This window comes from Gadus macrocephalus, chromosome 4 (genome assembly GCF_031168955.1).
Source record: "Gadus macrocephalus chromosome 4, ASM3116895v1".
Taxonomy (NCBI): domain Eukaryota; kingdom Metazoa; phylum Chordata; class Actinopteri; order Gadiformes; family Gadidae; genus Gadus; species Gadus macrocephalus.
Window position 1 is genome coordinate 32,865,264 of NC_082385.1, and position 251,874 is coordinate 33,117,137.

Genomic DNA, 251,874 nt, shown 5'->3' on the forward strand with positions numbered 1-251,874 from the left:
TTGACCCTAAAGGTCAATTCCCTCCTCCTCCTCTCCCCCATCTCCTCCTCCTCCTTCTCCTTCTCTTCTACGCCTCTCCTCCTCCTCCTCTATACCTCCCCCCCCTCTCCTCCTCCTCCTTCTCCTCCTCCTCTATACCTCTCCTCCTCCTCCTCCTCCTCTATACCTCCCCCCCTCTCCTCCACCGTTCTCCCTCCACCTGCTTTTCACCCTCCTCCTCTCCTCCTCTTCTTCATTGTCCCCTTTTCCTCCTCTCATCTTCCTCCTCTCCTTTTACCTCATCCCCTCCTCCTTCTCCACCTCTCTCCCTCCTCTTCCTCCTCCTCACCTCTTCCTCCTCCTTCTCCTCCTCTCCTCCTCCCTTCCTTACACTCAAACTCCTCTCCTCTCCTCCGCCTCCCCTTCCTTCCCCTCCCATCCTCCTCCTCCTCTTCCTCCTCTCCTCCTCTCATCCCCTCATCCCCTCCGTTACGCTCCGCTAGATGGTGACCTTTGACCTTTTCGTGTACAGCGATGGCGTCCAAGGTGTGTACGGACGAGGGCCAGTGGGGGCGCCACCCCGAGAGCAGCCGGACCTGGACCAACTACACCACCTGCAAGACCCACACGGTGCAGGGTCACAAGGTAAGCCCCCCCAAGCCCCTCCCCCAGCTGCCCCCCCAAGCCCCTCCCCCAGCTGCCCCCCCAAGCCCCTGGCCAACCTGCCCCCCACAAAGCCCCTACCCCACCCGGCCACCTAACTCATCTAGCCCCCCAAAACGTTTTATACACACAATACCATCAGTAGATCACCCGTCGACGCCATTTTGTTTTTACGACTCGATAAGTAGATTGCCGAACACAGAGCTTGCGTGTTGCTGACGGATGTCACAAGCTCTGTGTTCGTCAATCTACTTATTGAGTCTCAAAAACAAAATGGCGTCGACGGGTGATCTACTGTTGGTATTTTGTGTATAAAATGTCCTTTTTAATAGACAATCTGTACACTTACAAAGTTCTCAATGCCTCGTTTTATATTTTAAGACCCATATTATACTATCAAAGAAGTGTCGGGCTACTTCTAGCCTTTTAAGTGGTTGAAAATAGCGATTTAGTTTTTACCATAACCAGTGCCCCCATCGTTCCAAGTTTTTAGCGTTTAAATAGAATCGGCTAAAAACAGCCAACTGAAGAAAGCGCCTATGTGCGGTTTTTGTTCTCCAAAACGAACGTTTCAACTCGTTATCATACAAAACATATCCCAAATCCATTTTGCACCGGAATTACCCTTTAAATGAACTAAAAAAATCATGGACAAAATGGACGTCTTCTAATTTTCCCGCCTTTTCCTTCTCCCCTTGTCCTCCAGACTGCGGTGAACCTCTTCTACCTGGCTCTGCTTGGTCACGGCCTGTCTCTGACCTCACTCCTCATCTCCTTGGCGATATTCTTCCACTTCAAGTAAGTGCCAGCAACGACGTCTGAGGCCTTCCAGCACGCGCTAATAAATATTACACATATCGATAATTGCCATAAAAAGTCATATTTTAAAGTTGATCTTAAAAAAAATACAAAAGTCTAATAGATGACTTAAGCAGATAGTGGTTATGGAATGTGAGAAGCACTCTGATTGGCTTAGGATATAGTCAATGTGGCACAGTGAAGGAGAGTAGACTTTGGAGTTAGGAGAGAAGAGATAGGTTAGATATCACAATTTGGAGAAAAAAATTGACTTTTCTCAGGCAATTATGCGATGAGGCAATTATGCGAACGATCTTGAATTATGCACGTATTGCAAAACATGGAATTACGGCCGCAGAGGTCGTGTTCTGGAGGTCAGGATGTCAGGAGGTCAGCTCTGGGCTGAGCTGTGGAAGAGTTTTGAAGGAATGTTTATGTCTGTCTCCCGGTGAGCGATAGCGGTCAGGGAAAGTGTGCGGCGGCCAAACTAAACAGTTTCAACATGCTAATGGCTCGGCTGGCAATTGTTCCCAACAATGGACAATGCCGGGACGAGGAAGAGCCAGGAACACACGCGCGGTCATAAGAAAGAGTCCCAGAGATACTTCCTCGCTTGTTTTAAACACTCACACACTTGGAGCGTGTTGAGTCAACGCCCGGTCGGGGAGAACACAGAATACGCCTGCCCTCGGAAACGCCAGTTTATTTGTACAGCACGTGTGTAGTGAAGCGCGGGTTTATCGCTGCTCCACGTGAAAGGATGAAGTGAAGTAAAGTATAGATGGAAACGTATAGGGACAAAACAGTAAAACAATCATTTTTATGATGCCCACTAAAAATAACGATACTGGAGTATTAAGACATTCCCCGGTGAGTATAGTATTTATCGTTTACATCCCAGTCAGTCAGTCAGTCTCTCTCTCTTCCTCTCTTCCTCCCTCTCCCTCCCTCCCTCCCTCCCTCCCCCTCTCCTTATCTCCCACACTAACAGTGTCTCTCTCTCGCCCCTTCTCTCTCTGCAGAACTTTAAGCTGCCAGAGGATCACACTCCACAAGAACCTGTTCTTCTCCTTCGTGCTGAACTCGGGCATCACCATCATCTGGTATACCACGGTGAACAACCACAACGACCCCATGCAGAGTAACACCGTGGGTACCCGAGCACCACCATGCATGTTCTGACACTACGTTACGTTAGACGGCTGCTTGGTTCACTTCTGGAAGGAGACAACGGCAGCACACATCAGTAAAAAAAAAGAAGGGAAAATAGAAACATACATGAATGGACTGCAGACAATGAAATATAGATCTGTAACATCTTCATCTAAAAATGTATATACTGTTAGCCTCATAGCATCATTTGTTTCGTCCTATTTTAAGGTTTTCTGGCACATTTTTTGCCAAACACATCTCACCAACAGCGTCTCACTACCAGCGTTGGTGAGACGGGAAGTTGAAGTATATACACATATCCCCTGTTATGATTGGTTATGTCCTGTGCCCAGGCGAGTTAAAGGGGTTGTAACTGGTTTTAACTGTGCCGAGGAGAGCTATAAGGCCTAAAAAAAAAAAAAGTTTGGTTCCTGTTGGTTGTCAGTTGAGGTCATGGGTAGGTAGGGAATTTATTTTATTTTTTTATTTTATTTTTTCCAGCGGCAGCGAATGATAGGTAGGTTGTTTTCATTTAAAAACGAGAAAATTCGCTCATCCTTGTACAGAATGAAGAGGTGCTGTACCAAAACGTGATTATAGTTTGCATAAAAAAAATAAAAAAATTTTTTTTTAAAGCTCATAAAATAATTTGAACCAAACACATTTTTTTTTTAGGCCTAAGGGTTGTGATTGGTTGTGTCCTGTGCCCAGGTGAGCTATAATGGTTCTGATTGGTTGTGTCCTTTCCCCAGGTGAGCTGCAAGGTGATCATGTTCATCCACCTCTACCTGATGACGTGTAACTACTTCTGGATGCTGTGTGAGGGCATCTACCTGCACACGCTCATCGTGGTGGCCGTGTTCGCAGAGAAACAGCATCTGTTGTGGTACTACCTGCTGGGATGGGGTAAGGACCTGCGACCATACTGGGTAACGACCTTCTGGGACGGGGTGACAACCTGTGAACTCAGCTGGCCCTACCTGCTGGGATAGGGTTAGAACCCAAAACCTCATGTGATAATAACTACTGGGATGGGGTACGAACCCATGACCTCATGAGGCACTTCCTGCTTGGATGGGGTGATAACCCTTTTTTTTTTTACACTGTATGGTAAGAAGAAACCCATGACTTGATGTGGGATTATCTACTGTAATGGGTCAGGAACCTATCATTTCACATGATACCTCTGCTGCAATGGGATTAGAATATACAACGTGGGACTCACTACTGGAAACGGGGTTTATGGGCAAGATAGGATTAAAGGTTGTGTATTCAAGTCCCCAATGTCCACAGTCTATTCTAGGCATACAGCTCCTTCTCATGAATTACGTTTCTATTCAAAAACAATGCATAGAGAAAGCAGGTAAATAGTCAAACCCGATGTGTGCAACTATACTTGTATAGTTGCACACATCCAATTTCAATGTGAAAGCAGCAAGGTCATTTTAAAGTGTCGCTCTATTGTAACGCCACTCGTTGGAACTTGCAGGTTTCCCGTTGGTTCCAGCCCTGATTCACGCGGTGGCCCGGTACTGCTATTACAACGACACGTAAGCCTCTGGGCCCAGTGCTCTTCCCCTATCGATCACTGGTAGAACACAACGGTAGCTAATGCTCCATGTCCGGCCCAAACATGTCTGCATGTACTGTAAGGAAAGTTTTAAAGTGGGAAGCTTGAACACAGACAGACAGACAGACAGACTGACTGACTGACTGACTGACTGACTGACTGACTGACTGACTGACTATTTCACTTCCTGTTCAATAACAAAATGCCTGTAGAACAGATTCTGGCTCTGAATCTAGTCGTTCTGACCGGACTGGTTACATTCGGCCCCGTTCCATTTGTTCAAATTCGAGTGTTCTTTGTGTTCTGATTCGATGTTTTCTGCACCTGCCGTCTCAGCTGTTGGATCCGATCGGACACGTCACTGCTCTACATCATCCACAGTCCCATCTGTGCTGCATTACTGGTAAGGCGCAGCAACTGGGAGCCCAGTTTGGCCCCAAGCAGCACAGAGTTCATATACATTTGAGTTTCACACTGACCTTTCAGCGATGCTAGTCGCTAACCAATCACGTTCAAATATGTTGTCGTGTCCTCGAACATATGACGAATACACTGTTTTATTGATTACTAATTAATAAATACCCCACTATAGTGCCGTACAGCTACAAGAAAACAAGGAAGGAAAACAAATAGTTTGCATTTCGGAAAATCTGTCCTAATTTGAGATTCCGCAACGCCTAGCCTAGCGCCTACACAGACTGACTCAAACCCCCGACCGAATGCCTACCCAGGCTGACTCAAACGCCCAACCTAACCCAGCCTACACACACAGTCTCCCATGCCCAGCCTAGCCTAGCGCCTTCATAGTCTGTATCCAAAGCTAGCCTAGCACCTACACAGGATGTATTCAATGCTAGCCTAGCGCTGGAGCTGCCCACACTTGGTCCCGCTAGTTCTTCCTACATAATGTGCAAGCGGGCAAACTTCCCATCGATAGACATAAAGGCACCCATGGTCCCATTTACGAGCAAACGTTGACATGACCGGACTTGAACTCTCATTCCAGGTAAACTTATTCTTCCTGCTCAACATCGTGCGCGTGCTCATCACCAAGCTGAAGGTGACCCACAAGGCGGAGTTCAGCCTCTACATGAAGGCCGTGAGGGCCACCCTGATCCTCATCCCCCTCCTGGGCATCCATTTTGTCCTGTTGCCCTACAAGGGCCCCTCTGAGGTGTACCAGTACGTCATGAACATCTTCATTCACACCCAGGTGAGGACACATTACGCTAAACAGATAAAGAGAAAATAATAAAGTTATGCTAAGTCAAAGAGCCAAAGTTAATTTAATAAGCTAAGCTACTACAAGATGAGCTAATATAAGGATATATTTGCATAGGATAAACTTGTATAAGATAGTACAAGTTAAACTTCATAGATGGGAAAATAATAGTTTAGCCAACTCAAAGAGCCAACGTTTATTTCAACAAGACTACCCAGTACTGTCGATTTGGTCTTATGCTCTTATGAACAATGGCCGATCAGTTAAAGAGATATAATGATCTTCATCCTGTTTTCGTCCTGCAGGGTCTTCTAGTGGCCACCATATTTTGCTTCTTCAACGGAGAGGTAGGTGGTTCTGTTTGGTTTAGTAGTTGAATTCACTCTGCTCGAAGTTACATGAAACATTAAGGTTGTGTTCGATTGTTTGTGGTGTTGTTGTGTGCTTCCGTTGCACTCTCCAACGTCCAGAGGATTACACAAAGAGCCTCGGAGGGACAGCCCGGGGGATAAATCAAACAAACGCTAATTCCCTGATCCCCGTCCAGCTCTTTAAGGAGAGTGTGCCTTTCCTGGCATCAGTTGGGAAACACAGTGGAGTCAACCAGTAGCGCCATGCCAACAGGGTTCAAAACATGCTCCAAAAAACAATATTTCTAATAGGAAAAGGTAATTGTTTTGCAGTTAAGTGGCAACTGCGACTGCGACTGCGAATAGAGAGCCAAGATAACCCCTCACTCATAACACGGTGAAAACACACAGCAGTGCAGCATTTCCACTCGCATTGAGGGCATTAAGCAGACGGTTTTATCCAAAGCAACTTACAATACTTTCATTTGTCAGAAGAAAGAGAAACAACAACATATCACTGTCGGTACAGACGTATCTTTATTTGAATTAGAATTAGAATATCTTTATTGTCATTGTAACAAGTACAACGGAATTAAGTGCAGTCCTTGTTCAGTGCAGAAACATCACATTGAGGTCGTACGTAGTACGTACGTATGCATAAATTAATTAATTAAAACTATAAAAATAGTCAACTATAGTCAACTTAAGTGCACTAAAAAACACATAAGAAATTAGTGAGGTTATGGCTGTTTGGTAAAAACTGTTTTGTAGTCTGTTTGTTCTTGTTTTGGTGGACCTGTATCTCCTGCCTGATGGCAGTAGTTCAAACAGTTTGTGACCGGGGTGTGATGAGTCCTGCAGGATGGATTTGGCCTTTTTTTTTTTAGCTAGGATGTTCATCGAATCAAGTGCCAAGCAATAACAATCGCTAGGTTAACTCATTCTCCCTGCACAACAAAAGCTACACATGAATCCGTGCGCACGTTTGAAGAGATACGTTGTGTGTTGGATCTGCCTTTCACCTGGCCCCTTCTGCCTCCTCCTGGTCCCCAGGTCCAGACGGTCCTACGGAGACACTGGAACCAGCAGCGCATGCAGTTCGGCGGCACCTTCGCCAACGCCGACGTCTTCCGCTCCGCCTCCTACGTGGCCTCGTCCCTGACGGAGGTGCACCGCTGCTACAGCATCGAGAGCCACACCGAGTACCTGAACGGGAAGAACTACCAGGACATCCAGACGCCCGTGCACACCATCCACAGATCGGACATGCCCTTCGCCTGAGCCACCGGCCACCGCAGCCCCGACGACCACCCTCCCAAAAAAAAAACGTCCAATCAGAGACTCAGACTCCATGTTTAGATATCTAAACCAATCAATCACAGGGTGGAGTTACCGTTCCTGTGAAGATTGGTGCGTCAAGAGTCATGGCGGCCAGCTCCCACCTGTGTACTTGAAGACGCGTGGGAAATTTGTGTCTCGAAACAACGTCACACTTGGGTCAGAATCGACATCAGCGGGAGACATTGCGTGAATTATTTGACATATTCCTTTATATTTTCCATCCCGACGCTTCACCTAAGGCCTGCCTCAATGATCACAGAGCCTGGGAGGGTTTCTGAGGGAGATATTCAAGATAATTTGAGTCCAATGTCTCGGTTCCTATAGTCAGAATAAAAGTTTGTAAATATTCACATGCTCTAGAACAGACACACTGAAGTGAGAAGCCGCAAATCAGCTCATCGAATGGAGCTAGCCTGCTTCCCGTATTGGGGATCGAAAGCATCTACTGTAAACCCAACACTGGATTTTAACTGGACAGATGTCTACCCTTGGATTCTTGGATTATTGGGGGTTACGCAGGGCGGAACCTTCAAACAGTGCACAGAAAAGAAAAAATAATGTCTCAATAACTACTTATATTGGATTATTTGAAAGGTCACATGGGTAACAAATTCAGGCAGGTCCCTGATCGGTATGCAGATAGATAAATACATTTAGGAAGTAAATATGAAACATGAAAATACAGAACATTTATTTTCGTTTTTTTTTATTGACTTTCCCTTTATTTATTTCTATGTGACTTTACAAATGCTCTAATAATATCAGACACTCGTGATAACTATTTATGCGTTTGTTTAATGACTAATTTGTTTTTTGGACGTGGTCAGCCCTACATAGTCTAACACTGACCCCCGTCGTACAGGAAGAGAAATTAAACCATTTATGTTCCTATATATCCTTCCAGGAACACTTAGCAGGGCGTGGGTAGTTTTCAACATATCATTGTCCATATCTGCCCGTTTTACTTCTGAGAACAATAATCATGGAATACTAAGTCAACTGGGACGGCTAACGGCCAGCTAAAAGATATTATTTTGTATTTGAAATATGCATATGTTTTATGTTAGTGAAAGCAATGAATACAATCATTACTGTATTAAAATCACTGAAATAATATAAAAGCATCAAATTTGTGAGAACTTTATATGTCAAATGACAATCCAATTCCCAACTGATTCCATATTAGTTTGAGTTATTCCAAGATGTATCCTTATACTTATAGCAGTTATACACAATGGGACAAGTGGACAATATAGTGAATATGGAAATAGAAAAGAGACATGCACAGATGCCCAATATTTATTATTTTTTTCCAAAATTCCAAAATTCTGGAACAGTGCCAGTGAAAACAACAGGAGGTAATGGAGAGTGGGACTTTGTGTCTAATGCAATTCCTTAGGGATAGCCGTACTGGGAGCTAACAAAATAAAAGTCCTCATGTAGCGATAGCATATTCTGGGAGCTAACAAAATAAAAGTCCTCATGCAGCGATAGCACATTCTGGGAACTAACAAAATAAAAGTCTTAATGTAGAGATAGCACATTCTAGGAACAGAATGAACAGTGGCCGGCTAATCTTTCAAATATCTTTTAAATTCCTCTTATTGTTATAATCACAGCAAAATAGAAACTACGAACACGGATTGAATAAGTGCAGATCAAATCATGTGTCGATGCGTCAACAAACACTTTTACAATAACTAAATTCCCATTAACGAAGTCCATGTTGGATGTTGTTACTGACGTCAAGTCGGACAAAAACCAGAGCACTGAAATGATACCAAATTTCCGACCTATATTTTAAGTTGGGCAGCCATTCAATTACTTTTTAACAAGTCGGAACTCGAGTTGTCTTGAACGCAGCATTAACCCCCTCAGCGAGAGCCATCTGGTCAATCAGATGCCCCCAGCCTTGTCCTCGACCTCCCACCACAGCGGTGGCGGCCATTTTGTGAGTTCCACTCGCCTGTGGTCCCAGCTGGGGACGCAGACTCCGCAAACACTCTTCCTGTTTCTAAGAATACATTGCCATTGACCTGAATGTGTCCCCCCCCCCCCCAGTGTACATGGATAAACCGGCGTACTCTCACTGTATGCCTCCTGTCCAACTTTTGTGGACTGAGATATTATACTGTGGTGTCTTTACATATTCCAGAGTATTGCAGCTAGTCGCATCATAGGACATGTTGTGAATAGAAGAGTGTGAAAACAAAAAAACTGTAGCAAATACCCAGTATACACGTATATTATGGCAAACACCAGTAACAAGCTCACTAGGGGATTCTCTTGGCTCTATTTATCTTGTAGTTCTAGTGACGTTTAATTACAGTCAACATTTGGGAGATGGTTAAAACACTTATAGCTGAGGGACTGAGGGAACATAGTCAGCTTAACTGTAAGGTTTTGAATAAAGACATTGAAGGCTAGTCCCAGTAAACCAAAGCACAGAGAGATTGTATCACTTATGCCGCTTTTCCACCGCACATGTAGCTCGACTCGACACGACACGACTCGACACGACTCGACACGGTAGCAGCACGGGTGCTTTTCCACCGCAAATAGTACCTCCTGGACGTGGGCGGGGTCGGCTGCGCGAAAGGGCCGTGACGTATTTTTGTACGCGACGCAAACGAGACCTACGCAACCCACACATGGACAGAACCAACATAACAACAATGGAGGACATCGATGCGATGGTATTCGTGTTCGTATTATTAGCTGGCATGTTGAAGAAGTTGAAGAAGTGGAATATGTTGGCTGCGGCGCTGCTATGGCTTTTACCAGCATGGTTGCCATGTCGCTCTCGTGACTACGTCACACTCTCTGGCCAATCAGTGGCCGGCCGTCTGCCGACGTCACCTTTTAGCATCGGCTCAGCCGCTTGGAACCTAGAGCGAGGCGGTACTAGAAAAAGCAGCCACTTCAGGTACCAGATCGCGGTGGAAACGCAAAAAATGCGAGCTGAGTCGAGTCGAGTCGAGTCGTGTCGAGCTGGTACCATGCAGTGGAAAAGCGGCAATAGACACCAACCAAAAACACTTTATTCACGCACACGCACGCACGCACGCACGCACGCACGCACGGCACACACGCACGGCACACACGCACGCCACACACGCACGCACGCACGCACGCACGCACGCACGCACGCACGCACGCACGCACGCACGCACGCACGCACGCACGCACGCACGCACGCACGGACAAGTCAAGCAGGGCTGGTTTAGTGATGATGCCTCAAGGATGGGAGGGCTCCGCCTCCAGGGACCGATGAGATAAAGGAAAACGTGTTGGGTGGAGGAGGAGGTGGAGAGGGAGGTGGTGGTGGTGGTGGTGTTGGTGAAGGATGAGGAGGAGGAGGAGGTGGAGAAGGGGGTGGTAGTGTTGGTGAAGGAGGTGGAGGAGGTGGTAGTGTTGGTGTAGGAGGTGGAGGAGGTGGTAGTGTTGGTGGAGGAGGTGGAGAAGGGGGTGGTAGTGTTGGTGTAGGAGGTGGAGGAGGAGGTAGTGTTGGTGTAGGAGGTGGTAGTGTTGGTGGAGGAGGTGGAGGAGGTGGTAGTGTTGGTGTAGGAGGTGGTAGTGTTGGTGAAGGATGAGGAGGAGGTGGTAGTGTTGGTGTAGGAGGTGGAGGAGGTGGTAGTGTTGGTGTAGGAGGTGGAGGAGGTGGTAGTGTTGGTGTAGGAGGTGGAGGAGGTGGTAGTGTTGGTGTAGGAGGTGGAGGAGGTGGTAGTGTTGGTGGAGGAGGTGGTAGTGTTGGTGGAGGAGGTGGAGGAGGTGGTAGTGTTGGTGTAGGAGGTGGAGGAGGTGGTAGTGTTGGTGTAGGAGGTGGAGGAGGTGGTAGTGTTGGTGAAGGAGGTGGAGGAGGTGGTAGTGTTGGTGGAGGAGGTGGTAGTGTTGGTGTAGGAGGTGGAGGAGGTGGTAGTGTTGGTGGAGGAGGTGGAGGAGGTGGAGGAGGTGGAGGAGGTGGAGGAGGTGGTAGTGTTGGTGTAGGAGGTGGAGGAGGTGGTAGTGTTGGTGGAGGAGGTGGTAGTGTTGGTGGAGGAGGTGGAGGAGGTGGTGGAAGAGGAGGAGGAGGAGGTGGTGACGGAGGAGGAGGAGGTGGTGGAAGAAGAGGAGGAGGAGGAGGAGGTGGTGGAGGAGGAGGAGGTGGAGGTATTGGTGGTGAAGATGGTGGAGGTCTTGGTGGTGATGGAGGAGGAGGAGCAGGTACTAGTTCTGAAGGAGGAGGTGGTGGAGGCGGAGGTGGAGGTAGTGGTGGTGAAGGGGAGGTGAAGGAGGAGGAGTAGTAGGAAGTGATGGTGATGGTGGAGGTTGAGGGTGTGGCGTTCTAAGCCACGTGACCTCTGACCTGATTACGCCACTAGGAAGCCTGGAGGGGGCCGGGCCGAAGCAGGGTCACGGAATCGCCGAGGAAACAGTCGCGAGGTGAAGTCATCCGTCGTCTCCACGGCAACGTGTCTTCCCGGACTAGCCCTCGTTGCATTAGAGGTCTACGTGCGAGCGAACACACAGATGCACACGGGTGTGTGTTGATTAGTGTACCCTTATTGTTACGTTTTTTAATTAACTAATAGACAAGCAATCTTTTACTAATACTGTTGATGTTTACTAGGCTCATTTTGTTAACTGAACTAAAGGTAACTAAGGAATACTGTAAGTTTATACAATACTCAATAGGACAAGGGTTAACCCTAACCCTAATCCTAACCAGCTAACCCCTAACCGTAACCCTAAACTCCTATGCTCATGCATAGGAGTTTAGAATACATTTAGATGCATTTAGAATAATGATTATTCCTGCATTAACTAATGTTAATTAATGCTTCTTGATTAATGGTTATTTATTTGACCCAATTTCCCTTTGTATATATCATTTCACACCAGCTATTTCCGATCTTATTGATCGGCAACAATCAGCATATATTAGATATGTAATGAATATGTAAGTAATGAATGTCTTTTTTGCTAAAAATCTATCTCTAGATTTATGTACGTTATTCCTGGGGAGCGTGCCGGGCCCATCCCCCCGTTGGGAATCCCTGGAGGGTTTGATTCATACCTGATGGTGGCGGTCTGGGCGACCGTTTGAACCCAGCGCATCTGAAACAATGAGCCCGTTAGTGGAGGTTCCTCTTCTCAGAGGCGGGCCCTTCCTGCACTCTGACCACGCCCACAGGAAGTCCCTCGCTCCTCTCCCCATTTCCTGCCATTGTTCCTCTTCCCCGCGGCCCCAGCGCTGGCTAGCTAGCCGTGCCAGCTCTGGCTAGCTCCCACTCCGCCGGCGATGGCTAGCTTGGCTCCCCCCCCAGTCCTCACCACCACCAGAGCTAGCTCTTCCAGCGCTCGCTAGCTCCCCCCCGGCGCTGCGACGAGAGCTAGCTCCCCCCAGTGCCGGCGCTAGCTATCAGGGGAGCTGGAGGTGGGGTTGGAGGTGCAGGAGTTTGGGTGGTGGAGCAGAGGGGGGAGGACGAGGAGGAGGAGGAGGAGGAGGGGGGAGGAGGTTGGAGCAGCAGGAGGTGGGTGTGGTGGGAGAAGGAGGTGGGTGTTAAACAACCCACTTCCTCTCCTCTCACTTTGGGATGACCGGGGATGACCTCCGGCAAAGGGCGGGACGGACACCGTGTGTGTGTGTGTGTGTGTGTGTGTGTGTGTGTGTGTGTGTGTTAACTTAAGGCCCTCACACACTAAACGGACATCAAAGAAGCGGCCGCGCCACAGGGGTCGCCTTGGGCCGCCTGTGTCTCCGCAAAACAGTGGTGCTTGAACACACCGCACATACTTTCTGCCGCTGCATTATAGGAAATACCTCTCCCTACCACCTGGTGGCGCTGGTCTATATTTGTCTTTCATAAAGGGACACCGTGGACCCATGGATTGTCAATGTATCCCGGGCCCACACATTCTATGTTCCCATGTTATACTGCGTTGCTGTGGCCGTGTCTGTACGCAGCAAGAGCACGCTGGTACCCTACTGAACACGATTACAATATAATACTAGTACTACATACTATAGTAGCAGTACATACTGCAGTACTACGTAGAAGTGTTGTCGGAGGGGTCGTCGATGGGTCTTGGTCTCGAGACCGGTTTTGAGTCCACATTTTGAAGGTCTCCGAAGTTGGAATCAACTGCGTGTTTTTAATCAGATGATGAGCAAAGGTTTTTTGATTTTGACAACAGAGGAGCACTCTCTGTACTCCTCCGTTGGGGTACCAAGACGTCTGAAGGGGTGCCAACAAGTTCGAGCTATACACGTTCGGTCATTGGTCGACAGAATTGTCACTTCCGTGCAAAAGGGGGATAATAACAAACAAACACAGTACCCGCAAAGTATGTCTGGACAACGGCGAAGGCTTAGTTTATTGAAGATAATGCAGCACAAAAGTTTGCCGGACGTCCATTGTTGCTCTTAGTTTATTGTGTCGCGTTCTTCTTTCTCCTTGGATTTCTTAGCAGGCTACACTGTGTCAGGCTGCTATGAGGTCACGATGTTTCAGTAGCTGCCGTGGCTATCGCCATCCGGCTCAAATACCCACCTACCATAAGGTTACCGTCGGCTGCGGATACGCAAGCCATGAATGAGCTGGGCCAAACCGCACCTTCACTACTGGCCTAAGCGCAACCGCCGGAGGAAACGTGCCATTAGAGACCACGAGTGCTCTTACTTCATTACCTGCCTGTGTATTTTCTGGTTAAATTAGCTAACGAGGGAGAGAGCGCAAGTAGACGAGGGAGCGAGCGAGAACAAGGAGATAATGTAGAGAACATGATTTACTTCTACCAAAAGAAGTGGTGAGAAAAACCCCTCGGCAGAGTTTAAGATCTGTAAAAGAACCTTTACATGGACGGCTTGGACCACGTCAAAATTCTATCATCCACTTGAACGTGCTGGGGAAACAGGCTACAAAGTAACGTGTTCAGAATGCTCAAATAACGTGTGGTGTAAAGTGCAACATAGAACGTGAGTATTGCAATTCAAGTCAGTTAGTTAGTTTGGTCCGCATGTACGAGTGACCATTAAAGTCGCACCCTTTTTTTCTCCCCACCTCCGCTGTGGACAACCCCAAAAACTTGCGGAAAATTGAATTGTATCGTCATATCCGAAATCGTACGCAAGGAACATTTTCAGCTGACGATTCAGTGAGTATAAAGACTGCAACTTCAATTTTATTGTTCATATTTCTGAACAATACTTGGAAACATGTCCACATCTGAATCATTGTCTGTGATTAATTTCTTTGTTAAGCGGACAGTACTTGAGCCGCCGATTCGACTCTCCGTCCAGACAGCAAGGGCGTGCAACATTCACCACAGGTGAGAGAGAGAGAGAGAGAGAGAGAGAGAGAGAGAGAGAGAGAGAGAGAGAGAGAGAGAGAGAGAGAGAGAGGATCTCAGCTTGGAGGTCGACCCAGAAACATGTGCTGTGTGAACTCCTGCTCTCCGCTTCCTGATAGGATGCCCTGCCCCCCGCCCCCCTCTCCTTCCACCCCCCACCACCGCTCTCTCTCCATCTCCCTCCCTCTTTCAGCCTCCATATCTCCCCTTCCCAGCCTCCCTTTTCACCTCTCTCCCTCCCTCCCCATCTCAACCCTTCCATCTCTCCCCCTTCCTCCCTCTTCACCTCTCCCTCCCTCCCCCCCCATATTTTTCCACTCCATCACTCCCCCTCCCTCCCTCTCTCTCTCTCTCTCTCTCTCTCTCTCTCTCTCTCTCTCTCTCTCTCTCTCCCTCCACACCTCTTTCCCCCCTCTATCTCCCCATCTCTCCTAGCCTGGCTCCGCCCGCCTAATTACTTCCGCTCAATTTGACTTTCCCTTCAGTACTTCGTCGGGGTCCAGCGGTATGTCAGTGGGGTTTTTCTCCATCCAAATTCTGTGCGTCAAATCGGCGAAAGGAGGGAGGCCCTCCCGGACCGCCGGGTGACGTGGTCGGGGGCACCCGAGGGAGCCTTCGGTGACCTCAGACGAGCCCTCTGCTCGGAGCCCCGTCCTGATAACCCCCTGACCTCACTCTACCCCTGATAGTCCACACCGACGCGTCTGAAGTGGGGCAGGGAGCGGTACTCTCCCAGGTCCGGGTGGGAGAGGAACACCCGTGCGACCTACATCAGCAGAAAGCTCCTCCCCAACGAGAAGAGCTATTCCACTGTGGAGAAGGAGGCCCCTGGCCATCAAGTGGCCCCTGGCCATCAAGTGGGCCCTGGCCATCAAGTGGGCCCTGGCCATCAAGTGGGCCCTGGCCATCAAGTGGCCCCTGGCCATCAAGTGGGCCCTGGCCATCAAGTGGGCCCTGGCCATCAAGTGGGCCCTGGCCATCAAGTGGGCCCTGGACAAGCTGAGGTACTATCTCCTGGGCCGGTGGGGGGTTCACGCTCGTCACCGACCACGCGCCGCTCAAGCGGACGGCCCGGCGCGAGGGACTCAAACGCACGGGTGACGAGGTGGGTCCTGGGCCCTCCAGGGTTTCAGGTTCCAGGTGGACCACAACCCTCGGGCCAGGCTGCCCCCGAGGGAGAGGTGGTGGATATCGGCGTATACCGCCGATATCCACCAGTCGGCGGCGCCAGAGAGAGTCCATTACGTCGGCGCAACGGAGAACACCTGCGGCGGAGGACGAGGAAGAGCCGGTACCCTTTAAAAGGCTTTCAGGCTGTTTGATGTTCTCGTAGGGAGAGAACCGGGAGCCCGAGCGGAGCAGGGAAGCTCACGCCTCGTGCCCGGGCTCCGGACGATGCAGTGGGGGCGCGAGGCGCGAGGCGTGACGCCTCGCGCCTCGCGCCCCCACTGCCTCCGTCCGTTGACTGATCCCCATTGACTTTGAATGGGGACGGACGCGCAATGCATTGTGGGTCCGTTTGCTCCGTAGGAGCCTTCGGCTCCGTCAAAAAGTTGAAAAATGCCAAGCCTTCCGACGTCCTTTGACTGACGGTGCAGTGGGCATGACGCCTCGTGCCCACTGCACCGTCAGTCAAAGGACGTCGGAAGGCTTGGCTGACGGATGGGGGAGCTTTCCGGGGTCGTCAGCGATACGCGATCTGATTGGATGACGGATCCGTCGCTGCCGAAAAAGTTTCAACACTTTTTGACTTTTTGACGGAGCGAACTGACCCACAATGCATTGCGCGTCCATCCCCGTTCAAAGTCAATGGGGATCAGTCAACGGACGGAGGTAGTGGGCACGAGGCATCGTGCCCACTGCATCGTCAGTCAAAGGACTCAGAAGGCGTGGCTGACGGAGGAAGGCGGTTTCCAGGGTCGTCAGAGCCCGAGTAGTGTCACAGTGCTTAAATTTGCATGCGGGATCTGATTGGATGACGGATCCGTTGCTGCCGAAAAAGTAGACAATTTTTTTACTTTTTGACGGAACGGAGCGCACGGATCCACCATGCATTATGCGTCCGTCCCCATTCAAAGTCAACCGGGATCAGTCAATGGACGGAGGCAGTGGGCACGAGGCGTCAGGGCTTGTTCACACTACCTGCGTCTGTCGGCGGATCTCATTGACTTTGCACGGGGCGCTCGCGAAATGCATTGTGGGTCCGTCCGTCCATTCGGCGCCGTGGGCTGCGTCAAAAAGTGGAGAAATGTTAAACTTTTCAGGGCAGCTCCGGATCCGTCGGCCAATCAGATCGCGTTTATGCAAGGTGGCGGGCCCGATACGGACGGGAAGACACGACGATCTAACGGGCCGTCCCCCAGCGGTCCCGAGGGAACCCGCACGCCCGGACGACGTGCGCCGACACCGAACGCACCGCTGGAACAGCGCTATCGACGGGAGCGACCTCCCTCTCCCGGGACGAGACAGGCCCGGCCGGAGAGACACCAGGACCTGGACCCCACCGTGGCTCACGGAGTCATCAGTGTGATTTTTGTTTTTTTCCCCCATTGGGAACAGACCCCACGCGGTTTCCGTTTGGCTAAGAAATGTGTGTGTGTGTGTGTGTGTGTGTGTGTGTGTGTGTGTGTGTGTGTGTGTGTGTGTGTGTGTGTGTGTGTGTGTGTGTGTGTGTGTGTGTGTGTGTGTGTGTGTGTGTGTGTGTGTGTGTGTGTGTGTGTGTGTGTGTGTGTGTGTGTGTGTGTGTGGTTTTGTGTGCGCGTCGGTGCAGTTCAGAAGGTGAGATATACCAATGCATCGCCCCCTAGTGGTTCCAGATGCAATAGCAGGGTAATAAAACATGGCTTTGATAAACGGTCTCAGGTATTTATTTTTGTCATTCATCAGACCCGCTCACCCAAATGCTACTTACAGTTTTACATAAATTTGATTCAAGAAGCAGGTAGGGGTTAAACTGTGAACAGATACATGTGATTTAAAGAGCAGTTGGGGGTAAAACTGTCACGCCGGGTCCTGCTACGCGGTCCACTACTTCCATCTAGTGGCCACTTGACGCCAGTGGTCCTTAACAAAAACAGTGAATACAGATGTTATTCAAGGAGGAGGTCGGGTTAGACAGAGTAAATAGATGCATACGGATACATATGATAAGGGTCAGGTAGGGGTAAGGGGGCATCTTGCTCTTTAGGATTCTACTTATAGGCTGTAGACATTGGGAATCAAACCCAGTACCTTTCAGCTGAACTCTCCACACACGCACAAACACAGGCCCACACACATACCTAGCCAAAGTTTAACTCCAACTTACTTAATTGTGTTGAAACACTAGACAGAGAGAGTGTCTCTAACAAGTGTTTCTTCAATACTCTGAGTAATTCAGTCACTGTGGGGAAAAGGAAAACAAGCCTACCTTGATGAATCCATTATGTTGTGTGTTCATTAACAAGGGTTGGGTTCGTGTTGGGTCTTCCTTCTACTTTCTTATTTTCTTCTGTTTACTTGCTAATTGTGGTGTGTGTGTGTGTGTGTGTGTGTGTGTGTGTGTGTGTGTGTGTGTGTGTGTGTGTGTGTGTGTGTGTGTGTGTGTGTGTGTGTGTGTGTGTGTGTGTGTGTGTGTGTGTGTGTGTGTGTGCGCGCGCGCGCATGCTCGCGCGTCGGTGCAGCTCGGAAGGTGAACTGCACCGAGGTGGATCAACACCCCCTAGTGGTTCACATGCAATAACAGAGAACAAAAACACGCGACATCAAAACTGGTTATTATTTTGTCCAAAAGATTGATTTGTTTTAACCTACGAGCTGAACATCATGATCATAAATAGGACCGGAAAAGTTTTCAACATCTTCCTATCCCTTTTGACATGGACTGTTTTATTTCAGCTGTATTATCTAACCCTGTTTTTGTTGCTTAGTGTCCGGAGGAAACCAATTGTTTGTTTCTATTTTATTTCTTGCATTTTATTGCTCATTCTTTTTTTTGTATTATTTTTTAATCATGTCATTTATAAAAAATAATTACGGGGAAAGATTTCCTCCCCTTTTTCTGCTTGCCCCGCCCAGGGAATATGGCCTGGTCGGCAACCGCACATGAGAAAATGAGCTGATGGTGTGTTCCGGATGCATCGGACACCATCCGTCATTTCCTGTCTTGCATTCAAAACGGTCGGAGTTCCCGGGAGGTTCGGACATTAAGCTCGAAGGAAAGTGCTTTGAACACTCTTCCGAACCTCTGAGCTGTTTTGAATGCGGCAATGCTTTAACAAAAGAAGCACCACGGAATATTGGTATCCGAGGCGTTTTGAACACACCAAAAGTTATTTCCTGGAGAGCACTCATCATGGCTCGCAAACGAGCGAAGGAGGGCAGTTGCTCAGTGTTTGGATGTACGAATGAGCACAAAAGTATATTTTTAGTTCCTTCATCCGAGCCTCTAAAGAACCAGTGGGTTGATTTTATTTTCTCTGGAAATGCTGCGCGAGTCTGCGCCAAACATTTCACCGAAGACTGCTTCCTCAACTTGGGCCAATACAGAGCTGGACTTGCTCAACGTCTGAGAATTGATTCTAGATCAGTACCAACTCTCCTCGGCTCAGCTACAAACCGCAGACAAGTAAGTAAATTATTAAATTAATGCTATTTCATTGTGTTGCTTTACTGTATGGTTACCTTGTTATCCTTATAATGTTGCTGTAGCATTGGCTCTACAGCCAACAGCCAAGTTACTGTCGATAATGGGTCGGTTAGGTAGCATCAGGTATGTGTATGAACGCACACAATGTATCCCGAGTGTTGTCCACTTCTTTGTTATTTAGATCACCGTTCTGACTGAGCGTGCACCTCTGCAAACCAGGGGGATCACACGAGAATGGGCCCAATTCAACAAAGGGGGTACAGGCACTGATCTCTACTGCTTGTACACAGAGGGAATGCCCCTAATCTTTAAGAATGTCTTCTCACCCTACTACTACAAACAAATACAACAGTATTGTACAAAAGCGTCTGCTAAATGCCCTAAATGTAAATGTAAATGTTGTACCAGTTACGTGACCGCAGTAGTTCTAGCGTTTGACCGATGAAGAGATAATGATGGTTTGTTAACTCTTCCTAAATACATAGCCCCACTCATATTTCCCCCTCGCACTTGATTCAAATCAATGGGTTATTAGCAGATTTTTGCAGAGCTTGATGTAATTGTATAGAGATGAAATTAACTTTTAAGAAGAACTAAAAAATATGTAATCAATTAAATGATGTAATATAATTTGATCATTACATAGATCTAATTTAAGTATTAGGCTAATGTAATTCACTAAACATGCTTATCATATATCTTCTTACAAATTGTACCATATACAAGGTAATAAATTGAGTACTAATTTGACCTTGTCACTGCACAGGCCAGCTCATCAAGTGCTTCCATTCAGCAGCTTCTCTCGAGGGATGTTGCCTGCCAGACAGACCACCTGGAAACGCCTACTGTAGGCACACAGCTATCCTTAAAGACTTTGCAGTCCCACTTTAAAAGTGAAGGTATGTACTTTCAAACTTCAATACATTTACTTTTGATGTAGTAGATTCTAGGCAGCATAGATTCTAGGCTGATGCTAGATATTACCTGCGTCACAAAGCCTTGTCCTCTTTTGAAAAGAACCCACCCTTTTGAACCCAAGACCAGACCCAGACCGTGTAAAACACGAGTCAAACTTGGGAGTTGCATTTCAAAGATGGAATCAGTCAAGAGCCCAGAAGTGTTTCAAGACAGATGCCACATGAGCTGGTTTATCATTCTCAAACATCACTGAATTCAGAGTAATTGCGCTTGTCTCGCATGTGATGTTGTGCTCAGATCATTTTGCGCTGGTGTTCGTTGAGTTTCCTTCACCTGGTATGAGATAAATAAAGTTTCGGCCAAGTTCAAAACACATTTGCACATTGATCTGGTCTCAGCAGATGCTTTGACTCTGTTGTAGGGATGGGCACGAGTAGTAAATTCCGAACTCGAGTGATCGAAGGAATTCCTCGAGGATCAATCGAGTACTCGTTAAATCAAATCTATTTTTAGAATGCAACGCATCTGCAGCAGGAATAGGCCTGATGATGAACGGCAATATTACCAACCAAACATGTAATGCTTATTCTCCATCAAAACAGTCAGAGTTATCAGAGTATTCATTATTTATTTTTGCAAACATTCAAAACACATTTTCCTTACAAAAATAAATATGCGTCTCACAATTTAAATCACGTCGAACCAAGGCCTGTAACAGTTTAAAAAAAAACGAAACAAGTAGCCTAACCATTGCAAATGCTTAAAGCTGCAAATAAAACGGCAGCAAATGGACTATGGAAATACTCAGCGTTGTGATCTTCTCTACACGCCTGGGATTACAGCTGCGTCTTGCGGCGGTGAAAATAGCCGACACACTTTCACTTTCACCGTTGCTGCGGGTCTGCTTTCCCGAACTCACCGTTGTGTTTCAGGAGCATATGTTGCCGCATAGTACTTTCTGGTAGCTCGATTTCGCTTGGCATATTTTACATTTCACCTTATGATCTCCTATTTCTTTAAAGTATTTCAATTCTTCGCTGCGGTTTACTTTAACCGCCATCTCTTAACTTTTTTAATTCTGGCGTGCCATTTCCACGGCACGGAACGCGCCATGGAAATGGATGCATTTCATTTTCTTTGTGCCCACGTCATGCGTTAGTGGCGCCGACAGAAAATTGATACATTTGCTTCAGAAAACTTTGTTTGTGTGTGTATATGCAAACTCGAGTTTGCCTGTCCACCAAGTAACCGAGTTCATTTGTAACGAGGAGTACTCGAGTAATCGATTCCTCACGCCCATCCCTACTCTGTTGGTTTTAATGTCATATTTGGAAGCTCAATCTGTGCATTTTTTCCCCCAGAAATCTCATCAAAAGTAACCATTTAAAGGGTTATTCTTCATACATTTTTCCGGGGAGGGGGGGGGGCATGTCCGCGGACCCCCCTAGTGTTGCTAGGTTACCAACTCACAGCACCACTGCTACAAAGAAATCTAGGGGAAACAGTGCTTTCTGTCTTTTTTTTCCTCCCCCTGCAGAATACTGCGATGGAGACCGTAGCACGCAGCGCGGGGCCACCTCGGAGAGTCCGGGTGTGGACGCCCCCGGCTCCTCCCACCTGGCCAGTCACAGCGAGGAGCTGAAGATCGTGATCGTCCACGAAGTAGGGGAGGGCCCACTGGCGGGGGACGGCCATAACACCCTCTCCACCGCGTCAGAAGTGGAGGCCCTGAACTCGCTGTCTGCGGACCCCAGCGCGGCCAAGAGCCTGGAGCGCGGCGAGCGGCTGGTCTGCTGCGAGGCGCTGAGTGTGCAGGTTGGAAATCATCTTCTCATTCAGCATCCAAAAGAGAGGCTTCCTCTGTTACAACTCCAGCACACACCCCTAGAAAGCACACACCTTTATGATTCAATGCGTCGTTAGTGGGGATTAACAACTGTTCGGTGAAAATGAAAGAATATGTCTTGTGTGTGTTTCCTTCTTTATGTGGAAAGCAGCAGACCCCAGACACCATTTCAATCAAGGTTGAAGAGGATATTGGTGGAGGCATGCCCGCTGGAGGTTAGTAATCAGACCCTCCAGGATTTCGCAATGTTGTGATTTGGAACTTCAACGCAACATCAACCAATCTCCGCAAATTCAGGCCGGTGTCGTAATATTAACTAACCACCGCAACTTTCCCGCAAATCAATGGCGTCGTCTTGAACTGACTTCGACAAACTACCTTCCGCTTTACTTCCGTGTTTACTAAGTTCAAGGGATTCAAGCATTCATGCAGCATGTGCACGTCCAACGTTTCACACTCGCCGATGAAATAACTGCGGTAGATCGCGAAAAGCAGTATCCTGTTATTCTACACGAATAACGGGATATTTCTTGCACTGCATGCAACATTGTGGTGGAACATAAGCATAAATCTTCAATTGATAAGCATTTTGCCACCGCAAAAACATAACTACAGAACTGCAGAACTGCAGGCAGGCCGTCAGACGACGAGGCAGATCACTACGACACGGGCTGTTGCATCCTAGTCAACTGCCAGCACGGAAAGAATCAAGAATCAATCATTCATAAGAACATTTCTCAGTGTTTTTGTTCTTTTAATTTATGTTTTTTTCAGTAATAACTTAATATTTAACAAATTACTCTGGGGAAAATTGCAGTAATAACTTAATATTTAACAAATTACTCTGGGAAAATTGCAGTAATAACTTAATATTTAACATCAGGAAAATCGCATCTCTAATCGCAACTTTTGGGAAAAGCTCACGCAATATCAGCCATTTTAGGCCGCAACAATCTCAAAAAAGCCCCGTGAAATCATGGAGGCACTACATAACATATGTAACTATCTATGTTATGTATCATAACAATTACTTTCTGCATTCGTTTTCCGCTCTGAAGAAGACGCCCAAGACATTAGAGACTGCAGCACGCAGCGCGGCGCCACCTCGGAGAGTCTGCGTGTGGACGCCCCTGGCTCCTCCCACATGTCAAGTCACAGCGGGGAGCTGCGCATCCTGAGCGTCTACGGACAAGGTGACCACAGCGTGGCCAAGAGCCTGAACTGCAGCGTGAGGCTCGTCCGCCTTGAGGAGCTGACTGGGCATCAGGGCGGCTGCCAGGGCTGGCCCGGTGTCTTGGGTGGCAAGGTTATTCCCAACAATGCCAATATGATCGTCCAGATGAGGACCCACAACGACAAGAAGCCGTACAGGTGCGACCAATGCATGAAGCGCTTCAGTCTGAAAGGCAAACTGAAGCTCCACATGAGGACTCACACCGGCGAGAAGCCCTACAAGTGTGACCAATGCACAATGTGCTTCGCAGAGTGCTACAACCTGAAGACCCACATGAGGACTCACACCGGCGAGAAGCCGTACAGGTGCTACCAATGCATGAAGCGCTTCAGTCTGAAAGGCTGCCTGAACCGCCACATGATGACTCACGAAGGGGTGAAGCCCTACAAGTGTGACCAATGCACAATGTGCTTCGCAGAGTGCTACAAGCTGAAGACCCACATGAGGACTCACACCGGCGAGAAGCCCTACAGCTGTGACCAATGCACGATGCGCTTCGCAGAGAGCTACAACCTGAAGATCCACATTAGGACTCACACCGGCGAGAAGCCCTACAAGTGTGACCAATGCGTGAAGCGCTTCGCAGAGCGCTCCAGCTTGAATCTCCACATGAGGACTCACACCGGCGAGAAGCCCTACAGGTGTGACCAATGCAAGAAGAGCTTTGGACGGATAAGCTCCCTGAGGAATCACATCAAGGCTCACACCGGCGAGAAGCCCTACAAGTGTGAGCAATGCGTGAAGCGCTTCACAGAGCGCTCCGGCTTGAAGATCCACATGATGACTCACACCGGCGAGAAGCCCTACAAGTGTGACCAATGCGTGAAGCGCTTCACAGAGCGCTCCAACTTGAAGGACCACATGAGGACTCACACCGGGGAGAAGCCCTACAGGTGCGACCAATGCAAGAAGAGCTTTGGACGGAAAAGCACCCTGAGGAAGCACATCAAGACTCACACCGGCGAGAAGCCCTACAAGTGTGACCAATGCGTGAAGCGCTTCACAGAGCGCTCCAGCTTGAAGATCCACATAAGGACTCAACACCGGCGAGAGGCCCTACAGCTGTGACCAATGCACGATGCGCTTCGCAGGGAGCTCTGCCCTGAAGATCCACACGAGGACTCACCCCTGTTTATAAGCCCTGCGTGTCTGCAGTGCAACGCCAGCTGCAGCCAGGGCCGCCGGTTGCTATAAGCGAACTCGGAGATTGCCGAGGCGGGTGACAAATGTGTTGGGGGCGCCCTCTAGTGGCGCCCTTTATTCCCATTAATCATACAGGGTGTCCGCGCATCCTTAAAAAGTCTTAAGAAGTCTCAAATTCTTGTTTCTAAATTTAAGGCCTTAAAGTTTTAAACTCGGTACAAATGTCACATGCTAGTCTTAAATACTGTAACTCAAGGTCTTAAATTTGTCGGGGCAGGACTATTTATTTTTTTATTTTTCTCGGGGAGCTTTTCAGGAAGGACATGTAGAGAGGCTTCTTTCTTGATAGCTGCATATATAAACGATTATCTTTGTGCTTGCCGGCTAATCTGCGACAATGGGTAGGTGCAAATTCAAGGACAGTTTGCTGGAAGACGTCCGTTTCCGAAGTTGGCTTGCGTCTGTTGCCAACCACCACCATTGCGTGTTTTAGGTCTTAAAACATCATTCAAGGTGGTATTAAAAAGGTCTTAAAAAGTCTTGAATTTGACTTGCTGAAACTTGCAGATACAATACAGTCTGCCTGACAGAACAAATGTCACAAATACATAGGGGTATTCGGAACAATATCCCGAAAAGAGACACAATGTAAACTAGCATCCATTCTGGAGGTGGTTCGTGAAGCATCTAATCCAGTGGGAATTGCAGTTAATATTGTACGTGGGCGGAATGGTAAATATAGTTATTGTTGCATTATACATTAAGTACCGCTTGTTGCCACACGGGTGCAGTGTCTACCCATTAATGAGCGCTGTTCAGCGCAACTAACTTTGAAATAAATGAAGTAGTCTTCTGATTGTATGCTGCATGTCAGATTTACATGATGATTGAATATGATTGATATGTTATCAGTTTTATGTAACACGGTATATGATATGACCATGAAAAAATACATATGATTAGATTTTACTGACAATGAAAGTTATTGGCAAATGGGTATCACAATGAAAATACATTGAAGTTGCTTTCTAAGGGCTGGAATAGACTAACAACGCACCCCTAAAATTCAAATCACACCAAATTATTTGGGCATCATCAGGATAGGGTCATAAGACTATGAGCCAAGTTTGGTTTGGATGCATGAAGGCCTTGCAGAGATATTAGCTCACTTCCTGTTTGACGTTCCCCTGAGGTCAAAGGTCACCAAATAGTTTGGATGTCCCAAGTTTGGCTATGATATGTTAGATGTGCTGAGAACAGGCTTACTTCCTGTTGGGCTGCTTTGCCATCAAGTTTGATTGGCTGTCACGGCCAAACGGTTTTGAATTTGAGAAAGCTGTTTGTGACATTTGTTCAGCTTGGTCTGAAGATCATATATGCCAAGTTCCATGAAGATTGGACATCATTTGTGGCCTGTGGAAATGTACAACTGATTTGGCAACTTTCAACATGGCGGCCATGAGAACTAATTCATAAGCTATATGGGGAGGTCTGACAGTATCATCAGACATTGAAAATAAGTTTGAAAAATACTCATGGGAAGAGAGAGGAGTTAAAACACATCTACATTAATAACAGTCCCCCCTAGAGGTCAAAGGTCACCAGATTCATTGGGTGTCCCCATGATGATGTCATGGGTCTATGTACCAAGGTTGGTTATGATATGTCAAAAGGCTGCTGAGATATCGGCTTACTTCCTGTTTGGCGACTTGGCGGTCAAATTTGATTGGCTGTAGTGGGCAAACGGTTTTGAATTTGAAAAATCCATTCAATGTTTTTTATCAAGCATAGCCTGAAGATCATGTGTGCCAAGTTTCGAGATGATTGGAGAACATTTGTGATAGGAGATGCATTTTGAAGGTTTTTGACACTGAACTCGGCTTGGACCAAGGCTTCCAATGATTCCTTGTTTGTGAATATTGGACGAATGGGTCGAAAGTTATGAACATGAATGCATGTCTAACTTTGACCTGCTGGTGGCGCTAGAGCTGATGAGCTAGCGACCTCAAATTTGCTTCATGGGCTAATGGGACTGTCCTGAACCAGTGTGCCAAATTTAACAACTTTTCACCAAGGCATTCTATGTGCTGCCATAGACTCCCATGGCAGGAAAATAATAAGAAAACGTACGAAAACAATAGGTTGTCTCGCAGCTTCGCTGCTTGACCCCCAATAAAACAGGTTTATTAACCATGATCATCCCAGGTACTTTTGTATACAATTCATAAGATGATCCTTTCTGCTTATTTTTAGTGTCCTTATTTCCACAGTTAATATAGTTAATTTCATGTTCAACATTCTTGAGCATCATAATTTATGTATGGAGTATAGGATACTACAGGTTATAGGCTGCTGAAATTGGGAATCAAACCCAGTACCTTTCAGCTGAACCCTCCACACGCGCACACACACACACACACACACACACACACACACACACACACACACACACACACACACACACACACACACACACACACACACACACACACACACACACACACACACCCAGTGATTTGCATACCTTCTCGTGTTCGCCAGATATACTTTTTGTGAGCACCAAATACTTTCTCGTGCTCACGAGAAACGTTTATTTATTAATCTTAACCCCATGTCCCTTTATGGGTTCCGTACCTTTCTCGGCTTTGCCCGCCCAGAGAATATGTCCCGACCGCCCATGAGAAAATGAGCTACAACCGTGTGAGCATCCGCAAAGTTCTTTCCTGGAGAGACATCATGGCTTGCAAACGAGCGAAGCACGCCAGTTGCTCAGTGTTTGGATGTACAAATGAATACAAAAGTATGCTTTTTGTTCCTTCATCCGAGCCTCTGAAGAACCAGTGGGTTAATTTTATTTTCTCTGGAAACGATCCGCCAGTCTGCGCCAAACATTTCACCGACGACTGCTTCCTCAACTTGGGCCAATACAGATCTGGACTTGCTCAATGTCTTAACCTTAAGTCTGGATCAGTACCAACTCTCCGCGGCTCAGCTACAAACCTCGGAAAAGTTAGTCAACCAACTGTACAGTATATGTATTATCACTACATTGTTGTTGGTTTACTGTCTATGGCTTCCGTGTTACCATTATGATGTTGCTGTAGCATTAGCTCTACAGCTAACAACCCAGTTACTCTCGCTAATGCAAAGGTAGATGGCATCAGCTATGTGTGTGAACACACACACACACACACACACACACACACACACACACACACACACACACACACACACACACACACACCGCGAGTGTTGTACACTTCTTTGCTTTTGATTCAACGTTCTGACTGCGCGTGCACCTCTGCAAACCAGGGGGGTAACACGAGAAGGGGCACAATTCAACAAAGGAGGTACAGGTACTGATCTCCACTGCTTCGATACCAAGGGAATGTCCCGAATCTTTAAGACTGTCTGCTCACCCTACTACAAACGAATACAACTGTCTTTTACCAGCAGTAGTTCTTGCGTTTACTGATGAGGAGATAATGCTGCGTTCCTTTCCAGAGACACTTTTTAGCCCGTAAGTGACGAGCTGGAACTGGGAATACATCAATCTGGTACGAAATCACGGGTAGTGAATTGCTGGTTTGACTGATGTTCCAGGGCACTTTCACGGGTAGAAGGTAGTGAAAATACGGGTTGCCTGGAACGCACCAATACGCCCACTTATTACTATTTATTGACGTCTTATCACAGGTCTTCACCTAGCGCCACTTCACAGCCTGCTGCTGCTGCTGCAGCGGGCGGCATGTTCGACGCTTTGGACGTGTTGTTCCTGTCTGTATCCCCAACAGTAGCCGTAAAAGAGTGGTTCATCTTTGGCAGCCTTGCCAGATATTTAGCGGCGTCTTATTTCTTTTTCCTTTTTGTTTGAGCCGCTTGGGTCACTTTATTTCCTAGCCCTTTTCTTAACCCTTAATTTTATTTTCGCGTTTCGGATCGTCATGCTTCGTCTCTGTTTGTGTATTTCAAAAAAGAAAATATACATTATTATTATTATTTATTTTTTTTGGTTGGGGGGCCCCCCTACTATGGGGACCCCAAGCGGGCCGCGGCCTATGCCTCTATGTTAAGACCGCTACTGAGGCTCATGTCATTACCTAAACATGCTTATCTTATATCTTCTTACAACTTGCACCAGGATTATATACAAAGTAATAAATTGAGTACTTGTTGTCTCTACACAGGCCAGCTCATCAAGTGCTTCCATTCAGCAGCTTCTCTCAAGGGATGTTGCCTGCCAGACAGACCACCTGGAAACACACACTGTAGGCACACAGCTATCCTTAAAGACTTTGCAGTCCCCCTTTACAATTGAAGGTATGTACTTTCCAACTTGAGCTCATTTACTTTTGAGGAAGTAGATTCTAGGCATAATAGATTCTAGGCCGATGCCAGATTATACCTGCGCTAAAAGGCCTGGTCCTCTTTTGGAAAAGCATCATGACCAGCGGCTTGTTAAAACACGAGTCAATCTTGGGTGTTTCATTTCAAAGATGGAATCAGTCAAGGGCCCAGAAGGGTTTTCAAGACAGCTGCCACATGAGCTGGTTTAGGCCTAAAAAAAAATTTTGTTTGGTTCCGGTTTCCGACCGACTGTCAATTTATGTGCGACCCAAATTATTTTCTGAGCTTTTTTTTTTTTTTATGCAAACTATTATCACGTTTTGGTACAGCACCTCTTCATTCTGTACAAGGATGAGCGAATTTTCTCGTTTTTAAATGAAAACAACCTACCTATCATTCGCTGCCGCTGGAAAAAATAAAATAAAAAAATAAAATAAATTCCCTACCTACCCATGACCTCAACTGACAACCAACAGGAACCAAACTTTTATTTTTTTTAGGCCTTATGATTCTTGAACATCAATGAATTCAAAATGTATATATGTTAGCTGATCAGCTTACAAGGAAGGACACTTATGCCGCTTTTCCACTGCATGGTACCAGCGCGACACGACTCGACTCGACTCAGCTCGCCTTTTTTGCGTTTCCACCGCGAAAACATGGTATCTGGTACCTGAAGTGGCTGCTTTTTCTAGTACCGCCTCGCTCTAGGTTCCAAGCGGCTGAGCCGATGCTAAAAGGTGACGTCGGCAGACGGCCGGCCACTGATTGGCCAGAGAGTGTGACGAAGTCACGAGAGCGACATGGCAACCATGCTGGTAACAGCCATAGCAGCGCCGCAGCCAACATGTTCCACTTCTTCAACATGCCAGCTAATAATACGAACACGAATACCATCGCATCGATGTTCTCCATTGTTGTTATGTGGGTTCTGTCCATGTGTGGGTTACGTAGGTGTTGTTTGCGTCGCGTACAAAAATACGTCACGGCCCTTTCGCGCAGCCGACCCCGCCCACGTCCAGGAGGTACTATTTGCGGTGGAAAAGCACCCGTGCTGCTACCGTGTCGAGTCGTGTCGAGTCGAGCTACATGTGCGGTGGAAAAGCGGCATTAGTCGCTTGTTATTGTCAAAATATAATATTTGCGCTTGTCTCGCATGTCGTGCTCATATCGTATATACAGTATATCATGCATCATATATGTTGGGCTCAGATCATTTTGCGCTAGTGTTCGTTGAGTGTATAAATACATACTTGCCTCCTTTTATGCAAATAATGTATCAAAACAATTACTTTGTCATTTTTTACTCCCTCTGTAGAAGACTGCGATGCTTTTAGAGACCGTAGCACGCAGCGCGGCGCCACCTCAGAGAGTCTGGGTGTGGACGCCCCTGGCTCCTCCCACATGTCCAGTCACTGCAAGGAGCTGAAGTTCCTGAGCGTCCACGGAAAAGGGGAGGGCCCACTGGCGTTGGACGGCCATGACACCCTCTTCACCGCGTCGGAAGTGGAGGCCCTGAACTCGCTGTCTGCGGACCACAGTGCGGCCAAGAGCCTGGAGCGCGGCGAGTGGCTGGACTGCCGCAAGGAGCTGAGTGTGCAGGTTGGAAATCATCTTCTCATTCACCATCCAAAAGAGAGGCTTCCTCTGTTACAACTCTAAAACAGACCCATAGAAAGCATACACCTTTATGATTCAATGTGTCGTAAGTGGGGATTAACAACTATTCTGTGAAAATGAAAGAATGTCTTATGTGTGTTTCCTTCTTTATGTGGAAAGCAGCAGACCCCAGACACCAATTCAATCGAGGATGAAGAGGATATTGGTGGAAGCAGTCCTTCTGTAGGTCAGTAATACACATTGCATCTTTGCAAGCAAACGACCTGGATCAACTGTGAATGTACTCGATTCTACCTGCGCTAAAAAGCCTGGTCCTCTTTTGAAAAGCATAATGACCTGCGCCCTGCTAAAACATATGCATAGTAGATAGTCTATAGTAGAATGATTTACATCCTCTTCATGGCAGACGGGTGTCAGGAATGCTGAATCAGCTCTGACTCCCATTATAACTACAGTATTGGTATAACATGTGATGAGGCAACAACAGGTGACCTGGGTTGTGTCTTGATGACCTCCCCTCATCCTTAAACGGCGGAGACGTAGCGGTGCCTTCTGAGCTGGAGCCTTTGACCCTTGACCCCCCCAAAGGGGGACAAGGAAAATGCATAATCAACAAATAGAAGTTAGAAAGAAAGTGTCAAAATATAATTCTTCCAATACACACAAGTGTGTTCAAAGTACATACTGTATCCCATTGGGCAAATAATGAATTAAAACCTTTACTTTCTCCCCGTCTTTGTTTTCTTCACTGAAGAAGACGTCAATGACATCAGAGACTGCAGCACGCAGCGCGGCGCCACCTCGGAGAGTCTGCGTGTGGACACCCCTGGCTCCTCCCACATGTCAAGTCACAGCGGGGAGCTGCGCATCCTGAGCGTCTACGGACAAGGGGAGGGCCCTCTGGCGGTGGACGGCCATGACACCCTCTTTGCCGCGTCAGAACTGGAGGCCTTGAGCTCGCTGTCCGCTGACCACAGCGTGGCCAAGAGCCTGAACTGCAGCGTGAGGCTCGTCCGCCTTGAGGAGCTGACTGGGCATCAGGGCGGACGCAAGGGCCGGCCCGGTGTCTTGTGTGGCAAGGTTATTCCCAACAAGGCCAATCAGATCCGCGTCCGCATCCACGAGAAGCCGTACGGGTGCGACCAATGCATGAAGCGCTTCAGTCGGAAAGGCTACCTGAACCGCCACGTGATGACTCACTACAGGGAGAAGCCCTACATGTGTGACCAATGCGGTAAGCGCTGCCTATGGCAATGCGACCTGATCGTCCACATGAGGACTCACTCAGGCGAGAAACCCCACGAGTGTGACAAATGCATGAAGTGCTTCAGTCAGAAAGGCCAGCTGAATAGCCACATGAGGACTCACTCCGGGGAGAAGCCCTACAAGTGTGACCAATGCACGATGAGCTTCAGTCTGAATGGCACCCTGAAGACCCACATGACGATTCACTCCGGGGAGAAGCCCTACAAGTGCGTCCAATGCACGAAGAGCTTCAGTACGGGCCCCAAGCTGAAGATCCATATGAGGACTCACTCCAGGGAGAAGCCCTACAAGTGTGACCAATGCACAAAGCGCTTCAGTCAGAACTCCACCCTGAAGATCCACATGAGGACTCACACCGGCGAGAAGCCCTACAAGTGTGACCAATGCATGAAGAGCTTCAGAAACAGCAACAGGTGGAAGATCCACATGAGGACTCACACCGGCGAGAAGCCCTACAGTTGTGACCAATGCACGATGTGCTTCGTAGAGAGCTCCGGGCTGAAGATCCACATGAGGACTCACACCGGCGAGAAGCCCTACAAGTGTGACCAATGCATGAAGAGCTTCAGAAACAGCAACAGGTGGAAGATCCACATGAGGACTCACACCGGCGAGAAGCCCTACAGTTGCGACCAATGCACGATGTGCTTCGTAGAGAGCTCCGGGCTGAAGATCCACATGAGGACTCACACCGGCGAGAAGCCCTACAAGTGTGACCAATGCACGATGAGCTTCAGTCTGAATGGCACCCTGAAGACCCACATGACGATTCACTCCGGGGAGAAGCCCTACAAGTGCGTCCAATGCACGAAGAGCTTCAGTACGGGCCCCAAGCTGAAGATCCATATGAGGACTCACTCCAGGGAGAAGCCCTAAAAGTGCGACCAATGCACAAAGCGCTTCAGTCAGAACTCCACCCTGAAGATCCACATGAGGACTCACACCGGCGAGAAGCCCTACAAGTGTGACCAATGCATGAAGAGCTTCAGAAACAGCAACAGGTGGAAGATCCACATGAGGACTCACACCGGCGAGAAGCCCTACAGTTGCGACCAATGCACGATGTGCTTCGTAGAGAGCTCCGGGCTGAAGGTCCACATGAGGACTCACACCGGCGAGAAGCCCTACAAGTGTGACCAATGCATGAAGAGCTTCAGAAACAGCAACAGGTGGAAGATCCACATGAGGACTCACACCGGCGAGAAGCCCTACAGTTGTGACCAATGCACGATGTGCTTCGTAGAGAGCTCCGGGCTGAAGATCCACATGAGGACTCACACCGGCGAGAAGCCTTACAGGTGTGACCAATGCAAGATGCGCTTCAGTTACCGCACCTCCCTTAAGACCCACATGAGGACTCAAACCGGCGGAAAATAATAAGAATAACCTATTAATAATAATAAAAAAAACTGAAACATTTCTGTCGGTGTCCACGCATCACTCGTTGTTTTATTTGTAAGGTGGTATAGCAGAGCTATAAATGGGTGAAAAAACTGCCAAGCAAAGTAAAGGTATATTAGTTAATATGAGTCTTCAGTGATGTTTAGTATAGTAATGGCAATTAAAAGGTAACACTCGCTATGGGAACGGGGGGCACAAAACTGAATCTCGCCTAGGGCTACCAAAGGGCTAGAACCGGCCCTGGCTGCAGCGACCCAAGCTATTGGTGTGTGCACATGCTCAAGCACACAGGCAATGGGGTGCTTTGCCATGGGGTAACCGGACGCCTGGATTGACACCTCTAGCCTGCATTTGTTAAATATATATATATCACAATTAAACGCTTTCCAACTTTTGATTTGCTTTCCGTTTTTATTGTTATTAATTTATGCCTGTGTGATGAAGAATGACTTGTTTCTCTGACACTTCTGACAGCAAAATATTTGATTTAATTTTGGCGCTTGATCATGGGAAGATACAGGAAGCAAAGTTACCAAGCATACATTCAATGAGACGAGGGGTTTAGTTGATTCTTATAGGAAACGTTCAAATCGTGGGTTAATACAATGGTGAGGGGGACTGGCCATTTTGGAGTTTAGTTTTCGCCTGAGGAGAGACCAAGTTAAATTGCAATACACAATATGGGTGAAGTGGACATGGCTGCAAGACATTTAAAGGAATCTACACAACAAAGAAATCGGTCGATTGGCGTCAGTATCAGCCTCGGTGGCTACAGTTGCAATGCAAACGGGAATTATCACAACACTTTAAATTAGAGAGGACGGGAGGTATCTAGGTCCAATGAGAATGAATGAGAATAGAAATTCCTTTAAACTGACTCAAATTAGGAATTTGGTTGTTATTCTGATATTGAGGCAAATCGCTGAAAAAAAAAGACAAAAAATGAACTTGCTGCAAGTTTGTCATTTTTTCCAGTCTGCTGGCAAAGTGTCACACACAACGATGCCAGGCAGCGGGGTAAACTACTTGGTGGTGGAGAGATGTACACTGAAGATGTCAGAGGCCGTTCAGAACCGCCACCAGTATCACCCACTTTATAACACTTTCATGGATCAAGAGAAAAGTAGTGGTGGCAGTGGTGGACATCTCCCCTTGTTTCACTGCAGGATGTAAAGATAATTGTACTTTTTTTTTGCAGCGGAACGGCTTGGTCTGCATTACATAGTTTGATCAGAAGAGTGTTTATTGTTGCTGAATAATATAAACTTATTTTGGTAATGATTTTCATTATTCGCTATCATTGGCTTTATTCAATCATAATATTCCATGGAAGGGGTTGCATTTGTTTAGTACCACTGCCCTTGATTACCTGGACAAGTCCCAAAATACACTCCACACAAACAGGCACACACAGTACCAAAGGTTATGACACATCATCAATGCATACGACATGACGCAGTATGGGTGAGAAAATAGTTCAGGTATGATAATAAAAATAAGATAACAAAAGACGAAAGCACAAAAGGTGTACTGGATGCCCTCTATAGAAATGTAATATTTTAGACAGGGCTGATCAGATGGTAGGCCTAAAACTGTCTGGCATAGGTAAATATTTGAGCAAACAAAATAGTCGGTATGAATACAGAGGGGTAAAAAGATGGAGGTTGTCTAAAAAGTGGTTGAAGAAAAGTTTCTCAGTCTAAAACTTTCTTTGAGACTGACGTAGAGCTACATCATTGGAAAATAGGTAAATTGCATCATGCTTTCTTTGACTGATTGTTGTACAATCTGGTAATTGACGAAGCCTCACTTCTCCACTCCTTAACGTTGTATTGTTCTTCTAGTTAGTTTCTGTTAGTGACATAAACGATGACAAACCTATTTATTAATAGCAAAAACACAATATGTGTATGCGAAAGACAGTGCAAACACGGTTTTTATGTTTACTTGATTTTTATTAAAAATGTAAATCAATCAAAAATATAAATACAAATAAAAATTACAAATAGCAATCTTCATTCAAATAGTCATAGACAATAGGCTACATTGTTGCTATAGTGGAATAATGTGTCCTCACATCAATAATAATTTCAAATAATTCAATATTTCAATTTTTCTTGAAACGTTCGTTTAGTAAACGTTTATGTAGTAGCTACTACGGGAAAAACAACATGACATCCGACATCCAGGCAAATCCAGGCGCTGCTTTGACCGAGTATCCGAATTCCCGACTGTCCCTGAACTAACCACGATGACGTGCTGCACTGTAGGCAGGCCTTGGCGTGTGACGTGCATAACATGGGAGGGGCTTGACCTGCTGGAGCTCAAGCCCCGCCTTCCCGCAGGCCGCAGCCATTACCCACTCGCTTTGCCCACCCTGAGAATTTGGCCCGACCGCCCATGAGGAAATGAGCTACGACCGTTTGCGCGTACACAATGTTCTTTCCTGGAGAGACATCATGGGTTGGAAACGAGCGAAGCACAGTAGTTGCGCATTGTTTGGATGTACAAATGAACACAAAAGTATGTTTTTTGTTCTTTCATCCGAGCCTCTAAAGAACCAGTGGGTTAATTTTGATTTTCTCTGGAAATGATCCGCCAGTCTGCGCCAAACATTTCACCAACGACTGCTTCCTCAACTTGGGCCAATACAGAGCTGGACTTGCTCAACGTCTGAAAATCAAGTCTGGATCAGTACCAACTCTCCTCGGCTCAGCTACAAACCTCGGACAAGTAAGTCAACCAACACTATATCATGCTGTTGGCTTACTGTGTATGGTTACCTTGTTACGCTTATAATGTAGCTGTATCATTAGCTCTACAGCTAACAGCCCAGCTACTGTCGCTAATGCAAATGTAGAGATGGCATCAGGTGTGTGTGTGTGTGTGTGTGTGTGTGTGTGTGTGTGTGTGTGTGTGTGTGTGTGTGTGTGTGTGTGTGTGTGTGTGTGTGTGTGTGTGTGTGTGTGTGTGTGTGTGTGTGTGTGTGTGTGAACACACGCACACACGGACGCACACACGGACGCACACACCCACGCACTCTGTAACGCGAGTGTGTTTGTTATTTGGATCACCGTTCTGACTGAGCGTGCACCTCTGCAAACCAGGGGGAGTAGGGGCACAATTCAACAAAGGGGGTACAGGTACTGATCTCTACTGCTTGGATACCAAGGGAATGTCCCGAATCGTTAAGACTGTCTGCTCACCATTACTACAAACGATTACATCTGTCTTTTACCAGCTACGTGACCGCAGTAGTTCTAGCGTTTACTGATGAGGAGGTAATGCTGCGTTCCTTTCCAGGGCCACTTTTTAGCCCCAAAGTCACGAGCTAGAACTGGGAGTACATCGATCTGGTACGAGTTCCGGGTTTGACTGCCATTCCAGGGCTCTTTCACGGGTAGAAGGTTGTGTAAAACACGGGTTACGGGTTGCCTGGAACGCACTAATACGCCCACTTATGACTACTTATTGACGGGGGCCTGCCCGTAATTCCGACACCTCATTGTTCCGACGTCTCAATGGTCCGAAATATTTCTCATTAGATCGACATGGCACTGGGCCGACGGTTCAATTTTACGAAAACTGAACCCATTGTTCCGAAGGGCCGTTTGTCGAATAAGTCAAAAAGGAGGCGCATTAGGCCGACGGTTCAATATGCCGAATAGGCCTACATATAATTAAGCAATAGATCACGCCAGGCTGTGGTATGTGCTCATTATAACACTGTTAAGGGGCGTTGTCCGGCCCCGACGCGCAGCGGAGGGCCGGCGACCCCCTTCACAGTGGTAGTGATCTATTGCTTTTATACAACGGTTACTATTATGGCAAAACGGAAGTCATAGACACACTACATTTAAAAAGAAACCAAGAAAGACAAAGTAGCAGTTTTATTAAAGTTTAACTTTAATACAACTTTAATAACTTTCACAAAATGATTGGGCGTCATAGCAGTTATGTATACGCTCATTATACAACAGTAAGGAACCAATCAGATCGCTGGATTTAGGTCCCCCGTTGTATAATTAAGCAATAGATCACGCCAGGCTGTGGTATGTGCTCATTATACCACTGTTAAGGGGCGTTGTCCGGCCCCGACGCGCAGCGGAGGGCCGGCGACCCCCTTCACAGTGGTATAATGAGCACATGCCATTACTCCGAGAGAAGGCTCCGATAGAGCGGTTCGCCGGCAATTTATCCTATGGTGCAGTTCACTCGCCGTGTGCCTAAGCTTTCGTTAGTCTCTCCATCGCCTTGCTCACTCCCGGAGTATCAACATTTACACCCTCTCCATCATCCAACATATGTTTTACTTTGTAACTGTTTCTACTTCCAGGCGCGGAGTAATATGCAAACTTTCACAAAATGATCGGGCGTCATAGCAGTTATGTATACGCTCATTATACAACAGTAAGGAACCAATCAGATCGCTGGATTTTGGCCCCCCGTTGTATAAAACTCTTTATATGTAGGCCTATTCGGCATATTGAACCGTCGGCCTAATGCGCCTCTTGTTTGACTTATCGGACAAACGGCCCTTCGGAACAATGGGTTCCGTTTGCGTAACATTGAACCGTCGGCATAGTGGCATGTCGATCTAATGGGAAAAATTCGGACCATTGAGACGTCGGAACAATGAAGCGTCAGAATTACGGCATGGCACCTTATTGACGTCTTCTCACAGGTCTTCACCTAGCGCCACTTCACAGCTAGCTGCTGCTGCTGTAGCAGCATGTTCGACGCTTTGGACGTTGTTGTTCCTGTCTGCATCGCCAACAGTAGCCGTAAAAGAGTGGTTCATCTTTGGCAGCGTTGCCAAATACTTAACAGCGTCTTACAGCTTTTTTCTTTTATTTGAGCCGCTTATTTCCGAACCCTTAGTTTTGGTTGGTTGGGGGGCCCCCCCTATGGGGACCCCAAGCGGCCGCGGCCTATGCAACTATGTTACAAATACACACTGCCGCCTTTTATGCAAATAATGTATCAGAACAATGACTGTCTTTTTTTTCTCCCCCTGCAGAAGACTGCGATGCCTTTGGAGACCGTAGCACTCCAGAGTCTGGGTGTGGACGCCCCTGGCTCCTCCCACATGTCTAGTGGCAGCGAGGAAATGAAGATCCTGATCGTCCATGGAAAAGGGGAGGGACCACTGGCGGTGGACGACCATGACACCCGCTTGACCTCGTCAGAAGTGGAGGCCCTGAACTCGCTGTCTGCGGACCACAGCGCGGCCAAGAGCCTGGAGCGCGGCGAGCGGCTGGTCTGCCGCGAGGAGCTGAGTGTGCAGGTTGGAAATCATCTTCTCATTCACCATCCAAAAGAGAGGCTTCCTCTGTTACAACTCCAGCACACACCCATAGAAAGCCCACACCTTCATGATTCAATGTGTCGTAAGTGGGGATTAACAACTATTCTGTGAAAATGAAAGAATGTCTTGTGTGTGTTTCCTTCTTTATGTGGAAAGCAGCAGACCCCAGACACCAATTCAATCAAGCTTGAAGAGGATGTTGATGGAGGCTTGCCCGCTGGAGGTAAGTAATACACGTTGCATCTACGGAAGCAAACGACCTGGATCAACTGAGAATGTACTTGATTCTGCCTGCGCTAATAAGCCTGGTCCTCTTTGGAAAAGCATCATGACCAGCGCCCTGCTAAAACACGAGTCAAACTTGGGAGTTACATTTCAAAGATGGAATCAGTCAAGAGCCCAGAAGGGTTTCAAGACGGATGCCACATGAGCTGGTTTATCATTCTCAAACATCACTGAATTCATAATGTATAAATGTTAGCTGATCAGCTTACATGGAAGGACACGTTGTTGCTTGTTATTGTCAAAATAGTGTAATTGCGCTTGCCTCGCATGTCATGTTGTGCTCGGATCATTTTGCGTTGGTGTTTGTTGAGTTTCCTTCACCTGGTCACCCGCATGAGCTTTGAGTCTAGGGGGGAGGGTGCTGGAGGAGACGTCCCTCTCCAAAACTGTGAATCTGTGTCTGCAGGACACATTTTAAACCCTCTTTGTCAATGTTACATACACGTACATAAATGTACAGAGTTTCATTCACGTGTACAAATTCACACTGCCTCCTTTTACGGATTTAATGTATCAAAAAAATGGCGTTATCTTTTTTTCTCCCTCTGCAGAAGACTTCGATGCCTTTGGAGACCGTAGCACGCAGCGCGGCGCCACCTCGGAGAGTCTGGGTGTGGACGCTCCTGGCTCCTCCCACCTGGCCAGTCACAGGGAGGAACTGAAGATTGTGATTGTCCACGAAAAACTGGAGGGCCCTCTGGCGACGGACGGCCACGAGGAGCTGAGTGTGCAGGTTGGAAATCATTTTCTCATTCACCATCCAAAAGAGAGGCTTCCTCTGTTACAACTCCAGCACACACCCATAGCAAGCACACACCTTTGTGATGCAAATATTCTGTGAAAATGAAAGAATGTCTTTTCTGTGTTTCCTTTTATGTGGAAAGCAGCAGACCCCAGACACAATTTCAATCAAGGTTGAAGATGAGGTTGGTGGAGGCATGCCCGCCGTAGGTTAGTAATACACATTGCATCTACGGAAGCAAACGACCTGAATCAACTGAGAATGTACTTGAGTCTACCTGTGCTAAAAAGCCTGGTCCTCTTTTGAAAAGCATCATGACCAGCGCCCTGCTAAAACACGAGTCGAAAGGGTTTTAAGACAGATGTCACATGAGCTGGATTATCATTCCCAAACATCACTGAATTCAAAATGTATGTATTTTAGCTGATCATCTTATAAGGAAGGACACGTTGTCGCTTGTTATTGTCAAAATAGAATATTTACGCTTGTCTTGCATGTCATGTTGTGCTCAGATCACTTTGCGCTGGTGTTTGTTGAGTTTCCTCCAACTGGTCACCCACTTGAGCTTTGAGTCTAGGGAGGAGGGGGCTGGAGGAGACGTCCCTCTCCAAAACTGTGAATCTGTGTCGGCAGTACACATTTTAAACCCTCTGGGTCAATGTTACGTACACATATATTTAAAAAGTTTCTTTCACGTGTACAAATATACACTGCCTCCCGTCATGCAAATAATGTATCGAAACAATTACTTTCTCTTTATTTTTTTCTCCTTCTGCAGAATGCTGCGGCGCGTCCTCAGAAAGTCTGGGTGTGGACGCCCCTGGCTCCTCCCACATGGCCAGTCACACCATTTCAATCAAGGTTGAAGAGGATATCTGTGGAGACATGCCCCCTCTAGGTTAGTAACACACATTGCGTCTTTGCAAGCTAACGACCTGAATCAACTGAGAATGTACTCAAGTCCACCTGCGCTAAAAAGCCTGGTCCTCTTTTGAGAAGCATCATGACCAGAGCCCTGCTAAAACACGAAGACTATTTATATCAGGGGTGCCCAACCAGTCGATCGCGGTCTACCATTAGACCGCCGACAGATCCCAAGTCGACCGCGAAGGGCGAAGAAGAATTATTATTTTTTTTTTTTCTTTATTTTTTTTATAAAATTAAAAATATGCGCGCGGTAGCGCGTATATGTCAACAGCAGTTGAAAGCCGTCAACAGTAGTTACGCACTCCTAAACGTTGGCATGGCTGAGGGGAAACGAGCTAAGACCTACCATTTTCACCCTGAGTGGGAGGAAGATTATTGAATATTGTTGAGAAGGTGCCGTGCGCAGACGGAATGAAACCCCCACAGATGGAATGAACCCCCCCCCCGCTTGAAAGGTAGGTTTGCAATGTTGACACTAGGCTGGTAGATCTCGGGAGGTTGGCTACTTGAAAAGTAGATCTTGGGTCAAAAAAGGTTGGGCACCCCTGATTTATACAGTTCATAGTAGAATGATTTACATCTTCTTCATGGCAGATGTCAGGAATGATGAATCTGCTCTGACTCCCATTATAACTACAGTATTGGTAAAGCAGGTGATAGGAAACAACAGATGACCTGGGTTGTGTCTTTATGACCTCCCCACATCCTTAAAAGGCGGAGACGTAGTGGTGCCTTCTCAGCCGGAGCCTTTGACCCTTGACCCCCCCAAGGGGGACTAGGAAAATGCATAATCCACAAATAGAAGTCAGAAAGAATGTCAAAATATAATTCTTCCCAGAGACACAAGTGTGTACAAAGAATATACTGTATCCCCTTGTGCAAATAATGAATTAATACCACTACTTTCTCGCCGTCTTTGTTTTCCTCTCTGAAGAAGACGACAATGACATCAGAGACTGCAGCACGCAGCGCGGCGCCACCTCGGAGAGTCTGCGTGTGGATGCCCCTCACTCCTCCAACATGTCAAGTCACAACAGGGAGCTGAACCTGAGCGTCTACGGACAAGGGGAGGGCCCTCTGGCGGTGGACGGCCATGACACCCTCCACGCTGCGTCACAACTGGAGGCCTTGAGCTCGCTGTCCGCTGACCACAGCGTGGCCAAGAGCCTGAACTGCAGCGTGCAGCTCGTCCACCTTGAGGAGCTGACTGGGCATCGGGGCGGCCGCAAGGGCCGGCCCGGTGTCTTGGGTGGCAAGGTTATTCCCAACAAGGCCAATCAGATCCACACCGATGAGAAGCCGTACGGGTGCGACCAATGCATGAAGCGCTTCAGTCGGAAAGGCTACCTGAACCGCCACATGATGACTCACGAAGGGGTGAAGCCCTACAAGTGTGACCAATGCATGATGCGCTTCCAACGGCAATGCGACCTGAAGATCCACATGAGGACTCACTCTGGCGAGAAGCCCTACAAGTGTGACCAATGCACAAAGCGCTTCAGTCAGAAAGGCAGCCTGAAGCTCCACATGAGAACTCACTCCGGGGAGAAGCCCTACAGGTGTTACCAATGCACGATGAGTTTCAGTCTGAATGGCACCCTGAAGACCCACATGAGGACTCATTCCTTGGAGAAGCCCTACAGATGTGACCAATGCACGATGAGCTTCAGTCTGAAAGACACCCTGAAGATCCACATGAGGACTCACTCAAGGGAGAAGCCCTACAAGTGTGACCAATGCGTGAAGCGCTATATTCATATTTCCGCCCTGAATACCCACATGAGGACTCACACCGGGGAGAAGCCCTACAAGTGTGACCAATGCACAAAGCGCTTCGGTCTGAAAGGCAGCCTGAAGACCCACATGAGGACTCACTCCGGGGAGAAGCCCTACAAGTGTAAACGATGCAAGAAGCGCTTTGGAGAGAGCTCCAAGCTGAAGCTCCACATGAGGACTCTCTCCGGCGCGAAGCCCTACATGTGTGCCCAATGCACGGAGACCTTCCGTCCGAGCTCCAAACTCAAGATGCACATGAGGACTCACACCGGCGAGAAGGCGTACGGGTGCGACCAATACATGAAGAGCTCAGTGGCGGAGCAAGAACATTTTCAGTGGGATGGCCAGGGTGAGACCAGAGATTATTTTGGGGTGGCACATAAATCTTGACATGATATAAGACATCTTGAAACGGAGGGAATATTTCAGGCACGCTGTAACTCTACATCATAATTTTAATTCAGACAGCGGTGTAATTATCAAATACACTTTATCCATTTCTTGCAATTACTTATGAGTTCATTTTTATTACATCCATAAACATCATCAGAATCTCAGACAGTTTTGTATACATTTTTCATTTTTAAATAGATGATTTATTCAAGAAGAGTATAATTTTTTTTTTTTCCCAGAAATTAGATTCAGGGCTAATTAAAAAAGATCCGGGGCTTTAGCCCCGAATAAAACAGCCTAGCGACGCCACTGCAGGTTGGTCTCAGCTTTTCAGGTCTGTTTAAAAAAAAAAAACACCAAGTCGACCTTCTGATCGAACACTGTAAAAGTAAAAAGTCAAAATTCTGTGCATTTATCAGAAAATCAAGTACATAAAGGTCCCATGGCAAGAAAATTTCACTCTATGAAGTTTTCTAACATTAATACGAGTTCCCCTAGCCTGCCTATGATCCCCCAGTAGCTAGAAATGGCGTTTGGTGTAAAACAAGCACTAGGTATCCTGCTCCGCCTTTTGGCCCCATATGTCGTCGCAAGGAACCACCGCTGCCGCGAGGCACCACCGACCCGCGGCGGTGGGCAGCGGGGGTCCGGCTGGAGACAATGGCATGTCATGTTGTGCTCAGATCATTTTGCGCTGGTGTTTGTCGAGTTTCCTCCAACTGGTCACCCGCTTGAGCTTTGAGTCTAGGGGGGAGGGTGCTGGAGGAGACGTCCCTCTCCAAAACTGTGAATCTGTGTCTGCAGTACACATTTTAAACTCTCTGGGTCAATATTATATACACATGCATTTAAATAGTTCCTTTCACGTGTACAAATACACACCTCCTCTTTTTATACAAACAGTGTATCAAAATAATTACAATTACTTCAAAAATTCTCCCTCTGCAGAAGACTGCGATGCCTTTGGAGACCGCAGCACGCAGCGCGGCGCCACCTCGGAGAGTCTGGGTGTGGATGCCCCTGGCTCCTCCCACATGTCCAGTCACAGCGGGGAACTGAAGATCCTGAGCGTCCACGGAAAAGGGGAGGGCCCACTGGCGGGGTACGGCCATGACACCCTCTCCACCGCGTCCGAAGTGGAGGCCCTGAACTCGCTGTCTGCGGACCACAGCGCGGCCAAGAGCCTGGAGCGCGGCGAGCGGCTGGTCTGCCGCGAGGAGCTGAGTGTGCAGGTTGAAAATCATCTTCTTATTCACCATCCAAAAGAGAGGCTTCCTCTGTTAAACCTCCAGCCCAAAGCTTTAGAAAGTACACACCTTTATGATTAGGTAAATGTTTTTACACTGCCGAATATGCAGTGTCAAAAATATCCCCACCTTTTTCCCTGCATGGTCCGTGTGTTTACACTGACCGAGGTAATTTAGCGGCTTGATTTCGCACCCCAATTTACTCTCTCGGACCCTACACGTAGTGGCAGTTTCATTTTGATGGAAATGCCATTTGACAGCTTTGCGGTTCTCGGGGCGAGGCTTGGGTAGAGGTGTTGCTGCATTGTCTCTACAACAGAGACGATGCAGCGATATCAACATGAATAGTTGTAACTGGAGAGACTGTGAAATCCGTGAGCTGCTGACCATCATGGGAGAGAAGGTGATGCAGTCACATTTAACCAAGACGAAAGATGGTAGATCTAAGAGAAAGTACCTGGCAAACTTTCCTTACAATGCTTTGTCAGCAAAGTGGTTAGCAAAATAAAGAATATGCAATGAATATTCTGTGCAAATGAAAGAATGTGTCAATGTGTGTGTTTCCTTCTTTATGTGGAAAGCAGCAGACCCCAGACACCATTTCAATCAAGGTTGAAGAGGATATTGGTGGAGGCATGCCCGCTGTAGGTTAGTAACACACATTGCATCCATGCAAGCAAACGACCTGGATCAACTGAGAATGTACTCTATTCTACCTGTGCTATAAAGCCCGGGCCTCAGCCTGGAAAAGCATAATGACCAGAGCCCTGCTAAAACACGAGGGCTACTTATACAGTTCATAGTAGAATGATTTATATCTTCCTCATGGCAAACAGGTGTCAGGAATGCTGAATCAGCTCTGACTCCCATTATAACTTCAGTATTGGTATAACATGTGATGAGGCAACAACAGATGACTTGGGTTGTGTTTTTATGACATCCCCACATCCTTAAAAGGCGGAGACGTAGTGGTGCCTTCTCACCTGGAGCCTTTGACCCTTTACCAACCCAACGATGAAAATGCATAAGTCAACAAATAGAAGTTAGACAGAATAAATGTCAAAATAGAATTCTTCCAATACACAGTGTGTACATAGTACATACTGAATCCCTTTGCGCCAATAATGGATTCAAACCTTGACTTGCTCTCCGTCTTTGTTTTCCTCTCTGAAGAAGACGTCAATGACATTAGAGACTGCAGCACGCAGCGCGGCGCCACCTCGGAGAGTCTGCGTGTGGACGCCCCTGGCTCCTCCCACATGTCAAGTCACAGCGGGGAGCTGCGCATCCTGAGCGTCTACGGACAAGGGGAGGGCCCACTGGCGGTGGACGGCCATGACACCCTCTTTGCCGCGTCAGAACTGGAGGCCTTGAGCTCGCTGTCCGCTGACCACAGCGTGGCCAAGAGCCTGAACTGCAGCGTGAGGCTCGTCCGCCTTGAGGAGCTGACTGGGCATCAGGGCGGCCGCAAGGGCTGGCCCGGTGTCTTGGGTGGCAAGGTTATTCCCAACAATGCCAATATGATCGTCCACATGAGGACCCACAACGACGAGAAGCCGTACCGGTGCGACCAATGCATGAATCGCTTCCAATGGCAAAGCGACCTGAAGATCCACATGAGGACTCACTCCGGGGAGAAGCCCTACAAGTGCGACCAATGCACGAAGCGGTTCAGTCGGAAAAGCCACCTTAAGATCCACATGAGGACTCACACCGGCGAGAAGCCCTACAGGTGTGGCCAATGCATTAAGCGCTTCGGAGAGAGCTCCAAGCTGAAGCTCCACATGAGGACTCACTCTGGCGAGAAGCCCTACAGGTGTGCCCAATGCACGAAGCGCTTCAGTCAGAGCTCTGCGCTGAAGACCCACATGAGGACTCACACAAGCGAGAAGCCATACAGGTGTGACCAATGCACGATGCGCTTCAGTCGTGTCTCCACCCTGAAGATCCACATGAGGACTCACTCCGGCGAGAAGCCCTACAGGTGTGACCAATGCAGGATGCGCTTCAGTCGGAAAGGCTCTCTGATGATCCACATGAGGACTCACTCCGGGGAGAAGCCCTACAAGTGTGACCAATGCACGATGCGCTTCAGTCACGGCTCCGCCCTGAAGATTCACGTGAGGACTCACTCTGGTTAGAAGTCCACATGCTCATGGACAATGGGGTGCTTTAACATGGGGTACAAGATGCTTTGACACCTCTATCCTGTATTTGTTGAACATTTCTGACTAAACACTTTCCAACTTTTGATTCGCTTTCAGTTTTTATTGTTAATAATTTAAAGGCAATAAACATGTATTGCAGTGTTAAGGAATTCATGTTTTTTCATTCAGATATGTAAATCAACATGTATAAATTGCTGTCAGTCAATTAATGGGGAGAGAATCGAATTCGAATCGGACTGAAAAAATGAATTGTTAAATTAATCGATGCATCTAAAAAAATAATCGCTTGATTAATCGTTTAAAAAATAATTCTACCCCGATAGACCCAAAATTAACAAGCATGTTCGTTCTTTGCCGATGTTGCCCGATCATTGAGCATTTCTTCCCGTTTCTTCCCATTGTCTAACGATGTTCCCGGGAAGAGTAACAGTGTTTCCCGATGCAACCACGCTATTTGCCGATGTTATAACGATAGCTGCTGATTTAGCCATCGGGTAGGTGTAAACAGGGCATACGATTTTACCAAATAATGGTGTAAATGTTTAAATTTAACTTTAGTGATAGGACCAGTGCTGTCCTTTTCCCCTATATATTATGGTTCAGAAAGGAACCAGCACCTAGTTCACATTTTTTAAAAGGTGTCTAGTGTATTTTCCCGTCAAATGTTATACTAGATTTCTTAAATGTTTTAGCATTTAATGCCAGTAAATCTTGGTAACCTTTACAAATATGATAAAACAAAAGTGGAGACATGTATGAAAAGTACAAAAGTTTAATGTTCTCACAATAACATACAACATGTGAAGTGTATACCTGCATGGCAAATTCAAAATGTATTCTAACATGTTAATTATTCGCCAACAAGAACTGCATTAGACCCTCCCGTACATTGATGCCCTCTACATCCTGTGCCACTGCCACCCCAGGCTCTGCTGATTGTACATCCAACTCGGTCAACTCGGTCTCATAAGTCTCTCCATGATTTTCACAAAGGTTGTGCAGAGCACAGCAAGTCATAACCATAGACTTCACCAGTTGGAGATCAGAGTCATTCCTGACTCTGGAGGCACCGCCAGCTTCCTTTAAGCCGGCCAAAAGTGTTTTCAACAACCACCCTTACTCTACTGAATTTTCTGTTTAACATTTGCTGTTCTGCTGTAAGTCGTCCCGTGTCTTGGAAGGGTTTCAAGAGCCAGTTCTGCAAAGGATATGCTGAGTCTCCTAGGATGTAATAGCCAGCAGTCACCCCTCCAATGTTCCTGGTGCGAGCTGGGAAGTGGTTCCCTCGGCTGGCTAACTCCCACAGTTTGGACACTCTCAGAACCCTGGCATCATGCATGCTCCCTGCCAGTCCAGCAAACACGTTCCAAAACAGCCCCTTTCCATCGACAACACCTTGAAGGAGGATGGAGTGCCAGCCTTTACGGTTGAAGAAGTCATAGTGATAGTCCTGTGGTGCAAGGATTGGTATGTGGGATCCATCGATAGCACCAACACAGTGTGGGAGCCCCCACCTGTTCTCAATGTAGGTAGCCATTTCGCGGAACTTCACCTCGTCTGGAAAACGGATTTGTTCCGGCGACCAACAATGTCTCTGCTGCAGCACAAAAATCCTGCAAACACCGGTACACAGTTGTGATGCAGACTCCAAAAAGATGTCCGATACTCCTATACTCAGAGCCAGTAGCGAGCCTCCACAGTGCAATGGCCACTCTTCTTTAGGGGCGCACATCCGCGGAAATTGGTGTCTTGCCGCTCCAAAACTGGACGCAGTTTGTTGGACAAGAAGCCAAACGTTTCTTCAGACATCCTGAAGTTCTCCACCCACTGCTCGTTTGTGAAGCCGGGAACAATCACATCCCACCATTCCTAGGATCGGTTGTGCGCCCAGACCGACGGTTTGCGGCGGAGAGTAGCATCTGAAACACACACACACACACACACACACACACACTACATATTTAGTGTGTGTGTACTTATAGAAAATACATACTTATAGAAATGTCTTGCAATCATTAAACGTACACTGGACTTATTTTGTACGAGCTAGCTAGCATTAGCAACAGTTAGCTTACCTGGATGCGTCTTTTCTTGGAGGCTTGATTCCTCTCATCTTCGGCTTCACACTGTTGTATATACTCCAACACTCTCCGGGACTTTTCCAGTGTGTTTTGTCTCGCCGCGTGCAGCCTTCTCTGACTCTCTTCTCTTTTGTGTCTGACAGAAAGCACCAGACCGAGCAGCACGAATACCATCGCATCGATGTCCTCCATTGTTGTTATGTGGGTTCTGTCCCATGTGTGGTTTGTGTACGTGTTGTTTGCGTCGCGTACAAAAATACGTCACGGCCCTTTCGCGCAGACGACCCCGCCCACGTCCAGGAGGTACTATTTGCGGTGGAAAAGGACAAAAGGACCCCTGCTGCTACCGTGTCGAGTTGAGCTACATGTGCGGTGGGAAAGCGGCATAAGTAAGTACTGATAGTATGGATATTGGAACACGGCACTGGACTTGCTCAACGTCTGGTCCGTACAAACTCCTCGGCTCAGCTACCTACAAACCTCGGACAAGTAAGTCAACCAAGACTGTATCATGTTGTTGGTTTACTTTATATGGTTACCTTGTTACCCTTATAATGTTGCTGTAGCATTAGCTCTCCAGCTAATAGCCTACTGTCGCTAATGCAAATGTAGATGGCATCAGGAATGTGTGTGAACACACACAAACGCACTGTAACGCGAGGGTTGTCCACTTCTTTATTTGGATCGACGTTCTGACTGAGCGTGCACCTCTGCAAAGTTCAAACCAGGGGGATCACACGAGAAAGGGCACAATTCAACAAAGGGGGTACAGGCACTGATCTCTACTACTTGGATACCAAGGGAATGTTCCGATTCTTTAAGAATGTCTGCTCACCCCACTACAAACGAATACAACTGTCTTTTACCAGCTACGGGACTGCAGTAGTTATTGTGTTTTACTGATGAGCAGGGGCGTTTCTAGGTTTCTGAAACATCAGGGGCTTACCCTAGAGGGGAAATGATTATTTTTAATGCTTTAGCGTGCATGCACATTTTTTCCTAATGCTTTACATAAATGAACAAATTGCGCCGTTTTGTATAGCTTTAAATAGCTATGACTACTGTGCTGCTTATGTGGTACAAAATAACAGAATTCTATCACTTCAACTAACTAGGAGAGCATGAGGAATTTAGGAGTCCGGAGCAAGTATGACTTTATTGTTGAACAAGCAACAACATGGCCGGGTAGTTTGCCAAGCACTGCTGGATGGGGCTGGGCGATAACTCGATTACGATTATTAATCGCGATCAATCTCACATCGATGACGACGATAAGCATTAGACATAAATGCTCGATATGATGATTTTTTTTTATATTTTTTAATTTTTTTTTTTAATTAAAAAAATAAAATAAACATTTCTGATATGGATTTACCTGACAGCCAATGCGGCAGAAATAAACAAAATAGTCAGATCGCAGTTTTACGGTTAATGCCCAAGTACACGCCCATTCATTCACGTTCTTTTTGGAGCACAAAAAACGCATATAGACGCTTTCTTCAGTTGGCTGTTTTTAGCTGATTCTATCAAAACGCTATAATCTTGGAACGAAGGCGGTAGTGGTTATGGTAAAAACGAAATCGCTATTTTAAACCACTTAAAAGGCTAGAAGTAGCCTGACACTTATTTGGTAGTATAATAACCTTGGGTGTAGGTGACCTTGGGTGTCTTGAAAGGCGCCTCTAAATTAAATGTATTTTTATTATTATATAAAACGAGGCATTGAGAACTTTGTAAGTGTAGAGATTGTTTATTAAAAAGTAAATTTTTCTGTATGGTATTTTTCTCTGTATTCCCCGCCTTTTGGTTCGTAGCTACCACGTGAGTTAAAAGTGATCCGGATTGGACTACTTTCTTCAAAGAACGCAACACTGAGTACTAAATTCATTGAAATCAAGGCATTGCAATTTTTGCTAATCGCTATATGTGGGTCTTTCTCAGAAACATTGAAAAACGTTAACACCGCAGACATATATTGCTTATCCAGACAAGCGTGTGCTGGCCGCACTTTTTGTTTGCACCATCACAAATTTCTGTTTCGGCCATGTTGTTTCGGTGATAAAAGTATTTCGGCCGAAAACCGAAAATGAACACTAGAATCTTCTTACGATCTGGCCCATACATTGATTGATTTTATACTGTAGTAGTGTTAATTGAAGGACACCAGGTACCGGTTGCCCATAGCTGAAATTTTCATAAGGCGTGTGGTAGAAATTAATGATCATATTCTATGGGGGGAGGGTGCTGGAGGAGACATCCCTCTCCAAAACTCTGAATCTTTCTCCAAAACTTTGATTCTGTGCCTGCAATACACATTTTAAACCCTCTTTGTCAATGTTAGATCCACATACATTTAAATAGTTCCTTTCACGTGTATAAATACACATTTCCTCCTTTTATGCAAACAATGTACTAAAACATTTACTTTCTGTCTTTTTGTCCCTCTGCAGAAGACTGCGATGCCTTTGTATACCGCAGCACGCAGCGCGGCGCCACCTCGGAGAGTCTGGGTGTGGACGCCCCTGGCTCCTCCGACATGTCCAGTCACAGCGAGGAGCTGAAGATCCTGAGCGTCTACGGAAAAGGGGAGGGCCCACTGGCGGTGGACGGCCATGACAGCCTCTTCACCGCGTCAGAAGTGGAGGCCCTAAACTCGCTGTCTGCGGACCAAAGCGCGGCCAAGAGCCTGGAGCGCGGCGAGCGGCTGGTCTGCCGCGAGGAGCTGAGTGTGCAGGTTGGAAATCATCTTCTCATTCACCATCCAAAAGAGAGGCTTCCTCTGTTACAACTCCAGCACACACCCTTAGAAAGCCCACACCTTTATGATTCAATGTGTCAGTGTTAGTGGGGATTAACAACTATTCTGTGCAAATGAAAGAATTTGTTTTGTGTGTTTCCTTCTTTATGTGGACTACAGCAGACCCCAGACACCATTTCAATCAAGGTTGAAGAGGATATTTGTGGGGGCAGTCCTTCTGTTGGTAAGTAATACACATTGCTTCTATGCTATCAAACGACCTGGATCCACTGAGACCCTGTCCACACGTAAGCGTTTTTTTTCGGTGAAAACTCGTAGGGCTTGTGCGTTCCAGTGTGGATAAGATAAAAACAACCCTATGGTTTTTTTTTTGTGAATCTGTGTCTGCAGTACACATTTTAAACCCTCTGTGTCAATGTTTCATACACATATATATTTAAAGAGTTTCTTTCACGTGTACAAATACACACTGCCTCCTTTCATGGAGTTAATGTATCATAACAATGACGTCTTTCTTTCACCGTCGGCAGAAGTCTGCGATGCCTTTGGAGACCGTAGCACGCAGCGCGGCGCCACCTCGGAGAGTCTGGGTGTGGACGCCCCTGGCTCCTCCCACATGTCCAGTCGCAGCAAGGAGCTGAAGATTCTGAGCGTCTACGGTAAAGGGGAGGGCCCACTGGCGACGGACGGCCATGACACCCTCTTCACCGCGTCAGAGCTGGAGGCCCTGAACTCGCTGTCTGCGGACCACAGCGCGGCCAAGAGCCTGGAGCGCGGCGAGCGGCTGGTCTGCCACGAGGAGCTGAGTGTGCAGGTTGGAAATCATCTTCTTATTCACCATCCAAAAGAGAGGGCTGCCTCTGTTACAACTCCAGCATACACTCTTAGATATATAACACCTTTATGATTCTGTGTGTTTTAAGTGGGGATTAACAACTAATCTGTTCAATTGAAAGAATATGTCTTGTGTGTGTTTCCTTCTTTATTCGGAAAGCAGCAGACCTCAGACACCATTTCAATCAAGGTTGAAGAGGATATTGGTGGAGGCATGTCTGGAGGTTAGTAATACACATTGTATCTATGCAAGCAAACGACCTTGATAAACTGAGAAGGTACTCAATTCTACCTGCGCTAAAAAGCCTGGTAATTTTTGGAAAAACATCATGACCAGCGACGTGCTAAAACACAAGTCAAACTTCGGAGTTGCATTTCAAAAATGGAATCAGTCAAGAGCCCAGAAGGGTTTCAAGACAGATGCCACATGAGCTGGTTTATCATTCCCAAACATCAATATATTCAAAATGTATAAATGTTAGCTGATCTGCTTACAGGGAAGGACACGTTGTTGCTTTGTTATTGTCAAAATTGAATAATTGCGCTTGTCCCGCATGTGCTCAGATCATTTTGCGCTGGTGTTCGTTGAGTTTCCTTCAACTGGCCAACCACTTGAGCTTTATATATATATATATATATATATATATATATATATATATATATATATATTAGAGCTGTCAAGCGATTAAAATATTTAATCGCATTAATGTCATAGTTAACTCACGATTAATCGCAAATTCTTTTTCTATGCTAAATATCCCTTGATTTTTTTTGTCCCATAATTCTTCTCATTTTAATTCTCTTATCAACATGGTGAAGTGCATCGGCTTGCCTTGTGCAAATGATTTTTTATTGATAACAACATTGGCATATACTGATCAAAACAGGACGATACAAAAAAATAGCCTATCGTGCAATTAAACGACTGCTTTGAACAAATGTCATTTGAACATAGCAGTCAGGCTACTGCTTCTTTGTTTTGAGCCAAAAAAAAAAAAAAAAGTTTTTTTTGTTTAATAAAATAATTGCGTTCATTTTTTTTAACGCCGTTAAATTTGGTTTGCGTTAACGCCGTTAATAACGCGTTTAACTGACAGCTCTAATATATATATATATATATATATATATATATATACACACACTTACTTATACTGTTATTCAGGGCTAAAAAGTGCATTGACATTTTAAAATATAAGGCAACTCCTATTGGTAAGTGGAAAAATACGCGCATGCTTGCGTGTGTGTTCTTACCTGCGCCTGTGCCGATGGCATAGCCGTTAAACCTCTTACCTGTGTGTGTGTGTGTGTGTGTGCACTTCCGTGTACATGTCGCTGCCTTTGTGTTGCATTGTGTGTATGTCACAAGCCGACCGTGGCGGTTGTGGAAATGAGGGGAGACGCACACAATTGACTGAGTTTAACAAAGATGTATTATAATCAAGTGAACATAACATAACATAACATAAGGTATGGCGTGCGTATTCAATCTATATGTATGGGTGTAGTGTTGTCAGGTGTAAACATACCTAGGATACAACTAAACCAAACGACCAAAGGAACAAATAATAAGTGGCGGTGTCATGCCAAATTTGTACCGGCTGCCAAATTTCTACCGGGCGCGTCATCCATACGTAATCCATTCCAAACCTGCCTGGCAGCAGATGATCGCGTCGTCCGTTGCCGGGCAGGTTTCAAAAAACATTTGCGCTCATGTTGCCATGGACGAAATAACATAATACAGAAAACGGATCGCTAGATAACACTTGTTTTTACTTTATATTTGTATTGTATTTAATTGTTTAATCAAATTTAGCAAGTAAACTGAGTGTTTAAAACAGGTCAAGGACGAAATGGCACAATACAGATAACGGATCGCTAGATAGAAGGTTCGCGAATGTCCGTGAACCTTTCACGTCATTCGACGCGATCGTCCGTTGCCAGGCAACGGACGACGCGATCCTCTGTTGCCGGGCAGGTTTGGAATGGATTACGTATGGATGACGTGCCCGGTACAAATTTGGCAGCCGGTACAAATTTGGCATGACAGTGCCTCCCAAACGAGAACTGCACCGACACTGGGCTCACTGGTCTACTTAAATAAGACCAGCTCAGGTGTTGTCAATGAGCTCGTTAAGCTCCCCTCGTTAGGGTCGTGACAGCGCATGTTTGTGTGTTTCTGTGTATGTTTGTGTGCTTGCTTGCGGTGTATATATGCGTTCGCGCTTGGCACATGCGCACTTGAGTAACTGGTGCGACATGCCTGCTATTATAGTAGTTTAAGATTACTTTCTGTCTTTTTTTTCACCCTCTTCCGAAGTCTGCGATGCCTTCGGAGACCGTAGCACGCAGCGCGGCGCAACCTCAGAGTGTCTGGGTGTGGACGCCCCTGGCTCCTCCTACATGTCCAGCCACAGCGAGGAGCTGAAGTTCCTGAGCGTCTACGGTAAAGGGGAGGGCCCACTGGCGGTGGACGGCCATGACACCCTCTTCACCGCGTCAGAAGTGGAGGCCCTGAACTCGCTGTCTGTGGACCACAGCGCGGTCAAGAGCCTGGAGCGTGGCGAGCGGCTGGTCTGCCGCGAGGAGCTGAGTGTCCAGGTTGGAAATCATCTTCTCATTCACCATCCAAAAGAGAGGCTTCCTCTGTTACAACTCTGAAACAGACCCATTGAAAGCCCACACCTTTATGAATCAATGTGTCTCAAGTTGGGATTAACAACTATTCTGTGCAAATGAAAGAATATGTCTTGTGTGTGTTTCCTTCTTTATGTGGAAAGCAGCAGACCCCAGACACCATTTCAATCAAGGTTGAAGAGGATATTGGTGGAGGCATGCACGCTGGAGGTTAGTAAGACACATTGCATCAATGCAAGCAATCAACCTGGTTCAGCTGAGAATGTACTTGATTCTACCTGCGCTAAAAAGCCTGGTCCTCTTTTGAGAAGCATCATGACCAGAGTCCTGCTAAAACACGAATGCTACTTATACAGTTCCTAGTACAGGGATGGGCATCTTTCACATTTCCTCCTTTTATGCAAACAATGTACTAAAACATTTACTTTCTGTCTTTTTGTCCCTCTGCAGAAGACTGTGATGCCTTTGGAGACCGTAGCACGCAGCGCGGCGCCACCTCAGAGTGTCTGGGTGTGGTCGCCCCTGGCTCCTCCCACATGTCCAGTCACAGCGAGGAGCTGAAGTTCCTGAGCGTCGACATAAAAAGGGAGGGCCCTCTGGCGACGGACGGCCATGACACCCTCTTCACCGCGTCAGAAGTGGAGGCCCTGAACTCGCTGTCTGCGGACCACAGCGCGGCCAAGAGCCTGGAGCGCGGCGAGCGGCTGGTCTGCCTCGAGGAGCTGAGTGTGCAGGTTGGAAATCATCTTCTCATTCACCCTCCAAAAGAGAGGCTTCCTCTGTTACAACTCTAAAACAGACCCATTGAAAGCCCACACCTTTATGATTCAATGTGTCGTAAGTGGGGATTAATAACTATTCTGTGCAAATTAAAGAATATGTATTGTGTGTGTTTCCTTCTTTATGTGTAAAGCAGCAGACCCCAGACACCATTTCAATCAAGGTTGAAGAGGATATTGGTGGAGGCATGCCCGCCGTAGGTTAGTAATACACATTGCATCTATGCAAGAAAACAACCTGGATCAACTGAGAATGTACTCGATTCTACCTGCGCTAAAAAGCCTGGTCATCTTTTGAGAAGCATGACCAGAGCCCTGCTAAAACACGAATGCTACTTATACAGTTCATAGTACAGGGATGGGCATCTTTCATGATAAAGAGGGCCACAATTCTTCATCTTCACCATCAGAGGGCCATGTGACTGTGCACTTCAACCAGACGTAAACTGAGAGAAGCTGCACATTGAATTTGTTGGAAATGATTTCCTGTATTCTGGTGCATTTTGGGGATGGCCACTACCTACAAAATCTTCCAGATTCATAACCTATGTATGGTATGGTGATTGAACCAACATACATTCATTTCATGTATTCCATGCTCAACAGATTGGTTAGTAATTTGATCAGTACAAAGGGCTCACATACATCATCATTCAATGATGTCACAAAACTGAAAAACAGTGGCCCAACATTAAGCGCAACAACTCAATGAACTCAAACCCAACAAGCATGATATTCACTTCAGGGCAGTTTTAGTAGTTGTAGTGGCGACTTAAGTGGAAATCCTTCATGACTGATATCGCTTCTAAGCACACTAGACACATGGGTTTGCCTTTGAATTCTATGAACAGATACTCAGCTTTTCTTCTTTCTTAACCAAGTTTTCTGTAACTCGATTATTTTTTTTATAGAAATTATGTGCGTGCCCATCCCTGTCATAGTAGAATGATTTACATCTTCTTCATGGCAAACAGGTGTCACGAATGCTGAATCAGCTCCCAGTATAACTACAGTATTGGTAAAACGGGTGATAGGAAACAACAGATGACCTGGGTTGTGTCTTTATAACCTCCCCACATCCTTAAAAGGCGGAGACGTAGCGGTGCCTTCTCAGCTGGAGCCTTTGACCCTTGACCCCCCCAAGGGGGACTAGGAAAATGCATGAATCAACAAATAGAAGTTAGAAAGAAAGAATGTCAAAATATAATTCTTCCAATACACACACAAGTATGTACATATTACATACTGGATCCCTTTGTGCAAATAATGTATTAAAACCTTTACTTTCTCTGTCTTTGTTTTCTTCACTCAAGAAGACGGCAGTGACATTAGAGACCGCAGCACGCAGCGCGGCGCCACCTCGGAGAGTCTGCGTGTGGACGCCCCTGGCTCCTCCCACATGGCCAGTCACAGCGGGGAGCTGCGCATCCTGAACTGCAGCGTGAGGCTCGTCCGCCTTGAGGAGCTGACTGGGCATCAGGGCGGCCGCAAGGGCCGGCCCGGTGTCTTGTGTGGAAAGGTTGTTCCCAACGATGCCAATATGATCGTCCACATGAGGACCCACGCGGACGAGAAGCAGTACGGGTGCGACCAATGCATGAGGCGCTTCAAATGGCAATGCTCCCTGACGGTCCACATGAGGACTCACTCTGGGGAGAAGCCCCACAAGTGTGACCAATGCACGAAGCGCTTCAGTCTGAGAGGCCACCTGAACACCCACATGAGGACTCACTCCGGGGAGAAGCCCTACAAGTGTGACCGATGCACGAAGCGCTTCCGTAAGAACTGTCACCTGAAGCGCCACATGATGACTCACTCCGGGGAGAAGCCCTACAAGTGTGAACAATGCAAGAAGCGCTTCGGTCGGAAAGGCAACCTGAAGATCCACATGAGGATTCACTCTGGGGAGAAGCCCTACAGCTGTGACCAATGCACGGAGCGCTTCAGTCTGAAAGCCAACCTGAAGAACCACATGATAACTCATTCCGACGAGAAGCCCTACAAGTGTGACCAATGCACGAAGTGCTTCAGTGTGACAAGGGACCTGAAGCTCCACATGATGGCTCACACCGGGGAGGATCCCTACGAGTGTGACCAATGCAGGAAGCAATTCTTTTCGAAAAACCAACTGGAGATCCATATGAGGAGTCACTCCGACGAGAGGCCCTACATGTGTGACCAATGCACGACGCGCTTCAAAGATCGTTGCACCCTGAAGCGCCACATGATGACTCACTCCAGCGAGAAGCCCTACAAGTGTGACCAATGCACGAATCGCTTCGGTCGGACATCACAGCTGAAGAGCCACCTGAAGACTCACCGCAGGGAGAAGCCCTACAAGTGTGACCAATGCACGAAGCGCTTCAGTTTGGAAACCGACCTGAAGATCCACATGAGGACTCATTCTGGTGAGAAGCTCTACGGGTGTGACCAATGCACGAAGCGCTTCCAACATCAAGGCAGCCTGAAGGTCCACATTAGGACTCACTCCGGCGAGAAGCCCTAAAAGTGTGACCAATGCACCAAGCGCTAGTCATTGCTCTGCCCTGAAGACCCACATGAGGACTCACCCCCGTTAAGAAGCCTCTGCATGTGTGTGCAGAACAACGCCAGTTGCAGCCAGGGCTGGTGATTGCTATAAGCGAACGAGGAGATTGCCTAGAGCGACAAATGTGTTGGGGGTGCCCTCTAGTGGTGCCCTTAATTCCCACTAGTCATAGAATTAGACCAAGCTAAATAAAACATGTTTATTCACCATGTTTTTTGTAAATCATTTTCCAATGTGGGTGGGGTGGGGGGGGCAAGACATTATGTAACGTTGGTCAAGTGCTCAGCTGCTGCATTGATCAACCTCGGCGTACATTGATTCTCAAAATGAAGAGGTCTCAACTCTTATCTGTTAAATATTATTTTCTTTTTTTTATCAATTTTTTAATTAGATTGTAACATACAAAACATACAAAGAACGAAGAGATGAGACAGACCTACCCCCCTCCCACCCACAGGACTTGCAGACAATAATAGGCAAGGCAAGGCAACTTTATTTATATAGCACTTTTCATGCACAAGGCTGTTTCGTGTTTACTCTGTCTGGGGATAATTAACAGATTGGTCTCAGATGATCTTAAATATTATATCAGTTAAATATTTTGGGCCTAAACCAAGTAGGGATTCATAGGTTAGCAACATGATTTTAAAATCAATTCTCTGACATACAGGAAGCCAATGTAACGATTTCAGAATTGGTGTAATATGTTCACATTTCTTGGACTTTGTTAGAACTCTAGCAGCAGCATTCTGAACAAGATGAAGCTTCCTCAGAGTTTGTTTTGGGATACCTGTGAGGAGACCATTGCAGTAATCAAGCTTACTAGTGATAAAGGCATGTACAAGTTTTTGTAAGTCTTCGGTGGTCATGAGCCCTCTAAGTCTTGCTACATTTTTAAGGTGATAATATCGTTAAGGTTGAATCTATTATTATTATTATTATAATATGCAGATTTTGTAACTGATTTGATGCGACTGTCGAAATGTAATTCTGAATCCATGATAACCCCTAGATTTCTGGCTTTGAGGTTTTCAGGGACAGAGGGTGAAGGTGTTTGGTTACTTTAAGCCTTTCCGTTTTAGAACCAAATACAATATCTCTGTTTTGTCCTCATTTAGTTGAAGGAAATTTCGGCACATCCATTCTTTCACTTCCTCAATGCACTGGCACAGCAGATCTATGGGCCGATAGTCATTTGGTGATAGCGATACATAGATTTGCGTGTCATTAGCATAGCAATGATGGTCAATATTGCTATTTTGCATGATTTGCCCTAGTGGGAGCATGTAGATGTTGAATAAAGAGGGTCCTAAGATCGAACCTTGTGGGACTCCACATGTCACGTTGGTTGATTCTGATACAAAGTCGTCAATGGAAACAAAGTAGTTCCTATTTTGTAGGTAGGACCTGAACCAATTTACAACTGTGCCTGAAAGCCCCACCCAGTTTTCTAACCTGTCCAGAAGTAATGTATGGTCTACAGTGTTGAATGCAGCACTGAGGTCAAGTAGCATTAGTATTGAGGTTTTGCCAGAGTCTGTGTTAAGACGGATGACGTTTACAACTTTAATAAGGGCGGTCTCAGTGCTGTGCAGGGGTTGAATGGAATTGATTGGAAGGTGTCATAGCAACCTTGATTGATGCTAGGAAGTGATTAAGTTGCTGGAGGTCAACTTTCTCAATGATTTTACTTATGAAGGGTAGATTTGATATTGGTTTGAAAGGGGTTTAATAACTGCAGTTTTCAAAGCTTTTGGTAAATTGCCTGACTGGAGAAAGTCGTAAACTGTCTGCAATATATCTACTGCTAGGCATTCGAAAACATTCTTAAATAGGTTGGTAGGTAAAGTATCAAGGCAACAGGTGGATGGCTTTAGTTGTGTCACAATTTCCACAAGATTTTGAGCGTCTATAACATTAAAGCATGCCATCCTTGCCACGTTACTTTCGCCTGAACAGGGTGGTAGTCCAACATTTTTGTTTAGTGGAGATATTGATGGCGCGTCTGATGCCTTCAATTTTATCAGTATAAAAAGCTTTATTTATTTTTTCTGCGTGGAATGGAGATCAGGGGCCGTATTCACAAAGCATTTTATCTTACCGCTAGGAGGGCTCCTAACTCGCGCTAAAACATTTTACGTAGGAGTTTTTTCTTAAAAGTTATTCACAAAGCCGCTGAGACCTACTCTTACTAAGGATAAATCACAAAGAGTGAACTAAGAGTGACGTGCCGTTGCTATGGATTACGTCAATTCTCGTGCACGAGTTTAGAAGCAGTCAGTTCGGTGATTGGTTGTTCAGACGAGCCCACTGAATCACCGAAAAACAAGAAAATAGCCCAGGCTAGAAATGGATTCCTATTAAGTAGTTATAGTGCAGTTAGCAGAATACACGCATGATGACAATTTTGTGCAGACCACGATAATGACGTTGTAGCCTGCACGTTCAAGAGAGAGAGAAAGCAAACAATAAAAATACGTACAATTTAAAAGAAAATAAATGTTATGAACTACACAAGTGTTGACTGATTTGCGCCAAGGTGTTTACCTAAAATGTGTTTTCAAAGTGATCCCTAATTGCCGGTCCACTCGGTTCCACACGGCCAAATTCATTGTCATGTTGATCGCCATCATCATCATCATCATCATCATCGTCTGGCTGTGGACTGTTCCTCCGCTTGCAGAGGTTGTGTAGAATGGCACATACAGTAATGACTGTGCTTGCCCTCTCTGGGGTGAGGCGTATTTCGCCGTGGAGGACATGAACCGACGTTTCATCTGCCCAATTCCTCTGTCCACAACATTTCGTGTATGTTTGTGTGCTCTAGCATGTATGGAAGAAATCAGTAAACAATAATAAATATGGATTCAACAAATAAAAGGCGTCAAAGAGCCAATACGATGTGTTTTACACGTAGGACTAAGCGTAATATGCGTAATCACTTACATGTTATACTTTAACTGTGCTCCCGGTTGTGGATTGAGGTAGGGTGTCTAGAGCCACGTCTTGCATGGATAGTCACTGTCTCCCAGCAAGTGACACCCAACTGGTACATCTCAAAAAGCTGCCTCAGAACGCTCTCCATTAAAATGCGCGAATCATGGGTAGCTGAAGATCCAGGCCACTTTGCAACAACATCCAGTAGGCTATGTTAAAATTTGCATCAAAAACAACCTGCGTGTTGATGGAATGCACTTTCTTCCTATTGACGAACACGTCCTCGTCTTTTGATAGCGCAATTATTTTTATTGTGCGTCCCGTCAATAGCACCGACCACACGGGGCATACCTGCAATTGCCATGAAGTTGGCTTTGATCCTGTGTAATTGTTGAATGTCCAAAGGAAAGTTTATGGCACGGCTGACTGATGGTTGCGATATTTTTAAATCGTCGGCATTGCAAAGTTGCATTTCCCCTAATCCTAAATAACGTAGTGTGGCCAAACATTTTATTTCGGGACTAATCGGATTATTCCTGTTAGTCGGGGATGTTATTGCATTGCAATTAACTCCACAACAAGTTTAATACCCTAACATTTCGTCTCGCAGGCATTTACGATTCTTTGTGAATAGGTCTTACTGAGTTAGGAGTCTTCTTGAGGACTTTTAAGCTCTCCTAGACTTAGGTGCTACTTTTAGGCCTAAAATACTTTGTGAATTGCTCTTAGTGAAAAAAGTTAGGAGTCCTAAATTTAAGAGTGACACGCCCATTATTTTTAGGAGTTACTCCTAAATTCGCCAGTTAGGACCTACTTTTAGCCCTAAAATCCTTTCCAAATTAATTTAATTAATGGTCCCATGCCATGAAAATAACTAACATTAATATGAGTTCCCGTACATACTGTATCCCTTTATGCAAATAATGAATCAATACCATTACTTTCTCAGATTTTCTCTACATCTTTTTTTGCCTCAGAAGGCGGCAATGACATCAGAGGCCGATTCTCAATTTGCGTACTTGTGCCTGCTCGTGGACCCGTGAAACGTCATCAGTCGTTATTATATTATTATATTGTTTCACGAATATCGGTATTTATTATTTTTAACGTTTTTATTAGGCTATCATTGAATTCTCCAACCTGTCAAATCCTACTTGTTTTTCTTGGACGATTTCACTTTTTTGGAGCGGGACAGCTAGCCGTAACTCGACAGGACTTGATATGATGGCCTTTATTATGCATTCAATTAATATAGGCTAACACGTTCTATTTTATCAAGGGACAATTGAAGAAACAAGGGCCCTCATCGAGTGGCGGGCGGCAAATGAAGCTCGGTTCACTGGCCTCCGCAACTCCTCTTCTACGGGATGGGAGTGAGTATTGATTGATTTTGAGTGCTTTTATTTCTTGGGGACGGTTCAAGTCGGGTTTCAGTAGTCTTAATTTATTATGAATAATATGTTACATGTTATTAAAGTGGCAGTGTGAATGTGCTTTAGGGACTTCATTTCCACTTCTGGCCTGGATATTTCCACCAAACAGGCCATGAAGAAGTGGAACAATCTGAAGCTCAAGTACAAAGTAAGTATACGTTGCCTGTTTATCTGCTTTGTATTATAGACTGATTATATTATATATACTGAGCATTCCAGCGATTCCTTCATATGAAAGTTAACCTACACACAATACCATTTCAGTGGCCCTTTAAATAGAGTAAGTGTAATTAAGTGTATTACATGAGAATAATTAATTTGACAGTGCAGTAATTTATATCCTGTTTTCAGTCGCTCAGGGACCCACCCACAGGCAGAGGGCGGAGAGGGAGAGCGCGGCTGCAGTCAGGGCTGAACGGTACCTGTTAAATTAATGAGAGAGAGAGAGAGAGAGAGAGAGAGAGAGAGAGAGAGAGAGAGAGAGAGAGAGAGAGAGAGAGAGAGAGAGAGAGAGAGAGAGAGAGAGAGAGAGAGAGAGAGAGAGAGAGAGAGAGAGAGAGAGAGAGAGAGAGAGAGAGAGAGAGAGAGAGAGAGAGAGATATTATTCTAAATTCATCCACTCATTCTTGAAAGCAAAAGTGTATTTGTATGTTACATTTCACATGCATACTGGCAAATTCAGAGTTACACAAGGACTTCAGGAGGCAAGAGTTTGAAGGAGAAAATCGCTGCTTTATTAAGCATAAAAAACGGAGACGATATCTGCTGAAAGTTGATGAAAAAAATATATGTACATTTATTGACAAAGCTAGGAATATATATACACAATAAAAAAAATTAGGGTGTGTGTGTGTGTGTGTGTGTGTGTGTGTGTGTGTGTGTGTGTGTGTGTGTGTGTGTGTGTGTGTGTGTGTGTGTGTGTGTGTGTGTGTGTGTCTAGAGGTAATCATGTTCTTGCAGGCAAACATCCAGTCCTGCAGGAGCAGAAACATGGGCAGCAATCCTCGCCCGTGACGCATTGCCTGACAGGTCCCTGTCATCTGCCTCCACGGTGTCACCTGGGCCCTCCTCCTCCTCCAAGATATCCCCTGCTGCCATGCAAATGTTGTGCAGGATGCAGCAGGCACCTACCACCACCTTGGGGGCCAACAGAGACCGGATCTCCAGATACCGCTGGAAGATGGCCCGCCAGCGGGTTTTGAGGATCCCGAATGACCTCTCCACAATGTTACGCCCTCTAGCGTGGTGCCTGTTGTATCTGTGCCTATTGTATCTGGCTTCAACCTGACCTGGTCATCAAAAAATCACATGGATGTATCAGTGTCACCAAACTAACAATTTGTTTCTGTGCATGTGTGACAGAAGAGAAGGTGCTTACCGGCTACAGGGTGGCGGTATGGCGTCATGATGGCCACAGGACGCTGCAGGCATGGGTACCCTCCATCACCCAGCAAGAAGTACCCAGCTGGTGGGTACAGAGCCTGCCTGTAAAAGGGAGAACGCCGGAGCACGAGGGCATCATGCACTGACCCCGGGGTCCCGACGTACACGTCAATAAATGGACCGTTTCCATCGCAGATGCCCTGCAGGATGACGGAGGTGAAGAGCTTCCGGTTGAAATAGCTCTTCTTCTGCTCTGCAGGTGGCAAAACTTTTATGTGGCATCCATCAATGGCCCCAGCAGCACATCTGAAGGCCTCGTGACCTGCAAGGCGAGCAAAGCCCGCCCCCACCGCCTCCATCTCCTCTGCCTTGGGGAAATGAGTCACCCTGTGGAGGATGGCCGTCATCTCCTCCACACCGCCAGGGACCGTCCTGCAAACTGTGGACAGGGGCATCCCGAAGGCATCTGCCGTTACCCTGTACGATGCTCCACAGGCCAGCCAGTACACTGCCACCAGCACCTCCACCTCATGGCTGCTCCATTCATGGACTTTTTGCCGGGGCAGCAAGGCAAGCAGCCGGTTGAAGATCTCCCTGGAGAGCCTGAAGGCTGACTTCAGGTCCCCTCCAGAGAAAAACACGGCTAGGATGGGCACTGTGATGTTCAGCTGTGTGTACAGCTGTGAGCTGCTTTGGTCCTGGTACCAAACAAAGAAAATAAATATATTTTTATATGCCAATGGTTAGATTCATATATTTTTTAGATTTATTGCTTATTTGTGTATTTTAATGTACAATAATGTATTGCAATTATGTATTTAATATGTATTGTCTGCTGTATACCAGAATTAAAAAACAATTTAACATTTTATTTGTTTGATCAGTAAAAAGCTAAGGGTAAATTCACTAAAGGAATCTTTCCTAGGGCTAGTTATTTTTTAATACATTTCAGCCCGTTTTATATATTGTGTGTAGCTTTAAGGGGCTTAAACTTTCTACCCTGTGGTAAAAATGGAAAATTCACCCATTACAGTCAAGTATATATATATATCAATATCAACCGATAAAGCGAAAGGTTAAAAAACACATACGTGAGACGGACAACTGAGGATGGCTCGTCTCCTTAGCATCGCCCGCCGTATTCTAGCTCTCCGCTCAACGATGATCCTCCTCAGTTGGGCAGCCTCCTCTTCTGCTTGTTGATAGAAGAAACCCATCGCAACGGCAATCCCTCTCAGATCCATCCTGTAATTTAAAACAATAGCAATAGCTTACTCTTAACTTAAGCTGTTACTCTTAGCAAACGAAACATGCGAGATTCATCTGGCTCCCGAGCTAGCATTGCTATGCCATGTGTGAGCGAACGCAAGACAGAATTCCTGAACATATGCATGTGTGAATAGTGTTAATCAAGCAATGTTATCGCAGTAATTTACCTGGGACGATGAGTGACAGTCTTGACATTTTGATCATTCATTACCCCCCTTTGAATGTTAATGGCCCAATGTGCACCAGGTGTGGTATTGGGGTGTGATTTCATCAAGTCATATATTTGTAGCTTAAGTAACACTTAATTTATGTATATATTTATATAATATAATAATTATAATATAAGATAATATATAAATACATATATATAATGTCGTGTGTGTGTATAGCTTATACACCTGACAGGACACGCATATCTTTTCAATTTTTATTCATTCAGAATATTTACATAGCCTACTATTTGAAAATGAAAGAAGCTGGGATTTTGTTTTACATCATTTGTTTATATTGTTCAGTAGTATATGCCTAAATACTAAATAAATAAATAAATAAATGGTGGTTAGCGAGGTCCCCCCTTCACTTTAGGCGTCTTTGAGTGTTATTAATTATTATTATTCTTCATGTTTAACCTCTGTTTTCCTTTTATTCCTAGTCTGTTTTACATAGTTTTGAATGATGACATGCTCTGTAAGGTGACCTTGGGTGTCTTGAAAGGCGCCTCTAAATTAAATGTATTATTATTATTATTATTAAATGAGGCCGTAGCACAGTTAACGGACGAGCAGAGGTGGTGACGTCATCGAGTCCGCTGCTACGCGCACACATGCACACCCATAGCGAGTGACGTAGGACGTAAAGTCCCGCCCAGGTCGAAGTGGCGTCGATTTAGAGAGTCCCCTGTTCCAATAGGCCTATCTCACAACTTCCTGGTTCGGCGTTCGATTTTGCCTTCACCGGGTAAAGTGACTTCCGGTCGCGTAGTCCATGATATTTGACAATGGCGCAGTCAAAAAACAAGAGCTTCTGTTGTGTACCTCTATGCGCCAATTCCAAACAAAAACAACCGTATTTGCATTTCCACGACTTCCCAACTAATACAGACCAAAGACAGCAGTGGGTCAGGGCGATCAGACGGGATGAAGGAGTTAATTTCGTGATTCGGAAGGGGAGTACACTGGTCTGTAGTCGGCATTTCTCAGCGGCTGATTATACCGACGGGAGTGCTAGGCTGAATACTGGAGCTGTTCCCAGTCGTTTTGACTGGAACAGCTACACCACAGCCCTGAAGAAAACAGATGTGTATAAACGGGTGTCAGCTCGAAATGCTGAAGGAGAGGACAAAGCCCAAACGGAACGGAGAGGTACCGGAGAACATGACTACGCGACACGACCACCTGCTGGTAAGTAGATGTGTGCTAACTAGCTAGCTGTTCGGCTATTGTATACTTTTGACAAACATGGCATGGTTAACGTTAAAACATTCAATCAACATCATACGTACTGTTAAACTGTATCAAAACTGTATCACTATATCAAAACTAAAAAAATCTTTCTTTCTTATTTTTTGACCATGTTCAATAAAAAAAAGAATATTACGGGGAAAGGTTACCTCCCCTTTCTCTGCTTTGCCCGCCCAGAGATTCTGTCTCGACCGCCCATGAGAAAATGAGCTACGACCGTGTGAGTGGCGTGCCACATTCTTCCCTTGAGAGACATCATGGCTCGCAAACGACAGTTGCTCAGTGTTTGGATGTAGAAATCAACACAAGTCTGTTTTTGAATTCCTTCATCCAAGCCTCTGAAGAAGCAGTGGGTTAATGGTATTGTCACTGGAAATGCGCCAGTCTGCGCAAAAACATATCACTGACCACTGCCTCCTCAACTTGGGCCAATGCAGAGCTAGACTTGCTCAAAGTCTAGCTCAGTAACAAACCTCCTCGGCTCAGCTACAAACCCCGAAAAAGTAAGTCAACTTACGCTATATCATTTTGTTGCTTTACTGTACATGGTTACCCTTATTATGTAGCTGTAGCATTAGCTCTATAGCTAACAGCCCAGTTACTGTCGCTAATGTAAAGGTAGATGGCATCAGGTATGTGTGTAAATACTAGGCCTGCAGCGGATTCGAATTGTATCCGAATCCGTTCGGTTCGTTTACCACAGTTCGGAGCATTCTGGAGATCCGCGGATTTCGGTTTCATGAAGGCATTGCCTTATGTAGCGTATTTTGCCTACTGTAGCCTACGTCCGATACAAAGGGTGTTTAGGACCCAGCGGAATGCATTATCTCCAGTGCTGCCCGAGCCAATGAGACTTTTCCCGCCCCTCCCTTCAGCCTGTCAGCGACCCTCCGTCAAAAAAAAAGTCCGCCTTTTTACTATCACGGACATGATCCTAATCCGAACCGTATCCGAAACCGAGGCCCAAAACGGTTATCTGAACCGAACCGTGGACACACTGATCCGTTTCACCACTAGTAAATACACACACTGTAACGCGAGTGTTGTACACTTCTTTCTTATTTGGATCACCGATCACCTGAATGAGTGTTTACCTCTGCAAGCCAGGGGGATCATCACACGACAATGGGCACAATTCAACAATGGGGGTACAGTCGCTGATCTCTACTGCTTGGATACCAAGGGAATGTCCCGAAGCTTTAACAATTCTTGCTCACCCTACTACAAACGAATACAACTGTCTTTTACCAGCTACTGGACCGCAGTAGTTCTAGCATTTTACTGATGAGGTGATAATTATGGCCGGTTAACTCTTCCTAAATGCATAGCCCACTCATGTTTTCCCCTTCACGCCTGATTGAAATCAAAGGGTTATTAGCAGATTTCTGCAGAGCTTGATGTCATGGTATTGAGATGAACTTGTAAGATATATGAACTATAAAATATGTAAACAAATAAATCATGTAATATCATTTTCATATAACTAATACTACTAACTAAACATGCTTATCTTATATCTTCTTACAACTTGCACCTGGAATATATACAAAGTAATATATTGACTTGAGTACTGATTTTAGTTTGTTGTCTCTACACAGACCAGCACATCAAGTGTTTACATTCGGCAGCTTATCTCAAGGGATGTTGCCTGCCAGACAGAACACCTGGAAACACATACTGTAGGCACACAGCTATCCTTAAAGACTTTGCAGCCCCATTTTACAAGTGAAGGTGTGTACTTTCTACATTGAGTATTTTTTATATTTCTTTGATGTAGTAGATTCTAGAAAGCATAGATTCTAGGCTGATGCTAGATTCTACCTGCGCTAAAAAGCCTGGTCCTCTTTTGAAAAGCATCATGACCAGCCCTCTGATAAAACATGAGTCAAACTTGGGAGTTGCATTTCAAAGATGGAATCAGTCAAGAACCCAGAAGGGTTCAAAATGTTGAATGTATTCTAAATGTTAGCTGATCAGCTTACAAGGAAGAAAACTTTGTCGCTTTTTGTTGTCAAAATAGAATATTTGCGCTTGTCTCGCATATCATGTTGTGCTCAGATCATTTTGCGCTGGTGTTCGTTGAGTTTCCTCCAACTGGTCACCCGCTTGAGCTTTGAGTCTAGGGAGGAGGTTGCTGGAGGAGACGTCCCTCTCCAAAACTGTCAATCTGTGTCTGCAGTACACATTTTAAACCCTCTGTGTCAATGTTACAGACGCATATATTTCAAGAGTTGCTGTTACGTGTACAAATACACGATGCCTCCCGTAATGCAAATAATGTATCAAAACAATTACTGTGTTCTTTTTTTCTCCTTCTGCAGAAGACTGCGATGCCTTTGTAGACCGCAGCACGCAGCGCGGCGCCACCTCGGAGAGTCTGGGTGTGGACGCCCCTGGCTCCTCCCACATTTCAAGTCACACTGAGGAAATGAAGATCCTGTGCGTCCACGGAAAAGGGGAGGGCCCTCTGGCGACAGACGGCCATGACACCCTCTTCACCGCGTCAGAAGTGGAGGCCCTGAACTCGCTGTCTGCGGACCACAGCGTGGCCAAGAGCCTGGAGCGCGGCGAGCGGCTGGTCTGCCACGAGGAGCTGAGTGTGCAGGTTGGAAATCATCTTCTCATTCACCATCCAAACGAGAGGTTTCCTCTGTTACAACTCTAAAACAAACCCATTGAAAGCATACACCTTTATGATTCAATGTGTCGTAAGTGGGGATTAACAACTATTCTGTGATAATGAAAGAATTTCTTGTGGGTGTTTCCTTCTTTATGTGGAAAGCAGCAGACCCCAGACACCATTTCAATCAAGCTTGAAGAGGATGTTGATGGAGGCATGCCCGCTGGAGGTAAGTAATACACATTGCATGTATGCAAGCAAACGACCTGGAACAACTGAGTATGTCCTCGATTCTACCTGCGCTAAAACGTCTGGTCCTCTTTAGAAAAGCATCATGACCAGAGCCCTGCTAAAACTCAGAGGGACAAGAGGGAGAAACGTTAAAAACCTTTTATTACCCCATGTCCCTTTACGGGTTCCGTACTACTACTTCTACCACCATGTTTTTGTTTAAAGTTTGTTGTGATGCGTAACGTGGTTGGGAGAACACTACGTATATGTAAGGGGATGGATCAGCTGAACATAGCTTGTAGGCTCACAGGGTAGCGGTAAGCCATATAAAATAGGGCTTGCAAGGCAACATCAAAATAATATACAATAAACCGTAGGGCGATATTGTCTCGACTACATATCTCTTTCAAAAATATACCGGTATAAATGTTACTAGCGATATATCGCCCAGCCCTACTTCCTATACACACAAGTGTGTACAAATTACATACTGTATCCCTTTGTGCAAATAATGAATTAATACCATTACTTTCTCTCTTCCTCTCTGAAGAAGACGGCGGCAATGACATCAGAGACTGCAGCACGCAGCGCGGTGCGGCGAGTGAGGACGCCCCTGGCTCCTCCCACATGTCAAGTCACAGCGGGGAGCTGCGCATCCTGAGCGTCTACGGACAAGGGGAGGGCCCACTGGCGGTGGACGGCCATGACACCCTCCCTGCCAAGTCAGAACCGGAGGCCTTGAGCTCGCTGTCCGCTGACCACAGCGTGGCCAAGAGCCTGAACTGCAGCGTGCGGCTCGTCCGCCTTGAGGAGCTGACTGGGCATCAGGGCGGCCGCAAGGGCCGGCCCGGTGTCTTGTGTGGCAAGGTTATTCCCAACAATGCCATCCACACCGACGAGAAGCCGTACGGTTGCGACGAATGCATGAAGCGCTTCAGTCGGAAAGGCTACCTGAAACGCCACATGATGGTTCACTACGGGAAGAAGCCCTTCAGTTGTGACAAATGCACTAGGCGCTTCCAATGGCAATGTGAACTTAAGCTCCACTTGACGGCTCACTCCGGCCTGAAGCCCTACAGGTGTGACCAATGCATGAAGCTCTTCAGTCAGAAATGCACTCTGAAGCGTCACATGAGGAGCCACTCCGGGGTGAAGCCCTACAAGTGCGACCAATGCACGATGAGCTTCACTGTGAAAGGCACCCTGAAGATCCACATGAGGACTCACACCGGGGAGAAGCCCTACAAGTGCGACCAATGCACAAAGCGCTTCAGTCAGAAAGGCAGCCTGAAGCTCCACATGAGAACTCACTCCAGGGAGAAGCCTCACAAGTGTGACCAATGCGTGAAGTGCTTCAGTCATATTTTCGACCTGAATGCCCACATGATGACTCACACCGGGGAGAAGCCCTACAAGTGCGACCAATGCGAAAAGCGCTTCTGTCAGAAAGGCAACCTGAAGTCCCACATGAGGACTCACTCCGGGGAGAAGCCCTACAAGTTCGACCAATGCATGAAGGGCTCAGTGGCGGTGCTAGAACATTTTCACTGGGATGGCCAGGGTGAGACCAGAGATTATTATTATTATAATAATTGCAAAAACATTCATTTTTTTAACATTTTTTAACAACTATCATTTTAACATTTCACTTCATGAGGTTTTGCATTAATGAGTTCCCCCAGCCTGCCTATGATTCCCCAGTAGCTAGAAATGGCGTTAGGTGCTTGCAAGCCGCCGCGCGGCGACCGCCCTGATAACCGCCTCGCTGCCGGAGGGTTCACACGTTTTAAACCCTCTGGGTCAATGTTGCATACATGTAAAGAGTTCCTTTCACGTGTACAAATACACACTGCCTCCTTCTATGCAGACAGTATCAAAACAATTAGTCTCTGTAAAAAAAATCTCCCTCTGCAGAGGATTGCGCTGCTTTTGGAGACCGTAGCACGCAGCGCGGCGCCACCTCGGAGAGTCTGGGTGTGGACGCCCCTGGCTCCTCCCACCTGGCCAGTCACAGGGAGGAGCTGAAGATTCTGATCATCCATGAAAAAGGGGAGGGTAGACTGGCGATAGACGGCCATGACACCCTCTTCACCGCGTCAGAAGTGAAGGCCCTGAACTCGCTGTCTGCGGACCACAGCGCGGCCAAGAGCCTGGAGCGCGGCGAGCGGCTGGTCTGCCGCGAGGAGCTGAGTGTGCAGGTTGGAAATCATCTTATTCACCATCAAAAAGAGAGGCTTCCTCTGTTACAACTCTAAAACAAACCCATAGAAAGCCCTCACCTTTATGATTCAATGTGTCGTTTGTGGGGATTGACAAGTATTCTGTGCAAATGAAATAATCTCTTGTGTGTTTCCTTCTTTATGTGGAAAGCAGCAGACCCCAGACACCATTTCAATCAAGCTTGAAGAGGATGTTGATGGAGGCATGCCCGCTGGAGGTTAGTAATACACATTGCATCTATGCAAGCAAACGACCTGGATCAACTGAGAATGTACTCTATTCTGCCTGCGCTAAAAAGCCTGGTCCTCTTTGGAAAAGCATCATGAACAGCGCCCTGCTAAAACACGAGTCATACTTTGGAGTTGCATTTCAAAGATGGAATCAGTCAAGAGTCCAGAAAAGTTTCAAGACGGATGCCACACGAGCTGGTTTATCGTCTCCAAACATCAAATTAATTCAAAATGCATAAATGTTGGCTGATCAGCTTACAGGGAAGGACACGTTGTCGCTTGTTATTGTCAAAATAGAATAATTCCGCTTGTCTCGCATGTCGTGTTGTGCTCGGATCATTTTGCGCTTGTGTTCGTTGAGCTTCCTCCATATGGTCGCCCGCGCGAGCTTTGAGTCCAGGGGGAGGGTGCTGGAGGAGACGTCCCTCTCCAAAACTGTGAATCTGTGTCAATACACACTTTGAAAAAAATGTGAGTACTTGTCAACTGGACCCCCTCCCCACACAACTAGTTAAAGCCTGCCTCCCTTCTCTGGCCCCCCTCATTTCTGCCATCATCCACTCCTCTCTCACCACTGGAACTTTCCCTACAACCTTCAAAACCGCGGCTATTGCACCAATGCTGAAAAAACCTGGTGCCGACCCCTCCGACGTCAACAACTTCCGTCCAATTTCCAATCTTCCATTCATCTCTAAAATCCTTAAAAAAAAAACTGTTGACTCCCAGCTCCATTCTCACTTATCCCATAATAACCTGTATGATCAGTTCCCGTCTGGTTTCCGCCCGCTCCATTGCACTGAAACGGCACTCGTCGAGATAACCGACGACCTCCTAATGGCAGCTGATTCTGGTCTCCTCATCCTCCTCGACCTCAGCTCAGCCTTTGATACACTCTGTCACGCCGCCCTCCTCAACAGACTAGCTTCCATCGCCATCACCACACCCTCCGTCAGACGGAGCGTGAGGGTTCGGAGGCTCTTCAAAGGTCAGGACCTGCTGCCCTCGAGCACTGTGCCAGCGAGCTGGCCCCAGTGTGTACGGACATTTTTAAATCAGTCACTAGTCCTATGCCGAGTACCTGCCCGCTTTAAATCTGCCGTCGTCATTCCAGTGCCGAAAAAGCCCAAGATCACCTGCTTGAATGACTACAGACCGGTCGCCCTCACCTCCTGTAGTCATGAAAGCATTTGAACTAGTGCTGTCAAGCGATTAAAATATTTAATCGCGATTAATCACATTAATGTCATAGTTAACTCACGATTAATCGCAATTCTTTTTTATATGCTAAATATCCCTTCATTTCTTTGTCCCATTAATTTTCTAATTTTAATGCTCTTATCAACATGGAGAAGTGCATCGGCTTGCCTTGTGCAAATGTTTTTTTATTGATAACAACATTGGCATATACTGATCAAAAAAAATTATTATAATAATTGCAAAAACATTCATTTTTTTAAAGGTCCCATGGCATGAACATTTCACTTCACCCCTCAGATCCTCTTCCTCCGTACACCTGTCTGTCCCCTCTGCCCGTCTCACCACCACGGGGCCCAGAGCCTTCAGCCGCTCTGCTCCCCGTCTCTGGAATGCTCTACCAGCCGAACTCAGAAGCATCACTTCATTTCCACTTTTCAAATCACATCTCAAAACCCATCTGTTCAAAACTGCCTATTCCACCTGATGCCAATTACTATGTCTATGTTGTTACAATTGTCTTTCTTTCTATATATAATTTTTTTTATTTTCTTTTTTTATTGTGTTCCTCTCAAATGACTTTTGTGTACCTCTGTACGGTGTCCTTGAGTGCCGAGAAAGGCACCTTTAAATAAAATTATTATTATTATATAATTCCTAAATGAGCTGCTGACCCAAAGAACTTGCTGCACTCGTGGAATAGCATTCTTCTTCAAATACACTTTCTTTGGGTTCTTTGGGTCAGCAGCTCTTTTCGGAATGATGAAGTCGTCCTCATCGAAAATGAGCACTGCAGACACGGTGATCCTTCTGCATCAGCATCTCGATTGGCGTCTCAATTCATTTTAAAGGCACCTTTTTAAATATAATTATTATCATACTAAAGTGTCAAATAAGGATGTCAAGTAATTAGACGTATTCCCTGCTGACCGTCTTGGGTGGCAGTGCAGAGCGCTATACACTAGGGACTCCGCTATACACTAATTTCCGGGATTTATCTACGTAATGTTGCAACATGCTCTCCCGGAAGGTAACCAATCACAAAGGAGTATGGTTGGCAGGCGAGGGTGGTGGAGAAGGACGAAGCCAAGTGTTGACAGAGAATGCTGAAAGTGCCCAGATGAGAGGAAGTTTCCTGAAAATCGACATTTTTCTGTGCTGTGATTCGTGTCGGGTTGCTCTATAGGAGTCATTAATAAGAAATTAAGACCAGAGAAGTAGTATAATAGGAGATCTTTAAATTGTTCCTTTCACGTGCACAAATACACACTGCCTCCTTTGATGCAAATAATGTATTAAAACAATTACTTTCTGTTTTTATTCTCCCTCTGCAGAAGACTGCGATGCCTTTGGAGGCCGTAGCACGCAGCGCGGCGCCACCTCGGAGAGTCTGGGTGTGGACGGCCCTGGCTCCTCCCACATGTCCAGTCGCAGCAAGGAGCTGAAGATCCTGAGCGTCTACGGACAAGGGGAGGGCCCACTGGCGGTGGACTGCCTTGACACCCTCCTCGTTAAGTCAGAACCGGAGGCCTTGAGCTCGCTGTCCGCTGACCACAGCGTGGCCAAGAGCCTGAACTGCAGCGTACGGCTCGTCCGCCTTGAGGAGCTGACTGGGCATCAGGGCGGCCGCAAGGGCCGGCCCGGTGTCTTGGGTGGCAAGGTTATTCCCAACAATGCCAATATGATCGTCCACATGAGGACCCACTCCGGGGAGAAGCCCTACAGGTGTGACCAATGCCCGAAGTGCTTCAGTCTGAAAGGCAACCTGAATAGACACATGAGGACTCACTCTGGGGAGAAGCCCTACAGGTGTGACCAATGCATGAGGCACTTCAGTGTGAAAACCCTCCTGAAGCGCCACATGATGACTCACTCCGGGGAGAAGCCCTACAAGTGTGACCAATGCACGATGCGCTTCAGTCGGAATAGCCAGCTGAAGATCCACATGAGGACCCACACTGGCGAGAAGCCCTACAGGTGTGACCAATGCATGAGGCTCTTCGGAGAGAGCTCCAAGCTAAAGATCCACATGAGGACTCACACTGGTGAGAAGCCCTACAAGTGTGACCAATGCACGAAGCGCTGCCGTCAGAGATACGCCCTGGTGACCCACATGAGGACTCACTCCGGGGAGAAGCCCTACAAGTGTGACCAATGCACGAAGTGCTTCAGTCGTGTCTCCTACCTGAAGATCCACATAAGGACTCACTCTGGTTAGAAGTGCACATGCTCAAGCTCACGGACAATGGGGTGCTTTGACATGGGGTAACAATATGCTTTGATTGACACCTCTATCCTGTATTCGTTGAAATGAATGCTCTTTTTTTTTTTTTCACTTGCATTTTTATTGCAAAATTCACATAGACAGTATATAGTCAAAAATAATACAGAAAACAAAACGGAAACGAATCAAAGTTTGGCTTGGGAGTTACATTTCTAGCAGTTATTTTCGTGTCTTCATCTAAGTCATTTGTTCCCGTCTATATTCCTCGTCGCCGGTTTTGGTTCTGAATATTGTCCATTTCTCCAACTTTTCTTCAAGCTGTGCTTGATGTCGTCTTAGGCGGTGTGTCAGTTTCTCCATAACATAGATTTCTTCCAATATGCCTATCCATTCTTCCTTACGAGGAGGCTCCACCTTACCACATTTCCTAGTTATGGCCTTCTTACTAGCTATCAGTAGTATTTGAACCAAATATTTATCTCACTCTTGTACTCCCTTCGGTAAAATTGAAATTACAAAGGTATAGTACCATATAGCTCATTGGAATATCGTAACTTAGTATCTTTTGTACAGTTTCATGTACAATTCCCCAAAAGTTAAAATACCCCATGACATTTCCAAACAATGTGTGAGTGGTCTGCAGCATCCTTTACTCCACACTCTCCAACGTGTTCAATTTGTGTTATTATACTTGCTCTTGACCTTGGGCGTGATTTAAAAAAATAAAAAAAAAACAGACCCAATTTTTCCAAGAGAACTGCCTCCATATCCGTGAATTACTGGTTGTTTGATGCGTTTTCACCCATGTCTTGCCAATCATCATCCGAAATGTTCGTATTAAACTGATTCCTATTTTTCCTTTATGTATTTAGTTGAATGTTCAGTTATCAATGTTTGATATGAAGCAGATATGATTTTTTTCCTTTGTATGTATTCATTATAATTTGGATCACACCATTCACTTCAGTGGAGGGGTCTATCTCGATTTCTTTTTCATAATAATCTCTTAGTTGTAGGTACCTGTAGAATTCCTGTTTATCCAAACTATATTTATCCTTCACGTTTTGGAAACTCCAGTGCCCCATCCTTCTCTAAAGACACCATGCCGTGACTCCCTTGTCTACCCACTGCTTGAATCCTTTATCATATTCATCTGATTTAAAATTACTGTCAAATGCTATCTAATAACTTTTGTTTTTCTTTATCCTATAATTTTTAATAACTCTGAACCATAGTTCAAGTGTCAATGTAGCAATTGAATCTATATTGTTTTTAGTCCTTTTGTACATTTCTTGATCTCCAATAAGGCTCTGGAAAGGATATTTTACAAACTCTATTTCCCTGTCTTTCCACTTTTCCTGTAATCTGGCATGCACCCACATATAATATGCCTAAAGTGGGCAGCGTGAAAGTACTTTCAGTTTCAGGAGACCCATATCTCCTTTATCTTTTGGTAACTGGAGAGTTTCGTACCTAACCCTTGTTTTTTTGCCTCCCCAGATAAACCGAGATATTAACCTGTCCCAGGTCACAAATTGGGTTTGGGGGACCTCTACTGATAGGGACTGGAATAAATAAAGAAGTCTTGGTTGAACATTCATTTTGATAATCTCAATTCTTGAGTTAAGATCTAGTGGTAAAGTAGACCATCTTTCCGTGTCTTTTTGTATCTCCTGACTTATCTTGTTATAATTGGCTTTATAAAGTTTAGATAATCCTTTCGTGATGGTAATGCCCAGATATTTTCATTTTCTTTAGATTCCAATTTAAGTGGAATGCTTTCTGAATCTCCTTTGGTGGGGTGTAATTACGAGTTAAAATTTGTGTTTTTGAAACATTTACTTTATAACCCGAAAGGTGTCCGTACATTTCCAGCAGTTTCATCAATACAGGTACTGATTTATTCGGTTGTTCGAAGAAGGCTACGACGTCACCTGCGAAATGTCCTATTTTATGTTACTTGCCATTTACTATAAATCCCTTAAGCTCTTCATTTTGGCGTACTGCTTGTGCCGAAGGTTCGTTAAAAAGCGCAAAAAGAGTGGGTGATGAACAACAGCCATGCCGAGTTGATCTCTGTATACTAAATTTGTCAGTTAGGTTTCCATTTATGTTGATTCTAGCAGTGGGCTGGTGGTATAATGTCTTTATGCACTGTATACTTACTATTGAATCCAAATCGTTCTAATGCTTTATATAAGAATTCCAAATTTACCAAATCAAATGCCTTTTCTGCTATAGTACTTGGTTTTTCCTTTTGTGCTTGATCTACAATATGCAGGGCCCTACTAATGTTATGTGTTTGACGTCCTTTAATAAATCCTGTTTGATCTTCCTCTATCAGTTCTGTTAAAGTATTCAATCGTTTTGAGATAATTGTTGCATATATTTTGTAATCTACATATAATAATGAGATTGGTCTATAGTTCTGACGGTGTTCCTTGTCCCTCCCTGGTTTTGGGATGATGGTTATGATGGAGGTATTTTATTGTTATGAAGAGTCCAATTAAAAGAATCCACAAGTAGTGGCGTCAGCTCTTTCCCGAACATCCTGTACCACTCTGCTGGGTATCCGTCACTAACTGGGGATTTATTATCTTTTAGTGTCTTTATTGCATCTTTCCATTCTTCTATAGTAATATGTAAGGAATAATCACCGAGAGGCCGGGCAATAACAGTTTGATATGCCCGGCTCGTGGACGGCTTACCTTAAACTGTTTATTGCCCTGCCTTGAGGTGATTATTCCGTTTATTCTACTTCGCGCCGGCCAACATAATAAAACAATTCATATACTTTAATAATTAGCCTTTTTCTTATTCGTATTGCATGCTTATTAAATGTATGCTCTGTTTAATTTCATCTCCCTCGGAAAGTAGTTCCCTTTAGAACTACGGTGAATAACGTTAGCTCAACTGTAGGTAACGCGTTTCTATAGCAACCACACAAGGCTGGATCTGATCTCACTAGTTTAACAACGTAGTTGTTACATTCGTATCAAGTCAGCTTTAATGACGATCGATCAAACATGCACTCCTTGGTTTATTTTTTACAACGGACCTCATGTTTGAAATGTATGTGATAGAAAACGATACAAGCGGCGTATTGATCTACTGTGCTCAGTCAGCAGCAAGTAGAACCGACAAGTCAGCGGGCAATATGCCGGATTAATGCACCCCTCCCAGCCAATCAGAATCGAGCATTCTTAAATGAAGTAGAATAATGGTCATTAATGTCTCATTTTGTATACTACCAATTGATGGTGAATCCAAAGAATTTAAAAATAGCTTCCTTTCCTCCTCACATTCAGATGTGGGTTGAGTGTGCATGTAGTTCCTTGTAGTATCCACAAAAAATGTTCTCTGTATCCTCCGGTTTATCTGTTAATTCACTTGTGTGTGGATCTCGGATTTTATGTATACTACTAAGTGCTTTTTGTTTACGTATACGTCTCGCCAGCAATTTAGTTGCCTTTGAGCCTGCTTCGTAATAATTTTGTTTCAAGAATTTGTTCCTTTTTTCAACTTCGTCTAATAATGTCATTTATCTTTTTTTTTTTTTACTTCCTTGATTTGTTGATAGACCTTTGGATCTTCTGTTCTTTGATATCCCTGTTCTAATTCCCTAAGTCTCTCGGTATGTGTTCTATATTACTCTAATTTAATTTGTTTTGCATGCACAGTTTCCGCTATCAATTTCCCCCCTATCACCACCTTCATGGCATCCCATAATATTGTTGGGTCTACTGCTCCATTGTTTTTTTCCTCTATGTACCTTTTTATTTCTGCTTTTACCTTCTCTTTTCGTCGTTCATTGTTCAATATTCCTACATTCAGTCTCCATACAGTATTTATTTTCCTGTTACTTAAACATATTTTTAAATAGAGTGGATTATGGTCAGACACGTCTGCCCCTCCTATTTTACATTCCGTCACTCTGTGTTTATCCCCTGTATTCAGTAGAAAATAGTCTATCCTTGAATTCACTTTATGTACAGCTGAATAGTGCCTGAAGTCGTCTTTAAATGTGGTCAGCTCATGGCGTAGTTCTTGTTTAAGTTCGTTGATGTCCTTGCTGATAGCAGCAAGCCCCGACTCTTAGCGTCTCCGCGCTGTCCATTTTTTATCGGTGGTCTCTTCTTCGTGTTCGCTAACCTCGTATTCTGAGATTTCTTCCGCTAAGGGTTGGTCTTCTGCTTCGTTTTACTTTTTGTTGCTTTTCTGACTTCTTTTCTTTCTTGTCCCACTCATACTCTAGTTTTGTTTGTCGAGTTATATCTGAATAGTGGGAATATTTTACAGACTCTGGAGAGCTAGTTAACCATGCGTTTACTCTCTCCGCCATCTTCCCGGAAGTCGAAATTAGTGTGTTTCATTTCTTTTTTTCATCATGTTTAAACACTTTCCAACTTTTGATTTGCTTTGTTTTTTATTGATAATAATTTATGTCTGTGTGACGGGTAATTTATTTCTAGGAAAATTCTGACAGCAATATATTTTATTTTATTTTAAAGCTTGATCATGGGAAGATACAGGCAGAAGAGTTACCAAGCACAGAAATTGATGCCGATGGTCCGATGGGCTCTACCGGAAGAGGCGTGACTTCGCCAGTGTATTCATCAAACCACCACCACGAACCATATGCAAAAATGCTTAAAATGTACCACTATATCTAAACTTAAAAAAATCGTTCTTGCATTTTAATGCTCATTAATTTATTTGTATTATTTTTTGACCATGTTCAATAAAAAAAAGAATATTACGGGGAAAGGTTACCTCCCCTTTCTCTGCTTTGCCCGCCCAGAGATTCTGTCTCGACCGCCCATGAGAAAATGAGCTACGACCGTGTGAGTGGCGTGCCACATTCTTCCCTTGAGAGACATCATGGCTCGCAAACGAGCCTCGCAATTGCTCAGTGTTTGGATGTAGAAATCAACACAAGTCTGTTTTTGAATTTCTTCATCCAAGCCTCGGAAGAAGCAGTGGGTTAATGGTATTGTCTCTGGAAATGCGCCAGTCTGCGCAAAACATTTCACTGACCACTGCCTCCTCAACTTGGGCCAATGCAGAGCTAGACTTGCTCAATGTCGGAAAAGCAAGTCTAGCTCAGTAACAAACCTCCTTGGCTCAGCTACAAACCTCGAAAAAGTAAGTCCATTTACGCTATAGCATTGTGTTGCTTTACTGTATGTGGTTACCTTGTTACCCTTATTATGTAGCTGTAGCATTAGCTCTATAGCTAACAGCCCAGTTACTATCGCTAATGTAAAGGTAGATAGCATCAGGTATGCGTGTAACTACACACACTGTAACGCGAGTGTTGTACACTTCTTTGTTATTTGGATCACCGATCACCTGAATGAGTGTTTACCTCTGCAAGCCAGGGGGCTCATCACACGAGAATGGGCACAATTCAACAACGGGGGTACAGACACTGATCTCTGCTGCTCGGATACCAAGGGAATGCAATGTTTAACAATGTCTGCTCACCATACAACAAACGAATACAACTGTATTTTACCGGCCACTGGACCGCAGTAGTTCTAGCATTTTACTGATGAGGTGATAATTATGGCCGGTTAACTCTTCCTAAATGCATAGCCCACTCATGTTTTCCCCTTCACGCCTGATTCAAATCAAAGGGTTATTAGCAGATTTCTGCAGAGCTTGATGTCATTGTATAGAGTGGCGAAGTCACGCCCCTTCCGGTAGGGCTCATGGGGGCGTGACTTCGCCACTCTATTGAGATGATGAAATTAACTTGTAAGATGTATGAACTTTAAAATATGTAAACAAATGAATCATGTAATATAATTTCATATATATCATTTTTTAATAAAGTATTAGGCTAATCTAACTCACTAAACATGCTTATCTTATATCTTCTTATAACTTGCACCTGTAATATATACAAAGTAATAAATTGAGTACTAATTTGACCTTGTCTCTACACAGGACATTAGATCAAGTGCTTACATTCAGCAGCTTCTCTCAAGGGATGTTGCCTGCCAGACAGACCACCTGGAAACGCATACTGTAGGCACACAGCTATCCTTAAAGACTTTAAAGCCCCATTTTACAAGTGAAGGTATGTACTTTCCACATTAAGTCTTTTTGTTCTTTGATGTAGTAGATTCTAGAAAGCATAGATTCTAGGCTGATGCTAGATTCTACCTGCGCTAAAAAGCCTGGTCCTCTTTTGAAAAGCATCATGACCAGCCCTCTGATAAAACACGAGTCAATCTTGGGAGTTGCATTTCAAAGACGGAATCAGTCAAGTACCCAGAAGGGTTAAAAATGTTGAATGTATTCAACATTTAAGGAATGTTGAATACATTTAACATTTAACAGCTGTTTTCTTCCAGCTTACAAGGAAGAAAACGTTGTCGCTTTTTATTGTCAAAATAGAATATTTGGGCTTGTCTTGCATGTCATGTTGTGCTCAGATCATTTTGCGCTGGTGTACGTTGAGTTTCCTTCACCTGGTCACCGGCTTAAGCTGTGAGTCTAGGGAGGAGGTTGCTGGAGGAGACGTCCCTCTCCAAAACTGTCAATCTGTCTGCAGTACACATTTTAAACCCTCTGTGTCAATGTTACAGACACATATATTTCAAGAGTTGCTGTTACGTGTACAAATACACGATGCCTCCCGTAATGCAAATAATGTATCAAAACAATTACTGTGTTCTTTTTTTCTCCTTCTGCAGAAGACTGCGATTCCTTTGTAGACCGCAGCACGCAGCGCGACGCCACCTCGGAGAGTCTGGGTGTGGACGCCCCTGGCTCCTCCCACATTTCAAGTCACACTGAGGAAATGAAGATCCTGTGCGTCCACGGAAAAGGGGAGGGCCCTCTGGCGACAGACGTCCATGACACCCTCTTCACCGCGTCAGAAGTGGAGGCCCTGAACTCACTGTCTGCGGACCACAGCGCGGCCAAGAGCCTGGAGCGCGGCGAGCAGCTGGTCTGCCACGAGGAGCTGAGTGTGCAGGTTGGAAATCATCTTCTTATTCAGCATCCAAATGAGAGGCTTCCTCTGTTACAACTCCAGCACATACCCTTAGAAAGCACACACCTTTATGATTCAATGTCGTTAGTAGGGATTAACAACTATTCTGTGCAAATGAAAGAATACGTCTTGTTTGTCTCTTATTTGTAAAGCAGCAGACCCCAGACACCATTTCAATCAAGGTTGAGGAGGATATTGGTGGTGGCAGTCCTTCTGTAGGTTCGTAATACACATTGCATATATGCAAGCAAACAACCTGGATCAACTGAGAATTCGATTCTACCTGCGCTAAAAAGCCTGCTCCTTTTTTGAAAAGCATCATGACCAGAGCCATGCTAAAACACGAGGACTACTTGTACAGTTTACAGTAGAATTATTATAACTACAGTATTGGTAAAACATGTGATGAGGCAACAACAGATGATGTGGGGAAGTAAGAAAGAATGTCAAAATATAATTCTTCCAACACACAAAAGTGTGTACAAAGTACATACTGGATCCCTTTGTGCAAATAATGAATTAATACCATTATTTTCGCTTTCCTCTCCGAAGAAGACGGCATTGACATCAGAGACTGCAGCACGCAGCGCGGCGCCACCTCGGAGAGTCTGCGTGTGGACGCCCCTGGCTCCTCCCACATGTCAAGTCACAGCGGGGAGCTGCGGATCCTGGGCGTCTACGGACAAGGGGAGGGCCCACTGGCGGTGGACGGCCATGACACCCTCTTTGCCGCGTCAGAACTGGAGGTCTTGAGCTCTCTGTCCGCTGACCACAGCGTGGCCAAGAGCCTGAACTGCAGCGTGAGGCTCGTCCGCCTTGAGGAGCAGACTGGGCATCAGGGCGGCCGCAAGGGCCGGCCCGGTGTCTTGGGTGGCAAGGTTATTCCCAACAATGCCAATATGATCCACACCCACGAGGAGCCGTACGTGTGCGACCAATGCATGATGTGCTTCAGTCGAAAAGGCTACCTGAAGGTACACATGAGGACTCACTCCGGGGAGAAGCCGTTCAGGTGTGACCAATGCACAAAGCGCTTCAGTCAGAGCGGGTCCCTGAAGGTCCACATGAGGACTCACTCCGGGGAGAAGCCGTACAAGTGTGACCACTGCATCAAGTGCTTCAGTCAGAACGGGGCGCTGAAGGTCCACATGAGGACTCACTCCGGGGAGAAGCCCTACAAGTGTGACCAATGCCCGATGAGCTTCAGTCTGAAAAGCCACATGAAGGGCCACATGAGGACCCACTCCGGGGAAAATCCCTATAAGTGTGAACAATGCACGATGCGATTCAGAAAGGAAAGCTCCCTGAAGATCCACATGTGGACTCACGCTGGGGAGAAGCCCTACAGGTGTGACCTATGCACGATGCGCTTCAGAAAGAAAAGCTACCTGATGATCCACATGATGACTCACTCCGGGGAGAAGCCCTACAAGTGTGACCAATGCACGAAGCGCTACACTCATATTTCCGCCCTGAAGACACACATGAGGACTCACACCGGGGAGACGCCCTTCAAGTGTGACCAATGTACGAAGCGCTTCAGTCTGAAAGGCACCCTGAACAGACACATAGCGACTCACTCCGGGGAGAAGCCCTACAAGTGTGACCAATGCACGAAGCGCTTCGGAGAGAAATCCAAGCTGAAGCGTCACATGAGGACTCACTCCGGTGAGAAGTCGTACGGGTGCGACCAATACATGAAGAGCTCAGTGGAGGAGCAAGAACATTTTCAGTGGGATGGCCAGGGTGAGACCAGAGATTATTTTGGGGTGGCACATAAATTTTAACATGATATAAGGCATCTTGAAACGGAGGGATTATTTAAGGCCTGTACACCCTGTCACTCTACATCATAATTCTAATTCAGACAGTGTGGAATTGTCAAATACACTTTTACTATATCAATTTATTGCTGTTACTTATGAGTTGATTATTACTATGTATCCAAAAACATCATCAGAGACTCAAGACAGTTTTGTATTAATTTTTAAAACGAAAGTGAAAATCTAATTTCTGACTCATTTCAAATGCGTGAGGCCTCGTGTGTGTATAGATTGATCTCAGATTCAAAGACACCAAGTGCAGGTTAGTTTCAGCTTTTCAGGTCTGTTTAAAATAACCCAGCAACACGACCTTCTGATCTAACACTGTAAAAGTAAAAAGTAAAAATTCTGTGCTTTATCAGAAAATAAATTACCTCATTATAAAAAAAATCTTTTTTTAAAGGTCCCATGGCATGAAAATTTCACTTTGAGGTTTTCTACCATCAATGACTCCCCCCAGTAGCTAGAAATGGCATTAGGTGCCTGCATACCGCCGCGATAACCGCCGCGCTGTCGGAGGGTTCAGCGCGGCGGTGTGAAGGGCCAGGCGTCTTTAAAAGCGGCTGCTGCTGCTGCCGAAAGTTTCAACACGGGGAAAGCTGAGCTGTAGGGCATAATCTGTGTGCGTACACGTGGGCGGCAATCCCTTCCTTGTCCAACAGCCTTTTTTGTAACCGCCTCCCCTCTGCCGCTAGCCTGGCACCGGCCACCTACCTACTTCCGCTTAATTTTCATTTCACTTCAGTACTAGGTCTGGGTCTGCTTAAAATGAATGCGTTCCATGTTAACCAGATTTCTGGCGGTCCAATCAGCGAACAGAGGGAGCGGCTGGGAACGATGACGTCTAGGTCGCGCGCCAGTTTCAGTTGTAGTCAGAGGAAGACCATTGAGGAGGATACGAGAGAAGCTATTCGGTCTGTTGTGGGATCGCTGCCGAAAATCGATCAATTAAAGCCGGAGCAAGAACAAGCTTTATTGAGTTTTGTTGCTGGCCATGATGTTGTGGCGCGTCTCTCCACCGGGTTCGGGAAAAGTTTGATTTTCCAGCTGGCTCCGTTAGTGGTGAAGGAGCCGGTCACGACCAAACGCTATGCGATTGGTTATGGCCGATCCAGAGTGGCACTGGGCAGATCCAATCATTTTAAAACTTCTTCAGATACCCGCCTCCAAGTGAGTGAACGTTTGTCAATTGAGCAGTTCCAGACCTTCTGTACAAATGAAATGAAGTACGATGGTCTGCTAGGACCAGGCTACTCTGCCGCCCTTCCCTCTTTGAAATGAATGGAGGCGGCGAGTTGCCGCGCGGCGGTGGGAAACCGGCTTTGGGTGTAAAACGAGCACTAGGTGTCCTACTCCGCCTTTTTGGCCCCATATGTCGTCATAAGGGGCCAGGTCACCGCCCCTTCTTTGCTTTGCCCGGCCGGAGAATGCGGCCCGACAATGGTCCACGACCGTTGTACACTTCTTTGTTGTTTGGATAACCGTTCTGCTGTCGGTGTTGTGGCGCATAACTCGTCAGGTTTCTCTGACGTCTCTGGTATTTCCACAACGAGACTCGTAGTGGGGGTTATCTCAGCCATGGTTGAGATGGAATTGGGGAGGGGGGTGGGGGAGGGAGCTTTGGCTTTGACTCCCTGAAGTACATGAACCATGACATGGAGTAGAAAGGGGATTGTTGCCCGCGATTGTCTCCCGCGACCCGCTGACGTGGCACCACCGTCTCGGAAGCGGGCAGCGCCGGGGCACCAACGACCCGCGATTGTGTTGCCTCGTTGCGGCGGGCAGCGGGGCTCCGGCGGGGAGACAATGGGCCGACGGGAGGGTGCTGGATCCCTCTCCCAAACTGTGAATCCGTCTGCAGGACACATTTTAAACCCTCTGGGTCAATGTTATATACGCGTACATTTAAAGAGTTCCTTTCACGTGTACAAATGCACAGAGTGCATTATGCAAAGAGTGTATCAATTAATTTCTGTAAAAAAAAAAAATCTCCCTCTGCAGAAGTCTGCGATGCCTTTGGAGACAGTAGCACGCAGCGCAGCGCCACCTCGGAGAGTCTGGGTGTGGACGCCCCTGGCTCCTCCCACCTGGCCAGTCACAGGGAGGAGCTGAAGATTGTGATCGTCCACGAAGTAGGGGACGGTCAACTGGCGGTGGACGGCCATGACACCCTCTTCACCGCGTCAGAAGTGGAGGCCCTGAACTCGCTGTCTGCGGACCACAGCGCGGCCAAGAGCCTGGAGCGCGGCGAGCGGCTGGTCTGCCACGAGGAGCTGAGTGTGCAGGTTGGAAATCATCTTCTTATTCAGCATCCAAATGAGAGGCTTCCTCTGTTACAACTCCAGCACACACCCTTAGAAAGCCCACACCTTTATGAAGCAATGAGTCGTAAGTGGGGATTCACAACTAATCTTTGCAAATGAAAGAATATGTCTTGTGTGTGTTTCCTTCTTTATGTGGAAAGCAGCAGACCCCAGACACCATTTCAATCAAGGTTGAAGAGGATATTGGTGGAGACTGGCCCGCTGGAGGTTAGTAATACACATTGCATCTATGCAAGCAAACGACCTGGATCAACTGAGAATGTACTTGATTCTACCTGCGCTAAAAAGCCTGGTCCTCTTTTGAGAAGCACCAGAGCCCTGCTAAAACACGAGGACTACTTATGCATATTCATAGTAGAATGATTCACATCTTCTTCATGGCAAACAGGTGTCAGGAATGCTGAATCAGCTCTGACTCCCATTATAACTACAGTATTGGTATGGTGACCTGGGTTGTGTCTTTATGACCTCCCCACATCCTTAAAAGGCGGAGACGTATCGGTGACTTCTCAACTTGAACCTTTGACCCTTGATCATCCAAAGGGGGACAAGGAACATTCATAATCAACAAATAGAAGTTAGAAAGAAAGAATGTCAAAATATAATTCTTCCAATACACACACAAGTATGTACATAGTACATACTGGATCCCTTTCTGCAAATAATGAATTAAAACCTTTACTTTCTCTCTGTCTTTGTTTTCCTCTCTGATGAAGACGGCAATGACATCAGAGACTGCAGCACGCAGCGCGGCGCCACCTCGGAGAGTCTGCGTGTGGACGCCCCTGGCTCCTCCCACATGTCAAGTCACAGGGGGGAGCTGCGCATCCTGAGCATCTACGGACAAGAGGAGGGCCCACTGGCGGTGGACGGCCATGACACCCTCTTTGCCGCGTCAGAACTGGAGGCCTTGAGCTCTCTGTCCGCTGACCACAGCGTGGCCAAGAGCCTGAACTGCAGCGTGAGGCTCGTCCGCCTTGAGGAGCTGACTGGGCATCAGGGCGGCCGCAAGGGCCGGCCCGGTGTCTTGGGTGGCAAGGTTATTCCCAACAATGCCAATATGATCGTCAACATGAGTACCAACACCAATGAGAAGCCGCACAGGTGCGCCCAATGCATGATGCTCTTCCAATGGAAAAGCGACCTGAAGATCCACATGAGGACTCACACTGGTGAGAAGCCCTACAAGTGTGACCAATGCACGAAGCGCTTCAGTCGGACAGGCACCCTGAAGATCCACATGAGGACTCACTCAGGGGAGAAGCCCTACAGGTGTGGCCAATGCACGAAGCGCTTCAGTCAGAGCTCTGCGCTGAAGACCCACATGAGGACTCACACAAGCGAGAAGCCGTACAGGTGTGACCAATGCACGATGCGCTTCAGTCGTGTCTCCACCCTGAAGATCCACATGAGGACTCACTCCGGCGAGAAGCCCTACAGGTGTGACCAATGCAGGATGCGCTTCAGTCATGGCTCCGCCCTGAAGATTCACGTGAGGACTCACTCTGGTTAGAAGTGCACATGCTCATGCACACGGACAATGGGGTGCTTTAACATGGGGTACAAGATGCTTTGACACCTCTATCCTGTATTTGTTGAACATTTCTGACTAAACACTTTCCAACTTTTGATTCGCTTTGTTTTTATTGTTAATAATTTAAAGGCAATAAACATGTATTGCAGTGTTAAGGAATTCATGTTTTTTCATTCAGATATGTAAATCAACATGTATAAATTGCTGTCAGTCAATTAATGGGGAGATAATCGAATCAAATTCGAATCGGACTGAAAAAATTAATCGTTTGATTAATCGATGCATCAGAAAAATAATCGCTAGATTAATCGTTTAAAAAATAATTCAAGCCCGATAGACCCAAAATTAACAAACATGTTCGTTCTTTGCCGATGTTGTCAGATCAGTGAGCATTTCTTCCCGTTGTCTAACGATGTTCCCAGGAAGAGTAACGGTGTTTCCCGATGCAACCACGCTATTTGCCGATGTTATAACGATAGCTGCTGATTTTGCCATCGGGCACCATCGGGTAGGTGTAAACAGGGCATACGATGTTACCAAATAATGTGTAAATGTTTCAATTTCATTGTAGTGATAGGACCAGTGCTGTCCTTTTCCCCTATTTATTAATTACGGTTCAGAAAGGAACCAGCACCTAGTTCACATTTTTTAAAAAGGTATCTAGTGTATTTTCTAGAGCTGTCAAGCGATTAAAATATTTAATCGTGATTAATCGCATTAACGTCATAGTTAACTCACGATAAATTAAAAAATATTTTTCTATGCTAAATATCCCTTGATTTCTTTGTTCCATAATTCTTCTCATTTTAATTCTCTTATCAACATGGTGATTTGCATCGGCTTGCCTTGTGCAAATGATTTTTTATTGATAACATTGGCATATACTGATCAAAACAGGACGATACAAAAAAAGATTCTATAGTGCAATTAAACGACTGCTTTGAACAAATGTCATTTGAACATAGCAGTCAGGCTACTGCTTATTTGTTTTGAGCAAAAAAACAAAAAAACAAAAAATCTTTAAAAGAGTTGCGTTAATCGCGCGATATTTTTTTAACGCCGTTAAAATTGGTTTGCGTTAACGCCGTTAATAACGCGTTTAACTGACAGCTCTAGTATTTTCCCATCAAATGTTATACTAGATTTTTCTTGAATGTTTTAATCTTTTAGCATTTAATGCCAGTAAATCTTGGTAACCTTTACAAATATGATAAAACAAAAGTGGAGACATGTATGAAAAGTACAAAAGTTTAATGTTCTCACAATAACATACAACATGTGAAGTGTATACCTGCATGGCAAATTCAAAATGTATTCTAACATGTTAATTATTCGCAGGGCCGGCCCAAGCCTTTCGGGGGCCCTAAGCAGAATTTGATATTGGGGCCCCCCCTCCCACCTAGCGGAGTCATTTGCGCTCAACGATTATTGACAAAAATGTCACACTACAATGATTTGACAATGAATTAATTGACATTATCAATTGTATTAATACTGAATTACGTAGATGTGATTTCCTGTATTTTTTATATGGCCAGCTGGAGAAGGGAAATACCTAAATTTAAGCATATTCATAGCATTTTGCTTTTTGACTTATTGAGATGGTGACTTGGGCTTGGGCTTCAGTGCCCCTTGACCTCTTGGGCCTGGAAGGCTCATTCAGTTGCTCTCATGCCAAAAATATTCTAGACTTTTGTCCCTTGATAGACCCCTGTATTATTATAGTCGTTATTTACACCAAAACAGTCACCTTTTAACCTTAGAGGGCACTTAGATCACAGATTTATTTTAAACTTTCATATTCAAAGTGAAGCATCAAGTGTGGTTTACTGAAGTTAAATTGTAAAATAATTAAATACAACAGCATTTGTATTTTTTTTTAAAGTTGAGAGAGATACGTCCTTTTAGATGACATGCTTATACAGTATATGTCCCTTCCAACTTAACCTTGAGTATTATGCCGTGTCTGTCTATGACCGCAAATTATCTGTCAGCAGATTGAGCACGCAGTTGATATGCATGACTCGAACGCTGGCAGATATATTGATCGTAAAATCAGAATTTTCTTGTATAGATGTATTCTTTATTTCATTCAATCAGGTCACTTGTTTAAGTTATTTAATATTATTATTATTATTATTTTTAATTATTTTTAATTATATATTTTTTTTTCCGATAGGGGGCCCCCTGGCGGTCAGGAGGCCCCAAGCGCCCGCTTGTATCGCTTATGCCTCGGGCCGGCCCTGATTATTCGCCAACAAGAACTGCATTAGACCCTCCCGTACATTGATGCCCTCTACATCCTGTGCCACTGCCACCCCAGGCTCTGCTGGTTGTACATCCAACTCGGTCACCATGCATGCTCCCTGCCAGTCCAGCAAACACCTTCCAAAACAGCCCCTTTCCATCGACAACACCTTGGAGGAGGATGGAGTGCCAGCCTTTACGGCTGAAGAAGTCACAGTGATAGTCCTGTGGTGCAAGGATTGGTATGTGGGATCCATCGATCGCACCAACACAGTGTGGGAGCCCCCACCTGTTCTCAATGTAGGTAGCCATTTCGCGGAACTTCACCTCGTCCGGAGAACGGATTTGTTCCGGCGACCAACAATGTCTCTGCTGCAGCACAAAAATCCTGCACACACCGGCACACAGTTGTGATGCTGACTCCAAAAAGAGGTCCGATACTCCTATACTCAGAGCCAGTAGCGAGCCTCCACAGTGCAATGGCCACTCTTTTCTTCAGGGGCACACATCCGCGGAAATTGGTGTCTTGCCGCTCCAAAACTGGACGCAGTTAGTTGGACAAGAAGCCAAACGTTTCTTCAGACATCCTGGAGTTCTCCACCCACTGCTCGTTTGTGAAGCCGGGAACAATCACATCCAGTCACATCCACATTCCTAGGATCGGTTGTGCGCCCAGACCGACGGTTTGCGGCGGAAATGTTGTGACGAGAGTAGCATCTGAAACACACACACACACATGCTACAGATTTTAGTACTTATAGAAATGGCTTGCAATCATTAAAACGTTGCACACTGGACTTATTTTGTACGAGCTAGCTAGCATTAGCAACAGTTAGCTTACCTGGATGCGTCTTTTCTTGGAGGCTTGATTCCTCTCATCTTCGGCTTCACACTGTTGTATATACTCCAACACTCTCCGGGACTTTTCCAGTGTATTTTGTCTCGCCGCGTGCAGCCTTCTCTGACTCTCTTCTCTTTTGTGTCTGACAGAAAGCACCAGACCGAGCAGCACGAATACCATCGCATCGATGTCCTCCATTGTTGTTATGTGGGTTCTGTCCCATGTGTGGTTTGTGTAGGTGTTGTTTGCGTCGCGTACAAAAATACGTCACGGCCCTTTCGCGCAGCCGACCCCGCCCACGTCCAGGAGGTACTATTAGCGGTGGAAAATGACCCGTGCTGCTACCGTGTCGAGTCGTGTCGAGTCGAGTCGAGCTACATGTGCGGTGTAAAAAAGGGGCAGAAGGAGTAGGGGGAGGTGGAGTGGCAGTCGGTGTTGGGCAGCCAGCAGAAGAGTCTTGTGGGGGAGGGGCCGCAGTATCAAACCTATTGAAAAATAGGTTCAGTTCATTGGCCCGGTCCACACTCCAACCCCATGCCACCCGTCTTCTGGAACCCAGTGATGTTTCTCATACCACTCCACACATCCCTCGTGTTGTTTTGCTGGAGTTTATTCTCCAGCTTTCTCCTGTATCTGCCTTTTGCCTCCTTGATTGCAAGTTTGAGTACCACCTGTACTCTCCTCACCTCATCACGGTTGCCATCTCTGAACGCCCATCTTCTTTTCATTCAGGATGGCCTTAATGTCCTTGGGGATCCACGGCTCATTGTTGGCATAACAGGTAACAGTCCGAGCAGGGACATTGCAGTCCACACAGAAGTTGATATAGTCCGTGATGCACTCTGTGAGCCCATCAATGTCTCCCTGTGGGGCTCAGAGAGTGCAGGCCATGCACCTCAAAGCAGCCTTGCAGTGCCTCATAAGCCTCCCCGACCGCCTCCTCACAGTCCTTGTGTACTTTCTTCACAGTATAATTGTAACCATGATATAATGGAGTCATTCAAGTAACAATATTCAAATAGGCCCATACTGACATTGTTGGGTAGTAAGACAGAATTTGGGTTTATCTGAAATCTGAATCCAGTGAAACAGATTGGTGGTTTTAGCTGATATAATAACCCTAACCCTAATAATTTAAGGAAAGAATGTTGATAATAAAAGTAAAAATAAAATATCAACACAAAGTGTCATGACAGAATAAACTCTGCTGCTGCAGCAACAGTCAGAGATACAGTCTATAAGGTAAGATATATAGATATCGTATGTATTCATACATGGTTTATGTAGGATATATATAGCCTAATCATATATTGTTTCTTCAATTTAAAAATAGTTTTTTTCCCCTTCTCGGAGATTATGTTCCCAGTTTAGATCTCGGACGTCTGGTCACTTATAGCATATCAGAATATTATATTACTGTTAAGCCAACTATGAATAATAAAACACGCCAAACCATGTGTCCACGTATGACAATAAAAACGCATGGAAATCAGAAGTATTCAGTGAGGTATGATTAATGAAATGCACCGACAGTTAATTGCTCCAGCCAAACGGATTACACAGAGTGGAGCGGATGACCACTCCAAGATGGCAGCCCCTGTCTCGTCATGGGTCTCGTCTCGTCAGCGCCAGTAGCGCTCGATGCTCCGTCTATGATAATAGATGTCCTTTGCCCTACGTACTCAAACTAAGTAAGTACTGATAGTATGGATATTGGAACACGGCACTGGACTTGCTCAACGTCTGATCAGTACAAACTCTCCTCGGCTCAGCTACCTACAAACCTCGGACAAGTAAGTCAACCCAGACTATATCATGTTGTTGGTTTACTTTATATGGTTACCTTACCCTTATAATGTTGCTGTAGCATTAGCTCTCCAGCTAATAGCCTACTGTCGCTAATGCAAAAGTAGATGGCATCAGGAATGTGTGTGAACACACACAAACGCACTGTAACGCGAGTGTTGTCCACTTCTTTATTTGGATCGACGTTCTGACTGAGAGCGTGCACCTCTGCAAAGTTCAAACCAGGGGAATCACACGAGAATGGGCACAATTCAACAAAGGGGGTACAGGCACTGATCTCTACTACTTGGATACCAAGGGAATGTTCCGATTCTTTAAGAATGTCTGCTCACCCTACTACAAACGAATACAACTGTCTTTTACCAGCTACGGGACTGCAGTAGTTATTGTGTTTAACTGATGAGCAGGGGCGTTTCTAGGTTTCTGAAACATCCGGGGCTTACCCTAGAGGGGAAATTATTATTTTTAATGCTTTAGCGTGCATGCACATTTTTTCATAATGCTTTACATAAATGAAGAAATTGCGCCGTTTTGTATAGCTTTAAATAGCTACCTGACTACTGTGCTGCTTATGTGGTACAAAATAACCGAATTCTATCACTTCAACTAACTAGGAGAGCATGAGGAATTTAGGAGTCCGGAGCAAGTATGACTTTATTGTTGAACAAGCAACAACATGGCCAGGTAGTTTGCAAAGCACTGCTGGATAGGGCTGGGCGATAACTCGATTACGATTATTAATCGCGATAAATCTCACATTGATGACGACGATAAGCATTAGACATAAATGCTCGATATGAAAAAAATAATTCATATTTTTAATTTATTTTTTTAATTAAAAAAATAAAATAAACATTTCTGATATGGATTTACCTGACAGCCAATGCGGCAGGAATAAGCAAAATAGTCAGATCGCAGTTTTGCGGTTAATGCCTAAGTACACGCCCATTCATTCACGTTCATTTTGGAGCACAAAAAACGCATATAGACGCTTTCTTCAGTTGGCTGTTTTTAGCTGATTCTATCAAAACGCTATAATCTTGGAACGAAGGCGGTAGTGGTTATGGTAAAAACGAAATCGCTATTTTAAACCACTTAAAAGGCTAGAAGTAGCCTGACACTTATTTGGTAGTATAATAAGGGTCTTGGCATATAAAACGAGGCATTGAGAACTTTGTAAGTGTACAGATTGTTTATTAAAAAGTAAATTTTTCGGTATGGTATTTTTCTCGGTATTCCCTGCCTTTTGGTTCATAGTTACCACGTGAGTTAAAAGTGATCCGGATTGGACTACTTTCTTCAAAGTACTAAATTCATTGAAATCAAGGCATTGCAATTTTTGCTAATCGCTATATGTGGGTCTTTCTCAGAAACATTGAAAAAATGTTCACACCGCAGACATATATTGCTTATCCAGACAAGCGTGTGCTGGCCGCACTTTTTGTTTGCACCATCACAAATTTCTGTTTCGGCCGTGTTGTTTCGGTGATAAAAGTATTTCGGCCGAAAACCGAAAATGAACACTAGAATCTTCTGACGATCTGGCCCATACATTGATTGATTTTATACTGTAGTAGTGTTAATTGAAGGACACTAGGTACCGGTTAAACATAGCTGAAATTTTCATAAGGCGTGTGGTAGAAATTAATGATTATATTCTATGGTAAACTATGATTATTATTAGGCCTGTATATCTAATGGTAGAATACATTTAAAGCCTCTCTGGATTCTGATCCAGGGCTGGACACGAGTCCTGCACTTGCCTCGCATGTCAGGTTGTGCTCAGATCATTTTGCGCTGGTGTTCGTTGAGTGTCCATCACCTGGTCACCTGCTTGAGCTTTGAGTCTAGGGGGGAGGGTGCTGGAGGAGACATCCCTCTCCAAAACTTTGATTCTGTGCCTGCTATACACATTTTAAACCCTCTTTGTAAAGGTTAGATGTACATACATTTAAATAGTTCCTTTCACGTGTACAAATACACATTTCCTCCTTTTATGCAAACAATGTACTAAAACATTTACTTTCTGTCTTTTTGTCCCTCTGCAGAAGACTGCGATGCCTTTGGAGACCGTAGCACGCAGCGCGGCGCCACCTCAGAGTGTCTGGGTGTGGTCGCCCCTGGCTCCTCCCACATGTCCAGTCACAGCGAGGAGCTGAAGTTCCTGAGCGTCGACGTAAAAAGGGAGGGCCCTCTGGCGACGGACGGCCATGACACCCTCTTCACCGTGTCAGAAGTGGAGGCCCTGAACTCGCTGTCTGCGGACCACAGCGCGGCCAAGAGCCTGGAGCGCGGCGAGCGGCTGGTCTGCCGTGAGGAGCTGAGTGTGCAGGTTGGAAATCATCTTCTCATTCACCCTCCAAAAGAGAGGCTTCCTCTGTTACAACTCTAAAACAGACCCATTGAAAGCCCACACCTTTATGATTCAATGTGTCGTAAGTGGGGATTAATAACTATTCTGTGCAAATTAAAGAATATGTATTGTGTGTGTTTCCTTCTTTATGTGGAAAGCAGCAGACCCCAGACACCATTTCAATCAAGGTTGAAGAGGATATTGGTGGAGGCATGCCCGCCGTAGGTTAGTAATACACATTGCATCTATGCAAGAAAACAACCTGGATCAACTGAGAATGTACTCGATTCTACCTGCGCTAAAAAGCCTGGTCATCTTTTGAGAAGCATGACCAGAGCCCTGCTAAAACACGAATGCTACTTATACAGTTCATAGTACAGGGATGGGCATCTTTCATGATAAAGAGGGCCACAATTCTTCATCTTCACCATCAGAGGGCCATGTGACTGTGCACTTCAACCAGACGTAAACTGAGAGAAGCTGCACATTGAATTTGTTGGAAATGATTTCCTGTATTCTGGTGCATTTTGGGGATGGCCACTACCTACAAAATCTTCCAGATTCATAACCTATGTATGGTATGGTGATTGAACCAACATACATTCATTTCATGTATTCCATGCTCAACAGCCACATGATTGGTTAGTAATTTGATCAGTACAAAGGGCTCACATACATCATCATTCAATGATGTCACAAAACTGAAAAACAGTGGCCCAACAACTCAATGAACTCAAACCCAACAAGCATGTTATTCACTTCTGGGCAGTTGTAGTAGTTGTCGTGGCGACTTAAGTGGAAATCCTTCATGACTGATATCGCTTCTAAGCACACTAGACACATGGGTTTGCCTTTGAATTTTATGAACAGATACTCAGCTTTTCTTCTTTCTTAACCAAGTTTTCTGTAACTCGATTCTTTTTTTTCTTTTTTTTATAGAAATTATGTGCGTGCCCATCCCTTTCATAGTAGAATGATTTACATCTTCTTCATGGCAAAAAGGTGTCACGAATGCTGAATCAGCTCCCAGTATAACTACAGTATTGGTAAAACGGGTGATAGGAAACAACAGATGACCTGGGTTGTGTCTTTATGACCTCCCCACATCCTTAAAAGGCCGAGACGTAGCGGTGCCTTCTCAGCTGGAGCCTTTGACCCTTGACCCCCCCCAAGGGGGACTAGGAAAATGCATGAATAATAATAATAATAATAACTGCAGAAGTTAGAAAGAATGTCAAAATATAATTCTTCCAATACACACACAAGTATGTACATATTACATACTGGATCCCTTTGTGCAAATAATGTATTAAAACCTTTACTTTCTCTGTCTTTGTTTTCTTCACTCAAGAAGACGGCAGTGACATTAGAGACCGCAGCACGCAGCGCGGCGCCACCTCGGAGAGTCTGCGTGTGGACGCCCCTGGCTCCTCCCGCATGGCCAGTCACAGCAAGGAGCTGAAGATCCTGAGCGTCCACGGACAAGGGGAGGGCCCACTGGCGGTGGACTGCCTTGACACCCTCCTCGTTAAGTCAGAACCGGAGGCCTTGAGCTCGCTGTCCGCTAACCACAGCGTGGCCAAGACGAGCCTGAACTGCAGCGTACGGCTCGTCCGCCTTGAGGAGCTGACTGGGCATCAGGGCGGCCGCAAGGGCCGGCCCGGTGTCTTGTGTGGAAAGGTTGTTCCCAACGAGGCCAATATGATCGTCCACATGAGGAACCACGCGGACGAGAAGCAGTACGGGTGCGACCAATGCATGAGGCGCTTCAAATGGCAATGCTCCCTGACGGTCCACATGAGGACTCACTCTGGGGAGAAGCCCTACAAGTGTGACCAATGCATGAAGCGCTTCAGTCTGAGAGGCCACCTGAACACCCACATGAGGATTCACTCCGGAGAGAAGCCCTACAAGTGTGACCAATGCACGATGCGCTACCGTAAGAAATGTCACCTGAAGCGCCACATGAGGACTCACTCCGGGGAGCAGCCCTACAAGTGTGACCAATGCAAGAAGCGCTTCGGTCGGAAAGGCAACCTGAAGATCCACATGAGGACTCACTCTGGGGAGAAGCCCTACAAGTGTGACCAATGCACGAAGCGCTACATGCAGCAATGCGACCTGAAGAACCACATGAAGACTCATTCCGATGAGAATCCCTACGAGTGTGACCAATGCAGGATGAGCTTCAGTGTGACAAGGGACCTGAAGCTCCACGTGATGACTCACACCGGGGAGAATCCCTACGAGTGTGACCAATGCAGGAAGCAATTTTTTTCGAAAAACCAACTGATGATCCATATGAGGACTCACTCCGACGAGAGGCCCTACATGTGTGACCAATGCACGACGCGCTTCATAGATCGTTGCAGCCTGAAGCGCCACATGATGACTCACTCCAGCGAGAAGCCCTACAAGTGTGACCAATGCACGAAGCGCTTCGGTCGGACATCACAGCTGAAGAGCCACCTGAAGACTCACCGCAGGGAGAAGCCCTACAAGTGTGACCAATGCACGAAGCGCTTCAGTTTGGAAACCGACCTGAAGATATATTGCTATTTTGCATGATTTGCCCTAGTGGGAGCATGTAGATGTTGAATAAAGAGGGTCCTAAAATCGAACATTGTGGGACTCCACATGTCACGTTGGTTGATTCTGATACAAAGTCGTAAATGGAAAAAAGTAGTTCCTATTTTGTAGGCAGGACCTGAACCAATTTAAAACTGTGCCTGAAAGCCCCACCCAGTTTTCTAACCTGTCCAGAAGTAATGTATGGTCTACAGCAGGGATGGGCAACTGGCGGCCCGCATCCTCACTCAGTCAGGCCCGCACATAATAAAAAAAAAAAAAAAAAAAAAGAATAATAATGATTGATCGAGTTATAGAAAACTCAGTCAAGAAAGATGAGAAGAATTCATAGAATTTGAAGGCAAACCCATGCGTCTAGATATCAGTCATTAAAGATATCCACTTTAGTCGCCACTACAACTACTACAACTGCTTGTTGGGTTTGAGTTCATTGAGTTGTTGCACTTAATGTTGGGCCACTGTTTTTCAGTTTTTTGACTTCATTGAATGATGATGTATGTGAGCCCTTTGCACTGATAAAAATACTGACCATTCATGTGGCTGTTTGAGAATGGAAAACATGCAATGAATGTATGTTGGTTCAATTAATATACCGTAGATAGGTTATGATTCTGGATGATTTTTTAGGTAGTGGCCATCCCCAAGATGCACCAGAATACAGGAAATCTACCAAATTCAAAATTGTGTAGCTTCTCTCAGCTCACGTTTATTTGAAGTGTGCAGTCATGTGGCCCTCCGATGGTTATGATGAAAAATGTGTCCCTCTTTATCATGAAAGTTGCCCATCCCTGCCTTAGAGGGTTTACTCTCCTTTTCCACACTGAGACCACCAGCATGGAAACATGTAATGACTTATCTAAAAGCAACAGGTTTATTTGACATATAATTGTATCTGTTGTTTTCTATTTATATGATTTTGTTTATTTACTTTAGTTCTTTTGCATAACGCATAACCTCCATCGAAGCTCTAAACCAAACAGTAGGTGGCGGTAATGCACCCTATTAGTTTGCCAACCGCCAAATAAACTCAAAAGAAGGAGATTCTGGCTCGACCGCCCATGAGAAAATGAGCTACGACCGTGTGAGTGGCGTGCCACATTCTTCCCTTGAGAGAGCTCAGTGTTTGGATGTAGAAATCAACACAAGTCTGTTTTTGAATTCCTTCATCCAAGCCTCGGAAGAAGCAGTGGGTTAATTGCATTGTCACTGGAAATGCGCCAGTCTGCGCAAAACATTTCACTGACTACTGCCTCCTCAACTTGGGCCAATGCAGAGCTAGACTTGCTCAATGTTGGAAAAGCAAGTCTAGCTCAGTAACAAACCTCCTTGGCTCAGCTACAAACCTCGAAAAAGTAAGTCAACTTATTCTATAGCATTGTGTTGCTTTACTGTATGTGGTTACCTTGTTACCCTTATTATGTAGCTGTAGCATTAGCTCTACAGCTAACAGCCCAGTTACTGTAGCTAATGTAAAGGTAGATGGCATCAGGTATGCGTGTAAATACACACACTGTAACGCGAGTGTTGTACACTTCTTTGTTATGTGGATCACCGATCATCTGAATGAGTGTTTACCTCTGCAAGCCAGGGAGCTCATCACACGAGAATCTAAGCAAGCAAGGGGCATCATACGAGAATGGGCACAATTCAACAAAGGGGGTACAGTCGCTGATCTCTGCTGCTTGGAAACCAAGGGAATGCAATGTTTTACAATGTCTGCTCACCATACAACAAACGAATACAACTGTATTTTACCGGCCACTGGACCGCAGTAGTTCTAGCATTTTACTGATGAGGTGATAAATGGCCGGTTAACTCTTCCTAAATGCATAGCCCACTCATGTTTTCCCCTTCACGCCTGATTCAAATCAAAGGGTTATTGGCAGAATTCTGAAGAGCTTGATGTCATTGTATTGAGATGATGAAATGAACTTGTAAGATGTATGAACGTTAAAATATGTAAACAAATAAATCATGTGCTATATTTTCATATATATCATTTTATAATAAAGTATTAGGCTAATCTAATTCACTAAACATGCTTATCTTATATCTTCTTATAACTTGCACCTGGAATACATACAAAGTAATACATTGAGTACTTATTTGACCTTGTCTCTACACAGGACATTACATCAAGTGCTTCCATTCAGCAGCTCAAGGGATGTTGCCTGCCAGACAGACCACCTGGTAACGCATACTGTAGGCACACAGCTATCCTTAAAGACTTTGCAGCCCCATTTTACAAGTGAAGGTATGTACTTTCCACATTGAGTCTTCTTTTTCTTTGATGTAGTAGATTCTAGAAAGCATAGATTCTAGGCTGATGCTAGATTCTACCTGCGCTAAAAAGCCTGGTCCTCTTTTGAAAAGCATCATGACCAGCCCTCTGATAAAACACGAGTCAAACTTGGGAGTTGCATTTCAAAGATGGAATCAGTCAAGTACCCAGAAGGGTTAAAAATGTTGAATGTATTCAACATTTAACACAGCTGATCAGCTTACAAGGAAGAAAACGTTGTCGCTTTTTATTGTCAAAATAGAATATTTGCGCTTGTCTCGCATGTCATGTTGTGCTCAGATCATTTTGCGCTGGTGTACGTTGAGTTTCCTTCACCTGGTCACCGGCTTAAGCTGTGAGTCTAGGGAGGAGGTTGCTGGAGGAGACGTCCCTCTCCAAAACTGTGAATCTGTCTGCAGGACACATTTTAAACCCACTGTGTCAATGTTACAGACGCATATATTTCAAGAGTTGCTGTTACGTGTACAAATACACAATGCCTCCCTTTATGCAAATAATGTATCAAAACAATTACTGTGTTCTTTTTTTCTCCTGTCTGCGGATCACAGTGTGGTTAAGAGCCTGGAGCGCGGCGAGCGGCTGGTCTGCCGCGAGCGGCTGAGTGTGCAGGTTAGATATCATCTTCGCATTCACCATCCAAATGAGTGGCTTCCTCTGTTACAACTCCAGCAGCACACACCCTTAGAAAGCACACACCTTTATGATTCAATGTGTCATAAGTGGGGATTAACAACTATTCTGTGCAAATGAAAGAATACGTCTTGTTTGTCTCTTATTTGTAAAGCAGCAGACCCCAGACACCATATCAATCAAGGTTGAGGAGGATATTGGTGGAGGCATGCCCGCTGGAGGTTAGTAATACACATTGCATCTATGCAAGCAAACGACTTGGATCAACTGAGAATTCTCTCAGTTGAGAATTCTCCCGATTCTACCTGCGCTAAAAAGCCTGGTCCTCTTTTGAAAAGCATCATGACCAGAGCCCTGCTAAAGCACGAGGACTACTTGTACAGTTTACAGTAGAATTATTTTCATCTTCTTCATGGCAGACAGGTGTCAGGAATGCTGAATCAGCTGACTCCCATTATAACTACAGTATTGGTAAAACATGTGATGAGGCAACAACAGGTGACCTGGGCTGTGTCTTTATGACCTCCCCACATCCTTAAAAGGTGGAGACGTAGTGGTGCCTTCTCAACTGGAGCCTTTAGACCTTGATAACCCAAAGGGGGACAAGGAAAATGCATAATCAACTAAAAGAAGTAAGAAAGAATGTCAAAATATAATTCTTCCAATACACACACATCCAGTATGTACAAAGTACATACTGGATCCCTTTGTGCAAATAATGAATTAATACCATTATTTTTGCTTTCCTCTCTGAAGAAGACGGCATTGACATCAGAGACTGCAGCACGCAGCGCGGCGCCACCTCGGAGAGTCTGCGTGTTGACGCCCCTGGCTCCTCCCACATGTCAAGTAACAGCGGGGAGCTGCGGATCCTGGGCGTCTACGGACAAGGGGAGGGCTCACTGGCGGTGGACGGCCATGACACCCTCTTTGCCGCGTCAGAACCTGAGGCCTTGAGCTCGCTGTCCGCTGACCACAGCTTGGCCAAGAGCCTGAACTGCAGCGTGAGGCTCGTCCACCTTGAGGAGCTGACTGGGCATCAGGGCGGCCGCATGGGCCGGCCCGGTGTCTTGGGTGGCAAGGTTATTCCCAACAATGCCAATATGATCCACACCCACGAGGAGCCGTACGTGTGCGACCAATGCATGATGTGCTTCAGTCGAAAAGGCTACCTGAAGGTCCACATGAGGACTCACTCCGGGGAGAAGCCGTTCAGGTGTGACCAATGCACAAAGCGCTTCAGTCAGAGCGGGTCCCTGAAGGTCCACATGAGGACTCACTCCGGGGAGAAGCCGTACAAGTGTGCCCACTGCATCAAGTGCTTCAGTCAGAACGGGGCGCTGAAGGTCCACATGAGGACTCACTCCGGGGAGAAGCCCTACAAGTGTGACCAATGCACGATGAGCTTCAGTCTGAAAAGCCACATGAAGGGCCACATGAGGACCCACTCCGGGGAAAATCCCTATAAGTGTGAGCAATGCACGATGCGATTCAGAAAGGAAAGCTCCCTGAAGATCCACATGTGGACTCACCCTGGGGAGAAGCCCTACAGGTGTGACCAATGCACGATGCGCTTCAAAAAGAAAAGCCACCTGAAGATCCACCTAATGATTCACTCCGGGGACAAGCCCTACAAGTGTGACCAATGCACGAAGCGCTACACTCATATTTCCGCCCTGAAGACACACATGAGGACTCACACCGGGGAGACGCCCTACAAGTGTGACCAATGCACGAAGCGCTTCAGTCTGAAAGGCACCCTGAACAGACACATAACGACTCACTCCGGGGAGAAGCCCTACAAGTGTGACCAATGCACGAAGCGCTTCGGAGAGAAATCCAAGCTGAAGCGTCACATGAGGACTCACTCCGGCGGGAAGCCGTACGGGTGCGACCAATACATGAAGAGCTCAGTGGTCGAGCAAGAACATTTTCAGTGGGATGGCCAGGGTGAGACCAGAGATTATTTTGGGGTGGCACATACATTTTAACATGATATAAGGCATCTTGAAACGGAGGGATTATTTAAGGCCTGTACACCCTGTCACTCTACATCATAATTCTAATTCAGAGAGTGGTGGAATTGTCAAATACACTTTTGCTATATCAATTTCTTGCTGTTACTTATGAGTTGATTCTTATTATATATCCAAAAACATCATGAGAGACTCAAGACAGTTTTGTATTAATTTTTAAAACGAAAGTGAGAATCTAATTTCTGACTCATTTCAAATGCGTGAGGCCTTGTGTGTGTATAGATTGATCTCAGATTCAAACACGCCAAGTGCAGGTTAGTTTCAGCTTTTCAGGTCTGTTTAAAATAACCCAGCAACACGACCTTCTGATCTAACACTGTAAAAGTAAAAAGTAAAAATTCTGTGCTTTATCAGAAAATAAATTACCTCATTATAAAAAAAATCTTTTTTTAAAGGTCCCATGGCATGAAAATTTCACTTTGAGGTTTTCTACCATTAATGACTCCCCCCCAGTAGCCAGAAATGGCGTTAGGTGCCTGCAAACCGCCGCGATAACCGCCGCGCTGTCGGATGGTTCAGCGCGGCGGTGTGAAGGGCCAGGCGTCTTTAAAAGCGGCTGCTGCTGCTGCCGAAAGTTTCACGGGGAAAGCTGAGCAGTAGGGCATAATCTGTGCGCGTTCAATTGGGCGGCAATCTCTTCCTTGTCCTACAGCCTTTTTTGTAACTGCCTCCCCTCTGCCGCTAGCCTGGCACCGGCCACCTACCTACTTCGCTTAATTTTCATTTCACTTCAGTACTAGGTCTGGGTCTGCTTAATATGAATGCGTTCCATGTTAACCAGATTTCTGGCGGTCCAATCAGCGAACAGAGGGAGTGGCTGAGAACGATGACGTAGAGGTCGAGCGCCAGTTTCAGTTGTAGTCAGAGGAAGACAATGGAGAAGGATACGAGAGAAGCTATTCGGTCTGTTGTGGGATCGCTACCGAAAATCGATCAATTAAAGCCGGAGCAAGAACTAGCTTTGCAGAGTTTTGTTGGTGGCAATGATGTTGTGGCGCGTCTCCCCACCGGGTCCGGGAAAAGTTTGATTTTCCAGCTGGCTCCGTTAGTGTTGAAGGAGCCGGTCCCGTCGCATGACATACGTCACGACCAAACGCTATGCGATTGGTTATGGCAGATCCAGAGCGGCACTGTGCAGATCTAATCATTTTAAAACTTCTTCAGACACCCGCCTCCATAGAGAGAACGTTTGTCAATTGAGCAGTTCCAGACCTTCTGTACAAATGAAATGAAGTACGATGGTCTGTTAGGACCAGGCTACTCTGCCGCCCTTCCCTCTTTGAAATGAATGGAGGCGGCGAGTTGCCGCGCGGCGGTGGGAAACCGGCTTTGGGTGTAAAACGAGCACTAGGTGTCCTACTCCGCCTTTTTGGCCCCATATGTCGTCATAAGGGGCCAGGTCACCGCCCCTTCTTTGCTTTGCCCGGCCGGAGAATGCGGCCCGACAATGGTCTACGACCGTTGTACACTTCTTTGTTGTTTGGATAACCGTTCTGCTGTCGGTGTTGTGGCGCATAACTCGTCAGGTTTCTCTGACGTCTCTGGTATTTCCACAACGAGACTCGTAGTGGGGGTTATCTCAGCCATGGTTGAGAAGGAATTGGGGAGGGGGGGGGGGGAGGGAGCTTTGGCTTTGACTCCCTGAAGTACATGAACCATGACATGGAGTAGAAAGGGGATTGTTGCCCGCGATTGTCTCCCGCCGGTGTCCCGCGACCCGCTGACGTGGCACCACCGTCTCGGAAGCGGGCAGCGCCGGGGCACCAACGACCCGCGATTGTGTTGCCTCGTTGCGGCGGGCAGCGGGGCTCCGGCGGGGAGACAATGGGCCGACGGGAGGGTGCTGGATCCCTCTCCCAAACGGTGAATCTGTCTGCAGGACACATTTTAAACCCTCTGGGTCAATGTTACATACGCATACATTTAAAGAGTTACTTTCACGTGTACAAATGCACAGAGTGCATTATGCGAAGAGTGTATCAATTACTTTCTGTAAAAAAAAAAAATCTCCCTCTGCAGAAGTCTGCGATGCCTTTGGAGACCGTAGCACGCAGCGCAGCGCCACCTCGGAGAGTCTGGGTGTGGACGCCCCTGGCTCCTCCCACCTGGCCAGTCACAGGGAGGAGCTGAAGATTGTGATCGTCCACGAAGAAGGGGACGGTCAACTGGTGGTGGACGGCCATGATACCCTCTTCACCGCGTCAGAAGTGGAGGCCCTGAACTCGCTGTCTGCAGACCACAGCGCGGCCAAGAGCCTGGAGCGCGGCGAGCGGCTGTTCTGCCGTGAGGAGCTGAGTGTGCAGGTTGGAAATCATCTTCTTATTCATCACCCAAAAGAGAAGCTTCCTCTGTTACAACTCCAGCACACACCCATAGAAAGCACACACCTTTGTGATTCGATATGTCATTAGTGGGGATTCACAACTAATCTTTGCAAATGAAAGAATATGTCTTGTGTCTTTTTTCTTCTTTATGTGGAAAGCAGCAGACCCCAGACACCATTTCAATCAAGGTTGAAGAGGATATTAGTGGAGACATGCCCGCTGGAGGTTAGCAATACACATTGCATCTATGCAAGCAAACGACCCAGATCAGCTGAGAATGTACTTGATTCTGCCTGTGCTAAAAAGCCTGGTCCTCTTTTGAGAAGCATCATGACCAAAGCCCTGCTAAAACACGAGGAATACTTATGCAGTTCATAGTTAGAATGATTTACATCTTCTTCATGGCAAACAGGTGTCAGGAATGATGAATCTGCTCTGACTCCCATTATAACTACAGTATTGGTATGGTGACCTGGGTTGTGTCTTTATGACCTCCCCACATCCTTAAAAGGCGGAGACGTATCGGTGCCTTCTCAGCTTGAACCTTTGACCCTTGATCACCCAAAGGGGGACAAGGAACATTCATAATCAACAAATAGAAGTTAGAAAGAAAGAATGTCAAAATATAATTCTTCCAATCCACACACAAGTATGTACATGGTACATACTGGATCCCTTTCTGCAAATAATGAATTAAAACCTTTACTTTCTCTCTGTCTTTGTTTTCCTCTCTGCAGAAGACGTCACTGCCAGAGACTGCAGCACGCAGCGCGGCGCCACATCGGAGAGTCTGCGTGTGGACGCCCCTGGCTCCTCCTGCATGTCAAGTCACAACGGGGAGCTGCGCATCCTGAGCGTCTACGGACAAGGGGAGGACCCACTGGCGGTGGACAGCCATGACACCCTCTTTTCCGCGTCAGAACTGGAGGCCTTGAGCTCGCTGTCCGCTGACCACAGCGTGGCCAAGAGCCTGAACTGCAGCGTGCGGCTCGTCCGCCTTGAGGAGCTGACTGGGCATCAGGGCGGCCGCAAGGGCCGGCCCGGTGTCTTGTGTGGAAAGGTTATTCCCAACAATGCCAATATGATCGTCAACATGAGTACCAACACCAACGAGAAGCCGCACAGGTGCGCCCAATGCATGATGCTCTTCCAATGGAAAAGCGACCTGAAGATCCACATGAGGACTCACACTGGTGAGAAGCCCTACAAGTGTGACCAATGCACGAAGCGCTTCAGTCGGACAGGCACCCTGAAGATCCACATGAGGACTCACTCAGGGGAGAAGCCCTACAAGTGTGACCAATGCACGATGCGCTTCCGTCATGGCTCCGCCCTGAAGTTCCACATGAGGACTCACACCGGCGAGAAGCCCTACAGGTGTGACCAATGCACGATGCGCTTCATTCGGAAAGACGCCCTGACGTTCCACCTGAGGACTCACTCTGGGGAGAAGCCCTGCGTGTGTCTGCAGTGCAACGCATGCTACAGCAGCCCAAGCAGTTTGCGTTTGCACATGCTCAAGCACACGGGTAATGGGGGTGCCTTGACACGGGATAGCGCGACGTTTTGATTGACACCTTTATCCTGTATTTATTACTGCTTTAAAAAAAGATCATGATTAAACGCTTTCCAACTTTTGATTTGCTTTGTTTTTATTGCTAATAATTTATCTGTGTGATGAACTTATTTCTCGGGCATTTCTGACAGCAAAACATTTGAATACATTTTGGAGCTTGATCAGGGGAATATACAGACAGCAAAGTTACCGAGCATACAGTCAATGAGACGATTGGTTTACATGATTCTTATAGGAAGCGTTCACATCGTGGGTAAATACAAAGGTGAGGAGGAGTGGCTATCGTAGAGTGTAGGATTGGCCAGCGGAGAGACCAAGTTAAATTGCAATTCACAATATGGGTGAAGTGGACATGGCTGCAAGTCAGTTAAAGGAATCTAACCAAACAGTTGCAAATTAACCATCACAACAACTTTCAATTAGAGAGGATGGAAGGTATCTCTAGAATGTATAGATATTCCTTTCAATTGACTAATTACATAAACAGGGTTTATGTAATAAAAATACCCTGATACTTGCCATTGTTAAACGATTATGGAAGCTTTAGGAATGTATTTGGCTAGGCTAAAACTTTTTTTTTTTTTCTTTACAGATCAAACTTTTTTGGGGTGAAAATAAAAATCATTGAATCATAGTCTTCTGTCTGGTTTATTTGACTCAGCTAATAAAATTGAGTGTACAAAATAATATGTCTATACTCTTATGGAAATGCTATGGTTTATATAATATATATATATATATTTAATGTCATGGTTTTTATATATATTTTTTTTTCATGTTAAAAAATAAATAATTGACAAGTTAAAAGTAGGAATGTCTAAGTATCAAATGCATGAACCTTTTTCCATATTAAGTCATTGTGCTGTGCTGTATTGACGTTTGAGAATGTGCTGCCGGATCTCCGCCACCAGATGGCGCCCGCGGGGGTGAAACCATGAGTTAAACGTTTAGACCAGCCCACATTTAGGGAAAATTTAAGCTCCTCCTCGATCTGTGAGCTGCAGTCAGGGGCACTTGGGTCAGGGACTAGTGGGTCTGGGAGGAGTCGAGTCTGAGAACGAAGGAGAGGAACGAGAGAAGAATCATGCGGTTCGTTCTTGTTAAAGATTCATTCATTCGAACTGATTCGGTTGCGAACGACCCATCACTGATGTAACCGATTGTGTGGATATCGACAGCATTGGAAGGACGACACCGCTACACAGGACTCAACGTCTGAACATCTGGATCAGTACCAACTCTCCTCGGCGAAGCTACAAACCTCTGACAAGTAAGTCAACCCAGACTATATCATGTTGTTGGTTTACTTTATATGGTTACCTTGTTACCCATATAATGTTGCTGTAGCATTAGCTCTCCAGCCGATAGCTTACTGTCGCTTATGCAAAGGTAGATGGCATCAGGAATGTGTGTGAACACACACAAACACACTTGTTGTGTATGTAAGTGGATAGTATTAAGTATAAAGCAGTGAGAGACGATTCATAGCATGCTTTTAATCCACTTCCGTGTCTCGTTCTTCCTCCAATCTGGTACATGCGTATTATATGAACAACTCTGGTGGCATATTGCCACTACCTGGGCAGAATGGGTATTGCACTATACCACATATTCCTCTCTTGTAGGAAATTAAACTCTGTACTGTAGCACCAGAATATCAGTACTTCAAGAGCAATCGATGTAAACTAAAACAACAGTTATAGAAATCTAGATATATAAAAGACACTTTATCTTTAGTAGTAGCATAGTAGCATAGTAGCAAAAGTATGACAAATGATGGGCTTGTAAAACAGTATAACATTTTCAGCAAACGGGGAGAATGAACATTGGTCACATCTTTTTCTTTTTTGTGTGTGTGTGTGTGTGTGTGTGTGTGTGTGTGTGTGTGTGTGTGTGTGTGTGTGTGTGTGTGTGTGTGTGTGTGTGTGTGTGTGTGTGTGTGTGTGTGTGTGTGCTGTTTTAAGTCACATAGTCTCTGGACCACACTGGGTCACGTCTCGCTCTTGGTACCCACCTAACTCCCACCTTATTCTTCATGTTTAACCTCTGTTTTTCTTTTATTCCTAGTCTGTTTTACATAATTTTGATAGGGCAATATGTAAAGCGTCTTAGAGTACCGTATTAAGCGCCATATACATTTCATTTATTATTATTATTATTATTATTACCCTGGGAGAGTGATTCCAGGCTTCCGAATGCGAACAGAAGAACCAACTTGGAAAGAAGGTGGTTTTTGCACCATGTCGTTGATCTGTGTACCGTTTTGTTTTCTCTTGTTTCCTCTCGATGTGTTCTGTTTCAGGTTTGTTTGTAAAAGGCAATGTGGAGTCAAGACCTCTGATGTGTAGCTTTTGTATTGAGCAGTTTACCATGCAGTAGCTCGGCAGGAGAAGCTGAGGTCGTGGCATGGGGAGTGGCCCTGTATGTATGCAAAAACTCAGTCACAAAGGCTTTCAAAGGTTTACCTTCAGTCCTGGCAGTCTGTCGACAGTCCTTGAATACTCTGTTGAAGCGTTCTATTTCCCCATTTGCTTGTGGGTAACACACAGCTGCTGCGGCAATGCTTGATATCTCTGTCAGCAAGGAAGGATTCAAACTCAGCTGAAGCAAACTGAGGTTCATTGTGAATGACCAGTTCGAGTGGACATCCTTCCCTACTAAACCCAGTGCTAATCTCTCCTTACGATCACTAGAATCTTCTGACGATCTGGCCCATACATTGATTGATTGTATACTGCAGTAGTGTTAATGGAAGGACACCAGGTACCGGTTACACGTAGCTGAAATTTTCATAAGGCGAAGCCTAGACGGCTACGCCTACGATCAGAGAACTAGAGTTATAATAGCATAACTATCGCTACGGGTTGCCTGGAATGTTGCCTCATGCTTTCCCCCTTCGCACCTGATTCAAATGAAAGGGTGAGTTGCAGATTAGCAGAGCTTGATGTAATTATTTTGACCTTGTTGTCTCTACGCAGGCCAGCACATCAAGTGCCAACATTCAGCTTCTCTCAAGGGATGTTGCCTGCCAGACAGACCACCTGGGAACATGCTGTAGGCACACAGACTTTGCGGCCCAACTTTAAAAGTGAAGGTATGTAATTTCCATCTTGAGCTCATTTACTTTTGATGTAGTGGATTCTAGGCAGCATAGATTCTAGGCTGATGCTAGATTCTACCTGCGCCAAAGTGCCTGGTCCTCCGGAAAAACATCATGACCAGCGCCCTGCTAAAACACGAGTCAAACTTGGGAGTTGCATTTCAAAGATGGAATCAGTCAAGAGCCCCAGAAGGGTTTCAAGACAGATGCCACATGAGCTGGTTTATCATCCTCCAACATCAATGAATTCAAAATGTATAAATGTTAGTTGAACAGCTTACAGGGAAGGACACGTTGTCGCTTGTTATTGTCAAAATAGAGTAATTGCGCTTGCCTCGCATGTCATGTGGTGCTCAGATCACTTTGCGCTGGTGTTCATTGAGTTTCCCGCAACTGGTCACCCACTTGAGCTTTGAGTCTCGGGGGGAGGGTGCTGGAGGAGACGTCCCTCTCCAAAAGTGTGATTCTGTGTCTGAAGTGCACATTTTAAACCCTCTGTGTCAATGTTACATACACGTACATTTAAATTGTTTCTTTCACGTGTACAAATACACACTGCCTCCTTTTATGCAAATAATGTGTAAAAACAACAAAAAATCTCCCTCTGCAGAATACTGCGATGCCTTTGGAGACCGTAGCACGCAGCGCGGCGCCACCTCGGAGAGTCTGGTTGTGGACGCCCCTGGCTCCTCCCACCTGGCCAGTCACAGGGAGGAACTGAAGATTTTGATTGTCCACGGAAAAGGGGAGGGCCCACTGGCGGAGGACGGCCATGACACCCTCTTCACCGCGTCAGAAGTGGAGGCCCTGAACTCACTGTCTGCGGACCACAGCGCGGCCAAGAGCCTGGAGCGCGGCGAGCGGCTGGTCTGCCGCGAGGAACTGAGTGTGCAGGTTGGAAATCATCTTCTCATTCACCATCCAAAAGAGGGGCTTCCTCTGTTACAACTCCAGCACACACCCTTAGAAATGAAACATCTTTATGATTCAATGTGTCGTAAGTGGGGGATTAACAACTATTCTGTGCGAATACGTCTTGTGTGTGTTTCCTTCTTTATATGGAAAGCAGCAGACCCCAGACACCATTTCAATCAAGATTGAAGAGGATATTGGTGGAGCCTGGCCCGCCGTAGGTTAGTAATACACATTGCATCTATGCAAGCAAACGACTTGGATCAACTGTGACCCCATCGACACAGAACCGTTTTTTTGGTGAAAACGTCTTGTGCGTATGGGCACTCCTTCCAGACGGATCCATCCACTTTTCTGATACCAGGTTCCAGTGTGGATAAGATAAAAACAACTCTATTTGTTTCGCACTAGGATCGTGTGGGCGCCTGAAACGCAAACGATGACGTCATCGCCCCCCCCACCCCACCTGGGCGATGTTAGAGTTGTGTTGAATTTGTTTTAATTTTATTTTAATTTTATTATTTTTATAGCTTTAAATAATGCCCTTGGTAAATTGATTTACTAACTGTAAATTAAAAAGCATTTCCGCTCAATCTAAAAGGTTTTGGTAACTGCTATCTCCTCCTCAACAGTGTTTTTATTCAGCGTGCTAAAGCGTGCGCAGGCTATGCATACACGCATCACTTTCTTTTGTGGAGAACCAGCGCCACGCAGTTGCCTTGAATATCTACTATAGCATTTCTACAGCTCGATGCGATTTCGCAGTGAGTCCGTCTTTACGGAGATATTCCTGAAACGCATCAAAGGAAAACGGAGGGGAAAATATGTTTTTTTTTCCCGTGTGGACGGGGCCTAAGAATATACTAGATTCTACCTGCGCTAAAAAGCCTGGTCCTCTTTAGAAAAGCATCATGAACAGCGCCCTGCTAAAACACGAGTCAAACTTGGGAATTGCATTTCAAAGATGGAATCAGTCAAGAGCCCAGAAGGGTTGAAAATGGAAGAATGAATTCAAAATGTATAAATGTTAGCCGATCAGCTTAGAAGGAAGGACACTTAGTCGCTTGTTATTGTCAAAATATAATATTTACGCTTGTCTCGCATGTCATGTTGTGCTCAGATCATTTTGCGCTGGTGTTCGTTGAGTTTCCTTCACCTGGTAACCCGCTTGAGCTTTGAGTCTAGGGAGGAGGGTGTTGGAAAAGACATCCCTCTCTAAAACTGTGAATCTGTGTCTGCAGTACACATTTTAAACCCTCTTTGTCAATGTTACATACACGTACATTTAAAGAGTTTCCTTCAGGTGTACAAATACACCCTGCCTCCTTTCATGGAAATGATGTATCAAAACAATTACTTTGTCTTTATTTACTTCCTCTGCAGAAGACTGCGATGCCTTTGGAGACCGCAGCTCGCAGCGCGGCGCCACCTCGGAGAGTCTGGGTGTGGACGCCCCTGGCTCCTCCCTCATGTCCAGTCACAGCGAGGAGCTGAAGTTCCTGAGCGTCTACGTAAAAAGGGAGGGCCCACTGGCGACGGACGGCCATGACACCCTCTTCACAGCGTCAGAAGTGGAGGCCCTGAACTCGCTGTCCGCTGACCACAGCGTGGCCAAGAGCCTGAACTGCAGCGTGCAGCTCGTCCACCTTGAGGAGCTGACTGGGCATCGGGGCGGCCGCAAGGGCCGGCCCGGTGTCTTGTGTGGCAAGGTTTTCCCCAACGATGCCAATATGATCGTCCCCATGAGGACCCACAACGACGAGAAGCCCTACAGGTGCGACCAATGCATGAAGCGCTTCCAACGGCAATGCCTCCTGAAGCGCCACATGATGACTCACTTCGCGGAGAAGCCCTACAAGTGTCATCAATGCACAAAGCGCTTCAGTTGGATAAGCTACCTGAAGCGCCACATGATGACTCACTTCGAGGAGACGCCCTACATGTGTGACCAATGCGCGAAACGCTTCAGCCTGAAAGGCGTCCTGAAGATCCACATGAGGAGGGCTCACTCTGGGAAGAAGCCCTACAGGTGTGACCTATGCACAAAGCACTTCGAACAGCAATGGGACCTGAAGCGCCACATTAGGACTCATTTCGGCGAGAAGCCCTACCAGTGTGGCAACTGCACGAAGCGCTTCAGTCGGAAAATCAACCTGATGCGTGGTCAGGGTCAGCAAATATTGGCCGAGTTACAGAGTATTTCAGAGGGGGAATCTGATGGAGAAGCAGAGGAGCTGGCATGCGAGCTAGAGAGTGATGATGAGAGAGCTGATGATGGAAGTGGCGCTGTTAAAGAATCTGATTCAGGTTCAGAATCAGAACCTGAGGCGACCACATCAATGGAAGAGACATCACCCTCCATGCAAGAGAAAGCACGAGATGGTACCATATGGATTGAACAACCCCCTGGCCGTTCGAGAGGCAGAGCAACAGAGGCCAATGTCATGAGAGAACCTCCAGGGCCCACACCTCGCGCCAAGGAAAATATCACAGATCCACTGAGCAGTTTACTGTGTTTGCTTGACACGGAAATGTGGGAACAGATTCTAAAGTATACTCAGGCCGAAGCTGACCGAAACAATGCTCATATGTTCAATGCGACAATGGACCAACTAAAAGCATTTGTGGGTCTCGTTTATTTGAGAGGTATTGCCGGCGGGAAAAACCTGAAACTGGAGGACTTCTGGTCTGCTGAAATGGGAAATCCGGTTTTCAAGGAAACAATGTGTCGCCAGAATTTCAGAGATATCATGCGCTATCTGCGCTTTGATGACAAGAGCACAAGGGCTGCCCGCCTTCTGGAGGACAAATTTGCCATGATATCAGAGACGTTTGATCGATTTGTGAAAAACAGCACTGCTTCTTACACGCCTGGGGAGAACATAACAGTTGGTGAACAATTGTTCCCCACCAAGGCGCGCTGTCGTTTCACACAGTACATGGCAAATAAACCGGATAAATTTGGCATAAAATTCTGGGTAGCCGCTGATGTTGAAACCAAATACATGTTGAATGCCCATCCCTATCTAGGGAAAGACAACAGTAGGCCATCTGGACAGCGCTTATCAGACAATGTTGCGCTTCGTCTGATGGAGCCATTCCTGGAGAAAGGAAGAAATGTAACGACGGATGATTACTTTACCTCGTTACCGCTGGCAAACACTCTTTTGGCGCACAAAACCACCATTGTTGGCCCAATGAATAGAATCAGACGAGAGATGCCCCCGTGTACAAAGGCACAGATGGAAAGATTCTCCTCCAAGGTGCTGAGGGCTGGGGAAGCCACACTCACCATTTACCAGGGAAAACCACGCAAAAACGTCAGCCTCCTCAGCACAATGCACCAGACAGTTTCAACTGACAAGGGCCCCAAGAAAATGCCCGAAACTGTTTCCCACTACAACAGCACTAAATATGGCGTTGATGTTATGGACCAGATGGCACGCTTGTATTCAGTGAAGGGAGGGACCAGGCGTTGGCCTGTAGCTGTGTTCTACAACATCCTAGACCTGGCTGCAATCAATGCACACATTCTGTACAAACAGTGCATGGGCGTCCACATGACCAGGAAGAGATTTATTCTGGAGCTTGTGAAACAGCTGTGTGCGCCTCAGAGAATGGCCAGGACTGCGTCATTAGTCGCAGCATCAGTGGCACGTAGGCGACTTCTGATTGAAACTCCTTCCCCACCTACCAAAAGGAAAAAGTGTCAAGTCGGCAGATGTAGTGGGAACAAAACTAGTGACGTCTGTGAGTCATGTAGGCGACTTGTCTGTGGGAAATGCACTGAGCCTTCTAAGATTATCTGCTGTGAATGTTGATTAGACTTTGCTGAAACCGAAAGATAAAAAAAAAGACTGCTGTCCCGAAAGACATTTATTTTTCATCCAGTTCCTAGTTCATTCAAAGTCAGCTGCATCTTTTTGTTTTCTTTTTTTACTGACTTACTGAATGTCAATGTACTCTAATAAACTCACTATTTATTAGAGTACAAAATAAATCTTGGTTACAAAATAAATCTTGATGAAATCTGATTTCGTCAAGATTTATTTTGTAACCACCACTTGTAAAAAAATAAATAATAATTATAGAAAATTAATAATTCACCGTTGCTAAGTCTTTGGCGGACTATTTCTCTGCTGATCAACACTACGAATGCTGGTAACAAATAAATTGTTAAAAGACACACCATGTGAAGTTATAAGCGGGATAATGCATAGAATGTCGCCGGTCATTATCGAAAATAAGCCCCTTCAGGGCGAGGCAAGACACCTTCGCTGCTCGTCGGTGTCCTGTTTGCCCTGTCGGGGCTCAGTTTCCCGATAATGACCGGCGTTCTATACATTATCAATTACTTATTACACGGCTCTTCTCAATGCTGTAGACTGCTCCATTCAGCATGGGCCTTCCTAACATTCAGCTGTCAATCATTTTTGTTTATTACATAGCTCTTCTCAATGCAGTGTTTAACTGCCACAAATATTATTTATGTCATTGTATATTGGTTTGTTACAAATTTTATTTTTGTACTGTTTATTTTCATGGATAATTATTTTATTTGTGTAAGACTAAGTAAGAACTTAATTTTAACCTGTGTTGCAAGCGGGACGAATTTGACTGTAACACGTCACTCAGGAAGTAAAGGGTGAACAAGACAGTTGTGAAGTAGGAGTAGTGTGGAAGCCTCCCAAAATAAGTTTAAACCTTAAGTTTTTGCAGAGACATTTACTGTTGAATCGATTTTTTTATATTTTTATTAAGTATTACATTTGTGGACCTTTTTACTTTTGATTTGCAAGATTGGATTCATTCCCTCGGTTGTGTGCGGCCAGCGAGGTAGGGTTTATTTCTGTCATGTGCATATGTGTTTACATTCTGTATTTCTGTCACGTACAAACTATGTCTTAAATATTACGCTGTGTATTTAACAACCCCAGCGTATTCGGTTGCTAAGCGCCGTCAACTACTTTGGCGAACAATTTCTCTGCTGACCAACGCTACGTATGATAACAAATACATTGGAAAAAGACAGTGTGAAGTTATTTTTCTATTTGGCAAGTAGCCATTACTAATAATACCAATACTCTTTGGCTGGGATGATGAGGCATCAGACAATCAAGTCATTTTAGCCTGAATACATACATAGCACCAGAGCAGGTTGCTAGTACCATGGAGAGTATCAGAACGATAAGCTGTTGAACTAAATGGATGTGGTAGGCTACACCACGGGATGCATCTGCAGACCACTGCCACATAAATAAAGCTAAGACGCGATATGTATTGCTTAAGATTTGCTGGTGCTGTGGCGAGGTCTTTTGTGTTTTTTGCACTCAAGTGATCGGCTGTTTTAACTTGCAATTGATATTCGGTGGAGTCAGTCTTGTTGACACAAAGTGACTTTTGGTCATTGTTGCTTTGCTTGAATTCTGGAATAATTGTTGGGAGTGCATGAGTTTTGGTCAGAATGCCTGATGTAGGCTAGATTTGGTGGAATGCGTGTTGTGTATTGAGAACAGCCAGCTCACGATGTGATGCAGCGTTCAGCTTTGCAACAACTATTTTTTTCTTCTTCAATCTTGACGACTTTTGTAGTGCTGTGTGCAGCCACACGTTTGGCCCTTCTGAACTTAAACACACGGTTAATTTCCTTTCCTAGCTCCTCTTGTTTATGTTGTTAGCTTAGCCATATCATGTCACGTTGTCAACATTGGATAGATGGAGCAGATCATAGTGGGTCATACAGTCCTCTCCAATAGTATTGGAACAGTGAGGCCAATTCCTTTATATTTGCTGTAGACTGCAAACATTTGGGTTTGACACCAAAAGATGAATATGAGGCAAGAGATACACATTTCAGCTTTTATTTCCAGGTATTTACATCTGGATCCGATAAATAACTTTGAAGATAGCATTATTTGTAAAGGAACACCACATTTTTAGGGGAGCAAAAGTATTGGAACATGTGACTGACAGGTGTGTTTTGTTGCCCAGGTGTGTCCTATTACACTGATCATTCAAACAATAAATATGTCTATGCTTAGTTTCAGATTTGGGTTTTGCCTGTGCAGACTGCAATTATTATAGTTAGAGATGTAACCAACATGAAAACCAGAGAGCTGTCTATGGGTGAAAAATAAGCAATTGTGAAGCTGAGAGAAGATGGAAAATCCATCAGAGCCATTGCACAAATATTGGCAAATGAAACGTGCCAGACAGAATTTGTATACATTTTATTACTTAATAATTAGCTACATGGGTATGCCGTCTTTCAGAACCTTTCATCACCGGCACTAAAGAGAGGGAAAAAGAGTGCATCCTCATTGTACTCAGCACTTCTGAAAATGCACTTCCGAATGCGTCTCTGTCCCCAGCACATTTAAAAAAAACGGACTCCCATGCTTGAAATCGGAATTCAACACTGAAAGGGGGACAATCTTTTGAACAAAACAAGGGATCTTTATCATTTTTGAGGAGTAACGGGATCATTGCAGTGTTGACATCTCTGGAAAAGGAGCCATTCAAAATAGCAAACCGGATCATATCCAAAAGTAATTGTCCTAATTGTAGCCAGAAAGCTAGGATAAATTCAGGGGGGATCCCATCGAAACCAGGTGATTTTCCTATGTTCATACTCTGTAATGCCTCTTTTAATTCAGGCAGATTGAGGGGATCATCAAGTGAAGCCCTATCTGTAGGATCCAACTGAGGTAATTGAAGATTATTACGGAGAAATTTAAATTTTTTAGCATTGTATGGGACTTCAGAGCTCTATAGCTCAGTGTAAAAACTCGAAAGGCTGAATTTACTGCCGACGGGTCAGAGGTTGTTAAACCGTCCTGTAGTCTAATGGCGGAAATATTTCAAGCCTTTTTCAAGCAAACTAAGGTCTTTCCTCACAATTTCGCGTTTGAGGGAAACTTGAGCATGCAATTTCGCATCAAAATATAACAATTTGGCTTCTAGTGCAGCTATTTTACTTAAGCGAGATTTATTCAAATTAGATGCAAGAAGCGTGGAGTTTGATCTTATAAAACCTTTAACTGCATCCCATTGCACCCAAGGGTCCTCCACCGAATTCTTGTTTACATTTATGAATTCTGTTAAATGCTTCTCCATCTGAGATATTAAAATTTTATTTTGCAAAAGAGTATTATTAAATCGCCAGCGGGCTGCACGAGTTAATTCTGACCTAACAGAGGCTTTGCAAATCAGTGCATTATGTTCGGATGAAGTGGGGAATGTACTCAATGTTGTGGATATTTGAAAATATATCTTTTAGAGGCAAAAATGAAATCTATACGAGAAAAAGTTTTATGCCTTGGGGAGTAAAAATACTAATCTTTAGATGTAGTGTTTTTGAGGCACCGGAGTTCCAAGACCGCCATTTCCTCAGCCCATCAACGCAGAGCAGAAGAAGCCAGGCGTTGATGTCTAGACTCTGTCTGAGCCGTCCTATCCAACACATGATCCCACACTGAATTAAAGTCACCACCAACTAAATATAATTCAGATAAATCTAATAGCATGTTGTTTAATAGCTGAAAAAAGCTCAAATTTGTTAGGAGCATTAACTGAAACAAAAGTAACTTTTTTCTTCAATTATAGTTTTAACAAAATAAATTATGCCTTCAGTATCGCCTCTTGAGCCCAAATTTGTAAGTTGAAGAGGGTTTGAACTAAGATAATTTGTTAAATATCCTTGAACCGTTACACTTCAGAGGATTTAAGACTTGCCCCAACTCTGAGCACCTTTAAAACAACACTGAAGACTTTTATGTTTGCTTTAGCTTTCTGCTAAATCTTAAATACATTGCACTTTCTAAAAAGCTTTTTTAACTTTGCCTTTATTTTCTATTTTAATACTAAAATGCCTTTTTAACTTTCTATTTTACCAATTCATTATTTTATTTTACAAAGCAATTTGCGTGTGCAGAAGCATAAGCACATGGGTAATGGGGTGCCTTGACGGGGTAACGGGACGCTTTGATTGACACCTCTATCCTGTATTTGTTGAAAAAAAAAAATAGCACTATTAAACGCTTTCAGACTTTAGATTTGCTTTCTGTTTTTATTTTTAATAATTGATGTCTGTGTGACGAAGAACAACTTATTTCTTGGACGTTTACTGATGAGGAGATAATGCTGCGTTACTTTCCAGGGACACTTTTTAGCCCCAAAGTTACGAGCTGCAACTGGGAGTACATCGATCTGGTACGAATTCACGGGTAGTGAGTTGCGGGTTTGACTGCCGTTCCAGGGCACTTTCACGGGTAGAAGGTTGTGAAATCACGGATTACGGGTTGCCTGGAACGCACCAATACGCCCACTTATGACTATTTATTGACGTCTTCTCACAGGTCTTCACCTAGCGCCACTTCACAGCTAGCTGCTGCTGCTATAGCGGTGTGTTCAACGCCTTGGACGTTGTTCCTGTCTGCATCCCCAACAGTAGCTGTAAAAAAAGTGTGTAATCTTTGGCAGCGTTGCCAAACGGCGTGATATAGCTTTTTTCTTTTATTTGAGCCCCTTCGGTCCGTTTATTTCCTAAACCTTAGTTTTATTTTCGCGTTCATGCCCGTCTTGCTTAATCTCTGTATTAAAAGGGGTTGGTTGGGGGTCCCCCTACTATGGGGGCCCCAAGCGGCCGCGGCCTATGGGTCTATGTTAAGACCGCCACTGAGGCTAATGTCATTACCTAAACATGCTTATCTTATATCTTCTTACAACTTGCACCAGGAATATATACAAAGTAATAAATTGAGTACTAATTTGACCTTGTTGTCTCTACGCAGGCAAGCGCATCAAGTGCTTACATTCAGCAGCTTCTCCCAAGGGATGTTGCCTGCCAGACAGACCACCTGGAAACGTGCTGTAGGCACACAACTATCCTTAAAGACTTTGCACTTTACAAGTGAAGGTATGTATTTTCCATCTTGAGTACATTTACTTTTGATGTGGTAGATTACCTGCGCTAAAAAGCCTGGTCCACTCTGGAAGAGCATCATGACCAGTGACCTGATAAAACACAAGTCAAACTTGGGAGTTAAATGATGGAGTCAGTCAAGAGCCCAGAAGGATTTCATGACAGTTGCCACATGAGCTGGTTTATCATTCTCAAACATCAATGTATTCAAAATGTATAAATGTTAGCTGATCAGCTTACAAGGAAGGAAACTTACCCGCTTGTTATTGTCAAAATAGATTAATTGCGCTTGTCTCGCATCTCATGTGGTGCTCAGATCATTTTGCGCTGGTGTTCGTTGAGTGTCCTTCACCTGGTCACCCGCTTGAGCTTTGAGTCTAGGGAGGAGGGTGCTGGAGGAGACGTCCCTCTCCAAAACTGTGAATCTGTGTCAGCAGTACACATTTTAAACCCTGTGTGTCAATGTTACATACATTTAAAGAGTTTCTCTCAGGTGTACAAATACACACTGCCTCCATTTATGCAAATTATGTAACTATTTGTAACTATTACTTTGTAATTTGTTTTGCCTTCTGCAGAATACTGTGATGCCTTTGGAGACCGTAGCACGCAGCCACGCGCCACCTCGGAGATTCTGGGTGTGGACGCCCCTGGCTCCTCCCACATGGCCAGTCACAGGGAGGAACTGAAGATCCTGATCGTCCATGAAAAAGGGGAGGGTCAACTGGCGTTGGACGGCCATGACACCCTCTTCATCGCGTCAGAAGTGGAGGCCCTGAACTCGCTGTCTGCGGACCACAGCGCGGCCAAGAGCCTGGAGCGCGGCGAGCGGCTGGTCTGCCGCGAGGAGCTGAGTGTGCAGGTTGGAAATCATCTTCTCATTCACCATCCAAAAGAGAGGCTTCCTCTGCTACAACTCCAGCACACACCCCTAGAAAGCACACACCTTCAAGATTCAATGTGTCGTTAGTGGGGTTTGACCACTATTCTGTCCAAATAAATTATTATGTCTTGTGTGTGTTTCCTTCTTTATGTGTAAAGCAGCAGACCCCAGACACCATTTCAATCAAGGTTGACGAGGATATTGGTGGAGGCATGGCAGCCGTAGGTAGGTAATGCACATTGCATCCTTGCAAGCAAACGACCTGGATCAACTGAGAATGTACTCGGTTTTAACTGCGCTGAAAAGCCTGGTCCTCTTTTGAAAACCATCATGACCAGCGCCCTGCTAAAGCACGAGTCAAACTTGGAAGTTGCATTTCAAAGATGGAATCAGTCAAGAGCCCAGAAGGGTTTCAAGACAGATGCCACATGAGCAGGTTTATCGTCCCCAAACATCAATGAATTCAATATGTATAAATGTTAACTGAACAGCTTATAGGGAAGGACACGTTCTCGCTTGTTATTGTCAAAATAGAGTAATTGCGTTTGTCTAGCATGTCATGTTGTGCTCAGATCATTTTGCGCTGGTTTTCGTTGAGTTTCCTCCATCTGGTTTGAGCTTGAGCTTTGAGTCTAGGGAGGAGGGTGCTGGAGGAGACATCCCTCTCCAAAAATGTGAATCTGTGTCTGCAGTACACATTTTAAACCCTCTGTGTCAATGTTACATACACATACATTGTTATAGTTTCTTTCACGTGTACAAATACACTAGGGATCGATGTTTTTAATATTTGTTAAATATTGTTCATCTACTTGTTCTTACTTGTTCTACCTCAACTGTTTTTACTATTTGTTAAATATTGTTCATCTACTTGTTCTTACTTGTTCTACTTCACCTGTTTTTACTATTTGTTAAATATTGTTTTTTATATTGAAGTTCAATAAATGTTTCTTTAAAAAAAAAAAGAAAAAAAAAAAAATCGGTATCGGCGTATCGGCTAAGGCTGATGAAAAAATATCGGTATCGGCCCTAAAAAAATCGGTATCGGTCGATCCCTAAAATACACACTGCCTCCTTTTATGTAAATAACGTATTAAAACAATTACTTTCTGGCTTTTTTTTTTTTTTTCTCCTTCTGCAGAATACTGCGATGCCTTTGGAGACCGTAGCACGCAGCGCGGCGCCACCTCGGAGAGTCTGGGTGTGGACGCCCCTGGCTCCTCCCACTTGGCCAGTCACAGGGAGGAACTGAAGATCCTTATCGTCCATGAAAAAGGGGAGGGTCAACTGGCGTTGGACGGCCATGACACACACTTCACCGCGTCAGAAGTGGAGGCCCTGAACTCGCTGTCTGCGGACCACAGCGCGGCCAAGAGCCTGGAGCGCGGCGAGCGGCTGGTCTGCCGCGAGGAGCTGAGTGTGCAGGTTGGAAATCATCTTCTCATTCACCCTCCAAAAGAGAGGCTTCCTCTGTTACAACTCCAGCACACATCCATAGCAAGCACACACCTTTATGATTCAATGTGTCGTAAGTGGGGTTTGACAACTTTTCTGTACAAATGAAAGAATATGTCTTGTGTGTGTTACCTTCTTAATGTGGAAAGCAGCAGACCCCAGACACCATTTCAATCAAGGTTGAAGAGGATATTGGTGGAGGCATGCCCGCCGTAGGTTAGTAATACACATTGCATCCATGCAAGTAAACGACCTGGATCAAATGAGAATGTACTCGATTCTACCTGCGCTAAAAAGCCTGGTCCTCTTTTGAAAAGCATCATGACCAGAGCCCTGCTAAAACACGAGGACTACTTATACAGTTCATAGTAGAATGATTCACATCTTCTTCATGGCAAACCGGTGTCAGGAATGCTGTATCAGCTCTGACTCCCATTATAACTACAGTATTGGTAAAACGGGTGATGAGGCAACAACCTTTGACCCTTACCAACCCAAGAGGACAAGGAAAGTGCATGAATCCAAAAATAAAAGTTAGAAAGAAAGAATGTCAAAATATAATTCTTCCAATACACACAAGTGTGTACAAAGAACAAACTGTATAAATAATGAATTAAAACCATTATTTTCGCTCTTTCTTTGTTTTCCTCTCTGAAGAAGACAATGACATCAGAGACTGCAGCACGCAGCGCGGCGCCACCTCGGAGAGTCTTCGTGTGGACGCCCCTGGCTCCTCCCACATGTCAAGTCACAACGGGGAGCTGCGCATCCTGAGCGTCTACGGACAAGGGGAGGGCCCACTGGCGGTGGACGGCCATGACACTCTCTTTGCAGCGTCAGAACTGGAGGCCTTGAGGTCGCTGGCCGCTGACCACAGCGTGGCCAAGAGCCTGAACTGCAGCGTACGGCTCGTCCGCCTTGAGGAGCTGACTGGGCATCAGGGCGGCCGCAAGGGCCGGCCTGGTGTCTTGTGTGGAAAGGTTATTCCCAACGATGCCAATATGATCCACACCCACGAGGAGCCGTACGTGTGCGACCAATGCATGATGTGCTTCAGTCGAAAAGGCTACCTGAAGGTCCACATGAGGACTCACTCCGGGGAGAAGCCGTTCAGGTGTGACCAATGCACAAAGCGCTTCAGTCAGAGCGGGTCCCTGAAGGTCCACATGAGGACTCACTCCGGGGAGAAGCCGTACAAGTGTGCCCACTGCATCAAGTGCTTCAGTCAGAACGGGGCGCTGAAGGTCCACATGAGGACTCACTCCGGGGAGAATCCCTACAAGTGTGACCAATGCACGTTGCGCTTCAGTCATGTTTGCGCCCTGAAGACCCATATGAGGACTCACTCCGGCGAGATGCCCTACAGGTGTGACCGATGCACGATGAGCTTCAGTCGTGGCTCCGCCTTGAAGATCCACATGTGGACTCACACCGGCCAGAAGCCCTACAGTTGTGACCAATGTACGAGGCGCTTCAGTCAGAAAGGTACCCTAAAGATCCACATGAGGACTCACTCCGGCGAGAAGCCCTACAGCTGTGACCAATGCACGAAGCGCTTCAGTCATAGCTCTGCGCTGAAGATCCACATGAGGACTCACTCCGGTTAGAAGCCCTGCGTGTGTCTGCAGTGCAACGCCAGCTACAGCGACCCAAGTAGTTTGCGCGTGCCCATGCTCAAGCACACGGGGTAACGGGACGCTTTGTTTGTGACCTCTGACCCGTAGTTATTACTGCTTAATAAAAAATATCATGATTAAACGCTTTCCAATTATTGATTTTTGTGATGAAGAACTTAGTTCTCGTACACTTCGGACCGCAAATATTTGATTACATTTTAGAGCTTGATCATGGGAAGATAGAGGCAGCAAACTTACCGAGCATACATTCAATGAGACGATAGGTTTACATGATTCTTATAGGTAATGTTCACATCGTGGGTAAATACAAAGTTGAGGGTGAGTTGCTATCGTGGAGTTTAGGATTTGCCAGAGGACAGACCAAGTTAAATTGCAATACACAAAATGTGTGAAGTGGACATGGCCGCAAGACAGTTAAAGGGATCTAACCAAACAGTTACAAATGAACCATCACAACATCTTTCAATTAGAGAGGATGGAAGTTATCTCTAGGTCCAAGGAGAATGTATGGAAATCCTTTAAATTGACTAGTAATTACGTAAACAGGGTTTATAAACTGCTCAAAAAAATAAAGGGAACACTTAAACAACACAACGTAACTCCAAGTCAATCACACTTCTGTGAAATCAAACTGTCCACTTAGGAAGCAACACTGATTGACAATCAATTTCACATGCTGTTGTGCAACTGGAATAGACAACAGGTGGAAATGATAGGCAATTAGCAAGACACCGCCAATAAAGGAGTGGTTCTGCAGGTGGTGACCACAGACCACTTCTCAGTTCCTATGCTTTCTGGCTGATGTTTCGGTCACTTTTGAATGCTGGCGGTGCTTTCACTCTAGTGGTAGCATGAGACGGAGTCTACAACCCACACAAGTGGCTCAGATAGTGCAGCTCATCCAGGATGGCACATCAATACGAGCTGTGGCAAGAAGGTTTGCTGTGTCGGTCAGCGTAGGGTCCAGAGCATGGAGGCGCTACCAGCGCCTCCATGCTTTGTGCAAGGAGGAACAGGAGGAGCACTGCCAGAGCCCTGCAAAATGACCTCCAGCAGGCCACAAATGTGCATGTGTCTGCTCAAACGGTCAGAAACAGACTCCATGAGGGTGGTATGAGGGCCTGACGTCCACAGGTGGGGGTTGTGCTTACAGCCCAACACCGTGCAGGACGTTTGGCATTTGCCAGAGAACACCAAGATTGGCAAATTCGCCACTTTTCCAAACTAACGCCAACGTACGCGACGGCAAGTATTGCTTACTTCTAGTGTCTCTAGCATGGAACTACAGTTTTCCGAAGTTGGGACTCTAGGCCGTTCATCAATTCACATGATAAATAAAAAAGAGGCTACATTTATGTTGATGTTGAAATTGACTGCCCCCGGTAGTGTTTCTTAAATGTGAAGTCAGCATTTTATTTTCTTAGTGGTGTAGGCTATATTGTGTGCTTAATAACTCAAATAATCAAATAATATGTTTCTGCAATTGGTATCCATTATCTATTGTATTTCCTTCTCTTCTTCTGCTTTACTGCGACTCTCTTGCGTCTTCGCCTAGAGTCGGTTAACTTCGTCGGTGTCATGTTTCCTTTCCTTTCGTAAAGGTTTCTCAGGAGTACCCTATGCTAAAGGAGGGTTAAAGGATGCATCAAGGCTCCTTTCCTAATCATTTTTAGAATTCAACCCACCTTTCCTCCAAGTACTTCCGGGTCATCTCGTTAGGAAAGGAAATTTCGTACGCAAAAAAGAGAATTCGTAGAGGCCCCTCCGAGATGTCTTGAGCACACCAATAGTTATCGCCTGGAGAGACATCATGGCTCAAAAACAATAATTAAATCAGAAATCAACAAGGTGTGTCAAGAACAATGGGATAGGGAAAATAAGGGTTGGTTCCTGCATAGAATTCAGAGGCAGGTGGTAACAAGGAGACATGGCTACTGGAACAGAAGATGTGAGGTTATCATCACAAGACTACGCATAGGGCACACATGTCTTAACCATGAACATCATAGGCAAACATGAAACAGGGGTCTGTCCAAAATGTAATGGAAGATAGACAGTGGAGCATGTTTTACTGCAATGTGAAGCATACAATTTGGAGAGAAGAGAGCTGTTGGAAAATGTTAAAGCATTGGGTCAAATAAGCCCGACCTTGGAGGGTTTACTCTCCTTTTCCACACTCAGATCACCAGCATGGAAACATGTAATGGCATACCCAAAAGCAACAGGTTTATTTGACAGACTATAATTTATTTATTTTTTTCATTTATTAATTTAGGGTTTGTTTTATTATCTGTTGTTTTCTATTTATATGATTTTGTTTATTTACTTTTGTTCTTATGCATAGTTAATAACGTATAACCTCCATCGATGCTCAAAACCAGAAGGGTAGGAATTTGGAATTTATTGTGAAGAAACTACAATAGGCTATTATTAAAATAGAAGAATGGTCGTTTAAGTGGGGATATAAATTTTCCATAGATAAAACAAAGACAATGTTCTTTACAAGGAAAATAATTGTTGGTAATTTAAAACTTAGATTATGTGCTCAAGAATTGGAGAGAGTACAACAACTCAAATTTCTTGGTTTACGGTTTGATGAAAGAATTACATGGAATGTACACATTAAGAAAATAGAGAGAACTTCACTAAAAACATTTATGTAGGATTAACCAGATAAGTATTAGATTCTGGTTGTATAGAGTTTGGATCTGCAGCACACACATCTCTGAAAAGGTTAGATAATATTCAAAATCAGGCTTTGAGACTATTCTCATGTGCTATTTGAACGACCGCAACATCAGCATTACAAGTGGAAATGGGAGAAATGCCACTGGAATTAAGGAAAACACAGCTATCTGTAAACTACTGGGTTAATTTAAAAGGTCATAATGAAGATCATCCAATACAAGATATACTGAAACAATGTTGGGAAAAAGAGAGAAGAGAAACAAAAAGTTTTGGATAAATAATTGAGCAGAAAGCAAAATAACTTGAAGTTAATGAAATAAATATTTGTCCAAAGGTACCACTCTCAGTAATACATCCATGGATAATTTCTGATCCTATTGGTGATCTCACATTGCTTGACAAAAAGAACAAAGATAAGGAATTTATTTTACACCAACAAGTAATAAAGATATATATAGATAGTAACTATTATAGTTGGGATCGAATTTATACAGATGCTTCAAAGAACTCAGCTAACAAATTCGGTTCCAGAGTTCAGCATTAAAATTTCCAAACGAATCAGTGATAGACTGTTGGTGTATGCAGGAGAGATGACGGTAAATTTGTTCGCATTACAATGGGTTGAAGAGGTGAGACCTTTGATATGTAATATGCTCTGAATCCAGTTCTTCATTAATCAGCTTGAAGTAATAACAAATCAGAGGGAAGACCAGATGTTTGAATTGAAATGCAGCAAACATTACGGTACATAAAATTCAAATGATGGGACCAAGTATAATATACCGGCGCATATAGGAATCAAAGGAAATGAAGTAGCTGACAAATGTGCAAAGGAAGCAACGAAAATGAATCATATTGACATCATGGTTCCCTTTAATAAAACGGAAATTAAATCTAAAATTAAGTATTAATTGGAAGAAAGGTGGCAAAAGCAGCGGGAAGAAGAGAGAAAAGGAAGGTGGTTACACAGAATTCAAAGAAAAGTATGCGTGATGAGAAGCATGGGGAGAACCCGGAAAGAGGAAACAATAATATCCAGGTTAGGCTTTGGTCATACAAGATTAAACAGTACATTATTTAAAATAGGATAACACAATCCGGGAAGATGTGAATATTGTAATGAAGAAGAAACTTTAGAACATGTAATGCTTTATAATTGTCAAAAATATGATGCTGAGAGAAGGGAACTGATATTGAATCTTAAAGAAATTAAGTTGAATTAGAAGAAGAAGAAGAAGAAGAAGAAGAAGAAGCACTCGCACCCTGGATTCTTCCAGATGCTACAGTAGATCTGACAATTTTAGAAAGGAAAAATAAAGATAGAGAGTTTGTTTGTAATGCCATAAGAGTGCAGGAGTATATTGATGAGTTCTATGGGTATGTAAAGATATATACAGATGGATCAAAGAGTGCAGAAAGTAAAGTAGGAGTGGCATTTTGGGTCCCGGAGTTTCGGGTGCGGGTGGGTAAAAGGGTCAGTGATGAAGTATCGGTGTATACAGCAGAAATGATTGCAATATTATTGGCAATACATTGGGTAGAGGAAACTAGACCAGTAAGAGTAACTATATGTTCGGACTCAAGTTCAGTTCTAACCAGTCTACAGAGCAGTAAGTCGGATAGCAGGCCGGACATTCTAATAGAGATAAAACAGATTTTATATAGAATAGAGATGATGGGTATAACAGTGGTGTTTGTGTGGGTACCGGCACATATTGGAGTGAGAGGGGATGAGGTGGCAGATAAGGTGGCAAAAGAGGCAACAAAATGTGAAGAAATTGAATTACGCATAAATATCAGCAAGATGGAGGGTAAAAACATAGTTAAAAGGAAAATGAAGGAGAAATGGCAGAAGAGGTGGGAGGAGGAGAGGAAGGGAAGGTGGTTTTATAAAATTCAGAGGAAAGTAGGAGAGGCCAGGGGAACAGGAAGGAGCAGAAGGGAAGAAACCGTAACATCAAGGCTGAGATTTGGACATACAGGGCTAAATGCATCGTTATTTATTGTTGGAAAACATGACACAGGGAGGTGTGATCATTGTGAGGAGCAGGAAACTGTAGATCATGTGATGAACAGCTGTAGGAAGTATGAAGTAGAGAGACGACAAATGCAGGATAAGTTGGCAGAAATTAAAGAAAGATATGAGTTGGTGAATATATTAAGGAAGATTTCAGGAGATAGATGCTATAGGCACGTATTTGGATATCTAAAAGAAACACATTTGATAAAGAAAATATGAAATCCGGGTAACTCAGGGTTACAATAGTAAATAAAGACGCATAAAGAAACCAGTAGGTGGCGGTAATGCACATGTTTGTTTGCCAACTGCCAATAAAACCAAAAAGAAGAAGAAGAAGAAGAAGAAGAAGAAGAAGAAGAAGAAGAAGAAGAAGAAGAAGAAGAAGAAGAAGAAGAAGAAGAAGAAGAAGAAGAAGAAGAAGAAGAAGAAGAAGAAGAAGAAGAAGAAGAAGAAGAAGAAGAAGAAGAAGAAGAAGAAGAAGAAGAAGAAGAAGAAGAAGAAGAAGAAGAAGAAGAAGAAGAAGAAGAAGAAGAAGAAGAAGAAGAAGAAGAAGAAGAAGAAGAAGAAGAAGAAGAAGAAGAAGAAGAAGAAGAATCTCCAAACCAAACCAAACAGTAGGTGGCGGTAATGCTCCATATCGTTTTGCATGACGCCAATAAATTCAGAAGAAGAAGAAGAAGACGACGACAACATGGCTCGCAAACGAGCGAAGTATGGCAGTTGCTCAGTGTTTGAATGCTCAAATGAACACAAAACTGTATTTTTAGTTCCTTCCTCCGAGCCTCTGAAGAACCAGTGGATTAATTTTATTGTTTCTGGAAATGCGTCCGTCTGCGCCAAACATTTCACTGACGACTGCTTCCTCAACTTGGGCCAATACAGAGCTGGACTTGCTCAACGTCTGATAATCAAGTCTGGATCAGTACCAACTCTCCATGGCTCAGCTACAAACCTCGAAAAAGTAAGTTAACTAACGCCATATCATTGTGTTGCTTTACTGTATATGGTTACCTCTTTAGCGTTATAATGTTGGTGAAGCAATGGCTGTACAGCACAGCCCAGTTACTGTTGGTAATGTAAAGGTAGATGGCATCAGGTATTTGCACACACACACACACACACACACACACACAGACACACAGACACACAGGCACGCACGCACGCACGCGCGCGCGCGCACACACAGTAACGCGAGTGTTGTCCACCTCTTTGTTATTTGGATCACCGTTCTGAATGAGTGTGCACCTCTGAAAACCGGGGGATCACCTGATTCAAATCAAAGGGTTATAAGCAGATTTTTGCAGAGCTTGAAGTCATTGTATTGAGATAGTGAGATTAGCTTTTAAGATGCATACATTTTGTAAACAAATAAATGATGTTAGGCTAATGCAATTCACTTAACTTTCTTATCTTATATCTTCTTACAACAGGCACCTGGAATATATACAAAGTAATGAATTGAGTCCTATTTTGACCTTGTTGTCTCTACACAGGCCAGCTCATCAAGTGCTTACATTCAGCAGCTTCTCTCAAGGGATGTTGCCTGCCAGACAGACCACCTGGAAACGCCTACTGTAGGCACACAGCTATCCTTAAAGACTTTGCAGCCCCATTTTAAAAGTGAAGGTGTGTACTTTCAAACTTGAGTACATATAATTTTGATGTGGTAGATTCGAGGCAGCATAGATTCTAGGGCTAGGCTGATGCTAGATTCTACCTGCGCTAAAAGGCCTGGTCCTCTTTGGAAAAGCATCATGACCAGCGCCCTGATAGAACACGAGTCAAACTTGGGAGTTGCATTTCATAGATTAAATCAGTCAAGAGCCCAGAAGGGTTTCAAGACAGATGCCACATGAGCTGGTTTATCATTCTCAAACATCAATGAATTCACGATGTATATAATAGCTGATCAGCTTACAGGGAAGGACACGTTGTCACTTGTTATTGTTAAAATTGAGTAATTGCGCTTGTCTCGCATATCATGTTGTGCTCAGATCATTTTGCGCTGGTGTTCGTTGAGTTTCCTCCAACTGGTCACCCGCTTGAGCTTTGAGTCTAGGGAGGAGGGTGCTGGAGGAGATGTCCCTCTCCAAAAGTGTGAATCTGTGTCTGCAGGACACATTTTAAACCCTCTGGGTCAATGTTGCTTACACATACATTGAAATAGTTCCTTTCACGTGTACAAATACACACTTCCTCCTTTTATGGAAATAATGTATCAAAACAATTACTCTTTATTGTCTTTTTTCACCCTCTGCAGAAGACTGCGATGCCTTTGGGGATTGTAGCACGCAACGCGGCTCCACCTCAGAGAGTCTGGGTGTGGACGCCCCTGGCTCCTCCCACATGTCCAGTCACAGCGGGGAGCTGAAGATCCTGAGCGTCTACGGTAAAGGGGAGGGCCCACTGGCGGGGGACGGCCATGACACCCTCTTGACCGCGTCAGAAGTGGGGGCCCTGAACTCGCTGTCTGCGGACCACAGCGCGGCCAAGAGCCTGGAGCGCGGCGAGTGGCTGGTCTGCCACGAGGAGCTGAGTGTGCAGGTTGGAAATCATCTTCTCATTCACCATCCAAAAGAGAGGCTTCCTCTGTTACAACTCCAGCATACACTCTTGGATATATAACACCTTTATGATTCAATGTGTCGTAAGTGGGGGATTAACAACTATTCTGTGCAAATGAAAGAGTGTCTTGTGTGTGTTTCCTTCTTTATGTGTAAAGCAGCAGACCCCAGACACCTTTTCAATCAAGGATGAAGAGGATATTTGTGGAGGCAGTCCTGCTGTAGGTTCGTAAAACACATTGCATCTTTGCAAGCATACGACCTGGATCAACTGAGAATGTACTCCATTCTACTTGCACTTTAAAGCCTGGTCCTCTTTTGAAAAGCATCATGACCAGAGCCCTGCTAAAACACAAGGACTACATATACAGTCCATGGTAGAATGATTTACATCTTCTTCATGGCAGGTGTCAGGAATGCTGAATCCGCTCTGACTCCCAGTATAACTACAGTATTGGTAAAACGGGTGACAGGAAACCACAGATGACCTGGGTTGTGTATTGATGACCTCCCCACATCCTTGAAAGGCGGAAAACGTAGCGGTGCCTTCTCAGCTGGAGCCTTTGACCCTTGACCCCCCCCAAGGTGGACAATGGAAATGCATAATAAACAAAAAGACGTTGGAAAGAAAGAATGTCAAAATATAATTCTTCCAATACACACAGTACATAGTACATACTGTATCCCTTTGTGCAAATAATGAATTAAAACCTTTCCTTTCTCTCTGTCTTTGTTTTCTTCACTGATGGAGACGGCAATGACATCAGAGACTGCAGCACGCAGCGCGGCGCCACCTCGGAGAGTCTGCGTGTGGACGCCCCTGGCTCCTCCCACATGTCAAGTCACAGCAGGGAGCTGCGCATCCTGAGCGTCTACGGACAAGGGGAGGGCCCACTGGCGGTGGACGGCCATGACACCCTCTTGGCTGCGTCAGAACTGGCGGCCTTGAGCTCGCGGTCCGCAGACCACAGCGTGGCCAAGAGCCTGAACTGCAGCCTGCGGCATCGGGGCGGCCGCAAGGGCCGGCCCGGTGTCTTGTGTGGAAAGGTTATTCCCAACAAAAAGCCGAAAGCCAAGATGCCGTACAGGTGCGACCAATGCATGAAGCGCTTCAGTCGGACAAGCCACCTGAAGCGCCACATGAGGACTCACTCCGGGGAAAAGCCCTACAAGTGTGACCAATGCAAGAAGCGCTTCAGTCTGAAAGGCAACCTGAAGCGCCACGCGATGACTCACTCCGGGGAAAAGCCCTACAAGTGTGACCAATGCAAGAAGCGCTTCAGTCAGAAAAGCTACCTGATGCTCCACATGAGGTCTCACTCAGGGGAGAAGCCCTTCAAGTGTGACCAATACGAGAAGGCCTCCAGATGTGAACAATGCACAAAGCGCTTCGGAGAGAGCTCCAAGCTCAAGATCCACGTGAGGACTTACACCGGCGAGAAGCCGTACGGGTGCGACCAATGCATGAAGCGCTCAGTGGCGGAGCAAGAACATTTTCAGTTGGATGGCCAGGGTGAGACCAGAGATTATTATAGGGTGGCACATACATCTTAACATGATACAAGGCATCTTGCAATGGAGGGAATATTAAAGGCACGCTGGAACTCAACATCATAATTTTAATTCAGACAGTGGTGGAATTGTCAAATTCGCTTTTATTTTATCAATTTGTTGCTGTTATTTATGAGTTCATTTTTTTATTATGCATCCAAAAACATCAGCAGTGACTCAGACAATTTTTGTATGTATTTTTAAAATCAGTGATTTATTCAAGAAGACATTTTAAATGTCTGAGGCCTCGTGTGTGTGTATAGATTTAACTCTGATTCAAAGACAGCAAGTGCAGTTTGGTCTCAGCTTTTCAGGTCTGTTTAAAAAAAAAAAAAAAACACCAACTGATCTAACACTGTAAAGTAAAAAGTCAAAATTCTGTGCATTTATCAGAAAATTAATTACACAATTGCAAAAACATTAATTTTTTTAAAGGTCCCATGGCATGAAAATGTCACTTTATGAGGTTTTCTAAGATTGAAAGGTTCCCCTAGCCTGCCTATGATCCCCCAGTAGCTAGAAAAGGCGTTAGGTGTAAAACGAGCACTAGGTATACCGCTCCACCATTTTGGCCCCATATGTCGTCATAAGGGGCCAGGTTACCGCCCCTTCTCCGCTTTGCCCGCCCAGAGAATTCGGCCCGCCAATGAGCCACGACTGTTGTGCACTTCTTTATTTGGATAACCGTTCTGCTGTTGGTGTTATGGCGCATAACATGTCTCTGGTATTTCCACAACGAGACTCGTAGTGGGGGTTATCTCAGCCATGGTTGAGAAGGAATTGGGGGAAAGGAACTTTGGCTTTGACTCCCTGAAGTACATGAACCATGACATGGAGGAGAAAGGGATTGTTGCCGGCGGTTGTCTCCGGTCTGAGCCCCGAGGCACCACCAGCCTGCAGCGGTGGTGCCTCGGGGTGAGGGGGCTCCGGCGGGAGTCAACGGGACAATGGGAGGGTGCTGGAGGAGACTCTCCAAAACTGTGAATCTCTTGTCTGCAGTAGACTTTTTAAACCCTCTGGGTCAATGTTATATACGCATTCATTTAAAGAGTTTGTTTCACGTGTACAAATACACACCTCCTTTTATGCATACAGTGTATCAAAACAATTTCTTTCTGTAAAAAAAATTCTCCCTCTGCAGAAGACTGCGATGCCTTTGGAGACCGTAGCACGCAGCGCGGCGCCACCTCAGAGAGTCTGGGTGTGGACGCCCCTGGCTCCTCCCTCATGTCCAGTCGCAGCGAGGAGCTGAAGATCCTGAGCGTCTACGGAAAAGGGGAGGGCCCACTGGCGGTGGACGGCCATGACACCCTCTTCACCGCCTCAGAAGTGGAGGCCCTGAACTCGCTGTCTGCGGACCACAGCGCGGCCAAGAGCCTGGAGCGCGGCGAGCGGCTGGTCTGCCGCGAGGAGCTGAGTGTGCAGGTTGGAAATCATCCTCTCATTCACCCTCCAAAAGAGAGGCTTCCTCTGTTAAACCTCCAGCACAAAGTTTTCATTGAAAATCGAGTATTAGCGTTTACCCGGCGCAATGTTTATAATATAATAATTTAATATTGTTAAAAATAGCATTTTACGAAGATGGGGAAAGGGTGCGATCTACGACAAAGTATCAGAAGAACTTTTCTTACAATGCTTTTTCCGGGCTAAAAATAAGTTTGTCAGCAAAGGAGTATGCAATTATTTGTGAAGAGTACTTTACAGTACTTTACTCTGCGTGCGCAGCCCCGCCTTCTCTAGTGAACCAAGAAAGCCGGCTCTGTGACAAAGGGGTATTTGACCCCCTCAGTTTCACACAGGCAAAACAGTGAAATAAAATGGCGTGCCAAGCCGCGACCGAACCAGCTTGGCAGTGTAAAAATGGCAAGTGTGGTTAGTGGGGATTAACAACAATTCTGTGCAAATGAAAGAATATGTCATTGTCTTGTGTGTGTGTTTCGTTCGTTATGTGGAAAGCAGCAGACCCCAGACACCATTTCAATCAAGGATGAAGAGGATATTGGTGGAGGCTTGCCTGCCGTAGGTCAGTAATACACATTGCACACATACTTCCGTCTTCATCAGAAGATCACACGGGTGTATTAGTGTGACGGTATGAGGGAGCATATATGCTCTCCCATACTTGGAGTGCCGTCCTTGGGGGCGGCAGACTGACAGCAGGGGGTGTGGCTCACCAGTCAAAAAAAACAGACGGGTGGATCACGTCTCCGTTAACATCAGCTGATGAGAACGCGTCACACTAATACACCCGTGTGACCTTCTGATGAAGACGGAAGTATATCCGTCGAAACATTTCAAGGTAAAGAAAAGAACATCTGCCAATATATGTGTCTGTGATAAAAGAAAACTATAAATATTTATCTCAAGTGTAGTCACTATGAATGCATTACAACGACTACTTATGCAGTTCATAGTAGAATGATTTAGATCTTCCTCATGGCAAACGGATGTCAGGAATGCTGAATGAGCTCTGACTCCCAGTATAACTACAGTATTGGTAAAGCAGGTGATCAGAAACAACAGATGACCTGGGTTGTGTCTTGATGACCTCCCCACATCCTTAAAAGGCGGAGACGTATCGGTGCCTTCTCAGCTGGAGCCTTTGACCCTTGACCCCCCCAAGGGGAACAAGGGAAATGCATATTCAACAAATAGAAGTTAGAAAGAAATATAAATATCAGGGGTTGACATTAAGGTTTCAAAAGCACTTGCCCATCGGGCAAGTACAGGTCAGGTTCAACTTGCCCGAATGTGATGTTCACTTGCCCAAATTATAATCAGAATCGTGAAAAGGCCTCTTTTTGCCAGGCACGCGGCCTGGTTTTGGGGGGGCTCAGAAAAATCATCCTAGCTTAGACCGAAGCTGAATGTTAGCTTCCACACATGTGTTTAAAAAATAACAAACTTTCGCTTTGTTTACTTATTTATCGAGCGGTCACATCGTGCCATGAAGTGATTTCAGTCCACCGTTCCAACCTATTAAAGCTATCGCCAAGTTATATGTAGACCTGCATGATTTCATCTCATCTCATCTCATTTTCGTCCGCTTATCCGGGGTCGGGTTGTGGGGGGAGTAGCTCAAACAGGGGGCCCCAGACCAATAATTATCAGTTGGTCGTTATCATTTGGGAGCGATGTCTTACTATGAGACACAAATAAAGGTAGATATCTTACAATTTTGACACTTGACACCTCTATTTAAATTTCAGGGCAAATATATTCGAATGCACCAAGCCAAACACTTGCAAATAAACATATGGCCACTAGATTGCGCTGAAGAATATGTTTTCTGATTGAAGGCAATTTACCTATTTCCTAAGAAACCTTCTCTTATTCATTGATTGAAAATACCATGTTTAGTTGCAAACTTTGGCCCAGACACTGGGTTATCTGTTTATGGTGGTTTTATTCGACCAGAATCAACTTTGTGGACAAAAATGGGACCTGGGTTGTGTCTTGATGACCTCTGTTGGGAAAAACGGTCTGTCTAGCTACTGGACCAGATAAAATGAGACGGAGAGGTAATAAAGTCTATCGGCACGAGGACCTTGGATTTATTAAGTAAAGTGGCAACGGTTATACAGAGTCATAAAGCGTGAGAAATCGAATATGTCTAAGTCCCTAATCAGCGCTGATGGTTCGTCTGGAGCTTCGCCTCCGTGGAAGGTCTGCTTCAGAAGAAGATGAAGAGTTCCTGTGTGATGCAGTCTTATGCTGTATCCTCCTCTCGATGAGGTGTGTGCGGTTCGGTGTGTTTTGGCTCCCAGGCCCTGAGAGGGCTTCGTAACAGGGAGAGTTCCTCGTGTCTCCGGTGTGATAAATTAAAACGGGGGAGTGCCCCCCTGAAATGTCTCGTGTGTGTGGTAATTTAATGTGGCTCTGAGGCCCTGGTATGGGCAGGTGTATCTCTTGGTTCCTCCTAACGGGGCAGAGCTCTCAAAATGTCTCCTGTGTGATAAATTAATGTGGCTCTCAGGCCCCTAGTATCTGCATGTGTTCCTTCTAGTGGGGGAGAACTTCGAGGTGTCTCCTGTGTGATAAATTAATGTGGCTCTCAGGCCCCTAGTATCTGCATGTGTTCCTTCTAGTGGGGGAGAGCTTCGAGGTGTCTCCTGTGTGATAAATTAATGTGGCTCTCCCGTTCTGGAGATGATACTGGTGCATTGTCTGAGTGTCCACCATCTGCCTGCCTGGGAGATGGGGCCTTCAGCTCCGGCCTTGACCTGACTATATATTATCATGTTTGTGTTATGTGTTCGTTGGGTTTAGAGCAAGAGTCGACTATATATTAATGTGCCTGCCATATGATGTGCTCATCAGGTTATTTTTCCCAACACCTCCCCACATCCTTAAAAGGCGGAGACGTATCGGTGCCTTCTCAGCTGGAGCCTTTGACCCTTGACCCCCCCAAGGGGAACAAGGGAAATGCATATTCAACAAATAGAAGTTAGAAAGAAATATAAATATCAGGGGTTGACATTAAGGTTTCAAAAGCACTTGCCCATCGGGCAAGTACAGGTCAGGTTCAACTTGCCCGAATGTGATGTTCACTTGCCCAAATTATAATCAGAATCGTGAAAAGGCCTCTTTTTGCCAGGCACGCGGCCTGGTTTTGGGGGGGCTCAGAAAAATCATCCTAGCTTAGACCGAAGCTGAATGTTAGCTTCCACACGTGTTTAAAAAATAACAAAATTTCGCTTTGTTTACTTATTTATCGAGCGGTCACATCGTGCCATGAAGTGATTTCAGTCCACCGTTCCAACCTATTAAAGCTATCGCCAAGTTATATGTAGACCTGCATGATTTCATCTCATCTCATCTCATTTTCGTCCGCTTATCCGGGGTCGGGTTGTGGGGGGAGTAGCTCAAACAGGGGGCCCCAGACCAATAATTATCAGTTGGTCGTTATCATTTGGGAGCGATGTCTTACTCTGAGACACAAATAAAGGTAGATATCTTACAATTTTGACACTTGACACCTCTATTTAAATTTCAGGGCAAATATATTCGAATGCACCAAGCCAAACACTTGCAAATAAACATATGGCCACTAGATTGCGCTGAAGAATATGTTTTCTGATTGAAGGCAATTTACCTATTTCCTAAGAAACCTTCTCTTATTCATTGATTGAAAATACCATGTTTAGTTGCAAACTTTGGCCCAGACACTGGGTTATCTGTTTATGGTGGTTTTATTCGACCAGAATCAACTTTGTGGACAAAAATCTAAGGTAATAGGCCTACTTAATTTTTGGCTGTTAAAAGAAAAGGGGACGTTTCTTCTTAAGTTGTTATTTGCGAGTTTTAGTCACAGAATGATATGGTTTGGACTGTTGGAATAAGTGGAGGCTCAGCTTTCATGTAATATATAGTTTGTGAGGGTCCAATTTCGTGAAAAAGATCGCTATTGCTGTGCATGTGCACAGTTATGAAACCCAAAACCGCGTTCTTGCATATGACTTTCCTTGGTAATTTGCCTCAATCCAAATTACTTCCAAGCTGCACTCCTCCATCACTACTAAATTTTCCTTCTACCTAAACCGTTCGCGGAGGCGCTGCACTTGCGATGCTAGCTTTGTTGGCTAACCTTTAGCTAACACCTTCGAATCACGGCCAGAGAACGCACTGCGAGTGACAGAAGGCGGGGCTATGTTCGCACTGAAGCGATGCGTGTCTGTTGACTCGCTTTCCGAGGTAAGAGAAGACGGCGCGCTGATCAATTGCAGATATTTGGTGTTATTTTGCGGCAAAAAAGGTTGTTCTGCAGTTTCTAAAAACATTTGAATAAATAGCCTTTATATTAACATCCACCCAAAATCCACTTGCCCGTTCGGGCAACCAGAAATCAATCTCAACTTGCCCAAATATGACTTTTGGTTGCCCCGGGCAAGCGGGCAACCGTTAATGTCGAGGCCTGAATATAATTCTTCCAATGCACACACAAGTGTGTACATAGTACATACTGTATCCCTTTGTGCAAATAATGAATTAAAACCATTACTTTCTCTCCGGCTTTGTTTTCCTCTCTGAAGAAGACGTCAATGACATCAGAGACTGCAGCAAGCAGCGCGGCGCCACCTCGGAGAGTCTGCGTGTGGACGCCCCTGGCTCCTCCCACATGTCAATTCACAGCGGGGAGCTGCGCATCCTGAGCGTCTACGGACAAGGGGAGGGCCCACTGGCGGTGGAAAAGCCCTACAAGTGTGACCAATGCAAGAAGCGCTTCAGTCGGAAAGGCAACCTGAAGATCCACCTGAGGACTCACTCTGGGGAGAAGCCCTACAAGTGTGACCAATGCATGATGCGCTTCAGTGAGAAAGGCACCCTGAATAAACACATGAGGAGTCACTCCGGGGAGAAGCCCTACAAGTGTGACCAATGCACTAAGTGCTTCAGTCAGAAAGGCACCCTGAAGATCCACATGAGGACTCACTCTGGGGAGAAGCCCTACAGGTGTGACCAATGCACGAAGTGCTTCAGTGAGAAAGGCACCCTGAATAGACACAGGAGGAGTCACTCTGGGGAGAAGCCCTACAAGTGTGACCAATGCACGAAGCGCTTCAGTCAGACAAGCCACCTGAATAAACACATGAGGAGGACTCACTCTGGGGAGAAGCCCTACAAGTGTGACCAATGCACGAAGTGCTTCAGTCTGAAATGCAACCTGAAGATCCACCTGAGGACTCACTCTGGGGAGAAGCCCTACAAGTGTGACCAATGCACGAAGCGCTTCAGTCAGACAAGCCACCTGAATAAACACATGAGGAGGACTCACTCTGGGGAGAAGCCCTACAAGTGTGACCAATGCACGAAGTGCTTCAGTCTGAAATGCAACCTGAAGATCCACCTGAGGACTCACTCTGGGGAGAAGCCCTACAAGTGTGACCAATGCACGAAGTGCTTCAGTCTGAAAGGCACCCTGAATAAACACATGAGGAGTCACTCCAGGGAGAAGCCCTACAAGTGTGACCAATGCACGATGCGCTTCAGTCAGAATGACATCCTCAAGAACCACATGACGACTCACTCCGGGGAGAAGCCCTACAAGTGTGACCAATGCACGAAGTGCTTCAGTCTGAAATGCAACCTGAAGATCCACCTGAGGACTCACTCTGGGGAGAAGCCCTACAAGTGTGACCAATGCACGAAGTGCTTCAGTGAGAAAGGCACCCTGAATAAACACATGAGGACTCACTCCGGGGAGAAGCCCTACGAGTGTGACCAATGCACGAAGTGCTTCAGTGAGAAAGGCACCCTGAATAAACACATGAGGAGTCACTCCGGGGAGAAGCCCTACAGGTGTGACCAATGCACGAAGTGCTTCAGTCTGAAAGGCACCCTGAATAAACACATGAGGACTCACTCCGGGGAGAAGCCCTACAACTGTGACCAATGCACGAAGCGCTTCAGTCAGACAAGCCACCTGAAGCGCCACATGAGGACTCACTCTGGGGAGAAGCCCTACGTGTGTCTGCAGTGCAACGTTAGCTACAGCGACCCAAGCACTTTGCGTGTGCACATGCTCAAGCACACTTTGGCACGGGGTAACGGGACGCTTTGATTGAGACCTCTGTCTGGTATTGGTTGAAATTACTGCTTTTTGTTTTTCTTTTCATCACGATTAAACGCTTCGTACCTTCGATTCACTTTCTGTTTTTATTAATTGATGTCCGTGTTGAATAACTTATTTCTAGGACACTTCTGACAGCAAAAGATTTGATTTAATGTAGAGCTTGATCAGGGGAAGATACAGGCAGCGAAGTTACCAAGCATACAGTCAATGAGACGATGGGTGTACATGATTCTTATAGGAAACGTTCACATCGTGGGTAAATCCAAAGGAAACAAAGGTCAGGGGGAGGGGCCTTTGTGGAGTTTAGGATTGGTCAGAGGAGAGACCAAGTTAAATTGCAATTCACAATATGGGTGAAGTGGAGATGGCTGCAAGACAGTTAAAGGAATCTACACAACATAGAAGTCTGGATTGGCCTCAGTATCAAACTTGGTGCCCACAGTTGCAAATGCAAACTATCTTAACACCTTTCTATTAGAGAGGGCGGGAGGTTCCTCTAGGTCTATGGAGAATGCATAGAAATTCATTGAAATTGACAAATTATTCAAACTGGGTTCATATAATTTGTATATAAAAGTTATGCTTGATATTGCCACAACATTGTCATTACCGTTATCTTTGTTATTACAAAAAGCCTGAAAAGTTCACTTGTGAAATAGACTGTGATTGAACCGCACATTATGCATGATTGTGTTCATTCCACTTACCGTTCCATTCTGTGCGCTTAATGCTAACTACCTTGGATGGATTGTATCATAATGGGCGATAATGGTTGAAGTCAGAAGATTCCTAGCATTGGTCCCCCTTCACTCCCTGTTTGCAGCGGCGGCTGGTGATCCAATTCGTGGGTGGGGTGCAGTAATGGACGGGGGTCCTCCCCACGAAAATATAGAATTGGTTTCTGGGATGCCCACTATCTAAAAATGTATTCTGATTCATAGCCTACATCCTGACTTGCAGGGCCTGGAGAAGCCTACACTGCTTTCACTTTCATTCCACTAGCCGTTGTTATTCTGATATTGAGGCATATCATGATCAATGTCCTATAGTGTTTGACCGGAGTCTCAAGGTGCATTTCAAATGCACTTTGGGACCGTTGTATATTTTTTTTTTATATGCTACATACCAAAAGACTTAATTAACATGTAATTTACTTGTTCCTTTTAAGTATATCATTCATGAGGAGTCCAATTCCTCCACTGAAATGGGTAGAAAGTGCCTTTACAACTCTCTGCTAGTTAACTATCTGTCACTTCTCTATGCATGTAGTTATGTTGCGCAATGCACGAATGCTGTTGAGGGAGGTAGCCTATTAGATTCATTGGCTGAATTGTCCAATCAGCTCCAAATTACTACAATGAGTTGAAACACAAGACACAGTGTAGTGTCAAGTGTTTCTTTAATACTCTTGGTAGGATAACAAACCTACCATGATTTATCGTTCCTTATGTCGTGTGGTCATGTACAGGGGTTGGGTTTGTGTCGGGTCTCTTCTTTTTGTTTACTAATTATTTTTGTGTGTGTGTGTGTGTGTGTGTGTGTGTGTGTGTGTGTTTCCTAAACCAGAGGGAAACTTTGAACCAATGCAAAAGGCTTAAAATGTACCACTATATCACAACTAAAAATAACCTTCAGAAACAAATAATGAATTGTTATGAGCTGGAGCATTGAATTTCTGTTTTTCTTTTCTTGTTTGATGGTTTCGGTTAATCTGTTCAAATATTGTGTTATTGTTTGGTCCAAAAGCTTTGATTTCTTTTAACATACGAGCTGAACATCATCATAATTAAAAAAACTATTTTTTATTGCTTAGGATTTTTTTAATGCTCGTTATTTTGTTAGAATTATTTTTAACCATGTTCAATAAAAGAAAAGGAAATTACGGGGAAAGGTTACCTCCCCTTTCTCTTATTTTGCCCGCCCAGATTATTTGTCCCGACCGCCCATGAGAAAATGAGTTACGACTTGTACACATAGTTCTTTCCTTGAGACACACCGTGGCTTGCAAACGAGCGAAGCATCGCAGTTGTTCAGTGTTTGGATGTACAAATGAACACAAAAGTCTATATTTTGTTCATTCATCCGAGCCTCTGAAGAACCAGTGGGTTAATTAATTGTATTGTCTCTGGAAATGCGCCAGTCTGCGCCAAACATTTCACTGACGACTGCTTCCTCAACTTGGGCCAATACAGAGCTGGACTTGCTCAATGTCTGAAAATGAAGTCTGAATTAGTACCAACTCTCCACGGCTCAGCTACAAACCTCGAAAAAGTAAGTTAACTAACGCCATATCATTGTGTTGCTGTACTGTATATGGTTACCTTGTTAGCATTATAATGTTGCTTTAGCATTAGCGCTACAGCTAACAGCCAAGTTACTGTCGCTAATGTTAAGGTAGATAGCATCAGTTATGTGTGTGAATACCATGGACCTATTATAGAGAAAGGACAGCGGACTAATACATGGCCACCCATTCATTCCTATAAATACACACACTAAGTCGAGTGTGCATCTCAGCAAGCAAGGGGCATCATACGAGAATGGGCACAATTCAACAAAGGGGCTACAGGCACTGATCTCTACTGCTTGGATACCAAGGGAATGCAATGTTTAACAATGTCTGCTCACCATACAACCAACGAATACAACTGTATTCTACCGGCCACTGGACCGCAGTAGTTCTAGCGTTTTACTGATGAGATCATTTATGACCTGTTAAACTCACCCTACATACATATGGTGCGTTCCAGGCATCCCGTTTTTCACACCCGTCTACCCTCTTGTACTCCCAGTTTTATAAACTTATTTTTCCCTTCACACCTGATTCAAATCAAAGGGTTATTAGCAGATTTCTGCAGAGCTTGATGTCATGGTATTGAGTTGATGAGATGAACTATATAATATGTAAACAAATCAATGATGTAATATCTTTCATATAACTAATTTTAAGTATTAGGCTGATGTAATTCACTAAACATGCTTATCTTATATCTTCTTACAACTTGCACCTGGAATATATTCAATGTAATGAATTGAGTACAGATTTTACTTTGTTGTCTTTACGCAGGCCAGCTCATCAAGTGCTTACATTCAGCAGCTTCTCTCAAGGGATGTTGCCTGCCAGACAGACCACCTGGAAACACGTACTGTAGGCACACAGCTATCCTTAAAGACTTCGCAGACCCATTTTAAAAGTGAAGGTGTGTACTTTCTACATTGAGTATTTTTTCCCCTGATGTAGTAGATTCTAGGCAGTATAGATTCTAGGCTGATGCTAGATTCTACCTGTGCTGAAAAGCCTGGTCCTCTTTGAAAAAGCATCATGCCCAGCGCCCTGCTAAAAGTTAAACTTGGAGTTACAATTCAAAGATGGAATCAGTCAAGAGCCCAGAAGGGTTCAAAATGTATAAATGTTAGCTGATCAGCTTACAGGGAAGGACACGTTGTTGCTTTTTAGTGTCAAAATAGAATTATTGCGCTTGCCTCGCATGTCATGTGGTGCTCAGATCATTTTGTGCTGGTGTTCGTTGAGTGTCCTTAACCTGGCCAACCACTTGAGCTTTGAGTCTAGGGAGGAGGGTGCTGGAGGAGACGGCCCTCTCCAAAACTGTGAATCTTTGTCTGCAGTACACATTTTAAACCCTCTGTGTCAATGTTGCATACAATTAAAGAGTTTCTTTCACGTGTACAAATACACAATGCCTCCCTTTATGCAATATCTAAATGTAAATATACTTTTTCCTTTTTTTCTCCCTCTGCAGAAGACTGCGATGCCTTTGGAGACCGTAGCACTCAGCGCAACGGCACCTCAGAGAGTCTGGGTGTGGACGCCCCTGGCTCCTCCCTCATGTCCAGCCACAGCGAGGAGCTGAAGATTCTGAGCGTCTACGGAAAAGGGGAGGGCCCACTGGCGGTGGACGGCCATGACACCCTCTTCACCGCGTCAGAAGTGGAGGCCCTGAACTCGCTGTCTGCGGACCACAGCGTGGCCAAGAGCCTGGAGCGCGGCGAGCGGCTGGTCTGCCGCGAGGAGCTGAGTGTGCAGGTTGGAAATCATCTTCTTATTCACCATCCAAAAGAGAGGCTTCCTCTGTTACAACTCTAAAACAGACCCATAGAAAGCCCTCACCTTTATGATCCAGTAAACGTTTTTGCACCGCCAAATATGCCCGTCTTATGCCCAACTCTTCCCCTGTGTGATCTGCGCGTTTACACTGACCGAGGTAATTTACAGGCTTTATTTCGCACCCCTATTAACCCTCTCTGACCCTACACATATTGGGGGTTTCATTTTGATGTAAATGCGATAAGACAGCTTTGTGGTTCTAGGGGCGAGGCTTGGGTAGAGGTGTATGCTGCATTGTCTCTACAACAGAGACGATGCAGCGATATCAACATGAATAGTTGTAACTGGAGCGATGGTGAAATCCGACTGAACTGGTTCGGTCGAGTTTCCTGTGAATCGAATGGTGAATCGAATCATGGTCATGGAATGTGTTTGTGCACGGTTCAGCTGACTCTGAGTCAGTCAGACTCAGACTCTCAAAGGATCGTGGAACTTAAGTCGGTCATCAGCTGCTGACTTTATCCTGAAAGGTGAGTCAATATCGTTAATTTTATGTATTAAAAAAATACCCGAGATAAACGAACAATGTGTCAACCCTAACCCTAAAATGTAAACACCAGGCTACTCGACAAGAAAATGTAACGAACCACCTTAGGCTTTACTTTACCTCAGATAATGCGTTACTTAATAATGATATGCCGTGCGGCATTTCATGCGGCATCACCTGCGCATAGTGCTGCTGCGTAGGCCTACATGGACGTTCCAAGTATGTTTACTTCATGTATCGTTGAAGCTAACTAAGTATAGCCTAGTTATAACTATAACCTACTCCTGGTGCAGTGCATGCAACAGTGTGTGCCATTTATTCAGCTACAGTATGGGAAGGTTACTTTGAAAATGTAATTCGATACTGTTACAAGTTAGTTACCCTATTAAGAACGTAATAGTATGTGTATTAATATTATCAAAGCCATTATAACACATTTGAGTTTTCCTTTTTAACCGTAGGCTACAATAGGCCTATCCCTCAACACTGAATGAGCTACTGTGTCAACTGTGGAACACAAACTTTAACATCTTTTTTACTATGAAATCATTCTGAGATCTAATAGATTTGATAAGAAAAAACGTTTTAATAATATCAAAATATATAAATAATAAAATTATTCACACACACACAGTGGCGGCTGGTGAATTTCATTTCAGGGGGGGCTAAACGTTTGTAAGCCAAACCCCTGTAGGGGGGTCTGGGGGCATCCTTCCCAGTAGATTTTATTGTGATTTTCACATACAAACGAAGCATTCTGGTGCATTCGGACAAAATAATAAAGACAAAATTGAACATTTCCCTACAAAGACGAATGGAGCCGGGGAACTAAGTTGTAACTTAATTTATTTGCCTTGTAGAATTCAGCAAGATTAAAAGTGCAAATACATCAATAATAATTGGGAATTATACACAAGAGTCAAGCATGCACTTAGACAAATACGATAAAATATCAATATAATATGTCCAACCTTTTTATGTGCGGTTGTTCAATACACACTGAAGGCATGATGTCACCATAGATTTGCAGAGAACTATATACAATATGCACACTGAAGGCATGATGCCACCATAGGTTTGCAGAGAACTATATACAATATGCACACTGAAGGCATGATGCCACCATAGGTTTGCAGAGAACTATATACAATATGCACACTGAAGGCCTGATGCCACCATAGGTTTGCAGTGAACTATATACAATATGCACACTGAAGGCATGATGCCACCATAGGTTTGCAGAGCACTATATACAATATGCACACTGAAGGCATGATGCCACCATAGGTTTGCAGAGCACTATATACAATATGCACCCTGAAGCCATGATGCCACCATAGGTTTGCAGAGCACTATATACAATATGCACCCTGAAGGCATGATGCCACCATAGGTTTGCAGAGCACTATATACAATATGCACCCTGAAGGCATGATGCCACCATAGGTTTGCAGAGCACTATATACAATATACACTTGAAAGGGGTGGGGTGGGGGGGTTGTGAGGGGCGCTGTAACCCAGTGTCCATCCTCAGGGGGGGGGGGGGTTCAGATGGCACTGACGTGGCGACCACACACAATCTCTCCAGCATCAGCTGAGTGAGCCGCGGATAGATCAACGATCTACTTTTCCACCAGGTCAGAGCATAGCCGCGGGAACGTATTCTCAGCAGGGGGTGCTGGAAAAAAAATACCTCAGCCTGCACTATATAGCAGCGCAGCTCAATTACACCAGTGCATGCGCGCACAGTCGAAAATCGATCGTTGTGTTCACTTCCTTCACACCATGGTTCACATCCAGCTGCTCACAGAACAAGTTTAGCGCACCACCGCTACCCTCACACTTTTTCATTTAACCTTTTTTCAGCACTAGGTCATATGAGCATTAAATAAATGCTGCGTCTCAAAATGCCTTGGACAGCAGCGAGGATGACTCGCTTTGCCACGGGCCGAAACAGTGCGGAGCGACCACAGCCAGAGCGAACACAGCGGGGCAGAGGAGTGTCAGGAATAGTCTTTGGTGTACACATCAGTACGGCCTATTTGCACTACTGTTTAGTGGCAATGCAGTGTTTTATTCTATGCCTTTTTATTTTCGTATATTATTTCAATGAATACAATTTATTTATTTATAAAAACAAGATCTGGTCTTCAAATCTTTTTTCCAAATATAGGTCGTCTTACAATGGGGTTTGTGTTTATATTCGGACCAATACGGTACAGCGGGCGCTCACATGACGTTAAGCATTTCCTGGTGCATAATGTGACGCTTCAGAACCTAAAATCCCGTTTCTCCCCGTTGACACGACAACACATAACCAGAGTTTTCAGAAATCTCCACTTTGGCCAGAGTTTTTAGAAATGATAGTTTTCTGTGATAAGACAGGGCCTCAGACAGTAAGTAAGTAAGCTTTATTTGTACAGCGCCTTTCACAGACCAGGGTCACAAAGCGCTTCACAGTTAAAACAAAAACAAGTGCTGGGGGTGCTGCAGCACCCCCAGCACCCCTACTTCCCGCGGTACTGGGTCAGAGGGTTGGAGGACCTAGGGATCAGTTCCTCTTGCAGGAAGGACCGGATCTCGAGGGACGCTTCCGCACCTGCACTAAGGTGACCGACGAGCCCTGAGACCTGCTCGTCGACGTCACCCCAGACCATGCTCTCCTCTGTGGCTTGTCCCCCCGCAGCTCCTTCTTCCACCAGAGCTTCCTGCTGGGATGGATTCGAGATGGTCGCCTGTGCTGCAGCAGTTGTGAGCCTTTGGAGGGCCTCGGTGGCTGCCTGGTCGTCAGATGAGGTCTTCCTCTTGAATCTGGGGTCAAGGACTGAGGATTCAGACAGCAAGGCGTTGAACTCGATCCTATGGAAACGCTTTGCCATCTCGGCGTTGAGTGAGGTTAAAAGGGACACCACCACAGGCTGCTTGAGGCGGCCGGTCCTCAGGCGGTCTGCAATGACCCTCTGCAGACCCCGTGCCAAAATAATTATTTTGGAGGCAGTCACGTAGCTACAGATAGGACACAGAAAGGACACAGTTACAGTTCCACTTTGTTTTAAATAAAATATTTATGAATTTGTTGATCTATTTATTAACCATGTATTATGTATTTATTTAAATACCATGTATATCTATTTATTGACCATATTTTTATCTATTGACCTTTTATCTATGTATTGCCATTACCATGTGTCATATATGTCATGTCATTTATTATTCCCCAATGAATTTAATTAAATAAATAGATTAAATACATACCCTTCTCCACTGATCTCCACTGTCACCTCTTCATATGGCTGAAGCACCTCTCATGCCTCTTCAATGGCCTCCCACTCATCATGGGTCAAGGTGGTCACTGCTGGATTCACCAAAGCCAGGGTGGTGATGATGGCATCCCTCAGTCTCACAAAACGATTCAACATGTAAAAGGTTGAGTTCCACCGGGTGGGGCAATCCTGCAGAACCTTCAGGTCTGGCTGACCCATTTGAAGGAGAGTGGCCCTTAGCCTCTCCGCCGACAAGGAGCTTCGATGGAAGTGGTTCAACCCCCCCCCCCCCCCTTACAATCAGATTCAGTGTATGGGCAAAACAATGCAGGTGCTTCCATCGGCATTTCTGGATCGCCACGGTTATATTCGACGCTCCATCCGTAACGCAGGCGACCACCTTGTCCTGGATCTCCCACTCCCGCGTGATCCTCAAAGGACTGAAAACAGTCCAGGAGACAGCTGACCATTTCATAATTCTCCACGAAATGGCATGTCACAGACATATAGCTCTGGGTCGTCCTGGATGTCCAACACTCCGTTGTGAGACACACAGCTGCAGCGTGTCCCACTCTCTCCTTGACTCCGGCATGGCAGGTGGCATAAAGCCGAGGAACCAGGACCTTGGAGACGGTCTTCCTACCTGGTAGGGTGTAAAACGGATTGAGGGCCTTTGTAAATGCCTTGAAGCCCCTGTCCTCCACAAATGAAAATGGCTGTAGGTCCCAGACCACCATTTTCGCCAGCTGTTCGTCCAAGTTTTTCTGCCGTTGCGGTGTTATCGGCCGCGACATGTACTGGGTCAGCCTGGATTGCATAGCCTGGCCTCTGCCCCTGGAGTCCGGGTCCCCGGGGTGCCTGGTCTTGATGTGACGGTGCAAATTGGCAGTGGACCCTCCTTTTTAAACAAAATTTTGTTTTTGCAAATATTGCAGATGGCTAACACTGAACCCTCGGTTGTGTTAAAATGAGTCCACACGATGCTCTTCTTTCGTCCCGACATGGTTGACCTCTTATCTTTTGTTATCTTTGCAGATAAAGGTCAAGAGACTCGAGACGAGATGAAGTTAAAGTTCAGAGTTTAAGTTATAGTTCAACTAGGGGTGGGGGGGGGGTGATGGGTGTTAAAAAATGTGTGAAACTAGCAAATACAACATCGTGTATGGTTAAATATGTTGGCATCTGTATTCAATGGCCTTTGAGTTATTCAACAGCTTTATTTAATGTATGCTTAATGACATGTCCTTAAATTAATAGGCCAAGGATCCAAAATGCCCCCTTCCCCACATTCAAGGTGAAGTTTGACAAATCAAACGCAGAGGGGTGGGTGTTTAAAAGTTTAAAAGTAATTTGTAAAGGCCATCTTCACTATTGTGAAGATGGCCACCCCCACTCAAGAATCGATCAAGATCCGCCATGGTGGGGGTCCCAGGTCCACCATGGTGGGGGTCCCAGGTCGCGTGCAGCAGAACGAACCATGAAAGAACAAGACAGATTGACGAGACATTCAAATATTTTATTAATCTGGCATAACACAGAAAATACAAAGACAACATGCATTTACCATTTCACTGATATTTAGTCGTATTATCGTACGCTCACTAAGCCCCTTCGTTTTTTTCCCCCATGAAATCGGTTTATTTCTGTCTTGCATACGATTGTCTGGCTCTCGTGAGTCGCCTCGGTCCCTCGTCTTCACCACTCACACAGTGAGTGAACGAACTGTCAGCGAGTCGTGGGTCTGTCTCAATTCTGAGTCACGAACGAGACGAACGAGGCGAACGAGACGAACGAGAGAGAAGAACCAGTTCGGTTCGTTCGTTCTAACGATTCATTCGTTCGAACGAATCAGTTCGCGACCGAACCACCACTAGTGTAGCCCCGCCTTCTCCTGTGAACCAAGAAAGCCAGCTCCGAGACGAAGGGGGATTTTATCAGCTTGGCAGGGTAAAAATGACAACTATTCTGTGAAAATGAAAGAATATGTCTTGTGTGTGTTTCCTTCTTTATGTGGAAAGCAGCAGACACCAGACACCATTTCAATCAAGGTTGAAGAGGATATTGGTGGAGGCATGCCCGCTGTAGGTTAGTAATACACATTGCATCGATGCAAGAAAACAACCTTTATAAACTGAGAATGTACTCGATTCTGCCTTCTCAGCAGGAGCCTTTAACCCTTGACCATCCAAAGGGCGATAAGGAAAATGCATAATCAACAAATAAAAGTTAGAAAGAATGTCAAAATATAAATCTTCCAATACACAAAGGTATACAGTACAAACTGTATACCTTTGTGAAAATGATTAATTAAAAACGTTACTTTCTCTCTTGTCTGTTTTCCTCTCTGAAGAAGACAATGACAGCAGAGACAGCAGCACGCAGTGCGGCGCCACCTCGGAGAGTCTGCGTGTGGACGCCCCTGGCTCCTCCCACATGTCAAGTCACAGCAGGGAGCTGCGTATCCTGAGCGTCTACGGACAAGGGGAGGGCCCACTGGCGGTGGACGGCCATGACACCCTCTTTGCCGCGTCAGAACCGGAGGCCTTGAGCTCGCTGTCCGCTGACCACAGCGTGGCCAAGAGCCTGAACTGCAGCGTGCGGCTGGTCCGCCTTGAGGAGCTGACTGGGCATCGGGGCGGCCGCAAGGGCCGGCCCGGTGTCTTGTGTGGAAAGGTTATTCCCAACAATGCCAATATGATCGTCCACATGAGGACTCACTCCGGGGAGAAGCCCTACAAGTGTGACCAATGCACGAAGCGCTTCAGTTGGAAAGGCCACCTGAAGATCCACCTGAGGACTCACTCCGGCGAGAAGCCCTACAAGTGTGACCAATGCCCGAAGCGCTTCAGTCAGAATTACGTCCTGAAGAACCACATGAGGACTCACTCCGGGGAGAAGCCCTACAAGTGTGACCAATGCACGAAGCGCTTCCGTCGGACAAGCTGCCTGAAGAGCCACATGAAGACTCACTCCGGTGAGAAGCCCTACAAGTGTGACCAATGCACGAAGTGCTTCAGTGAGAAAGGCACCCTGAATAACCACATGAGGACTCACTCCGGGGAGAAGCCCTACAGGTGTGACCAATGCACGAAGTGCTTCAGTGAGAAAGGCACCCTGAATAAACACATGAGGAGTCACTCCGGGGAGAAGCCCTACAAGTGTGACCAATGCACGAAGAGCTTCAGTCACCCATTCAAACTGAAGAACCACATGAGGACTCACTCCGGCGAGAAGCCATACAGGTGTGACCAATGCACGAAGTGCTTCAGTGAGAAAGGCACCCTGAATAACCACATGAGGACTCACTCCGGGGAGAAGCCCTACAAGTGTGACCAATGCACGAAGTGCTTCAGTGAGAAAGGTACCCTGAATAACCACATGAGGACTCACTCCGGGGAGAAGCCCTACAGGTGTGACCAATGCATGAAGTGCTTCAGTGAGAAAGGCAGCCTGAATAAACACATGAGGAGTCACTCCGGGGTGAAGCCCTACAAGTGTGACCAATGCACGAAGCGCTTCAGTCAGACAAGCCACCTGAAGACCCACATGAGGACTCACTCCGGGGAGAAGCCCTACAGGTGTGACCAATGCACGAAGCACTTCAGTCATAGCTCCCTCCTGAAGATCCACATGAGGACTCACTCCGAGGAGAAGCCCTACAAGTGTGACCAATGCACGAAGTGCTTCAATCTGACAAGCCACCTGAAGTTCCACATTAGGACTCACTCTGGGGAGAAGCCCTGCGTGTGTCTGCAGTGCAACGCCAGCTACAGCGACCCACGCACTTGCACTCACTCCGAGGAGAAGCCCTACAAGTGTGACCAATGCCCGAAGCGCTTCAGTCAGAATTACGTCCTGAAGAACCACATGAGGACTCACTCCGGGGAGAAGCCCTACAAGTGTGACCAATGCACGAAGCGCTTCCGTCGGACAAGCTGCCTGAAGAGCCACATGAAGACTCACTCCGGTGAGAAGCCCTACAAGTGTGACCAATGCACGAAGTGCTTCAGTGAGAAAGGCACCCTGAATAACCACATGAGGACTCACTCCGGGGAGAAGCCCTACAGGTGTGACCAATGCACGAAGTGCTTCAGTGAGAAAGGCACCCTGAATAAACACATGAGGAGTCACTCCGGGGAGAAGCCCTACAAGTGTGACCAATGCACGAAGAGCTTCAGTCACCCATTCAAACTGAAGAACCACATGAGGACTCACTCCGGCGAGAAGCCATACAGGTGTGACCAATGCACGAAGTGCTTCAGTGAGAAAGGCACCCTGAATAACCACATGAGGACTCACTCCGGGGAGAAGCCCTACAAGTGTGACCAATGCACGAAGTGCTTCAGTGAGAAAGGTACCCTGAATAACCACATGAGGACTCACTCCGGGGAGAAGCCCTACAGGTGTGACCAATGCATGAAGTGCTTCAGTGAGAAAGGCAGCCTGAATAAACACATGAGGAGTCACTCCGGGGTGAAGCCCTACAAGTGTGACCAATGCACGAAGCGCTTCAGTCAGACAAGCCACCTGAAGACCCACATGAGGACTCACTCCGGGGAGAAGCCCTACAGGTGTGACCAATGCACGAAGCACTTCAGTCATAGCTCCCTCCTGAAGATCCACATGAGGACTCACTCCGAGGAGAAGCCCTACAAGTGTGACCAATGCACGAAGTGCTTCAATCTGACAAGCCACCTGAAGTTCCACATTAGGACTCACTCTGGGGAGAAGCCCTGCGTGTGTCTGCAGTGCAACGCCAGCTACAGCGACCCACGCACTTGCACTCACTCCGAGGAGAAGCCCTACAAGTGTGACCAATGCACGAAGTGCTTCAGTCGGAAAGGCCACCTGAAGATCCACCTGAGGACTCACTCCGGCGAGAAGCCCTACAAGTGTGACCAATGCCCGAAGCGCTTCAGTCAGAATTACGTCCTGAAGAACCACATGAGGACTCACTCCGGGGAGATGCCCTACAAGTGTGACCAATGCACGAAGCGCTTCCGTCGGACAAGCTGCCTGAAGAGCCACATGAAGACTCACTCCGGGGAGATGCCCTACAAGTGTGACCAATGCACGAAGCGCTTCCGTCGGACAAGCTGCCTGAAGAACCACATGAGGACTCACTCCGGGGAGAAGCCCTACAGGTGTGACCAATGCACGAAGTGCTTCAGTGAGAAAGGCAGCCTGAATAAACACATGAGGAGTCACTCCGGGGAGAAGCCCTACAAGTGTGACCAATGCACGAAGCGCTTCAGTCAGACAAGCCACCTGAAGACCCACCTGAGGACTCACTCTGGGGTGAAGCCCTGCGTGTGTCTGCAGTGCAACGCCAGCTACAGCGACCCACGCACTTTGCGTGTGCACATGCTCAAGCACCGTTTGGCACGGGGTAACGGGACGCTTTGATTGAGACCTCTGTCTTGCATTGGTTTAAATTACTGCTTTTAGTTTTTCTTTTCATCACGATGAAACGCTTTCAACTTTTGATTTGCTTTCTGTTTTTATTAATAATCGATGTCTGTGTTGAATAACTTATTTCTAGGACACTTCTGACGGCAAAATATTTGATTTAATGTAGAGCTTGATCAGGGGAAGATACAGGCAGCAAAGTTACCAAGCATACAGTCAATGAGACGATGGGTGTACATGATTCTTATAGGAAATGTTCACATCGTGGGTAAATACAAAGGAAACAAAGGTCAGGGGGAGGGGCCTTCGTGGAGTTTAGGATTGGCCAGAGGAGAGACCAAGTTAAATTGCAATTCACAATATGGGTGAAGTGGACATGGCTGCAAGACGGTTAAAGGAATCTACACAACAAAGAAGTCTGGATTGGCCTCATTATCAAACTAGGTGGCCACAGTTGCAAATGCAAACTATCTTAACACCTTTCTATTAGAGAGGGCGGGAGGTATCTCTAGGTCCATGGAGAATGCATAGAAATTCATTGAAATTGACAAATTATTCAAACAAGGTTCATATAATTTTTATATTAAAGTTCTGCTTGATATTGCCACAACATTGTCATTATCGCTATCTTTGTTATTACAAAAAAACGCATAGTAAACTTGTGAAATAGACTGAGATTGTACCCCACACCATACATGATTGTGTTCATTTCACTTACCTTTCCATTCCGTGTGCTTAGAAGTAGAATCTTTATTTGTCATTGGGTTAAATACAGTGTATTTACGCAACGAAATTAAGGTGCAGATCTTGTTCAGTGCTTTTAAAAAAAATAAAAAGAATAAATAGAATACAGTACGAAATATTAATAAATCTAACAACAATAACCCCTCCCCCTGCCTTCCACTTAAGGCACATTCAAGTGTCCTACACCCTCCCCTCCCTCCCAGACAACAACCAACAACCCCTTCTGCCCACATATATCTAAATAGCAGCAGGTCCAGGAAGGTAAGCATAACGAGGAACCCGGGCAGCTGCACCGGTTGCACCGTCGATATTTACGCCATTGATTAATAATATCTTCACCATTAAATAAATGCCGAATCTGTATCTCTCATGAAGAATATCGTCAGACAATGCAAAGGGATCGGTTCTGTCGCGAAAAACCCTCTGTCTCCGGAGAGACGCCTGTACGATAAGTGCGTCGAGGTCCATGGGAACACCCACAAATGGTGACGCCATTATCGGAGGAGGGGCTAGGAAGCTGCGCACGCCGATATAAGTAGGCGATCTCCGGGTAGACTCGCTGAAAAGCTGCTCCCGACCAGGTTTGGTTGCGAGCACAGGTCACCATGGTGATACAGCGACGCTTAAAGAGATCAACTTTCATGGTACAGCTAACCCAGGCTTTCAGCTCAACATACCTCGCTAACCCTCTAATCGAGCTTCGTAGTACAGGCCCCTGGATTGGGCTTCGCGGGTTTGTTAGCCGGCGTTTCTATTGTTACCGGTGTTGCGTGTTCCAAAGGTTTATAAATCGCTGTCTAATCAATACTTCATTCACTGCCTCTTCCGTGGTTATTACAATATTATGAATAGACTGCTGTGTAAAAAATAATAATAATAATTATACCAGATACATTTTCAGTCGCACCGGTGCGCCCAAATAAAATATTTGGTCGCACTACCCCGAATTCTAGGCGCATGTGCGCCCAAATTAGGCGCACTCTGGAGCCCTGCCGGTACGCCGTCGGGTCCTGCCGCCTTCCTCGGGTTCACTTTCCTCAGTGTCCTTCTAACCTGATGTTCCTGGATGGTCAGCGGGGTGTTGGTGAAGGCTGGGGGGTGGGCGTTGGTTGACTATCCGCCTCAAACCGGGCAAAGAAACTGTTTAATTCCTCTGCCCTTGTAGCATTAGAGTTGGTAGTTGTGATGTTGTGGCCCTTGTAGTTAGTGATGTGCTGTATTCCCTGCCACACCTGACGAGGGTTTTTGTCCATGATGTAGCCCTCTATTTTCCTTTTATATGCTAACTTAGCAGCCCTTATGCCCCTCTTTAGGTTCGCTCTGGCTGTGCTGTACTGAGCCCTATCTCCTGACCTGAAAGCAGTGTTGGGGTCCTTGACAGTGTTTCTTTAATACTCTTGGTAGGATAACAAACCTACCATGATTTATCGTTCCTTATGTCGTATGGTCATGTACAGGGGTTGGGTTTGTGTCGGGTCTCTTCTTTTTCTGTTTACTAATTATTTGTGTGTGTGTGTGTGTGTGTGTGTGTGTGTGTGTGTGTGTGTGTGTGTGTGTGTGTGTGTGTGTGTGTGTGTGTGTGTGTGTGTGTGTGGAAAGTTCATAAGCCAGAGGGAAACTGAGCTGGAGCAGTGAATTTCTGTTTTTCTTTTCTTGTTTGATGGTTTCGGTTCATCTGTTCAAATATTGTTTGGTCCAAAAGCTTTGATTTCTTTTAACAAACGAGCTGAACATCATCATCATCATGATAATTATAAAAAACTATCATTTGAACTTCATTATTTATTGCTTGGGATTTTTTCTTGCATTTATTCTGTTTGTATTATTTTTAACCATGTTTAATAAAATCGAAATTACGGGGAAAGGTTACCTCCCCTTCCTCTTATTTTGCCCGCCCAGATTATTTGCCCTGACCGCCCATGAGAAAATTAGTTAAGAACGTGTTCACATAGTTCTTTCCTTGAGAGACACCGTGGCTTGCAAACGAGCGAATCATCGCAGTTGCTCAGTGTTTGGATATACAAAACCTCTAAAAAGTAAGTTAACTAACGCCATATCATTGTGTTGTTGTAGTGTATATGGTTACCTTGTTAGCATTATAATGTTGCTTTAGCATTAGCGCTACAGCTAACAGCCAAGATACTGTCGCTAATGTTAAGTATCAGTTATGTGTGTAAATACCATGGACCTATTAAAGAAAGGATCGTGGACTAATACATTGCCGCCCATTCATAACTATAAATACACGCACTGTAACTCGAGTGTGCACCTCAGCAAGCATGGGGCATCATACGAGAATGGGCACAATTCAACAAAGGGGCTACAGGCACTGATCTCTACTGCTTGGACACCAAGGGAATGCAATGTTTTACAATGTCTGCTCACCATACAACAAACGAATACAACTGTATTCTACCGGCCACTGGACCGCTGTAGTTGTAGCGTTTTACTGATGAGGAGATTGACCTGTTAAACTCATCCTAAATACATATGGTGCGTTCCTGGGAACCCGTGTTTTCGCCCCCTTCTACCCTCTTGTACTCCCAGATATAGCTGGTTATTAACGGGCAAAAAAGTGTACCTGGAACGCACTATTATAGGCATGTTTTCCCCTTCACACCTGATTCAAATCAAAGGGTTATCAGCAGATTTCTGCAGAGCTTGATGTCATGGTATTGGGTTGTTGAGATGAACTATAAAATATGTATACAAATCAAGGATGTAATATCATTTCAAAGAACACATTTTAAGTATTGGGCTAATGTAATCCACTAAACATGCTTCTCTTTTATCTTCTTACAACTTGCACCTGGAATACATAGGTATTTTTTATACATAAGATAAAAAATTGAGTACTGATTTTTCTTTGTTGTCTCTACGCAGGCCAGCTCATCAAGTGCTTACATTCAGCAGCTTCTCTCAAGGGATGTTGCCTGCCAGACAGAAAACCTGGAAACGCATATTTGTAGGCAAAAAGCTATCCTTAAAGTCTATGCAGCCCCATTTTAAAAGTGAAGGTGTGTACATTACTCATTGAGTATTTTTTTTTTTGATTTGGTAGATTCTAGGCAGCATAGATTCTAGGCTGATGCTAGATTCTTCCTGCGCTAAAAAGCCTGGTCCTCTTTGGAAAACCATCATGACCAGCGCCCTGCTAAAACACGAGTCAAACTTGGGAGTTGCATTTCAAAGATGGAATTAGTCAAGAGCCCAGAAGGGTTTCAAGACAGATGCCACCTGAGCTGGTTTATCATTGTCAAACATCACTGAATTCATAATGTATGAATGTTAGCTGATCAGGTTAGAGGGAAGGACACGTTGTTGCTTTTTAGCGTCAAAATATAATTATTGTGCTTGCCTCACATGTCATGTTGTGCTCAGATCACTTTGCGCTGGTGTTCGTGGAGTGTCCTTAACCTGGCCAACCACTTGAGCTTTGAGTCTAGGGAGGAGGGTGCTGGAGGAGACGTCCCTCTCCAAAACTGTGAATCTTTGTCAGCAGTACACATTTTAAACCCTCTGTGTCAATGTTGCATACATTTAAAAAGTTTCTCTCATGTTTACAAATACACAATGCCTCCCTTTATGCAAATAATGTATCATAACATTAGATTTTCCTTTTTTTCTCCCGCTGCAAAAGACTGCGATGCCTTTAGAGACCGTAGCACTCATCGCAACGCCACCTCAGAGAGTCTGGGTGTGGACGCCCCTGGCTCCTCCCACATGTCCAGTCACAGCGAGGAGCTGAAGATTCTGAGTGTCTACGGAAAAGGGGAGGGCCCACTGGCAGAGGACGGCCATGACACCCTCTTCACCGCGTCAGAAGTGGAGGCCCTGAACTCGCTGTCTGCGGACCACAGCGTGGCCAAGAGCCTGGAGCGCGGCGAGCGGCTGGTCTGCCTCGAGGAGCTGAGTGTGCAGGTTGGAAATCATCTTCTCATTCACCCTCCAAAAGAGAGGCTTCCTCTGTTACAACTCTAAAACAATCCCATAGAAAGCCCAAACCTTTATGATTCAGTAGATGTTTTTACTCTGCCAATTATGCCCGTCTTATGCCCAACTAATCTGTCGGTAGTGGGGATCGACATCTATTCTGTGAAAATTAAAGAATATGTCTTGTCTGTGTTTCCTTCTTATGTGGAAAGCATCAGACCCCAGACACTATTTCAATCAAGGTTGAAGAGGATATTGGTGGAGGCATGCCCGCCGTAGGTTAGTAATACACATTGCATCTATGCAAGAAAACAACCTTGATCAACTGAGAATGTACTCGAATCTGCCTTCTCAGCAGGAGCCTTTAACCCTTGACCATCCAAAGGGGCTCTTTCTCTGTTTTCCTCTCTGAAGAAGACAATGACATCAGAGACCGCGGTACGCAGCGCGGCGTCACCTCAGAGATTCTGGGTGTGGACGCCCCTGGCTCCTCCCACATGTCCAGCCACAGCGAGGAACTGAAGATTCTGAGCGTCTACGGAAAAGGGGAGGGCCCTTTGGCGACGGACGGCCATGACACCCTCTTCACCGCGTCAGAAGTGGAGGCCCTGAACTCGCTGTCTGCGGACCACAGCGTGGCCAAGAGCCTGGAGCGCGGCGAGCAGCTGTTCTGCCGTGAGGAGCTGAGTGTCCAGGTTGGAAATCATCTTCTTATTCACCATCCAAAAGAGAGGCTTCCTCTGTTACAACTCTAAAACAAACCCATTGAAAGCCCACACCTTTATGATTCAGTAAACGTTTTTACACCGCCAAATATGCCCGTCTTATGCCCAACTTTTCCCCTGTGTGATCTGCACGTCTACACTGACCGAGGTAATTTACGTTTTAGCCTACACTCAGATGTGAACTCATTCTTGCATGCGAGGGTCTTGAATCAAAAAAATTATGCATATATTTTTTTGCAATTCATTGTAAAAAGTCCTCCAGTGTGTAGCCCCGCCTTCTCCTGTGAACCAAGAAAGCCAGCTCCGAGACGAAGGGGGATTTTATCAGTTGGCAGGGTAAAAATGCCTAATCCGTCGTTAGTGGGGATTAACAACTATTCTGTGAAAATGAAAGAATATGTCTTGTGTGTGTGTTTCCTTTTTTATGTGGAAAGCAGCAGACCCCAGACACCATTTCAATCAAGGTTGAAGAGGATATTGGTGGAGGCATGCCCGCCGTAGGTTAGTAATACACATTGCATCTATCTATGCAAGAAAACAACCTTTATAAACTGAGAATGTACTCGAATCTGCCTTCTCAGCAGGAGCCTTTAACCCTTAACCATCCAAAGGGCGACAAGGAAAATGCATAATCAACAAATAGAAGTTAGAAAGAATGTCAAAATATAATTCTTCCAACACATAAGTGTGTACAAAGTACATACTGTATACCTTTTGTGAAAACGATTAATTAAAAACATCACTTTCTCTCTTTCTCTGTTTTCCTCTCTGAAGAAGACAATGACATCAGAGACTGCAGCACGCAGCGCGGCGCCACCTCGGAGAGTCTGCGTGTGGACGCCCCTGGCTCCTCCCACATGTCAAGTCACAGCGGGGAGCTGCGCATTCTGAGCGTCTACGGACAAGGGGAGGGCCCACTGGCGGTGGACGGCCATGACACCCTCTTTGCGGCGTCAGAGCTGGAGGCCTTGAGCTCGCTGTCCGCTGACCACAGCGTGGCCAAGAGCCTGAACTGCAGCGTGAGGCTCGTCCGCCTTGAGGAGCTGACTGGGCATCAGGGCGGCCGCCAGGGCCGGCCCGGTGTCTTGGGTGGCAAGGTTATTCCCAACAATGCCAATATGATCGTCCACATGAGGACTCACTCCGGCGAGAAGCCCTACAGGTGTGACCAATGCATGAAGTGCTTCAGTCTGAAAGGCAGCCTGAAGATCCACCTGAGGACTCACTCTGGGGAGAAGCCCTACAAGTGTGACCAATGCCCGATGCGCTTCAGTCACAAAAGCAACCTGAAGATCCACATGAGGCGTCACTCTGGGGAGAAGCCCTACCAGTGTGACCAATGCATGAAGTGCTTCAGTCTGAAAGGCAGCCTGAAGATCCACCTGAGGACTCACTCTGGGGAGAAGCCCTACAAGTGTGACCAATGCACGAAGCGCTTCAGTCGGAAAGGCAGCCTGAAGCGCCACATGAGGACTCACTCTGGGGAGAAGCCCTACAAGTGTGACCAATGCCCGATGCGCTTCAGTCACAAAAGCAACCTGAAGATCCACATGAGGCGTCACTCTGGGGAGAAGCCCTACCAGTGTGACCAATGCACGAAGTGCTTCAGTCTGAAAAACCACCTGAAGCACCACATGAGGACTCACTCTGGGGAGAAGCCCTACAAGTGTGACCAATGCACGAAGCGCTTCAGTCGGAAAGGCAGCCTGAAGATCCACCTGAGGACTCACTCTGGGGAGAAGCCCTACAAGTGTGACCAATGCACGATGCGCTACAGTCGGAAAGGCAGCCTGAAGCGCCACATGAGGACTCACTCTGGGGAGAAGCCCTACAAGTGTGACCAATGCACGAAGCGCTTCAGTCACAAAAGCAACCTGAAGATCCACAAGAGGACTCACTCCGGTTAGAAGCCCTGCCTGTTAGTGCATTGCAACGCCAGCTACAGCGACCCAAGCAATTTGAATGTGCACATGCTCAAGCACACGGGCAATGGGGTGCTTTCACACAGGGTAACGGGGCGCTTTGATTGAGACCTCTGTCCGGTATTTGTCGAAATTACTGCTTTTAGTTTTTCTTTTCATCATGATTAAATACTTTCCAGCTTTTTATTCGTTTTGTTTTGTCATTTAAGTATTTTGTCTGTGTGATAAAGAATTTATTTCTCTGATTTCTTTTAACGGCAAAATATTAGGAAACGTTCACATCGTTGGTAAATACAAAGGAAACTTGTGAGGGGAGTATACCACGAACCTCGCTGAACATACCCAGGCTTTCTTGGGAAAACCTGGTTCGACAGAGACGCAACTCGCAGTCAGAGTTAAATGGTTCCAAGACACTCACTTTAGATTCAATTAGTCTAACCAGGTTTTCCGCTTTAGGTTCAATGCGCGTTCACATAAAAGGTGTGTTTATCACGTTATTTGACTCCCACTTATGCAAAGTGAATCGAGCGTGCGTGGTGTATTATTATGAATTCCTACGAGGAATTCAAAGTCCAAACCACAGCCAAGGGGAACACGGTTGCCCATAATATGGCTAGGGTAGCGTGCTGGCAAAGAATAGCCGTCCGTGTTAATTCTTAAGTGAAAAGATTTTGCTTATTGTCTAAAAATATCATGTATCATCATGCCTTTTACCCCCATAGATGTGGTGCCAGCACGCTCCTACGAACATGGGGCCAAGTCAAAAATAAATATTAAAATAATATTTAATGTGGTAAGTTGTAAGCATCCATTTGAATAATTTCAGGTGATTCTAGCCTATGATTTGCAATGGCCTAGGCTCCAACCTTTAGTCACATGTTGATTACCTGTAGCAAAGAAAAATAAAACCAATAATACGACTGGGAGGGGGACCGCTCCACCGCCCTTCACCACTAGGAGGAGCTGGCTCTCGACAATAACGAAGGTCGGCCGATGATGGTAGGAGTGGAAGGGGGGGGGGGTGTCCTGTCCTCTGACCCCACTGCCTCGACATCCAAGGCCTTTGTAATGAGTTTGTATTCATGTATTGGCAATGGACTTCAATAATTGTCTTGCTAATCAAATTGTTGTGAAATGATTGAGTGTAAATTAATTGTCATTTTTAGTTGAAGGTCCAAACATTAGTTTGGAGGAGCTGCCGACAATTAATCTCCAATCAGAGGTATATAACTATCAAAGCAAAGTGTCACGTATTCTTCTAAATGTTTAATTTCTCCTATAATAGGTTTCCCTGATTCTTGCAGGAGACTGTCGCCCTGTGACTCCAGGGCGACTATGGAGGTGATTTTTCTGAACAATTCTCACCGCTATAGTATGAATTTGTAGAATAAAAAATGCCTAGGCCTAATTGTGTCACAGACATAGCGGTTATGTGTATGAGGCTGATGGTGGATGTTGCTGATGGTGGCTGCTGCTGGCACGCCCGGCGATTTCACCTTCTTATCTCAAGTTTCCTGTGTCAAACCGAGGGGGTCAAATCCCCCGTTCGTCACGGCGCGGGGTTTCTTGGTTCACTGGGAAGGCGGGGCTGTGCACGGAGTCTCTGACCTCTTTAGAATAATTTGTATTATTGCGTACTCCCGAATGTTTTATTGTTTTTATGAATGAAGACACCCGCATGCAATAATGAGTTCACTCTATAGTAGGCTAACGATGCGAGTGTGCAGGTTGGAAATCATCTTCTTATTCACCATCCAAAAGAGAGGCTTCCTCTGTTACAACTCTAAAACAAACCCATAGAAAGCACACACCTTTATGATTCAGTAGATGTTTTTACTCTGCCAATTATGCCCAACTAATCTGTCGTTAGTGGGGATCGACATCTATTCTGTGAAAATGAAAGAATATGTCTTGTGTGTGTTTCCTTCTTTATGTGGAAAGCAGCAGACCCCAGACACCATTTCAATCAAGCTTGAAGACGATATTGGTGGAGGCTTGCCCGCCGTGGGTTAGTAATACACATTGCATCTATTCAAGAAAACAACCTGGATCAACTGAGAATGTACTTGATTCTACCTGCGCTTAAAAGCCTGGTCCTTTGGAAAAGCATCATGACCAGCGCCCTGCTAAAACACGAGTCAAACTTCGGAGTTGCATTTCAAAGATGGAATCAGTCAAGAGCCCAGAAGGGTTTCAAGACAGATGCCACATGAGCTGGTTTATCATTCTCAAACATCAATGAATTCATAATGCATGAATGTTGGCTGATCAGCTTAGAGGGAAGGAGACTTTGTTGCCTTTTAGTGTCCAAATAGATATATTGTGCTTGCCTCGCTTGTCATGTTGTGCTCAGATCACTTTGCGCTGGTGTTCGTTGAGTGTCCTTAACCTGGCCAACCACTTGAGCTTTGAGTCTAGGGGGGAGGGTGCTGGAGGTGACGGCCCTCTCCAAAAATGTGAATCTTTGTCAGCAGTACACATTTTAAACCCTCTGTGTCAATGTTGCATACATTTAAAAAGTTTCTTTCACGTGTACAAATACACAATGCCTCCCTTTATGCAAATAATGTATCAAAACAATTACTTTTTTACCTTTTTTTTCTCCCTCTGCAGAAGACCGCGATACCTTTGGAGACCGTAGCACTAATCACAACGCCACCTCAGAGAGTCTGGGTGTGGACGCCCCTGGCTCCTCCCACATGTCCAGTCACAGCGAGGAACTGAAAATTCTGAGTGTCTACGGTAAAGGGGAGGGCCCTCTGGCGATGGACGGCCATGACACCCTCTTCACGGCGTCAGAAGTGGAGGCCCTGAACTCGCTGTCTGCGGACCACAGTGCGGCCGAGAGCCTGGAGCGCGGCGAGCGGCTGGTCTGCCACGAGTGTGCAGGTTGGAAATCATCTTCTTATTCAGCATCCAAATGAGAGGCTTCCTCTGTTACAACCCCAGCACACACCCATAGAAAGCACACTCCTCTATGATTTAATGAGTCGTAAGTGTAGCCTGGCTATTTCCAGACTCGTTGGTCTGGGGAAGCTGCTGTCATTTTCTTCAGCACAAGAGGCTTGATCAACTTGTTCAACTGACTCTGTACGCAAATGGCTGCTTGCCGTCGCTTCCCTGTCGTCATTGTGTTAAACCAGCCAATAGGGCGCCAGGGAGAGAACTAACCAACTTGGTGATTGGCTCCTCCAAAAACGTATCGGAAGCAGAAAGAAATGAATTGCTCTTCTCCAGACCCTTCTACAGGGCGAAATTCAAATCGCCGTCAGAACAGGCTGGGGGCACCCAGTCTATCGTAGGTGGGGATTAACAACTATTCTGTGCAAATTAAAGAATTTTGTCTTGTGTGTGTTTCCCTCTTTTTGGAAAGCAGCAGACCCCAGACACCATTTCAATCAAGATTGAAGAGGATATTGGTGGAGGCATGCCCGCTGTAGGTTAGTAATACACATTGCATCCATGCAAGCAAACGACCTACCAACTGAGAATGTACTTGATTCTACCTACGCTAAAAAGCCTGGTCCTCTTTTGAAAAGCATCATGACCAAAGCCCTCCTAAAACACAGGGACTACTATACAGTTTATAGTAGAACGATTTACATCTTCTTCATGGCAGGTGTCAGGAATGCTGAATCCGCTCTGATTCCCAGTATAACTACAGTATTGGTAAAGCAGGTGATCGGAAACAACAGATGACCTGGGTTGTGTCTTGATGACCTCCCCACATCCTTAAAAGGTGGAGACGTAGCGGTGCCTTCTCTGCTGGAGCCTTTGACCCTTGACCCCCCCAAGGGGAACAAGGGAAATGCATAATAAACAAAAAGACGTCAGAAAGAAAGTGTCAAAATATACTTCTTCCAATACATCAGTGTGTAAAAGTACATGCTGTATCCCTTTGTGCAAATCATGAATTCAAACCATTACTCTCTCTGTCTTTGTTTTCCTCTCTGAAGAAGACGGCAATGACATCAGAGACCGCAGCACGCAGCGCGGCGCCACCTCAGAGAGTCTGGGTGTGGACGCCCCTGGCTCCTCCCACATGGCCAGTCACAACGGGGAGCTGCGGATCCTGAGCGTCTATGGAAAAGGGGAGGGCCCACTGGCGGTGGACGGCCATGACACCCTCTTCACCACGTCAGAAGTGGAGGCCTTGAGCTCGATGTCGGCGGACTGCAGTGTGGCCAAGAGCCTGAACTGCAGTGTGCGGTTGGTCCGCCTTGAGGAGCTGACTGGGCATCAGGGCGGCCGCAAGGGCCGGCCCGGTGTCTTGTGTGGCAAGGTTTTTCCCAATAATGACAATATGATCGTTCACATGAGGACAAAACCCGACAAGAAGCAGTACAAGTGTGACCAATGCGCAAAGTGCTTCAGTCAAAATGGACATCTGAAGAGCCACATGATGACTCACACCGGGGAGAAGCCCTACAGGTGCGACCAATGCATGAAGCTCTTCATATCGAAAACGCACTTGAAGTGCCACATGTGGACTCACACCGGGGAGAAGCCCTACAAGTGTGACCATTGCGCAAAGCGCTTTGGACAAACAAACGCCCTTCAGATCCACATTAGGACTCACACCGGGGAGAAGCCCTACAAGTGTGACCATTGCGCAAAGCGCTTCAGACAGACAAGCCAGCTTACGGGCCACATGAGGACTCACACCGGGGAGAAGCCCTACAAGTGTGACCATTGCGCAAAGGGATTTGGACATTCAAGCCATCTTAAGACCCACATGAGGACTCACACCGGCGAGGTGCCCTACAAGTGTGACCAATGCGCAGAGCGCTTCGGACAGCCAAGGCAGCTTACGAGGCACATGTGGACTCACACCGGGGAGAAGCCCTACAAGTGTGACTATTGCGCAAAGAGCTTCGGGCAGACATGCCATCTTAAGAGCCACATGAGGACTCACACCGGCGAGATACCCTACAAGTGTGACCAATGCGCAGAGCGCTTCAGAGAGTCAAGCCAGCTTAAGAGTCACATGTGGACTCACACCGGGGAGAAGCCCTACAAGTGTGACCAATGCGCAAAGCGCTTCTTAACGATAAGCCACCTTAAGAGCCACATGTGGACTCACACCAGGGAGAAGCCCTACAAGTGTGACCAATGCGCAAAGCGCTTCTTAACGATAAGCCACCTTAAGAGCCACATGTGGACTCACACCAGGGAGAAGCCCTACAAGTGTGACCAATGCGCAATGCGCTTCGAACAGACAAGCACCCTTCAGATCCAGATCCACATGAGGACTCACACCGGGGAGAAGCTCTACAAGTGTGACCAATGTACGAAGCTCTTCATTCGGAAAGACAAGCTGAAGATCCACATGAGGACTCACACCGGGGAGAAGCCCTTCAACTGTGACCAATGCGCAAAGCGCTTCAGACAGAGAGGCAGCCTAAATGTCCACATGAGGACTCACACCGGGGAGAAGCCCTACAAGTGTGACCAATGCACAGAGCGCTTCATTTATAAAGCCTGCCTGAAGAGCCACATGAAGACTCACACCGGAGAGAAGCCCTACAGTACAATTTAATCCCTTTTAGCAAGTTCAGCCCTTTTTATTTATTGTACCAATGAGAAGGCAGACAATACATCTGTTATATCAACTAAACTTCAGGGGTCTCATTTATAAAACTGTGCGTGGGATTGTTACTAAAAATGTGCGTACGCCCAGAAGCCAAGTTTTGCGTGCGCCAAAAAATATTCGGATTTATAAAACACTGCGTACGCACACCTGTACGCAATCTTTGCTTTATAAATCACATACTGACTACAAGTGTGCGCAGCTGAATCTGCTTCACGTTCCGCCCTGTACACGCCCCTTTTTAACCATAAATGGTATTTTTAATTCTATTATAAGGAGATGTTTCTGGAGTTATAACTGAGAAATAACGCAGTTGACTTAAATTATTCTGATTACGTAGATTTAACGCATGATACGGGTCGAAATTAAATTTATGAAGGGCGATGATAAAACATTATCGTTCTTCTCACTCTACAATTCTTCTGTCTGACTTCAGTTCACCACCACACCATCTGTGTCGCCATTTCTCCTTTTCCTCCAAACCAGGCGTACGCATGGGTCAGAGTTTGCTTAGGGCTGCGCACATTCTCCCGTCAAGTCGGTTTTTTATAGATCACAACCTTGGCGTGGAAAGTCACGTACGCAAATTTCAGCCCCTTTTTGTGCGTACGCAACGGTTATAAATGAGACCCCAGATCTAAGCTCAGTTCATCTTTAAAGCCCGCCTCCCACCCAGCTTCGACCCCCACCAGTTTGCCTATCGATAAAATTGATCAACGGAGGACGCCATAGCCATTGTTCTACATTGTATAATGACAAAGTATTCTATTCTATAAACAGGGTTTATATAATTTTATATATTAAACTTACGCTTGATATTTCGACACTGTCGTTACCTCTACCTTTGTTATTAGAAAAAGCCTGCAAAGTTGACCTGTGAAATAGACTGCAATTAAACCCCACATTATACATGATTGTGTTCGTTTCACTTACCTTTTGGCATGTCCTTAATGCCAACTACCTCTTGTTTTGACTTTCTAATTGCTGTCTTTCTACTGCCATTATTTTCTAGTTCATACCTTGAATCACAATAGGCAGTTAATTTCTTTCAGATCTCAACAGAAAATTGTTTGAATTTAACGTTTTCGATCGTTTCTATGGTGGTTGATACCCTTCAGACCCGTTCACCCTAAAACGACTTACAGTACATAGATACATGTGATTCAAGGAGTAGGTAGGGGTTAGACTAGCCCGCCAAAGTACTTCCGCTCAATTTGAATTTCCTTTCAGTAATAGGTCTGGACCTGCTGTATGTAATTTGGTTTTCTGGTGCCGCCACAGCGGCGCCCAATCAGCGAACAGTGGGCGTGTCTGAGAACAATGACGATAAAGTCGTGCGCCAGTTTGAGTTGTTGTTGTAGGTCGGTAGTTGATTTACAATGTGCAATTTTTCCCTGATAAATTAAATTCGATGAACAAAACCTGCAGCTGTCGTTGACGGACATTTTCGTGCAGACGCGCAAGGTGTTTGGTTTGTGTACAACCTGCGCGTGATTCCCGGCGCATGACATACGTCACAACCAAACGTTAGCGATTGGTTATGGCAGATCCAGAGTGGCACTGGACAGATCCAATCATTTTAAACTTCAACAGACAACCGCCTTCAAGTGAGTTAACGTTTGTCAATTGATTAGGTCCAGACTCTCTGTACAAATGAAATGAAGTGAAGTACGAGAGTCTGGTAGGACCAGGCTAGGGTTCGACGGTGAATAAGGATACATGTGATTAAGCATGTGATTAAGCAGTAGGTAGGGGTTAGACGGTGAATAAGGATACATGTGATTAAGCAGTAGGTAGGGGTTAGACGGTGAATAAGGATACATGTGATTAAGCAGTAGGTAGGGGTTAGACAGTGAATAAGGATACATGTGATGAAGCAGTAGGTAGGGGTAGACAGCTAATACAGATACATGTGATTCAAAGAGAAGGTAGGGGTTAGACAGTGAATACAGCTCCATGTGATTAAGCAGCAGGTAGGGGTTAGACGGTGATTAAGGATACATGTGATGAAGCAGTAGGTAGGGATTATATAGTGATTAAGGATACATGTGATGAAGCAGTTGGTAGGGATAATACAGTGATTAAGGATACATGTGATGAAGCAGTAGGTAGGGATTATATAGTGATTAAGGATACATGTGATGAAGCAGTAGGTAGGGATAATACAGTGATTAAGGAAACATGTGATGAAGCAGTAGGTAGGGATAAGACAGTGATTAAGGAAACATGTGATGAAGCAGTAGGTAGGGATAAGACAGTGATTAAGGATACATGTGATGAAGCAGTAGGTAGGGGTAGACAGCTATTACAGATACATGTGATTCAAAGAGAAGGTAGGGGTTGACAGTGAATACAGCTCCATGTGATTAAGCAGCAGGTAGGGGTTAGACGGTGAATACAGATAACTGGTAATAGTACGGAAGAATATAACCCTACATTTTATGGTAAACTACGATTATTATTAGGCCTTTATACAACGGGTGGCTTAAATCCAGCGATCTGATTGGTTCCTAACTGTTGTATAATACCGGGTGATACCGGGTTGTGTATAATGAGCGTATACATAACTGCTATGACGCCCAATCACTTTGTGAAAGTTTGCATATCACTCCGCACCTGGAAGTAGTTGCAAAGTAAAACATATGTTGAATGATAGAGGGTGTAAATGTTGTTACTTCGGGAGTGAGCAAGGTGATGGAGCGACTAACGAAACCTTAGGCACACGGCGAGTGAAATGCTCCATAGGATAAATTGCCGGGGAACCGCTCCAGCCGAGCGGTTTAATGTAGGCTACCTACCGTGTGACTTTCGTTTTGCCATAATAGTAACCGTTGAATAAAAGCAATAGCTCACTTCAGTCTGTGGTATGTGCTCATTATACCTCTGTGAAGAGGGTCGCCAATAATTCCGCCAATAACAGAGTCCTATGTCATTGACGTCTTCTCACAGGTCTTCACCTAGCGCCACTTCCCAGCTAGCTGCTGTAGCAGCATGTTCAACGCTTTGGACGTTGCTGTTCCTGTCTGGATCCCCAACAGTAGCCATAAAACTGTCATCTTTGGCTGTGTTCAGGGACGCGGGAAGTGGGGGTGCTTAGTGTGCTGCAGTACCCCCCTGGCGGTCCCTGGCTGTAACTGCAAGTGAGAACGTTTGATAGAATTTTATCATACAACATGATTTTTCTTGAAATTATTGACATCCACCCTTTTTGTTATATTTATCATATTAGCATTTCATTTTATTTAGGACATTGTCTGTGTAGGCTGACGAAGGCTATGACGCACAACGCAGAACAATGCTATGTGCGTGGCGGGAAAATTCCAAAAGTCAAATCTTGTTTCAAGTGCTATGTGTCACAGAAAATAATTTTTTTCCGATTTTTTTGGCCCCAAGAAGGCAAAACTTCGCGATCAAAACACCAGCCGGACATCCAATTCCCTGCATTCCGTATGTAATCTGTCCATAGCTGAATATGGTACTATGCTGATTTTACATAAGCATGTTGGTGTTCAACATCTGTTGTAGTGAACATTCTAAAACTGGTGTAAAATGTTGCTGGCCATATTAATAGACACGTTGAACGTTATCGTTTTGATTCTGGAATCCCGCACGTAAACTGGTTGGCAAAAAAAAGAGCAAAGACGGACGGTTCATTTGACGGAGAAATCGTCACTTTCCTCATATCAGACAACTCGTAACTCTGGATGAAAATGAAGGCTTTCTTTTACTGTCACTTTCCTTTGTAAACCTTTATGCCCCGTTTACACCATCCCGCTAATGGCCGCTAATGGCCGATGGACCACCGATGTGGAAGTCGGGGTGATTCGGGTGACATCGGGCTAAAAATGTATGATCGGGTCAATTTATCGGGGTAGCATTTACACATACCCGATGTTATAACGATAACATAACGATGTATGCCAGGGAAGACACCCGAAGTGCGTTTGGCGTCATTTGACGTCATTTCGAATGACGCCAAACACGTCAAATGACGCGTTTGGCGTCATTTCGGGAGAAGGCAAAGGGGAGACTGGTTTAGACTGATATTTATTTATATATTTATTTATATTACAATAGCGATTTTATAATAATAGAACGCCGGTTCTAAATGGGCGAAGTACCCTGTAATTATAAAAGTAGGACATCCATCCATCACCCCCTATTTATACCCAAGTGGCAGATTGAGGGTCTTCCTTAACACAATCTGGTCACTCACAATCGTTATTTGTCTAGGGTTCTCGAGGGTCTTTCGTGTGTTGAGGTTGCCGATATAAAGACGATAAAACACGATAAAGCGCGGAAGATTAACGAATATAGCCGATGTGCCCAGGAAAATTCCCGAACGATTTGCGATGTCTTACGTTATACTCCCGTTCTATTCCCGATTATAGCCGATTAGCCCATAGCAACACCTGGTAACCGATTCTACCCCGATAGACCCAAAATTAACAAACATGTTCGTTCTTTGCCGATGTTGCCCGTTGTTGCCCGATCATTGAGCATTTCTTCCCGTTTCTTCCCGTTGTCTAACGATGTTCCCGGGAAGAGTAACGGTGTTTCCCAATGCAACCACGCTATTTGCCGATGTTATAACGATAGCTGCTGATTTAGCCATCGGGCACCATCGGGGCCCACTATCGGGTAGGTTTACACCTACAGGGCATTAGAAATAACCTCCTGAATCCTTGTTATAACGCTGTGTATAATCCCAGACCGCAACAGCTTGTCGGCATGTTGTTAGTGTGTGAAATTCAGCACAGTATCAGCCGAGTTGACTCTAATTTCCACATTGTTTACTTGCTAACGTTTGTGAATAACAGTGGCTAGTTGGCAGAGTTAGTCTTTTTACACACCAGGGGCCTCATTACAGAAAAAATCCTAACTTCTCATCCTAACTTAAGTTAGGGACTCAAAGATAGGAAAAATCCTAACTTCCTATTACAGAAGCAGCCCCTAACCTGTTGGCCGTTTCCTATCTTATCTTTGGCCTCCTATCTTATCTTAGGTAATCCTAAATGCTCTGTAAATCAGATTTTCGATCTGCAATCGTCAGTTTCTGCACTCAGAATGTGCATGTGATTGATAGAACGAGTTACTTTTAACATTAACAGAGACTGTTGATAAAGGATCTTTGTTAATAACGGCAAGATAGTTGCACTAGTACGACGTCTTGGCAGGTATTGATACAGGGAACAAGAAGAGGAGTAATAAAGTAGTAAAGTAATTCTTCCAGTGTGTGTGTGTGTGTGTGTGTGTGTGTGTGTGTGTGTGTGTGTGTGTGTGTGTGTGTGTGTGTGTGTGTGTGTGTGTGTGTGTCCCCAATAAGAACCAATGCAAAGGGTTAAAATGTACCACTATATCAAATCTAACAAAACTCTTCAAAAAGGAAATAATGAAAAAGTATTATTTGAACTGTATTACCTAAGGATCCTGAGGATCTCATTTGTTCGTTTTTATTTTATTTCTTGCTTTTTATCGGTCATTCTTTTGTTTTTTATTATCATCTATTAACATGTTAAATAAAAAAAGAATAAGAAAAATACGGGGAGAGGTTACCTTTTACACAGCCCGAGATGAAGCCTCGAACGTCACACGCTACGTAATTTCGCCTACGTGAAGCCTGCTCGATAGGGAGCTTCGCTGGGGGGAGGAGCCGAGGTACTCGACACACGCCCCGATGCCTCGACGCATACCATAACATCACTACATATAGGAAGTTTCACCGACGACTGCTTCCTCAACTTGGTCCAATACAAAGCTGGACTTGCGGAACGTCTGGAAATGGAGTCCGGATTAGTACCAACACTCCTCGGCTCAGCGACAAATCTCGGACAAGTAAGTAAACTACCGCTATATCATCGTGTTGCTTTACTGTATATGGTTACCTTGTTACCCTAGCATTAGCTCTACAGCAGGGCTGCCCAACCTTTTTTGACCCAAGATCTACTTTTCAAATAGCCAACCTCCCGAGGTCTACCGGTCTAGTGTCAACATTGCAAACCTACCTTCAAGCACTGCGGTCATGCCAGCCCACTCATCGAGATCGGCGGTCAAGCCAGCCGACCCAGTTTTTTGCCGTACCTGTATATACTAGCCATTACGGTAATAGCGTCTCGGAACTAGTTTAAAGTAAAAGCATTCGTCGGGTACATACAAAAAGACAAGCAAATACTATCAAAGGAAGTGTACGGCCGTTGTGGTATTTACTTTCAAAATAAAAGCCCACCAAACATTCCAATCTGAGACATATTACAAATGATTTTGGATTCGATTTAAAATAAAATGCCCTGTTATTCCATGCTCATTTCACTTCAGGGTTATAGTTCACAACCCCATAGGGTAACCCACGAAGTTTCTGAACATTCTGATGTGGAGTTTCAAAATAAAAGCCCACCAAAGATTCCACTGAGACATATTAAATATGATTTTGGATTCAATTTAAAAGAAAATGCCCTGTTATTTCAGGCTCATTTCACTTCATGGTTATGGTTCACGACCCCATAGTGATACCCACGAAGTTTCAGGATATTCTGATGTGGAGTTTCAAAATAAAAGCCCACCAAAAATTCCAATATGAGACATATTAAATATGATTTTGGATTCTATGTAAAAGAAAATCTCCTGTTATTCTAGGGTTAGGGCTAATATGCCTAATATCGGCCTGCCGATATATCGGTCGGGCTCTACTACAAACTAATACAGCTGTATTTTAACAGCGACGTGACCGCAGTAGTTCTAGCGTTTTACTGATGAGGAGATAATCATACATATGGTGCGATCCAGGCAACCCGTAACCCGTGTTTTCACAACCCTCTACCAGATCGATGACCTCCGTTACAGCTCGCAACTTACGGTCTGAAATGTATCCCCGGATGCACCAGAATGTTATACATCGATCTGGTACGAGTTCACAGGTAGTGAGTTGCGGGTTGGACTGCCATTCCAGGGCCCACTCATATTTTCCCCTTCGCACCCGATTCAAATCAATGGGTTATTTACAGGTTTCTGCAGAGCTTGATGTAATTGTAGTGAGATGATAAGATGATCTTTTACGTTGCATGAAATATGCAAACAAATGAATGTAACATCATTTGATGACTTCATAGATCTAATTTTAAGTATGTAATTCACTAAACATGCGTACCTTATATGTTCTTACAACTTGCACCTGGAATACATACAAAGCAATACATTGAGTACTAATTTGACCTTGTTGTCTCTACACAGGCCAGCCCATCAATTGGTAACTTTCAGGTGTTTCTCTCAAGGGATGTTGCCTGCCATACAGACCACCTGGAAACACATACTGTAGCCACACGGCTATCCTTAAAGACTTTCCGGCCCCACTTCACAAGTAAAGGTATGTACTTTCCACCTTGACTACATTTACATTTGATGTAGTAGATTCTAGGCAGCAAAGACTCTAGGCTGATGCTAGATCCTACCTAAAAAGCCTGGTCCTCTTAGGAAAAGCATCATGACCAGCGCCCTGCAAAGAGACAAACTTGGGAGTTGTATTTCAAAGAGGGAATCAGTCAAGAGCCCAGAAGGGTTTCAAGACTGATATCACATGAGCTGTTAATCATTCTCAATGAATTATCAATCATCAATGAATTCAAAATGTATAAATATTAGCTGATCAGCTTACAGGGAAGGACACGTTGTCGCTTGTTATTGTCAAAATAGAGTAATTGCGCTTGTCTCGCATGTCATGTTGTGCTCAGATCATTTTGCGCTGGTGTTCGTTCAGTGTCCTCCACCTGGCCCCCACTTGAGCTTTGAGTCTAGGGGGGAGGTTGCTGGAGGAGACATCCCTCTCCAAAACTCTGAATCTTTGTCTGCAGTACACATTTTAAACCCTCTCTCAATGTTACATAAACATACATTTAAATAGTTTAAAATGTACAAATACACAGTTCCTCCTTTTATGCAAACAGTGTACCGAAACAATTACTTTCTGTCATTGTTTTTCTCCCTCTGCAGAAGACTGCGATGCCTTTGGAGACCGTAGCACGCAGCGCGGCGCCACCTCTGAGAGTCTGGGTGTGGACGCCCCTGGCTCCTCCCACATGTCCAGTCACGGTGGGGAGCTGAAGATCCTGAGCGTCTACGGTAAAGGGGAGGGCCCACTGGCGGTGGGCGGCCATGACACCCTCTTCACCGCGTCAGAAGTGGAGGCCCTGAACTCGCTGTCTGCGGACCACAGCGCGGCCAAGAGCCTGGAGCGCGGCGAGCGGCTGGTCTGCCACGAGGAGCTGAGTGTGCAGGTTGGAAATCATCTTCTTATTCAGCATCCAAATGAGAGGCTTCCTCTGTTACAACTCCAGCACACACCCCTAGAAAGCACACCCCTTTATGATTCAGTAAACGCTGCCAAATATGCCCGTCTTATGCCCACCTTTTTTTTTTCAATTTACACATATTGGCGCTTTTCATTTAGATGTAAATGTGATTAGACAGCTTTGCGGTTCCAGGGAAGGGACTTGGGTAGAGGTGTTGCTGCACTGTCTCTACAACAGAGACAACGCAGTGATTTCAACATGAGTAGTTATAACTGGAGGGGTACTGATATCTGCAAGCTGCTGACCGTCATGGGAGGGAAGGTGATGCAGTCGCATTTAACGAAGACGGGGAGAGAGTGCGATCTAAGAGAAAATACCAGAAGAACTTTCCTTACGATGCTTGGTCAGCAAAGTGGTCAGCCAAATAAAGAATATGTTGTTGATATTGCGCTTGTAAATAGTGAATCGCGTTTTAGTCTACACTCAACTTATTCTTGCATGCGAGAATGAGTGAATCGAAAGAAAAAAGACATTCGGAGTATGCAATTTATTGATAAGACGTGTACTCTCCGTGCATAGCCCCGCCATCTCCAGTGAACCAAGAAAGCTGGCTCCGTTACGAAGGGGGATTTTACCCCCTCTGTTGTACACAGGCAAGACAATGAATTTGCAGGGCGTGCAAAGCCGCGAACGAACCGGGTTGGCAGTGTAAAAATGCATAATGTGGGGATTGGCAACTATTCTGTGCAAATGAAAGAATATGTCTTGTATGTGTTTCCTTCTTTATGTGGAAAGCAGCAGACCCCAGACACCATTTCAATCAAGGTTGAAGAGGATATTGGTGGAGGCATGCCCGCTGTAGGTTAGTAACACACATTGCATCCATGCAAGCAAACAACCTGGATCAACTGTGAATGTACTTACTTAACTGCGCTGAAAAGCCTGGTCCTCTTTGGAAAAGCATCATGACCAGCGCCCTGTTAAACACGAGTCAAATTTGGGAGTTGTATTTCAAAGATGAAATCAGTCAAGAGCCCAGAGGGGTTTCAAGACAGATTCCCCATGAGCTGGTTTATCATTCTCAAACATCAATGAATTCAAAATGTATCTGTTAGCTGATCAGCTTACAGGGAAGGACACGTTGTCGCTTGTTATTGTCAAAATAGAATGATTGTGCTTGTCTCGCATGTCATGTTGTGCTCAGATCCTTTTGCGCTGGTTTTCGTTCAGTGTCCTCCACCTGACCCCCGCTTGAGCTTTGAGTCTAGGGGGGAGGGTGCTGGAGGAGACATCCCTCTCCAAAACTCTGAATCTTTGTCTGCAGTACACATTTTAAACCCTCTGTGACAATGGTACATTTAAATAATTGATTTCATGTGTACAAATACACATTTTTTTCTCCCTCTGCAGAAGACTGCGATGCCTTTGGAGACCGTAGCACGCAGCGCGGCGCCACCTCGGAGAGTCTGGGTGTGGACGGCCCTGGCTCCTCCCACATGTCCAGTCACTGCGGGGAGCTGAGGATCCTGAGCGTCTACGGTAAAGGGGAGGGCCCACTGGCGGTGGACGGCCATGACACCCTCTTTACCGCGTTAGAAGTGGAGGCCCTGAACTCGCTGTCTGCGGACCACAGCGCGGCCAAGAGCCTGGAGCGAGGCGAGCGGCTGGTCTGCCACGAGGAGCTGAGTGTGCAGGTTGGAAATCTTCTTCTTATCCAGCATCCAAATGAGAGGCTTCCTCCGTTACAACTCCAGCACACACCCTTATAAAGCACACTCCTTTATGATTTAATGTTCCGTACGTGTAGCCTGCCTATTGCCAGACCAAGCTCAATCGTAGATTGATCTTTGGTCTGGGGAAGCTGCTGTCATTGTCTTCAGCACAAGAGGCTTGATCAACTTGTTCAACTGACTCTGTACGCAAATGGCTGCTTGCCGTCGCTTCCCTGTCGTCATTGTGTTAAACCAGCCAATAGGGCGCCAGGGGGAGAACTAACCAACTTGGTGATTGGCTCCTCCAAAAACGTATCGGAAGCAGAAAGAAATTAATTGCTCTTCTCCAGACCCTTCTACAGGGCGAAATTCAAATCACCGTCAGAACAGGCTGGGGGCACCCAGTCTATCGTAGGTGGGGATTAACAACTATTCTGTGCAAATTAAAGAATTTTGTCTTGTGTGTGTTTCCCTCTTTTTGGAAAGCAGCAGACCCCAGACACCATTTCAATCAAGATTGAAGAGGATATTGGTGGAGGCATGCCCGCTGTAGGTTAGTAATACACATTGCATCCATGCAAGCAAACGACCTACCAACTGAGAATGTACTTGATTCTACCTACGCTAAAAAGCCTGGTCCTCTTTTGAAAAGCATCATGACCAAAGCCCTCCTAAAACACAGGGACTACTATACAGTTTATAGTAGAACGATTTACATCTTCTTCATGGCAGGTGTCAGGAATGCTGAATCCGCTCTGATTCCCAGTATAACTACAGTATTGGTAAAGCAGGTGATCGGAAACAACAGATGACCTGGGTTGTGTCTTGATGACCTCCCCACATCCTTAAAAGGTGGAGACGTAGCGGTGCCTTCTCTGCTGGAGCCTTTGACCCTTGACCCCCCCAAGGGGAACAAGGGAAATGCATAATAAACAAAAAGACGTCAGAAAGAAAGTGTCAAAATATACTTCTTCCAATACATCAGTGTGTAAAAGTACATGCTGTATCCCTTTGTGCAAATCATGAATTCAAACCATTACTCTCTCTGTCTTTGTTTTCCTCTCTGAAGAAGACGGCAATGACATCAGAGACCGCAGCACGCAGCGCGGCGCCACCTCAGAGAGTCTGGGTGTGGACGCCCCTGGCTCCTCCCACATGGCCAGTCACAACGGGGAGCTGCGGATCCTGAGCGTCTATGGAAAAGGGGAGGGCCCACTGGCGGTGGACGGCCATGACACCCTCTTCACCACGTCAGAAGTGGAGGCCTTGAGCTCGATGTCGGCGGACTGCAGTGTGGCCAAGAGCCTGAACTGCAGTGTGCGGTTGGTCCGCCTTGAGGAGCTGACTGGGCATCAGGGCGGCCGCAAGGGCCGGCCCGGTGTCTTGTGTGGCAAGGTTTTTCCCAATAATGACAATATGATCGTTCACATGAGGACAAAACCCGACAAGAAGCAGTACAAGTGTGACCAATGCGCAAAGTGCTTCAGTCAAAATGGACATCTGAAGAGCCACATGATGACTCACACCGGGGAGAAGCCCTACAGGTGCGACCAATGCATGAAGCTCTTCATATCGAAAACGCACTTGAAGTGCCACATGTGGACTCACACCGGGGAGAAGCCCTACAAGTGTGACCATTGCGCAAAGCGCTTTGGACAAACAAACGCCCTTCAGATCCACATTAGGACTCACACCGGGGAGAAGCCCTACAAGTGTGACCATTGCGCAAAGCGCTTCAGACAGACAAGCCAGCTTACGGGCCACATGAGGACTCACACCGGGGAGAAGCCCTACAAGTGTGACCATTGCGCAAAGGGATTTGGACATTCAAGCCATCTTAAGACCCACATGAGGACTCACACCGGCGAGGTGCCCTACAAGTGTGACCAATGCGCAGAGCGCTTCGGACAGCCAAGGCAGCTTACGAGGCACATGTGGACTCACACCGGGGAGAAGCCCTACAAGTGTGACTATTGCGCAAAGAGCTTCGGGCAGACATGCCATCTTAAGAGCCACATGAGGACTCACACCGGCGAGATACCCTACAAGTGTGACCAATGCGCAGAGCGCTTCAGAGAGTCAAGCCAGCTTAAGAGTCACATGTGGACTCACACCGGGGAGAAGCCCTACAAGTGTGACCAATGCGCAAAGCGCTTCTTAACGATAAGCCACCTTAAGAGCCACATGTGGACTCACACCAGGGAGAAGCCCTACAAGTGTGACCAATGCGCAAAGCGCTTCTTAACGATAAGCCACCTTAAGAGCCACATGTGGACTCACACCAGGGAGAAGCCCTACAAGTGTGACCAATGCGCAATGCGCTTCGAACAGACAAGCACCCTTCAGATCCAGATCCACATGAGGACTCACACCGGGGAGAAGCTCTACAAGTGTGACCAATGTACGAAGCTCTTCATTCGGAAAGACAAGCTGAAGATCCACATGAGGACTCACACCGGGGAGAAGCCCTTCAACTGTGACCAATGCGCAAAGCGCTTCAGACAGAGAGGCAGCCTAAATGTCCACATGAGGACTCACACCGGGGAGAAGCCCTACAAGTGTGACCAATGCACAGAGCGCTTCATTTATAAAGCCTGCCTGAAGAGCCACATGAAGACTCACACCGGAGAGAAGCCCTACAGTACAATTTAATCCCTTTTAGCAAGTTCAGCCCTTTTTATTTATTGTACCAATGAGAAGGCAGACAATACATCTGTTATATCAACTAAACTTCAGGGGTCTCATTTATAAAACTGTGCGTGGGATTGTTACTAAAAATGTGCGTACGCCCAGAAGCCAAGTTTTGCGTGCGCCAAAAAATATTCGGATTTATAAAACACTGCGTACGCACACCTGTACGCAATCTTTGCTTTATAAATCACATACTGACTACAATTGTGCGCAGCTGAATCAGCTTCACGTTCCGCCCTGTACACGCCCCTTTTTAACCATAAATGGTATTTTTAATTCTATTATAAGGAGATGTTTCTGGAGTTATAACTGAGAAATAACGCAGTTGACTTAAATTATTCTGATTACGTAGATTTAACGCATGATACGGGTCGAAATTAAATTTATGAAGGGCGATGATAAAACATTATCGTTCTTCTCACTCTACAATTCTTCGGCCTGACTTCAGTTCACCACCACACCGTCTGTGTCGCCATTTCTCCTTTTCCTCCAAACCATGCGTACGCATGGGTCAGAGTTTGCTTAGGGCTGCGCACATTCTCCCGTCAAGTCGGTTTTTTATAGATCACAACCTTGGCGTGGAAAGTCACGTACGCAAATTTCAGCCCCTTTTTGTGCGTACGCAACGGTTATAAATGAGACCCCAGATCTAAGCTCAGTTCATCTTTAAAGCCCGCCTCCCACCCAGCTTCGACCCCCACCAGTTTGCCTATCGATAAAATTGATCAACGGAGGACGCCATAGCCATTGTTCTACCTTGTATAATGACAAAGTATTCTATTCTATAAACAGGGTTTATATAATTTGTATATAATTTTATATATTAAACTTACGCTTGATATTTCGACACTGTCGTTACCTCTACCTTTGTTATTAGAAAAAGCCTGCAAAGTTGACCTGTGAAATAGACTGCAATTAAACCCCACATTATACATGATTGTGTTCGTTTCACTTACCTTTTGGCATGTCCTTAATGCCAACTACCTCTTGTTTTGACTTTCTAATTGCTGTCTTTCTACTGCCATTATTTTCTAGTTCATACCTTGAATCACAATAGGCAGTTAATTTCTTTCAGATCTCAACAGAAAATTGTTTGAATTTAACGTTTTCGATCGTTTCTATGGTGGTTGATACCCTTCAGACCCGTTCACCCTAAAACGACTTACAGTACATAGATACATGTGATTCAAGGAGTAGGTAGGGGTTAGACTAGCCTGGCTCCGCCCGCCAAAGTACTTCCGCTCAATTTGAATTTCCTTTCAGTAATAGGTCTGGACCTGCTGTATGTAATTTGGTTTTCTGGTGCCGCCACAGCGGCGCCCAATCAGCGAACAGTGGGCGTGTCTGAGAACAATGACGATAAAGTCGTGCGCCAGTTTGAGTTGTTGTAGGTCGGTAGTTGATTTACAATGTGCAATTTTTCCCTGATAAATTAAATTCGATGAACAAAACCTGCAGCTGTCGTTGACAGACATTTTCGTGCAGACGCGCAAGGGGTTTGGTTTGTGTACAACCTGCGCGTGATTCCCGGCGCATGACATGCGTCACAACCAAACGTTAGCGATTGGTTATGGCAGATCCAGAGTGGCACTGGGCAGATCCAATCATTTTAAACTTCAACAGACACCCGCCTTCAAGTGAGTTAACGTTTGTCAATTGATTAGGTCCAGACTCTCTGTACAAATGAAATGAAGTGAAGTACGAGAGTCTGGTAGGACCAGGCTAGGGTTCGACGGTGAATAAGGATACATGTGATTAAGCATGTGATTAAGCAGTAGGTAGGGGTTAGACGGTGAATAAGGATACATGTGATTAAGCAGTAGGTAGGGGTTAGACGGTGAATAAGGATACATGTGATTAAGCAGTAGGTAGGGGTTAGACAGTGAATAAGGATACATGTGATGAAGCAGTAGGTAGGGGTAGACAGCTAATACAGATACATGTGATTCAAAGAGAAGGTAGGGGTAGACAGCTAATACAGATACATGTGATTCAAAGAGAAGGTAGGGGTTAGACAGTGAATACAGCTCCATGTGATTAAGCAGCAGGTAGGGGTTAGACGGTGATTAAGGATACATGTGATGAAGCAGTAGGTAGGGATTATATAGTGATTAAGGATACATGTGATGAAGCAGTTGGTAGGGATAATACAGTGATTAAGGATACATGTGATGAAGCAGTAGGTAGGGATTATATAGTGATTAAGGATACATGTGATGAAGCAGTAGGTAGGGATAATACAGTGATTAAGGAAACATGTGATGAAGCAGTAGGTAGGGATAAGACAGTGATTAAGGAAACATGTGATGAAGCAGTAGGTAGGGATAAGACAGTGATTAAGGATACATGTGATGAAGCAGTAGGTAGGGGTAGACAGCTATTACAGATACATGTGATTCAAAGAGAAGGTAGGGGTTGACAGTGAATACAGCTCCATGTGATTAAGCAGCAGGTAGGGGTTAGACGGTGAATACAGATAACTGGTAATAGTACGGAAGAATATAACCCTACATTTTATGGTAAACTACGATTATTATTAGGCCTTTATACAACGGGTGGCTTAAATCCAGCGATCTGATTGGTTCCTAACTGTTGTATAATACCGGGTGATACCGGGTTGTGTATAATGAGCGTATACATAACTGCTATGACGCCCAATCACTTTGTGAAAGTTTGCATATCACTCCGCACCTGGAAGTAGTTACAAAGTAAAACATATGTTGAATGATAGAGGGTGTAAATGTTGTTACTTCGGGAGTGAGCAAGGTGATGGAGCGACTAACGAAAGCTTAGGCACACGGCGAGTGAACTGCTCCATAGGATAAATTGCCGGGGAACCGCTCCAGCCGAGCGGTTTAATGTAGGCTACCTACCGTGTGACTTTCGTTTTGCCATAATAGTAACCGTTGAATAAAAGCAATAGCTCACTTCAGTCTGTGGTATGTGCTCATTATACCTCTGTGAAGAGGGTCGCCAATAATTCCGCCAATAACAGAGTTGTTACGTATTTTAAGAATCTAAGCTACCTTCACATAGCTCCAATGATGCAGGACCAAACATATAAGCCGTAAATACCATACATAGCCACAAGGGGAGCAAGACCCTACTGAAGACTGTAATATATACTTTAGCCACAGAAGGCAGCATCACAGACCAGGCGAGAAATTACCGAAGATTATCTCACATCGGTTCCCCCCACTACTTCCGGACCGCGCTGATCAGATCATAACAGCCTACAGACCCACATTGACTTCAGAACTCTCCAGGCAGCGATAGGACATACGTGGGTTTATGTTTTGGATCAGCTGGGAGAATACTCTCGCACGTGCTAAGGCACATCTTCAATCTCTCTTTACTTCAGAGCATCAGTTTACCATACCGAAAATACTTTATACAAATAAAGTCTCTTTAAAGCTATTCCTTTGGATTCGACCCCTCTTTCCCTGAAGAACTTAGCAGAGTCCTATGTCATTGACGTCTTCTCACAGGTCTTCACCTAGCGCCACTTCCCAGCTAGCTGCTGTAGCAGCATGTTCAACGCTTTGGACGTTGCTGTTCCTGTCTGGATCCCCAACAGTAGCCATAAAACTGTCATCTTTGGCTGTGTTCAGGGACGCGGGAAGTGGGGGTGCTTAGTGTGCTGCAGTACCCCCCTGGCGGTCCCTGGCTGTAACTGCAAGTGAGAACGTTTGATAGAATTTTATCATACAACATGATTTTTCTTGAAATTATTGACATCCACCCTTTTTGTTATATTTATCATATTAGCATTTCATTTTATTTAGGACATTGTCTGTGTAGGCTGACGAAGGCTATGACGCACAACGCAGAACAATGCTATGTGCGTGGCGGGAAAATTCCAAAAGTCAAATCTTGTTACAAGTGCTATGTGTCACAGAAAATATTTTTTTTCCGATTTTTTGGGCCCCAAGAAGGCAAAACTTCGCGATCAAAACACCAGCCGGACATCCAATTCCCTGCATTCCGTATGTAATCTGTCCATAGCTGAATATGGTACTATGCTGATTTTACATAAGCATGTTGGTGTTCAACATCTGTTGTAGTGAACATTCTAAAACTGGTGTAAAATGTTGCTGGCCATATTAATAGACACGTTGAACGTTATCGTTTTGATTCTGGAATCCCGCACGTAAACTGGTTGGCAAAAAAAAGAGCAAAGACGGACGGTTCATTTGACGGAGAAATCGTCACTTTCCTCATATCAGACAACTCGTAACTCTGGATGAAAATGAAGGCTTTCTTTTACTGTCACTTTCCTTTGTAAACCTTCATGCCCCGTTTACACCATCCCGCTAATGGCCGCTAATGGCCGATGGACCACCGATGTGGAAGTCGGGGTGATTCGGGTGACATCGGGCTAAAAATGTATGATCGGGTCAATTTATCGGGGTAGCATTTACACATACCCGATGTTATAACGATAACATAACGATGTATGCCAGGGAAGACACCCGAAGTGCGTTTGGCGTCATTTGACGTCATTTCGAATGACGCCAAACACGTCAAATGACGCGTTTGGCGTCATTTCGGGAGAAGGCAAAGGGGAGACTGGTTTAGACTGATATTTATTTATATATTTATTTATATTACAATAGCGATTTTATAATAATAGAACGCCGGTTCTAAATGGGCGAAGTACCCTGTAATTATAAAAGTAGGACATCCATCCATCACCCCCTATTTATACCCAAGTGGCAGATTGAGGGTCTTCCTTAACACAATCTGGTCACTCACAATCGTTATTTGTCTAGGGTTCTCGAGGGTCTTTCGTGTGTTGAGGTTGCCGATATAAAGACGATAAAACACGATAAAGCGCGGAAGATTAACGAATATAGCCGATGTGCCCAGGAAAATTCCCGAACGATTTGCGATGTCTTACGTTATACTCCCGTTCTATTCCCGATTATAGCCGATTAGCCCATAGCAACACCTGGTAACCGATTCTACCCCGATAGACCCAAAATTAACAAACATGTTCGTTCTTTGCCGATGTTGCCCGTTGTTGCCCGATCATTGAGCATTTCTTCCCGTTTCTTCCCGTTGTCTAACGATGTTCCCGGGAAGAGTAACGGTGTTTCCCAATGCAACCACGCTATTTGCCGATGTTATAACGATAGCTGCTGATTTAGCCATCGGGCACCATCGGGGCCCACTATCGGGTAGGTTTACACCTACAGGGCATTAGAAATAACCTCCTGAATCCTTGTTATAACGCTGTGTATAATCCCAGACCGCAACAGCTTGTCGGCATGTTGTTAGTGTGTGAAATTCAGCACAGTATCAGCCGAGTTGACTCTAATTTCCACATTGTTTACTTGCTAACGTTTGTGAATAACAGTGGCTAGTTGGCAGAGTTAGTCTTTTTACACACCAGGGGCCTCATTACAGAAAAAATCCTAACTTCTCATCCTAACTTAAGTTAGGGACTCAAAGATAGGAAAAATCCTAACTTCCTATTACAGAAGCAGTCCCTAACCTGTTGGCCGTTTCCTATCTTATCTTTGGCCTCCTATCTTATCTTAGGTAATCCTAAATGCTCTGTAAATCAGATTTTCGATCTGCAATCGTCAGTTTCTGCACTCAGAATGTGCATGTGATTGATAGAACGAGTTACTTTTAACATTAACAGAGACTGTTGATAAAGGATCTTTGTTAATAACGGCAAGATAGTTGCACTAGTACGACGTCTTGGCAGGTATTGATACAGGGAACAAGAAGAGGAGTAATAAAGTAGTAAAGTAATTCTTCCACCAAAAACGTGTGTGTGTGTGTGTGTGTGTGTGTGTGTGTGTGTGTGTGTGTGTGTGTGTGTGTGTGTGTGTGTGTGTGTGTCCAATAAGAACCAATGCAAAGGGTTAAAATGTACCACTATATCAAATCTAACAAAACTCTTCAAAAAGGAAATAATGAAAAAGTATTATTTGAACTGTATTACCTAAGGATCCTGAGGATCTCATTTGTTCGTTTTTATTTTATTTCTTGCTTTTTATCGGTCATTCTTTTGTTTTTTATTATCATCTATTAACATGTTAAATAAAAAAAGAATAAGAAAAATACGGGGAGAGGTTACCTTTGACACAGCCCGAGATGAAGCCTCGAACGTCACACGCTACGTAATTTCGCCTACGTGAAGCCTGCTCGATAGGGAGCTTCGCTGGGGGGAGGAGCCGAGGTACTCGACACACGCCCCGATGCCTCGACGCAAACCATAACATCACTACATATAGGAAGTTTCACCGACGACTGCTTCCTCAACTTGGTCCAATACAAAGCTGGACTTGCGGAACGTCTGGAAATGGAGTCCGGATTAGTACCAACACTCCTCGGCTCAGCGACAAATCTCGGACAAGTAAGTAAACTACCGCTATATCATCGTGTTGCTTTACTGTATATGGTTACCTTGTTACCCTAGCATTAGCTCTACAGCAGGGCTGCCCAACCTTTTTTGACCCAAGATCTACTTTTCAAATAGCCAACCTCCCGAGGTCTACCGGTCTAGTGTCAACATTGCAAACCTACCTTCAAGCACTGCGGTCATGCCAGCCCACTCATCGAGATCGGCGGTCAAGCCAGCCGACCCAGTTTTTTGCCGTACCTGTATATACTAGCCATTACGGTAATAGCGTCTCGGAACTAGTTTAAAGTAAAAGCATTCGTCGGGTACATACAAAAAGACAAGCAAATACTATCAAAGGAAGTGTACGGCCGTTGTGGTATTTACTTTCAAAATAAAAGCCCACCAAACATTCCAATCTGAGACATATTACAAATGATTTTGGATTCGATTTAAAATAAAATGCCCTGTTATTCCATGCTCATTTCACTTCAGGGTTATAGTTCACAACCCCATAGGGTAACCCACGAAGTTTCTGAACATTCTGATGTGGAGTTTCAAAATAAAAGCCCACCAAAGATTCCACTGAGACATATTAAATATGATTTTGGATTCAATTTAAAAGAAAATGCCCTGTTATTTCAGGCTCATTTCACTTCATGGTTATGGTTCACGACCCCATAGTGATACCCACGAAGTTTCAGGATATTCTGATGTGGAGTTTCAAAATAAAAGCCCACCAAAAATTCCAATATGAGACATATTAAATATGATTTTGGATTCTATGTAAAAGAAAATCTCCTGTTATTCTAGGGTTAGGGCTAATATGCCTAATATCGGCCTGCCGATATATCGGTCGGGCTCTACTACAAACTAATACAGCTATTTTAACAGCGTCGTGACCGCAGTAGTTCTAGCGTTTTACTGATGAGGAGATAATCATACATATGGTGCGATCCAGGCAACCCGTAACCCGTGTTTTCACAACCCTCTACCAGATCGATGACCTCCGTTACAGCTCGCAACTTACGGTCTGAAATGTATCCCCGGATGCACCAGAATGTTATACATCGATCTGGTACGAGTTCACAGGTAGTGAGTTGCGGGTTGGACTGCCATTCCAGGGCCCACTCATATTTTCCCCTTCGCACCCGATTCAAATCAATGGGTTATTTACAGGTTTCTGCAGAGCTTGATGTAATTGTAGTGAGATGATGAGATGATCTTTTACGTTGCATGAAATATGCAAACAAATGAATGTAACATCATTTGATGACTTCATAGATCTAATTTTAAGTATGTAATTCACTAAACATGCGTACCTTATATGTTCTTACAACTTGCACCTGGAATACATACAAAGCAATACATTGAGTACTAATTTGACCTTGTTGTCTCTACACAGGCCAGCCCATCAATTGGTAACTTTCAGGTGTTTCTCTCAAGGGATGTTGCCTGCCATACAGACCACCTGGAAACACATACTGTAGCCACACGGCTATCCTTAAAGACTTTCCGGCCCCACTTCACAAGTAAAGGTATGTACTTTCCACCTTGACTACATTTACATTTGATGTAGTAGATTCTAGGCAGCAAAGACTCTAGGCTGATGCTAGATCCTACCTAAAAAGCCTGGTCCTCTTAGGAAAAGCATCATGACCAGCGCCCTGCAAAGAGACAAACTTGGGAGTTGTATTTCAAAGAGGGAATCAGTCAAGAGCCCAGAAGGGTTTCAAGACTGATATCACATGAGCTGTTAATCATTCTCAATGAATTATCAATCATCAATGAATTCAAAATGTATAAATGTTAGCTGATCAGCTTACAGGGAAGGACACGTTGTCGCTTGTTATTGTCAAAATAGAGTAATTGCGCTTGTCTCGCATGTCATGTTGTGCTCAGATCATTTTGCGCTGGTGTTCGTTCAGTGTCCTCCACCTGGCCCCCACTTGAGCTTTGAGTCTAGGGGGGAGGTTGCTGGAGGAGACATCCCTCTCCAAAACTCTGAATCTTTGTCTGCAGTACACATTTTAAACCCTCTCTCAATGTTACATAAACATACATTTAAATAGTTTAAAATGTACAAATACACAGTTCCTCCTTTTATGCAAACAGTGTACCGAAACAATTACTTTCTGTCATTGTTTTTCTCCCTCTGCAGAAGACTGCGATGCCTTTGGAGACCGTAGCACGCAGCGCGGCGCCACCTCTGAGAGTCTGGGTGTGGACGCCCCTGGCTCCTCCCACATGTCCAGTCACGGTGGGGAGCTGAAGATCCTGAGCGTCTACGGTAAAGGGGAGGGCCCACTGGCGGTGGGCGGCCATGACACCCTCTTCACCGCGTCAGAAGTGGAGGCCCTGAACTCGCTGTCTGCGGACCACAGCGCGGCCAAGAGCCTGGAGCGCGGCGAGCGGCTGGTCTGCCACGAGGAGCTGAGTGTGCAGGTTGGAAATCATCTTCTTATTCAGCATCCAAATGAGAGGCTTCCTCTGTTACAACTCCAGCACACACCCCTAGAAAGCACACCCCTTTATGATTCAGTAAACGCTGCCAAATATGCCCGTCTTATGCCCACCTTTTTTTTTTCAATTTACACATATTGGTGCTTTTCATTTAGATGTAAATGTGATTAGACAGCTTTGCGGTTCCAGGGAAGGGACTTGGGTAGAGGTGTTGCCGCACTGTCTCTACAACAGAGACAACGCAGTGATTTCAACATGAGTAGTTATAACTGGAGGGATACTGATATCTGCAAGCTGCTGACCGTCATGGGAGGGAAGGTGATGCAGTCGCATTTAACGAAGACGGGGAGAGAGTGCGATCTAAGAGAAAATACCAGAAGAACTTTCCTTACGATGCTTGGTCAGCAAAGTGGTCAGCCAAATAAAGAATATGTTGTTGATATTGCGCTTGTAAATAGTGAATCGCGTTTTAGTCTACACTCAACTTATTCTTGCATGCGAGAATGAGTGAATCGAAAGAAAAAAGACATTCGGAGTATGCAATTTATTGATAAGACGTGTACTCTCCGTGCATAGCCCCGCCATCTCCAGTGAACCAAGAAAGCTGGCTCCGTTACGAAGGGGGATTTTACCCCCTCTGTTGTACACAGGCAAGACAATGAATTTGCAGGGCGTGCAAAGCCGCGAACGAACCGGGTTGGCAGCGTAAAAATGCATAATGTGGGGATTGGCAACTATTCTGTGCAAATGAAAGAATATGTCTTGTATGTGTTTCCTTCTTTATGTGGAAAGCAGCAGACCCCAGACACCATTTCAATCAAGGTTGAAGAGGATATTGGTGGAGGCATGCCCGCTGTAGGTTAGTAACACACATTGCATCCATGCAAGCAAACAACCTGGATCAACTGTGAATGTACTTACTTAACTGCGCTGAAAAGCCTGGTCCTCTTTGGAAAAGCATCATGACCAGCGCCCTGTTAAACACGAGTCAAATTTGGGAGTTGTATTTCAAAGATGAAATCAGTCAAGAGCCCAGAGGGGTTTCAAGACAGATTCCCCATGAGCTGGTTTATCATTCTCAAACATCAATGAATTCAAAATGTATCTGTTAGCTGATCAGCTTACAGGGAAGGACACGTTGTCGCTTGTTATTGTCAAAATAGAATGATTGTGCTTGTCTCGCATGTCATGTTGTGCTCAGATCCTTTTGCGCTGGTTTTCGTTCAGTGTCCTCCACCTGACCCCCGCTTGAGCTTTGAGTCTAGGGGGGAGGGTGCTGGAGGAGACATCCCTCTCCAAAACTCTGAATCTTTGTCTGCAGTACACATTTTAAACCCTCTGTGACAATGGTACATTTAAATAATTGATTTCATGTGTACAAATACACATTTTTTTCTCCCTCTGCAGAAGACTGCGATGCCTTTGGAGACCGTAGCACGCAGCGCGGCGCCACCTCGGAGAGTCTGGGTGTGGACGGCCCTGGCTCCTCCCACATGTCCAGTCACTGCGGGGAGCTGAGGATCCTGAGCGTCTACGGTAAAGGGGAGGGCCCACTGGCGGTGGACGGCCATGACACCCTCTTTACCGCGTTAGAAGTGGAGGCCCTGAACTCGCTGTCTGCGGACCACAGCGCGGCCAAGAGCCTGGAGCGAGGCGAGCGGCTGGTCTGCCACGAGGAGCTGAGTGTGCAGGTTGGAAATCTTCTTCTTATCCAGCATCCAAATGAGAGGCTTCCTCCGTTACAACTCCAGCACACACCCTTATAAAGCACACTCCTTTATGATTTAATGTTCCGTACGTGTAGCCTGCCTATTGCCAGACCAAGCTCAATCGTAGATTGATCTTTGGTCTGGGGAAGCTGCTGTCATTGTCTTCAGCACAAGAGGCTTGATCAACTTGTTCAACTGACTCTGTACGCAAATGGCTGCTTGCCGTCGCTTCCCTGTCGTCATTGTGTTAAACCAGCCAATAGGGCGCCAGGGGGAGAACTAACCAACTTGGTGATTGGCTCCTCCAAAAACGTATCGGAAGCAGAAAGAAATGAATTGATCTTCTCCAGACCCTTCTACAGGGCGAATTCAAATCGCCGGCAGAACAGGCTGTCTATCGTAGGTGGGGATTAACAACTATTCTGTGCAAATGAAAGAATTTTGTCTTGTGTGTGTTTCCCTCTTTTTGGAAAGCAGAAGACCCCAGACACCATTTCAATCAAGGTTGAAGAGGATATTGGTGGAGGCATGCCCGCTGTAGGTTAGTAATACACATTGCATCCATGCAAGCAAACAACCTACCAACTGAGAATGTACTCGATTCTACCTACGCTAAAAAGCCTGGTCCTCTTTTGAAAAGAATCATGACCAAAGCCCTCCTAAAACACAAGGACTACTATACAGTTTAGAGTAGAATGATTTACATCTTCTTCATGGCAGGTGTCAGGAATGCTGAATCCGCTCTGATTCCCAGTATAACTACAGTATTGGTAAAGCAGGTGATCGGAAACAACAGATGACCTGGGTTGTGTCTTGATGACCTCCCCACATCCTTAAAAGGTCGGAGACGTAGCGGTGCCTTCTCAGCTGGAGCCTTTGACCCTTGACCCCCCCAAGGGGAACAAGGGAAATGCATAATAAACAAAAATAAGTTAGAAAGAAAGTGTCAAAATATACTTCTTCCAATACATCAGTGTGTAATAGTACATGCTGTATCCCTTTGTGCAAATCATGAATTCAAACCATTACTTTCTCTGTCTTTGTTTTCCTCTCTGAAGAAAACGGCAATGACATCAGAGACTGTAGCACGCAGCGCGGCGACACCTCGGAGAATGTGGGTGTGGACGCCCCTGGCTCCTCCCACATGGCCAGTCACAACGGGGAGCTGCGGATCCTGAGCGTCTACGGACAAGGGGAGGGCCCACTGGCGGTGGACGGCCATGACACCCTCTTCACCACGTCAGAACCGGAGGCCTTGAGCTCGCTGTCCGTGGACTGCAGCGTGGCCAAGAGCCTGAACTGCAGCGTGCGGTTGGTCCGCCTTGAGGAGCTGACCGGGCATCGGGGCGGCCGCAAGGGCCGGCCCGGTGTCTTGTGTGGCAAGGTTTTTTCCAATAATGACAATATGGTCGTTCACATGAGGACAAAACCCGGCGAGAAGCCGTACGGGTGCGACCAATGCACGAAGAGCTTCAGTGGGAAAGTACACTTGGAGATCCACATGAGGACTCACACCGGAGAGAAGCCCTACAAGTGTGACCAATGCGCAAAGTGCTTCAGTCAAAGTGGACACCTGAAGAGACACATGAGGACTCACACCGGGGAGAAGCCCTGCAAGTGTGACCAATGTACGAAGCTCTTCATTCGGAAAGACCAGCTGAAGATCCACATGAGGACTCACACCGGGGAGAAGCCCTTCAAGTGTGACCAATGCGCAAAGCGCTTCAGACAGATAGGCAGCCTGAAGAGACACATGAGGACTCACACCGGCGAGAAACCCTACAAGTGCGACCAATGCATGAAGCTCTTCAGTCTGAACTGTCACTTGAAGAGCCACATGAGGACTCACACCGGGGAGAAGCCCTACAGGTGCGACCAATGCGCAATGCGCTTCTTAACGACAAGCTACCTTAAGACCCACATGTGGACTCACACCGGGGAGAAGCCCTACAAGTGCGACCAATGTACGAAGCTCTTCATTCGGAAAGACAAGCTGGAGATCCACATGAGGTCTCACACCGGGGAGAAGCCTTACAAGTGTGACCAATGTACGAAGCTCTTCAGACAGAGAGGCAGCCTGAAGAGACACATGAGGACTCACACCCGCGAGAAGCCCTACAAGTGTGACCAATGTACAAAGCTCTTCAGACAGAGAGGCAGCCTGAAGAGACACATGAGGACTCACACCCGCGAGAAGCCCTACAAGTGTGACCAATGCACGGAGCGCTTCATTTATAAAGCCTGCCTGAAGAGCCACATGAAGACTCACACCGGAGAGAAGCCCGACAGGTCTGAACAAATGCACGAAGCTCTTCAGTCAGAAAAGGCACCTGGAGGACCACATGTGTTATGTATTTTAAGCACGTAAGCTGCCCCCACATAGCCACTAGGAAGCAGGATCTAACACACAAGCTGTAATATCTACCCCAGCCACAGAATCAGAATCTCTTTATTGTCATTACACAAAGTGCAACGAAATTGGGGTAGAGGCTCTCAAAATAAGTGCTTTTAAAACAAAAACTAAATGAGAAAATGAGTGTATTTTTTGAAAATAAATTTAGAATGTTGAACTCAAAAAAATATATATACATTTTAAAATATCAGCCAATTTAAAAGGTCAGATTGGTATGATAATGCAGTCATTTATAATTCTGCATTATTTAGAGAAATAACAGCTCTGGGGTAGAAACAGTTTTTAAGCCTATTTGTTCTTGACCTGATTGCCCTGTAGCGCCTCCCAGAGGGCAACAGTTCAAACAGATTATGGCCTGGGTGGGATGAGTCTCAGGATGCTATGAGCTCTCCTGAGGCAGTGTCTATTGTACACATCCTCAAGAGAGAGAAGAGGACATCCAATGACTTTTTGTGCCGTTTTTATGACCCTCTGGAGCGCTTTCCTCTCAGCTGCAGTGCAACTGGCAAACCACAGCGAGATGCCGTAGCTTAGGACAGTCTCAATGGTGCAGCGATAAAAGCTCATCAGCAATTTCTCCTGAAGATTGTTCTTCCTGAGGATCCTTAGGAAATACAATCTCTGTCGGGCCTTTTTCAGAAGCGCCTTGGTGTTTATTGTCCAGGTCAGGTCCTGCTGAATGTGCATGCCCAGGAACCAAGAAGGCAGCATCTTTAAGACAGACGCGGAAGCTGAAGCTAAGAGCTAGACCACGCCCACTTCACATAAGCCACGCCTACTTGGTCCATTTTCATCGACCGGAGCCAGCGGAGGTCAGAGAATCATAGGCGCCCCGCAGAGAGAGTCGGGCCTAAGCCCGGGGCTCGAAGTAGCTCACGGTATTTCTCTCTGCTAGTGTTGGATACAATTCCCTCCCTTTTGCTTCATAGTTACCATACCGAAATACTTAAACAAATAAAGTGAGTTAAAAGCCACCCGTTTCAAACTACTTTCAACAAGAGCACGACAAATACCACATGGGGACTCAATCCGGGGAGAAGCCCTACATGGGTGACCAATGCGCAAGGCGCTTCAGTCATGGCTCCAAGCTGAAGATCCACGTGAGGACTCACACCGGGGAGAAGCCCTGCGTGTGTCTACTACCACCCAGTAGCTCGAACACCTGTGATCATGAAATCCTTTGAAAGGCTGGTCTTTCACCACATTAAAGATGAACTGAAATGAAATAATAAACATCGTCAACGTTTTAGTTATGACATTTATAAAAATAAAAAAATGACACTAAAAAAAATATTTAAAAAGCCAACATGTAGCTTTTTTTTTAGCAACAAAAGATAATGCGTCTTTTAGTATTAGAGCGCCGATGACGTGACTTGCATGGTACAACTAGGTCGTTGCTGCAGACTCGCGAATGTCTTATTCACTCCACGGTTGAAAATAGTGATTTTAATATGGCTGGTTACAAGTTTGGGCCTGTGAGTGACATGCCTGTAGTGTCCTACTGCCACCCGGTGGAGAGGGATCAATTTCAGGCTCCAGCTCCAGCTCCGGATCGTGTGCGTGTGACTGGTGTGCGTGTGGGTGCTGCCGGAGCATGGACACTGCCATTGAATCGGTCTGCTGCCGAGAGGTCCCGGTCAACCTTGACCACCTAATGGTGGGATTAGGTTGCATAACCATGCATAGGGCATTTCGGATGCTGTGCGGTGAGAGAGGGTTTGGAAGTGGCCAAGCTCTCTCTACGGGACGTCCGAGCGGAGACACTGGAGCGCCCCATAAATAGCAACCAAGTAGCAAGGCGAAAACAATCTCCCCCTCCGTTTTCCTTTGATGCGTTTGAGGAATATCTCTGTAAAGACGGACTCATTGCGGAAACGCAACGAGCTGTACAAACGCTGTAGTACCTACATATTCAAGGCGCTGGTTCTCCACAAAAATAAGAGGAGCGCATCAAGCCTGCGCGCATCCAGCCTGAGCGCTGTATAAAAAAAGTTCACGTCGAGGCGGAGATAGTTGTTGTTTAACCTTTTTAGATTGAGTAGAAATACTTTTTAATGTAGTTAGTAATTAAATAGATGCGAGGCGGATTCACGAGTGTCACGTTTACTTTAGGTGGATGTTGGAGGTTTACTTTCTGGTGGATGTTGATGGATATTGCACAGATAAATCTTACTATGAAACTACTTCTTCGCGTTTAACTCCCTCTGCATCGGCAATCGGGTAGTCGGCGAACAACAGGGTGAGTAGAAAGGGACATTTGTGTAACTTCTGTTTACTTACCCGCCGTAGTTTAATTAGCAGCTTGGAAACTTAGATCTGTGATATCGTCGTGAGTAATAGTTTATACACTTTATGGTCGGAGTTCTAGCTTGTGGAGAGTGACATGACGGGCTGATTTACATCGGAGGGTTAGTCAGTTTTAAGGCTGCCAGCCATGTATTTAGGGCTGGTTTCCTATTCAAAGGTAGCCTGCGGAAATGTATGATTACCCCAGCTGCCATGGCCCTATATAATTCATTAATGAAGCCAGGGGCAATGCAGTATGATCCTCCTGTAGACCTGGTTGTTTTATTTTCCGTAGCCATTTCAGCGAGCCTCAGAGCCTGACTCATTACCAGCTATGGCTGCTAGAGCCACAGAGTAGGAGTAGGTTACCATGCCAGTGACGTAGCTGATTGTTGAAATCCAACATGGCGGCGCCCTGTAACACTTTCACCCCTTCATCGGACAATTTAATCCCTTTTAGCAAGTTCAGCCCTTTTTATTTATTGTGCCAATGAGAAGGCAGACAATACATCTGTTATATCAACTAAACTTCAGATCTCAGCTCAGTTCATCTTTAAAGCCCTCCTCCCACCCAGCTTCGACCCCCACCAGTTTGCCTATCGATCAAATGGATCAACGGAGGACGCCATAGCCGTAGTTCTACCTTGTATAATGACAAAGTATTCTATTCTATAAACAGGGTTTATATCATTGGTATATAATTGTATATATTAAACTTACGCTTGATATTTCGACACTGTCGTTACCTCTACCTTTGTTATTAGAAAAAGCCTGCAAAGTTGACCTGTGAAATAGACTGCAATTAAACCCCACATTATACATGATTGTGTTCGTTTCACTTAGCCTACCTTTTGGCATGTCCTTAATGCCAACTACCTCTTGTTTTGACTTTCTAATTGCTGTCTTTCTACTGCCATTATTTTCTAGTTCATACCTTATATCACAATCTGCAATCGTGGTTGAAGAGGATCCACTTAAAAAGGTCACAGGTTAAATGTCTAGATCTCAGTGATGCTTGAGTCAGTTCATGCCGGTCCTCTCTCTAGAATGCAGCTTTATTCCAATGGGACAGAGTCAGAAGATTCCTAGCATTGGTCACCCTTCACTCCATGTTTGTCTAACGAAAGTTAAACGAAAACATGATCAATTTATCATGTTGACTTCAAGTCTAAAAGATACCAATGAATGGTGTGAAAGATAACTCTTTTTTTTACAATGTTTGACACATTGCATAAAGGGATAATATCTTGTACATTATTCTGATTACATTAATCCTTACTTAAAGCCCATGGTGCAGGTTAACCGAAAGTTTCGATTAATGGGTACATAAAGCACTCAAAATATGTATATAAAGTTAGAAATGTCTCAAATGGTGTTAAAGTCCCATTTTTGTAGTTTTTGGTTAGTAACGGTTATTTTTTACGCAATTCGGCGATGACGTCACCTGAGGTAGACGCATACTAGAACTAGCACTATAGAGTGGTGAAGTCACGCCCCTTCCGGTAGGGCTGATGGGACCGAAAAATATGAATGGGTGTCAATGGAGAGAAAATAATAATTTTCTGGTCCCGGTCTTTATATGCCCTGGATTACACATATGTTGTTTGTGGATTTAAAGGATAATTTTTCATGCAAAGAGTTCGACCGTTTATTGTGCAATTGTTCAGATAAAGGCTGTAGAGAAAACACAACGAGAAAGACGGCTCGTATGTGACGTCACGCTCCCTGCGACTGGCGTGGAGAAGACCGACAATCTTCCCATCGGCATAACTGAAACTCTGCACGTGCCCCGACTTATAATGGTTTTCACCTCTTTCGATGCTTTTATCCTCCCCTTGGAAAAAGCGGTGAAGTGGGGCAGAGAGATCGCCATCTCTGTGCCGAGTTCCAAGGGCGGGTGTGGCGACGTATATCATATGCGTCGAGAGCAGCGAAGAGCTGTAGTTCACAAAGCGGCCTCACATAAAACCTAAAATTATCAAACTTCTTCACGAACATTTTTAGTTTTCTTTGCATGAAAAATTATAATTTAAATCCACAAACAACACATGTGTAATCCAGGGCATATAAAGACTGGGACCAGAAAATATTTATTTTCTCTCCATTGACACCCATTCATATTTTTCGATCTCATAGGTCCCATGAGCCCTACCGGAAGGGGCGTGACTTCGCCACTCTATGGCGTCTAACGGGGAAGAGGTGGCAAGACCCACAGTCAACATTTATGATGGCCCACAGGCACAGCCATATCATTTCGAACCGGTTAGATGTGAGAGGGCAAATGAGGAAATACCGAGAGCCGATGGCCGTCAAAGACAAATAAACGCATGGTCAGAGGAGAATGACTGGAGAGTTGGTGAAGAGTCCTGGTGAGTTGCTACCATTTAGAAACGCAGCAAGGAGCGCTGGAGCTAGTAGTCTATGAACAGCAGTGCATACAATAATACTAATAATAATACTTTATTTTTTTACTGTCAGTGAATAGCATCGAGTGAAAGTCAACGACTAAATTTAGGGTAGTCAGAAGATCTAGAAATAGAAGGCATATTATACCTTCTATTACTTCTAAATATGGGCTAGCTCGACAGTCCCACCTGTGAACCCCTAGTGTTTAGAAGCTCCCCCGTTCTCCTCGACGGGGGAGGAGGGAGGGAGGGAGGGAGGAGGGAAGAGAGGGGGGAGGGAGCTGGAGAGAGTCGTGGGGGGAGTACTGAGAGATCCACACACTGCATAGGAACACATGCAGAGGCCCATCTCTCTCTCTCTCTCTCTCTCTCTCTCTCTCTCTCTCTCTCTCTCTCTCTCTCTCTCTCTCTCTCTCTCTCTCTCTGGATTTTTGATCCAAAGAGTATTGATTCAGTTTTACCTAAATGGAGGGACAGCTCAGTGTGTGTGTGTGTGTGTTAAATGTCCGCGTGGGGGTGGTTCCATGGGTGGTTCTGCCTCCGTCCCGTCACGTCCTATGGCTGGAAGCCTCGGCTTAATAAAAAACAACAGTGTTACCCCTTATGTTTTTTTTCATGACGACCAATAAAAAACAACAGTGTTACCCCTTATGTTTTTGTTCATGACGACAAAAAACAACAGTGTTACCCCCTATGTTTTTGTTCATGACGACAAAAAACAACAGTGTTACCCCTTATGTTTTATTCATGACAACCAATAAAAAACAACAGTGTTACCCCTTATGTTTTTTTTCATGACGACCAATAAAAAAACACAGTGTTACCCCTTATGTTTTTGTTCATGACGACAAAAAACAACAGTGTTTTATTCTTATGTTTTATTCTTGACGACCAATAAAAAACAAGTGTGTTACCCCTTATGTTTTTTTCATGACCAACTTGACGTTATAATTCGCATGAAATGGAAATATGTGTCTTCCATCAGAGGACGTAAACCGGACTTCAACCCCGGTCTCCAGGGGGTTAGCTCACAGCCCTCTCCACTGCACCACTGAGGCGATGACAATACATAGTAATCAATCATCAATAAAGAGGAAAAAATGACATTAAAAAGTATGTGTGTATTTCTATTATTTCCCTTATGGTTTTTTCCATTACGACCAATAAAAAACAACAGTTTTACACCTTATATTTTATTTGACAAAGACAACAGTGTTTCCCCCTTTTGTTTTTTTCATGACGACCAATAAAAAACAAGTGTTACCCCTTATGTTTTTTTCATGACGACAGATAAAAAACAAGTGTTACCCCTTATGTTTTTTTCATGACGACAGATAAAAAACAAGTGTTACCCCTTATGTTTTTTTCATGACGACCAATAAAAAACAACAGTGTTACCCCTTATGTTTTTTTTCATGACGGCCGATAAAAAACAACAGTGTTACCCCTTATGTTTTTGTTCATGACGACAAAAAACAACAGTGTTACCCCTTATGTTTTATTCATGACGACCAATAAAAAACAACAGTGTTACCCCTTATGTTTTTTTTCATGACGACCAATAAAAAACAACAGTGTTACCCCTTATGTTTTTTTCATGACGACCAATAAAAAACAACCTTGTTACCCCTTATGTTTTTGTTCATGACGACAAAAAACAACAGTGTTTTATTCATGACGACCAATAAAAAACAACAGTGTTACCCCTTATGTTTTTTTTCATGACGACCGATAAAAAACAACAGTGTTACCCCTTATGTTTTTTTTCATGACGGCCGATAAAAAACAACAGTGTTACCCCTTATGTTTTTGTTCATGAAGACAAAAAACAACAGTGTTACCCCTTATGTTTCATTCATGACGACCAATAAAAAACAAGTGTTACCCCTTATGTTTTTTTTCATGGCGACCAATAAAAACGACAGTGTTACCCCTTATGTTTTATTCATGACAACCAATAAAAAACAACAGTGTTACCCCTTATGTTTTTTTTCATGACGACCAATAAAAAAACACAGTGTTACCCCTTATGTTTTTGTTCATGACGACAAAAAACAACAGTGTTTTATTCTTATGTTTTATTCTTGACGACCAATAAAAAACAAGTGTGTTACCCCTTATGTTTTTTTCATGACCAACTTGACGTTATAATTCGCATGAAATGGAAATATGTGTCTTCCATCAGAGGACGTAAACCGGACTTCAACCCCGGTCTCCAGGGGGTTAGCTCACAGCCCTCTCCACTGCACCACTGAGGCGATGACAATACATAGTAATCAATCATCAATAAAGAGGAAAAAATGACATTAAAAAGTATGTGTGTATTTCTATTATTTCCCTTATGGTTTTTTCCATTACGACCAATAAAAAACAACAGTTTTACACCTTATATTTTATTTGACAAAGACAACAGTGTTTCCCCCTTTTGTTTTTTTCATGACGACCAATAAAAAACAAGTGTTACCCCTTATGTTTTTTTCATGACGACAGATAAAAAACAAGTGTTACCCCTTATGTTTTTTTCATGACGACAGATAAAAAACAAGTGTTACCCCTTATGTTTTTTTCATGACGACCAATAAAAAACAACAGTGTTACCCCTTATGTTTTTTTTCATGACGGCCGATAAAAAACAACAGTGTTACCCCTTATGTTTTTGTTCATGACGACAAAAAACAACAGTGTTACCCCTTATGTTTTATTCATGACGACCAATAAAAAACAACAGTGTTACCCCTTATGTTTTTTTTCATGACGACCAATAAAAAACAACAGTGTTACCCCTTATGTTTTTTTCATGACGACCAATAAAAAACAACCTTGTTACCCCTTATGTTTTTGTTCATGACGACAAAAAACAACAGTGTTTTATTCATGACGACCAATAAAAAACAACAGTGTTACCCCTTATGTTTTTTTTCATGACGACCGATAAAAAACAACAGTGTTACCCCTTATGTTTTTTTTCATGACGGCCGATAAAAAACAACAGTGTTACCCCTTATGTTTTTGTTCATGAAGACAAAAAACAACAGTGTTACCCCTTATGTTTCATTCATGACGACCAATAAAAAACAAGTGTTACCCCTTATGTTTTTTTTCATGGCGACCAATAAAAACGACAGTGTTACCCCTTATGTTTTATTCATGACAACCAATAAAAAACAACAGTGTTACCCCTTATGTTTTTTTTCATGACGACCAATAAAAAAACACAGTGTTACCCCTTATGTTTTTGTTCATGACGACAAAAAACAACAGTGTTTTATTCTTATGTTTTATTCTTGACGACCAATAAAAAACAAGTGTGTTACCCCTTATGTTTTTTTCATGACCAACTTGACGTTATAATTCGCATGAAATGGAAATATGTGTCTTCCATCAGAGGACGTAAACCGGACTTCAACCCCGGTCTCCAGGGGGTTAGCTCACAGCCCTCTCCACTGCACCACTGAGGCGATGACAATACATAGTAATCAATCATCAATAAAGAGGAAAAAATGACATTAAAAAGTATGTGTGTATTTCTATTATTTCCCTTATGTTTTTTTCCATTACGACCAATAAAAAACAACAGTTTTACACCTTATATTTTATTTGACAAAGACAACAGTGTTTCCCCCTTTTGTTTTTTTCATGACGACCAATAAAAAACAAGTGTTACCCCTTATGTTTTTTTCATGACGACAGATAAAAAACAAGTGTTACCCCTTATGTTTTTTTCATGACGACAGATAAAAAACAAGTGTTACCCCTTATGTTTTTTTCATGACGACCAATAAAAAACAACAGTGTTACCCCTTATGTTTTTTTTCATGACGGCCGATAAAAAACAACAGTGTTACCCCTTATGTTTTTGTTCATGACGACAAAAAACAACAGTGTTACCCCTTATGTTTTATTCATGACGACCAATAAAAAACAACAGTGTTACCCCTTATGTTTTTTTTCATGACGACCAATAAAAAACAACAGTGTTACCCCTTATGTTTTTTTCATGACGACCAATAAAAAACAACCTTGTTACCCCTTATGTTTTTGTTCATGACGACAAAAAACAACAGTGTTTTATTCATGACGACCAATAAAAAACAACAGTGTTACCCCTTATGTTTTTTTTCATGACGACCGATAAAAAACAACAGTGTTACCCCTTATGTTTTTTTTCATGACGGCCGATAAAAAACAACAGTGTTACCCCTTATGTTTTTGTTCATGAAGACAAAAAACAACAGTGTTACCCCTTATGTTTCATTCATGACGACCAATAAAAAACAAGTGTTACCCCTTATGTTTTTTTTCATGGCGACCAATAAAAACGACAGTGTTACCCCTTATGTTTTATTCATGACAACCAATAAAAAACAACAGTGTTACCCCTTATGTTTTTTTTCATGACGACCAATAAAAAAACACAGTGTTACCCCTTATGTTTTTGTTCATGACGACAAAAAACAACAGTGTTTTATTCTTATGTTTTATTCTTGACGACCAATAAAAAACAAGTGTGTTACCCCTTATGTTTTTTTCATGACCAACTTGACGTTATAATTCGCATGAAATGGAAATATGTGTCTTCCATCAGAGGACGTAAACCGGACTTCAACCCCGGTCTCCAGGGGGTTAGCTCACAGCCCTCTCCACTGCACCACTGAGGCGATGACAATACATAGTAATCAATCATCAATAAAGAGGAAAAAATGACATTAAAAAGTATGTGTGTATTTCTATTATTTCCCTTATGGTTTTTTCCATTACGACCAATAAAAAACAACAGTTTTACACCTTATATTTTATTTGACAAAGACAACAGTGTTTCCCCCTTTTGTTTTTTTCATGACGACCAATAAAAAACAAGTGTTACCCCTTATGTTTTTTTCATGACGACAGATAAAAAACAAGTGTTACCCCTTATGTTTTTTTCATGACGACAGATAAAAAACAAGTGTTACCCCTTATGTTTTTTTCATGACGACCAATAAAAAACAACAGTGTTACCCCTTATGTTTTTTTTCATGACGGCCGATAAAAAACAACAGTGTTACCCCTTATGTTTTTGTTCATGACGACAAAAAACAACAGTGTTACCCCTTATGTTTTATTCATGACGACCAATAAAAAACAACAGTGTTACCCCTTATGTTTTTTTTCATGACGACCAATAAAAAAACACAGTGTTACCCCTTATGTTTTTGTTCATGACGACAAAAAACAACAGTGTTTTATTCTTATGTTTTATTCTTGACGACCAATAAAAAACAAGTGTGTTACCCCTTATGTTTTTTTCATGACCAACTTGACGTTATAATTCGCATGAAATGGAAATATGTGTCTTCCATCAGAGGACGTAAACCGGACTTCAACCCCGGTCTCCAGGGGGTTAGCTCACAGCCCTCTCCACTGCACCACTGAGGCGATGACAATACATAGTAATCAATCATCAATAAAGAGGAAAAAATGACATTAAAAAGTATGTGTGTATTTCTATTATTTCCCTTATGGTTTTTTCCATTACGACCAATAAAAAACAACAGTTTTACACCTTATATTTTATTTGACAAAGACAACAGTGTTTCCCCCTTTTGTTTTTTTCATGACGACCAATAAAAAACAAGTGTTACCCCTTATGTTTTTTTCATGACGACAGATAAAAAACAAGTGTTACCCCTTATGTTTTTTTCATGACGACAGATAAAAAACAAGTGTTACCCCTTATGTTTTTTTCATGACGACCAATAAAAAACAACAGTGTTACCCCTTATGTTTTTTTTCATGACGGCCGATAAAAAACAACAGTGTTACCCCTTATGTTTTTGTTCATGACGACAAAAAACAACAGTGTTACCCCTTATGTTTTATTCATGACGACCAATAAAAAACAACAGTGTTACCCCTTATGTTTTTTTTCATGACGACCAATAAAAAACAACAGTGTTACCCCTTATGTTTTTGTTCATGACGACAAAAAACAACAGTGTTTTATTCATGACGACCAATAAAAAACAACAGTGTTACCCCTTATGTTTTTTTTCATGACGACCGATAAAAAACAACAGTGTTACCCCTTATGTTTTTTTTCATGACGGCCGATAAAAAACAACAGTGTTACCCCTTATGTTTTTGTTCATGAAGACAAAAAACAACAGTGTTACCCCTTATGTTTCATTCATGACGACCAATAAAAAACAAGTGTTACCCCTTATGTTTTTTTTCATGGCGACCAATAAAAACGACAGTGTTACCCCTTATGTTTTATTCATGACAACCAATAAAAAACAACAGTGTTACCCCTTATGTTTTTTTTCATGACGACCAATAAAAAAACACAGTGTTACCCCTTATGTTTTTGTTCATGACGACAAAAAACAACAGTGTTTTATTCTTATGTTTTATTCTTGACGACCAATAAAAAACAAGTGTGTTACCCCTTATGTTTTTTTCATGACCAACTTGACGTTATAATTCGCATGAAATGGAAATATGTGTCTTCCATCAGAGGACGTAAACCGGACTTCAACCCCGGTCTCCAGGGGGTTAGCTCACAGCCCTCTCCACTGCACCACTGAGGCGATGACAATACATAGTAATCAATCATCAATAAAGAGGAAAAAATGACATTAAAAAGTATGTGTGTATTTCTATTATTTCCCTTATGGTTTTTTCCATTACGACCAATAAAAAACAACAGTTTTACACCTTATATTTTATTTGACAAAGACAACAGTGTTTCCCCCTTTTGTTTTTTTCATGACGACCAATAAAAAACAAGTGTTACCCCTTATGTTTTTTTCATGACGACAGATAAAAAACAAGTGTTACCCCTTATGTTTTTTTCATGACGACAGATAAAAAACAAGTGTTACCCCTTATGTTTTTTTCATGACGACCAATAAAAAACAACAGTGTTACCCCTTATGTTTTTTTTCATGACGGCCGATAAAAAACAACAGTGTTACCCCTTATGTTTTTGTTCATGACGACAAAAAACAACAGTGTTACCCCTTATGTTTTATTCATGACGACCAATAAAAAACAACAGTGTTACCCCTTATGTTTTTTTTCATGACGACCAATAAAAAACAACAGTGTTACCCCTTATGTTTTTTTCATGACGACCAATAAAAAACAACCTTGTTACCCCTTATGTTTTTGTTCATGACGACAAAAAACAACAGTGTTTTATTCATGACGACCAATAAAAAACAACAGTGTTACCCCTTATGTTTTTTTTCATGACGACCGATAAAAAACAACAGTGTTACCCCTTATGTTTTTTTTCATGACGGCCGATAAAAAACAACAGTGTTACCCCTTATGTTTTTGTTCATGAAGACAAAAAACAACAGTGTTACCCCTTATGTTTCATTCATGACGACCAATAAAAAACAAGTGTTACCCCTTATGTTTTTTTTCATGGCGACCAATAAAAACGACAGTGTTACCCCTTATGTTTTTTTCATGACGACCGATAAAAAACAACAGTGTTACCCCTTATGTTTCGTTTTTCATGACGACCAATAAAAAACAACAGTGTTACCCCTTATGTTTTTTTCATGACGACCAATAAAAAAACAACAGTGTTACCCCTTATGTTTCGTTTTTCATGACGACCAATAAAAAACAACAGTGTTACCCCTTATGTTTTTTTCATGACGACCATTAAAAAACAACAGTGTTACCCCTTATGTTTTTGTTCATGACGACAAAAAACAACAGTGTTACCCCTTATGTTTTATTCATGACGACCAATAAAAAACAACAGTGTTACCCCTTATGTTTTTGTTCATGACGACAAAAAACAACAGTGTTACCCCTTATGTTTTATTCATGACGACCAATAAAAACGACAGTGTTACCCCTTATGTTTTTTTCATGACGGCCGATAAAAAACAACAGTGTTACCCCTTATGTTTTTTTTCATGACGACCAATAAAAAACAACAGTGTTACCCCTAATGTTTTTTTTCATGACGAACGATAAAAAAAAAATTGTTTAGACGTTTTTGCGGGGATCCGAACCTGAGCTGTTCAGAGTGTGAACTTCCAAACTAATCAATGCACCATCACGACACTGAACAAAGTCGTCACAATGGTTATACTTGGCGTTATAATTCGCATGAAATGGAAATATGAGTCTTCTATCAGAGGACGTAAACCGGACTTGAACCCCGGTCTCCAGGGGGTTAGCTCACAGCTCTCTCCACTGCCCCACTGAGGCGATGACAATACATAATAAGCAATCATCAATAAAGAGGATAAAAATGACATTCAAAAGTATGTGTGTATTTCTATTATTTCCCTTATGGTTTTTTCCATTACGACCAATAAAAAACAACAGTTTTACACCTTATATTTTATTTGACAAAGACAACAGTGTTTCCCCCTTTTGTTTTTTTCATGACGACCAATAAAAAACAACAGTGTTACCCCTTATGTTTTTTTTCATGACGGCCGATAAAAAACAACAGTGTTACCCCTTATGTTTTTGTTCATGACGACAAAAAACAACAGTGTTACCCCTTATGTTTTATTCATGACGACCAATAAAAAACAACAGTGTTACCCCTTATGTTTTTTTTCATGACGACCAATAAAAAACAACAGTGAAAAAAACATAAGGGGTAACACTTGTTTTTTTATTGGTCGTCATGAATAAAACACTGTTGTTTTTTGTCGTCATGAACAAAAACATAAGGGGTAACAAGGTTGTTTTTTATTGGTCGTCATTATGTTTTTTTCATGACGACCAATAAAAAACAACCTTGTTACCCCTTATGTTTTTGTTCATGACGACAAAAAACAACAGTGTTTTATTCATGACGACCAATAAAAAACAAGTGTTACCCCTTATGTTTTTTTCATGACGACCGATAAAAAACAACAGTGTTACCCCTTATGTTTTTTTTCATGACGGCCGATAAAAAACAACAGTGTTACCCCTTATGTTTTTGTTCATGAAGACAAAAAACAACAGTGTTACCCCTTATGTTTCATTCATGACGACCAATAAAAAACAAGTGTTACCCCTTATGTTTTTTTTCATGGCGACCAATAAAAACGACAGTGTTACCCCTTATGTTTTTTTCATGACGACCGATAAAAAACAACAGTCTTACCCCTTATGTTTCGTTTTTCATGACGACCAATAAAAAACAACAGTGTTACCCCTTATGTTTTTTTCATGACGACCAATAAAAAAACAACAGTGTTACCCCTTATGTTTCGTTTTTCATGACGACCAATAAAAAACAACAGTGTTACCCCTTATGTTTTTTTCATGACGACCATTAAAAAACAACAGTGTTACCCCTTATGTTTTTGTTCATGACGACAAAAAACAACAGTGTTACCCCTTATGTTTTATTCATGACGACCAATAAAAAACAACAGTGTTACCCCTTATGTTTTTGTTCATGACGACAAAAAACAACAGTGTTACCCCTTATGTTTTATTCATGACGACCAATAAAAAACAAGTGTTACCCCTAATGTTTTTTTTCATGACGACCAATAAAAACGACAGTGTTACCCCTTATGTTTTTTTTCATGACGACCAATAAAAAACAACAGTGTTACCCCTAATGTTTTTTTTCATGACGAACGATAAAAAAAAAAAAAATTCTACGTTTTTGCGGGGATCCGAACCTGAGCTGTTCAGAGTGTGAACTTCCAAACTAATCAATGCACCATCACGACACTGAACAAAGTCGTCACAATGGTTATACTTGACGTTATAATTCGCATGAAATGGAAATATGTGTCTTCCATCAGAGGACGTAAACCGGACTTGAACCCCGGTCTCCAGGGGGTTAGCTCACAGCTCTCTCCACTGCACCACTGAGGCGATGACAATACATAATAATCAATCATCAATAAAGAGGATAAAAATGACATTAAAAAGTATGTGTGTATTTCTATTATTTCCCTTATGGTTTTTTCCATTACGACCAATAAAAAACAACAGTTTTACACCTTATATTTTATTTGACAAAGACAACAGTGTTTCCCCCTTTTGTTTTTTTCATGACGACCAATAAAAAACAACGGTGTTACCCCTTATGTTTTTGTTCATGACGACAAAAAACAACAGTGTTACCCCTTATGTTTTATTCATGACGACCGATAAAAAACAACAGTGTTACCCCTTATGTTTTTTTTCATGACGGCCGATAAAAAACAACAGTGTTACCCCTTATGTTTTTGTTCATGACGACAAAAAACAACAGTGTTACCCCTTATGTTTTATTCATGACGACCAATAAAAAACAAGTGTTACCCCTTATGTTTTTTTTCATGACGACCAATCAAAACGAAAGTGTTACCCCTTATGTTTTTTTCATGACGGCCGATAAAAAACAACAGTGTTACCCCTTATGTTTTTTTTCATGACGACCAATAAAAAACAACAGTGTTACCCCTAATGTTTTTTTTCATGACGAACGATAAAAAAAAAATTGGTTCGACGTTTTTGCAGGGATCCGAACCTGAGCTGTTCAGAGTGTGAACCTCCAAACTAATCAATGCACCATCACGACACTGAACAAAGTTGTCACAATGGTTATACTTGACGTTATAATTCGCATGAAATGGAAATTTGTGTCTTCCATCAGAGGACGTAAACCGGACTTGAACCCCGGTCTCCAGGGGGTTAGCTCACAGCTCTGTCCACTGCACCACTGAGGCGATACATAATAAACAATCATCAATAAAGAGGATAAAAATGACATTAAAAAGTATGTGTGTATTTCTATTATTTCCCTTATGTTTTTTTCCATTACGACCAATAAAAAACAACAGTTTTACACCTTATATTTTATTTGAAAAAGACAACAGTGTTTCCCCCTTTTGTTTTTTTCATGACGACCAATAAAAAACAGTGTTACCCCTTATGTTTTTTTCATGACGACAGATAAAAAACAACAGTGTTACCCCTTATGTTTTTGTTCATGACGACAAAAAACAACAGTGTTACCCCTTATGTTTTATTCATGACGACCAATAAAAAACAACAGTGTTACCCCTTATGTTTTTTTCATGACGACCAATAAAAAACAACAGTGTTACCCCTTATGTTTTTGTTCATGACGATAAAAATAACAGTGTTACCCCTTATGTTTTATTCATGACGACCAATAAAAAACAAGTGTTACCCCTTATGTTTTTTTTCATGACGACCAATAAAAACGACAGTGTTACCCCTTATGATTTTTTCATGACGACCGATAAAAAACAACAGTGTTACCCCTTATGTTTTTTTTCATGACGGCCGATAAAAAACAACAGTGTTACCCCTTATGTTTTTGTTCATGACGACAAAAAACAACAGTGTTACCCCTTATGTTTTATTCTTGACGACCAATAAAAAACAAGTGTTACCCCTTATGTTTTTTTTTCATGGCGACCAATAAAAATGACAGTGTTACCCCTTATGTTTTTTTCATGACGACCGATAAAAAACAACAGTGTTACCCCTTATGTTTTTTTTTATGACGGCCGATAAAAAACAACAGTGTTACCCCTTATGTTTTTGTTCATGACGACAAAAAACAACAGTGTTACCCCTTATGTTTTATTCATGACGACCAATAAAAAACAACAGTGTTACCCCTTATGGTTTTTTTCATGACGACCAATAAAAAACAACAGTGTTACCCCTTATGTTTTTTTTCATGACGACCAATAAAAACAACAGTGTTACCCCTTATGATTTTTTCATGACGACCAATAAAAAACAACAGTGTTACCCCTTATGTTTTTTTTCATGACGACCGATAAAAAACAACAGTGTTCCCCCTTATGTTTTTTTCATGACGACCGATAAAAAACAACAGTGTTACCCCTTATGTTTTTTTTCATGACGGCCGATAAAAAACAACAGTGTTACCCCTTATGTTTTTGTTCATGACGACAAAAAACAACCGTGTTACCCCTTATGTTTTATTCATGACGACCGATAAAAAACAACAGTGTTACCCCTTATGTTTTTGTTCATGACGACAAAAAACAACCGTGTCACCCCTTATGTTTTATTCATGACGACCAATAAAAAACAACAGTGTTACCCATTATGTTTTTTTTCATGGCGACCAATAAAAATGACAGTGTTACCCCTTATGTTTTTTTCATGACGACCAATAAAAAACAACAGTGTTACCCCTTATGTTTTTTTCATGACGACCAATAAAAAACAACAGTGTTACCCCTTATGTTTTTGTTCATGACGATAAAAATAACAGTGTTACCCCTTATGTTTTATTCATGACGACCAATAAAAAACAAGTGTTACCCCTTATGTTTTTTTTCATGACGACCAATAAAAACGACAGTGTTACCCCTTATGATTTTTTCATGACGACCGATAAAAAACAACAGTGTTACCCCTTATGTTTTTGTTCATGACGACAAAAAACAACAGTGTTACCCCTTATGTTTTATTCTTGACGACCAATAAAAAACAAGTGTTACCCCTTATGTTTTTTTTTCATGGCGACCAATAAAAATGACAGTGTTACCCCTTATGTTTTTTTCATGACGACCGATAAAAAACAACAGTGTTACCCCTTATGTTTTTTTTTATGACGGCCGATAAAAAACAACAGTGTTACCCCTAATGTTTTTGTTCATGACAACAAAAAACAACAGTGTTACCCCTTATGTTTTATTCATGACGACCAATAAAAAACAAGTGTTACCCCTTATGTTTTTTTTCATGACGACCAATAAAAACGACAGCGTTACCCCTTATGTTTTTTTCACGACGACCGATAAAAAACAACAGTGTTACCCCTTATGTTTTTTTTCATGACGGCCGATGAAAAACAACAGTGTTACCCCTTATGTTTTTGTTCATGACGACAAAAAACAAAAGTGTTACCCCTTATGTTTTATTCATGACGACCAATAAAAAACAACAGTGTTACCCCTTATGTTTTTTTTCATGACGACCAATAAAAAACAACAGTGTTACCCCTTATGTTTTTTTCATGACGACCAATAAAAAACAACCTTGTTACCCCTTATGTTTCTGTTCATGACGACAAAAAACAACAGTGTTACCCCTTATGTTTTATTCATGACGACCAATAAAAAACAAGTGTTACCCCTTATGTTTTTTTTCATGACGGCCGATAAAAAACAACAACAGTGTTACCCCTTATGTTTTTGTTCATGACGACAAAAAACAACAGTGTTACCCCTTATGTTTTATTCATGACGACCAATAAAAAACAACAGTGTTACCCCTTATGGTTTTTTTCATGACGACCAATAAAAAACAATAGTGTTACCCCTTATGTTTTTTTTCATGACGACCAATAAAAACAACAGTGTTACCCCTTATGATTTTTTCATGACGACCAATAAAAAACAACAGTGTTACCCCTTATGTTTTTTTTCATGACGACCGATAAAAAACAACAGTGTTCCCCCTTATGTTTTTTTATGACGGCCGATAAAAAACAACAGTGTTACCCCTAATGTTTTTGTTCATGACAACAAAAAACAACAGTGTTTTATTCATGACGACCAATAAAAAACAAGTGTTACCCCTTATGTTTTTTTTCATGACGACCAATAAAAACGACAGTGTTACCCCTTATGTTTTTTTCACGACGACCGATAAAAAACAACAGTGTTACCCCTTATGTTTTTTTTCATGACGACCAATAAAAAACAACAGTGTTACCCCTTATGTTTTTTTCATGACGACCAATAAAAAACAACCTTGTTACCCCTTATGTTTCTGTTCATGACGACAAAAAACAACAGTGTTACCCCTTATGTTTTATTCATGACGACCAATAAAAAACGAGCGTTACCCCTTATGTTTTTTTTCATGACGGCCGATAAAAAAAAACAACAGTGTTACCCCTTATGTTTTTGTTCATGACGACAAAAAACAACAGTGTTACCCCTTATGTTTTATTCATGACGACCAATAAAAAACAACAGTGTTACCCCTTATGGTTTTTTTCATGACGACCAATAAAAAACAACAGTGTTACCCCTTATGTTTTTTTTCATGACGACCAATAAAAACAACAGTGTTACCCCTTATGATTTTTTCATGACGACCAATAAAAAACAACAGTGTTACCCCTTATGTTTTTTTTCATGACGACCGATAAAAAACAACAGTGTTCCCCCTTATGTTTTTTTCATGACGACCGATAAAAAACAACAGTGTTACCCCTTATGTTTTTTTCATGACGACCGATAAAAAACAACAGTGTTACCCCTTATGTTTTTTTTCATGACGGCCGATAAAAAACAACAGTGTTACCCCTTATGTTTTTGTTCATGACGACAAAAAACAACCGTGTTACCCCTTATGTTTTATTCATGACGACCGATAAAAAACAACAGTGTTACCCCTTATGTTTTTGTTCATGACGACAAAAAACAACCGTGTTACCCCTTATGTTTTATTCATGACGACCGATAAAAAACAACAGTGTTACCCCTTATGTTTTTGTTCATGACGACAAAAAACAACCGTGTCACCCCTTATGTTTTATTCATGACGACCAATAAAAAACAACAGTGTTACCCCTTATGTTTTTTTTCATGGCGACCAATAAAAATGACAGTGTTACCCCTTATGTTTTTTTCATGACGACCAATAAAAAACAACAGTGTTACCCCTTATGTTTTTTTCATGACGACCAATAAAAAACAACCTTGTTACCCCTTATGTTTCTGTTCATGACGACAAAAAACAACAGTGTTACCCCTTATGTTTTATTCATGACGACCAATAAAAAACAAGTGTTACCCCTTATGTTTTTTTTCATGACGGCCGATAAAAAACAACAACAGTGTTACCCCTTATGTTTTTGTTCATGACGACAAAAAACAACAGTGTTACCCCTTATGTTTTATTCATGACGACCAATAAAAAACAACAGTGTTACCCCTTATGGTTTTTTTCATGACGACCAATAAAAAACAATAGTGTTACCCCTTATGTTTTTTTTCATGACGACCAATAAAAACAACAGTGTTACCCCTTATGATTTTTTCATGACGACCAATAAAAAACAACAGTGTTACCCCTTATGTTTTTTTTCATGACGACCGATAAAAAACAACAGTGTTCCCCCTTATGTTTTTTTATGACGGCCGATAAAAAACAACAGTGTTACCCCTAATGTTTTTGTTCATGACAACAAAAAACAACAGTGTTTTATTCATGACGACCAATAAAAAACAAGTGTTACCCCTTATGTTTTTTTTCATGACGACCAATAAAAACGACAGTGTTACCCCTTATGTTTTTTTCACGACGACCGATAAAAAACAACAGTGTTACCCCTTATGTTTTTTTTCATGACGACCAATAAAAAACAACAGTGTTACCCCTTATGTTTTTTTCATGACGACCAATAAAAAACAACCTTGTTACCCCTTATGTTTCTGTTCATGACGACAAAAAACAACAGTGTTACCCCTTATGTTTTATTCATGACGACCAATAAAAAACGAGCGTTACCCCTTATGTTTTTTTTCATGACGGCCGATAAAAAAAAACAACAGTGTTACCCCTTATGTTTTTGTTCATGACGACAAAAAACAACAGTGTTACCCCTTATGTTTTATTCATGACGACCAATAAAAAACAACAGTGTTACCCCTTATGGTTTTTTTCATGACGACCAATAAAAAACAACAGTGTTACCCCTTATGTTTTTTTTCATGACGACCAATAAAAACAACAGTGTTACCCCTTATGATTTTTTCATGACGACCAATAAAAAACAACAGTGTTACCCCTTATGTTTTTTTTCATGACGACCGATAAAAAACAACAGTGTTCCCCCTTATGTTTTTTTCATGACGACCGATAAAAAACAACAGTGTTACCCCTTATGTTTTTTTCATGACGACCGATAAAAAACAACAGTGTTACCCCTTATGTTTTTGTTCATGAAGACAAAAAACAACAGTGTTACCCCTTATGTTTTTTTTCATGACGACCAATAAAAAACAACAGTGTTACCCCTTATGTTTTTTTCATGACGACCAATAAAAAACAACCTTGTTACCCCTTATGTTTCTGTTCATGACGACAAAAAACAACAGTGTTACCCCTTATGTTTTATTCATGACGACCAATAAAAAACAAGTGTTACCCCTTATGTTTTTTTTCATGACGGCCGATAAAAAACAACAACAGTGTTACCCCTTATGTTTTTGTTCATGACGACAAAAAACAACAGTGTTACCCCTTATGTTTTATTCATGACGACCAATAAAAAACAACAGTGTTACCCCTTATGGTTTTTTTCATGACGACCAATAAAAAACAATAGTGTTACCCCTTATGTTTTTTTTCATGACGACCAATAAAAACAACAGTGTTACCCCTTATGATTTTTTCATGACGACCAATAAAAAACAACAGTGTTACCCCTTATGTTTTTTTTCATGACGACCGATAAAAAACAACAGTGTTCCCCCTTATGTTTTTTTATGACGGCCGATAAAAAACAACAGTGTTACCCCTAATGTTTTTGTTCATGACAACAAAAAACAACAGTGTTTTATTCATGACGACCAATAAAAAACAAGTGTTACCCCTTATGTTTTTTTTCATGACGACCAATAAAAACGACAGTGTTACCCCTTATGTTTTTTTCACGACGACCGATAAAAAACAACAGTGTTACCCCTTATGTTTTTTTTCATGACGACCAATAAAAAACAACAGTGTTACCCCTTATGTTTTTTTCATGACGACCAATAAAAAACAACCTTGTTACCCCTTATGTTTCTGTTCATGACGACAAAAAACAACAGTGTTACCCCTTATGTTTTATTCATGACGACCAATAAAAAACGAGCGTTACCCCTTATGTTTTTTTTCATGACGGCCGATAAAAAAAAACAACAGTGTTACCCCTTATGTTTTTGTTCATGACGACAAAAAACAACAGTGTTACCCCTTATGTTTTATTCATGACGACCAATAAAAAACAACAGTGTTACCCCTTATGGTTTTTTTCATGACGACCAATAAAAAACAACAGTGTTACCCCTTATGTTTTTTTTCATGACGACCAATAAAAACAACAGTGTTACCCCTTATGATTTTTTCATGACGACCAATAAAAAACAACAGTGTTACCCCTTATGTTTTTTTTCATGACGACCGATAAAAAACAACAGTGTTCCCCCTTATGTTTTTTTCATGACGACCGATAAAAAACAACAGTGTTACCCCTTATGTTTTTTTCATGACGACCGATAAAAAACAACAGTGTTACCCCTTATGTTTTTTTTCATGACGGCCGATAAAAAACAACAGTGTTACCCCTTATGTTTTTGTTCATGACGACAAAAAACAACCGTGTTACCCCTTATGTTTTATTCATGACGACCGATAAAAAACAACAGTGTTACCCCTTATGTTTTTGTTCATGACGACAAAAAACAACCGTGTCACCCCTTATGTTTTATTCATGACGACCAATAAAAAACAACAGTGTTACCCCTTATGTTTTTTTTCATGGCGACCAATAAAAATGACAGTGTTACCCCTTATGTTTTTTTCATGACGACCAATAAAAAACAACAGTGTTACCCCTTATGTTTTTTTCATGACGACCAATAAAAAACAACAGTGTTACCCCTTATGTTTTATTCATGACGACCAATAAAAAACAAGTGTTACCCCTTATGTTTTTTTTCATGACGACCAATAAAAACGACGGCGTTACCCCTTATGTTTTTTTCACGACGACCGATAAAAAACAACAGTGTTACCCCTTATGTTTTTTTTCATGACGGCCGATGAAAAACAACAGTGTTACCCCTTATGTTTTTGTTCATGACGACAAAAAACAACAGTGTTACCCCTTATGTTTTATTCATGACGACCAATAAAAAACAACAGTGTTACCCCTTATGTTTTTTTTCATGACGACCAATAAAAAACAACAGTGTTACCCCTTATGTTTTTTTCATGACGACCAATAAAAAACAACCTTGTTACCCCTTATGTTTCTGTTCATGACGACAAAAAACAACAGTGTTACCCCTTATGTTTTATTCATGACGACCAATAAAAAACAAGTGTTACCCCTTATGTTTTTTTTCATGACGGCCGATAAAAAAAAACAACAGTGTTACCCCTTATGTTTTTGTTCATGACGACAAAAAACAACAGTGTTACCCCTTATGTTTTATTCATGACGACCAATAAAAAACAACAGTGTTACCCCTTATGGTTTTTTTCATGACGACCAATAAAAAACAACAGTGTTACCCCTTATGTTTTTTTTCATGACGACCAATAAAAACAACAGTGTTACCCCTTATGATTTTTTCATGACGACCAATAAAAAACAACAGTGTTACCCCTTATGTTTTTTTTCATGACGACCGATAAAAAACAACAGTGTTACCCCTTATGTTTTTGTTCATGACGATAAAAATAACAGTGTTACCCCTTATGTTTTATTCATGACGACCAATAAAAAACAAGTGTTACCCCTTATGTTTTTTTTCATGACGACCAATAAAAACGACAGTGTTACCCCTTATGATTTTTTCATGACGACCGATAAAAAACAACAGTGTTACCCCTTATGTTTTTGTTCATGACGACAAAAAACAACAGTGTTACCCCTTATGTTTTATTCTTGACGACCAATAAAAAACAAGTGTTACCCCTTATGTTTTTTTTTCATGGCGACCAATAAAAATGACAGTGTTACCCCTTATGTTTTTTTCATGACGACCGATAAAAAACAACAGTGTTACCCCTTATGTTTTTTTTTATGACGGCCGATAAAAAACAACAGTGTTACCCCTAATGTTTTTGTTCATGACAACAAAAAACAACAGTGTTACCCCTTATGTTTTATTCATGACGACCAATAAAAAACAAGTGTTACCCCTTATGTTTTTTTTCATGACGGCCGATAAAAAACAACAACAGTGTTACCCCTTATGTTTTTGTTCATGACGACAAAAAACAACAGTGTTACCCCTTATGTTTTATTCATGACGACCAATAAAAAACAACAGTGTTACCCCTTATGGTTTTTTTCATGACGACCAATAAAAAACAATAGTGTTACCCCTTATGTTTTTTTTCATGACGACCAATAAAAACAACAGTGTTACCCCTTATGATTTTTTCATGACGACCAATAAAAAACAACAGTGTTACCCCTTATGTTTTTTTTCATGACGACCGATAAAAAACAACAGTGTTCCCCCTTATGTTTTTTTATGACGGCCGATAAAAAACAACAGTGTTACCCCTAATGTTTTTGTTCATGACAACAAAAAACAACAGTGTTTTATTCATGACGACCAATAAAAAACAAGTGTTACCCCTTATGTTTTTTTTCATGACGACCAATAAAAACGACAGTGTTACCCCTTATGTTTTTTTCACGACGACCGATAAAAAACAACAGTGTTACCCCTTATGTTTTTTTTCATGACGACCAATAAAAAACAACAGTGTTACCCCTTATGTTTTTTTCATGACGACCAATAAAAAACAACCTTGTTACCCCTTATGTTTCTGTTCATGACGACAAAAAACAACAGTGTTACCCCTTATGTTTTATTCATGACGACCAATAAAAAACGAGCGTTACCCCTTATGTTTTTTTTCATGACGGCCGATAAAAATGACAGTGTTACCCCTTATGTTTTTTTTCATGACGACCAATAAAAAACAACCGTGTTACCCCTTATGTTTTATTCATGACGACCGATAAAAAACAACAGTGTTACCCCTTATGTTTTTGTTCATGACGACAAAAAACAACCGTGTCACCCCTTATGTTTTATTCATGACGACCAATAAAAAACAACAGTGTTACCCCTTATGTTTTTTTTCATGGCGACCAATAAAAATGACAGTGTTACCCCTTATGTTTTTTTCATGACGACCAATAAAAAACAACAGTGTTACCCCTTATGTTTTTTTCATGACGACCAATAAAAAACAACAGTGTTACCCCTTATGTTTTATTCATGACGACCAATAAAAAACAAGTGTTACCCCTTATGTTTTTTTTCATGACGACCAATAAAAACGACGGCGTTACCCCTTATGTTTTTTTCACGACGACCGATAAAAAACAACAGTGTTACCCCTTATGTTTTTTTTCATGACGGCCGATGAAAAACAACAGTGTTACCCCTTATGTTTTTGTTCATGACGACAAAAAACAACAGTGTTACCCCTTATGTTTTATTCATGACGACCAATAAAAAACAACAGTGTTACCCCTTATGTTTTTTTTCATGACGACCAATAAAAAACAACAGTGTTACCCCTTATGTTTTTTTCATGACGACCAATAAAAAACAACCTTGTCACCCCTTATGTTTCTGTTCATGACGACAAAAAACAACAGTGTTACCCCTTATGTTTTATTCATGACGACCAATAAAAAACAAGTGTTACCCCTTATGTTTTTTTTCATGACGGCCGATAAAAAAAAACAACAGTGTTACCCCTTATGTTTTTGTTCATGACGACAAAAAACAACAGTGTTACCCCTTATGTTTTATTCATGACGACCAATAAAAAACAACAGTGTTACCCCTTATGGTTTTTTTCATGACGACCAATAAAAAACAACAGTGTTACCCCTTATGTTTTTTTTCATGACGACCAATAAAAACAACAGTGTTACCCCTTATGATTTTTTCATGACGACCAATAAAAAACAACAGTGTTACCCCTTATGTTTTTTTTCATGACGACCGATAAAAAACAACAGTGTTCCCCCTTATGTTTTTTTATGACGGCCGATAAAAAACAACAGTGTTACCCCTAATGTTTTTGTTCATGACAACAAAAAACAACAGTGTTACCCCTTATGTTTTATTCATGACGACCAATAAAAAACAAGTGTTACCCCTTATGTTTTTTTTCATGACGACCAATAAAAACGACAGTGTTACCCCTCATGTTTTTTTCACGACGACCGATAAAAAACAACAGTGTTACCCCTTATGTTTTTTTTCATGACGGCCGATGAAAAACAACAGTGTTTCCCCTTATGTTTTTGTTCATGACGACAAAAAACAACAGTGTTACCCCTTATGTTTTATTCATGACGACCAATAAAAAACAACAGTGTTACCCCTTATGTTTTTTTTCATGACGACCAATAAAAAACAACAGTGTTACCCCTTATGTTTTTTTCATGACGACCAATAAAAAACAACCTTGTTACCCCTTATGTTTCTGTTCATGACGACAAAAAACAACAGTGTTACCCCTTATGTTTTATTCATGACGACCAATAAAAAACAAGTGTTACCCCTTATGTTTTTTTTCATGATGGCCGATAAAAAAAAACAACAGTGTTACCCCTTATGTTTTTGTTCATGACGACAAAAAACAACAGTGTTACCCCTTATGTTTTATTCATGACGACCAATAAAAAACAACAGTGTTACCCCTTATGGTTTTTTTCATGACGACCAATAAAAAACAACAGTGTTACCCCTTATGTTTTTTTTCATGACGACCAATAAAAACAACAGTGTTACCCCTTATGATTTTTTCATGACGACCAATAAAAAACAACAGTTTTACCCCTTATGTTTTTTTTCATGACGACCGATAAAAAACAACAGTGTTCCCCCTTATGTTTTTTTCATGACGACCGATAAAAAACAACAGTGTTACCCCTTATGTTTTTTTTCATGACGGCCGATAAAAAACAACAGTGTTACCCCTTATGTTTTTGTTCATGACGACAAAAAACAACCGTGTTACCCCTTATGTTTTATTCATGACGACCAATAAAAAACAACAGTGTTACCCCTTATGTTTTTTTTCATGGCGACCAATAAAAATGACAGTGTTACCCCTTATGTTTTTTTCATGACGACCGATAAAAAACAACAGTGTTACCCCTTATGTTTTTGTTCATGACGACAAAAAACAACCGTGTCACCCCTTATGTTTTATTCATGACGACCAATAAAAAACAACAGTGTTACCCCTTATGTTTTTTTTCATGGCGACCAATAAAAATGACAGTGTTACCCCTTATGTTTTTTTCATGACGACCGATAAAAAACAACAGTGTTACCCTTTGTTTTTTTTTATGACGGCCGATAAAAAACAACAGTGCTACCCCTTATGTTTTTGTTCATGACGACAAAAAACAACAGTGTTACCCCTTATGTTTTATTCATGACGACCAATAAAAAACAACAGTGTTACCCCTTATGTTTTTGTTCATGACGACAAAAAACAACAGTGTTACCCCTTATGTTTTTTTCATGACGACCGATAAAAAACAACAGTGTTACCCCTTATGTTTTTTTTCACGACGGCCGATAAAAAACAACAGTGTTACCCCTAATGTTTTTGTTCATGACGACAAAAAACAACAGTGTTACCCCTTATGTTTTATTCATGACGACCAATAAAAAACAACAGTGTTACCCCTTATGTTTTTCTTCATGACGACCAATAAAAAACAACAGTGTTACCCCTTATGTTTTTTTCATGACGACCAATAAAAAACAACAGTGTTACCCCTTATGTTTTTGTTCATGACGACAAAAAACAACAGTGTTACCCCTTATGTTTTTGTTCATGACGACAAAAAACAACAGTGTTACCCCTTATGTTTTATTCATGACGACCAATAAAAAACAACAGTGTTACCCCTTATGGTTTTTTTCATGACGACCAATAAAAAACAACAGTGTTACCCCTTATGTTTTTTTTCATGACGACCAATAAAAACAACAGTGTTACCCCTTATGATTTTTTCATGACGACCAATAAAAAACAACAGTGTTACCCCTTATGTTTTTTTTCATGACGACCGATAAAAAACAACAGTGTTCCCCCTTATGTTTTTTTATGACGGCCGATAAAAAACAACAGTGTTACCCCTAATGTTTTTGTTCATGACAACAAAAAACAACAGTGTTACCCCTTATGTTTTATTCATGACGACCAATAAAAAACAAGTGTTACCCCTTATGTTTTTTTTCATGACGACCAATAAAAACGACAGTGTTACCCCTCATGTTTTTTTCACGACGACCGATAAAAAACAACAGTGTTACCCCTTATGTTTTTTTTCATGACGGCCGATGAAAAACAACAGTGTTTCCCCTTATGTTTTTGTTCATGACGACAAAAAACAACAGTGTTACCCCTTATGTTTTATTCATGACGACCAATAAAAAACAACAGTGTTACCCCTTATGTTTTTTTTCATGACGACCAATAAAAAACAACAGTGTTACCCCTTATGTTTTTTTCATGACGACCAATAAAAAACAACCTTGTTACCCCTTATGTTTCTGTTCATGACGACAAAAAACAACAGTGTTACCCCTTATGTTTTATTCATGACGACCAATAAAAAACAAGTGTTACCCCTTATGTTTTTTTTCATGATGGCCGATAAAAAAAAACAACAGTGTTACCCCTTATGTTTTTGTTCATGACGACAAAAAACAACAGTGTTACCCCTTATGTTTTATTCATGACGACCAATAAAAAACAACAGTGTTACCCCTTATGGTTTTTTTCATGACGACCAATAAAAAACAACAGTGTTACCCCTTATGTTTTTTTTCATGACGACCAATAAAAACAACAGTGTTACCCCTTATGATTTTTTCATGACGACCAATAAAAAACAACAGTTTTACCCCTTATGTTTTTTTTCATGACGACCGATAAAAAACAACAGTGTTCCCCCTTATGTTTTTTTCATGACGACCGATAAAAAACAACAGTGTTACCCCTTATGTTTTTTTTCATGACGGCCGATAAAAAACAACAGTGTTACCCCTTATGTTTTTGTTCATGACGACAAAAAACAACCGTGTTACCCCTTATGTTTTATTCATGACGACCAATAAAAAACAACAGTGTTACCCCTTATGTTTTTTTTCATGGCGACCAATAAAAATGACAGTGTTACCCCTTATGTTTTTTTCATGACGACCGATAAAAAACAACAGTGTTACCCCTTATGTTTTTGTTCATGACGACAAAAAACAACCGTGTCACCCCTTATGTTTTATTCATGACGACCAATAAAAAACAACAGTGTTACCCCTTATGTTTTTTTTCATGGCGACCAATAAAAATGACAGTGTTACCCCTTATGTTTTTTTCATGACGACCGATAAAAAACAACAGTGTTACCCCTTGTTTTTTTTTATGACGGCCGATAAAAAACAACAGTGCTACCCCTTATGTTTTTGTTCATGACGACAAAAAACAACAGTGTTACCCCTTATGTTTTATTCATGACGACCAATAAAAAACAACAGTGTTACCCCTTATGTTTTTGTTCATGACGACAAAAAACAACAGTGTTACCCCTTATGTTTTTTTCATGACGACCGATAAAAAACAACAGTGTTACCCCTTATGTTTTTTTTCACGACGGCCGATAAAAAACAACAGTGTTACCCCTAATGTTTTTGTTCATGACGACAAAAAACAACAGTGTTACCCCTTATGTTTTATTCATGACGACCAATAAAAAACAACAGTGTTACCCCTTATGTTTTTCTTCATGACGACCAATAAAAAACAACAGTGTTACCCCTTATGTTTTTTTCATGACGACCAATAAAAAACAACAGTGTTACCCCTTATGTTTTTGTTCATGACGACAAAAAACAACAGTGTTACCCCTTATGTTTTATTCATGACGACCAATAAAAAACAAGAGTTACCCCTTATGTTTTTTTTCATGACGACCAATAAGAACAACAGTGTTACCCCTTATATTTTATTTGACCAGGACAACAGTGTTACCCCTTATATTTTATTTGACCAGGGCCCCGTTTCCCGATAACGATGGATCTTCGCTCGTACGATCATTCTCCCGATGGATCTTGCGATCCATCGATAATTTCTTTGGAGCGTTTCCCGAAACTCCTCTTAACGTGAACGCGCATTCGCTGCACTCACGACGTCGTAGGATTGTAACTGTCTACTGACACGGTGCTGAAATGGGCTCCGTAGTGAGACGCAGGAATGTCTCAGGAAAATTGTGTTAAAAAGGGTTAAAATATATCCCCATCAAGGACAACAGCAGAGTAGCCTACGAAAAAAATAGACCGCAATTATATGAATGCTAAAGACATTAAAACACAATTGATTAGGCTTAAACCGACATATATCAGTCCTAATCCTGAATGCACTGTGAGTCTGTGCGTTTCACGGCATTTTCCCCGCTGAAATAATTCCTCTTCACACCTGTGAATAACCCGGGAGACGTCCATGATGAGGAATACAACGAAGCCCACCGTCTGGCCCGGTGCATCGTTGAGCGCACGATCGGGAGGTGGAAGTTGCGCTTCACAAGTCAGGCGGAGGGCTCCAGTTTTCGCCGGCCAAGTCATGCGCCGTGATATGTGTGACGGCTATGTTGCACAACATTGCAGCTAAGGCTGGGGTGGCATTGCTTGAACCGGAGGACGCTGAGGACGATGACGACGAGGAAGATCGGTGTGAGGACGGCCTCCCTCATAAGCGGCTGGTTTTCATGCTGCGCGTCGAGGAGTGATTGAGACTTTTTTTTAACCCCCTCCACCCTCCCACATGTCACTAAACATTCCCGTCAACGTGACAAATCCCCACCATATCCCAGCCTTTTGCCTGCTCCTTTTCTTGTTTTTTATAATTTATTTTATTTGTTTTAATTTCATTTTATTTTTTAGATCGTTTTATGAGTAGCCTATGTCAGTCTGCACAAATCCCCCCACTTTCTCTCACACATTTTGAGTGCCCTGCCTGCGCAAACATTTTCTGGACTGTCCCGTTTTATTTTGGCCATTTTAACATCTTTATTAATAAATTAATTAATAATCTTTATTAATTACCAAACTAAGAACATAAAGGCGCAATGCGTTTTAATAAAACGCATCCAATAGACGGAATGTCCGATGGTGTCGCCACTGAGGCTATAGCTGACGATGCTCTTAGCGTCCTACGAGTACCTACGAGCACCCCTGGAGTACTCGTTAGCTACGAGCGTTTTCAAGACGTTCGTTCCCCACGATGCTTTCGGGAAACGCGGTGAAAACTCTACGATGCCCTTTCGACGCACTTCACGATCCACTTAGGCTAACGACGCTTTCGGGAAACGGGGCCCAGGACAACAGTGTTACCCCTTATGTTTTTTTTCATGACGACCGATAAAAAAACACAGTGTTTCCCCCTTTTGTTTTTTTTCATGACGACCAATAAAAAACAACAGTGTTACCCCTTATGTTTTTTTCAAGCGACCAATAAAAAACAGCATTGTTACCCCTTATGTTTTATTCGATACATTTCGACAGTGTTACCCCTTATGGTTTTTTCATGACAGATAAAAAACGACAGTGTTACCCGTTACGTTTAATTTGATCAAAACAACAGTGTTACCCCTTATGTTCTTTCCCCATGATGACTGATGAAAAACCTTATATTTTATTTGACAAAGACAAATATATATTTTTTTTCTATTTTTTTTTTTTATGACGACCAATAAAAAAACAACAGTGTTACACCTTATGTTTTTTTTCATGACGACCAATAAAAAACAACAGTGTTACCCTTTACGTTTCATTTGATAAAAACAACAGTGTTACCCCTTATGTTTTTTTCCATGATGACCAATAAAAAACAACAGTGTTACACCTTATGTTTTTTCCATGACGACCAATATAAAACAACAGTGTTACCCCATATATTTTATTTGACAAAGACAACAGTGTTACCCCTTATTTTTTTTATCATGACGACCAATATAAAACAACATTGTTACCCCCTATGTTTTATTCGATACATTTGGACATTGTTACCCCTTATGTTTTTTTTCATGACGACCAAAGAAAAACGACAGTGTCACCCCTCATGTTTCATTTGATAAAAACGACTGTGTTACCCCCTATGTTTTATTTGATAAACATTGACAGTGATACCCCCTGTCTCTGCTGAGGCAAACATAAAATCGTCGTGTGTTTCATAATATTTCGAGCATGTCAGTTTCCACTTCATGTTGTCTGTAAACAGTTGATTAAATATAAGCGAGTAAGCAGTTTTTTACATGAATGTTAAAACGGCGGATGTTGCCGGCAAGCTAAGCCAAATATGCTCACGTTTAGATTCCAAAACTCTTGATCTTCTGGGAATTAAATGTGCAAAAAACATGACTTGAAGCTGACATGCATAATAATTGTAATCAACCAATTGATGGCCGTTATTTGAGAGCCTACATTTAAGTAAGAGTAAAGGTGCGAACACACCAAGCGCGTACCTCGCGTACCATGTACGTGCGTAACGCAGCGAAAATGTTGCTTGACCATTTTGTGTCAAAAATGGTCAGATACGCGCGTACGCATACGCGCGTAGATGAGACCGCCCAAAACTCCCCCCCCCCCCCCCCCCCAGCCTGTGGCTGCGCTGGATTTAGGAGTCCGAGGAAGGAAACCCAAACGCCGCCGTGTTTGGATGGATGATAGAGCTTGGATCGGGTTAGATTAAATAATCTCGGATATAAATAACAATAATCGGGTTAAATAACTTCACATGGTGTGTCTGGTGTGTTTCCAGCATTCGTAGTGTTGATCAGCAGAGAAATAGTCCGCCAAGACGTTGAGGTTGCTTAGCAATCAGAGACTCTGTCCATGCAAGTGAACGGAGCGTTCACTCTTCGTCATAACTATCAAACCAAACATCCTTCACATTCACCGAGCGAACATTAGGAGAGTAAAATGCACATTTCTCGCTAGAAATGTTTCCATAAACGCATTTAATGGCGTATGTTACTATTTCCACTCAGAATAAAGAAAGTTGCCGGCCGTGGCTGCCATGGACATGGCTGCTCTGGAGTCCGAGGTAGGAAACCCAAACGCCGCCGTGTTTGGGTGATAGAGTTTAGATCGGGTTAGATTAAATAATCTCGGATATAAATAACAATAATCGGGTTAAATAACTTCACATGGTGTGTCTGGTGTGTTTCCAGCATTCGTAGTGTTGATCAGCAGATATATAGTCCGCCAAGACGTTGAGGTTGCTTAGTAACCAGAGACTCTGTCCATGCAAGTGAACGGAGCGTTCCCTCTTCGTCATAACTATCAAACCAAACATCCTTCACATTCACCGAGCGAACATTATGAAAGTAAAATGCACATTTCTCGCTAAAAATGTTTCCATAAAAGCATTTAATGGCGTAACTATGTTACTATTTCCACACAGAATAAAGAAAGATGTCGGCCGTATGCTTCTGTCCAAGCTCACTACTCTCTGCCAGTGATTGGCTATTGCGGCGCGTATGAGCGTAAAAAGTTCAATTTTTTGAACTCCTCGCGTACATGTACGCGCGTATATGTACGCGCGTATATGTGCGCGCGTATATGTGCGCGCGTATATATACGCGCGTATATTTACGCGCCTCATACGCCCCTACAGCGGGTAAAATGTTGCTTGGTACGCATGATACGCATGTACGCACCTCATACGCGCGTCAACCAATGCTTCCCTATGGAAAAATTGCCGATTTTATACGCGTGGTACGCAGGTAACGCGTTTGGTGTGGCCGTACCTTAAGAGATGTCTATTTGTAGCGCGAGTACAGCGTTATTTTGGGAGTGAAATTCCGCGGTTAGTTCAAAATCGCGTGGTGGTGTTTAGGGTGGTGGTTAGGGTGGTGTTGGTTAGGGTGGTGGTGGTTAGGGTGGTGGTTAGGGTGGTGGTTAGGGTGGTGTTGGTTAGGGTGGTGGTTAGGGTGGTGGTGGTTAGGGTGGTGGTGAGGGTGGTGGTGGTTAGGGTGGTGGTGGTTAGGATGGTGGTGGTTAGGGTGGTGTTGGTTAGGGTGGTGGTGGTTAGGGTGGTGGTTAGGGTGGTGTTGGTTAGGGTGGTGGTTAGGGTGGTGGTGGTTAGGGTGGTGGTTAGGGTGGTGGTGGTTAGGGTGGTGTTGGTTAGGGTGGTGGTGGTTAGGGTGGTGGTGGTTAGGGTGGTGGTGGTTAGGGTGGTGTTGGTTAGGGTGGTGTTTAGGGTGGTGGTGGTTAGGGTGGTGGTGGTTAGGGTGGTGTTGGTTAGGGTGGTGTTTAGGGTGGTGTTGGTTAGGGTGGTGTTTAGGGTGGTGTTGGTTAGGGTGGTGTTTAGGGTGGTGGTGGTTAGGGTGGTGTTGGTTAGGGTGGTGGTGGTTAGGGTGGTGGTGGTTAGGGTGGTGGTTAGGGTGGTGGTGGTTAGGGTGGTGGTTAGGGTGGTGGTTAGGGTGGTGGTGGTTAGGGTGGTGGTTAGGGTGGTGGTGGTTAGGGTGGTGGTTAGGGTGGTGGTTAGGGTGGTGGTGGTTAGGGTGGTGGTTAGGGTGGTGGTTAGGGTGGTGTTGGTTAGGGTGGTGGTTAGGGTGGTGGTTAGGATGGTAGTTAGGGTGGTGGTGGTTAGGGTGGTGGTGGTTAGGGTGGTGGTGGTTAGGGTGGTGGTGGTTAGGGTGGTGGTGGTTAGGGTGGTGTTGGTTAGGGTGGTGGTGGTTAGGGTGGTGGTTAGGGTGGTGGTGGTTAGGATGGTAGTTAGGGTGGTGGTGGTTAGGGTGGTGGTTAGGGTGTTGGTTAGGGTGGTGTTGGTTAGGGTGGTGGTTAGGGTGGTGTTGGTTAGGATGGTAGTTAGGGTGGTATTGGTTAGGGTGGTAGTTAGGGTGGTGTTGGTTAGGGTGGTGTTGGTTAGGGTGTTGGTTAGGGTGGTGGTGGTTAGGGTGGTGGTGGTTAGGGTGGTAGTTAGGGTGGTGTTGGTTAGGGTGGTAGTGGTTAGGGTGGTGGTGGTTAGGGTGGTGTTTAGGGTGGTGTTGGTTAGGGTGGTGTTGGTTAGGGTGTTGGTTAGGGTGGTGGTGGTTAGGGTGGTGGTGGTTAGGGTGGTGTTTAGGGTGGTGTTGGTTAGGGTGTTGGTTAGGGTGGTGGTTAGGGTGTTGGTTAGGGTGGTGGTTAGGGTGGTGGTTAGGGTGGTGTTGGTTAGGGTAAGGGTTAACCACCTGCCAGGTGTGTCCTCATGGTTCTCCAGACTACAACGTTCAGTGCTAACTGCTTTGAGGCTAAATGAAGGGACCCCACTCAGAGCCTTCCACGGCGGGAAGCACAAACCGTCCGACTGGAGCCCAAACCTTCCAGCCGGGACCGACCAAAGAAAAGAATGACCAGCGCCTCACCTGGAGCTGAGCGGAGGAAGATCCTGAAGTCCAGCGGTGGTCTTCATCAAAACACAGCCAGCAGACTGACCTTGAGGAGATCTGTTTGTTGCTGTTGGTCATCACTACTATTCAGTCTACCTCTATTGCTGTGCACCCAGTGTGTACAAGTTAAAACACTCCAAACCGTACGAAGAGCAGAACTACCATGTAGGTCCCACAACGACCTTAAACCTCAAACCCTAACACCAATGGAATCCTTCAGTGCAAACCAGTGACTACATTTTACAATAAACTGAATTATGTGGAGAATTCAGGGTTCAAACCATACAGATCCAATCTAAAGGTCGAGCTCAGAGAGCCGACCATGACCCTGCAACATCCCCCTGACATCATCACCAATAACCCTCATGTCAACCAACACATCTACAGCTCCAGTGGAGGAAGAGAGGAGCGGGCCTTATGGAGAGAGGACTGCTGATTCAATGAACCCCGATGCCTGAACTCCTGAATCTGCATCTCCACCGCTAGAGCGTTGGCCTGCTGATGGATGTGTGAGTGAGCAGATGCATGCTGGGACACAGAGCAGTGTCTGAAGTCTACAGGTCTGCAGACACGCCCCTCAGGAGAAACCAGGGGTTTGAGAATCTGTTGTGACGTCAGCTACATGAGCTGGAACATCCTTCAAGATGGCGACAGGAATCTGAAGGAAAAAGGCCAAGAGGAAGATGTGTGTGTCCCTCCTCACAGCCTGTAGAACACGACCAAGGTCTTCATCAGAGAACCATGGCACACGCTGCAACGCTCCTCTCCACGCATCTCCAAAGCGCCGAGTGAAGGGTTCCTTACGTCCTCCGCTGAAGAGAAGCACAACTCCAGCTTGAAGAGAGCCCTAGCTGGGACAGGTCCCAGATGGGTTCTGATGTAAGGGAACCCTTCTCCCAGGTTCACCTAGCCCGGTACCCAACGGTAGAGTTCAGCCAGAGGAGGCCTGGACCTGAGGGAGGGACCAGACACAGGAAGAGCCGCCCCCCTACAGCTCTGAAGGTCGTCTTGAAGACCCATTCAGGTCATTTTACAACTTCAGACTCTCTTTATGGATCCCACGTACCCTCAAGTACACGATACCCATCAGAGCAGGCAAGACCCCCCCCCCCCCCCACACACACACACACACACACCTACACACACACACACACACACACACACACACACACACACACACACACACACACACACACACACACACACACACACACACGCCAGGTGAAACCCACACACATACAACCCGATGCCAGGTGGGACCCCCCCCCCCCACACACACACACTCACACACACACATGTGTAGAACCCCATGCCAGGGTGAACACACACACACACAGGGTGAAACCCCACGCCAGGAGAACACACACACACACACACACACACACACACACACACACACACACACACACTCGTCCTCAGGCCAACACCATCCCACCAGCCACGCCCAGCTCTCCTCCAGGACACCCAGGACAGAGCACAACCTTCAAGGCCTCCAGAGAGGTCAGTGATGAACAACGTTCTTCAGTGGCGCCCCTTGCGAAAGTGGAACCTTTCATTATAGCGATACAGTCTGCTCTTCATTTAGTTGCGTTTGGTCTTCTGCTCGCTTGTTGGTGTGTGTGTGTGTGTGTGTGTGTGTGTGTGTGTGTGTGTGTTGAGCACCAAAGGCTCTTCAACCATTCCAACCACCTCCACCACACACACACTTTAGAGCAATGGAGACGATGAGGTATATGTTCACACTTTGTGCCCAATTTGTTAACTTCGATTTTGCTTTAATTCATAATAATTAAGCTTATTAATTAATAATTATCTGATATTTTGATACATCTTATTTATGTCTATTCAATAGAGCAGGTTTTATTGCGCTCATATTTTTTCCTTCTACCACAAATGTATACTGCCGTAAAGCATAGCTTATTGTAGTAAACTGCAGTAAATTAACCATGTGGGCGCCTGGCTCAGCCATCTCTGCTGAGTTAATTGAGTTCTCAGAGCATGACGGGAGCAACGGCTTTCTGACCGTAGATAACCGTCATTTAAGCATAAAAAAGTGATTTCTTCCTCTGTATTACTGTCAGGTGACCCAGGATTCTACTTGGAAACGTTTATTATTTGTTCAATGTTTGTTCACTATGTTCTGAGAATCAATTGCTGCATTCTTCATTTTCCATCTGCCTCGTTTCCTTCTTGGATAACTTTTTTGGCGCTTATTGCCTTACGGAAAACACGAGGACTGAGACGTCCTGCAAGAGTGGCAAATAGGTTGCCCCTTCACACACACAGACTCCTTCCCCCTGGTCCTGTTGGTCAGAAGGTGAACCCCACCGAGGTGGATTCACCGCCCCCTAGTGGCTCCCCACGCAATAACAGGACTGAAGCATGGCTTTGATAAACGACCTCACATCTTACTATCGACTCATTTATCAGACGCCTCCATCCTACTGCCCCCTCCCACGCACCCAGAGAAGGAGAGGTTCCTCCTCTGCAGCTCAGCGCCTCAAACACACACCTCTGTGTGTTTCAACATGGAGGCTCAGGGTCCTGTTAGACGGGGAGGTGGTGCATCAACCAGCCTGCAAGGCTCGTCTCTGGAGGGACACCAGTAGCTGGGCTGTTTCCTGTCGGCCCGCTTCTAGAACTCTCTCCATACTCCGTCCCTCATCGGGCGTATGAGTCTGAGGTGGAATGCACTTGCTGGTATCCTGGTTATTAATGTTGTGTAGACGAAGCCTCTGTTGTGCTTTTTATTCAGTGAACCCCCGACCTTAAAGTGTAAACAGATCCTCTGCTGAACACAAGAGAAAATTCAGTGGATCCACTGAGTTGTTTATCACCATTATGCTTTATTAACCAGGACAACAGAAGAACAGTCCCTTACATGAACACAATAAACACAAGGACTCAAACAATAGAAGAACAGTCCCTTACATGAACACAATAAACACAAGGACTCAAACAATAGAAGAACAGTCCCTTACATGAACACAATAAACACAAGGACTCAAACAATAGAAGAACAGTCCCTTACATGAACACAATAAACGCAAGGACTCAAACAATAGAAGAACAGTCCCTTACATGAACACAATAAACACAAGGACTCAAACAATAGAAGCAGCAGACAGACATTACTAATCATAAACAGGTGTGTTCTGCTGCTGTGTTTTTCCCCACAGAACACAAGGAATCAATACTCAGTTTAAAGTCATCACAACATGATCTATAGCTTTTCGACCGCTTGCATTACGAATATAATCTAAAATCTGCTTTACATCGTGTGAGGCTTATCAAAATATAAACTGATATCAGAGCCCCGCAGTATGAAACTGTTAACGTCTGAAAATAGACACAATATTGTAGCATAAAAATGTTACAATTTACCACTTTGGAAAGATTTAAAAAATCTCTTCCTTTCATGGTTAATCAAGATCAACTTTAAGAAGCCCCAGAAAATTTAGCATTTGGATTATAGTTGAGTACATGAATATAAATCATCAAAACACAGTGTGTGTGTGTGTGTGTTTATATATACATGTGTGTGTAGTCTGTGCGTGTCTGTGTTCATATGTGAGTAAGTGTGTGTGTTCATAACTTGAGTAAGTGTGTGTTCATAGATGCGCGTGCGGCGTGTGCATGTGTGCGCGCGTTTGCATGTGTGTGTCTGCGTGTATATTTGAGTGTTTATAATATGTACGCGCGTGTGTGTGTTCATATATACGTGTTTGTTTGTGTTCACATACACGTGTTTGTGTGCCTGCGTGTTTGGGTTCCTATATAGTATAGTATGTTTATATGTGTGTGTCTTTATGTTAATTCATATATGCGTGTGTGCGCTTGCATGTGTGTGCGTGGTAATATACGCGTGTGTGTGTGTTCACATATGCATGTTTGTGTTCACGTGTGTCATCAGACTCAGAGCGAGAGCAAGAGCGAGAGAGATTATAATTTTCACAGAGACGCTGAGGACACAAGGTGTGGATAAAAAAGTGAACCAAACGTCCGAGATCAAAACGGGGAACATTATCCCCGAAAAGGGGGGGAAAACTAATCTCCAGTGTGACTACCAATCAGATCGAAGAACCCATCCGAGGCTACAGCATTCGAGCATTCGAGGCTATAGCCCCGGATCTTTTGGGAATAGCCCCGGATCGCTGTGCCGTCTAAAAAAATATTAATAATAATAATAATGATGAAAATAGCCCCGTAGAGTATACTTCTTTGTGATTAAATTACCAGCAGCCACAGATGCAACAATTCTGGCGTGTCCATATATGGGCAGATTTAGAATCATTTTTTGCCAAATGTTGCAAACTCAACGTCGGTATTCTTTCTTCTCTACGCACAGCGCATGTCATCGTTATTGCTGTGTTGTGCTGCCAGCCTTTTAGTGAGATCAGAGAGTGTTGAGAAGGACAGTAATAAAATATCTTTGGTGAGATGGATATAAGAAGAGAGACCCGCAGTGAATTCAACCCGGTCCACTTGACATCGGGTCGGTGCATGACAGTGGTACCGTAACCCTTCCACAGCCCGGGCTTTTATTTGTTTCAATCACTGAACTATAGAACGAAACTCTTGCTCAGCAACGATGGGAAATACTATCAAATGTATTATTGAAACCAGTGTGAATATTAGTGACCATGGTTACCAGGCAATCGAATAACGCACGCACGCACGCTAACACACACACACGCACACGCACACGCACACACACACACACACACACACACACACACACACACACACACACACACAGCTGAGGCCCCCCCCCCCCCCCCAGAGCCCAGGGAGGAGGACGCTGAGCTGTAAGGTACAGGTAAGTTATAGACACACAGGACCTCCTACCTGGGCTCTGGGGGGGGGGGAGGTCTCAGCTGTGTGTGTGTGTGTGTGTGTGTGTGTGTGTGTGTGTGTGTGTGTGTGTGTGTGTGTGTGTGTGCTCCTGGCGTGGGGTATCACCCTGTGTGTGTGTGTGTTCACCCTGGCATGGGGTTCTACACATGTGTGTGTGTGTGTGTGTGTGTGTGTGGGGGGGGGGGGGGGTCCCACCCACACACACACACACACACACACACACACACACACACACACACACACACACACACACACACACACACACACACACACACACACACACACACACACACAAGTAAGTTATAGACACACAGGTGTTAGTCAGTGTGTGTGTGTGTGAGTGTTCATGTGTGCATGTGTGTGTGTGTGTGTGTGTGTGTGTGTGTGTGTGTGTGTGTGTGTGTGTGTGTGTGTGTGTGTGTGGGGGCCATGCTCAGTCAGGAGGTCCCTTTTTTTTTTTCTACAACCGACACAGAGAGGCTGAGGACCCCCACCCCATCCCTACCCAGACCCCCGGGAGGAGGTCCTGTGTGTGTCTATAACTGACACAGAGACGCCCCCCCTCCCCAGACCCTCACCCCCGGGAGGAGGTCCTCCTGGGTGAAGGAGGAACAGAAGGTGTGGAGGTGTGTCAGTGTGTCTGAGGACCCTCCTCCACCTGGGGACACTCTGTAGAAGGACAGAGAGCCAGCAGGCCGGTCCAGATACACTCCTACTCTGGTGGAGCCAGCGGGGTGGAGAGGGAGGACTGTCTCTGTACCGTTGTACTGGGCAGAGTAACCACCATCAGAACAATGAAGACTCCAGGACTTGTTGTTCCATCCAAGACTGCTGTCTGGACCCCCTCCTCTCCTTGTGATTCCTCTGTATGTCACTCCTATAACAACCAGTCCTCTCCTCTCTACCTCCCAGTAACAGCGGCCAGTCAGAGCCTCTCTACCCAACACCTGCTCCCAGTAGTCAAATCTGTCTGGGTGATCCGGATACGACTGGTCCTCTCTAACCAGCGTCACCTTCCTGTTGTCCTCAGACAGAGAGAGTCGTCTGTGGGCCGTGTTGGGGTCCAGTGTGAGGTCACAGGCATCTGAGGGAGAACCAGACATGATGAGCTGCTGAACCGCTCTTCATCCTCATCATCATCATCACTAGTACTGTTCTCCTGCGCTCTGTGTACATATACATAGATATGAACACATACATACATATACATATGTACACATACATAGATACACACACCTCAACAATAACGTTATGAATACATCAACAACAATATTATGAAAGCATCAACAACAAACATCTCTCCTTGGATCCAGGCTGCTCTTCTTCTTTTTATTCTCTTTCTTTTTGTGATCGCTCTCTCTTCTTCTTCAGCCCCCCCCCCCATCAGCCCCCCCCTCCCCCTCACCAACCCCCCTCATCCCCCTCCCTCTCATCCCCCCCTCAGCCCCCTCCCTCTCATCCCCCCCTCAGCCCCCTCCCTCTCATCCCCCCCTCAGCCCCCTCCCTCTCATCCCCCTCCCTCTCATCCCCCCCTCAGCCCTTTCACCCCCCTCCCCCTCACCCCTAGTCCTCACCCTCAGCCCCCCCTCAGCCGGTCACCCCCCCCCCCCCTCCCCCTCACCCCTAGGCCTCCCCATCAGCCCCGTCACCCCCCCTCCCCCTCAGCCCCCCCTCAGCCCGGTCATCCCCCCTCCCCCTCCCCCCTATTCCTCCCCCTCAGCCCCCCCCCCTCAGCCCCCTCCCTCTCATCCCCCCCTCAGCCCCCTCCCTCTCATCCCCCCCTCAGCCCCCTCCCTCTCATCCCCCCCTCAGCCCCCTCCCTCTCATCCCCCTCCCTCTCATCCCCCCCTCAGCCCTTTCACCCCCCTCCCCCTCACCCCTAGTCCTCACCCTCAGCCCCCCCTCAGCCGGTCACCCCCCCCCCCCCTCCCCCTCACCCCTAGGCCTCCCCATCAGCCCCGTCACCCCCCCTCCCCCTCAGCCCCCCCTCAGCCCGGTCATCCCCCCTCCCCCTCCCCCCTATTCCTCCCCCTCAGCCCCCCCCCCTCAGCCCCCTCTCTCTCACCCCTTCACCTCCCCCTCACCGGCCCCTAACCCGGTCACCCCCCCTCAGCCCCTTCACCCCCCCACCCCCCCCCTCCCCCTCACCCCTCAGCCCCTTCACCCCCCCTCCCCCTCAGCCCCCCCTCAGCCCGGTCATCCCCCCTCCCCCTCCCCCCTAGTCCTCCCCCTCAGCCCCCCCCCCCCCTCAGCCTCTCTCTCACCCCTTCCCCTCCCCCTCACCGGCCCCTAACCCGGTCACCCCCCCTCTCCTTCACCCCCCCACCCCCACACTCCTCCCCCCTCAGCCCGGTGACTGTGATGGTGGACAGTATTAATATACGTAAGATACATGATGTCAGCCATCATCTTCATTCCCAGTAGGATGTGACCTCACTTCCTGCTGTGTGGATGGACTTTCCATCTCAATAGTGAGTCTGTGATGTGATGAATCAAACAGACACTTACACTTCTTTAGAGCTGGTTTCAGCCTCCACACTCCACCGTGCTCCACACTGGGGGGGAAACAAAGTGAGAGCAGCATGTTGAAACATTCACCTTCATCATCTGCTGTCTCATCACGTTCTACACAACATGAGTGACAGCTGCCTCTTCAAACCACTTCATCTAGCAGCAGCTTGAATAGGAGACTTTGTCCCTCAGTGGTGAGCTGTCCTCTCCATACCTGAGAGTGTCCAGTCTCCAGCGTGGATCCTCCAGTCCAGCAGAGAGCAGCGCAGCTCCAGAGTCCCCTGGGTGATTGTAACTCAAGTCCAGCTCTCTCAGATGGGAGGGGTTGGAGCTCAGAGCTGAGGCCAGAGAAGAACAGCCTTCCTGTGTGACCAGGCAGCCAGACAAGCTACACACACACACACACACACACACACACACACACACACACACACACACACACACACACACACACACACACACACACACACACACACACACACACACACACACACACACACACACACACACACAATTTATTGTATCTGGTTGAGAGCAGTTTGTACTAAAGTAAACACATTTATAAAGTGTATTCATTCCATTTGGAGGACAAGTAAAAGCTTTATTGATACTTCATGGAGACAAAGCTGTGTCACCCTGAGAGTCTGAGAACAGGAAGAGGAAGTGGGGAGATGACATCACAGACAGCAGAACTGCCTTCACTTGGATGTGACAGGATCTTAAACAAATGCTCCTTTCTCAATAGCTACAACTCAATGAGATATTGTTTGGTTAGAGTCAGGAGAAGTCTGCTGTGTTTGGTACGCTAAGACCGTTTCTTCACAGGTTCTAACATTGTGTAGAACCAGGGAGTGTTTTGTCAGCAGTGAAAAGAGCAACAGAAATGAGGCAGGAGCAGCACTTACTGGAAGCTAGAATAACCAGTTTGAAGAAGAGGCTGATAACTGACCTGAGAGTTTCCAGTGTACAGTGTGGACTCCCCAGTCCAGCAGAGAGCAGCTTCACTCCTGAATCCTGCAGATCATTGGTACTCAGGTCCAGCTTTTTCAGACTAGAGGACTTGGAGCTGAGAACTGAGGCCAGAGCTTCACAGCATCTCTCTGACAAATCACAGCCATTGAGGCTGCACACACAATAAACAGAACACGTTAGGAACTGTGATTCATTTTGCATTTGAAATTTGTTGTTAGAAATGTTTTATTAGTTTACCTAAATGTCAATACAGTAGATCTTCAAAATGGACTAATTTAGAATTCAGATAACTAAAAATTCAGCAAACTCCAGAAAATGTCCATAAAAATACTCAGTTCTAAGAAGAAAAAAATATTTAACTTTACTCTAAAGTCCACCTTACTGTCTGACTACATGATTATGAATAGAATAGGAATCTATAAAAAAAACACCTTATACCATCATTAACACACTGAATCCAAGGTACACCTTTTACTGTCATGGCAACACAAATAGAGTGAGATTGAGGTCCTGTGTTTGATAAGATGAGTGGTAATGGCGCTGCGATGCACGCAGACTGCCAAGGTTTAGTTCAGTGCTGGGTTAAAGCGCGGCTGTATTGCAGCGCCAGCTTGATCGCTCTATTGGGAAACACAACCCACTTAAGTTCCCCTGAAGACACCCTGCTTTAATCAGGAAACTAAAACACTGGTTTGTAGTTTGTGCAAAGTTTCATTTAAATGTCACCGCAGCACTATTCAAGAGCATGTAAAGAAATGCACTATTCAGGATGACCCAGAGAAGAAGATTAATCCTAATTGGATTATATTATCCAATCAGCAGCCGGTTATTATAAGTAGGTATTTGATTGAGGAGGAGGAGGAGGAGGAGGAGGAGGAGGAGGATGGAGAGTTGGTTGGTGAGGAAAGAGATGTCGCGGCGCTGGTGGTAAAAACAGAAACAGACCCCCTATCAGTGCTTACGTTAATTTGTAAAGTGGGAGGTCCCGGAGCGCAGAGGGGGGGTGGATCCAGTGACTCAAAACGGGGGTTGGTAACGGTATACACTGCCTACGTAGCTTCTCCGACTAAAAAAACCTAAACAACGCTGTGTGTACATCCGGGCAATGTTTATTTTATTTACAGAACGTCCATGGGTGGGAAATGTAAAATAAAAGAATACATGGCAACAATCGTTTTCACAAGCAGCAATTATCTATGAGACTATTAAATGAACCAGGATCAACGGATTGTTGCGTGCGCGCCGCGGTGCACCGGCTAAGACATGCACACTGCCGTGCACCGACAGTAATGTGCACGCCGCGGTGTACGGACCCGGACCGCAAGGTGCGCGCCTCAGCTTGTATTTTGGGTTAAACAACGTTGCTTTGACGTTGTGGATTCGAAAATAATCCATTGTTTTACCGTTAATATCAATCTAAATTAATCCACTGCCAAATATGGATCTTGTTAAAATTCAGACGTGAGATTTTACTGGGGCACAGCAGATTAATACTGGGGCACAGCAGATCAATACTGGTCCTCTGATGGGGAAATTGTGGTGGAACTGTTTGACCATTGAGTGAAACTGACCTGAGAGTTTCCAGTGTACAGTGTGGACTCCCCAGTCCAGCAGAGAGCAGCTTCACTCCAGAATCCTTCAGATCATTGGTACTCAGGTCCAGCTTTTTCAGACTAGAGGAGTTGGAGCTGAGAACTGAGGCCAGAGCTTCACAGCATCTCTCTGACAGATGACAGCCATTGAGGCTGCACACACAATAAATAGAATGCGTTAGGAACTGTGATTCATTTTGCATTTGAAATTTGTTATTAGAAATGTTTTATTAGTTTACCTAAATGTCAATACAGTAGATTTTTTGAATATGACTAATTTAGAATTCAGATAACTAAAGATTCAGCAAACTCCGGAAAATGTCCATAAAAATACTCAGTTCTAAGAAGAAAAAATGATTAAACTTTACTCTAAAGTCCACCTTACTGTCTGACTACATGATTATGAATAGAATAGGAATCTATAAAACAAACAACTTATACCATCATTAACACACTGAATCCAAGGTACACCTTTTACTGTCATGGCAACACAAATAGAGTGAGATTGAGGTCTTGTGTTTGATAAGATGAGTGGTAATGGCGCTGCGATGCACGCAGACTGCCAAGGTTTAGTTCAGTGCTGGGTTAAATAAGGCGTGTATTGCAGCGCCAGCTTGATCGCTCTATTGGGAAACACGACCCACTTAAGTTCCCCTGAAGACACTCTGCTTTAATCTGGAAACTAAAACACTGGTTTGTACTTTGTGCAAAGTTTCATTTAAATGTCACCGCAGCACTATTCAAGAGCATGTAAAGAAATGCACTATTCAGGATGACCCAGAGAAGAAGATTAATCCTAATTAGAGTATATTATCCAATCAGCTGCCGGTTATTATTAGTAGGTATTTGATTGAGGAGGAGGAGGAGGAGGAGGAGGATAAAGAGTTGGTTGGTGAGGAAAGAGATGTCACGGCGCTGGTGGTAAAAACAGAAACAGACCCCCTATCAGTGCTTACGTTAATTTGTAAAGTGGGAGGTCCCGGAGCGCAGAGGGGGGGTGGATCCAGTGACTCAAAACGGGGGTTGGTAACGGTATACACTGCCTACGTAGCTTCTCTGACTAAAAAAACCTAAACAACGCTGTGTGTACATCAGGGCAATGTTTATTTTAATTACAGAACATTTAACACTAAACTGCATGGGTGGGAAATGTGAAAAAAAAGAATACAAGGCAGCAATTATCCATCAGAGTATTAAATTACTAGGATCAAAGGATTGATGCGTGCGCGCCGCGGTGCACCGTCTACGACATGCACACTGCCGTGCACGGACAGTAATGTGCACGCCGCGGTGTACGGACCCGGACCGCAAGGTGCGCGCCTCAGCTTGTATTTTGGGTTAAACTGCGTTTCTTTGATGTTGTGGATTAGAAAATAATCCATTATTTGACCTTTATTATCAAACTAAATTAATCCACTGTCAAATATGGACCTTGTTAAAACTCGAACGGGAGATTTTACTGGGGCACAGCAGATCAATACTGGGGCACAGCAGATCAATACTGGTCCTCTGATGTGGAAATTGTGGTGGAACTGTTTGACCATTGAGTGAAACTGACCTGAGAGTTTCCAGTGTACAGTGTGGACTCCCCAGTTCAGCAGAGAGCAGCTTCACTCCTGAATCCTTCAGATCATTGGTACTCAGGTCCAGCTTTTTCAGACTAGAGGACTTGGAGCTGAGAACTGAGGCCAGAGCTTCACAGCATCTCTCTGACAGATCACAGCCATTGAGGCTGCACACACAATAAATAGAATACGTTAGGAACTGTGATTCATTTTGCATTTGAAATGTTTTATTAGTTAACCTAAATGTCAATACAGTAGATCTTTAAAATATGACTAATTTAGAATTCAGATAACTAAAGATTCAGCAAACTCCAGAAAATGTCCATAAAAATACTCAGTTCTAAGAAGAAAACATTATTTAACTTTTCTCTAAAGTCCACCTTACTGTCTGACTACATGATTATGAATAGAATAGGAATATATAAAAAAAAACACCTCATACCATCATTAACAAACTGAATCCAAGGTACACCTTTTACTGTCATGGCAACACAAATAGAGACAGATTGAGGTCTTGTGTTTGATAAGATGAGTGGTAATGGCGCTGCGATGCACGCAGACTGCCAAGGTTTAGTTCAGTGCTGGGTTAAAGCGCGGCAGTATTGCAGCGCCAGCTTGATCGCTCTATTGGGAAACACAACCCACTTGAGTTCCCCTGAAGACACTCTGCTTTAATCAGAAAACTAAAACACTGGTTTGTACTTTGTGCAAAGTTTCATTTAAATGTCACCGCAGCACTATTCAAGAGCATGTAAAGAAATGCACTATTCAGGATGACCCAGAGAAGAAGATTAATCCTAATTAGAGTATATTATCCAATCAGCAGCCGGTTATTATTAGTAGGTATTTGATTGAGGAGGAGGAGGAGGAGGAGGAGGAGGAGGAGGAGGATGGAGAGTTGGTTGGTGAGGAAAGAGATGTCACGGCGCTGGTGGTGAAAACAGAAACAGACCCCCCATCAGTGCTTACGTTAATTTGTAAAGTGGGAGGTCCCGGAGCGCAGAGGGGGGGTGGATCCAGTGACTCAAAACGGGGGTTGGTAACGGAATACACTGCCTACGTAGATTCTCTGACTAAAAAAATCTAAACAACGCTGTGTGTACATCCGGGCAATGTTTATTTTAATTACAGAACATTTAACACTAAACTGCATGGGTGGGAAATGTGAAAAAAAAAGGCAGCAATTATCTATGAGACTATTAAATTAACCAGGATCACTGGATTGCTGCGTGCGCGCCGCGGTGCACCGTCTACGACATGCACACTGCCGTGCACGGACAGTAATGTGCACGCCGCGGTGTACGGACCCGGACCGCAAGGTGCGCGCCTCAGCTTGTATTTTGGGTTAAACTGCGTTTCTTTGATGTTGTGGATTAGAAAATAATCCATTATTTGACCTTTATTATCAAACTAAATTAATCCACTGTCAAATATGGACCTTGTTAAAACTCGAACGGGAGATTTTACTGGGGCACAGCAGATCAATACTGGTCCTCTGATGGGGAAATTGTGGTGGAACTGTTTGACCATTGAGTGAAATTAACCTGAGAGTTTCCAGTGTACAGTGTGGACTCCCCAGTCCGGCAGAGAGCAGCTTCACTCCTGAATCCTGCAGATCATTGGTACTCAGGTTTAGCTCTCTCAGACTAGAGCTGGAGCTGAGAACTGAGGCCAGAGCTTCACAGCATCTCTCTGACAGACGACAGCTATTCAGCCTAAACACACAATAAATAGAACACGTTAAAGTAACTTCGATCTTTTAATTTCAACATAATGAAGGACTTGTGTTAAAAATCTTAAATTTGAGTCGATGTCTTATTAATTTAACTAATATATACATTAGATCTTTATGTTTATTCAATATTGGAGTTTTTTGCAGTGTTTGAGACTCGTATAGTATTTTAATTTTACTTTTTATTGAAGTATTATGTATTTTTTGTGTTGTATTGTAATACATGCTATAGTTCATCTACAGAGATGTTTTGTTTATTAGGGTTACAACCAGCGGCGGTTACAAGGGGAGGGGGCTAGCGGGGGCTTGAGCTCCCCTGAAACAGGCCAAGCCCCCCCTCCCAAAACCCCATGTCATTTTGTTATGACTAATATTTAATTTAATTTTAAATGTTTTTAATAATAATGTGGCGAGAAGCACGGGAACGACCAGACAGGAGCCCATGTTATAAGAGTCTGACACTCTCGTGTCCCATTATCCACACCACCCTGAGAGAGACTTTGAGTAAACACACACACACACACCTGAAACACACATCCTATCGCCCACAACCACGACTGCCTCGGTGCCGCCGACCCTCCCAGGATCAAATGCGGCACGTGGTGAAGCCGGCCATGATCGCCACAATAATATAATAATAATATATATATTTATATATATCATTAATGAAGACATCGAACTGACTTATATGTAACAAAACTGAACGATGAAATCATATTTTTCATTTGTGTAAGTGTTGATGACCGTTGCTGCTTGTGTGATTTGAATGGTTGATTCGTATCAGGTTGTAGTGTGTAGTAATATTTTTTGCGTCAAAATATATCAGCCTCTGCTATAAACAATCTAGCCCCCGTAGCTCCAGCAATCATAATTATATGGTGCCGCTACTGGTTACAACTAATAAGTAAATGCTTAAATATCATATAGCTGGGCGATCTCTACAAAGGATTAAGTACTCTCCTCCTTTGTCTCTTCCCTCTCTCTCCTTATTCCCTCTCACTCGTGACCTCTCACCCTTCCCCCAGATGACACGGACATCTCTATATCAACACATCCTAACGGTTAAACCCAAACAGTGTCCATGTAACCAAACGTATGTTTTAAAATAAACGTATATTTATGAATCTATCCGTATCAATGCTTATTTATACATATAGCTACATATTTAAATACAGCTGTATTCAACTATTATGAAACAATATTCATTTTTTCTTTCTTTTTTTCTTAATTCATAATAAATACAGCTTTTGAGTTTGACTTTTCAACCTTGTTACACAATATAACGTTGTGTATATTGAGATACATGTTATAAGATAGCGTCGAAAGAGGTGTTCTATGTTACCATAACTTTTATGTTCTACTATAAGGTATATTGTGTTGTATATTGTGTGTTGTTATACATGTTATTGTGAACCTACAGAGATGTTTTAGAGGCTTTGACCACTGGCAGCAGCCTCAGAAGACCCTCCTCTGAAGCAGAGTATTTCTTCAGGTCAAACACGTCCAGCTGCCCTTCTGATGTCACTAGGATGAAGGCCAGAGTTGACATGGAGCTCACAGGAAAGGGAGATTTTAGGGGGAGTCTTCCTGATGTCAGGTACTGTTGGATCTCCCCCACTATAGAACGGTCGTTCAGCTCATTCAGACAGTGGAACAGATTGATGCTTCTCTCTGGAGAGAGATCTCCACCAATCTTTTTCTTGATGTATGACACGGTTTCCATGTTGGTCTGTGAGCTACTTCTTCTCTGTCCCAGCAGACCTCGTAGGACAATCTGATTGGTCTCCAGAGAGAGGCCCAGGAGGAAGCGGAGGAACAAGTCCAGGTGTCCGTTCTCACTCTGTAAGGCCTTGTCCACTGCACTCTGGTAGAGGAGGAGGAGTTTATCTTCCCCAGAGGTGGGTGGTTCTTCTGAGAGCAGATTGACACCATCGTTGATGAAGGTCAAAAAGACATAAAGGGCAGCCAGAAACTCCTGGAGGCTCAGATGGACAAAGCAGAACACCCTGGCCTGGTACAGCCCAAACTCCTCTCTAAAGATCTGGGTGAACACTCCTGAGTACACTGAGGCTACTTTGATGTCGATGCCACAGTCTGCCAGGTCTTCCTCGTAGAAGATCAGGTTGCCTTTCTTCAGCTGGTTGAAAGCCAGTTCTCCCAGTTTAAAAATGATATCCTTGCTCTCTGAACTCCACTGTGGATCTTTTTCACCTACTGACCGATACTTCCTGTCCGCCTGTTTGGACTGAACCCTCAGGAAGTGGCTGTACATCTGAGTCAAGGTCTTGGGCGTCTCTTCTACTTTCTGGGTTGTTTTTAAGATGTTCTCCAGAACTGTAGCAATGATCCAACAGAAGACTGGGATGTGACACATGATGTGGAGGCTTCGTGATTTCTTTATGTGGGAGATGATTGTGCTGGCCAGCGTCTGCTCTCTGAATCTCTTCCTGAAGTACACCTCCTTCTGAGGGTCGGTGAACCCCCTCACCTCTGTCACCATGTGAACACAGTCATTAGGGATCTGATTGGCTGCCGCAGGGCGTGTGGTTATCCAGATGCGAGCAGTGGGAAGCAGTTCGCCCCTGATGAGATTCGTCAGCAGCACGTCCACCGTGGTGGACTTTGTGACATCAGTCAAGATCGGGGTGCACTCGAAGTCCAGAGGAATTCGAAACTCATCTAGACCATCTAAGATGAAGACAACTTGAAACAGGTCGTATCTGCAGATTCCTGCATCTTTGGGCTCATTAAAGAAGTGATGAATAAGTTCCACTAAGCTAAACTCTTTCTTTGTTAGTAAATTCAGCTTTCTGAAAGTTAAGAGAAACGTGAAGTCTATGTCTTGGTTAGCTTTGCCTTCAGCCCAGTCCAGAGTGAACTTGTGTGTTAAGATGGTTTTACCAATGCCGGCCACTCCAGTTGTCACTATTGTTCTGATTGGTTTGTCTTGTCCAGGTAAGGGTTTAAAGATGTCTCCACATCTGATTGGTGTTTGCTCCTTGACTGGCGAAGCTTTTTCCATCAGTGTGACCTCATGTTCCTTGTTGACCTCTCCACTGCCTCTCTCAGTGATGAAGAGCTCTGTATAGATGTCATTCAGAGGTGTTGGACGTCCTGCTTTAGCGATTCCCTCGAACACACAACGTAACTTAATCTTTAAATTAGACTTGATTTTTTGTTGGCACTCGACAGCAGCAGATCCTAAATGAGAAAACAACAGAAGACATCAGTTAGTAGATGGTGACAATGGGAACCTGTCAATATTTCCTGTTGAATTATCAACTTCAAGATATTTAGTGGCTTCATAACTTGTGGTTGGAGAGGCTGGTCGTGACAAAGACTGCATGTCACAGATTCAAAATGTTCATGACTATTTCCTTTTTTCCACAGCAATAAGATTGGTCTAATATTAATAATGACAGTGAATTGGTGTAAAATGACATGCTGATATAACAAGATAGTGTTGCATCTCTTCCGCCGAGTTATTCTGCTGTTGATCTGCAGTTTATGTTTAATATTATTAATAAAATTAATAATAATAATAATTACATTGAATAACATTTTATTTCAAGGCGCTTTTCATGACACCCAAGGTCACCTTACAATTCATGAAACACCAAAAATCTAGAGTCAAAAACCGCAAGAGCTGCATCGCCAACACCATGATCAAAACAAGATATAAGACCCAGGTAGGAGGGGGTAAGAACAGTGAGGAGACCCAGGTAGGAGGGGGTAAGAACAGTGAGGAGACCCAGGTAGGAGGGGGTAAGAACAGTGAGGAGACCCCAGGTAGGAGGGGGTAAGAACAGCAGATAGGAGACCCAGGTAGGAGGGGGTAAGAACAGCAGATAGGAGACCCAGGTAGGAGGGGGTAAGAACAGTGAGGAGACCCAGGTAGGAGGGGGTAAGAACAGTGAGGGGACCCAGGTAGGAGGGGGCAAGAACAGTGAGGAGACCCAGGTAGGAGGGGGTAAGAACAGTGAGGAGACCCAGGTAGGAGGGGGTAAGAACAGTGAGGAGACCCAGGTAGGAGGGGATAAGAACAGTGAGGAGACCCAGGTAGGAGGGGGTAAGAACAGAGAGGAGACCCAGGTAGGAGGGGGTAAGAACAGCAGTGAGGAGACCCAGGTAGGAGGGGGTAAGAACAGTGAGGAGACCCAGGTAGGAGGGGGTAAGAACAGTGAGGAGACCCAGGTAGGAGGGGGTAAGAACAGCAGTGAGGAGACCCAGGTAGGAGGGGGTAAGAACAGTGAGGAGACCCAGGTAGGAGGGGGTAAGAACAGCAGTGAGGAGACCCAGGTAGGAGGGGGTAAGAACAGTGAGGAGACCCAGGTAGGAGGGGGTAAGAACAGTGAGGAGACCCAGGTAGGAGGGGGTAAGAACAGTGAGGAGACCCAGGTAGGAGGGGGTAAGAACAGAGAGGAGACCCAGGTAGGAGGGGGTAAGAACAGCAGTGAGGAGACCCAGGTAGGAGGGGGTAAGAACAGCAGTGAGGAGACCCAGGTAGGAGGGGGTAAGAACAGTGAGGAGACCCAGGTAGGAGGGGGTAAGAACAGTGAGGAGACCCAGGTAGGAGGGGGTAAGAACAGTGAGTGGACCCAGGTAGGAGGGGGTAAGAACAGTGAGGAGACCCAGGTAGGAGGGGGTAAGAACAGCAGTGAGGAGACCCAGGTAGGAGGGGGTAAGAACAGCAGTGAGGAGACCCAGGTAGGAGGGGGTAAGAACAGTGAGGAGACCCAGGTAGGAGGGGGTAAGAACAGTGAGTGGACCCAGGTAGGAGGGGGTAAGAACAGTGAGGAGACCCAGGTAGGAGGGGGTAAGAACAGTGAGGGGACCCAGGTAGGAGGGGGTAAGAACAGTGAGGAGACCCAGGTAGGAGGGGGTAAGAACAGCAGTGAGGAGACCCAGGTAGGAGGGGGTAAGAACAGTGAGGAGACCCAGGTGGGAGGGGGTAAGAACAGTGAGGAGACCCAGGTAGGAGGGGGTAAGAACAGTGAGGGGACCCAGGTAGGAGGGGGTAAGAACAGTGAGGAGACCCAGGTAGGAGGGGGTAAGAACAGTGAGGAGACCCAGGTAGGAGGGGGTAAGAACAGCAGCACAACGGGGATACGAGGTGAACCCACGGTAGGTGGTCATTACAGCGAGCAGGCCAGTGGGAACATGTGTTTTGAGGAGATTTTACTGTTGTCAGGGTGTCTCTTTCAGTTCAGTTCAGAGCCCTAGCACCCACGGTGCTGAGAGCCCTAGCACTCACAGTGCTGAGAGCCCTAGCACCAATGCTGCTCAGAGCTCTAGCACCAATGTAACGAGGTGATACCCCCACTATAACCCTATATATCTGGATCAAACCATTTAACCTGATACACGGAAATAACCCTCCATATCTGGATCAAACCATTTAACCGAATACCCCAACTATAAACCTAAATATCTGGATCAATCCATTTAACCCCAAAGAGGAAAAATTGTCTCCACGTTGCAGTTGGAAATGCCTAAGTCTCACATTGGGCCCTATCTTTCAGCACAAACATGCAAACTATTAGCCTAATTTAAATATCATGATGTCATAGATTGTTCATATGTGTGAAACTGCATAGAAATAACAAGTCGATTGTGGGAAAAAAGAAAAATCCATATAGGGGCCGCATGAATGAATACTGTAGTGGGCTATGCCATGCATTAAAATAATAATAATAATAATAACAATAATAATAACAATAATAATTAAAGCTGCAAGCAGCATTTTACGGGTGCCAAGCCTAAAGCCAACCAATAAGACCCTGTCAGACCATTAAGACCCTGTCAGACCATTAAGACCCTAACAGACCATTAAGCTGCTTTCCCACCGCCGCGCGGCAACTCGCCGCCTCCATTCATCTCAATGAGGGAAGGGCGGCAGAGGGGAGGCGGACACAAAAGCGGCTGTAGACCAGGAAGCGGTTGCCGCCCACGTGAACGCGCACAGATCTTGCCCTACCGCTCAGCTTTCCCCGTGTTGAAACTCTCAGCGGCAGCAGCAGCAGGGCGGTTGCCACGCGGCGATGTACAAGCACCCTAAAGACCCTGACGTTGGGCTGGGCGAGATGGACCAAAACTCATATCTCAATGTTTTTTGTTTTTTGTTGTTATTCACCATCAACCCTTTATTAAGGTTTAGTTTTTACTTTTTTGCTCACCAAGGCACAGCTGTGCTTTAACAAAAGACATGTAAGGGATAATGTATAGAACGCCGGTCATTATCGGGAAAATAATATATTTTCCTCAACGAAAAAATAACTTCATGGTGTGTCTTTCTAGGCGGTACCGAAGTGGGAATGTAACCCTTTGTGTACCGCATGAGGCGTTTTTTCGTTTCAACCTGAATATTGGTGGGAAATATTTCAGTCGTCATTTGACATTGGTGGGGACACGTCCCCTGGTCCACGTCCCCTGGCGCACGCACGCACGCACGCACGCACGCACGCACGCACGCACGCACGCACGCACGCACGCACGCAAGTACGCACGCACGCACGCACGCACGCACGCACGCACGCACCATGTCCCTTTACGAGTTCAATTTGATGTTGATATAAGCATTTCAGTCTTTATGCGTTTTAAACCACACCCTTTTTAGAAGTCAATGGCTCCTGGGTGCTTTAGTTTTTTTATTGCACAGACTTCGCTTAATGTCAGATAGAAGACATTGATCCATAGTGCTAAAGTATTTTTTAAGTATTACATAAGTAAAATAACCTAGAATCCTTAAGGAATTTAGTCATAGGTTCACCATGAGGATATGCATGTGTTAACAAACTAGCATGACTCTAAGTCAAAGCGGTTATTAGATATGTTTGTTCAAAGTTTGTATTTTTGGACTGTTGCTGTAGCGCCACCTTTGGGCCAATCAGTGTAATACTTATTCTTTCGATCATCAGACAGATCCCGCCCTGCAGAGCGGGTTTTATAAAGAGACAAAGACAATCCACACACAGGCAGGTCAAGTTCCGCCTACTGACGATGTACCACTCAACAAAAATATAGATTTAGTTTTACCCCTTTAGAAATTGGTGTGAGGGGTTAAGGTGAGGGTTACCAAACTATAAAAGGTATCCTGTTAAGCTAGCAATAACACCATTGAGCCAAGGAATACAGCAGCACTAAGTAAAACCCCTACCTCTCAAAGAAAGTAGGTTGTATTCCACACAAATGCAATCCTGAGTGGATGATAATGAATCACAGGATCCCAGTGGATTAAAGGAATTAAAGAAGCTCCCCTCTTGTTAAAACAAAGCTGGCAGAGATCGTTTCTTTAAAAAGTAGAATCATGGTAACAACTCACCCACACCAGCAAGAGAAGAGCTCAGACCCAGGTTGATGCATAAGTGTTTGTCCCTCTCCTTGATACCATCGATCATCATCTGACTTGCTCTCTCCCCTTTCCCCATCACCGTGTCGATCAGACAACGTGCTTGGTCCGCTCTGCTCCTCTGCTCCTCCATCACAGAGTCCTTTTCCTCAGAACTGAACACTTCATGATGATAAAGGTCATCCAGGAGACCTTTGATAACTGGGTCTGAAACTCCCTTCACAAATTCAGAACGGATCCTTCGAAGCTCCCCTGGAAGATAAATCAAAACGCAATATGAAATTACAATGAGCAAACACGATACTCGATTCATTAAACTCATATTTATTGGGCTAAAGATAAAACCGTTTGTTGCACTAACTTGTTCACTCACAACTCACAAATGACCTTAAAACGAACAACCTTGATAGTTCATTTAAATATTGTTTCTAATTCAGATCAATATTTCAACTTGAGGTCACGTGACTGCGAGGCATGGCACGGTAACTTCCTCTGCAAGTGATAGAAATTAACACCTTTATTGTTGCTCTAAATATTTGTAAACACACTTCAAAGTAACGGAAAAGGTGCCTAAAATAAGGACCCGTTAATGTCAGGTGTTGGAAATCGCAAAGAGAGTAGGCAAACTGTAAAGCCGCGTGATACCAGTTGGCGAGCTACCAAACAAATCATGGCAGACAAAGACACACCAGGCTGGGCTGTCCACATGATCACGGAGGTCACTGGCATTAAAGAATCGTTTAAACAAAGTTTTGATGAACAGAACAAATAACTAACGCGGAGAAGCGCATCAGCGCTGTAGAGGATCAGATGGCCGGAGAGAGCACAACTTTAAACGACATGACAAAATAAATGGATTTATTGAAAAACAAATTAACCACATTCGAAGCTCACAGTAAAATAATTCTATTTTTTTTTAAGTTCACAGTTCCAAAAAATGAATTAGTTCATAGTTATTTTTTTCAATATGTTGCTGTGAGCTATTAGTTACTTCTGGTATTTTGTAAATCCCATTGATTTCTGTTTGAAGACTCCTTTCTCGTTGGCCGGAAACGGAAAGGGGTTCTACCACTACTGTTGAGACGGAGAACCGAGCGAAAAGACTACAGCCAAACATAAACAGCCCCCCTTTCTGTTTCCGGCCAACAAGCAATGATGCTAGAAGGTATTCTAGTCTGCTGAGCTAAGAGCTAGGGAGCCAACGTTATGGATTGTTCATATTTATAATTCGAAATTCGTCTCAGTCTGTATACCACAGAAACCCCATACCGCGTTGCCTGATTACAGTTTAATTCATTTTCCACAATTTAACAGCTCTCGTTGGAAGAATAATCACCACGGCATTCGTTTCAATGGGTATCGAGACGGTCTATACTTTCAAGAGAGGAAAGATATCTCCACATTGAAGTTAAAAAGTTAGAATTTAGTCTGAACAGAACAAATAATAGTGTCATACTGTTCTTAAAATTTGAAATTCTCCTATTGTTGTTAGGGCCAATTTATTCTTAGTTTTATTTTATTCTAAATTACCTCCCACTGCTGGCACTTTTATGTTGGTTTGAGATGCCTTCTGGAACTCAATATAGGTAAACAGGATGTGAGGCCCGTTAGGGGGCCGCATTAGGAACACGCCATACAGTCGGGAGCGATATCGCTTTTTGACCACGAATACAAACAAGAATACAAACACAAATACAAACACGGATAAGAATAGCCGATACGCCCCTCCTCTCTGGATGGGCGTCTATCTTTAAGCTCAGGAGGTATACCCATATAGTGCTCACTCTTCATGGAGACACAGCTGGGTCCAGGGGAGTCTGCTCTCTGCTGCCTCCTTCTGAAAAACAAAAACCATCTGGAAGTTAGGATTTGTGGATGTCGTTTCATTTGATCATTTATTGCAGAGCTACTCAAATACTTTCTCATGACTTTTCATTTCAATAATCTTTCTCAGTTTATTGAATTTAAGGGGGGGGGGGGCAGAAAAAGTTATTATGGCATTCAAGCACTTACATGTTGACATAAAAGCACACAAGTACATTTCATACATAGAGTGTTTATTCACAATAGGTTTAGCTAATATAGAAAATAAAGCAGTCAGTTTCTAAATTTCTACACAGACCTGTGTTATTATTCATGGATAATTTGTTTCAACAAATCACTTCACCCCCAAAGATAAATTCTAACTGATTCAATAAATCGGCAGTTTGAAAGACATTGAACCTTTAAACATTAAACCTGTAAAGTCTGCTACAAGTCGTCTTAACATTAATTTCATTAATTCGATTGCTGGGTCCAGGGGAGTCTGCTCTCTCCTGCTGCTCTGGGCTTCAACACAACACACACACACACACACACACACACACACACACACACACACACACACACACACACACACACACACACACACACACACACACACACACACACACAGCTGTTACTCAGACTAATGATGGAGTCATCACTGCTGAGCTCTGAGATGGACAACAGTCACAGACAGAGAGATGCTCTTCTTACCTCTTAGCTTTGCTCCGGCGGCCATGTTCCACAGACAGAGTGGTCTTAGAGGTAGAACCCCCATCCTCTCTCTCCTCATCCATAGAAGACTGGAGACCTGGACACAAACACAACTCCTTCTGAACTTTAGCTGTTTATTGAGAGAGAAGATCATTGTGACTGCGTCACACTAAAGCATTATGGACGTCATAGAACATAAATATGAACCCCATGTAACCACACTGCCCTCACTACATTACAGATGTGTAAAGCAGATGAAAACCGAGTGATTAAACACCTTGGACACTGTAACAGTTCTTAAACTACAACCCAAAAAAGTAGATGCAATAGCCTTGAAAAATTCATCATGGTATAATTTAGGGCTGAACGATTAATCAAAATCAAACGAAATCGCAATGTAATAGAACGCGGTATGCAAATCGCAAAGGCTGCGATTAAACAAAAAAAAAGTGATTTATTACCGTTACTGACTGGAAATCAGTACGATTCATTCATTTTATTTTTATTTTACAATTCAATAGTTAAATAAAGAAGTTTATAATATAAATTAATCTCAACACATCGGCCTGGCCTAAAGGAAGGAGCCGTTTTTATGTTGACTGCTTCCAATGTTGTGTTGGTCATACTAACGAATGATTTATTTATTTATTATTGAATAATACACAACATTGGGACCTAATAAATTATGAAAATCGCACATTAAATCGCAATCGAAATATTGGTCAAAAATATCGCAATTAGATTATTTCCCCAAAACGTTCAGCCCTAAAAAGTAGAGAACTATTGAACAATTTCTCCACTGGAACAAAGTCTGAGTTCTGTCACTTCACACTTCACAAATCCCATAGACCGTGAATCTACTGGTGATGCTCAACACATTGATTTGGTATCCTCGTATGACCAACGAGTCTCTCTCTCGCTCTATGGCTCCAGCTGTGGTTTAAGCCATAGGAATCGAGTCTAGACCCACATCTATGAAACTGTAGATCCCCAGACGCTAGCCTGGCTCCGCCCGCCTAAGTACTCAATTTGACTCCCGCTCAATTTGTATTTAACTTAAATATCAGCACATTCAAATGACTTATGTCCTTCTTTTAATTTGGAGTAGCATCAAGACAAACGAATCACTTGAATATTGAACGCAGTGTTCAATTTACCACACGGGTCAGAAAAGCAGTGAAACATGAACTAACGTTGTATTCTCTACACTGTAGAGAATACAACGTAACTTAACAACGTAATAATGAGTTTACTGTAGAGTCTACAGTAAACTCATTATTATATACCAGTAACCTAAAGACAATATAAACGGTAGTAAACTGGTTGATCATTATTATATACCAGTAACCTAAAGACAATATAACCGGTAGTAAACTGGTTGATCATTATTATATACCAGTAACCTAAAGACAATATAAACGGTAGTAAACTGGTTTTTCATTATTATATACCAGCAACCTAAAGACAATATAAACTGTACACTGGTTGATCATTATTATATACCAGTAACCTAAAGACAATATAAACGGTAGTAAACTGGTTGATCATTATTATATACCAGTAACCTAAAGACAATGTAACCGGTAGTAAACTGGTTTTTCATTATTATATACCAGTAACCTAAAGACAATATAAACGGTAGTAAACTGGTTTTTCATTATTATATACCAGGAACCTAAAGACAATATAAACGGTAGTAAACTGGTTGATCATTATTATATACCAGTAACCTAAAGACAATATAAACGGAAGTACACTGGTTGATCATTATTATATACCAGTAACCTAAAGACAATATAAACGGTAGTAAACTGGTTTATCATTATATTCCAGCAACACACAGACAATATAAACGCTCACTGTCGCCCTACCTTACCTTATCTACTCCGGGATTAAAATGCGTCCATACGGTATAAAGTTGTAAAAGTATGAATGTAAGGGAAGAAACGGAGGTTAAAGTGTTCATAAAACAAGTAAATCAGGTGAAAGGTTTTAAAAGCGGAGGAAGAAAGGCTCCTCGCTACGACGAACAGTTAAACGAGGAAGTTCAAGGAGCCGCGCCTCCCAGTGAGTGACACATGTTTTCCGGGTAAAAGAAGATGTGCGCGCGCACACAGACACACAGACACACAACAGACAGACAGACAGACAGACAGACAGACAGACAGACAGACAGACAGACAGACACACACACACACACACACACACACACACACACGCACACGCACACGCACACGCACACGCACACACACTCCAGCCAGCTCAAGAGTCAAAGTAGAGCAAAAGAGAGATTAACAGTAATAAGTACACCGGATACTGGCTCAGTATAAGTACACATGATACTGGCTCAGTATTAGTAAGTACACAGGATACTGGCTCAGTATGAGTATAAGTACACAGGATACTAGCTCAGTTTGCGACCATACTTCATGTTATGCGTATTTGTATGACGTGTCATACTTGTTTATCTTTTTATTTTTTGTTCTCAATAAAGACGAATTGAGCTGTGGATGTCCACGGGCTGCGGCGCTCCCAGAGGACGACGGCCGTGGAAGCGTATCGCCCGCCGCGGGGCGCAGCGAGGCCCCCTCCCCCTGAGAACTCTCCGCCCAAAGCGCTTTAAAGAGAAACCTGGGGGGGGTTTGAATCCCAGCTGAACCCGCGGGCTGCTCTTTAACGAATGCGTCCTTCTGACCCGCGGCCGCCCACTGCTCCGGGAGTGCCGGTGTTACGCCGAACTCTGCGACCCACCGAAAAGTGTGACCCCAGGGGGCGCTGTTGCACATGTTCTGCAATATGCACGAGTTTGAAGCGTAGGCAGGCATGACAAAAACATAAATATAACATAACATCTCCCCCCGACCCCTTACCTTTTTATTAAAGGTGCTTAATAC

The 251,874-nt window shown here is 44.4% G+C and overlaps 12 protein-coding genes, 3 long non-coding RNA genes and 2 pseudogenes across 37 annotated transcripts in view; 15 read left to right on the forward strand and 2 right to left on the reverse strand.

The window, feature by feature from the left end:
* Nucleotides 1-8,820, forward strand: part of LOC132455390 (calcitonin gene-related peptide type 1 receptor-like) — a 16,862-nt gene extending 8,042 nt beyond the window's left edge. Inside the window, exons 4-13 of the mRNA XM_060049246.1 lie at nt 1-12; nt 512-624; nt 1,349-1,440; nt 2,463-2,589; nt 3,345-3,498; nt 4,082-4,142; nt 4,499-4,565; nt 5,169-5,375; nt 5,690-5,731; nt 6,788-8,820. The exon at nt 1-12 is cut by the window's left edge and continues 99 nt beyond it. Coding sequence (XP_059905229.1) covers nt 1-12; nt 512-624; nt 1,349-1,440; nt 2,463-2,589; nt 3,345-3,498; nt 4,082-4,142; nt 4,499-4,565; nt 5,169-5,375; nt 5,690-5,731; nt 6,788-7,015 — 1,103 coding nt within the window. The 3' untranslated portion in view covers nt 7,016-8,820. The remainder of the gene's footprint in view (nt 13-511; nt 625-1,348; nt 1,441-2,462; nt 2,590-3,344; nt 3,499-4,081; nt 4,143-4,498; nt 4,566-5,168; nt 5,376-5,689; nt 5,732-6,787) is intronic.
* Nucleotides 8,821-13,963: 5,143 nt separating this feature from the next.
* On the forward strand, nt 13,964-15,243 carry LOC132455449 (uncharacterized). The gene is made up of 3 exons (XR_009525248.1): nt 13,964-14,212; nt 14,319-14,386; nt 14,893-15,243. It is a non-coding gene; the product is annotated as an uncharacterized LOC132455449 (long non-coding RNA).
* Nucleotides 15,244-16,243: 1,000 nt separating this feature from the next.
* On the forward strand, nt 16,244-119,854 carry LOC132455506 (uncharacterized; annotated as a pseudogene).
* LOC132455358 (zinc finger protein 845-like) lies at nt 44,053-87,332 on the forward strand. Its single transcript, XM_060049191.1, has 5 exons — nt 44,053-44,135; nt 82,049-83,242; nt 85,321-85,604; nt 85,787-85,850; nt 86,360-87,332. Exons 1-5 carry the CDS (start codon nt 44,123-44,125, stop codon nt 87,154-87,156), a joined length of 2,352 nt encoding a protein of 783 aa, XP_059905174.1. The 5' UTR covers nt 44,053-44,122; the 3' UTR covers nt 87,157-87,332.
* Nucleotides 44,482-76,088, forward strand: LOC132456616 (zinc finger protein 271-like). The gene is made up of 4 exons (XM_060051023.1): nt 44,482-45,626; nt 53,646-53,771; nt 56,055-57,243; nt 74,112-76,088. The coding sequence occupies exons 1-4, from the start codon at nt 44,612-44,614 to the stop codon at nt 74,482-74,484; spliced, it is 2,703 nt and encodes a 900-aa protein (XP_059907006.1). The 5' UTR covers nt 44,482-44,611; the 3' UTR covers nt 74,485-76,088.
* LOC132455415 (uncharacterized) lies at nt 65,193-68,451 on the forward strand. The gene is made up of 2 exons (XM_060049289.1): nt 65,193-65,711; nt 68,093-68,451. Exons 1-2 carry the CDS (start codon nt 65,309-65,311, stop codon nt 68,434-68,436), a joined length of 747 nt encoding a protein of 248 aa, XP_059905272.1. The 5' UTR covers nt 65,193-65,308; the 3' UTR covers nt 68,437-68,451.
* LOC132455393 (zinc finger protein 665-like) lies at nt 68,593-70,892 on the forward strand. Its single transcript, XM_060049248.1, has 3 exons — nt 68,593-68,620; nt 69,173-70,183; nt 70,537-70,892. The coding sequence occupies exons 1-3, from the start codon at nt 68,608-68,610 to the stop codon at nt 70,875-70,877; spliced, it is 1,365 nt and encodes a 454-aa protein (XP_059905231.1). The 5' UTR covers nt 68,593-68,607; the 3' UTR covers nt 70,878-70,892.
* Nucleotides 79,197-104,547, forward strand: LOC132455384 (zinc finger protein 782-like). Of its 7 annotated transcripts, none has more exons than XM_060049234.1 (6): nt 79,197-79,635; nt 80,443-80,575; nt 99,864-99,924; nt 100,100-100,166; nt 100,702-101,895; nt 104,001-104,547. In XM_060049234.1, the coding sequence occupies exons 4-6, from the start codon at nt 100,154-100,156 to the stop codon at nt 104,390-104,392; spliced, it is 1,599 nt and encodes a 532-aa protein (XP_059905217.1). In that variant the 5' UTR covers nt 79,197-79,635; nt 80,443-80,575; nt 99,864-99,924; nt 100,100-100,153; the 3' UTR covers nt 104,393-104,547. The 7 variants fall into 7 exon arrangements, with proteins under 7 accessions (XP_059905217.1, XP_059905216.1, XP_059905219.1 ...); XM_060049233.1 differs by having other exon boundaries at nt 100,103-100,166; XM_060049232.1 differs by lacking the exons at nt 79,197-79,635; nt 80,443-80,575 and adding exons at nt 98,113-98,365; nt 99,140-99,267.
* On the reverse strand, nt 88,412-90,570 carry LOC132455435 (uncharacterized). The gene is made up of 3 exons (XR_009525217.1): nt 90,266-90,570; nt 89,443-90,141; nt 88,412-88,528 (listed from the first exon to the last, which is right to left on the reverse strand). It is a non-coding gene; the product is annotated as an uncharacterized LOC132455435 (long non-coding RNA).
* On the forward strand, nt 91,874-115,852 carry LOC132455356 (piggyBac transposable element-derived protein 4-like). 4 transcript variants are annotated; one of them, XM_060049186.1, is made up of 4 exons: nt 106,681-106,970; nt 107,060-107,151; nt 108,860-108,975; nt 111,277-113,805. In XM_060049186.1, the coding sequence occupies exons 3-4, from the start codon at nt 108,900-108,902 to the stop codon at nt 113,712-113,714; spliced, it is 2,514 nt and encodes an 837-aa protein (XP_059905169.1). In that variant the 5' UTR covers nt 106,681-106,970; nt 107,060-107,151; nt 108,860-108,899; the 3' UTR covers nt 113,715-113,805. The 4 variants fall into 4 exon arrangements, with proteins under 4 accessions (XP_059905171.1, XP_059905169.1, XP_059905168.1 ...); XM_060049188.1 differs by lacking the exons at nt 106,681-106,970; nt 107,060-107,151 and adding an exon at nt 91,874-92,058; XM_060049185.1 differs by having other exon boundaries at nt 106,681-107,151; nt 111,277-115,852.
* An 8,100-nt stretch (nt 119,855-127,954) lies between the features above and the next one.
* LOC132455413 (uncharacterized) lies at nt 127,955-130,208 on the forward strand. Its single transcript, XM_060049287.1, has 3 exons — nt 127,955-128,460; nt 128,993-129,125; nt 129,760-130,208. The coding sequence occupies exons 1-3, from the start codon at nt 128,146-128,148 to the stop codon at nt 130,122-130,124; spliced, it is 813 nt and encodes a 270-aa protein (XP_059905270.1). The 5' UTR covers nt 127,955-128,145; the 3' UTR covers nt 130,125-130,208.
* A 588-nt stretch (nt 130,209-130,796) lies between these two features.
* Nucleotides 130,797-157,301, forward strand: LOC132455389 (zinc finger protein 271-like). 3 transcript variants are annotated; one of them, XM_060049245.1, is made up of 3 exons: nt 136,509-139,049; nt 149,770-155,252; nt 156,857-157,301. In XM_060049245.1, the coding sequence occupies exons 1-2, from the start codon at nt 137,733-137,735 to the stop codon at nt 152,467-152,469; spliced, it is 4,017 nt and encodes a 1,338-aa protein (XP_059905228.1). In that variant the 5' UTR covers nt 136,509-137,732; the 3' UTR covers nt 152,470-155,252; nt 156,857-157,301. The 3 variants fall into 3 exon arrangements, with proteins under 3 accessions (XP_059905227.1, XP_059905226.1, XP_059905228.1); XM_060049244.1 differs by lacking the exons at nt 149,770-155,252; nt 156,857-157,301 and adding an exon at nt 130,797-131,539 and having other exon boundaries at nt 137,832-139,254; XM_060049243.1 differs by lacking the exons at nt 149,770-155,252; nt 156,857-157,301 and adding an exon at nt 133,644-135,065 and having other exon boundaries at nt 136,903-139,254.
* Nucleotides 157,302-158,650: 1,349 nt separating this feature from the next.
* LOC132455430 (zinc finger protein 431-like) lies at nt 158,651-165,598 on the forward strand (annotated as a pseudogene).
* A 4,797-nt stretch (nt 165,599-170,395) lies between these two features.
* LOC132455417 (uncharacterized) lies at nt 170,396-174,121 on the forward strand. Of its 3 annotated transcripts, none has more exons than XM_060049292.1 (4): nt 170,396-171,221; nt 172,207-172,300; nt 172,614-172,746; nt 173,370-174,121. In XM_060049292.1, the coding sequence occupies exons 2-4, from the start codon at nt 172,211-172,213 to the stop codon at nt 173,840-173,842; spliced, it is 696 nt and encodes a 231-aa protein (XP_059905275.1). In that variant the 5' UTR covers nt 170,396-171,221; nt 172,207-172,210; the 3' UTR covers nt 173,843-174,121. The 3 variants fall into 3 exon arrangements, with proteins under 3 accessions (XP_059905275.1, XP_059905278.1, XP_059905277.1); XM_060049295.1 differs by having other exon boundaries at nt 172,207-172,286; XM_060049294.1 differs by lacking the exon at nt 172,207-172,300 and having other exon boundaries at nt 170,894-171,221; nt 173,370-174,115.
* Nucleotides 174,122-176,127: 2,006 nt separating this feature from the next.
* LOC132455429 (zinc finger protein 431-like) lies at nt 176,128-194,121 on the forward strand. The gene is made up of 2 exons (XM_060049309.1): nt 176,128-178,021; nt 190,047-194,121. The coding sequence occupies exons 1-2, from the start codon at nt 176,536-176,538 to the stop codon at nt 190,964-190,966; spliced, it is 2,406 nt and encodes an 801-aa protein (XP_059905292.1). The 5' UTR covers nt 176,128-176,535; the 3' UTR covers nt 190,967-194,121.
* On the forward strand, nt 184,186-186,552 carry LOC132455439 (uncharacterized). Its single transcript, XR_009525224.1, has 3 exons — nt 184,186-184,441; nt 185,832-185,964; nt 186,072-186,552. It is a non-coding gene; the product is annotated as an uncharacterized LOC132455439 (long non-coding RNA).
* Nucleotides 194,122-231,067: 36,946 nt separating the features above from the next.
* On the reverse strand, nt 231,068-251,130 carry LOC132455347 (NACHT, LRR and PYD domains-containing protein 3-like). Of its 10 annotated transcripts, XM_060049159.1 has the most exons (14): nt 250,857-251,130; nt 248,981-249,096; nt 248,702-248,791; nt 248,233-248,300; nt 246,437-246,715; nt 240,534-242,316; nt 238,928-239,098; nt 237,377-237,550; nt 235,798-235,971; nt 234,204-234,377; nt 233,469-233,642; nt 233,252-233,298; nt 231,334-231,827; nt 231,068-231,266 (listed from the first exon to the last, which is right to left on the reverse strand). In XM_060049159.1, exons 1-14 carry the CDS (start codon nt 250,944-250,946, stop codon nt 231,204-231,206), a joined length of 3,897 nt encoding a protein of 1,298 aa, XP_059905142.1. In that variant the 5' UTR covers nt 250,947-251,130; the 3' UTR covers nt 231,068-231,203. The 10 variants fall into 10 exon arrangements, with proteins under 10 accessions (XP_059905142.1, XP_059905147.1, XP_059905145.1 ...); XM_060049164.1 differs by lacking the exon at nt 248,702-248,791 and having other exon boundaries at nt 231,068-231,269; nt 231,322-231,827; nt 248,248-248,297; XM_060049162.1 differs by lacking the exon at nt 248,702-248,791 and having other exon boundaries at nt 231,068-231,269; nt 231,322-231,827; nt 248,233-248,297.
* Between the last annotated feature and the right edge of the window lie 744 nt (nt 251,131-251,874).

Bases quoted from the DNA above. Each gene is read 5' to 3' on its own strand.
- LOC132455358 (XM_060049191.1), top strand. The intron at 85,605-85,786 runs GTTGGAAATCAT...TGTGGAAAGCAG, and splicing joins ACGAGGAGCTGAGTGTGCAG to CAGACCCCAGACACCATTTC. The intron at 85,851-86,359 runs GTTAGTAATACA...TCTCTGATGAAG, and splicing joins TGGAGACTGGCCCGCTGGAG to ACGGCAATGACATCAGAGAC.
- LOC132456616 (XM_060051023.1), top strand. From the start codon at position 44,612: ATGGATTCAAACCTTGACTTGCTCTCCGTCTTTGTTTTCCTCTCTGAA. The intron at 45,627-53,645 runs AGAAGTCCACAT...CCTCTTCCGAAG, and splicing joins CGTGAGGACTCACTCTGGTT to TCTGCGATGCCTTCGGAGAC. The intron at 57,244-74,111 runs CTAAAAGTGTGA...CAGTGTGAAAAC, and splicing joins ACTCACTCCGGCGAGAAGCC to CCTCCTGAAGCGCCACATGA.
- LOC132455415 (XM_060049289.1), top strand. From the start codon at position 65,309: ATGGCGCAGTCAAAAAACAAGAGCTTCTGTTGTGTACCTCTATGCGCC. The intron at 65,712-68,092 runs GTAAGTAGATGT...CTCCTTCTGCAG, and splicing joins CGCGACACGACCACCTGCTG to AAGACTGCGATGCCTTTGTA.
- LOC132455393 (XM_060049248.1), top strand. The intron at 70,184-70,536 runs GTGAGACCAGAG...CTCCCTCTGCAG, and splicing joins TTTTCACTGGGATGGCCAGG to AGGATTGCGCTGCTTTTGGA.
- LOC132455384 (XM_060049234.1), top strand. The intron at 101,896-104,000 runs GTGAGACCAGAG...CTCCCTCTGCAG, and splicing joins TTTTCAGTGGGATGGCCAGG to AAGTCTGCGATGCCTTTGGA.
- LOC132455356 (XM_060049188.1), top strand. From the start codon at position 108,900: ATGTTGCCTGCCAGACAGACCACCTGGGAACATGCTGTAGGCACACAG. The intron at 108,976-111,276 runs GTATGTAATTTC...CTTCCTCTGCAG, and splicing joins GCCCAACTTTAAAAGTGAAG to AAGACTGCGATGCCTTTGGA.
- LOC132455413 (XM_060049287.1), top strand. From the start codon at position 128,146: ATGACGCCAATAAATTCAGAAGAAGAAGAAGAAGACGACGACAACATG. The intron at 128,461-128,992 runs GTAAGTTAACTA...GTCTCTACACAG, and splicing joins CAGCTACAAACCTCGAAAAA to GCCAGCTCATCAAGTGCTTA. The intron at 129,126-129,759 runs GTGTGTACTTTC...CACCCTCTGCAG, and splicing joins GCCCCATTTTAAAAGTGAAG to AAGACTGCGATGCCTTTGGG.
- LOC132455389 (XM_060049245.1), top strand. From the start codon at position 137,733: ATGTCAATTCACAGCGGGGAGCTGCGCATCCTGAGCGTCTACGGACAA. The intron at 139,050-149,769 runs ATGAGGACTCAC...ATGATCGTCCAC, and splicing joins CAAGCCACCTGAAGCGCCAC to ATGAGGACTCACTCCGGGGA.
- LOC132455417 (XM_060049292.1), top strand. From the start codon at position 172,211: ATGACCTCCGTTACAGCTCGCAACTTACGGTCTGAAATGTATCCCCGG. The intron at 172,301-172,613 runs GTAGTGAGTTGC...GTCTCTACACAG, and splicing joins GATCTGGTACGAGTTCACAG to GCCAGCCCATCAATTGGTAA. The intron at 172,747-173,369 runs GTATGTACTTTC...CTCCCTCTGCAG, and splicing joins GCCCCACTTCACAAGTAAAG to AAGACTGCGATGCCTTTGGA.
- LOC132455429 (XM_060049309.1), top strand. From the start codon at position 176,536: ATGGCCAGTCACAACGGGGAGCTGCGGATCCTGAGCGTCTATGGAAAA. The intron at 178,022-190,046 runs GTACAATTTAAT...AGAAGCCGTACG, and splicing joins CACCGGAGAGAAGCCCTACA to GGTGCGACCAATGCACGAAG.
- LOC132455347 (XM_060049159.1), bottom strand. From the start codon at position 250,946: ATGAACACTTTAACCTCCGTTTCTTCCCTTACATTCATACTTTTACAA. The intron at 248,792-248,980 runs GTAAGAAGAGCA...GTTGTGTTGAAG, and splicing joins CGCCGGAGCAAAGCTAAGAG to CCCAGAGCAGCAGGAGAGAG. The intron at 235,972-237,376 runs GTCAGTTTCACT...TTGTGTGTGCAG, and splicing joins TGTACACTGGAAACTCTCAG to CCTCAATGGCTGTCATCTGT.